The sequence below is a fragment of the Equus przewalskii genome, chromosome 11 (genome assembly GCF_037783145.1).
Source record: "Equus przewalskii isolate Varuska chromosome 11, EquPr2, whole genome shotgun sequence".
In the NCBI taxonomy this organism is placed as follows: domain Eukaryota; kingdom Metazoa; phylum Chordata; class Mammalia; order Perissodactyla; family Equidae; genus Equus; species Equus przewalskii.
This window is the reverse complement of record NC_091841.1, coordinates 27,820,957-28,084,432: the sequence shown is the minus strand read 5'-3', so window position 1 is coordinate 28,084,432 and position 263,476 is coordinate 27,820,957. Positions and strand designations below refer to the sequence as shown.

At 48.2% G+C, this 263,476-nt stretch overlaps 5 protein-coding genes and 2 long non-coding RNA genes across 40 annotated transcripts; 3 read left to right on the top strand and 4 right to left on the bottom strand.

Annotated features, from left to right (window-relative positions):
* Nucleotides 1-23,125: 23,125 nt before the first annotated feature.
* Nucleotides 23,126-24,910, bottom strand: C11H11orf86 (chromosome 11 C11orf86 homolog). 2 transcript variants are annotated; one of them, XM_070566069.1, is made up of 2 exons: nucleotides 24,574-24,910; nucleotides 23,126-24,027 (listed from the first exon to the last, which is right to left on the bottom strand). In XM_070566069.1, the coding sequence occupies exons 1-2, from the start codon at nucleotides 24,841-24,843 to the stop codon at nucleotides 23,953-23,955; spliced, it is 345 nt and encodes a 114-aa protein (XP_070422170.1). In that variant the 5' UTR covers nucleotides 24,844-24,910; the 3' UTR covers nucleotides 23,126-23,952. The 2 variants fall into 2 exon arrangements, with proteins under 2 accessions (XP_070422170.1, XP_070422173.1); XM_070566072.1 differs by having other exon boundaries at nucleotides 23,126-24,024.
* Nucleotides 24,911-34,422: 9,512 nt separating this feature from the next.
* Nucleotides 34,423-124,875, top strand: PC (pyruvate carboxylase). 26 transcript variants are annotated; one of them, XM_070564309.1, is made up of 24 exons: nucleotides 34,705-34,774; nucleotides 39,544-39,580; nucleotides 91,215-91,310; nucleotides 94,792-94,900; nucleotides 101,790-101,925; nucleotides 102,054-102,238; nucleotides 102,479-102,644; nucleotides 102,777-102,922; nucleotides 103,066-103,183; nucleotides 103,499-103,650; nucleotides 105,041-105,159; nucleotides 107,442-107,604; nucleotides 109,979-110,161; nucleotides 119,900-120,044; nucleotides 120,420-120,509; nucleotides 120,597-120,818; nucleotides 121,330-121,486; nucleotides 122,099-122,339; nucleotides 122,454-122,703; nucleotides 122,914-123,158; nucleotides 123,243-123,422; nucleotides 123,499-123,747; nucleotides 124,023-124,163; nucleotides 124,242-124,875. In XM_070564309.1, exons 5-24 carry the CDS (start codon nucleotides 101,790-101,792, stop codon nucleotides 124,488-124,490), a joined length of 3,537 nt encoding a protein of 1,178 aa, XP_070420410.1. In that variant the 5' UTR covers nucleotides 34,705-34,774; nucleotides 39,544-39,580; nucleotides 91,215-91,310; nucleotides 94,792-94,900; the 3' UTR covers nucleotides 124,491-124,875. The 26 variants fall into 26 exon arrangements, with proteins under 26 accessions (XP_070420385.1, XP_070420398.1, XP_070420396.1 ...); XM_070564295.1 differs by lacking the exon at nucleotides 94,792-94,900 and having other exon boundaries at nucleotides 34,683-34,774; XM_070564296.1 differs by lacking the exons at nucleotides 91,215-91,310; nucleotides 94,792-94,900 and adding an exon at nucleotides 75,793-75,926 and having other exon boundaries at nucleotides 34,685-34,774.
* LRFN4 (leucine rich repeat and fibronectin type III domain containing 4) lies at nucleotides 113,173-116,441 on the bottom strand. The gene is made up of 3 exons (XM_008533584.2): nucleotides 116,302-116,441; nucleotides 114,528-115,886; nucleotides 113,173-114,016 (listed from the first exon to the last, which is right to left on the bottom strand). Exons 2-3 carry the CDS (start codon nucleotides 115,874-115,876, stop codon nucleotides 113,455-113,457), a joined length of 1,911 nt encoding a protein of 636 aa, XP_008531806.1. The 5' UTR covers nucleotides 115,877-115,886; nucleotides 116,302-116,441; the 3' UTR covers nucleotides 113,173-113,454.
* Nucleotides 124,876-126,669: 1,794 nt separating the features above from the next.
* Nucleotides 126,670-210,636, bottom strand: RCE1 (Ras converting CAAX endopeptidase 1). Of its 3 annotated transcripts, XM_070564313.1 has the most exons (22): nucleotides 210,485-210,636; nucleotides 208,694-208,835; nucleotides 205,037-205,090; nucleotides 169,625-169,734; nucleotides 163,419-163,502; nucleotides 162,207-162,262; nucleotides 161,765-161,836; nucleotides 160,107-160,299; nucleotides 155,100-155,250; nucleotides 153,067-153,213; nucleotides 147,662-147,783; nucleotides 146,507-146,617; nucleotides 144,608-144,706; nucleotides 134,085-134,160; nucleotides 129,649-130,123; nucleotides 129,409-129,511; nucleotides 129,231-129,314; nucleotides 128,882-128,960; nucleotides 128,177-128,344; nucleotides 127,971-128,042; nucleotides 127,635-127,697; nucleotides 126,670-127,336 (listed from the first exon to the last, which is right to left on the bottom strand). In XM_070564313.1, exons 1-22 carry the CDS (start codon nucleotides 210,512-210,514, stop codon nucleotides 127,101-127,103), a joined length of 2,727 nt encoding a protein of 908 aa, XP_070420414.1. In that variant the 5' UTR covers nucleotides 210,515-210,636; the 3' UTR covers nucleotides 126,670-127,100. The 3 variants fall into 3 exon arrangements, with proteins under 3 accessions (XP_070420414.1, XP_070420415.1, XP_070420417.1); XM_070564314.1 differs by lacking the exons at nucleotides 127,635-127,697; nucleotides 169,625-169,734 and having other exon boundaries at nucleotides 210,485-210,572; XM_070564316.1 differs by lacking the exons at nucleotides 134,085-134,160; nucleotides 144,608-144,706; nucleotides 146,507-146,617; ... (9 more) ...; nucleotides 208,694-208,835; nucleotides 210,485-210,636 and having other exon boundaries at nucleotides 129,231-129,310; nucleotides 129,649-129,788.
* On the top strand, nucleotides 130,011-161,192 carry LOC139074381 (uncharacterized). Of its 3 annotated transcripts, XR_011523942.1 has the most exons (5): nucleotides 130,013-130,147; nucleotides 143,925-144,165; nucleotides 150,279-150,561; nucleotides 160,102-160,316; nucleotides 160,860-161,036. It is a non-coding gene; the product is annotated as an uncharacterized lncRNA (long non-coding RNA). The 3 variants fall into 3 exon arrangements; XR_011523941.1 differs by lacking the exon at nucleotides 143,925-144,165 and having other exon boundaries at nucleotides 130,011-130,147; nucleotides 160,074-160,316; nucleotides 160,860-161,192; XR_011523940.1 differs by lacking the exon at nucleotides 143,925-144,165 and having other exon boundaries at nucleotides 130,011-130,147.
* Nucleotides 210,637-222,573: 11,937 nt separating the features above from the next.
* SPTBN2 (spectrin beta, non-erythrocytic 2) lies at nucleotides 222,574-260,304 on the top strand. 4 transcript variants are annotated; one of them, XM_008533535.2, is made up of 37 exons: nucleotides 222,574-223,072; nucleotides 229,716-229,894; nucleotides 234,561-234,712; nucleotides 235,161-235,334; nucleotides 236,111-236,202; nucleotides 236,354-236,434; nucleotides 236,773-236,888; nucleotides 238,885-238,997; nucleotides 239,126-239,313; nucleotides 240,569-240,686; nucleotides 241,224-241,382; nucleotides 241,711-242,013; nucleotides 243,084-243,237; nucleotides 243,470-244,340; nucleotides 245,631-245,768; nucleotides 246,134-246,890; nucleotides 247,359-247,561; nucleotides 247,946-248,036; nucleotides 248,281-248,427; nucleotides 250,568-250,831; nucleotides 252,036-252,260; nucleotides 252,581-252,670; nucleotides 253,030-253,290; nucleotides 253,369-253,499; nucleotides 253,734-253,938; nucleotides 254,505-254,879; nucleotides 255,561-255,805; nucleotides 255,901-256,039; nucleotides 256,292-256,376; nucleotides 256,655-256,851; nucleotides 257,201-257,343; nucleotides 257,434-257,509; nucleotides 257,589-257,639; nucleotides 257,855-258,075; nucleotides 258,352-258,525; nucleotides 259,078-259,120; nucleotides 259,453-260,304. In XM_008533535.2, the coding sequence occupies exons 2-37, from the start codon at nucleotides 229,738-229,740 to the stop codon at nucleotides 259,684-259,686; spliced, it is 7,173 nt and encodes a 2,390-aa protein (XP_008531757.2). In that variant the 5' UTR covers nucleotides 222,574-223,072; nucleotides 229,716-229,737; the 3' UTR covers nucleotides 259,687-260,304. The 4 variants fall into 4 exon arrangements, with proteins under 4 accessions (XP_008531757.2, XP_070421680.1, XP_008531738.2 ...); XM_070565579.1 differs by lacking the exon at nucleotides 222,574-223,072 and adding an exon at nucleotides 223,586-223,770; XM_008533516.2 differs by lacking the exon at nucleotides 222,574-223,072 and adding an exon at nucleotides 229,102-229,232.
* On the bottom strand, nucleotides 229,017-230,674 carry LOC139074521 (uncharacterized). Its single transcript, XR_011524196.1, has 2 exons — nucleotides 230,388-230,674; nucleotides 229,017-229,282 (listed from the first exon to the last, which is right to left on the bottom strand). It is a non-coding gene; the product is annotated as an uncharacterized lncRNA (long non-coding RNA).
* Nucleotides 260,305-263,476: the final 3,172 nt, after the last annotated feature.

Below are 263,476 nucleotides of genomic sequence, written 5' to 3'. Positions count from 1 at the left end.
CAGACAGAAAAGAGCGCAGGCTGTGTGATTCCGTTTATAGAAAGTTCAAAAAACAGGCGAAACTACTCTCTGCCGTTAGCAGTCGGGATGGTGGTTCCTGTGGGGGTGGTGACTGGAAGAGGCCTCTGGGGGCTTCGGGGGGCTACTCATGTTCGGGTTTTGATCTCTGTGCTGGTTCCCCGGGGTATGTTCACTTTGTGAAAATTTGTGGCATTGCACACTTATGATTTGTGTAATTTCTGCATGTTTGATACACTGCAACACAACTTACAAAAACAAAAACACGTGCCCAGCGCTCTGGAAGAAAAGCCAAACTCCGTGCTGTGGTGCACAAGGCCCTGCTGGCCTCGCTGGCCTCGCTGGCCTGGCCTGCCGTCCTCCTCCTCGCTCACTGATCTCCCGCCTCCGGGCCTTCTGGTGTTCCTGACACCAGCCAAGCCATTTTCCGCCTCAGGGATTCTCACTTGCTGGTTCCTCTGCCTGGAAAGCACTTTCCCTGGTCTGGTCGAGACGGCTTCCTCCATCCTCTATACTTCGCCCTTAAGAAGTCACCTCGACAGAGAGGTCTTCCTGACTACCCCACAGCATGCTGTTTATTTCCTTCAAAACACCAACCATAACCTGCAATTATTTTATTTGTTTGTTGCATTTTCTGCATCCCCTGCTAGGCTAATAACTGCAAACACATGGCACACTTACTACGTGCCAAGCACTCTACTAACATTGTGTTAAGGCGTTGAGGCCTCACCCCAACCCCATGGGGAGATACTAATCTTAGCGCTGTTTTACAGTCGAGGTAATTGGGGCTCAGAGAGGTCATGTAACTTGCTCATGGTCACAAAGCTGAAAAGCAGCATAACCAGGATTTGAAGCCAGGTAGCCTGGCTCCGGAGTCTCTGCTAACTCTGCACTTTGACAGATCTTGCCTGTCTTTTTCCTTGTGGTACATCTGGGACAGTGCCTGGCACACCATAGGTACTCAATAAATGTTTGTTGTGTGAATAAATGAATGAATGACTGAATGAAGTGCTAGTGGGAGGTGGGGGTGGTGCTTGGGTCCTAGGGCGCGTGTTGAGGACAGGCGATGTGTAATGGTATCCGGAGTCCCAATAACGAGGAAACCAGGGAACCGAGAGCAGATGGAGGGTCTGAGATAGGTGGAATTCACTACAGGCTGTGGTCAGGGCCAAGGCCTTACCTGGGCCTTGATCCGGCCCACTTTCAGCCTCCTCTACAGACCCTGCAAGGCAGAGAAACCATTCCCAGAGGGAGCTCTGCTTTGAGGGTCCACACTCTATCTGGGATCCCTAGCAGGATGTGAGCACCCTGGCAGGTGATGCACCCATCAGGTGATGCTGTGGTGGCCCCAGAGAGGATGATATGAATCACCTGCCTCTGGCTAGAGGCTCTCTGGACCCTTGAACCTTCCCCAAGATAAGAGATCCCGTGCAACTTGGAGTCCAGGTTGTGGCTGCAGGTCGGTGAAGGCCCTGCATCATTACCTCTCTTGAGCCTGTCGTGAACTCCCCAAGCTCCAGTAGCTGGAGTCAGCTGCGTCACCAGTTCCTACCATCTTCTTCACCAGCCTGTCCTGGTGGGGACATCCTTGGCTGTGGGCCTTGGCTGCTGGCACCATCTCCCATCGGGGCACCTGCTCATTCTTCATCAGCCTCGGGACAATTGCAACCAGTTCCTGAAGAGCCAGGGCACCTCAGGTGAGGCACTGGCCTGAGGTCTGGCCCAAAGAATGCTCCGTCCCCACCCCATGGGGATACTGTGTGCGGAGTCAGTTCCATTTACAGATCAAGAAACTAAGGCCCAGAGGAAGGAAAGGCCAGCCAAGGCTGCACAGCTGGGGGCTTTGGAGACAGGACTGGAACGTGAGCCCCAAGGCCAGTGCTCTGGTGAGCAGCTCTGCATCGTCCAGGCCCTGGGCTGCTGCTTGTCTGCCCTGCGTCTTGAAGCCTGTGCCCGCCGCGGGCCCAACTCTTTCATTTTTGGAGAGACCCAGACTGATGCTCCTTGGGCATGACCCCTGAGGTCAGGCAGATGTGAACCTGAATTCCCATTCCGGAAAAGTGACTTCACTTCCCCAAGCTCAATGCCCTCATCTGTAGGATGGGGATGAAGCCATTCTCATCTCACAAGTTGGAGAAGTGTTATCGTGCCTGGCGTACAGCAAGCCCTCGGCACACACGAGCTGCTGCTGTTACCCCCCCTTGCAGATTTTCTTTTAAGTAATAAAACAGAAACAGAATTTATACTTGACATTGTGCAAAGTGCCTTCTTGCCCGTTACTGCATGTAACCTCACAACAGTTGGTGATATTGGGGCACACGGTCCCTGTTTATGGAAGGGAATGGATAACCGAGGCTGAGCACAGAGAACTTTCCAGAACTCGCAGGCAGAACTGGAAGATTCCTCTGGGGCAGTCCTGGCTTCTGGGGGGTCGGAGGAGCTGTGGGACTCTTGTGAATGGCTGAATGGGAGTGAATGTGGCTTCCAAGACGTCCACAGTGGGGACCCATGATTCCAGAACTACCTCCTATAGCACAGAGTGTGTATGGGGTAGGAAGGGGGGCGTCACCTGGCCCCCAAGCTGACGTGGGAGGCGAGCAAGAAGAATGAGTTGAAGAAGGGAGCTGGCCTTTCTCCGGGCTCCCTCCCAGAAGCATGAAGCCTGGCAAAGGGGGTGGGGCAGGGGCTGAGCTCCCTGCCAGACCCCAAACTGTCTGGCTGGGTGCATGCCCCCCATTACCTCATTTACTCTCTGCCATACTCCAAGGCAGATGGGGAAATGGAGGCTGAGAGAGCAGGAGCAGGAGTCAGGCCATGAGTTAGCAGGTGGGGGTGTGGCACCCTCTCACCCCACCTCACCCCCACACCCAGCCCCCGTAGGCTGCCCAGCACCTCCCCGACCTTTTCCCAGGCTATCTGCCCCTGGCACCCTCTTGGCCACTCTCTGCTCCTTCGTTGGCATCTCCAACCTTGACCTCATCTTCATCATGATGAACTACAGTGTAGGTTTGAGGCACAAGGACGATCAGGGGAGACCAGCGGGGACCCCAAGCACCTGGAGCCGGGCAGGGAGCAGGGAGAGCTGCTCAGCTCCGCGCCTGGGACTGGGATCTCTTAACCACTCAGGCCCCGTGGCCCCTGGGGCTGGGCGGGTGCTGCAAGGGATGGTAGCAGGCTGTTGGGGAATGTGGAGATGTATAAGAAGGAGCTGAGGAGGGGTCAGAGCGGGCAGAGACGCTCACGTGTAACGAGCATGTTGATTTCACAGGAGGTTTGAGAGCAAGAGGCTCCGGAGGGTGAGGGGTGGCAGCCTCTGCAAGAGGCTCTTCAAAGACAGCCCAGTGCCTCTGACCCAGTTGGGCAAAGGCCTACCACATCCGACACCTGGGGAAAATTATTGCCTTCAAAATACGAAAAGAAAAGAAAATCCAAGTTAATATTTGATCGTGCACGACTCATAAGCTGCACCTCAACGTAGCATGATAAAGAATTCTATTTACTGTGAAATGTGGACCCAGTTTGTGTGACACATTGTGGGTTGGGGCTTTCAGGAGAGAGAGGAGCTGCGTCCTAGGAAAGTCTTCAGTGGCCCTGGCCCCACAATTCTTTCCCCACTTCCCCAGGCCTGGAATTCTCTTGGCTCAGTCTGTTCCAGGGGGTGAGACCAAAAAAAGTGTAGGCACTGTTGCCAACAGGGCCCTATTAAAATAGGACAAAAGAACTACAGGAATGCATCTCCTGACCCCTCCCCAGGCCCTGAGCCTCGGGGGCGGGGGGCTGCCCTCCCCCAGGATGCCCGGGGAGAGTGTCAGGATGCGAGGCAGCCACAGAGCATTTGGCGGTGGTGGCAGGTGTCATCAGCAGGATGCTGGGCAGCCAGCTCACACAGAGCCGGAACAGTCCTGGCGAGACGGAGGGGCATGAGCTCAGGGTTGGGCACAGAGCCCAGGAAGGGGTCGGGGGACCCGTGGGCTGGTAGGGCTTGGCACTGCCCACCTCCAGCTACATCACAATGCCTCCTATCTGGACACTGACCCCCTCTTGGCTGTAGGCCGTCCTGGCCACCCCCCAGGGCCTAGCATGTCAGAAATCACGCCATACCCTCCCCCTCGAGGGAGCCCGCGATAGGGTTGGCATGGATGCTTCCATGGGGGAGGAACGACTAAGTAAAGATCCTTCTTCAGAGTAATTCTTAAGACTCCGTTCTTTCTTTTTCTAGCCTGGGAGGTGGCAAAATATTTTCTCTAAGTGTCTGGGCAAGCCAGAAATCACAGGTCAGATATTTTCGTTGTGTTTTCTCACCATCACATCAGCCTCTCATCTAGCCCTCATCATCCCTCAGGCCATACACTTTAAGCTTCAGCCACGATGCCCTGCTGACTATCCCCCCAACACACTAAGCCCTTCCTTGCCTCCAAGCTTTTGCTCAATGTAATTCCTTTGTCTGGAAGGCCTTCTATCTGCTTCTCTCCGTGTAAACTCCTCTTCATCCTTCAAAACCCTTTCCTGTGAGCTCTTCATAACTACCAGTCTCCTCTCCCACAGTACCTGGACCCTTCTGCTAGCACATCACGTACAGTGTCTGTCCTGGAGGTATTTGTTTCTGTGCCTGTCCCTCCTGGATGCTGGCCGGTTGAGGAGTAGATGCCATTTCTTAGTCATCTCTCGATGCTTCAGGCCAGCATACAGCAGGTGCTTTGTCAATATTTAAAAATCAAGTCTGCTGGGGCTGGCCTGCTGGTGTAGTGGTTAAAGTTTGGTGCCCTATGCTTCGGCCGCCCAAGGTTCACGGGTTCAGATCCCAGGTGTGGACCTACACTACTCATCAAGCCATGCTGTGGCAGCAACCCACATACAAAATAGAGGAAGACTGGCATAGATGTTAGCTCAGGGCCAATCTTCCACACCAAAAAAAGAAAAGGAAAGAAAGAAAAGAAAAGAAAAAGAAAAAAAATCAAGAACCCACATTTATGAAGGCCTTGAGTGCCAGGCATAGTTCTCAATGTGTTACATATATTGACTCGTTTAACCCTCCCGACACCCCTGCAGTGAAGGTTCCTTTATCAGCCCCTACTTTACACATTCAGAAACTGAGGCATAGAGAGGTTAAGAATTGTGGCCAACAAGATATGGAAGCAATCTAAGTGTCCGTCAACAGATGAATGGATAAAGAAGATGTGGTAGATATCTGATATCAACAAATAAGAGGCATAAATCACAAGAGAAGCAAAAAGTTGACTTGGGGGGTCTCAAGAATTGCAATTTAGGAGACACAGATTCTGGTAGAAACTCAAACGTGCTCCAATTACAGGAGAGAGACTCCGGGTTTTTATGGGGAAAAGGAAGGAAGAGGAGGTGAGTTGTATTAAGGAAGAGTTCATCGGTGCCAGGCGAGGTAAGGCTAGGTTCGAACTCCCTAGGTTGGCTTAAGATTCGGTCATCAGCAATGTCCAGTTTTATGCGTCCTTACAAATGTGCTATTCTTGTCCTTACTGACTCTTGGAATGTGGGTGGTTTGGTCCAATTTGGAAGATAAAGAAAGCAACACAGTGGAACACCATTCAGCCATTGGAAAGAAGGAAATCCTGCCATTTGTGATAGCATGGGTGAAACATGAGGACTCAGTGGTACGTGAAATCAGTCAGGTAGAGGAAGACAAATACTGCGTGATGTTACTTATATGTGGAATTAAGATAGGCAAACTCAGAGAAAGAGGGAGTGAGGGGTAGTTGTCACTCAGTGGCTGGGGGTGTTGGGGAGACGGGGAGCTATTGGTCAAAGGGTACGAAATTCTAGTTATAAAATGAATAAGTTCTGGGGATCTAATGTACAACATGGTGATTATAGTCAATAGTACTGTATTATATACTTGAAAGCTGCTACCAGAATCAATCTTAAATATTCTCACCGTAAAAAAGAACTATAATTCTGTGACATGATGAAGGTGTCAGCTGATGTTATGTAATCATTTTGCAACATACAGTGTATTGAAACAACACATTGTACACTTTAAAGTTACACAATGTTAGACGTCAGTTATATCTCAAAAAAGCTAGGATAAAAAAAGAATTATTTTGGGGGCCGGCCCGGTGGCGCAGCAGTTAAGTTCGCTCGTTCCGCTTCTCGGCAGCCTGGGGTTCGCCGATTTGGATCCCAGGTGCGGACATGGCACCACTTGGCACACCATGCTGTGGTAGGCATCCCACATATAAAGTAGAGGAAGATGGGCACGGATGTTAGCTCAGGGCCAGGCTTCCTCAGCAAAAAGAGGAGGACTGGCAGTAGTTAGCTCAGGGCTAATCTTCCTCAAAAAAAAAAAAAAAGAGTTATTATTTTTTTTTCAATTTTTTTTTATTGAGTTATTGATAGGTTACAATCTTGTGAAATTTCAATTGTACATTAATGTTTGTCAGTCATGTTGTAGGTGCACCACTTCACCCTTTGTGCCCACCCCCCACCCCACGTTTCCCCTGGTATCCACTAAACTGTTCTTGGTCCATAATTTTAAATTCCACATATGAGTGGAGTCATACACAGATTATCTTTCTCTCTCTGGCTTATTTCACTTAACATAATTCTCTCAAGGTCCATCCATGTTATTGCAAATGGAATGATTTTGTTCTGTTTTGCAGCTGAGTAGTATTGCATTGTATATATGTACCACATCTTCTTTATCCATTCGTCTGTTGCTGGACACTTAGGTTGCTTCCACGTCTTGGCTATTGTAAACAGTGCTGCAATAAACATTGGGGTGCACAGGACTTTTGGGATTGCTGACTTCAAGCTCTTTGGATAAATACCCAGTAGTGGGATGGCTGGATCGTATGGTAGTTCTATTTTTAGTTTTTTGAGGAATCTCCATTCTGTTTTCCATAGTGGCTGCACCAGTTTGCATTCCCCCCAGCAGTGTATGAGGGTTCCTTTTTCTCTGCAACCTCTCCAACATTTGTTGCTATTAGTTTTAGATATTTTTGTCATTCTAACGGGTGTAAGGTGATATCAAAAAAAAGAGTTATTTTTAAAGAAAGAGTGGTTTCTGACAAATTATAAATGAGACCGCATAAGGGAGTTCATCTACTTGATGCTCACAATTTGACTGTGTTTAAGTGTGGTGTCTACTTTTATCTGGTGAGAGAATAAATCAAATGATTTTCCACTCAAAAAAAAAAAGAAATGGGGCCAAGAACAAACACTAGCAGGTGGCAGAAGTGGGACTCAAACAAATGAGTAACAAGTAATAATAATAGGTAATGAGTTGATGAATGAACAGATGGGTAAAAGGACTAAAAGGAGGAGAAAAGCAGATGAAGGGGACTTCCTCAGGATTAGGGAGGAAGTGCTCCTCCTCAGAAATGAAGAAAAATCCTCCAGCTCAAATCCAGCCTTTTAAGAAAGCAGTATCTGCTTTCTTCCCCCACTCCTTCTTGTTACTGCCTCCTACTCGGGAGCCCAGAACTCTCCGTGTAAAATTAGCAGACCTGAAGGAGTGTGAAGGAAGTGCTCAGCATAGCACCCCACACAGCTGTGACCCCTGAGGGTGGGTGGCTGCTGGGGTCCTGCAGAACCCAGGGACGGGCCATGGAGCAGTCCCTGGAAAGGCCCTCTGCTCACAGGCTCAACACAGGGATGGACTTCCCCAGTCTCCCCTTGGGGATGAGGTGCACTGTCTCCCACGCCTCCTGTCCCGACTCCTCCGGGCTGTCCCCTCCACGCTGCCAGCCGCCAGAGCAGCAGTTCTAAAACCCTGCTGTGGTCCCTCCCGTCTCCTACTCGGCCTCGCCTGCTTCTCTGTCACCCCAGGTCCTGGCCCCACTCTGCCTCCCCAGGTGTTCATGCTTCCTCTACCCCGCCAGGAACTCCACTCTCCCCCCACGTCATCCACTCCCTTTTTCTTGCTCATCCTTCAGGGCCCACCCAGTTCATTTCCCCGCCTCCTCTGTGAAGCCTTTTCCAACTGCCAACAAGTAATGGAAACCCACTCAAGCCAGCTGAAATAAAAGAGTGGGATTTACCAAACAGATTTAGCATTTCAAGACACCCTGGGGACAGCAATATAGCCAGATGTCTATAAAGGACAAGGCTCAATGATGGAGAGGCAGCCAGGAGCCCAAATGGCTCCCCTCTGGGGCTCAGATTCCTTCTTCCTTCTCTGCAGCCCCTGACTGGGGAGATCGGCCACCCACTGCTCTCCAGTTAACATCATCTTCTCTAATTCCAACCTCCGCCACATTATCAGGAGAGCTCTGATTGGGTGGCTTGGACCAGGTGATCAGCCCTGCTCCCGTCGCATGTCTCCAGGAGGCCGTCATGTGGTACAAATATGGCTGCCAGGCCTGCCCTCCAGGATGAGGGGAGGAGTAAGGGATGCTGATGGCGCCCAAATGGTGCTCATTCCTCATGCTCACTCCTCCTGTGGAATTCTCTCTCTTTGCTTGTGTTTACTGCACTTCCTTTGAAACTCCATTTAAACTCAGTTGCGTTCTTCTGCTTGCTGCTTGAATTGGTTGTGTGTGTGCCTATCTCTGTGCACAAGCCCTCTTGAGGAACCCAGCATGCGGGACAGACAGACCCCTGACCCCTGTCTTAGATCAAGGCCTCCATCCTGAACCTCTCTTCAAGGCCGGCTTCATGGGTGTACAGCCCATGTGTGGTTTAGTGCTCTGCTATTGCCGTCTTGAAATTCTCAGTAATTTTTGAAGAAAGAGTCCAGCACTGTCATTTTGCACAGGGCCCTGCAAATCAGGCAGCCAGTGCTGCCTCTCTCCTTGCCCCACCTTGAGCTCTTCTTCCCAACCTGACTGTCTTCGTCTCCTTGGGCTGCCGTAACTACATCCCACAGACTGAGTGGCTTAAACAGCAATCATCGATTTTCTCATAATTATGGAGGTGAGAAGTCCAAGATCTAGGTGCTGGCAGGGTCGGTTTCTGGCTTGTAGAGGGCTGCCTTCTGGCCGTGCCCTCACATGACCTTTTTCCTCTGTGTGTCCTGGAGGGAGAGAGCTCTCTGGTGTCTCTTCCTCTTCCTATAAGAACACAGTCCTGTCGGATTAGGGTTCCACCGTTATGACCTCATTTAACCTTAATCAACTCCCCAAAGGCCCTATCTCCAAATACTGTCACATTGGGGGTTAAGGCTTCAACATATGAATTTTGGGGGAGACGTAATCCAGTCTGTGGCATGGACCTCAGATCCTGGCCCCTTTGCTTGATCCTATGCACAGACTCACACCTTGGATCTGCCAGGTGGCACTGTCCCTTGGGGTTGACCTCTGGTTTTCCTCATTGATGACTCTCCTTGTCTTGGGTGCCCGCCCTGGGCCGCACCTGGCTCAACCCAGTCTTCCCTTGACCTTGTCGGACACAGCCCTCCAGGGCCCCGGTCCCCCAGGCCTGGAGGAGGTGAGGCCAGCCAGTCTTCACTGGGTAGGGAGCAGTCATGCCCTTCAGGGACTTTGTTGGCCTCCTGGAGGGTGCTTTTCCCTCCTGCCTAACTCATATGCAACCTTCAGGGCTCGTGGAACTCCCTGCTCATCCTGCCTGCCATTTCTGCCCTTCTCCCACTGCTCCCATGGAGGGGTCATAGTTCCCTCCTATGTCATAGCTCACCCCGTTAGAACTCCCCCATCCAGTCCCACAATGGCCAATTTCGTGCCTGTTGGGCCCACTGGTCCCTTTATGATGACAGGGACTCTTGTCACCATCTTCACCCTGGTGCCTCACATATGGTGGCCACAGAGTGGACACAATAAATGATATGATGCTCTTTGAAGGTGTGGCTTAGGCTTGTTACCTCTGAGCCCCTTCTCCCGGGTCCCTTTCTGATCGTACCCAGAAGGTGTGCAGTGAGGACCATCTGCTGGGACAGAGAGGGGGTTGTTTCCTTCTAGACCAAACGAGGGAACCATTTTTTTGGTTCTTAATCATATGGCTTTTAAGAAACAATGACCCCGGATACCCTCAGCTGGTCCCTTTTGCTTGTTATTTGCAGTCACGATCGTCTTTAAGAAATATATTCATTAAATTTTTTTAAGTTCTAGAAGCTATGCAGTTATATCCTCAATGTACCATAAATCAAACAAATGGCTGTAGTTTAAGATTTAAAACATAAAAATTGGTATGAAAAACTGTAACTCTAACTCTGTAAGAACTGGACTCAGCTCGCTAGCCCGCAATTCTGCTCAACGGCAGCAAAATCCGTAACACATATCGCCAACTTGGCACTGGGCACCCTTTACAGCCTTTACACTTAGACTTTGTAGCCTTTGAGAAAGTTTGCCCCATATTTTTGACTTTGGCTAACAGTAGGAAATTCACTGCACTTTGAAACCCAGTGCAATATTTAATCAATAATCATGTAGCCAAAGTCTCATAAAATAATACTTGATGTGATACACTGATATTTTCTATTCTATTTCTAGTTTCTGTTCTAATCTATGCTGTTTTATTTGACTCTATTCCGTTGTGTCGACCCACTGAATTTCGCGAACCGCTGGTGGGTCAGCCAGCTTCTCTCCCCGCCCCTCCTCTCCCCCAGGGCAGATCCAAGCGTTTAGGTATGGCTCCAGCACCAGGAAAGGGGCCCCGGGTCCCCACAACCTTCTCCGCCCTCCCCCTGAGGAGGATCACCCTCAGCTCCTGGATGGTGGCCTCTGCACAACATTGGCTGTTGCTGACCAGGCCTCTGTCAACATGGCGACAGGTCACATGCGTGTGGTGTCCTCCCTTCGCAGGTCCAGGCCCTCGGGGCCTGAGCTAGGGTTCCTAGGGGGCTCAGGAAACATTCAGAAGCTCTTCTATCTCCCTGGGGTGCAGGAGTGGCAGCTGAGGGCTCAGGCCGGTCTCTCACCTGTCTGGTTTGACCTCAGGCGTGGCTAAGTAGCTATCCCTGAGGCCTGGAGGCCTCCCAGCTGTCCCCGGAGGCCAGGGCCTGGGGCGGTGGGGAGATGCCGGGCTGGGGCACATCTGAGGCCCCTAGAGCTCCTCTTCCGACCTGCCGGACGGTGGGGACGGCGCCTACCCCCTTCCACTCCCGGGCAGTTGTGAAAAAGTTTTTGCTATGAGACCTCCAAGGCCTGCAGCCCTTCGTTGCTCAACAAACCTCTCCTCCCTGAGAAAACCCACGATAGCAAGCTCCGGCCAGGAGAAGCCTGTTCTTGAGGCTGTTGTTTCTGTTGTGGGCTTTGAAAACTCCAATTTGAAACCCGAAGCTGAGCAAGACTTCTTTGTTCCCCTGAATCCACCCTCCTGGGGCCAGGGCTGGGGAAGCCCGGCCAGCGGCCAGTGCTGTGGGGGTGGGAGGGGGATGGGGGGGGGGCCTGGAGGGAATATGAAAGGGAAAACAAAACAACCCCAGAATTAAAGCAATACTCTTCTACAGATACCAAGTGAAAGCCTCATTCCCCCTTCCTCTCACTCTGTCCTCTAAAAGTAAGTATATTTATCAGCTGTTTGTTTATGCATTTCTGTATACATATATGCACCCAGATTTGTGTGTGTACACATATATTTAGCTGTTATTTTTTAATTTTTTGTGAGGAAGACTGGCCCTCAGCTAACATCTGTTACCAATCTTCCTCTTTTTGCTTGAGGAAGATTGTCACTGAGGTAACATCTGTGCCAATCTTCCTCTATTTTTTTTTTTTTTGAGGAAGATTAGCCCTGAGCTAACATCCTCGGCCAATCTTCCTCTTTTTGCTGAGGAAGACTGGCCCTGAGCTAACATCCGTGCCCATCTTCCTCTACTTTATATGTGGGACGCCTGCCACAGCATGGCTTGCCAAGCGATGCCATGTCCGCACCCGGGATCCGAACCTGCGAACCCCGGGCCGCCAAAGGGGAATGTGCGCACTTAACCGCTGCGCCACCGGACCGGCCCTCTTCCTCTATTTTTACGCGAGATGCCGCCTCAGTGTGGCTTGACGAGCAACGCTAGGTCTGCACCCGGGAACCTGGCCTGTGAACCCCAGGTTACCGAAGTGGAGTGCGTGAACTTAACCACTATGCCAGCAGGCCAGCCCCTATTTTGCTGTTACTTTTGCTATTTAGAGCCAGCTTGCCTGCGTTCACATGCCTGCTCTGCTATTTACTAAGTGTGCGACCTTGGGAAGATGAGTTATCCTCTCTGTGACTCAACTTTCTCCTCTGGAAAATGGGAGTAACAATTAACTCCCATTAATTAATTAACTCACAGAGCTGCAAAAATTACATTTAGGGAGAGGCCGGCACATGAGGAGTGCTGTGCGGAGTTGGCTGTGATCATGGCACTATTGGTACCGTGAGGCTCCTTCATACTTTTTCTTTATTGTGGCATAGTTTCTCTCCAGGCTGTCTCATCTTTATTTCTTTTTTTAATACATTCTTTAATTTAGAATAGTTTTAGATTTACAGAAAAATTGCTAAGGTAAAACAGAGAGTTCCCGTGTACACCACACCCAAGTTTCTCTATTATTAACACCTTCCATTAGTACGGTACAGCTGTCACAATTAATTAACCAGTGTTGACACATTATTGTTAATTAAAGTCCAAACTTTTTCAGATTTCCTTAGTTTTTACCAAAAGTCCTTCTTCTGTGCTGGGAGCCTCTCCAGGATGCCCCATTTTATCTCGTCATCACGTCTTCCCAGGTTTCTTCCGTTGTGACAGCTTTTCAGACTTTTCTTGTCTTTTTCTGCCCTTGGCAGCTTTGAGGGGGACTGGTCAGGAGTTTGTAGAATGTCCCTCAATTGGGATTTGTCTGTTTTTCTCTTGATTAGACATGGATCATGGGTTTTGAGGGGAAGACCGCACAGATAAAGTGCCGTTTTCATCCTGTTATTTGTCACTGTTCATGTTCACTGTGATCACCTGGGGGAGGTAGTATTTGGCAGGCTGAGGCTCTCCATTGTCAGGTGACTCGTTTATTCCCCCATCTCTTGTCTGTTAACTGTGTTCATGGTGCCTTTTCATACGGAAGTTTGACATATTCAGTCTCTTTAAATCTGGAAAGACCTTCAGCTAAAGGACAACAGCGGTGGCACTGGCAGCTTCAATGTAACGAGCGCTCCCGATGCACCAAGCCCCTTGCTAAGAGCTTCTGAACTCACCTCACTGACTCCTCAGGACGACCCATAACGTGGGTCCTCTTTTTGTCTCTATTTCATAGACGAGAAAGCAGAATCTTGCCGCGATTAGCCACGCCAGAGCTGGCAAGTGGCAAAGTCAAGATTCCCACCTGGGTCTTTCCGACCCTGGATGTAACTGCTTAGATGTAGAAACCAACGTCCAGAAAGGGATGCTGGTTGGTCTGAGTCCACCCAACAAGTCGGTGGCTCTGCCCAGGCCCATCCCCTCCCATGGCCAGGCCACCTCGGACCCCACTGAGTCTGCAGCTGTTCCTCACCCGCTGTGTCCTGCCCTGGCCTCAGCCCCACCCCCAGCTGCCCTCTCCTGAGCCTCCTCCAGTTGGTGTCCTTTGGCCATTGTGGTTTCTAGCACCCCCAGGGGAAGGGACCCAGACTTCCCAGTAAATAAACACCGCCCACAGATTTCCAAATATACAAAGATAAGTGTCGCCTCCAACCTCAGCCAGGGCTGGCTGGAACTCCAAACATCCCTCCTGGCTTCTGCTCCTCCTGGTGTCAGGTTCCGGGTCCTCAGTCTTCATTGGAACAGCATGCGTCCTCCGCTGTGTGGTGGAGGGGAAGCCTGCACCACGGGGTCGCATCGCCATCCATCAACAGTAGTAGCAGCAGCAAGAGTAGCTAATAGCCACATCCCAGACGTGGGTACATTCTCCACTATTCACGTTTGATGAAACAATTGTGAACAAAGTCTTCCCAAACATCTTGGGCAACAGTGTCTTTGTCATCAGACAGAACCCCTTTGTGAGCCATCTAAGAGGGCCGTCCCCAGCATCCCGCATCCCAGCCTCACATCCAGGGAGATGAATCAGGGTACAGAGCTTTTTGGGTATGTTACCCGTCTCCCCACAGTCACCACTTGCGGAAGAAAAGACTCTTGATTGTGGAGAATTTCGAACACACACAAAATTAGGCAGAATATCTCCCTCACCGACTCTCCCTCACCCAGCTTCAGCGGTTTTCAATCCGCTCGGGGCTGGTCTTGCTCGGCCATATTCCCATCCATTTCTGTCACCATCAGCGCAAATCCCAGATATTGTATCATTTCATTCACAAAAGGTAAAAATAATCTAAAAGACAAGGAGTCCTTTATTAATGTAACTATAATATCTTTTTCACTCCTAAAAAAGGAATCATTCCATAATACCATCAAATATCTGGTCAATGTTCCAGATACTCCATAAATATTTTATTTTTATTTTTCATTCTTCTCTCCAAAGCCCCCTGGTACATAGTTGTATATTGTATGTCCTTCTAGTTGTGGCATGTGGGACTCTGCCTCAGCGTGGCCTGATGAGCGGTGCCATGTCTGAACCGGCGAGGCCCTGGACTGCCAAAGTGGAGGGCGCGAACTTAACCACTCGGCCATGGGCCGGCCCCCTTCTTTTTGTCATATAGTTTGAATTAGCATCCAAATAAGAGTAATACAGTGCAATTGGTTAAGATGTCAGGTTTCTTTGACTCCAGAATTTCCCCCTTCATCTCTGCCTTTTTCTTTGCAATTTATTTGTTGAAAAAAAGCTGGGCTGTTTGTCCTGTAGGGATTGCCACCGTCTGAAGTTTGCTGATTTTGCAGTCCCACAGGGTAGTCAAACACATTTCTCTGTGCCCCAGGGCTCGTGTACATTGCCACTTGGATCTGGAAGCTTGATAAGATGCAGGCTCCACTTTTTTGGGCAAGAATATTTCGTGGAGGCTGGCCCCGTGGCCGAGTGGTTAAGTTCGCGCGCTCTGCTGCAGGCGGCCCAGTGTTTTGTTGGTTCGAATCCTGGGCGCGGACATGGCACTGCTCATCAAACCACGCTGAGGCAGCGTCCCACATGCCACAACTAGAAGGACCCACAACGAAGAATATACAACTATGTGCCTGGGGGCTTCGGGGAGAAAAAGGAAAAAAAAATAAAAGCTTTAAAAAAAAAAAGAATATTTCATGGGTGGTACTGCTTCATATACTGTCTGGTTTCCTCTCCTTTTGTGATATTATCATGTTGTTTTATTTTTTTAATTCTTATTTTGAAAAAACTTCAAACCTATGGAAATTTGCAAGGATAGTACAATGAACTCCCATATACCCTTCACTTCAATTACCAACTTTTGCCACGTTTACTTGATCATTCACACTCTTTTACATGTATTTATTTATTTATTTAAATCATTTGAGAATAGGTTGCAAACATTCAACTCCTTCACCTTTAAACACTTCAGCACGAATCTCCTAAGAACTCTCTTCTATAACCATCTAAAGGAGAGACAGTTTCTATTTTCACACCACTTCTGACACCAAATGTGTGGGGTTTTCCCTTACATTAAACCATTCTTCAACTCTGCAGACACCAGCTAGGTGTGTGACAATTCAATTCTGACATCAACTACCCAGAGTTAGTGCAGACCACCCAGGTTAAGGTCTCAGTCCCACAAGACCGCCCCCTCTTCAGATGCCAACCATTAGTTGCAGGTTGTCTCCAGCTTGTGACCGACCAGCTATAAATCGGGGGCTCTCAGACGCTCTCCTCAAGTTCAATAATTTGCCAGAAAGGCTGACAGAACTCAGGGAAACATTTACGTTTATCGATTTATTGTAAAGGATGTAATAAAGGATACAGATGAACACCCAAATGGAAGAGATGCAGAGGGCAAAGTAGGCGTCAGGGGCGTGGTGCTCCCATGCCCGCTCCATGAGCGCCACCCTCCCAGCACCTTGATGTGTTCACCAACCTGGAAGCTCTCTGAAACCCATTGTTTAGGGTTTTTACGGTGATTTCATTATATAGGCATGATTGATTAAAGTGTTGGCCATTGGTGATTGAACTCAATCTCCAGCCTTTCTCCGCCCCCGCCACCGCCCAGAGGTTGGGAGATGGGGCAGAAAGTTCCAGCCCTCTAATCTCACGGTTGGTTCCTCTGGTCACCAGCCCCCCCATCCTCCAAGTATCAGCTCATTAGCAAAACCCAGGACAGGTTGAAAGGGGCTTACTAGGAATAAGAAAAGACGCTCCACCATCCCCATCACCCAGGAAATTTCCAGGGTTTTAGGAGCTCTGTGCCAGGAACCAGGGACAGAGACCAAATCTACATTTCTTATTGTGTCACACCATCAAATTCAGGAAATGAGACAGTGATACCATGCCACTGTCTAACACCTAGATCACACCCCAGCTTTGCCAACGATCCTGTGTAGCTTTTTGAGCTGACCTTTCAAAGACTAATTCCCAAAACATCTAATCCTTACAGCCATGAGGTCATCGACTCATAAATAATTCATAAATCTGTATTAAATTTATTTTTCATTTCATTTTATCGTCAACCCACAGAAACCAGTTTAAGAGGCCAAGCGTTTATTTGGGATCAAAGAGTTGCAAATTAGGGGGCACGGATTCAGGTAGAAACCCAAACAGTGTCCCGTTTACAGGAGAGGGGCTCAGAGTTTTTAATGGGTAAAAGGGAGGAAGATGAGGCGAGTTGTATTAAGGGAGAGCTCAGTGGTGCCGGAGAAGGTGAGGCTAGGTTTATGGTTCATAGATTGGCTTGAGAGTTGATTATCAGGCAAAAGGCCAGACTTGTACTTCACAGATTGGTTAGCAATTCGGTCATCAGCCAAGTCCAATTTCGTCAGTCCTTACAGACAGGATATTCTTGTCCTTACTAACTTTTTGGAATGTTGGTTTGGTCCAATTTGGAAGATAAAGAAAACAAGACCTGCAAGTCATTTCCTCTGAAATGGCTCTATTTTAATATGGCTCCACTCGCGTCGTCTTTCACAAAAGCAATATATGTACCTAGCTTTAAAAATCAAATCGTCTAAACTTAGAAACTAGTGGTCCTTTGCCTTTTCCCACCCCACCCCCACAGCAACCCCCAGCGGCTGCCAGCTTCAGCTCTGTTCAGTGTTTTCTCTGAGATTTACCTCCGTATTTCTGGATAATATGCTTTAGGGCAACTTCCTGGTTTTTCATATGTAAACATCATCTATTGACTTCCTGCAATGGAAGATGAGGATTTAGCTTTCCTTTATCATCCCTGGCCCTCCCATCTCCTTTCCTCGCCCTCCTAATGGAGTTACATCGTGATTTTTGGTTAGATAAATATTCATTTGTTACAGTATTTTGACTATGTAAATACTGTTCACGGCTGGCCACCTAGTGTTCTATGCGTTCATTTCCTTTCTTGTACATTTTTGTTTTCTTTTCTTTTCGTGAGCACAGGATTGGGGCTTGATTGCTCAGGGCTCCCAGGGCCCCACCCAGAGTAGAAGTCAGTGTAGGTTTGCTGAGTGAATGAATGATGCTCATTTAAGAAATCAGGGTCAGGGCAGGTACATTTCAATAAATTCAAAAGATTAGGGAGGGAACCCCAAATTCTCAAGTTCCCCTACCTGACCCAAGTTAGTCTCCCTCCATGAAGTTCCCCAAACCTTTCGGAGCCTGACACTTAATTCAATGGATCTTTCATTCATTCATTCATTCATTCATTCAACACATATGAATTGAGCACCTGCTATGTGCCAGGACTTGCGGATACAGTAGGACACAAAACTTACCAAGTTTCCACTTCATGGAGTTGACATGCTAGTAGAGGAGAGAATAAGAAAATACGGGGGCTGGGGGGCCGGTCCTGTAGCTGAGTGGTTGAGTTCTTGCGCCTTGCTTCGGCGGCCCAGGGTTTTGCCAGTTTGGATCCTGGGCATGGACATGGCACCGCTCATCAGGCCATGCTGAGGCGACATCCCACATGCCACAACCAGAGGTGCTCACAACTAGAATATACAACTATGTACTCATCATCTCCATGCCTTTGCATGTGCTGTTCCCTCCGCCTGGCACCCCCTCCCCAGCTTTTCCATTGGGGTGAACCATGGGCAGCTCTGCTGTCTTCTCCCCGGGAGGCCTTCCTGCTGCCCACTCTCCAAGAGCTCAGGTGGCCCTTCTTCGGGCACCTCTGCTCCCTGAGCCGGACCCCGGAGCGCTGGTCCATTTCCATGGCAGACTTTGGAGGGGCTGTGCATGTGGTCCCTGAAGTCCTCGCCTAAGCAGGTCTCTGAGCCAGCCTTGCTGGGTGTTGGTTGATTGACTGCTCGTGCCTGGAGCTCAGAGAAGGGAAATGTGGCCTGGCGGGAGGGAGGGGACAGGAAGGGTTCAGGAACAGCCACGGTGGGGGGCGGGGGGGCGGCAGTGAGGAGAGAGGCCTTCCTCCCACGCCCTTCTGTACTGGCACTAACGGAGAGACCACTCCTGGGAGGCCCCAGGGCGGCCATCTGTCTGCGGCTGGGCCCACTTTTCTGGATGCTGATGCCCACGCCCGGCAAAGGCCCAGACGGGCCAGGTGAGCTGAGGACACACTGGCTCCAAGGGCCAGGCTTCCCGGGGCTCTCACCGAGTGGGCGCTTCCGTGGGCTGGCCCTGGGCTCAGCTCGTGTGCGCCTTGGCTCAGCTCGTCCCCGAGACGCCTCGCACCAGGTGCTATTATTAGTCTCCCATTTCCCTGAGGAGGCTGCCAAGGCCCAGAGAGGAGGCCTGCCCAGGGTCACACAGGGAGAACATCCTGGAACTGGCTACTAAGAACCGAGGGCTAGCTGCCCTAAGTTCTTTATGTGTGTGAACTCGGGTAATGCAACACCCTGTGAGGAGGGACCATTATTCTTTTATTGAACAGAGGAGGAAACGAAGGCGCAGAGAGGTTAAGTGACTTGCCCAAGGTCAGCCAGCTAGGAAGGGGCAGAACCAGGGTTCTAACTCAGGCATGTGGCCGCAGAGCTTTTACGCACTTTCCTCTCAGCATGATGATGAGGGTGACCAGGAGGGGGCGATGATGGTGTTCCCTCGCAGGACACAGCACATCACAGTTTGCAAAGCTTGTGCACACGTGCCACCTCATCTGCACTTCAGCCCAGGGGGGAGACAGAGATCACAATTCCCATTTTGCAGAGGAGAAAATTAAGACCAGAGGAGGGTAATGACTTACCCAAGGTCACTCAGAAAGTTAGTTGCAGGGCAGAAGCCTGGGCCTCAGGTTTGCCACCCAGGCTCGGGCCCACCCTGGCCCACCTGTCTGGCTAACGCAATGAGTTTGGTGCCCCCTGAGGGAAGAAGTTTGGGGCACCCAGGTGGGTGGAGAGCTCTGGGCTGGGAGGCAGGAGCTGTGGGGCAGAGCCCCAGCTTTGCCTCTGGCTTGCCATGGGAGCCTCAGTGTCCTGATCTGTGACAGAAACGGCCTGGATCTGTCAGACCTGAGAGCACTTCCAGCCTGAATTCTCAGCCCCTGTGCTGAGAGGTGCTTGGGGACGCAGTATGTCCTGCTTGCCTCTTTACTTGCCCCATTAGTGCAGCTGAATGACCCCATTTCCCCTGCAGGACATTTTTTCCCACCTGCTCACAGCCTCCTCCCGTCTGGTGCGGCCGCAGGAAGCTGGGAAGACGTTGGGCCAAGCCCAGAGCATCACACTGCTTCAGCAATCGGGGCCTCCATTTAATCTGCCTCGCATGCGGCCTCAGTGAGCACTTACTCCATTCTGTTTCACAGCAGAGCAGCCAGCCATCTGTCTGTCTGTCTGTCTGTCTGTCTCCCTCTCTGGCAGGACTGTGAGCTCCTTGAGGGCAGAGGTCGCATCAAAAGATAAGAGCTTGATAAGTAGTGAGCTCCCCATTCTGGAGACATGCACAGAGAGGTTGGGTGTGGCAGGGATGTTGAGCAGGAGAGAGAAGGGAGCTGTAGGGGGTGGTTGGAGGGTCTCGGGCTCCTCCAGCTCCTGGCTCTGAGACCCCATGCGTGGCAGAGGACCGGGGGCTCTGTCCTTCGTGGGAAGCTGAAATAGAGCAGAGAAGCATGAAACTGAGTCAGCAAGGATGTCTCTAGGTGACCTTTGGGTGGATGCTGGCCTGAGGGTGGATAAACTCAGAGCCCGGGGCTTTTGCCCTGGCCAGGTCCTCTCTCTATATGAGCCACACTGACCACCCACATCGGGGAGGCCTCTGTAGGGACCACATGGCCCCATGTGTGTCCCCGATGTTGGCAATGTCCTCAGAGGTCTGCTTGCTCGTTGGCTCAGGAGCTGACTCCCCTGGAAGCAGCCTGACCCCTGCTCCTTCTCACCTTGTTGGAACCCGGCTTGGGCGGTGGCTCTGGCGCAGCTCCGTGCAGTTGGTACCCATGCCTCCGCCTATTACCTCACCCACCCCAAAAGCTGGCAAGGCAAGGTTACCCTCTCTCTGTGACAGTTGAGGAAACTGAGGTCTCAAGTGTGCGAGTGTGTGGACAGCAGCCACAAAGCCTGGCCTGAGGCCCAGTGTCTCTCCCACCCCATGAGAATGCAATCTTCATGTGCTAACGAAGCCAGGATGGGTGAGGCCTGAAGAGGGCACATCCTGGGAGAGGCAGGGAGGTGTGGAGGGGGATCATTTATAGCAAGTATGCCCAGAGCCTGCACCAGGGGCATCTGCGTGTCCTGGACCATTCAAATGGTCTGGACTTCCCAGATGCTTCACGTTCTGTGGCCTCCGGGCCTTTGCCTAGGCCATTCCCTCCACCTGAAACACTTGTCCCCTCCCTCACCCTGGTCACCTTCAGCCCATCCTCCAGGTCTTGGCTTCAGTGCGTTCAGTGACTCAGTAACTATTTCCTGAGCGGTCACAATGGGGCAGGCACTGTCCAAGGCGAGCTGTTCCCAGGGAGCACGAAGAGAATTGTCCTGCCTTCTGGGAGTTTCCAGTCTCCTGAGGGAACCACATGTTGCTGACATCAAATGAGAGGGGACAGGCTCGTGGCTGCTATGGGCAACCCCCAATTCAGCTCAACACAGTGATCTATTTTGCACTCATGTCGCAGTCCAAATGGGTGGCAGGGGGCTCTGCTTCACTGTCGCTGCCATCCCCTCATCTCAGATGGGGTCCCATTAAACTGTCTGCATCAGACCATCAGACCGGTCAGTGAGGGAAGAGGGGAGCATGGAGGGTTGGGCAGGAAAGTTTTATGGCTGGGTCTGGAGGGGTGTACATGCCACTTCTGCCTGCACTGTACTGGTGACAGCTCGGCCACCCAGCCACACTTGACCGCAAGAAAGGCTGGGAAATGTCCTCTAGCTGGGATGTCCAGGTTTGGTGAACACCTGGCCACACTCTGCCTGCAGTTAGAATCATGTAGACATGCTGTGCCAGTGTCCTGGGGCTGCTGTAACAATTTCCCAAACTTGGTGGCTTGGTGACCAGAAATTTGTTCTCTTTTGGTTCTGGAGGCCAGAAGTCTGAAATCGAGGTAGGGCCGCACTCCCTCTGGAGGCTCCAGCGCGGGATCCTTCCTGCCTCTCCCAGCTTTGGGGGGCTGGTGGCCCCATTTTCCCATGACCTTCTCCTGTTTCCTCTCCTTTGTGTGTCTCCTTTATAAGGATACCTGTCATTGGATTTAGGGCACCCCTGATACTCCAAGATGATCGCCTCAGCCCAAGATCCTTAACGATGACACCAACAGAGCTTTTTGCCAAATAAGGTAGAATTCAAGGGTCTGGGGATTGGAACTTGAACAGATCTGCTTGGGGACCACCTTTCAACCCACTAACGGGATCGCTTGCACTTCTTCACATGGCAGCTGGCTTCCAGGAGGGCTGAAACAGAAGCTGCAGAGCCTGTCAAAGCCCAGGCCCAGACGTTCCAGAACACTACTTCCACCGCATTCTGTTGGTCAAGGCAGGTCACAGGGCCCACCCAGATTCAGGGGGAGGGAAGACAGAATCCCCCTCTTGATGGAGGTGCCATAGGGCGTGCACCATGGGCCGGTGGTTGTGGCCATCGTTGGAAACAACCAATCAGAGTGTGTTTTGGTGAAGGCCTCTGCAGAGGGCCCTGGTAACTGGCTCCCTGAGGATGGGGTTGCTGATGAGGCTGAGGCAGAAATGCTCTGCCTGAGTGGGAGCCCCCAGCCCAGCTCAGCCATCAGCTCACTAAGTGACCTTGAGCCAATCCCTCATTTACTCAACAACATCCTATTGAGTACCAACTGTGTGCCAGGCCTCAAGCCAGGCACTGGGGTCCCAGTGGTGAGCAAGCCAGGTCCCTGTGGAACTTTCCATCTTGTGTGTCTTCTGGGTGACACAAGCTCATAAGTGGATAATCTGATCACAGAGTGCAACAAGGAGAAGAACAGCAAGGAGTTGGGCTGGAGAATCCCTGGGGACAAACAGGCCAGGATGAGCCACAAGGGCAGAGACCTGCGGGATGACAAGAAGTCCTGCCCCATTCTGGGCCTCAGTTTCCTCCTCTGGATGTCGAGACGGTTTGTCAGCAGTGGACCCAAACCACGTATCCTGGAGTCCTTGCGTTCCCCAGAGGCACCCTAGGGACTGCTGCAGCAGGGGGCTGAGCAGGGGGCATCTAAAGGTTGTGACTAATTGGGCTAGAAGCTTCCGGTCAGCTCCCACAGTCCAGGTTCCAAGCCAGCCGTCCCAGGCTCTGATCCCAGTGGCCGTCTGGGACAAAGTTTTCTGAGGATCTCTCTTGTTCCTCCGTGGCCCTGCCAGGGTTCTGGGCTCTGGGGAAACAGAGCTGTTGGACCTGTCTGTCCATTGGACCCCCAGGTCACCCCACAAGCCCAGAATAGACCCTGCACCAGGATGCTTGTTGCTGCGCCCTCACCTTTGACCTTGGGTCTGCATGAGCCAGGAGAGCCCAGGGACCCCACATGAAGTGCAGTATCTCTCAAAGAGCTCAGGCTCTTTGGGGTCAGACCCTCCCCTCTGTGTGGCCCTGGGCGAACCCTTTGCGCTCTCTGAGCCTCAGAGTGAGCCCTGCCTCATGGATGGAGCACAAGGGCTAGAGAGCTGGGGGGAGCCAGGTCCTCAGTAGCCGGCTGCAGGTCAGCACAGGAGGAGGGGGTAATTCTGCTTGGGAGTAAGGTCAAGAGAAGTGGCAGGAAGGGCCCAGCCTCCTGGTGCTCCTGCCCCACCATTCTGGGAAGCTCTGGGCCCTTCCTGCCCCCACGGGGGTTGGGAGAGGCGTCTAGGCCAGTTAGTCAGGAGGCAAATCATTTTCTTCAGCTCAGCAACCTTTATTCCTGTGTTCAGCCCCAGTGTTGGGCACTGGGTGGGGGTGGGGCCAGAGACGCTGAAGACAATAATCCCTTCCCTACTCTGGGCCTCAGTTTCCCTCTCTGTCACACAGGGAGGGAAGGCTTCCTCTGCTCCCATCACCGGGATACTGTGAGGATGGAAGCGACAATACGCAGGCCCAGGCCTTTCAGCCACAGAGCGCCGGCAGTGAGGTCCCCCCAGACCCAGACGTGGTCCTTGCCTAGGGGGGCTCTCCATCCGGGAGGGAGGCCCATGCCACGCCCACCACTAGCTGCTAGCAGAAGGGCAGAGGGGCATGGCCTGGCCACTGGGTGATGTGTGAGAGCCTCTCAGCCACAGGTCTGGCTTCACTGAGCTCCAGCCTGGAAGCTTATGACTGGTCTTGTGTGGGGCCTGGGGCGTCGACACTCCCACTTCTGGGCAGGTTTCTAAGACCTTCATACATGTCAGGAGGGACCCCCACGCCCGGAGGGCAGAGACCACCAGCAGGCAGAGCTGAGCCCCCTCCTTCGCAGCCCTGTTGGGGCCCTTGCTGTGAGCGAGCCTTGGAGCAGAGGGCCAGAGTCGAGGTGCAACCACAGGGGCCTCAAGTGAGCTGGTGGCAGGCCACGTAGGCAGGCCGGAGCAGTCCACGTAGGAGGCCGCACCATCCACAGTCCAGAAGGGCCGCAAAGAGATCAGTCAGAAGACATGCCCATCTCCCCTGGGTGCAGGAGGGGCCCCCACCACTTCCAGCATCCTTAGTTGATGGTGCCCAGCGGGGGCTATGGGGAGGCCGGCCAGCTCAGGGTCACGCTGGGGAAGCTGGCGACAAAGCGCTGCCACCTTCTCCTTACCTGCTGGAAGACAGAGGAGGGGCAGATCAGGGCCCAGGTCCCTCAGCGGAGTACTGGGCATCGGTGTTGTTCCACCTGCAGCCACAAGGTGGTGGTAGACCCCAGAGACAGAAGCGCCACTCACTAGAGGAAGGAGAAGGGCCAGGGCCAGCAGCTCCCACCAAGGGGGTCCCGACCCCCGCTTTTCTAGGGGAGAGGGGAGCACAACCCTGGGGACGTTGTACGGGCTCATCTTCTTGCTTCCAGCAAAATCCGACCATGCAACACACTGACAGATTAATCATCTTAGAACAGCTCTGACCGTGTCACCTGCCTGCTCTAAAACCATCTGTGACTCCCCAGTACCTACGGCATAAATCCCAGACGCCTTCAGAGCCCTCTGAAATATGCTGCCTGGAATCTCTCTCTCCAGCTGTGTCTCCAGACAGCTCTGTTGTCTTCTTGGTCTATGGCCCCGGATGTTTCTACCACTGAGCCGTTGCCGCCCTGGTCCCGGTCCTTGGAGAGCCCCTCCTCCCTGTCTCCTTCATCATCAACCCCTGGCCAAACCTGTTGATACTGCCTCAGCCATCGCTGGTTTTCTCTTTGCTGAACTTGGATCAGCTGTTCCGTGTCCCCCAGGCTCCCCGGCAGCCACTCCTGACCGGGGACATCCAGCCCTTCTGGGCCTCTCTCTGAGGACCTGGTCTTCTCACACCCCCGTCTGAGGCTCAGCGCCCGGTGACGTCGGCCCTCCAGGGGCCTCCCCCAGGACTCCTGGAGCTTGCCATAGGAGGGCCAGGGTCCTCGCCAGGACTGGCTGCGTAGCCCTACCCCCATGGTTCTGAAGGCTGCAGGCGCAGGACTGCTCCAACTCCCCAGCCAGCCACTGGCCCTCTGAGATGGCCTGGAGCCTCCACCCATCTGACAGGAGCTCACTTGGGGGCAAAGGTTGGAGTTGCTGAGGTGGCTGTCATAAACCAAAGGGCAGGCCACCGGGAGCATCCCAGAGTCACCCTCACCGCCACCTTGGCGCCTTCTAGGGAAAGGGGTGCAGCCCTCTTGCTCCTCCTCCTCCTCCAGGCAGCCTTCCTTGACCACCCCAGCCCTGAGGAGCTTGGCCTCCCCTGAACTCCTGCAGCCCTGGCTTCCAAATTCATTCCGCTGACAATGAGCACAGATGGCTCAACAGCAAAACAGAGAAGGGCTTTTAAGAAACAGGACAGCTCCAACCTCATTTTAGTCAAATTCACAGAGACAGAAAGCAGCACAGCAGTCGCCAGGGGCTGGGGGAATGGTGAGTTGTTTAATGGCTACAAAGCTTGCGTTTCGCATGATAAAAAAAAATCTGCAGACTGGTTGCACGACAATGGGAACGTAAGTAACACTACCGAATTGGACACAAAAATGGCTAAGATGGTAAATTGTATGTTTCTGTATGTTTACTACAGTTGGAAATTTAAAAAAACAAACAGAACATCTCCAGGATGGGAGTCAGGAGGCTAGGATGTTTTTCCAGGCCTGGCTCTGCCTCTCATTTTCCAGCGCAGAATAGAGTTAAGAGCTCAGGTTCTAAGGAGCAGCTGCCTCTGGGGAAATCGAGGCTCCATCCCTCCCAGCTGTGCGGCCCCGGCTGGCTCTCCCCCTGGTTTCCTCATCTGTAATGGGGACAAATAGCTCAGGTAATTGTGAGGATTGAATTCGACGATGCTGGGCCAAGCATTAAAAGTGAGTTGGTGGTGTCCGATATCTTGGGCAATTCCCCTTCCCTCGCAGTCAGTCTTGTCATCCGTAAAATGAGCTGTTGTGAAAACCAAATGAAATCAGGACTGTGGATGCATCTCAAAAGCCAGACAACCAGCAGCGGCTCTTTCTCCCAAGACAGGCGAAAGAGAAAGGTCTGGGGGGGCAGCAGATCCGCAGTATCGTGGATCTTGAGGGCTGAGACGGACCTACCCGTTGGGTCCACAGTCCTTTTTGTTTTAACCGCTGTTTTCTGAGCATTTTCACTGGTTCTGGAGCTAAACCCTCCGTGTATTTCCTTTAAATCTCATGATAGTCCTTTGAGGTGGGCATTGTTATCCTCATTTTATAGATCAGGAAACTGAGGCTCAGAGAGATTAAGCACCTGGTCAGAGAGCATGCCCAGTAAGTGGCAGAGCTGGGACTCCCGCCCCGGTGAGCCTGGGTTTAGCGGCCCTGCTTCACCCACTCTCCTCTCCTGCCCTGGGGCTGGTGGCAGAGGCAGGACAGGAAGCCAGCCATTCTGCCTCCTCTGTGTCTGGGCGGCTGCACAGGGCGCCCGTCTGGCTCACCCGACTTCTCCCGCCCACCCCCCTGCAGCCTGGCCTCGCTCTCTTTCCTCTCTGGGAGTTGCTAGGCCTTCCTTGGGTGAAGGGTCTCTTCATACCCACCAGGCTCAGCTCCCAGCCAGAGGAGCTAAGGCAGAGCCAGTGTGAAGAGGAGAACGGGGACAAGGGGCCCTGAGCCTCAGGCTGGCTGGTCCCAAAGGTCGACTGTGACCTGCACCCGGGCCTCTTCATTCCAGCCCTGCCCACACCCTAATGCCTCACCCACAGGCCCACCCTGACCCTGGTTAAAACGCAACAAGACCGTGACACGCTCTTCAGCGCCCTCACCCCAGCACGGTCGGCTCCAATCTGCACTGTCGCCAGCGTCGGAGCCGGGGGAAGCGCTGGCTGACTCACAGGCTTCTGAGACAGTTGGGTGAATGACTCGCTCTTGCGTCAAGCACGCAGCTGCTGAATACCCTCCCGCCAGGCGTGAGATCTTACAACAATTTCCCAGGTCCGTGGAGGACAAAGAGGAAATGTGTTCTCTTCCTCCCCTCCCCACTGTCTCTCTGCCTTGTCACCCGGCAAGCTCTTACTCCCTTTCCAGACCCTGCTTGGTGACACCTCCCCTGGAAGCCTGCCTGGACCCTTCAGTCCAGTTAGGGGGTGCTCCCCTCTCCAGCACACCCAATACACGGTGGCAGCAATCACACACGTGTGCTTTTCCCCACCACACTGGGGGGTCCCTTGGAAGCTAAGATAACGTCTTTTTCATGTCCACATCCATCTGCAGGACATGGCACAGTAAACTCTTGGTCTTAAACATTGGTGACTATTAATTGCCTATTGCCGTGTAAGGAATTATCCCCAAGGTTAGGGGTTTAAAGTAACACTTGGGTATGACCTCACAGTTTCTGCGGGTCAGGAACCCAGGCAGCACTGAGCTGGGGACTCTGGCCCAGGGTCCCTCACAGGCTCCAGTTGGCGGCTACAGTCCTCTTGAGGTTTGACCGGGGTGGATCTGCTTTCAAGGTCGTTCTAACCGTTGTTGGCAGGACTCGCTTCCTTGTGGGTTGTTGGACTGAGGGTCTTGGTTTCTTGTTGGTTGTTGGCTCTTGCCACGTGGGCCTCTCTCAAGGGCAGCTCCCCACATGGCAGCTGGCTTCTGCCGGAGCCAGCAAGTGAGACAGCAAGAGATGGTGGGTGGGCAGAAGCCAGAGTCTTTGGGGAACTTAATCTTGGAAACCACCTCCCATCAGGTTTGTCATATTCCGTTCCTTCAAGGCGATCACCAGGCCCAGCCTGCACTCAAGGGAGGGATCCCACAGGGCATGAAAGCCAGGAGGCAGGAGGGTTGGGGGTCATCACGGAGGCTGCTCAGCCGTGAGACCTGGAGTCTGAACCCATTGCGTTGCCTGAGTTTTCAGCCACGCCCTGTCACGTGACAGCTGTGTGCTTTGAGTGAGTGACCTAAGCTCACGTGCCTGGCTTCCCAGCTATAAAACGGGGATAATACCCTATTTCATCACATCTAAGATGAAACCGATGGGAAGAGAGCACTACTTTATACACCACTAAAAAGAATACCCACTGCCCATTCATTGGAAGATGTGCCCCATTTCAGAGAGGTTAAAATAGGGGGAAAAAATGTGCCTTGGAATGAAACACGCCGTATCTGTTTCCTAAGGTGGTTCTGAGACTTAAATGGCTGGTGCCATTCAAGGTTGTTGTGAGGTTCACATTCACGGACGGCTGCTCAGATGTTCCTTCCTATTAGCGAGCCAATGAAATTAGTCCACATTTACATGCAGCGGGCAAGACCTTGTTTTGTTGACGCCTAGGAGTGAGGCCGAGGGGAGCATGGTAGAATGTCTGCCCCTGGAAAAGGAGGGAGTCTCATGTACATAAAGGAAAGTACCTTAAAACAGACGCCAAGTGCTGAGGGTGCACGGAACAGAACAGGAGACCACATCTGGCCTAGGGATGGGGAAAAGCCGGGCAGACTCCCTGGAGGAGGTGATGTTGGAATTCAGTCTTGAGGGCAAAGAGGACTGGTGCAGTAGAGACGGGAACGGGATCCTGTGGGTGACCAGAGCCTGGGAATACACAGAGTTGCCCTAGGATGGGAGAAGAATCTGGAAAGACAGACGAGAGCCCACTCTCCAGGGCCAGGAAGAGGAATCTGACTGATTTTGGGAGGCAATAGGGACAGACTGTACCCTCTGCCCCAGGAGCCTTACCTCTGTGATCGCATTTCACCCTCACACCACTCTGGGGCTTAGCCCCATTATTCAGATCAAGTAGCAGAAGCTCAGAGAGGTGAAGCAACTTGCCCAAAGACACACAGTCAGTAGTGGGCTTTGAATCCATCCCTGCAGAGTCAGGCCAGCAGAGTCCTCAGCAAACGTGTGTTCCAGCCACTGTGGGTCAGGCCTGGGTCTTCCCGCATCCGAGAGGATGAACAGACAGAACTCTAAGCTTAATAGTTAATGCCGCTAGAATTTTCCTTGAAAATGGGATGCCCACCAGAAGTGAAATGAAGGGCTGTGCAGATATACATATTTGATTTTAAATTGTCTGTGCATGTTTCAGCTGATAATGTATCTCTTTGCTGGAGCAGCCCTTATAATACAATTTTGGGGTACTAGTTCTTTTACTACAGAACAATGGCACCAGATGTGACCACTGTGTGGGTTCTCATTTCCCTGCAGGAAGCTGGAATGCCAGGCCGTCAGGTTAGATGCCAGACTGTGGCCACCTTATCGCTTGGGGACATCAAAGAGAACGATAAATAATAATGACGCTATTGATTATGAAAGATCACAGGTTCTGCGCACCCGCTCCGTGCCAGGCGTTGTGCTCAGGCCTTCCCGTATGGAGGACTCAGGCGAGAGTTATTCTCAGTTTACAGACAGAGCAGTTGAGATCAATAGGTAGCGGGTCCCGGATCTGGTAACACAGGTGTGCTTGTGTTTTTTTTTCAAATATGCAGGACCTGATTATTGACGACGGGCCTGTCCCTTCTCCTGTCTGAGCCTATTTCCTCATCTGTAAAATGGGGCTGAGCAGACAGGTCTGGGCAGGGGCCTGAGAGGCTGTCTGTAGGATCCTGTCCCAGGTAGTCTGTGTCTCGTGGGAAATCTTGGAAACATAATTGCTCCAGGCCCTTCCGCCTCTAAGGTCTATGATCTTAGGACTCAAATTTCAAATCAAAGCCCTTCTTTTGAAACCTGAATTCTGCAAATTCTCGCCTTCTCTTTTTCCCCAAGGCAGCCAGTGGAGCAGAAAGAGCACAGCCTTGGAGGGGGTGGAAGGGGTAGGGGGAAGAGACTGGAGGCCCAGCTCCAGCTGTGTGATCCAGAGAGAAGTCATTTCTTTTCTTCCAGCCTCAGTGTTCACATCTGCAAAATAGGTATAGCATCCCTGCCCAGGGATGCTGGGAGAACCAGAGGAGTTACGGCTCAGAGTGGGGAGGAGAATCTTATCCCTCCTCTGCCTCAAACTGTGGGCAAAGGCCTCGGTACGGATCTGGGGAAGGGCTGGGGCTGCGATCTGCTGGACCAAGGCCCGCCTGAGCAGGTGGAAGCTCTGATTGACTTGTAGAGATCCCAGGATGGGATGAGCTCCACGGGCCCGGTGGAACTCTCCAGACTGAATGACCAGAGTAGGAGGAGGCCAAAAAGACAGGATGGGCCCCTGGGGCTGGGAGGCTACGGAGTTAACGGAGCCTGGAGACCACAGTGGGGGAAGCAGTGGGATTTAGTTTTCCTCCAACTCAAAAATGGGCCTTGGGTGGCCATGGCAAGGGCGCAGGGAGGCCCCACACTGGTGTACAGTTTCCACACTGCACAAACAATCTTAGCTGAAGGAGCAAGCTGAGACTGCAATCCAGCCCTGGCTTTGTCGGCTCAGTTGTGAAGAGTGACTCTGCCCCAAGAAGGGCCTTAGCATCAGGATGCCACTCAGAAGAGCACCTTTTCCTCATTGTCACAAGGCATGGCATGAGTGACCGGCAGTTGGGTATGGGAGTTACCCCTAGAGCATGGGTGGAGTGAACCGCACCCCTCGAGGACCTAGGGGGAGGACACGGCTCAAAAAGAGCAGAGGAGCTAGTCCTGACACCCCCTCCTGAGGGTTCTGGGCCGCTCAGAATAGAAGACACCCTGCAACCCCAGGAAAAGAACGGTTTTGTTAGTTCTTCAGGCAGCGAGTGGGCGTAGGTGCCCTGGCGTCTGCCCATGATTAAGGGTTTAACCCTGGAGTCTCACCAGCGGTCAGGCTATTTGAGGCTCCAGCTGCCAGAATTTGGTTAATTACAAAAAAAAAAAAAAAAAAAAAGGTGACTTTCTTTTGTCATCCCAGGACGGGGATCTGGGGCATCTGGGTTGTCCTCGTGAGATCCTCAGGGCAAAGCTGGCCTTCTGAACCATGCACACAGAGGGATGAGTTGCTTCAGGGCTCATAGGGACGGCTACAGTTTGAGGGTGTTGCTGAACCAGGTTAGCTTTTGGCTGCCGCCCAGAAAGCCAAACACCGAGATGACGAGACTGCAGCAGAGAGGGTGTTTACTCACAAGGCAGCCACGGGAGGAAGCGAGAGCATTGCCTCAAATTCACTTCCCCGAAAACAGGGACTCAGGATATTTATAGGATGGGGGCAAGGTGGTCTGGAATGTGAAGAGAGGTGATTGGAGGTGAGGAGAGGTGAGGTCATTGATGATCTGCGCAAGCGCAGTCAGACTCCACCCCTCTTCACAGGACCCACGTTCACAAAATGGCGGCATTAGCATGATCCGACGATGGAGTTTTCAGCCTCTTGACATCAGAAAGTCGCCTATCTGACATCTGCCTGGGCCCAGTTGATGAGTTGGTGGTCTCAGCCGGCATGAAGTGGACAAGGAGTTCTAATTCATGAAGAACAGCTCACACAGCCATTTCCATGGTGACCCAGGCTCCAGGGAGATGGTGTCTATAGGAGCCTAGTGGAGTCAGACAGCACCTTGCCTGAACAGCACATTTAACAATGGGCCAGTTAAACAGCTAAAAGCTACAATCAGTAATTTCAAAAAAGGAAAAACGTTTAGTTCCTAGGTACTTAATCATCAACGGCTAACTCTCTGCTGGGTTTCAAGGGGTCCCCAAACCCCTCAAACTTTGGGAGTCGCCATCCACCTGGCTGCTTCCGCTGACCCAAGCCTCCTCGTCCGAACTGCTCCTGGCCTTCCCCACAGCCCCTCTCAGGCTGTGCTTCCTGAACTGCTGGCAAGAGTCCTCACTCACTCTTCTGTGCCTTGACGCCAGCATGCTCCTTGCCTTTGCTTGGGCCAGGAGTGGAATCCCCTTTACCAATAAGTTCACCTGATAAGCTAGCTGGCTATCACCTCTCTATCTATCTATGTATCTATTGGCCCCACCAGGAAGCTCTCCAAGGCCCCTCTCATTGGGTAAGGGACTCCTCCTTGGGCTCCCATAGCGCTCTGGCCATTATCTCTAGACAGCACCATACTGTTTTGAAATCGAGTACTTTGAGGTTTACGTCCCCGACTGGTTTGGGAGCAGCCTGGGGACGGGAAAGCAGCTCCTTTTCACTGCATCTCTCTTGACGGCTGCTGAAATGGCCGTGGAGTGAACATGTCTCCTTGTCTCCCACCATCCATCCTCCTTCCCGGTCAGGGCACTGTTGATACCTCCCTCCTCAGAATTTTCTCCTCCTACCAGTCAGTGCCCCCCTCTCTTTAACTTTCCCTTTTCCCTTAAGTGTGGGGGCCTCTGGACTCCTCTCTCTGTTCGTGGACTCCACTTGGCCTCTGGGGCAGTCCTATTCACTCCGTCGTCTTAATCCCTAAGTGTGGGCTGATGATTCCCATTCTTTGGTTTGTCAGCTATTTATTAAGCATCAATTGTGTGCCACATTCCACTCTTGCAGAGATAATATTCAAATATAAGGATGGGGGGGTATAGAAAATAAACAAAACCCAAGAACTTTCCAGAAAGTGATCCATATTAAGAAGCAAGAAGGCAGATACAGGGGCCCATGAGCTGCTCTGCAGCCACCCTAAGCCACTCCCTGCCAACAAAGCTTTGCTGCCTGCGCCCTACGCACCAGAGCTAGACTCCCGGGCAGCCCTCCACAGGTTGGTCTCAGCCTATCTATCCGGCAGTATCTTCCGCTAGATCTTCCTAGGAACTCAGCCAAATTTCCCCAAGCTCCCGGGCCATAATAATCAGTAGAGGCTTGTTGAAAAGAATAAGTAAACAAAAAGATTCCTGGGCCACACCTCGGATTTACTGATCCTGACTGAATCAGCATCTATAGGGGTCAGGAGTTCAGGAATCTGTTTGGTTTTTAAAAAGCCCCAGCGGTTCTTACCAGGGAAGTCTGGGTAATAATTTCTCTAGGCCTCTCAGTGGGTCTCAGCACTGACCCACATTAGAAACATTTGGAGACATTCTGAAACTAGCAAGGCAATGCAAGGGATCCCTTTCCCCAGAAATGGACTTAAGTGGTATTCTGCTGGTGATTCCAAGACCTCTGAGTTGGTGGTTAATATGCATAAGAACCGTGGGGTGGGACTCAGGAATCTGTGCTTCCCATTAGCACCCTGTCCCAAAGAGATTCCGTCCCTAGCGGTACAGAAGCCCATGCTGAGAAATGTTTTTTCTAGCGACATTGGACTCCCCACCTAGGCTTCTGCCTGAGCAGTTTTCTCTGTCTGGGGTGGCATACCCCTCCCGACTTTGTCCTCCTGGGGACCTCATCCTGGAGGTAGGACAGAGCCTGGATGGAGAGGTGTCTTGTTTCCTAATCTAACATGAACTAGATAATTTACCTGTTTGAGCTAACTATTCAAAATCCATACTTCTTTTGTTCACAGCAAGTGACCATTTCTTAGTTCTCAATTATTTTTTTTTGTTTCAGACCTCCACCTGGGGATGTTGATGTAAGAGTCACCTGAACCTGGGTGGAGCCATTTGCCCTTGGCTCCAGACCCAGGAGTTCACAGGGACCAGCCAGGACTGAGCCAACATGTCACAGCCCCTGTAGCATGGCCAGCCCTAGGGTAGGGCCTTGCCTTTTCTGAGGGACACAGGGACTCATGTCTTACACGTATGCAGCAGGAGAGACAAGATACAGGCAGGACGTGTAGAAGTCACAAACTAGGCATGCACTAGAAGAGTAATAGGGACAACAAGCGAACGACAGACTCAGTTCCACCAAGTCCAACCCTTTTTATGAGGAAATTCGGTCCAGAGAGGGAGGAGACCTGCCCAAGGTCACTCAACTTTAACTCTTTCCTGCATAAAGAAAGTAGTGAGGTAGAAAGAGTCCTTGGACATCTAATAGAATGTGAGCTCTGGGAGGTGACGGTCGGGTGGAGTTCAGCCAGATAGATGCAAGGAAGGTCAAAGAAGCTGGAGAGGCAAACACAACAGACACAACAGGGTCAGAGAAGAGAAAGGAGATGCAATCTCTCTCCATGCTCAATAAGCAATTTCTAGTCAGCAAGATGTTCTTATAGTCCTTGATCCTCCCAACTGTGTGGAAGCAGGTTATTTTTTCTCCATGCCCTGATTATCATCTGATGTACTGTACGTTTTACCGGTTTATCTTCTGTCTTCTCTCAGTGTAAGGCAGAGCTTTTGATTTGTTTTGGTCACTCCCGTATCCCCCAGTTGGCATAGAGCCCCGCTTCTGAAGCTTTCCGCTCAACCAAACCTTCTAGATGCTGAGTGGCCTCGCTCTGCAGATCAGGAAACTGAGGCTCAGAGAGGTGAGGATGCTTGTCCAAGGTCACACAGAAACGGACTCCTGCTCATCATCACAACCCCCACAGCGGCGAAGGGACACAATCACGTAAATCGCGTGGCACAAGCGCCATCTCCTTCCTCCTGCCCTTAGCCAAACGCTCTTCCTCCGACCTCTTCTCCATCCGCTCGCGTGTAGCTCCGTCTAGCCCGCATCTCTGAGGCCCGGTGCGATCTGTTATGCTTGCGGCTTTGGGAGACACGTGCTGCTCAGTGAATGAATCGCAGGGCCCCACCCCCGCCGATAGCCAATCACAGCGTGCCGGAGCCCGACCACTTCCGCCTATTGCGGGCCGCGGTTGCAGCCGTGCGGCCCACGTGGGGCTCTTAAGACAAACGAGTAGGCGTTGGTGCGCCAGGGGCGGGGTCTGCCAGCCTCTTCTCCAATCCGGGGGCCCGCCGGGGACGCGAGGGGCGGGGCTGACGTGGGGCGCCAAGGCTTAAACGTGACGGGCAGGCGGGCGTAGGGAGGAGACCTGAGCGGGGGAGTGATGAGTGACGGAGGATACTGCCCAATAACAGGAGGGGTTTGGCTGCCTGAGCCAATAAGAAGTCCGTAGGGCGGGGCCGAGACTGCAGCAAGTTCGGTTGCGCGGAGACCGCAGCTGTTCCCTGTCAGTGGAGGCAGCGGCGGTAGAGGCGGTGGCGACGACTTGCGGCGGCGGCGAGGAGGTGAGTGCCGGCGGCGCCGTGCACCTTCCTCTTGCCGCGGCGGGTCGGAGCGGGTGGGCGTGCGCCGGCACCGCCGCAGGGGACGCTTATGTAAGGGTCGCGCGCGCCTAGGCGGCGCGGACTCCACGAGTGACGGCTGGAGGAGACGGCGGCGGGCGGTGTGCGGCGCGACGTGACGTGCGCCTCCCCTCCCCTCCCCTCCCCCTCCCGCGGGGCGGCCGGCGCGGGCCCGCCCCCTCGCCCGGGGCCCCCGCCCCGCAGCCCCGGAGCATCCTTCGCGTGCGGGCGCGGCCGGGCCTCGTCCGTCCCGCGGCCCTGGGGGTCGCCGCCGGCCTGATTCCTGCTCTCGGGCCCATTTTGCAGACAGAGAAACTGATGCACGGAGCCCTAAGACGCGTCGCGCCAGGTCCCTGAGGGTTCGAACCCTAGTGTGTCAAGAATCGGGAGCCCGAGTTTTCCCCAACGTAGTGGAAGTTGCTCAGCTCTGAAGAAAGCCGCGGCGTGTAAGGCGAGGGTTTTCCGTATTCCAGGTGCCTGCGCTCCGCCTCCCGGAGCATCCTCCTAGTCACATTGCGGGGCATCTCGGTTCCACTTACTTTCAGGGGAGGCTCCCAGAAGCAGCGATTCGTCCAAGGCTGCTCCGCTCGGAGGAGGCGGGCTGGGCTCAGCCCGTTATTTCTGCAGCTTTCAGCAGTTTGCAGAGTGCGCTCAGCCCAGAGGTGGTGAGGAGCAGCGGGCGGTGCGGGCAGGGCCCTCCGGGCACAGAGTCGGAGCCCCGGCTTCCAGGACCTGCTGTGCAGGTTCCGCCCACCGTGACTTGCTTTGTACTTTGAGTGAGTTGTTTCCCTTCTGCGGAGCTCTTTCTTCATCTCGCGATGGTGAGGGAGAGGTCAGGTCGCTAGGTCCCTGGCAGCTTTGAAATTCTTAAACGTCTGCTTGTTCCTTTTGTGAGAGAGCAGGCCAGGCTCATCGTCCCCATTCTGCAGCTGAGAAAACTGAGGCTCAGAGAGCTGCCCGTGTTTGCCAGGTCACAACTAGAGGCTCCCCAGTCTTTCCCATGTGCCTTCCCTGTTGCTCCCTTACCCGCTGCTACTAGCAGCTCTGGCTTCCCGTTGTTCCCAGTCCCCTGCCTGTGATGCAGGTACTTCTGCTGGGGATAGATGTGTGCAGCATTTCTGTTTACTCGCAGCTACAGCTTTTCTGTTTGCCCACTCTTCCTCTTAATTCTTGAACTCTTAATTGCATTCTTTGCACACCTAGCATGTTCAGAGCCCTAGACTGGGCCCTGAGAGAAGACCTGGGCGCTGAGATTAGTCCTTGTCCTAGAACAGCCAGCAGACTGATTGGGGAGAGAAAAAGGAACAGAACTTAAGGAGCAGGTCAGCATGCCCAGATGTCTGTAGAGAGCCCGCATGGGCGAAGCGTGGCCCCGAGGAGGACGTGGAAGAGGAGATTAAGGAGAGGCCCGCAAATCAGGGAAAACCGCACACACACGAAGACCAGAGAGGGAGAAATGGATGGCTGGGGGCTGGACAGGGATGGAATGGGGAAGGCTTTGTGGACCAGGTGACTCTGAGTCTCTTGATTCCTCTGGAGCCCCCAGTGAAGCAGCAGTGATTGGATTTGAGCAGCCAAGGTTTTGTTGTGGAGGAGAGGTGAGTTTTAAGCAACTAGAACCTGCAGGAGAAAGGCTGAGGAAGGTCGGAGGAGAATGCGAGGGCAATAGCACTTCCCAGCCGAGTGTGAGAAGTTCGGTGGGTCACTTGCCAGGAGGCCTCTTCAGGAGCTGGGACAAGGCGAGGGCGCTTGCGGAGTGCAGGTAAAGCGGAGTGAGATGGGGTCCCGAGGTGCCCGGGTGCTTGGGTGGGCTCTGAGGGCCTAGGAGCAGGTCTGAGCTACGGGTTGTATCTGTTTGTGTTCTTTTAAGCAACTTGAGAGCGGCATCCTGTGTTTCCTCTGCCCTGCCGGAAGGGGCTTGGTTCCTGATAGTTGCTCAATATCTATTTGTTGAGCTGAATTAGGCTGCCATCGACAGTTTCCACAGTTTACCCCGAAGTCTGCTCTCGGCCTTATCTGCTTCTCTCTCTCTACCAGAGCTTGCTCCAACTTGATTGACGCCTCTCTGTGCCAGTTCTCACCTCCAGGGATCACCGCTCAGGGAGGTTTGCCCTGGTGGCTGTGGCCCCGTTCGATCCGTCCTGCCTTTGACATGCCAATACGTGCGACTTGCCCTTTTTCTTGCCTGCTCCTTGCTTTCTCCTTGTCTTGCTTCCACCACCCCAGGTGCTGGGCTAAGTGCCTGTCGTCCTAGTACTGCTCTCGGAGACTCTGGGACCGTGCCAGGGCTGCACTGTAGACCCAAGTCTCATTCCAAGTCCAGGTTCTCTGTGTCCTCACGGTCCCTAACCCAGTGCTAGGACAAGTAGGCGCTTGACACTTTTTGGATGAATTAGTAGAAAATGGCTCAAAGTGGAAGTCAGTGAGGAAGGAATGGTGTGGGGAACCAGGAAAGGAGTCGAGTTTGGGAGCTGTGGGGCTGATTGTCGTATGTCAGCAAGTCTAGGGGACGCCTGGGCAGGCCCCAGACTGCCCAGCTCCCTCTCTAGCACCCTTCCGGATGTGCTGGGTGCCTCTCTCAGGTAAACATTTTCCTTGAGGATTACTGTGGGCCTTCTCTTTGGCTGCCTCCCAATAACGTCTTACCCTCTTTTCAGCGGGTCCCTGCTTCCCATTTCCAGAAAGTGTGCCTGTTTGGGGGCTAGTTTCTCATCTGGAGACTTCCTTCGCAGAAGTGGGGCATCTGCCTGCTCCCTCTGCAACCTCACCTGGGCCTGACTGGCCCGTTCCTTCACCTCTTTGTCATGGCTGCCTCTGGTCTCAGCTGTGGATCCTTTGGCACACTGCCGAAGGAGGAGGGCCTGGTGGTGGAGGATGGGAAAATGAGGAAAAGAAGAAAGCATTTCCTTTATTTTTTTTTTGAGGAAGATTAGCCCTGAGCTAACTACTGCCAGTCCTCTTCTTTTTTCGCTGAGGAAGCCTGGCCCTGAGCTAACGTCCATGCCCATCTTCCTCTACTTTATACCTGGGACGCCTACCACAGCATGGCGTGCCAAGCGGTGCCATGTCCACACCCGGGATCCGAACTGGCGAACCCCAGGCTACTGAGAAGCGGAACGTGGGAACTTAACCGCTGTGCCACCGGGCCGGCCCGAAAGCATTTCCTTTTACCTACTAAACGAAAAGATATGATCCCACCTCTGGGGCTTCTTCATCCGTTTGACCCTGCAGGTGCCCTCTGGTACCTCAGCCCTCGTACGAGACTGTTCACCGTTGCCCCCCAACTTGCTTCTTAGTGTCTCTCTGCCACTCTTGGTCCCGGTGACCTTGTTCTCTGCAGGCCTTCTCCTCATCTTGTCCTGTCAAAATTAAATTATTCTTTAAGACTCAGGCTTTCGGGCGTTGTCTTGCCAAATCTATTCAGTTGGACCTGGGTTCTCTTTTTTAATATTAATAATGATAAATAGTGATTAATTGTTATTAATAAAAGCTGACCTTTACTGAGCTCTTAGTATGTAGTGGCAGGGACTTCGCTAAATCCCTTACCTGTATTATCTCATTGATTATCACAGCAACCCGACCACAAAGGTACAGTTCCATCCTCACTTACAGGTCTGCGCCACGCTGTCCAGCTCAGTGTCCCCGTGTGGGTCCCTCTCATGTAGCATCTGTTTTTACCCTCTGTTAGCTGGCCCTCAACAGTTTGCTTTTTGTCACTCTGAGAGCAGAGCCTCTGCCTTCTGGCGTGGTGCCCTATGCAAGGTATGTGCTCAGTGAATATTGCATTGACTTGAAGGCCCCAAACGTTCCTTTTTAGCCTTGACATAATCTACCAAGGCAGCTGGTTTTCTCAGAATGTGGATTCGGTTCATTTGATGGCTCCCTGGCCTGTGTCTCCATTTTGCTGTTTATTGACCAGTGGCTAGAGCTGACTGACAGGCATGGCTTTTCACAAACAAGTCATCTGTAAACTCTGAAAAGTGCTTATGCGCCAGCAACTGTGGGCTCCTGTGGGTCTCATCACGGGGTGTGCTCTTACGTGTGTGCGTGTGTGTGTGTGTGTGTGTGTGTGGAGGGTTCCTGCAGGAAAAGATCTGAGGGAAATAGCTCTCAGCTCACAGAAGGCAGTGCTTAATTACCGTCAATTTGCATAGTGAGATAGGAACCAGGCTCAGAGACTCCGGAGGGGAGGTGGCTCTGCAGAGAAGATGGGCCTGGGGCTGGCTGGAAGTGGGCTGGAAGAGAAAGCACTTCAGGCAAAACAGTGAAAGTTTCTAAAACTTCTTGTTCTTGTGTAGAAGGTGCCAGGAAAGGGTTTTACTTAAATGCTTCTTACTAAGCACGTCATCTAACGTCTGAGTGTGTCCTCTGTACCAGGCGCAGTGCCAGTGCTTTGTGTGTGTCACCTCATCGGGAACCTTACGACATGGGTGGTGTCATTACTCCCATTTTACAGATGAGGAAACAGGCTTTGAGTGGTTCTGGGAGCCGGTGGCAGAGCAGCAAGGGTGGGGCCAAGGCAGCGGACAGCAGAGCCAGGGCGCTCTCAGCCCTGTGCTGTCCTGAGCCGCTCACCGCCCCTCCAAGATTCCCTGGAGATGAAAGCAAAGGAACACTTCTCTGGGTTCTAGGTCTATGTTCTTGCCGCCCACAGGTTCTCTGGGGAGTGCCTGGAGAAAGGAGGATAACACTTCTTTTTTCTTTTACTTTAGACAGTAGCTGACTTCCGAGAGCCGACGGACGCTGAGGGTAAGTCCTGTGCCTGAGTCCAGGTCGGGGGATGCGTGTGGGTGTTCTTCAGGAGCAGCTGTAGGTGTTAGCAATGCTCATAGGTCAGTTCTCAAGCTCAATGACTAAAACAGGCCGAGCTCTGATTTTTGGAAAATAGAAGCAGTCTTTGTCGGTTCCCAGTCTCTCTTGGTTTTCTTGGTTTTCACAGGAAAGTGACATCTGGCCCCCTGCTGGCCCCAGTTGGCAGCTGGGCAGCCCCAGCAGGAGGCCTTACTTCTGGAAGGGTGTGATGTGGGACGCTGGTCAGGGGGAGGGTGGTGAGGCTCCTCAGGACCACGGGGACCGGGCGGCCTCTGAGAACACGCTTTGAGTCCACGCGGAGAGCAGGCGCTGGGCAGTGAGGGACTTGGGAAGCGTGCCGCTGGGCGCGGGAGGTGGCTCTGTCAGCTGGCTGTAAAAACCCTTGACGCGTGTTTCCAGAGAATGACACTCAGCCTTTGGGAGTCACAGGGACAAAGGCATGAAGGTGGAATTGTCCCTTCTTCCTCCCACACGTGCTCCGGCAGTCCTGCCCTGTATAACCTACTGCTTTTAAGGTTTCCCCTCACACAGTTTCCTCTGATTGCATTGATGTGGGTGCATCTCCTGAGCCTCAATTCTAAAGCCCTCTGCGCCGGGATCCACCTGCTGGTCCAGTCCTGTCTCCGGCTGCTGGCCCGCGTGAGCGTGACAGCCAGGCATGATCCTCTCTCTCCAGCTAGCGTTCCACCTGCATTTCAGAGGCTGTTAATGCTCTTCCTTTCATCCAAAGGCAGGCCAGCTGCTAGCGCCGTTTCACAGCCAGGTGCCCTGGGGCCTCTGTGGCTCAGGGACGGCTTAACCCCAGAGCTCATGTTCAGTGCTCAGAGTGGGATCCCTCTGTTCAGGGATTTGTCTTGGATTTCCATCCAACGTGTAGGAATTTTTCTCAGGTGACCCTTGATGACCCAGGAGTTATTGTCTTTTCTGAGATTTTTCTCCTCTCGTCTCTTGGCCCGGGTCTTGGGCTGGCAGTGGCCATTTACCACGCTGCGATTAAGTTTGCTTGGAAAAGCTGGCAGAGTGAAGGCAGATGGGTCTGGGGTGGAAATGGCTCGGACCTTTCCTGTGCTCCTCCCTCCACAAAGTTTCCACCGCGCTGCTCTCTGCTTACCCTCATCCTCCTATTCACGGTTGATAGAGTTGAATGTTATTGCTCTTACTTGCCTCCCTTCAAGGAGAAGTGGGGGAGTTGGGTGAAGGCCCCCAAACCAGCTATCTTTGGAGCTGAGAAATTGGGGCCCAGAGAAGGCCGATTAGCAGAATCTAAGATTCTCATCCCCCTCCTCTTTTTTTTTTGTGTCCTCTTTTATCGCATGTCTTCCCCGAAATCCATGGGTAGGAAGGGAAAATCCATGAGTAGGAAGGGAAGATTAGTTGCCGGGAAGGGCTGCTTTCTCCCAGGTCATCTAATTTGTTGAAGCTCGTTTGGCTCTTCGGTCCCTACGTCCCTGCTGAGTCCCCATTAGTTACCGTAACTAAGACTCTGCCATGGAGGGTTGCCACCCTGCCCTGCTCCTCTGCTGTCGCCTTGGTGATCCTGGAGGGAGATGCATGTGGGCTTTTTTGTTGTTGTTTGTAAGTCCTCCTTGCTGCTGTCCTTCACCTCCTCATCCTGATTTGCCTGCAGGCCAGAGAAGGGGTGGGGCTGCCATACCCAAGGCCGCTCTAAGTACATTTCCACCAGCTGTGTGTGGAATGGGGCCAAACTCCACATGTGGCGGCTCCTCTCCTGAGCAACATCCTTCCCTGGCCGACTCCTGGGGAAAATTCCATGATCTGGCTCTGCCGAGTCATGCTTAGTCTCTGAGGGTACGTGTCACCTTTCGCCTGTCTGTCACCGGTCAGCCCAGGGTCTGGGAGAGGCTGTGGTTCCTGTGGGGTGAAACTGCTCATCTCTTACACCTGTGCCTCACTGTGTGCTTCTCCGAGTGCTTTTACTAACCAAGGTGCTGCCTAGCAGTGTGAAATGTCGTAATATACCTCATTAATAATAAATGTATTCCTTCTGGAAAACATTCCTCTCCTATGGATGAGGAAACTGAGTTCAGGAAGACTAAGTGACTTGGCGAGTTTCAGGTGAGTGGCAGCTCTGGGTGGTTTTTGGTGCCACACACCACCCCGACCCCTGGGTTTTTATGTAATGCAAAGATTATTCACAAGTTACTTTGGTTGGAAAAAAATTGATTTTCAGTTTGTTAAAGTTACAAAGTCAGGGGCTGGCCTGGATAAGTGTTCAGTTTGTGCACTCGCCTTTGGCGGCCTGGGGTTCACCGGTACAGATCCTGGGCGCGGACCTAGCACCGCTATGAAGCCGTGCTGAGGCAGCGTCCCACACTGAAGAACTAGAAAGACGTACAGCGGGGATATACAGCTACGTACTGGGGCTTTGAGGAGGAAAAAAAAAAGGAGGAAGATTGGCAACAGCTGTTAGCTCAGGGCCAATCTTCCTTAAAGAAACAATGAAGAAGCTTTCATTAAAAAAAAAAGTTACAAACTCAAAAATCTAGTTCTTGCTTTAAGGGCTAGTCTTTTAAGTTTAGCTTTTAAGTGCAGCCTACAGATCTTTCTGTTCTATTTATGATTCTAGGAAATTTTAACAATCACTTTGAAAGGGGCCTTTTGATTAATACTTGATCCTATTTGCAAACTTATTTGGAAATTTTAAATGTATAAATTACATTCAACTTCCTTTAATTTTTTTAATACTTCCAATTGTCTGATTACCAAATGTCTCTAATACTTAAATAGTTCCCGTAAATCTAATAAACTAAGCTGACTCTTAAATTTTCGGAAACATTCCTATACTGCTTTATGTTTAATTTTTTAAAACAGCGTTATTGAAGTATTTTTGGCATAATAAATTGCATATATTTAAAGTGTACAATGTATAAATTTTGACATATGTATACCCTTGTGAAACCGTAATCACAATTAAGATAATGAACGTAACTGTCACCTCCAGAAGTGTCCTCGTGGCCCTTTGTAGTCCCTCCCTCCCCGCCTTCTCTGCCTCCCCCATCCTCAGGTACCCACTGAACTGCTTTCTGTTACTGTAGATTAGTTTGCGTTTTCTGGAATTTTACGTAAGGGGAATCATATAGTATGTATCCTTTTTTGTTTGGCTTCTTCACTCAGCATAATTATTTTTAGATTTGTTCATGTTGTTGCATGTGTCAGTAGTTCTTTCCTTTTTATTGCTAAGTAATATTCCATTATGTAGATATCCCACAATTTGTTTATCCATTCACCCGTTGTCAGTCATTTCTGTTTTTTCCAATTTTTGGCAATTCTAAATCAAGCTGCTATGAATGTTTGTGTACAAGTCTTTGTATGGACATATGTTTCCTTTTCTCTTGGGCAAATGTGTAGGCGTGGAGTGGCCGGATCATATGGTGAGTGTATGTTTAACTTAAACTGCCCAGCTGTCTTCCAAAGTGGTTGTCCCATTTTACATTCCCACCAGCAGTGTATGAGAGTTCCCTCCACATCCTCACCGACATTTAATATGGTTAGTCTTTTTAGTTTTAGCCATTCTAAAAGGTGTGTAGTGGTATCTTGTGGTTTCAGTTTGAATTTCCCTGGTGACTAATGATGTTGAGCATCTTTCCATGTGCTTATTTGTCATCTGCCAGTACTGATTTTAAACTTAGTAAAATTCCTACTTAAAATCACAAGTCTAAACCAGTTACTCAGTTACATATTTTCATTGGAATCTTGAGACTGACTTGTTACTCTGAACAGACCAAATTCTCTTGAACATAAAAGTACATAAAGTAACAGATACAGATTTCTTAACACAAAGTTATAAACACTGTGGTTTTTTATTTTCTTAGGCATATTTATTCTTTTTTTTTTTTTTAAAGATTTTTATTTTTTCCTTTTTCTCCCCAAAGCCCCCCGGTACATAGTTGTATCTTCTTTGTTGTGGGTCCTTCTAGTTGTGGCATGTGGGACGCTGCCTCAGCGTGGTTTGATGAGCAGTGCCATGTCCGTGCCCAGGATTCAAACTAATGAAACACTGGGCTGCCTGCAGTGGAGCACGTGAACTTAACCACTCGGCCACGGGGCCAGCCCTGGCATATTTATTCTTAATGCTATATCTCCTGGAATTTAAGAAGCTTTCCTAATAAGGAAATGATGATATGATCTCAAACTATAGTAAACTACTTTCTTAAGCAACTTTTGGAGTTTCTTTCTCAACTGGATGACATTTCTTTTTTTTTTTTTTTTAAAGATTTTATTTTTTTCCTTTTTCTCCCCAAAGCCCCCCAGTACATAGTTGTGTATTCTTCGTTGTGGGTCCTTCTAGTTGTGGCATGTGGGACGCTGCCTCAGCGTGGCTTGATGAGCAGTGCCATGTCCGCGCCCAGGATTCGAACCAACGAAACACTGGGCCGCCTGCAGCGGAGTGCGCGAACTTAACCACTCGGCCACGGGGCCAGCCCCTGGATGACATTTCTTTTTAATTCAAGAGATTCCTGGCCAGGATGAACTAGGTCTTGGCCTTTGAATCCAGTTGTTAATAGAGCCCTGATTTGGTGCCATTTTGCCCCCAAATGGGGATGGTCTCACAGCCCCTGTGCTCTAGATTGAAGCGTCACATTGCCTACTCCTCTTTTCATGGAACTCTGCACTTCACCCAGGCTTCTGCACCAGATCCAATCAATCTATTTAAGGCTCCATTTCTTATGCATTATGGCTACAAAATAGGTGGAATTTAGATTCTGCATCTCTCCCAAGGCTTTGTGTGACCAAGCACTGGTTCTAAAACCATGTCAGTGACCCAGCGTTGCCCGAATTTGAGTCCCAGTCTTCTGAGCCCAGGTCTGGCATTTCCCCCTCTATCTGACATCTTTTTCAAATGGAGAGAAAGGGCGTCTGGTACACAAGTTCTCGGTTTCTGGTCAGGCTTGGTTACCAAGAAATTCTGGCATCTGGAACCCACACCTGCCTTTTCCCGTTCTTTAGTTCCCCCATCTGGAAATGGTGAGAGCTCTGGCCTCTCCCTAACCTCCCAGTAGAGAGCTACCAATCTCTTTGGAGGGGTGTTGCCTTCAAATTCTTGTTAGTGATTTGGATTTTAGACGATAAACAGATGTGAACTGGCATTCCTGTCCTGGTCACTGGGTATGGCCTCAGGAAGTGAGTGGTGAGTGGGACCTGGTTGAAAATTATTAATGCAATCTGACCTCTCCCTTGATGTTTGATGCTTATGTGGCCCCATGTGGGTAAGAGTAAAGATCTGTAGAGTTCCAAGAAAAGGAAATTTGAGTGGGTGACTGTCTTAGATTCCTGCTCTGCAGGAGTTTTAAATACAGTCTCTCCTTACTTTTGGCTCTGAGTTCCCCCTTCCGGTGGTGCAGGATCACTGTGTGATTAATATACTCTTAAAGCGTGTGTTAAATGATGGCGGTGACATCACTGAGTGACAGAATATCCGTTCAAAGAGCGAGGAAAATGTGCTCCACGGCAGGATATTAAATGGCAGGGGATACAGAGAAGATTAAACATGAAACTTAAAAAAAAAAAAAACCCCACAAATTGACACAGCAATTTCAATTCTAGAAATGTAACCTAAGTATAATGGGACAAACACAAACATACTAGGCTGTTCAGGTCATCATTTTTATAGCAGAAAATGGGAAACCACCAAAATGTGCATTTGAAAAGGATCGCTACATGTGTAGTCTGTTCAGTGTCATATGAGGAAGCTTTAAAAATAGCCCATGTACCCTAATCAAACTGTCGCTCTAAATTTATTACCACAGAATAAGAGCCATGATGCTTTTACACAAGAAAGGTACATGGTAAAACAAAATGCGTAACATCTCAGTTTTTGTTATTTTAGAATGCTGTACCAAAAGTTTTTTTCTGGATATTGGAATTATAAAATTGTGTGTTTAAAAAAATTGTTTTTTTGCTGTGTCTTAATTTTAAATAATCAGCTTTTTTAAAAAAATAGAGAAGGATGCAATTTATACCACCACTTGGGGCTTGAGATCAGGTACAGGGTGTCAGAGTTCTTCTGTTTTACCCCTCTTCTCCAAAAAATTGTTTGAGGGGATGAAAATGTTTTTCTAAATACCATACGAGATATACATCCCTGGGGAATGGTGGAATAAGGACTTCTTAAAAGATGCTCCTGGGGCCGGCCCTGGGGCCGAGTGATTAAGTTTGTGCCCTTCGCTTCGGTGGGCTGGGGTTTCGCTGGTTCCGATCCCTGGGTGCAGACATGGCACTGCTCGTCAGGCCCTGCTGAGGCGGCGTCCCACATAGCACAACCAGAGGCCCTCACAACTAGAATATACAACTATGTACTGGGGAACTTTGGGGAGGAAAAAAAAAAAAGATTGGCAGCAGTTGTTAGCTCAGGTGCCAATCTTTAAAATTAAGATGCTCCTCCATAAAAGAAATGAGAAAACTGGCATAAACTGTCATAATCAACTTTTTCAGAACTCTGGAAATTAACCAAAGGTTTGCAGCGATCCAAGGAACATTTATTCAAGAAAAAATGGCTGAATTTGTTTTCAAGAAGAAATTGTGAGGCATGCAAAGAAACAAAGAATGACACATCACAGGGAAAGAAAAAATCAATAGAAACTGTCCCCAGGGAAGCTCAGACATTGGGCTTCATAGACAAAGACTTTAAATCAGCTATTTTTAAATGTATCTAAAGAACTAAAGGAAAGTAAGAGAACAGTGCCTCACCAAATAGAGATGATCAATAAGTGATTGAAATTACAAAAAAATTCTGGAGTTGAAAATTACAATAACTGAAATGAAAAAGTCACTAGAGGGGCTCAACAGCAGAATTGAGCAGGCAGAAGAAGGAATCAGCAGACTTGAAGATAGGTCAATTGAGATTATCCAGTCTGAGGAACAGAAAGAAAAAAGAATGAAGGAAAATGAGCAGAGCCTCAGATACCCATAGAACGCCATGAAGCCTACCAACATACACATAATGGGAGTCGTAGAAGGAGAGGATAGAGAGAAGGGAACAGAATGAATATTTGAAGAAATAATGGCCGCAAACTTCCCAAATTTGATGAAAAACAATAATTTACACACTCAAGAAGCTCAGTGAATTCCAAGTTGGTAAACTCAAAGAGATCCACACCTAGACATATCATAATCAAAGAAAGAATCTTGAAAGCAGCAAGAGATAAGCAACTCATCGTGTACAAGGGACCTTTGATAACATGAAGAGCTCATTTCTCCTTGGAAACCGAGGAGGCCAGAAGGCAATGGGATGAACATAGATGTCATATGAGGCGAAACCTTCAACTGTATTTGACCTTTGAGTCTTAGATGGCTCTGATCTCTTCCATCATTAGGGATAACATGTCATTTCGTCCCTAAATAGCAGTCACTCAAGCTGCTTTCATACTTGACCTGCAAGAACTCTGTCTTTTACCAAGCTCCGCTCCCCAGCTATTTCTAGAAACACATAAGGAATGCTTATTATGTGTTCCACCAAGCCTGGGGCATAGTTGGGGCTCAAAAAAACATTTGTTAAATGAATGAGCTCAACCTGAGTTGCTTATTTTCTTGGCCAGCTGTCTATCCACTCTTCTCTTCCGCATGTCACCGAGTTCTCCCAGCCTCGGGGCTGTTGCTTCTCTCCTCAGACCATTTTACCTTAAACATGCATCAGACCTGTCTCATAACTTCTCAAAATACATCTTTTAAAAATATTACCAGACATTTTACAAAATTTTACTGAATGCTTGGGGATAGCAGAATGGAATTACAATACAGAAAAAAAAGGTTTTGTCCCCAAAGGTGAATTCAGTGTTTACCTCAAGAAAAGTTGAACTGCCATAACCTAATAATGGTTGCAGCCATCAAAGTCTCAACAAATTTTGGGGTCTCATCTCAACTACTGTACCCCAGGATACCATGGAGCCAACTGCTGGTGTTTTGTTGCTTTCATTCTTGATAATATTTCTTATATGTAAATAGCACTGTATAGTTTTATTATTTATTGGACAGCTCTCACTGGGACAGGTTAAGGTCACGGTTTCGTTGTTTATGGATGAAGGACCAGAGGTTCAGAGGGGTTCAGTGGCTCACCCAGCTCCACTGGTAAGAGACAGAGCTGAACTCTGAAAGCAGCAATTCCCATTCCTGGGCTTGGGTTCTTCCTGCTGTCCCACAGGGTATTAGAAAGTGATATCTCTGTGCACAGGGCTGAAAAGGCCAACCTGAAACTCTCCATCTTTCCTACTTAAGTTAATCTCTTGATAGGTATTTGCAGCTTCTGTCACCAGGATTGTCACTTGTCACTATTTGTTGTTCCTTGGGCTTGTGGCCAGTTGGGAGTCTTCACTCAGGGCCGAGCTCTCCCTGCCATGTTGCCTGAGGCCCATTCGGTAAGACCTTAAGATTTTCCTCAGCCCCTTGGCTTTTGACTGTCCCATTCCAGCCGGTTGCAAAACACACCTTTGTGTTTCTGCTGACCTGGGCCATCTTTCCATCCCCTTTTTACTTCTGAAATTCTTAAAGGGCAATTTTAATATTTGGCTCCATGATCTAATCCTGAGTTTTCGCAATTGACTGACTGGCTTAAGAAGGGCAAAAGTTATTGCTGTGCAAGATTCCAAGAAGTTGTTCTTTCCTCAAGCAGTTACTGTGCATCTGTGGCAGGCACAGCTCTTTCTTGGGTACTGTAAGGCTTCAAGAGGATCTGATGATGTGGCCCTTGCCCTCGGGTGTGTACCCTGTGGCTGGGGAGAGGAGGAGTGCGTGCTCAAGTAGTGGCTAGTTAATAAGGAAGTCACAGTCACCATTCACTGAGTGCTGTCTCTGTGCCGGGTAAGAGGCCACATGCAAAAGTGAATGCAGAAAATTTCCAGGGAGGTGGCTAAGAACAAGAGCCCTGGAGTCAGCAGGTTACGAGTTGGAGTTCAGGCTTAGCCCTCCACCAGCCCTGTCACTTCTGGCAAGTTCCTAAGCTGCTTTGAGCCTTGAGTTGCTCATCTATAAAATAGGGGCAATAAGACCTTCCCCACAGGGCTGTTGGGGGAGTAATGAAATAACTTAGTGAAGTGGCACCCAGCGGACACATCATAACGATGGGTCTGTCCCTGGTACAGTGGAGAGCAGTTACAGTAGAACTCTCTGTGGAGAGAACACATGTGTCCAAGGGCTTCTGAGCTCAGGGGACTGTCGGGTGGGTGGCTCCTCCTCAGGAAGGACTTCTTGGGAGAGCTTGCCCTTGAACGAGGTGTCATATTTGGGTTGGTGGAGAGGAGGGGATGGCACCCAGGCAGTGGTACACGGAGCAAATCATGGTAATGAGAAAAGCCGGGCATTGGGTAAATGGCGGGAGGAAGGCGATAGAAGCTCCATGAGTGTGGAGATTTGCACCTGCTTTGTTTGCTGCTGAACCCACAGGAGTCTGGTGCTCAGGAAACCTTGTTGGCAGAATGGATGCTGTTGGGGAGTGGTGAGCGTGAGTGGCGGGAGAGTCATTCTGTCCAGCTGCGAGCTGGGATTTAAGACAATGAGAAGTCTCTGAGATGCTTGAGCCTGTGACCACCCACAGGTGAATGGGGTTTGGAAAACTCTTCTGGAAGTAGTGGGCCGGCTGACCTGGGATGGGGAGAGTCAGGAGGTCAGAGTGGGGGACCAGCTCTGAGAGGCAGGTGTTGCGGTTTGGGCATGCCGTCATTGATGCACACGTGGAGTCGGGGCGGGGGCGGGGGGTGGCGATGGGAAGGAAGAGCAAATGCCAAGTGGCTACATAAGAAAAGGTGTCATGGGGTGAAGTGGAGAGAGGATGTGGAGAGCTCTGATTTGCAACTCTGCCTCCATCCTGAAAGGCAGAGCTGGAAAAGCAGCCTCATTCATGTAGCTGGAGGACCTGAGGTCCGGGGACAAGCGGAGAAGCATAGAAATAGGGAGCTGGTATGGGGTGCTGTCTTAAAGATGGGCTATTAAGCCCAACTCAAAATTTCCTGAGAAAATTGAATTAGCTTGAGACCACAGCAGTTAGTCCTGAGAACTTACCTGGAGAAAACGTTGTCCCGAGAGGAAGGAGGTCAAGCGGAGTCCTAAGATTCCCAGGCTGATCTTCCCCGGCTCTTCCTCTTAGGCCCTTCCTTTTCTCCAGGCTTAGGGCTCAGAGCCTCCTGCTGCTGCTCGGTTCGGCTGGTTAGGCCGGTTAGGCTGAGCTGAAAGGGCTAACAGGAGAGAAGCGCCTTCCAGGTACTGGGCACTTTCCCTTTCCTTCCAGGGCAGGGCGGCGTGGGGGGCATTGAAGCTGCCTGCACATGGATTTGCTCTGAACCAAACAGTGCCTTGTAGACATATTTGTATGTGTAGATGTTAGATCTGAGCGGGTTGGGGTTTTTGTTGTGTTTTTTAGGCACATGGCGAGGGAGGCATTTTGGAGAGAGGGCTGCTCCTAGCATACTCAGAATATGAACTTATAACTGGTTTCTGATTCTCTCCCCACTGTTTTCACGGTTCTGTGCTGGGACTTTGGAAGGGCATGTGGTCAGCTGAATAGACAGGTGAGGTACCTCCTGACGGGAGCGGGAGCACACTGAGATTGAAGTCACAAGTGAAGGGATGCAGTGCTTATCTTCTAAGGAAACAGCCAAGTCTGGTCGTGTGACTGGCCTCTCTGGTTGTTATTTTTACAACTCTGAGTCGGTTTTCTTTCCCCTCATGGTTCACCTCTCCATCTGGAGGGAACGCACAGCTCGAAGAGACTCTTCCCCCTAGGGTGTGGGTGGAGGGCAAATTCAGCTATTCCTAGCAGATTTATGGCCCCCAAAGGCCCTTCCAGCCGCTGCCTCTGAGATTCTTGTCCCAGATCAGCCAGCCCAACAGAGTAAGCCCAAGGGTCCAGTCCTTGGTGGGGTCCCAGCCAGAGTTCTCTGATGGTGTTTTTTTACCCACCACAGTTCTGATGTTAAACACGTGGTATTTTCCCAACACCAACAAATTCTCCTACTCTCTGCCACCAACTGGGTGTCCTACAGTTTAATTCAGTTCTGACACTAACCACCAGAGTTATGCAGACTCCAGTCCCAAGTCCCGGGTTGCCACCTGTACCTCTGACCGACCGGCTGTGTCCTCACGGGATACCTATGACTCCACGACCCCCTCCTTAGGTTTGATAATTTGCTATAATGGCTCACAGAACCCAGCGAAACACTTGACTTCTGTTGACTGATGTATTATAAAGGATATTACAAAGGATACAAATAAACAGCCAGATAAAGGGGTACTTTGGGCGAGGTTGGGAAGGATCCTGAACACAGGATCTTCTGTCCCTGTGGAGTTGGGGCATGTCACCCTCCTGGCCCCTGGATGTGTTCACCAACTAGGAAATTCTCTGAACCCTGCTGTTTAGGGTATTTATGGAGGTTCCGTTACGTAGGCACGGTTGGCCATTGGTGACTAACTCACCCTCCAGCCCCGCTGCCCTCTCTGGAGGTACAGGGCTGGGTCTGAAAATGCCAGCCTTCTGATCACCTCATTCGGTCCTCTGGCAACCAGCCCCCGTCCTGAAGTTATCTAGGGGCCACCAAAAGTCATCTCATTAGCATAAACTCGGGTGTGGCTGAAAGGGGCTTATTATAAATAACAAAAGATCTGAAAGGGGCTTATTATAAATAGCAAAGATTCTCCTCTCACCACCATCACTAAGAAAATTCCGAGAATTTTAGCTCCTGTGCCAGGAACCTGGAACAAAGACCAAATATATGTTTCTTATTATATCACAGGATCAAAGGGTCTTTGTGGGATTCTGGGCTTGGATGGGCTGGAGTTCTACCCTTGCTGTGAAATCATTGAAGATGATGGAGTGACTTCCATCCTGCAAACAGGTGCAGTGGACAGCTACTGATGAGGCAAAGGAAGCCGAGGTGTGACCCGGGTAACTGCCTTAGAGGCACTCCCCATGGACCCACAGGTTATGAAGCAGTAACCCAAGGGTTTAGGGCTAACGTGAACAACAAAAAAAGTTGTGTATGTTAGCTAAGTAAACTTTCACCTGGTACAAATATTTACATATATAAAAGTCTCCCGTTGTTTTCTTCCTCTCTCCCCTCTACTTTCTCCCCTCCCCCCTCCCCTCTCTCCATCCAGTTCTTCCTAGAGACCACCTCTGGTTAAAGGTGGTCTTGTCTATCCTCTTAGAGACGATGTGTCCATTTAAAATATAAATATAGGGGCCGACCCCGTGGCCGAGTGGTTAAGTTCACGGGCTCTGCTTCGGCGGCCCAGGGTTTCACCAGTTTGGATCCTGGGCGCCAACGTGGCACTGGTTATCAGGCCATGCTGAGGCGGCGTCCCACATAGCACAACCAGAAAGACCTACAACTAGAATATACAACTATGTACTGGGGGGCTTTGGGGAGAAGAAGAAGAAAAAGAAGAAGATTGACGATAGATGTTAGCTCAGGTGCCAATCTTAAAAAGCATATATATATATAAATATATTTCTATTCTTTTTTCCTCCTACACCCTTTCTCTGCTCCATGCCGTTTTCATTTATCAGTTTATCTTAGAGGTCTTCCCATATCAGTACAGAGATGTCTCCCTCACTCTGACAGCTGTGTGACATTCCATAATTTCCTTCTGTCATATGTTTGTTACAAAATATATCACTTCCAAAAGACATATTTAAAACATACATACGTACGCACACACACTCATTGAAACAGAACAATAAAGCAACCATCTGTGTTCCCATCCCTCAGGTTCAGGAATAAAAGATTAGGACTATATAAACCCCCTTTGTGCCCTCCCCAGTTGAAGCCCCTTACCCCCACAGCTGTTCTGACTTTTGTGATAATCGTTCTCTTGATGTTGTCAATAGTTTTACCACCGATGAACAATCTCTAAATAACTTATGGTTTAGTTTTGCCTGTGTTTGAACATCATCCACATGGAGTCATCCTGTGGACCTCTGTGTTGTGCTCAGTGTTGCCTCTGCGATTCATCCATGTGGATGCCCAGAGCTCCGTTCCTTTTCAGTGCTGCGTAGCTTTCCACTGCACGAATGTGCTGCAGTGTATTTATCCTTTCTACAGCCAAGAAGCCTTTGGGCCGCTTCCGTGTTTTTGCACTTAGGAACAACCCTGCTGAGAACATTCTTCTACATGGCTCCTGGTGTACCCGAGCAACACTTTCTCCAGGGTGTAGCTAGGAGTGGACTTGCCGGCATGTGAAACTCTTTCCAGTGTGGTTGTACCAATTTACCCTTCTTCCCTCCAGCAGGATAGAGCACTGAGTGTTTTCTGATTGCCCACATGGTGGGAATTCGCACTGCAAACCTGTGAGGGCTATTGTATAATAACTTCTTTGGGTGGGTTTTTTTGTTTCTTGAACTGCTCAGTGACAAGGATTGAGAGGCTTGATTCTTTTTGCAGTGGCTCCTCAGAGTGCAGAGAGGTCGATCAGGTTTATTTCTGCTTTACCCTTACTCTGAGAGGGTGGCCTTTGGAAGTCCCAGCTTCACTGGGGGTGAGAGCACCTGAGACTTCCCATGTTGGGTGGGCCAGTGCCCTCTGAGGCTTTGAAAGCTGAAGCTCGAGTTTGCTTGGTTCTGCAAATCTCTCTGGGCTTCTGTCTCTGCTTAGATTTTGGCCTGAGTGTTCCTTATTTTCTTACTAACTTGTCTATGCTTTTAAGTAAGATTTTTTAAAGAATATATAAATATATGCATACATGCATGTATTTTATCCAGCATTTTTAGTTGCTTTCAGCAGGAGGAATGGATGGTTATCTGCCTGGCTAGAAAAGCTCTTGTTTAACTTTAAAGTAGTCTTTGAGACTAGGTTCTTGCGTCCCTGGGGATATGCCTTCCATTCTCCTGGGTCTTTGGCTTTCACTCTCGGGAATAAGACTGCCAGCCGCACGGTGCTATTATGAAGGCAGTCTGGGCCACTCCCTCGGAATTGTAGTACTTTGATGCTTAGGTTGGGCCTGGAAATCTGACTCACTCATTTCTTTTTTCTGGTTTTTTTTTTTAAAGATTTTATTTTTTTCCTTTTTCTTCCCAAAGCCCCTGGTACATAGTTGTATATTCTTCGTTGTGGGTCCTTCTAGCTGTGGCATGTGGGACGCTGCCTCAGCATGGCTTGATGAGCAGTGCCATGTCCGCGCCCAGGATTCGAACCAACGAAACACTGGGCAGCCTGCAGCAGAGCGTGCCAACTTAACCACTCGGCCACGGGGCCAGCCCCTGACTCACTCATTTCAAACTCACATGACACGGATACGTCCCAGAAGGCCACTTTGTGAATTTGTAGTGGAAGATGGAATCTCTGGGGTCTGCCCTTCTGGTTTGTTTGTTGCTTTTTTTTTTTTTAAAGGAACAAGGATAATGTTTAGTCATTCAGTCAGCATTTATTGGGTGTCTACAAGCCTGACATTTATTCTATATTGTGTATGGATTTTTTTTTGCGGGGGAAGAGGGGAAGCATTTTCCCTGAGCTAACATCTGTTGCCAGCCGCCACCCTACCGCTCCCCAAGCCCCGGTACATAGTTGTATATAATTATACGTTCTTGGTTCTTCTCTGTGAGCTGCCACCACAGCATGGCTACTGACAGATGAGTGGTGTGGTTCCACGCCTAGGAACCGAACTCCGGCCGCTGAAGCAGAGCACAGCAAACTTTAACCACTAGGCCATCAGGGCTGGGTCTGTCCCTTCTGGTTTTAAAGACTGGCGGTTGGCCCATCTGTACCAAGGAAGTCTTTCTGGGGGCTAGGTCACTTGGCATTCGCTATATAGGTAGGGTTGCTTTGAGAACCAGAATAGCACAGGCAATTATTAATACATGTCTTAGGGATTTGAGAATGATATCCTGTTTCAGACCCTGATCCCCCTTGTCTTTGGTTGCAGATTCCGATTTTCACACAGTTCTTTTTCCAAATATTTTGCCCTTTTGATTTCTGAAATTCTCCATAATTCTTACATATTTTGCATTCCTGGGGAGACTGTTGTGAATAACCCATTGTCATTCTGCTACTGCCAAGTTGATCTTGGTAGGTGTTAATTTCAGGCTGGCCTGATTCTTGTTTGTGTTTTTTTAAAAAAACTTTTTATACTGTTCTGTTGTCTGAATACCAAAAAGGCTACTTATTTTTTTTTCCTTTTTTCTTATTGTGGTAAAATACACATAGCGTAAGAAACTGAAACTCTGGCCCTATTTAAACAATAACTTCCATTCTCCCCTTCCCCCAGGCCCTGGAACCACCATTATGCTTTTTGTCTTTTCATGTGCCTGTTGGCCATTCATCTATCTCCTTTGAAGACATGTGTTTTCAAGGTCTTTGCCCGTTTTTGAATTTAGTGTTTGGTTTTTTTGTTGTTGAGTTTTAGTTCTCTATATATTCTGGATATTAATCCCTTATCAGATATATGACTTGCAAATATTTTCTCCCAATCTGTGGGTTGCCTTTTTACTCTATGAATAATGTCTTTTGATGCACAAAATTTCAAAATTTTCGTGAAGTCCAGTTGTCTGTTTTTTCTTTTGTTATCTGTGCCTTTGGTGTCACAACCAAGAAATCATTGCCAAATTCAGTGTCATGAAGCTTTTGTCCTATGTTGTCTTGTAAGAGCATTATTATCTTAGGTCTTACTTTTAGGTCCTTGATCCATTTTGATTTAATTTTTATACATGGTGTTAAGTAAGGGTCCAACTTCATTCTTTTGCGCATGGCTGTCCGGTTTTGCCAGCACTGTTTGTTGAAAAGATTGTCTTTTCCCTATTGAATGGTCTTGGCATCCTTGTCAAAAATCATTTGATCGTATATACGAGAGTTTATTTCCAGGCTCTCTATTCTGTTATGTTGTGTATGTATTTCTTTATGCCAATACTACAGTGTTTTGATTACTGTAGCTTCGTAGTAGATTTTGAAATCAGGAAGCGTGAGTGTTCCAGTTTTGTTCTTATTCAAGATTGTGTTGGCTATTCGGGGTTCCTTGAGATTCCATGTAAATTCTAGGATGTGTTTTTCTATTTCTGCAAAAAAAATAAAATCATTAGGATTTTGTTAGGGACTGCTTTGGGTCTGTAGATTGCTTTTGGTAGGATTGACATTTTAACAATTTTCAGTCCTCCAATCCATGAACATGGACTGTTTCCATTTATTCATGTCTTCTTTAATTTCTTTCGGCAGTGTTTTGTAGTTTTCATTATACGTCTTTCACCTCCTTGTTAAGTTAATTCCTAAGTAGTTTATTCTTTTCAATGCTGTTGTAAATGGAATTGTTTTTGGAATTTCTTCAGATGGTTCATTGTTTGTGTATAGAAATGCAGCTGATTTTTGTGTTGACTTTGTGTCCTGCTACTTTGCTGAATTCATTTATTCTAACAGCTTTTTTTGGTGGAATCTTGCGAGTTTTCTGCATATAAGATGACATCATCTGCAAAGAGATAAATTTGCTTCTTTCTTTCCAATTTGGATGCCTTTGATTTCTTTTTCTTCTCTAATTACTCTGGCTAGAACTTCCAGTACTATGTTGAATAGAAGCTGTGAAAGCAGGAATCCTTGCCTTATTCCTGATCTTAGAGGAAAAGCTTTCAGCCTGTCACCATTGAGTATTATGTTTTTTTGTTTGTTTTTTTGAGAAAGATTAGCCCTGAGCTAACTGCTGCCAATCCTCCTCTTTTTGCTGAGGAAGACTGGCCCTGAGCTAACGTCCATGCCCATCTTCCTCCACCGCTTGCTATGCGGTGCCATGTCTGCACCCAGAATCCGAACTGGTGAACTCCAGGCTGCCAAAGGGGAATGTGTGAACTTAACCGCTGCGCCACTGGGCTGGCCCCAGTTTGCTAGAATTTTTTGAGGAGTTTTGCCATCAGTGTTCATAAGGGATATTGATCTGTAGTTTTCTTGTAGTGTCTTTGGATTTGGTGTCAGGGTTCTGCTGGCCTCGTAGAATGAGTCAGGAAGTGTTCCCTCCTCTTCAATTTTTTTGAAAAGTTTGAGAAGGATTGGTATTAATTCTTCTTTACATGTTTGGTAGAATTCACCAGTGAAGCCGTCAGGTCCAAGGCTTTTTCTTCGTTGGGAGATTTTTGATTACTGATTCAATCTCTTTACTAGTTATAGGTGTTTTCAGATTTTTTATTTCTTTGTGATTTAGTCTTGGTAGCTTTTGTTTCTAGGAATTTGCCCGTTTCATCTAGGTTATCAAATTTGTTCGCGTACAGTTGTTCATAGTTATCTTTTATAATCCTTTTTATTTCTGTAGAATCAGTAGTAATGTTCCCACTTTCATTTTGATTTTAGTAATTTGAGTCCTCTCTTTTTCTCTTGGTCTAACTAAAGGTTTGTCAATTTTGTTAATTTTTTCTAAGAACCAACTTTGGATTTTATCGATTTTTCTCTACTGTTTTTCTATTCTCTATTTCATTGATCTCTGCTCTTAGTTATTTCTTTCCTTCTGCTAGCTTTGGATTTAGTTTGTTCTTTTTCTAGTTCCTTAAGTTAGGTTGTGGTTTTGAGCTCTTTCTTGTTTTTTAATATAAGTGTTGATAGCTGCAAATTTCCCCCTTAGCACTGCTTTCACTGAGTCCCATGTTTTGCGGTGTTGTGTTTTTGTTTTCATTTGTCTCTATTTTCTTTTTTCCCTTGTGATTTCTTCTTTGATCCATTGGCTTTTTAAAAATGTGTTGTTCAATTTCCACAGATTTGTGAGTTTTCCTTTTGTTATTGATTTCTTTCTTTCTTTCTTTTTTTTTTTGAGGAAGATTAGCCCTGAGCTAACATCTGCTGCCAATCCTCCTCTTTTTGCTGAGGAAGCCTGGCCCTGAGCTCACATCCATGCCTGTCTTCCTCCACTTTATATGTGGGATGCCTACCACAGCATGGCTTGCCAAGCGGTGCCATGTCCGCACCCGGGATCCAAACTGGTGAGCCCCGGGCCCCCGAAGCAGAACGTGCGCACTTCACCCCTGTGCCACTGGGCCGGCCCCTGTGATTGATTTCTAATATCATCTCATTGTGGTCAGAGAAGACACTTTGTATGATATCTGTCTTTTTAAATCTGTTGAGACTTAATTTGTGGCCTAACATGTGGTCTATCCTGGAAAATGTCATCTGTGCACTTGAGACGACTGCGTATTCTGTTATTGTTGGGTCGTGTTCTGTATATGTCTGTTACTTGGCTTATTGGGTAAGTCCTCTGTTTCTTTACTTAACTTCTGTCTGGTTGGTCTGTCCATTGTGAGCAGGGTATTAAAGTCTCCAATTATTGTAGAACTCTCTGTTTCTTCCTTTAATTCTGTTTTTGCTTCATATGTTTTGATGATCTGTCATTAGGTGTGTAAATGTTTATAATTTTTCTTTTCTTGCTATATTAAGCTTTTAATTAATATGTAATGTTCTTTGTCTCTTGTAACCTTTTTTGATTAAAGTCTGTTCTCTCTGATGTTGGTATAGCCACTTCTGTTCTCTTTTGATCACCGTTTGCATGGAATATCTTTTTCCATCCTGTCGCTTTCAGTCTGTTTGTGTCTTTGGATCTCAAGTGACTCTCTTTTAGATAGTATATAGTTGGATCGTGGGTTTTTAATCCATTCTGCCAATCTCTGTCTTTTGATTGGACAGTTTAATCTGTTTACTTTTAATGAAATTACTGATAAGGAGAGTCTTAACTTTTGTCATTGCGTTATGTGTTTTCTACATGCCTTGTAGCTTTTTTGACTCTCATGTCCTGTATTAGTTTTCTTTTGTGTTTAGTTGATTGTTTTGTAGTGAAATGTTTAAATTCCTTTCTCATTTCCTTCTGTCTGTGTTCTGTAGCTGTTCTCTTTGTGGTTACCATGGAGATTATATTTAACATCTAAAGCTATAACACTCTAATTTGAATTTATACCAGCTTAACTTCAGTAAGATACAAAAATTGCTCCTTTGCAGCTCCTTCCCCACCCCTTTCAGTTGTTAATGTCACGAGATTACATTTTTATATGTTGTGTGCCCTGAAACACAAACTAATACTTTTTTTTTAAATGCATTAGTTTCCTAAATTATGTAGAAAACAAGATTTGGAATTATAAACCAAAGTTACAGTATACTAGCTTTTACGCTAATAATTATTTTTTTCCCTTAAATGTATTAGTCTCTTAAATCATGTAGAAAACAAAAAGTACTGTTAGAAACCATTGTTACAATAATACTAGCTTTTAGAATTGCCTGTGTGTTTACCTTTACTGAAATCTTTATTTTTCCATATGACTTCAAATATCCTTTCATTTCACCTTGCAGGATTGCCTTGAGCATTTTTTGCAGGGCAGGTCTAACGGTCACAAAAGTCCCTCAGCTTTTTGTTTATCTGGGATATCTTAATTTCCCCCCCACTTTTGAAGGAGAATTTTGCTGGATATAGGATTGTGGTTGATATATATATATTTTTTAGCACTTTGAATATATTGGCCTGCCGCCTTTTACCCTCTGCTGTTTCTGATGAGAAATCTGCTAGTGATCTTACTGAGGATCCCTCTTATGTGACAATTTGCTTCTCTCTTGCTCCTTTCAAGATTCTCTTTGTCTTTGTCTTTTGAGAGTTTGGTTATAATGTGTCTTGGTGTGGGTCTCTTTGACTGCATCTTAGTTGGAGTTCATTGAGCTTCTTGGATGTTATATTCATGTTTTTCATGAAATTTGGTATGTTTTCAGCCATTATTTCTTCCAATATTCTCTCTATCCCTTTTTTTCTCTCTCTCCTTCTGGGACTCCTACAATGAGTGTGATGGTCCGTTTGATGGTGTCCCACAGGTCCCTTAGGCTCTCTTCACTTTTCTTCAGTCTTTTTTCTTTCTCTTCATTAGGCTTGATAACTTCTATGGTCCTATCTTCAAGTTCACTGATTCTTTCTTCTTCCTGCTCAAATCTGCCTTTGAATCCCTCTAGTGGATTTTTCGTTTCAGTTATCATACTTTTTGGTGCCAGAATTTATTTGTTTTTTGGTTTCTTTTTAAGTTTTCTCTGTCTTTATTGAAATTTCCATTTCATTCACACATCATTTTCTTGACTGTCTCCACATCCTCTTTTAGTTCTTTGAGCATCTTTAAGACAATTGTTTTAAAATCTTTGTCTACTATATTTGCCATTAGGTCTTTTTCAGGGACACTTTCTGTTTTTCCTTTGAATGGGCCATACTTTCCTGTTTCTTTGTATGCCTTGTGATTTTTTTTTGTTGAACACTGGACATTTGATTCTAATAACGTGATAACTTTGGAAATCAGAGTCTCCTCCTTTCGCAGGGTTTGCTGTTTTTCATTCAGTTTTTGTTCTTTTGATTGTTTTAGGCTGATCTCTGAGGATCAGCCTGAGGTGTAAACTTAAGGTCTTTTTAGATGTTTTCCAAGCTTTTTACTGGGCATATGCAGTCATTTTTGAATATTCCCTGTATGTGCAGTTGCTTTTGAATGTCCTAGCCTTTAATGTCTGGCTCCCAAAAGGGGGGAAAGTGAAAAAGAAAGGGAGGGGAAGAGGGTGCAGGCCCTTTAAATCCCCTGGCAGTGGCTTCAGCTGGAGGGGAGCAGCTTGCAACAATGGGGGAGGTGTGACAGCAATGGCTGCCTTCCTCTTTGTCTGCATCTCTGAGATCAGAAGCAGCAATCAGTGATCAGAGCACACATCCCGAATATTTGGAGGCCAGGGTCCTTTTTGCCCACCCTGGCTCCCACAAGCTGTGTGCAAGCTGCTCCAGGACCACGTGCACAGCAGCCTGCCTCCTGGTTGGGGGTGAGGGACAGAAGATGCTACTGTGCTAAGAGCTGAAGTTGACTGTGGTTGACCAAAATGAACTGCAATTTGCCCTCCCAGTCTTGCCATTGAAGTTGCAAGCCTTCAACAGACTCCAGAGTTCCAAAATAGTTACATCAGAAGATTCTGCCAGTACAGTTGTTATCTAGGTGAGAAGTTAGATTCCTGGTGCTTCCTACTCTGCCATCTTCCCAGAATCCTCCTCCTTATTTTATTTTGTATACATACAGATTATCATCTTTTTGTAGTCCTTTACTGTTTCCAATGTACTTTCACGTGTGATCTCATTCAATGCCTGCCTTGCCTACACATTTTAGAGGACCAGCCCTATGTCACAGACCTGTATCGGCAGCTGCGTCCCAGAGAGGTTCAGTAACTTGCCCCTTGGATGTGCCAGTGGTAGACAACCTCTGCTTCTAAAAGTAGATGGGTTTCCATTTTCCACATTTCTCTTGAGGAGGAAGAGAAAGTAACCAACTCTTAATTGATGTCTTCATAAATATGTGGGTATTATTTCCCAAGTTAACATTCATTTTTTTGTAGAATTCTATGTTATATAATGGTATAAGAAAATTAAAAGACAACTTTCCTCCAAAATACCTTTTGTTTTCATATTATCCTTTTCCAGTTCTCCTTTTTTCTCTTCCCACTTTCTTTACATGAATTTTGCATTTTTATTGCTTCAGTTTTATAAATCGCCTTCTGAGTTCAGCGATTGTAGCCATTACATTTCGAGCATGTTCTGTGCTGTGGAGCTTTGCCTATCGCAGTGTTAATCAATTGCTCTCTTTCCCTTGTTCTATCTGCATAGAGTCTCATTTCCTTTGTTAGGTCTCTGCTGTCCAGCTTCCCCTTCTTTGCCAGGGAAATGCCCTGGAACCTCTGTGCACCCTAAGGCCTTCCTGCCCCTTCAGTGCTTCTGGTCCTTGCTCCCAGGTGGTCTTTGTTCCCTCTGGTCCCTTTGATAGCTGCCTGTCATGCTGTGCTCATCACATATCGTCTGTCCGTTCTCTGGGTCATTTTATTTTATTTTTTATTTATTTTTTTAATTGGGATAACATTGGTTTATAATATTATATATATTTCAGGTGTACATCATTATATTTCGATTCTGTGTAGATTACATCATGTTCACCACCCAAAGACTAATTGGCATCCATCACTGTACACATGTGCTTAATCAGTCCTTTCATCTGGGACATTTTAGACACATATTCTTATGTGTGTTTTTATTGTCTTAGACTTTCTTCCCTTTCTGTTTGTTCTTGTAAGTTTCTCCTGTTCTTTGCATGTTTCTCTTCTTTCCCATAGTCCTGATTCCGCAGACATTTCTTGTTTCCCATTCTCTGGTTTCCTGCCGTCCTTACCACTCTCTCACGTTAAGCAGGTTTGACACCATCCAGCTCTTTCAAGTGGGGATTGCAGAACCCAAAGTTAGCACCGCAAATTCTCTCCTTCTCTTTATTGCGTGAACAGATGAACCTTTACTGAAAGGCTATTGTGTGCCGGGGGCTCAGTAGGTGCTTGCCCGCCTGTCATCCCCCTCGTCTCTTTAGCCTCACGGCAGCATGGATGCACGTAGCAGCATTCCTGTTTTACTAGAGGATCCGAAAGGTCAACCTGTAGTTTCCCACTGATTATGTGTCATCTCCCTTCTGTTGGGTTGTCAGGACAGGAAGGAGTAAACCATCAGGTAGTTTTCTGTCCCTGCAGCTAATGCTTCATGTGTATAGATTGTTAACAATGACTTTTAAATTTCTGCCGCTTCCCCATGCCGTCTAGTGCATTTCTGGGCTGCTGTGTGCCTTCCATATCAGAGAATGAAAATGAAGAGGAGTCCAGCAGTGTGACTGAGAGTCGAGCTCTGGAGTCAGACTGTTCGGTTCAAATCTTTGACTAATTAAATCATAATTAGGGAGGCCAGCCTAGATGATTAAATATTATATATTTAAAAAGTCACATATGCCTGAATGTTCATAGCAGTGTTATTCGTAATAGCCAAAAAGTGGAAACAACCCCAATGTTTATCAGCCAGTGAATGGATAAACAAAAGGTAGTGTATCCGTACAACGGCATGTTATTCAGCCGTAAAAAGGAACGAAGCACTGATCCATGCTACAACATAGATGAACCTCTAAAATATTATGCTGAGTGAAAGAAGCCAGACACAAAAGGCTTTATTTAGTTATTGTATAAAATTTCTATGAAATGTCTAAAATAGGCAGATTCATGGACAGAAAGTAGATTGATGGATGCCAGGGGCTGGGGAAGGGAGGAATGGAGAGTGACTGCTAATGGTACTTTTTGGGGTTTTAAGGTTTCTTTTTGGGGTGATGAAAATGTTCTGGAATTGTGATAGTTGCACACCATTTTGAATGTAGTAAAAACCACTGAATGGTGTGCTTTAAAATGGTTAGATGGTGAAAAAAACTAAAAAAAAAATTGTAAAGTAGCAAACTGAAGGCTTAATTACATCAAGTTAGACTTTTTTCCCCTCGTTGTCAATGCACCTATACATTTTGTACATACTTGCAACCGCTGCATGTACGTTATTAGGCCCATGTGCCAAACAATTCTAATGGGTCATGTACCTAGTCCCTGGTCGTATCACTTTACTATGATTTGATACAGTCTTTAAAATATTCTACTTCCTACGCTCTTCCAGGCACTTAAGAAGTGCTCTATAAATATTTATTGAATTTCCTAGGCTAGCTATTCCTGTTTCATTAGTCTGGACAATTGCAGGTTAGCTATAATTACCCTTTGTTCCAGATTGTTTCAAAAAAGATAATACCCCTTAAATTATGTGCCTTTCAATAAGAGCTCTCCATTTTACATCTGTAAGCTGCATATATATTTTTTCCAGATAGAAAATAAGCTTGCTTGCCTTTTCTGATCACAAAGGTAATATATGCTAATAGTCAGAGATTCAGATAATGGTCTTGCCTGGACTGCGGCCTTTAGCTTTTAGAGGCCTCCAAACGATCCCACATCTGCATAGGGCTGCCTTGTTTTTTGTTTTTTTTTTTAAATCTATCTTGCCTATGTTCTTTTCATTGTCTTCTCTGCGTCTTGAGTTTGCCTGGCTTTCATTATTTCCTTCCAAGTGGCTTCGTAGATGCCCTCTCTGAGACAAAGGCCGAGGATGCCCTTATCTTGTTATCCAAAGATCACAGTGATCTTGTTTGTAAATAAGGAGAATAGATAGAGCTTTTGCTATTTGTTCTACCAAGTCAACGCCCTCAATTCCTAACTTTTGTCCGTCTCTCTCTCTTTGCCTCGTGATTTTCTGACATCCCGAAGCTGTGTGCTTTTCTGTGACCCATTTAAAACCCTCCTCTAGGAGATAGCTCTTTTGCAGCGAGGAGCTAGTGGCTTCTAAGACTTCTCCCTTGCCCTTCGTGTGCGGCAGAGATGTTCACTCGCCTCCCTTCTTGCTGTCCGGTGGCGTCTGGCCCCCTTTCCCTGCTGCACTCATTGCTCAGCAACCTTGAGGTGGGACATGGTGGCAGGGACGGGCCGATCTCTATTTATGAAGAGATGAGACGCGGTAACAGTGACAGCTGTTCTCTATTAAGGAAGCTGATGTTGCTGACCTGTGACTTGCTTTTCTCTTGGGATTTCTTTTCCAGGAATGAAGAATCTCTCCTACTCTCTGCATCTTTGTCCGAAACCCCTTTTTTAGCTAACAGCAAACTTGGACAAGACAGTACATCCGAGTGAGGTTCGAGCCCAGGACCTAGAGTGAAACTAACAGTGATGGAGAGGCCAGTGGCTCTCGGCTTCCTGTGGGTGGTAAACGACTCATGTCCATCTTACCTGCAGCCATGTAGGGATGTGGGCTGGAGACAGGAAATGAAAGGGGAGAGCAGAGGAAGACCGGGCACTTCTTCCTGGAGTTGTAGATTCAGGTCCAGCTGAGTTGGTGGCCATTGCTTTTCCTGACTGATGCTGATGACTGACAGAATGTTTGAATCTTAGGATGGGGCAGCTATTTGTTGACTGAAAGTACGTCTATTGACAGCTACCTCTTCATCCTTCTTGGCATTATTGTTTACTTAGATTTCAAGCCCCAACGCCTATTTCCCACCCTCTCCCCGCTGATTTAAATTAAGAATTTCTCCAGAAAATCTATTCTGGGATTGTAGGTACTGGGTGGGCGTTATGCAGACAGAGGGACCCTCACCCTCGTTCACCAGCACAGGAGAACTGTAATTAGGAAGGTGCTAGGTCTCCTTTTTCCTATTTAACCGAGTGGGCTTAGGGGAGGAGCTCCTTTGTGAATGATGTAGGGGGCAGGCAGCTTCCTCCCTGTGGAGGCTGTCAGTCTAAAATTCTCAGGGAGAGTTCCAAAGTGTGGGGAAATGAGATCAGAATTCATAGGTGGTTTTGTATCTGCTGGTTGATTTTTCCTCATTTAGAACTAAATTTATACGAAAGATTACAACAGTAAAATAATAATGGCAGCTAAATTTAATAATGGCAGCTACGTTCGTTCTGCTCCGCTCTCGTCTCTTCTGGAGGTAGAAGGTGTTCCCTTGAGGAAACGGGGGCTCCAGAGGGTGAACACTTGCCCAAAGTCGTCCAGCCACAAAGTGACAGAGTTCAGGTTCAGACTCAGCTCTCTGCCCCGACACCCATGCCCAAGCTGTCATGCCAGTGGCAACAGAACAGAACATACCCCAAGCCAGAATGCTGTTTGTTTATTTCTCTGAATGGCTGCATGTTTTCTCTGTCATTTCTGTGCTCTTCTCAAAGCCTCTAGCTTCCTTTTAGTTTTCCTTCCCGCTAGTATCTGACACGGTGCCTGGGGTCTGGGAGCAGCGTACTTTGTTCAGCACATTTTGGTTCTCATCTGTTTTACAAAGTTATCCTTGGCCTCTGTTCTCTTTTCGCTTTTATTTCCTCTCTAGAATGCTTCTTCTTTAAGGCTACGGTGAAGATAAAGATAATCCTGCCTAGGGGTTTGAAGAAATGTCAAGGAGAAGTTTTTTTGGCAAGCAGTTGAGTTTTTTTCACAAGGTTGTTGCCACACCCCTCGATGCCCTAGTCAAAGTGGGTTGTCTTTCTCATGACGCAGGGGAGGCAAGCGATAAACGGATGCAGTTGGGGGCAGTCGAGCCCCAGACCCTGTAAAGCAGCTTGTCCTCTGCCACATTTCTTCTGTCACATGCGTGTATTTCTCTGCACTGAACAAATTAAATTTGAGTCCAGGCCCAGCGCCATTCCCCGAGGAGGTCAGGGTTCTGATTCTCGGTAGAAGGAAGACGTGACGGGCTAGGGCTGCTTGGAGGAGGGGAGAGTGAAGACAGAGGGGTGGCTCTCAGAGTCTTGGCGTTGATGGGAAACCGTTGCTTAGAGTTGGCCCTTTGCTCTTTCTGAAGCTGCAGACAGGTTCCTAGGAGACAGGCCTTCCTGCGACTGCCACTTTATGCACCTGGTTTTAGGTTCATGCCATTTCTCCTGCCCCACCCCCCCTTGTCCCAGCCCCATATTCTGAGATCTCGGGTTGATGGCCTGCTGATGAAAAACCTGGCACCTTTCTGCAGAGTGTCTTCTGAGCCAGCTGAAATTCATCTTGTTGGCATGTGGACTCTGAGAACACATCTCCCTTGCTTTTCCCCTCCTCCCTTCCCCTTCCCTCTACGCCCCAGCTAGAGGCGTGGTATATTCATGTTAACATAAGCTCAGTTGTCCCTTATTACTTACACATGAACCTTTTCTCTGTCTCTGCTAATCTGATTATTCCAGATGGAACCAGCCTCATTCTGAATCCATTCATCCATATATTTGTTCAACAAATGTTTTGTGCCAGGCCCTGTGGCAGCCTATATTCTCAAGGCTGCATCTGATATCAAAGCTGTATCACTTGAAGAAGTTTGGGTCATTGACGTGCCTTTGACCTGAATGCCCATTTTATAAACTTAGATATTCCTCTTGAGTAATACAATATCTCTTCGCCAAAGAGGTAAGGCCTAGATTTTGATTCTGACCTCATTCAAAGGGGGAGCTTGGACAGGGCCCTCACTGCAGGCCTCATTGTTTTCTCAGCACAAGAGTTAAATCCCTCCCACCCCCCACCCCGACCCCTACCCCTTTGTTATCTGTTTGCTATTCCTAGCACAGATCCACAGGACTAGCCCATTCACTGCCTCTGGCCTGGAGCCCGTTCAACTGTTGTCACTACCCTTCCCTCTGACCCTTCCGCCCAGCCAATGGCTTCTCTTTCCTTCCCCGAGTCTCAGGAGGGTCTCTGACATCGACATGCAGGAAGCCACACCCAGGTTCTGCAGAGATGCTCTTTAAGGGTGCGAGTGAAGGGAGAATTTGAAAATAAAAAACTTTCCTCATTCATTTTCCCCTTTGAGACTAACCCAGTGGCTTGAGACAGTCCACTTGGGTCCATGGTACCAGAATTGTCTGAGTCTTTTCCCGGGACTCTCCTGAAACCCTCTGGTTTGTGTGGGTGCTGGAGGCTTGTGGGGCTTGGTCTGGCTCTCTCTGAGCTGCCTGAGTCGAGGCACTTCTGGATAGACGAGATCTTCAGGGAGAAGGCCTGAGTGTTGCTGTCCTCTCTCCTGGGCCTTCTCTACTTGGTGGGGCTCTGCTTGGAGGCCCGGGTGAGCACAACACCTGGAGGCTTAGGGGGTGGGGAAGCCTTTTGTTCATTCTCTTATTTATTTATTCTTTTTGCTCTCATCTTCCCACCCACACTCCCAAAAAGAGAATGTTAGAAGGAGAAATGTTAACAGCAGTGTAGACTCTAGAAGACCTGAGGCCTGGTGGTTTGTTTAACTCCCTTCTGCAGGAGCTGCGGCTGGAAACAAGAATTCTGATGGCCTTCACGTGAAGTTTTCTTTAATGAAGAATTCTTTAGAAGGAGGAAAAAGGATTTCATTTGCTGTTTTCCTTAGCACTTAGAGAGCTCACAGGTTGCTGCTAGGGAGTGTAGCGATTTGGGGGAGATTTTGCAGTGGATGGCAGGCGCTCCCTAAGGGGTAAGAACACGTGCTGACTGAGGGGAGAGCTGTGGGCTTGGTTCCCCCCTTCCTCTAGCAGGAGTCCTCCTGGACCGCCCCTGCTCTCGGCAGCCCTTTGAAGGACCTTCCCCCGCAGCTGCCCTGGGCTGAGTGCTGCTCTCCCAGAAGGCTCAGGCCGTGCTGACGTGCCTCTTGCCCCAGGTCATCCAAGTTCAGCCAAAAAATAATCTCTCCCTTGTTAGCCATCCGAGCAGTTGACAAGCATTTATTTAGGTGTTAGGTTACTCTGAAGCTTAGGTCTCGCTAAGGCAAAACTCACGCATACCAGGCAAAGCCTGAGAACAATGTACAAAGCAACAAACACATCAGCCACTATAAAATGCGGTCAGTCCTCCCGGCCCCATTCCAGTTTTCTGTGGAGCTTAGTTCTGGAATTTCAGACTTGGCCTCTTTTCTTAGCTTATCAATTCTCCATACCCTTGAACTCCTCATCCCAGGTAGGCAAAGGTGAGGGGCCATCTCTGGAAGCCGATACCAGTGTGCATAGATCCTTAAGTAGAAAGTACCTTCACATACATTCCTGAGGGGGGTTACGGGTCTCATGTGGCAGGTGATTTGCCCGAGGTCACAAAGAGCCAGGCCTGGGATCCCGGTGTTCTGCCACCGAATCTCCTGTATGTTCTGTGATGCCGTGTTCATCTCCCTTCAGGGTGTACTGGTTCCGTGAACATTTACCGAGTGCCTACTTGGTTCCCTGCTCTGCTCAGTTTGGGTGAATAAGCTGTGGTCTCAGGCCAGGCAATGGGCTGAGCTCCTTGCCGCCTCTAGCCAGCCATGTCCCTTGGCAGGTAAGTCTCTTCTTAACCTTGTTAGGAGCACAGACTGTACATGTAAAACTGCTTGGCAACAAGCAGAACAGGCCTTCTGTCCACAGCTGCGAACCTGGCCTGCCCATTGCTAAGGGAGGACAGTGGCCTGGGCCGAATGGTGGGAGCGCTCAGTGAGGATTTGGGGAATGAGAACCTGGTGCCTTCCCTGGAAGCTGGGCCCATGCACAGAAAGCCTGGGGGTTGACAGGTAAATGAGGGAAAAGTCATTCGTTCTTGCCAGTCCCACCAGCAGTAGAGTGAGTTCTAGCAGAATCTGTGGGTGGCTAAAGGAAAGGCAGGTTGTTGTGTTTGTTTTAGGGGATGAGGAGGAGGGTGAGGTAGAGGGGGTGGGTGGTATGAAGAGCATTGAGGGAGAGACCGGTTGAGCCACTCTGGAGAGAAAGGGTAGCTAGCAGTTCGCTTGAAATGCTACAAGATGTGAGCAGAGCTGGTACCTAGGCAAGGACCTAGAAAGGAGAAGGGGGACTGACTGAATCTGGGGCCTCACAGGATTAGAACCAGCCCCTCCTCCTGCCTGTGTCTGCTCCTCAGGGCCAGGACTGTTACCTCATCACTCTCTCTGTTCCTTTAGCGTGAGACCTCAAGATATCTGTTGTGGCAGCGTGCCTCCCCAGGAAGTGCTTCCCGTGAGGCTCGCTGAGGCCAACTGCCCCCCTTCCAGGAGCCTCCACTGAAGAGACGCCCCCGGCACAGCCCTCTGCGGGATGGAGCGGAGTCACCCCTGGAGCCCTCGGTCTTCATGGTCTCTGGGCACGGCGTGCTTTGCAGCTAGCCCTCAGCTTCCGGGGGCCACTGTGTGGCTGAGAGAGACTTGCATTTGCTCTCCCCAACTATTTACTGAGCACTCACTGTGTTCTAGGCCCCATGCTACATGCTGGAGACCCAGCAGGGAACCAGACAGACCAAGGCAGTCTCCTGTCCTCAGGGGAGACAGGCAGAAGGCCAGTCACTGGTTAATGACAGCTGTGACAAGTGCTGCAGAGGGAAGCACGGTGGGGAAGGAGAGAGCCTTAGCCCAGGGGGCTGTGGGTGTGGGCTGGCCGGAGAGGAGTTATCTGCCTCCACAGCAGGCAGCCGCTGGGCGTAGATCTTGGCAGAACACAGAGAACCGCAGGCAGGTTTCAGCGACGCAGACTCAGTGAACTGGAGTGGACGGTGGGAGGAGCTATGGTAGCCCCGCCTTCCCCGCCCTGTCTGGACTCGGTTTAGAGCTGTCTGTCTGTCTGTTGACCTGGTGAGCCCCTTCCCACAGGTGCACCCTAGGACCCCGTGTGGCACTGCCTGCTCTTAACCAGCCCCTGTGGTGCCACCGAGGTGATGGCACAAGTGCCCCGAGAGGACAGCCTGAATTAAATGCCTTCTTGCCTGGCTGTGGATTATCAGTCTGTGGATTCTCTTGTTCTTACCTCACATTTGTAGAGCATGCTCAGTCCTTCCTTCAGAGAACTCCCAGTAGTCTTCGTGGTGTCTTTCTTTCTGGCCTCTCACCTGTTGACCTTACTGAGAGAGACTGGGCAGGATGAGGTGTGAAATTCAAGACAAACCACCTTCGGATCCCGTCGGAGTACAGGTGGGGGGGCGGGGTGCATCCCCGTTGTCCAGGTGTTTGGTGACCAGGAAACAAGAAGTACCCGGGCTGTGAGTCCCTAGATTAGGCAGCCCTCTTTAACCCTTCAAGCCCCCGACTGCAGCTGTGCCCGCAAGGCCAGTGCCCCCTTAAGGCCAGGCGTGAGTGGCCCTGCTCAGAACTCGGCACCTCAGGGGGCCCCACACTTTGGAGTACCTCCCTCTCAATCTCCTAAGTCCCCCTCCAGTGCCGTTCTGGTGGGCCATTCCAAACCTGGCCTGAGATCCATCAGCCCCTTTTGGGTGCTCTCAACCCTCTATGCTGTGCAAGGACAACCAGAATTCCTAGGGGGTTGTCCCAGAGCCCCATGTCCAGGGCCCAGTTCCAGGAGAGCAGCACCGGCTGGTGGCCACAGTATTTCTTTTGTAGGATCATGGTAGATTGGGCCGTCAAAATGCTGCTGCAAGTGCACTAATTTGGAGTGACCCCAGTTTTTTATATAGATGAAGGCGTCCCCCCGAGATATTTGCCTGGGGCCCCACACATCCTAGGGGCAGCCCTGCCCAGAGGCTACCCATTGGGCCCGGCTGGCTCTGCTCAGCAGCTCTTGGCCTGGAGCGGAGCAGAGGATAAGGGCCTATTGTTGGTCCCTGGGGCCTGAATGGCGCTTTGTTTGCATTCGGCTCCGGTCGGGCAGGCTTCTGCTGCTGCGCTCGCAACAGTCTCGTCTCCATGAGAAAGCTCTTCCCACCCTGACCTCACATTGTTTTACTGCAGATCCTGGGAGGGTAGGGGCTTTGAGCCAACGTGGGGTCTTGTGTTGGTTGCTGCCGCTGCCGCTGCCGGGTGGGAGCTGATAACTGAGGTGCTGAGAAAAGGGGTCTTCCTGGGAGACCTTTGCTCTGGGAGAAGGAAAAGGGGGGAAAACGCCTTTGTTAACACTGAACTAAGGGGCTAGTGGGCAGGAATCTAGGCCAGCTCTGAACTGGCAGGAGGGGAATGTGGTGGGAATGCGGCAAATTGGTGGGAAAGCCCCCTCCCCGCCCCCGGTGAGCCAAAGCAGGGCCACTGGGCCAAGGCCAGATGGTGGTACTGGCTAGCTTCTTCCATTCTTTCTCGTCTTGTTGCTCTCCTTTCCCAGCCACACGTGTTCACCACGTCACCCCCTCTCGTGTGGAGCAGGAGGACAATCCCAAGAACTGAACGTGCCTCGTTTGTGTTGAGGTCAAAGAGTGGAAAGGTGGTGTGGGGGCAGAGCGAAAACAGGCAGAGAGCTCGTTTGTTAGGTTTTGAAATCACAGGAAGCAGTCTGTTCAGCTGAAACTCCAAGGCCCTTTAAGGCTGTCAAAATAGGGCACTGAGGTCGGCCCGGCGCCCTGATGGTATGGGAATCACCTCCTGGCCTTCACTCGCCTCTGGTGCCTCTTCTTATGTCACAAAGTGAAGAGGGCTGTTTGTTTTGTTTTAAAGTTGGTTTTCCCTTCTGTCAGTCCACAGGGAGTGGCCTCCTAGACCAGCGGTTCTGCAAGTGGGGTCCCCGGGCCCTTGCAGGTCTTCCAGACCATTTCAAGGGGGTCCCAGAGTCAGAACGATTTCCATAGTAATACCAAAAGGTTACGTGCCTTTTCCGCTGTGTAGACGTTTGCACCCATGCAATTGTGCATTTTGTGCAAAGCAGTGGTGGGCAAAACTGTGGGCACCTTTGCAGGAGTCAGGGCTGTGGCAGCAGACCGCCTGGTGGGCACGGAGCCCTTCACCCCACGCACTGGTGGTTCAGAAGGGCCAGCTTCACCGAGGACTGGCCTCGAGGAAGCAGTAAAAATGATTCTTTTCTGCATTCTCTGTGCATGTGGACACGTCTTTAATATTCCATGTGACGAGATGGGGAGCAAACATTGCACCCAGACTGCGTTGGTTGGCCCGAGGAGAGGCGCTTCTGGGGTTGTGTGAGTTGTGAGGTGGACTAGCCATTTTTTCAGGGGATGCTGTTTTTACTTGAAGGAACAGCTGACAGCTGTGCTTATTCAGACTTGGATATCTGACAGACTTTTTCTCAAAAATGAATGTAGTGAGCCTGTTGCTTCAAAGAAAAGAACTAATAGTATTTGTTGCCAATGGTAAAATTAGAGCTTTCAAGCAAAAATTAGAATTTTGGAAAACTTATATTCGTCATCATGGGCTCAACAGCTTTTCAATTCTTAAAGCCTGTTCTGGTGAGATTGGTGGTGGTATTACACACGTGACATCTTGGGGTTTTTATTATCAAATGTGTCAACATCTTGAAGATCAGCATAACTCAGTGAAGCAATATTTTCCAAATGACCAGTGCATGAGGTTACAAAATCATGTTGGGTGAAAGGCCCCTTTGAGATTCAAGAAAGGCCAGTGGATTTTAAAAACAGAGCACGTTAAAGTTCATAGGGTTTCGTAATTCGTATTGTAATTAACCACCGTTTGTTAAGTTTTGGTGTAGTATCAAACAGGAGTACCCACCATTGTCTGAAAAGGCTATTTAAAATATTCTTCCTTTTTGCAACTACATGTCTGGGGGAGTCCAGATTTTCTTCAAAAACATTGCCTATTACAACAGATTGAACAGAGAGGTGCAGAAATGAGGGTCCAGTGTCTTCTATTAAGCTGGACGTTAAAGAGATTTGCAGAAATGTAAAACAAGACTGCTCTTCTCACTAAGTTTTTGTTAAGTATGGTTGTTTTACTAAACGTATTTATGTTAAGTTGTAATATGTTTATTATTGTGACTTTTAAATGAATTAATAAATATAAATGAGGGTACCACATCTTGGAAGAACACAGCACTGAATTTGCTTTGCCTACAGGAAGCTTTCCTCCTCCTGCTAGAAGAGTCTCTGAGGTCAAGGAGCATATAGACTTGTGATTGATGCTTACAAAGCAAACACAAAACCCTTATTTGTACACAGATTTTCACTTTTCAAGAAGCTTTAACATGCATTCCTTTTTTTTTTAAGATTGGCATCTGAGCTAATAACTGTTGCCAATCTTTTTTTTTTGTTTTTCCTGCTTTTTCTCCCCAAATCCCCCCAGTACATAGTTGTATTTTTTTTTTTTCCTTTTTTTTTAGTTGTGAGTCCTTCTAGTTGTGCTATGTGGGACGCTGCCTCAGCGTGGCCTGACGAGCGGTGCCATGTCTGAGCCCAGGATCCGAACCGGCGAAACCCTGGGCCGCCGAAGCAGAGCAGGCGAACTTAACCACTCGGCCACGGGGCCAGCCCCTGTGCATTACTTAAATTCATTTTTATGACAGCTTTATTGAGATATAATTCACATATAGTCATGCCCCGCATAACGACATTTCTATCAATGATGGACCATGTCTGTGATGGTGATCCCATAAGATTAGTACCATGTAGCCTAGATGTGTAGTAGACTATATCGTCTGGGTTTGTGTAAGCACACTCTATGATGTTCGCCCAACAGCGAAATTGCCTAATGACGCACTTCTCAGAACGTATCCCCATTGTTAAGTGACGCGTGACTGTACTGTAAAATTTACCCTTTTAAAGTGTATAATTCAGTGGCTTTTGTATATTCACAGTGTTGTGCAACTGTCACCACTATGGAATTCCAGAGCATTCACCTCACCCCGGAAGGAAACCCTGCACCCACTAGCAGTCACTCTCTATTACCCCTCCCCACCACCTCCTGGCAACCCAGTCTACTTTCTGTCTCGGTGGGTTTGCCTATTCCAGACATTTCATATAAATGGAATCATATAATATGTGGCCTTTTGTGTCCAGCTTTTTTCAATTAGATGCTTTCAAGGTTCCTCCGCTTTGTAGAAAATAATAGTACTTCATTTTTTATTGCTGAATAATAAACCATTGTATGGCTATACCACATTTTGTTTATCCATTCATCAATTGGATATTTGGGTTGTTTCCACTTTTTGGTTATTAGGAACAATGCTGCTGTGATCAATTATAAACATGTTTTTGTGTGGACATATGTTTTCATTTCTCTTGTGTGTAGATCTAGGAGCTGGATGATATGGTAACTGTGTTTAATCATTTGAGGAACTCCAAGTAGTTTTCCAAAGTGGCTGCCCCCTTGTATATTCCCGCCAGCAGTGTATGAGGGTTTCAGTTTCTCCATGTCTCCGTCAATACTTGTTTGTCTTTTGGATTATAGCCATTCTAGTGGGTAGGAAGTAGTATCTTGTGGTTTTGATTTGCATTTCCCTAATGACTAATGATGTTGAGCATCTTTTAATGTGCCATTGGCCATTTGTATGTCTTCTTGGAGAAATGGCTATTCAAATCTTTCGCCCATTTTTAATTTGGTTGTTTGTGTTTTTATGGTTGAATTGTAAGAGTTCTTTACATTCTACATATTAGACCTTTCGTCAGATTGTATGATTTGTAAAAATTTTCTCCCGTTCTCTGGGTCGTCCCTTCACTTTCTTCCTGGTGTTCTTGGAAGCGCAGAAGTTTTTTATTCTGATGCAGCCAGCCTATCGATATTTTCTTTAGTTGCTTGTGCTTTTGCTGTCCTAGCTAAGAAACCATTGCCTAATCCAATGCCACGAAGATTTATATTTCCTAAGAGTTTTATAGCTTTAGCCCTTACATTTAAGCCTTTGATCCATTTTGTGTGAATGTCTGTAAATGATGGGAGGTAGGGTCCAGCTTCATCCTTTTGCATGTGGATATACAGGTGTTCTAGCACCATTTGTTGAATTGTCTTGGCATCCTGTTGAAGATCAATTGACTGTAAATGTGAGGGTTTTCTGAGCTTTCAATTCTATTCCATTGATCTGTATGTCTATCCATATCCTAACACCACACCATCTTGATTACTGTAGCTTTGTAGTATGTTTTGAAATTGGCAAGTGTGAGTCTTCCAACTATGTTTTTTTTCAAGATTCTTTTGGCTGTTCTGGTTCCTTGGCAGTCCCAGGTGAATTTTAGGATCATCTGGTCAATTTCTGCAAATAAAGTAAGCTGCGATTTTTGATAGGGACTGCATTGAGTCTCTAGATAAATTTGGAGACTATTGCCATCTTAACAATACTAAGTCTCTGATCCATAAATATGGTGTTTTTGTTTAGGTCTTTAAATTCTTTCAATGCCATTCTGCCGTTTTCAGTGTACTAGTCTTGCACTGCTTTTGTTCAGTTTGTTCCTCAGTGCGTTATTCTTTCTGATGTTTGTCTCACTGCACATTGATTTACCTTTATGTGGATTAACCGCTCTTCTCCACTCTCTGCTTCTGCACTAGACTGAGTCTCCACAGGGCCTGGCACTTTGGTAGTATGGTTTATTTTTTGTCCACACTGCACTTTTGAAGAAGGCATGGTCATTGCTATCCGTGGCCTGATGATCCCAGAATGGGAGGTGACTTGCCTCTTGGCACAGCCCTGGTTAATGGTAGCAGAGGTAGGACCAAGATTTTTCTGATTGACAGCCTGCTGCTCCTTCCAGTCATCCTGCAGGGGACCTTATCCTTGGTCCCCTGGATTTGTGTCTGTGTCTCTGCCTCTCTTATATTGAGCCCCAGGGCATGATGGGAAGAAATAAGGATTAAGGCTGATATCACAAGGGCTGACCACTGGGGTCGTTTTTCTGGGCATCTCTAATGTGCCAGACTCTTGCAGGTATTTCAAAAATACCTGACCTCGGGGCTGGCCCCGTGGCCGAGTGGTTAAGTTCGTGTGCTCCGCTGCAGGCGACCCAGTGTTTCGTTGGTTCGAATCCTGGGCGCGGACATGGCACTGCTCATCAAACCACGCTGAGGCAGCATCATGCCTCAACTAGAAGGACCCACAATGAAGAATATACAACTATGTACTGGGGGGCTTAGGGGAGAAAAAGGAGACAAATAAAAAAAATCTTAAAAAAAAAAAAACTTAAACTAAAAAGAAAAATACATGACCTCATTAAGTTCTCAGAGCAACCCTGCAGGATGACTCAGATCATTTTGTATTTTACAGATCACGAAACCAAGGTTCAGAGGGTCATGTAAACACCCAAGTCAAAGAGCGAATTACGTGATGGGGCTGCAGTTCAACACAGTTCCCAGAGCTCAAGCTGTGATGAGGAAAGAGGGAAGTTGTGGTGCTGGAAGGTGTGTGAGTTGTGGGGAGGAGGAAGGGAGTGGGGGCTTTCTCAGAAAATGTGAGTCTCATCAACACTAGAGTTGGGTTGGATCAACCCAGAAGCATTTGCTCGTTGGCCTGGAGCTGGTATCTCAAAGTGGTTGGCTTGTTGCATCTTTCTGGGGGTGGCGAAGAGACAGTAGAGGCCTGGAAACAGCCCTTGTGATCCCATACCCTGAGGCTCTATCCTGTGGCCCTTACCTCTGGTGGTGGAAGCTAATTTTTTGCATGTGGGTCTAGCCTCCACCGTCAACAGAGTGAACTCTTAAACTGGAGGGGCCATCACCTTCTATCTTTCCTTCTCTATAGCACCTAGCATCGCTTCTGTTACCCAGCGGACATTCCTTACAAGCTTTTTGAGTAAATGAAAGACATTTGACCTGCCTGGTTGGCTCTGTAAAAGTCATAAGCCCTCACTGCCTCTGTGGCTGGATTTGGGGTAATGGAGAATGAGAGACCAAGGCCATTAGAGGGGTCCAGCTGCCCTGGTGGTGCAAGACAGGAGGCATGCGACGAATGCAAGATCTGCCTCTTGTTGGCCCTGTCCCCACCCCCAGAGCTGAGCACAGACCAATGTAGTTCCCGCTTGGAGTTGCTGATGGGAAGTCTGGCCTGTGTGTCACACCCAGGGTCAACAGTGTTCTTTCCACATCCGAGCGACCTGTGAACCAGAACAGCCGTGAATAACTTTGCCATCAGTTTAACTGAGTGAGACTTACTCCCTCCCCCACTTCTGTTTTCCTAAGATAAAGAAAACTATAGAGCAGTAGTAATTGGTGGCCTTGGCGGTATTTTACAGCTGTGGCAAAGGTTAGTTGCGGCCTTTTTGGATGCTGGATGTTTTGTTTAGATTGAGAACAGTGGCACAGATGATTGTGTTTCCCTGTGATGCACTGAGGGGTGGGGAGCTTGCCTTTCTCCCCAGCCTTGTTCTGGCATCTCCTCCCAGCCACACCAAGCTATGCAGCTTGTGAACACTCAAAGCCAGGGGACGTCCCTGTCACCACGCTCCCTCTTCCTAGAATGCTTCCCCTTCCTCCTTGCCTGCCAGTCCACCTGTCTCTTCCTCATCTTTCAGTCTCTGTGATGCTCCTCCTGGTACCCAATTCCCCCTTCTCCCACCACCAGCTTAGGGCTGACGATTGCTTCTTAGGCCCTCATGCTAGCTGCTTATTTCTATGTAATAATGCCCACCACACTTCATTTCACTTCTTTTTTTCTTTTTTGTTTTTATTGAGATATAATCGTCATATAACATTGTATTAGTTTCGGGTGTACAACATAATGATTTGATATTTGTGTATTTTGTGAAATGATCACCACAATTAGTCTAGTTAACATCCATCATCACACATAGTTAGAAATTTTTTTTCTTGTGATGAAAACTTTTAAGATCCACTCTCTTAGCAACTTTCAGTATACAATACAGTATTATTATTTTGGCTGCGGGGGAATGTTTCTGTTTTATTTTTTTATTTATTATTATTTTTTATTGAGGTAACATTGGTTTATAACATTATATAAATTTCAGGTGTACATCATTATATTTAGGTTTCTGTGTAGATTACATCGTGTTCACCACCCAAAGACTAATTGCCGTCTATCACCGTACATATGCCCACTCAATCACTTTCGCCCTCCTTCCTCCCCCCTTCCCCTCTGGTAACCACTAATCTAATCTCTGTATCTGTGTTTGTTTGTTGTTGTTGTTTTTATCTTCTATTTATGAGTGAGATCATATGGTATTTAACTTTTTCCCTCTGACTTATTTTGCTTAACGTAATTCCTTCAAGGTCCATCCATGTTGTTGCAAATGGCAAGATTTCATCTTTTTTCTGGCTGAGTAGTATTCCATTGTGTATATATACCACATCTTCTTTATACATTCGTCCCTTGATGGACACTTAGGTTGCTTCTAAATCTTGGCTATTGTGAATAATGCTGCAGTGAACATAGGGGTGCATGTATCTTTACACATTCATGTTTTCATGTTCTTTGGATATATACCCTCCGTGAGCCCTGAGCATCACCCACCTCTGTGGCCTGACTGTCGATAGCTTCTCCAAAGCATCTGGTGAAGAGGTTCTGGTCCTTGCTGATTGTGGCCACTTCCTGCCCAGGGGTGCCCACCTGGAGCTTGTACCTTTTGCCAAGTAGGGTTGGACTGTCCAGTCCTTCTGAGACCTGCACTGGGGTAATCTGTTCTCTGTGCTCATGTCGTGAGGGTTTCACCTCCCCTCCATCGGTGGGGATAAATGTCTCTGCCCTGTCTTCTTCCCAGTGGTGTAGGGAGATTGAGATAAGGTGTGTGAAAGCGCTTGAAAAAACGGACTAAGATCTCATCCTGTAGAAGTGTCCCTCAGACCATTATTTTTTTTTAGCTTTATTGAGGTATAATTGACATACAATAAACCGCACATATTGTAGCCTACAGTTCGATGAGTTTCGACATCCATATACACCCATAAAACCATCACCACCATCAAGATAAGAACATAGCCATCATCCCCAAGAGTTGCCTGGTGCATCTTCGTAATCCATCCTTCCCTCAACCCCAACCCCAGGCCCAGGCCGCCACCATTCTGCTTTCTGTCACTATAGAGGGGCTTGCATTTTTAGGGATTTTTCTATATAGTAATGGACTCTTTTTGGTCCCTCAGACCATTCTTGCTCCTGGCCTCACTCCTGGATGAGGCCGAGGCTTGTGTGCCGGCCTGATGCTGCCTCTTCCCTCCAGCTCACCCTCCCAGCAGCTCACCAGTCAGATGGCCCATCTCAAAGCAGATGTGGGAGTCAGCGGCTCCTCTCTGCCTCCGGTCGGAGAAAGCACCGAGTGCCGGTCCCGATGCTGGGGGAAGATGAGGCTTGCTACGGTGTGGAACGTGTAGCCCCACAGCAGAGAGTTTCTGCTGGTTTTTCACCTCAGCCTTCCACTGACTGTGCGCTCTTACTATTCCTGGGCGGAGCCTCTAGTTGGGCTGTCATGCTGGCCTCACCTTCCCGGATCTCCGGCTGCCTGCCTTTGTCAGGGTGTATTAGTGGTTAGCACCCTTCCTTGGTGCGCTGCTTGTTGTCAGCTCTGGAGAAAGATGGAGAAGAGGTGGAAACAGAAGTATGTCCCTGTGCCGGTCCGGGTCCTGGATCCTAGAGGAATCAGCAAGTTCCCTCGCACACTGGATTTTCATTTAACTTGCGGGTGTCGCGGAGACCCTGTGCATTCAGACCTCCATCTGACTTAGGACTTGGCCCACATCAGGCGTGCCCGCGTTTCATTAGCAGGCTCAGCTCACTGACTTCTCTGGATGCTGCCTGCCCTGTCAGGCGGGGAGTGCTCTGGGCCAGGGCAGGCCCTCTCTGACTAATTAACCCTGGCGTTTAGCAAGCTAAGCAAAGAGAGAGCACTGAGTTCTTCACTGCACCTTCTCCAAGAACTCTCCTCAGAGCTCAGCCTGGCTTGTTTTCTGTTTTGGCGATAGTGGGGTGGTGCCCAGTGGGTGGGCACTCTGTTCCTCTTCTTGGCTGGCGTGGTCTTTGGGATAACAGTACATTAAATGACTTGACCTGGCTGGGTTTGATAGTATGCTCAAGCATTTAAAAACCTTGCTAATGAAGTCATACTGGGCCAACGGCTCACAAGAGCCCCTAGGTAATGTGCCCTAGTGAGGAATCTAGTCTCCTCGCTCCATGGGAAGAAAGGGCCGTGATGACACCAGTTTCCAGGGGGACATCTGAGGCATGGCGAGGTCTCAGCAGGAGGAGGAAGACATCAGACTCCTCATTTTTTTCTTCTCTCGTCAGATCTTCTGCTCCTTTTCTGAGGCCAGAATCTCTCTCTCCTGGCTGCCTCTCCCATCCCTGGCCCTGGCCCTCCTTCCTTTGTAAAACCCAACTACCACAGCCCTTTAATCCTTCCGCCAGAACCTGGAGGCAGTGGCTTTTGACCGCCCCTTCCCAGCTCACCCCTGACCTGGTTTTGTTTTTTTTTTCCTTCTCTCGAACAGTCTGTTCAAGGTCTACCCCTGGGCTGGAGATTGGCCCACAAGCAGCCTCTCTCTCCTCTGAGCTGTAGGACAGGGGGCACTTCTGGGAAGTCACTGACAGAAGCTTAATCTAGAACATCCATTATAAACAGGCAGCGGGCAGAGGGCTCAGATTTGGGTCTTGCAGCACCAGGAACAGCGTGGCCTCCCTGGGGCTCAGCAGACCAGCTGCCACGGTAAGAGGACCACCTTTCAGAGGCCTCAAGGCACACTGTCCTGGGTGGGGCCACTGTGGCCACTGTTTGTTTTCTCTGTAGAATTTGGCAGCCTTCTAGTACTTGGGAAAGGAGAGGACAGAAGGATTCTTGGGAAGGTCCTTAGAGAGCAGGAATCCAGGGGAGGGCTAGGCAGGATCATTGCTCCTCGTCCTTGGGGACGGTTCTGGTCAGGGATGGGCAAAACTGAGGAGCCTGAGGTAGATAAACCCTACTTGAAAATGAAAATGGGTTCTGCCCGAGACCTTGGGGACGGGAAGATTGGCCAGGGGTCCCAGAGCTCTGGGTCAGAATGCCTTTGTGTACAGGTGACAGTTGCGGGAAAGGTCACATGGTTTCCTTACTAGGGTCCCTTGAGGAAATGGTGAAGCTGCCAGTGGTCGGGGGAAGGGGCCCAGGGGCCCACGTGGGCTGTGCTTCGGCTCCTTGGCCAACTCGGGCCTTGATGAAACGCTCTGGAGCTGCAGAACAGGAAGGCCTGACTTTTCCTTAGGAATCTGGGGAACTGAAGGGCCCAGATCAGCTCTCCTCAAGATGTGAGTTTGTGATTATATCCTAGGCAGCAGTGAAAGCAAAGTGTGTAACTACCTGCCTTTTGGGAGACAGATTTCTGGCATTGGAGCAGGACTCACTGCTCAGATCTAAAGGGAGAGAACTCCCATTTGTTTAGAAGAAAACCTTTCCCTCATTTCAGGGGGAGGAGACATTGATAAGGGCCCCAAATGGCTTCTGGTTCTTATCTTCAACTGCAAACAGGCTAGACTCTCTTCCAAGTCATGGGATAAGAATTCAAGGATAAGGGAGAAACTGGCTCTGTGCATGTGTGTGTGTGTGTGTGTGTGTGTGTGTTTCGAGGAACAGGTGAGTGCGAGGTTCTGGGCCGATGTGGACAGAGGGACATACGTTTCCCTCTGCTTTGTCCCAAACTTCCTGAGATCAGGAATTGATAAGGGACATGCCTTTTCTCTCTGGTGTTCTGGACCAGGGATGGAGGGATGTGGTCCTATGACTTGATTCTCTGTCAGGTGACTCTAAGGGAGACCCGTCACCAGGAGAAAGTCTGAGGCAAGGAGACAGTACTTATTCACCGGAAGGATCTGGAATGACCTTGTTTGTGCACTTGGTCTGCTTCTGACTAGAATGAGATGTTAGTTTCGTGAGGGAGGGACCTCTTCTCTCTTGTTTGGCTGTATCTCTAGTGCCTGAAGGTACCTGGCGTGTTGCAGAGGCTTAATCAGTGCTGATAAATGCGTGAACAAATGCTTTTTCTTTCCTTATCATTTCTCTGAACCTCTCCAACTTCATCTTCTCTTGGTTGCATACCAGACTTCTCACCTGATCAACATCTCCTTGGTGCTGCCCGACCCTGACCCTAAGCCAGTTAGGTGAGAGCACACTTGCAGGGAGAGGGTGGCCGGCCCCTCTGTTCCTTCTCACCGCCTGTCCACTTGCTGAGCAGGTGCTGACACTCGTGTGCCAGGCGTGGCAAGCCGCCAGGGCCTGTCGAGCGGATCCTTGCTCTGAGCCCAGGTCAATCCCTCCTCCGTGACACTGAGCTCTCCTCAGCTGCCTCACGCTTCCCCATCTTCCTCTTCTCTCAAAGCAGTTCCTTTGCACAGCGTATGGGTTTAATATTTCTTATATTTCCAGTGTGCTAGTCTTGACTTCTCACCAGCTATGTTCTTGAAGGCAGAGGCCATGTTTTATGTTATCCTCCGTCCCTCGAGGGTGTGTTATGGGCAGCAGGTGCTCAGTAAACACTTAATGGCTCTGGCTGTATGAAGGCTCATCATGGTCCTTTGAGTATTTATTGCCTTTTACAGTTTATGAAACTGAGGGACAGTCTGAAGCGTCACTTTCAACAGGTCGCTTCATCATCAGCCCTCTGTGCTGGGGGGATAAGCATATTTTACAGATGGACTAAGACGTTCTGAAGTGTTTTTTACTCATAACACTTCTGACACCAAATATGTAGGGTTTTTTCTCACACCAACCAATTCTCTAGTTCTCTGCAGATACCAACTGGGTGTCCTCCAGTTCACTTCAGGTCTGACCCCAACTACCCAGAGTTAGCTCCGCCCCCACAGGCGAAGGGCTCAGTCCACAAGACTGCCCCTCCTCCACATGTCAACTGCATGTCCACCTGCCCAACCAGCTGTAAATCGGAGATTCCCACAATCCCCTCCTCAGGTTCGGTAAGTTGCTAGAATTGCTCAGAGAACTCAGAAGAGTGCTTTACCCACTATTACAGTTTGTTACAAAGGATACAGATAAACAGGCAGGTGAAGAGGTACATAGGGTGAGGTCTAGAAGGGTCCTGAGTGTAGGAGCTTCTGTCCCCATGGCGTTGGGGTGCACCACCCTCCCGGCACATGGATGCGCTCACCAACCTGGAAGCTCTCTGAACCCCGTTGTTGAGAGTTTTTATGGAGGTCCCACTGTGTAGGCATGATTAGTTGAAGCACTGGCCATTGGTGATGACTCAATCTCCAGCTCTGCCTGCCCCAGAGGGGGACCTGAGAGTTCCAACCCTTTGTCACATGGTCCTCTGGCAGCCAGCCTCCATTCTCACTATTTACGGCCCGCCAGGAGTCGCCGCGTCAGTACAAACTCAGCTGTGGTTGAAAGGGGCGCATTATGAATAAGAAAAGTTGCTTCTGTCTCTCCTACTAGTCAGGAAATTACAAGGGTTTTAGGAGCTCTGTGCCAGGAACCAGGGACAAAAATCCTGTTATACATTTCCTATATGTCACAGTATCCTACAGGTCCAGAGGGATAGAATAATCCGCAAAGTCATATGACTGGATGCTGGCAAAGCCAGAATTTGAAACTGAGTTTTTGGACTCTAGGGCCTTGCCCTTTCCGTGGAATGACAGTTGCGTGGGGTCTGCAGTGGCTCATGGGGGCATAAGGCTCCCCTCTCTGCTTCGTCAAGCCCTTTCCTATCCTTCATGGAGGGAGGCTTCTGCCTGACCTCACTTGACCGTCACCCCACCATCCCCGCCCCCCTAGGACCTTGGCTGTTTTTCCCTTTACCCTTCCAAAGCTCCAGCTCCTGGGACGTTGACCCTGTGAGCTGACCCCTCACGGTTCCAGGAAAACGGGCTGCGTGGAAGAACACTGAGGTGTCGGGGAGTGGCACGGAGTTCAGGAAGTGGCGCTGGGGTGAGGGGGCAGCAGGTGGGGCTGGAAAGCCCCATTTTCCTTATCTGTAAAATGAAGACAGTCTTGCCTTTCCTCCTAGTCAAGGTTGCTGTTGTAGCAAATGAGAGTGTCTGTTAAAGTACCTTATAAACTGCAGAGAGCCATAGAATATTGTTGTTAAAGACAATTATAGTCCGCAAGTTATAGCTCAATAAAACTGTCAAATGGAATAACGCCTGCTTCACAAGTGTGGGGGGAATGACCTGGGTGGTGCCTTGTCTAGGGCCTGGTGCTTAACAGACACTGACAGCTATTCTTAATTATTTTTTTGTAGTTATTGTATGACATGCTGTTCCCTCGGATGGGGCAAGTGGCACTGAGAAGGTGTCCTGGAGCGGGTACCCTCTGGGTCTGGACTGGGGAGGCGGGAGAGGCAGTCTGTCGCCTGGCGCTCTCGTAATTCACTCCCTACCTCAGCGGTAAACTCTGCTTCCTGAAGGCTCTCAGGTTCTCGCAGGGCAGTCCTTCCTCCTCCGGGACTCTTCAGCAATCTAACTTCTCACCGTTAAGAAGAAACTATTCTGTTCGAATGAACAGCCCCGCTGCTAATGCTGCTAATCGTGAGCCGGAAAGGGAATCTTGGCAAGTCAGAAGCTGCCCAGCAGGTGCAGGGGCCTGTGAGCTCCTGGCAGGCCACCCTGCTCCCGTCCCCTGCCAGGCGTGCACTGCAGGGTAAAGGCCAACATGAATCTGAGACTCTGGTCGCTCGTGCAGAACTCCAGAACAACCCAGGGGAGGTTTCTGCTGCACCCGCTGGGTGCTCTGTGGGGCTCCCACCGGGATTGCAGCGTGCCTGTGAGGAGGGAGTCCTGGAGAAAGTTGGGGGGCGGGGGGGGGGGCGTTGACCACGAGCTGTAGGTGTCACTCTGATCCAGCGGGAGGTGGGGAGTTCCTTCCCTCAGTGGTGGGATGCCAAGGAGTGGCATGGGGCAAACATGATGGTTGAGGAAGCTTGGCAAGCAGGGAGGAGAGAGGGTGTTAACCTGGAACCCAGATAGCATGATAGATCTGAAATCTGCCCACGGCGGCTCCTGGAAAGCGGCAGTGTCTGAGAGCCAGCTCGGGACCACGGGCAGACCAGGTCTGAGTGCTGTTCAGCTTTGAGACTGTGGCCAAGCTCTTTCTCCTGAGTTTCTGTTTCCTTACTTACACAGCTGGGGCCATAATAACTGCCTTATGAGATTTCTGATGATTAATGAGATAATGTGAAGCCCTTAATGCAATGGCTGTCCCTCAAAAGCAAGTCCATGCAGACGGCACCGGTAGTGGTCCGGACACTGCCATGGGGCTGTGGTCATTTGAATAAAACTAGCAGTAGCGGATGCCTAGGACTCTGTCTCTGGGAGGCCTCTGGCCCAGATTTTGTGCTCAGATTCCAAAGCAGAGAGTGAAAGGTCAGGACACGGGGCTACAAAGGTACCTTTTCCTGGGTGAAGAATAGGGAGAAAAAGCAGCTGCAGTCATGGTCACATCCTGTCTGGGTTGCTGTTTACTTTCTTCCTTCTAGGAACTGAAGCTCTTTGCCATTGAATTCCCTTACCATCTCTTTGGCTCATGGACTTGGCACTTTGAGATCAGTTTACCCGGGGAGCCAAGCGATCACGCTGCGCGAGGTTCCACCATGCCTTCCTTCACAGCGCTGTCTGCGGGGTGGGTGTCGAGCAGCATAACGGTAAAGGCTGGCCAGGATTGTCGAGAGCAGTCGGGAACCTGGGAGGAGACTGAAGTAGTTGGTCTTGCTGCTCATTTTCTCTGGCCAGGTTGTGCTGAGGGCTACAGATCTCTGATCCATGGTATAGTTTAAAGTAAAACATACTTAGTATCTGAACTCCAAACCTGTCTAATTTTTGCTTTTTTCCTCTAAAGAAAGAATATTAAAACAGCATTTTGTCGGAACATGCCAAAATACAGGTTGAAAACTGCTTTGCTTCCCGTTCTCCAAGGATAGATAATCACAACAGAAATTTAAGAAATCTCTTACCATCAGTCTAACAATTTGCTATTCTGGAAGAATCATTTGACCTAAACCAACTCATTTGGAAAACCGTCTAGATTTTTAAAACATTCCCCCAGAGGGAAATGCCACTGCTTTTTCTAATCTATATCTTCTGCTGATCTGACCAGCCAGATATTTTTCTTCACGTTTAATCTCAGTCGTCTCTGATGCAGCTTGAACTGATTATTCCTGCTTCCTGGAGCAGCTGTGGCTCACAGGGAGTTTAGATGTGAACAGGAAGCCCAGGCGTCGGCACGTTTGTCTCCTTGGGCTGCTGCTCTTCCGGCTGTGCCTCCTGGAGGGTGATGTCTAGGCGTCTCGGCATAGAGAGCCAGAGAGCAAAAGCCACTGGTCATTTCAGCCCTGGGCCGAGTCAGTGTGCGATGACGCCTGGGTCGCATCCTTATAGCTGCCTGTGGCCAGACGCTGGGGTATTGTACACAGGCACTGTCCCGGAAAATTTAAGCGCTTTGGTCTCAGAGGAGGGAGGCGTTCTTCATGCAGTTCAAGGCCAGTCCTTTGTCCGAGCCCTCTTCCCGGGCTCACTCCGTCTCTTTGATTCCTGGCTGCTTCCCTTCTGTTTCCTACGGCACTGGCTCTCTTGGTTGACCTCCTCCTTGGGGAGATGGAGCTTGCTTTACCTGCAGCCCCCAGACGTGTACCCACTTTCCCGGCTTCCTTCCTCCCAGCATGGTTATGTAACCGTTTTAAAGTACGTTTTCAGTTTTTACATTATGAAAATCAAGTAAACATTCACACTTGACAACGCACCAGTGTATACGTGGTAACATTTTCTTGTATAACTTCTCAGTTTCCTGGAGTTACTGTTTGCCTCATTCTTTCATCCCCAGACAGATTGTAAATTGCCATCTCCTCTCCATTCTTTCAGAGACATCAGGTAATCCAGCCTTTTTGTTCATTTAACCGCCCCTAAACCCCACACTTGAGAACCTCCCACCCCTGGGAGCTCTCTGGCCTCTGCTGTTGTCTGGAGTGGTGGCCCTCTAGGCCATTGGACAGCAGGAGCGTTGGCATCTCCTTCGCCATGACCCTGAGAGTTCCCCTTGCTTCCTTCTGGGCTGGCTCCCCAGCGCTGGATCCCAAGCCTTTGTCAGTCTTGGTTTATTTACTCACTGTTTTGTTCGTGCCCGTCCCCCAGGAGCTTCCTGGGCAAATGGCACGTGGGCAGAAACTTTCCTTGGCCAGGCATGTCTGAAAGGTCTTTATTTTGCCCCCACATTCAATTTTTTAAAAAATTTCATTTATTTATTTATTTTGAGGAAGATTAGCCCTGAGCTGACATCTGCTGCCAATCCTCCTCTTTTTGCTGAAGAAGACTGGCCCTGAGCTAACATCCGTGCCCATCTTCCTCCACTTTATATGTGGGACGCCTGCCACAGCATGGCTGGCCAAGCAACATGTAGGTCCACACCTGGCATTCAAACTGGCGAACCGTGGGCCGCCAAAGCAGAACCTGCAAACTTAAACCGCTGCGCCACCGGGCCGGCCCCGTCCCACACTCGATTGATGGTCTAATTGAGCAGAGAATTCTAGGGTGGGGAACATTTTCCCTCAGAAGTAGCTTCCGGCTCCCTGTCACTGTTGAAGGCTGTTATGTGACCTTGTTCACCTCTTTGGGAGTACAGCAGCCTGAGCGATGGCCCCCAAGATATCCAAGTCCTCATTCCTGGCACCAGAAGGTGTCGCCTTGTAGGGAAAAAGGGTCTTTGCAGATGCGATGAAGGTAAGGATCTTGACGTGGGGGGATGGTCTCAGATTATCCAGGGGGCTCTAAATGCCATCACAAGAGTCCTCAGAAGAGAGAGGCAGGAGATGAGACACACTGCAGAGAAGACCAAGTGATGACAGATGCAGAGCCTGGAGTGATGTGGCCACAAGCAGAGGCGTTCCGGCAGCGGCCGGAAGCTGGGGGAGGCAAGGAGGGACGCTCCTCGAGAGCCTCTGGAGGGAGTGTGGCCCTGCCAGCACCTCGATTTGGGCCCCGTGAAACTGCTGCTGAATTTCTGGCCTCCAAAACTAAAAGAGAATACGTTTTGGTCGTTAAGACACCAAGTCCGTGGATAATTTGTCACAGTAGCTCTGGGATGCTAATACAGGAAGCTGGTGGGATCCCTCCTGAGCCCTTTTCCAGGTGGGACTTTGGGCCTTGTGCTGGGATCTCAGAGAACCCTCAGAACCTGGGGTGCACGGCCTTCAGCTCGAGGAAACCTTCGTGGATAACACCCCCACTTTCACTGCGGCTCCCCTGGGCTGGTGCCGGGCTGCCTGGACTCAGTCTCGCATCTTCTTGCCTTTTCCCCTGTTTGCCATAGGGCAGTCTTTTTGTTATGCTTTCTCAGTGATGTCCTCGACTGTCTTCTAATCCTTCTATTTATTATGTTTAAAAATGTCTGCACCTCTATTTTTAATTTCCTAGAGCTCTTTCTCGTTGCCTTTTTAAAATAGCTGCCGCCTCTCCATGCAATAGCTCCTCTTCTCTGAGGAGATTAATTATAGTTTTTTCTAAGTATCAGCTCTCTATATGACTTTCCTCTTCAAAGTGTCCCTTTTTTTAATTCCCAATTTGTTTTGGTGAATTTTTTGGCAACTTCCTCAAATAGCTGGTGATTTGGGGGTGTCTGTTCATATCAAACACGATGACACCACAGCCGATTGGAGAGCCCGGGGCTTGTGGACCATTGTCGTCACCCTCGGGAGGGGGGGTCTGCAGCCTCTTTCCTTCCGCATCCCCTCGGTGTCAGTAGCCATGGGACTTCCGTCTTGGGCCGGGGTTTCCCAGAGAGGAGTCCTCAGTGTGGCCTGGTACTCAGCCTGGGGACCACTTAGTGGAAGCTGAGGGGTTGTAGTCTCCCCATCTGTCTGTAGCCCTTCCATGATTCCCTGTGCTCTGTCTGGTGCCTCTCCCTGGGCTGGGCCTCGTGGCCTCATGGAGCCTCTCCAGGGACCCAGCCTCTCGTCTTCTGACAGGCGCTGGCGCCTGGTGGTCAGGAGCAGGCCTTGGATGCCCATGACCAGTGCACTGGCTCTGACACTTCCTGGCAGTGTGCCTTGGGCCCGTGGCTCCATCTGTCCTGCCCGAGACTCACCTTCCATGGCTCTAGACCTGGGAGGGCAGGTGAACCTGTTGCAGGGGTGGTTGGGAAGATTCAGCGAGTGACTACAGAGGCCTTGCCTTTGCTGTCGTTCTGCTGGGGTTGGGAGGGTCCCTGGCCACATGTGCTGGGGAGACGGGGCTGGGCTCTCACTCCCTGAGCCTGTGACCAGCCTCTCTTTACAGCCCCACCTTCCGAGGCACCTGGCCCACTAAGTTCTGACCCTGCCAGGAGCCTGCAGCTTGGATTCACTTGCCCGTCGTTTCCCCTGTGCGTTCTCCACCCCTCAGTCGTTGCCCCTTGTCCACATCTGTCCTTTGCCCAGTTCTATTGACCTATCTCATCTGCTGCCGTTGGCTTTGCCATTTTCTCCTTATGGGTTTGTGCTCTTTAAAAAAAGGTCCTTTTACTGGGGTCTTAGTGGGATTTCAGAAGGGGGTAGAAATGAACCCCTGCATTCGATCCTCTACATTTCACCAGACTGGTTCTTACCATAAAACGTGAAGCAAATCTATCGGTGTAGTGACGTCAGTTTATTTTCGGTTCATGGGTCTCATATTGCTAGCTGTATTCTCTGTATTTTGCAAATGCTTTATTAAAAAAAAAAAAGAGTTCTTCGATCCTAGTACCCTCTGGCTCATCCTGAGTTTCTCCTCTTCCTTCCTAAACGTTCTGAAAGTCCTTGTCCAAACTTTGGGGAGTTTGCAGAAGGGACTTCCTCACCTCTCCCTCGCTCCTGCGGGCACTTTTACCTTCCCCCGCTCTGAGCGGCCGCTGAGCCCCTGCCGCTCAATCTCTGGCTGTTGTTTATGCCTTATCAGAGCTCTGCTGCCTTAGACACTGTTCGTTCCTCGGAACCCTCATCACGACGACGCTTCCGCAGCCCTGGCCGGTCCCTGGGTGTCCCTCTGCTCATCCTGGTCTCTGGGTGTTTATGGCCATCTCACCCTGGAGATGACTCCCAGATCTCCTCCTGCTCAGAGCTCTCCCTCAATGTCAGACTTGCAGTCCAGCTGCCTGTTAGCTTTCCCTCCCCAGCTGGATAGCTTGCCGTTAAACTCAAGCTCATCAGGGTCAAAGCTGAGCCCACTCGTCTCTGCCAACATTCGCTTCTGTGTTCCTTAACTTGGCGTCACCACTGTTCACCGTTCCCCTTAGAACAGGCGCCAAGAGTCCTCCTCACCTGTTGCCACAGTGGTCCCTCTGAATTGCAAATCTCTTCTCCCCTGCTCGATTTCTTTGGTCACACTCACTGACGCTGAGGGTATAATCCATACCCTTGGCCATGCACGCGAGCTCCCACCTTGGGATCTAGGTGTCTGTCCTTGGTCTTCTCCTGAGCACCTTCACTCCTTGCCTCCCGGCCTCAGTTTGTCCTTTAAGATTTGTTCCTGGTGTCTCTTCCGGAGGTCTTCCTGCTGACCGCCGGCTCTCCATGCAGACGCATGCTGGCGTCGGTACCATTCATGTGCTCGTGTTTGCTGCCTCCCACTTGGCCTTCCCTGGCCGGGAGGGATGCTGACCCCAGTCCTAAATAGCTCCATGCTCTGAAGGCCCCCGCTGTGGCCTGCATCAGGATGAGCAGGTGGGAAAAGGGGACATTCTTACCACCCTGTGCTCCCCGGTCCCTGGTTTTTGGGTCTCTCTAGGTTCTGGTCATTTGTGGGGAACCTGGGTCTGTTAGTTTCCTAGGGCCGCCGTGACAAAGTACCGAAAACAGGGTGGCTTACAACACCAGACATATATTGTCTCAGTTCTGGAGGCTGGAAGTCCCAAATCCAGATGTTGGCAGGGCCGTGCTCCCTCTGACAGCTCCAGGGGAGGATCCTTCTTCGTCTCTTCCAGCTCCTGGTGCTTTCCCGCAATCCTCGGCATTCCTTGACTTGTAGATACGTCTCTCCAGGCACACGGCCGACTTCTCCCTGTGTCTTCACATCGTCTTCTCTCTGTGACGTCTGTCTCTGTGTCCAGATTTTCCCTTTTTATAAGGACACCAAGCGTATTGGATTAGGGCCCAGCCTAGTGACTTCATTTTCATTGATTACCTCAGCAAAGACCCTGTTTCCAACTAAGGTCACATTCTGAGGTCCTGGGGGTTGGGACTTCCACATATCTCTTTGAGGAGCACAGTTCAGCCCATACACTGGGTGGACCTGCTTGTCCTGAGCTTTCCAGGTCCAGAAATCCCCGAGGCATCTGGGAGTCCCTCCCTAAGCCAGCCAGCATCCGCTTAGAACTGAGGTGAGCTGAGTAAGCGAGTGGGAAGGAGGTCCTGTGTGACTCCAGCTGGGGTGGGCAGGCTGTGAAGGGGTCAGGGAGCTTCCTGGACCACCTGCAAATGCCTGCTGTGTTCTGGTGTCCATCTCCCTGCAAGGCACTGACCGGCCACGTTTAGAATTGAGGCTCTAGTGCCTGTCACCTCACTTAACCCTGAAATGCTTTCCTGGTTCCCAGTCTCAGTCTGGGAGGTACTTTTTGCTGACCTTGCCCTTTTGACCTTCCTTATCAGCACTTTGGGTTCTAATCTGTGTGTAAGGGACACTTGTATGTCCCACTGGCTTGTGTGTACTGCTCCTAGGAGGGGCCATGCTTTATTAATCTTTGTCTAAGCACTCCATAGTATTTCTGGAATCACACTTCTGTGCAAACTCATTGTGTGACCTGGAGTATTCATTCATTCATTCCCCAGACATTTGATTTCAGCACCAGGCACTGTGCAGTGTGCCAGGGAGACGGCGGGGGACCAAACCCGAGGGTCCCATCCCCAAGCTCCTCACAGCGTCAGGTGAGATGGGTCAGTGTATCATTATAACATTAAGGCTCCTTCCTGAGGACCCAGCCACAACCTCACAGAAAGCCCCCCTAAGCAGGACAGTGGGGTGTGGCAAGGACAATGACAGAGCTGTGCTGAAGGCAAATGGCTGCCCCAGGGAGGGTATCCGAGCTGGGTGGAGAGGTGGAGTGTCCAGGAAGGCCTTCCTAAGTGAGCCCTAAAGGATGTGTAGAAGTTAGAGTGGGTGGCATTCCCCCGTGAGCCTTGCCCGGGCCCTCAGGTACCAGGGCCGGCAGGCACAGGTCGGCAGTAGCGCCCCTTTTGCACCAGGGGGCAGTGTTCACCCTGAAAGTCTCCCCGCCCTCCAGAGAGGCTGTGACCAGGCAGCCACGGAGGCGCCACCCCGGCCCTCCTCATCCCTGCATTGCCCTGCCGCTCCCCTGCAGGCCCTGAGCACCCCTCGCTCGCCTCCTTTCTCTGAGCCTCCTCCGTCCCCCAGTCCACAAATCTCCATGGCCCACGCAGTGCCAGTTGTCTCAGTTGTCGCTGTTCCACGCTCTCCCCTCCACCTGCTGCCTTAAATCGAGGGTTGCCAGGGGCGATGTGGAGCCACGCGGCGCGGTCTCGCTCCGGTAGGAGCTGCTCGGCTGGGCTGTGCTGCTGCAGGCCCGTGTGCTGAGTCTCTCTGTCTTTGGTATTCTCTCGCTTTCCTTTCTTCTTCATCTGTCACCTTCACTGTGTCTCCTGTCCTCCCTTCAGCTCCCCCTACCCAGAAATCTCAGCCTTAGCCTGTCCTCTCTTGGGGGCTTTGATAATGGCTATTGCAGGCCTGGAAGTCAGGCGGAGTCTTTTCCTTTCATCTTACCCTGTTGGCTGCCAGCCCTGGGGCCCCCATCGGACACGTTCAGGACAGCGCAGAGCTGCCTGGAGGGGAAGCTCCCCCAGAGCGGCCCCAGCCATCCCAGGCTCGCTTCTGCCACAGCGTGGAGGCCTCTGCCAAGAACTCTTTCTTTCTGATTCTGACCTGCTTTTGCTGGCAGCTGCTGAGGCCAGCTGGGGGCCAGGGACAGCCTGGTGGAGAGGCTGGTCATGGGCGGGGGAGGGTAGTAGGAAGTGGATATATAGGAGCCTTGTGAGTTATTTGGAGGTTCCTGGGGGCCTGTTTCTGACCCACTCTCCCTTCTTCTCATCCCCTCTGGCTGGATGTGCCCCAACACATCTCTGAGATGGATGTGCCGAGGGCCGTGGGGACTCAGGGTAGACAGTCCAGACTGTGGGCTTTCAAAACGGACACGCGAGCCAGCCACCCCCGAAGTGGGCCTTGGCTTCCCTTCCTCTGTGCCTCCTGCCCCCAGCTACCCTCGGAGGCTGCAGGAGACGCTATATGAGGAACAGGAATATTTAGGGTAAAAGCCACATAAATCCTTGAAGGATTGCCAAGGCCTGATGCGTGGCTGCAGCGGCCGTTGAGGTGGCTGCCCTTCCCTGGCCCCATGAAGGCTGCTCTGGCTGAGCGCATGTCCACCCTGAGCAAGTGGCCATATTGTCTGGACCCAAACTTGGACGGTGATGGCCTAACAGCCGAATTTTGTGCTGTTTCCTGTTTCAAGAGGCAGCCTGCGAGGGGTCGTTTTAGGTCTGAAATAGTGGGATTTCTAGCGACATTTTGATGATTTATTGGACAAATTGCAACTGCCCTCACTTACCGCGGACACATGATTGCTGGCACTGTTAGCCTGCTCTCTGGTGGGAAGTGCGGGCACTGCTGGTGGCCCTTCTGGAGTTCAGGCCAGTGTCACACTTTTTATCAGGGTGGGGTTTTGGGTTTTTGGTTTCCAAGTACCTGTCCCACTGTGGTTCTGGTGAAAACCACAACTTCTTCCTTTAGTTGGGTGATGACTCTGCATGTCTTAGTGGGTCCGAGCCCCTGCTCTGGAGAGAGGCATACACATTGGGCTCAGACGTGGCCCTGCTGAGTGACCGTGGGAGTTCCTTATCCCACTATGGCTTCTTCCTTACCTGTCCAAGAGAGGGATGGGAGATGTGGGGTTACCTCAGTCAGTACTGGTGGAGCCCCCCACGTGGAGCCCAGTGCCTGGTCAAGAGCAGAGGCTCTGCCAGGTGTGCCGGTCACCGCTGTGCCCCCACCTGCCGGCACCTGCCTGGCCCTCAGGTGGAGCTGGGGGAGTGAGTGTTGGATGTTGTGGAAGCAACGTGGGCGCCCAGGACCGGGCAGATGCTGTCAAGACTTCCCCTGCCTCAGTCCCCTGACTCCATCCCTCTCACTCCCGGTGAAAGGAGAGTGCAGAGCGTATCGATCCAGTGTGGGAGGAGGAAACTGAAGCTCGAAGAGAAGCAGAAACTGTCTGTGGAGTCACGCTGAGAGGCAGCGGGGGAGAAAGCAGGTGTTGCAGACACTGCCTGCTTCCCTGGGCCTCAGTCTTGCAGGCAAGGCGTTGTTTACACGTCCCAAGTGAGAGTCAAAGCCGTCTTATTTCCTGTCTCTAATGCACAACCCGGGGCCAAGGAAAGGGATCTGTCAGCTGGCATTTGCAGAAAATAGCAAACGGGCCTCTCGGGGACTGGCAGCTCTCTGGAGAGGAAACGAGGGTAGGGAATCTTCGAGTGGCAGGGCTTGCTTTTCTCTTACTCGCCATTTCCCCCATCTCTGAGGTCAGAAAAGGCGATTTTTGCTCATGGCCGCCACCAGCACCGAGCAAGGCAATGAGGCGTCCCCGAGGCAGATGACCAGAGGCTTGCTGCGCTCTGGCAACATCCGAGGGACCTCTCCTGCCAGGGAGATCCAGCCAGCGAGTGTGCCCTGTCTGGGAGAGCAGCCTCCCTTGCTGAATTCAGAGCTGCAGCTCTGGCTGGACAGGCAGCCGATGCCACAGAACACAAGGGCTTTCCAGGATGCTGGGTTTGCTTAACAAGGCCCTCGGAGTTCTTAAGATTCTCAGCCAAACTGTCAGTGACCTTGAGGACTTCTTGGTTACCACCCACCAAACCAAAACCCCATGGTGGGAGCCTGGCGCCAGCCCCACACTGCTCACCTGTGACCAGCGCCATCGCCCGTCCTCTGCGCTGGTGTGAGGGGGACAAGGATCCAGCTGGAATGGTGCCCGACGGGAGGCGGCACTCCTGAGGCTTTTGGGGAAAGTGCCACTGTGAGGAGAGGCTGGCACTCGGGTGCTCCAGGATGCCGGGGCTTGATCTCGGGACAGGGGTCCTGTTCTAATGCCAGAGACAGCCCCTCCAGGAGGGTTTCAGGAAGGGAGTTTGGTGTCCTGAGGCCTTCCCAGCAGCCCCCGCTCACGCCTTGGTGCTCTGCTTCTACCTGTGGTCGCGGCAGGTGCCCCCCACTGCATGGCCTCTGGCCTGCGCCTCCCCCAAGCCCTGCTCAGGGGCCCCTCCTCCAGCTGGGGGGTTGGGGGTGAGGTTCAGGGAGTGGTGGGGATCTGCTCACTCAGCTCTTCCCTTTGGCCCATTCCAGACCAGCACACCCAGAGTGAACTCATTACACACGTGACCCACGAAGGCCTTGCTTCGGGGGGCTCCACGAGGTGGCCCACAGATGTCCTGCAGGTTTTCTCCCAGCAGAGGTGATTCTGGAAGGGTTTTGGGAAGCACCAGGCAGCCAAACCTCCTGAGTTTCAGGTCTCGGAGGGGAGTGGGAGTTCACCAGGAAAAAGGCTGCGCTGGGTTAACAAGTTCTGAGAAGGGTAGAGATGTTCTGAGAATGAGGCAGTATTTTTACTCTTCTTTGCGTCCTCAGGTCCCAAGCCTGGCTTGGGGGTTGGGAGGGTTCACATGTGACTAAGCCGTGAACTGAGCTGCAGGGCTGTGTCTAGGTTCTGAGGGGCAGTGTGACCTGTGCCCTCTCTCATACACGAGATCCCCTCCTGACTAGCCTCCGGCTGCATTGTGCTTGCTGGCTGACGTTTCTGTGCCTTTAACTCAAGTGGCAGCGGAAAGTCTGCTGTCCCTCTCCTGGCTGGTGTCCTGCGTCAGACCACCTCCCTCCCAGTCTTTCCCGGTCCCTGGGGTTGGGGAGCAGGCTTTGGGCTGTGAATCACCTGCTGCCTGCATGACTCAACCTCCCGGCCTCCCCTTCGCTCCAGGCCCCCTCTGGGCCCAGAGCTGGAGGAGGCGGGAAGCCGTTGCCAGTGCCCCGTCCCCTGAGTCCAGCTTTGGCTGCTGCCCCGGCTTCCAACAGTCTGGAGCCTGAGAACTTTGTATCCTGGGGCCAGTGAGCTCAGGCGGGGCAGCCTGCAGCCCGTGGCCTCCCTGGGCAGAAGCAGCTCTGGGCGCCTGGCTGGTGCGGGGTGAGTGCTCCGGGGAGGGCGCAGCCCACTGTACCCGGGACTCCCCATCTGCCTTTGGTGGGTGTCGGTCTTCCTGTGAGTGCGATCTGCTCTCCTCGTCCAGCGAGGGCCACTGGGCAAGTGGCGCACATTCTGGGCTCTCCTGTCCTGGTGCTGTGGCCCTGCCCTGAGTGAGTGGGTACAGAGTGTGGGTTGTGCATGGCTGTGTGGACGCTGGCGGTTCCTTCTTGCTCCCTGCACTCATCTGGGAGGAAAGGCCAGTGGGAAGGTAGTGATGGCAGCCGGTGTTTATCGCCTGAGGCATCACACTCAGGGTGCACTGGCCCGGGGGGGCTCGGTGAGTCCCTTCAGGGCCCCCAAGGATGGAGGTCGTGTTACTCAATTTTACAGATGGGGAAATGAAGCCTCAGGTGCCCAGACCTCACAGCTGGGGAAGGTAGGGCTGGGGGCAGACCCAGGCCTGCTGACTCCAGGCTCGCGCTGGGCTGCCAGTTGGACAAGGCTGCTCTCTGCCCCACTTGCCCCACTGCTCTGACTTCAGCCAAGCGCTCTGAGCTTTCCCCTCTATAAACATCTACCTGGCTGGCTCCTGCGCCCCAGGGCCTGGACTGCTCAGGTCTCAAGGCCAGGCCTGCTTTCGCTGGGACGCAGTGCTGCTGGGCATTCAGATGCACTCCCGACTGCCCAGGCCTGGGTCTTGGTTTGTAAGGTGAGACTGCCAAGGAAGCCTGTGTGAGGATAAAGTGCGAGAACGTGTGCAAAAGGGTCTCTCAGGCCTGGTGGTGAGACTCCCTCACCCACCCTGTGGGCGTAGCTTCCAGGGATCCCTTTCTTTATCTGGAAAAGGAAGTGGGGAGGGTGTGTGGTGGGAGTGGGGACAGAAGTGATCTATGTACCTGCAAGACAATGGGTAAGTGCCCAGGTGGTCACAGCAGTCAACCCACCCACGTGGGAGCAAAGATTGGGCTTCCCTGAAAATGTTTGAGAATCCTGGTGCCAGTGGCTCCAGCTGTGAGGACGCTCACCTGTAGACCGGTGAGGAAGACCTCCAGCAGGCTCACCTGGGGCAACAGGGGAGGAGGGTGAGGTGGCCCTGCTGTGTGTGGGGAGGGGAGCACCAGCCCCACTCGCAGCAGAGTTCTCACAGGATCTAAGCCGAGCCTCTCATCTCACTTAGGGAGATGATTCAGGAGCTCCTCTTAGCTTCTTTCTGCAAAGGTCTTCCTCTCCCCTCTCTTTCTTCACTTTGCTTTCTAGCTATAAATACTGCATCCCCAATGGAGAAAATATAGAATGTAGAGAGAAGCACAAAGAAGCAGGAAAGAACACCACCATACCAATTCTAGAACATAGACATGAGTGACAGTGACATGCTGACAGAGTTCCTCCCAGTTATTTTCTTTACCTTAGAAAAACTTCGTAAGCTAGCCCCAATGGCCTAGCGGTTCAAGTTCACTTTGTGGCCTGGGTTTGTTTCTTGATCGCAGAACCACACCACCTATGTGTCAGTAGCCATGCTGTGGCAGCAGCTCACATAGAAGAACTAGAAGGACCTACAACCAGGATATACAACCACGCACTGGGGCTGTGGGGAGGGGATGAAAAAAAAAAGAGGAAGATTGGCAGCAGATGTTAGCTCAGGGCGAATCTTACCCTGCAAAAAAAAAAAAAACAACCAAACAAAAAACACATCATGAGATAATATTATTTATCTTTTAATTTTTTAGCATCACATTCTATCATAAGCATTTCTGTGTCATCAAGACTATGCAAACAGTCATTTTTTATGGTTGCATAATATCTGTATAGATGCCTGAATGTTGGATCTTTAAGTAGGTTCTAACTCTACTATTGTAAACAGTGCTGTTTTGAACATCTTTCTGCATCCATCTGGGTTCTCATTTTAGAATGTTCCCTTGGTTTGCATTCCTAGATGCAGTGTAGGGACTGGGCCAAAGTAGATAGATATAACAAAGGCTCTTGGTGGCTTTTGCAAGTGGCTTCCAGGGAGCTGCCCTGACATTCGACCACTCCTGGCGGGTCTGTCTCCCACAGGCCTTAGCAGCATTAATCTGTTTACAGCGCTGTTGCTAATTTAATAGGCAGTGGTGGCGCCTCACTGCTCTCTTTTGAATGTGGTGATTCCTGGCCAGATGAGGCTGTTGACGCTTTAGTAGCCACTGATCTTGATTGTTCTGTTGCTGTGCTGCCCTGGAGGAGTGCCTGGACTCTTCTTGACTTGACCCTCTGCCGTAGTTCAGGCTCTTTCTGCTCGACCCTCTCCCGCCTGCAGATCCCACCTGCGCCCTGAGCAGAGTGTGCGGTGCCCAGGACGAGGTCGGGATTCGCACCCACGCCTGCTGTCTGGTGTGTGTGCTGTCGATGCCAGGGCCTGCCCGCTCCCAGCTGCTCCTCCAGGAAAGGATTTCCCTCCAGTGGGCGGGGTATCCGGAGCGAGCAGAGGATTAGGCAGCTAGTATTCTGTGAGGGGGAGATAACAGGAGAACATTTGAAGTGCACTCGCTTTCCTTTCCGGAAGGTGCGAAAGTCAAATGCTCCCAGCCCTGAGCGCCCAGCTGATACTCGGCGCCTCTTGTGAGCACGTGCCGCTCCCCACGGTTCTCTCTTCCGTCAGGGTTGGCCAGAGGGATGGCACTTTTCATTTCTTATTTTGAAATAACTTCAGACTTACAGAAGAGTTGCAAAGGCAGTACAAAGAATTCTCTCACACCCCTTACCCAAATTCCCCAAATACTAATATTTACAATATTTTCTTCATTATTCTTATGTTTTTCACTGAACCATTTGAGCGGAAGTTGCAGATTCGATTCCCCTAAATCCCTAAGCAGTAAGTGATTTTTCCCAAGAATGAGGATATCCTCTGCCAGCCCCACGGGACAATGATCAGGACTGGAAATTAACGTTGACACAATGCTCTAGTTCTAATCTGCAGACCTTATTTAAATTTTGTCAGTTGTCTCCCTAATGTCCTTTCTCACAACAGAAATCCAGGATGCGTCCAGGATCACACATTTTGTTGCGTTTCTTTTCGAAATGCAAATTCATTTCATTATGTCTCTTCAGCCTCCTGTAATCTGAACGTTCTTTCATCTTTGTCTTCCACGACCTTTGACATGTTTGAAGAATACAGGCCAGGTATTCTGTGGAGTGTCCCTTCATTTGGGTTGGCCTCATGTTGTCTCTGGGTTGGATTCAGGCTGTGCCTCTGTGGCAGGAACACCCCTCAGGTCCTTCTTGGCCTCGGATCAGGAGGCACGTGATGTCCGTGTCGTGCCAGCGATGTTGGCCTACATCTCTGGGTCACCGCGGTGTCTGCCAGGTTCATCCTCTTTGTAATTAGCGAGTAAGAACATTGTCCTCCATTTTGCAAGATGAGCCAGAGCCCAGCAAGGCTGACTCCCCGCCGTGTCCGTGCAGCCGGGTTCCTCGCGGGGCGCCCGCCTCCCGGTCCAGGGCTCGGCCTGCCTCGCGCAGCAGCCCAGCTCCGGCCTCGTCTGACTCTGCCTCTAGGCGTTCACACCTCCTGACAGCGCATGCTTCTGCCCAACTGACAGACACGGTGCTTCCTGCTTCCCTCCTTCCTCCTGGGGCCCCTCATCTCCTTCACTGGCTCTTCCTCCTCATCCAGACTCTCTGCTCGTTCGTGGGTCCCAAAGGGGTCCACCTCTCCTCTCCAGCCTGTTCTCCAGTCCATGGCTTCAAACACCACCCGTTTGCCCACAGCCCCAGGCTTTCTGCCTTGCTCTGACCTCTCCTGCGGGCTCCAGCCCCTCCCAGCAGGGCTGGTCCTCAGTCTCTGCTGGGCAGGGCAGGTCACTTCCACTCCCCACTCCCACCCCCATCCCCATCCTGGAGTTTTTCCTTTGCTTTCTCTTCACAGTGGATCTCTCTGCAAATCTTGCCTATCATACCCCCAAATTCTCCCCAGTTCCCTGGCCTGCATTGCTCCCACCCTAGTCGGAGGCACTGTGTATCCCGTCTTGGCCCCAGCACGGCCCCCAGCGTGCACCCTCTGTCAGTCCTCGCTGCTCTCCAGGCCAGAGATCTTCTCCAGACACACAGCGCTCAGGCCTCTGCCCTCGTCCCGCTGTGCTTAGAGGGGAGTTGAGGGGCCTGGGCAGTCGGGCCCTGCCCAAGCCTTCAGCCTCACCTCACGCCACACCCACCTCCCCCCAGCTCTCTGATGGCTCTTTCTGGAACATGTCCAGCTTGTTCTTCCCTCGGGGCCTTGCCCATCGCTGCTCCTTGTACGCGTGGTGTGTTCCCTGCAGCTCTGTGCATGGCCGCTGCTTCTCCCGCCGTGGGTCCCGCTCACGTGCCCTCAGAGAGGGCTGCTCTAGCCCAGCCTGGTTGGCTTCTCCCGGGGAACTGGCAAAACGGTCTGTTTTCTCTCCTTTGGGGCATTCGCTAACCATGATCTGGGAGGTCCTTTCTTCTGTCCAGTTTTTCCTTTTGTCTTCTCCTTTCTCTGTGACGTCCTGTGAGAGTGGAGGCTTCCGTTGCCTTGTCCTTGCCGCTTGGGCCCGGGCCTGGCTCAGGGTCGATGCTCGGTGGCTGTCCTCTCTCCCCTCATCTGAGGGCTTCCCTCTTTTTCTCTTCCTTCTGTTTATTTCCTTATTTCTTTTCTCTTTTTCTTCTATTTGGTCTTTATTTCCCCATTCACCATCTTGTTGGCCATAATATAACATTGAGGTTTTTGCAAATGTGTCTTGTTTATTGAATATATTTTTATGTTCCTTAAAATGGTTGAGTCAAGCATTTTAAACTTTCCTAAGAAATAAGTCACGTGCTTAGATAGATACAAACACTGGGCAGGCTGAGGGACTGAATGCCGGCTGGGTCCTCTGTGAATAGCTGTGTGACTTGGAACACATCTTCGTAAGCTTGTCTGAGCCTTGGTTTTCTTCATTCGTAAAATGAGGGGGTGGTTGACCTCTGAAGATTTTCTACATTCTGGGATATAAGTTACCCTCCATTGATTTTTTTAAAATTCTTTGTGGTGTGGTGAAATATATATAACAGAATTTGCCATCCTAACCTTTTTTTTTGTGTGAGGAAGATTAGCCCTGAGCTAACATCCACTGCCAATCCTCTTATTTTTTGCTGAGGAAGATTGGCCCTGAGCCAACATCTGTGCTCATCTTCCTCTACTTCATATGTGGGATGCCTTCCACAGCATGGCTTGAGCAGCAGTGCGTAGGTCCATGCCTGGGATCCCAACCAGTGAACCCCAGGCCACCAAAGTGGAGTGTGCAAACTTAACCACTGTGCCCCTGGGCCAGCCCCGACTTAACCATTTTTAAGCGCACAGTTCAGTGGCACTAAGTACATTCACACTGCTGTGCAACCATCCCCACTGTCCATTTCCAGAACTCTTTACATCTGGCAAAATGGAAGCACTGTCCCCATTCAACACTGTCCCCGTTCCCATCCCCCAGGCCTGCACCCACCATCCTGCTGTCTGTCTCTCTGAAGTCAACAATTCTAGGACCTCATGTAAATGGAATCATGCAGTATTGACCATATTGTGCCCGGCCTGTTTCACTTGCCCTCTGTTGGTTTTCATTACTAATGTATTTAATAGTGCTCAGTAGAAAGGAAGGTTTCGGCCGCTGTTTGTTGGACTCTGTGTTTCACCCGAGCGGAGGCTTGCTTCCTGAGAGGTCACATTGATGTGGCTTTGCCCTTAAGATCATTGTTACCTTGTTGCCCAGCCGGATGGAGCCCGAGGGAGGGACGCGTGTCATCCCTCAGTGGGGTCAGGGTGGCGTGGGAGCTTCTGAAGCCTGAGGCTGTCGGGACCGCGGTGCCTGGCAGAGGGCGTCAAAGGACACTGACAGTACACACGCTGGGGTCACACAGGGCCTCTGGCTGGCCTCTGAAATTGCTTTAAGAACTTCAAGTGTTGTAAAAATTACAGTGCGTACAGAGTACTAGGGTAAGCTGGGGGTCCCATTTGGGTATGAATTTGCTCCTTTCCCTGCGTTGGTCAGCCCTCCAGGGAATCTTGGGCTTGACCAGGAATTGAGCGTGGTGGTACTGGCTTCCTTGGGGGACTGCTGTGGGGCTCAGGTGGGACCCTCACTCTTCCCGGGGACCCTCTGTGCTGAGGCTGCTCTAACCCGGCTCTGACTTCCCTCCCCAGATGCTGAAGTTCCGAACCGTGCATGGGGGCCTGAGGCTCCTGGGCATCCGCCGAACCTCCACCGCCCCCGCCGCCTCCCCAAATGTCCGGCGTCTGGAGTACAAGCCCATCAAGAAGGTCATGGTGGCCAACAGAGGTGAGCACATGGTGAGAGGGGCCACGCGGCCAGCCCCACCTTAGCTCTCTTTTTCCATCCCTGCCCCGCTATCCACTTCTCTCAGGACCCAGGAATCTAACTTCTCCCCCTGTTGCCCCCACCCACAGGTGAGATCGCTATCCGTGTGTTCCGGGCCTGCACAGAGCTGGGCATCCGCACTGTGGCTGTCTACTCAGAGCAGGACACGGGCCAGATGCACCGGCAGAAAGCGGATGAAGCCTACCTCATCGGCCGCGGCCTCGCCCCTGTGCAGGCCTATCTGCACATCCCAGACATCATCAAGGTGGCCAAGGTGAGCCGGCTGGGCCAGGCGGCCTCTTGAGGGCCAGGACTGGGTCCTGAGCCTTCCCTGTGCTGTGCATGTGCCCTCCATGCCAGCCAGCAGTAAGTCTCTGTGAACAGATGAATGAAGGAATGAATGAGCGAACGGAGCAAGTGAGCTGGGGGAGGTGCAAGAGCCACAGGGTTTGGTCAGGGCCTGTGGGACAGGATTTGAGGGGCGTTCCTCTCTTCTCACCGGCCCTGCCCCCAGGAAAACAACGTGGACGCCGTGCACCCTGGCTACGGGTTCCTGTCAGAGCGAGCAGACTTTGCCCAAGCCTGCCAGGATGCAGGGGTCCGGTTCATCGGGCCGAGCCCAGAGGTGGTCCGCAAGATGGGAGATAAGGTGGAGGCCCGGGCCATCGCCATCTCTGCAGGTGAATTTGGTGGGCAGGCCATGGCGGGGCCACGCAGCTCTTCAAGAGGGGCTGTCTGAGAAGGGGGCTAGTGGGTTTTAGCAGGGACTCCAGCCTGTTACAGAGACCCCACACGTGCCTGTCTCCCTACAGGTGTCCCCGTGGTCCCCGGCACAGACGCCCCCATCACTTCCCTGCATGAGGCCCATGAGTTCTCCAACACCTACGGCTTCCCCATTATCTTCAAGGCCGCCTATGGGGGCGGGGGGCGTGGCATGAGGGTCGTGCACAGCTACGAGGTGAGCAGAAGCCGGAGAGCAGAGCAGGGAGGGCTGGGAGGCCCCCAGAGCAGACCCTGGGGCTCTGGGAGTGGGCGGGGGTCCTGCAGCCGGAGAGGCAGAGCTGCGGGCTCAAGGTCTGCTCGGCTCGCCTGCCCTCCCAGGAGCTGGAGGACAACTACACCCGGGCCTACTCGGAGGCTCTGGCCGCCTTCGGGAACGGGGCGCTGTTTGTGGAGAAGTTCATTGAGAAGCCGCGCCACATCGAGGTGCAGATCCTGGGTGAGTGGGGAGCATTGCTGGGGCTACAGTGCGAGGCGGGAGCAGAGCAGGCCTCCATCCTCCTGGGCTCCCGGTGGCTGGCCCTCGGGACAGCTCCAGGAGCCTGCCTCAGGAAGATCCTCCGCCAGGAAGGCAGGCTGTGGGGGCCGGGCTGCTCAGGGCCTCGAGGCCTCGGCTGTGACAGTTTCTGTCCTGGCTGGCCATCACTGCTGGGAGCAGGCCCTGACTGGCCACAGTGGTTGTGTGGGGTTGTTGGGCGTTTCGGAGGTGTTCAAATGCCAGCAGAAGCTGAGTCCGCTTTACCTTCCACCCCAGGGGACCAGTACGGGAACATTCTGCACCTGTATGAGCGAGACTGTTCCATCCAGCGGCGGCACCAGAAAGTCGTTGAGATTGCCCCTGCGGCCCACCTGGACCCCCAGCTTCGGGCCCGGCTCACAGGCGACTCTGTCAAACTTGCTAAGCAGGTGAAGGGCAGGGGCGCTCGGGGACAGTCTCCCATGTGGAGACAGGGAGCCTGTTCCTGCAGGCTCGCTCTGAGCTCCTGCAGGCGTAGGCCCCGTGGCCAGGGGTCACTCGGGTGCCTGCTGGGGAGCAGGGAGGCCCAGGGAGACCGGCTCTGGGAGGATGGGGGAGGGACTCTCTTGGAGGACAGAGGGCTGATGCGGGGTCCTTGGGATCCTTGCTGTTTGACAGCAGAGGTGCCAGGCCCAGAGGCCCAAGCCTGGAGAACAGAAAGGCTGAGAAGAGGGAGGGAAAGAGGTCGCCAGCCACTCCCTCAGCCCCCTCTGCACAGACTGAGCTTCCGCATGGCACCAACAAACCCCAGAAGAAAAGGGATGAGATTCTGTGGATCCCATCAAGATAAAGCAACATTATTAAGGCGTTTCTTTCTCACTCAGTGTTAATTGTCCCCTTTGTCACATTTATTGCAACCCATTTGCTCCTAAGGTCCTCCTTTGGCCAGTCTCTGCTGGGGTGTGGAGGCGGGAGACAGCAGCTGGCTCCCCGAGCAGTGATCTGCCCCCAGACCTGTAGCAGGGGTCCTTCTCTCAGTTCTTCTGGCCACCAGGTGGGCCTCTGGTCCTGCTCTCCATCCAGAGCTGTGCTCCCTCAGACCTCTTAGGCAGCCTGGGCCCAGAAGAGGCGACAGCGGATGACTAACCTGCCCCACACTGAAAGCCGGGGTCGGTGCTCTGCGGCGGGGCCTCAGCGGTTAATAGGAGGTGTTGGGTAGGGTCTAATTTAGAGTTCAGATTTTGGTGACTTCATACGAGGCACATTCACACCTTGAGATTGGTCTGACTCATTGGCTTATGCCATGTTTCATCCAGAACAGGTCGAAGGGAGCCATTTGAAGTCTAGTTTGTGGTTTTGGTGGGACCAGAAGTGAAACTAGAATTAGGCTTGAATTTTGCGTTAGAGCCATCATCTCTTGGTTCCTCTCAGATGGCGTCTCTTTGAGTAGTAGACAGAGGTGATGACGGAGTAGAGGGGAACTTTCTGAAGACCCTCTAAGAACGAGAAGGGTCCAGGAGAGGCCGGGTGTATGGGGGTGGGGCCTGTGCTGGGGAGAGGGCGCCGAGTCTGGGGCGGTCGGGAGCTTCTGCTCACGTCCCTTCCCAGACAAGCTGGGTGCCGCCATCTGAGGCTCCTGGTGGAGTCCTGGGGGAGACGGCCAGGCAGGGGCCTAGCCATGGGCTCAGGATGCTCGCCCCCCGGGGCAGGGCTGGCGGGCTGCTGCCATCCATTGGGCAGGGTTCGCTGCAGTCTCTTATATGGAACCCACCCGGTGGGTGGGACTGAGTCTCTGTCGGGCTTGCTTCACCACGCTCTGCTTACACGGCTGCCCCACAGGTGGGCTACGAGAACGCGGGCACAGTGGAGTTCCTGGTGGACAAGCACGGCAAGCACTACTTCATCGAGGTCAACTCCCGCCTGCAGGTGGAGCACACTGTCACTGAGGAGATCACCGAGTGAGCATGGGACTCGGGCTAGGGCCGGGGGCTCGGTGGGCAGCCCAGGAGCTGCCGACAGCAGGGGGCGGTGCCAGGAAGGGCATCTTCCCTCTTTTGTGTGACATCCACCTCAGGTGGCTCCTAGGGAGCGGGCGGCCGGGAGCTCAGCTCACTCTCCGCTGGGGTAGAGAGCGGTGAGGGATCCAGATACCTACTTTTTATGGAGAGTATTATAAAAGCATTACACGCTTACTGTAGGAGTTAGTTCAAAGGAGCAAATAGAAACAATTCAGAATTGGACGCTGAGGAGGCTCCTGGCTGTGCCATGCTGCATGCTGCACCTCACAGGTGCACTGGGGCATGGTGCCGATCGTCCCCATTTCTCAGATGAGGAAACCGAGGCTCAGAGAGGTTAAGAGAGTTGCCCAAGGTCACACAGCTGGTCTCTGTCCAGCCCTGTGCTGTATTGCCTGTGCCTACTCTAAATGTTTTGGTTTCTTTCCGTCTTTATTTACTTTACTATATAAATAGTTTGAGACAATTGAGATGTTTTGTATAGAATTTTTATTCTATATTTTAAGTTTAATATTTGTTGAAGACATTCCCCCAGGCTGTTATTCTTTCTAGATACTTTTAGTGGCTGCATACTATTCTGTCATCTGTGTGTTTCATAACTTATTTACGAATAAGTGCTCTGGTATTAGACAATTAGGTTGTTTCCAGCTTTGTGGTTGTTGAGGGCGTGTCGGTTAGCATCTTTGTCCCTGAGTCTGTTTCTGCCTCTGAAGAGTCCCGCGGACAGACCCCTTTAGCGGGATCACCGGATCAAAGGATGAGCGGCATCTCACCTAATCAGCTTTCTAGATTGTTTGTACCAGTTTGTTCTCCCACAAGCATCGAGTATAGAGATTTTTAAAAACCTGCCCATTTTATAAACAATTAAATGGGCTTTCATTGTTTCAAGGAAGATACTTTGAGCCATTTAAGTGTCAAGCCCTGGCTTTGGGCCAGTCTGTCTCACCATGGAACTTTCCTGACAGTTCCTTCCCTGACCCCTGACCCCACGTGAGATCGAGGATGCTGCTGGGGCGCCTGCCTTTGGCCGGCAGGTGCACGGAGGTCCCCGGACTCCTCGTTCTCTCGAGGTCAAGACTGAGTCAAGGTGGACGCTCCATACTCTGGCTCCATGAGATTGTTCCCATCACGCTGCTGTAAAGTTGTCATCCATCCTGAGCCTGCCCGCTGTGAGCCTGCTCTGTTAACCCTAGAAGTCTTTGCTTGCTTGGGAGCAGGGGTTTTATGTCACCCAGAACACAGACTGAGGCGCAGGTTCCTCCCAGATCCCTAGCTGCGTGGAGCTTGGGTGAGCTGCAGCCTCTTGACCCTCAGGCTCCTCCTCTGGTGGGAGTGACAGTGACTCTCTGAGCATTATTATAGAGATAAAGCCTGGAAAGAGCACAGCCAGCGTCCATGGCATGTGGACATGGCGATACGCAGTAGTCAGCATTACTACTACGAAGCGGTTTAGCAGGAAATACGGAACACTGAGGAAGATCTGGCAGCGTAGTTTCCAGGCTGTCCTTACCACAAGCCTCAGTGACAATAAATTTTAAACCTTAAGTGTTTTTTCTTAACAGCTGTTCCACTTGGATTTGTTGCTGTCCTTAGGAGCGTGGCAGTCAGTGAGGCTGAGCTTATAAAACCAAGCCCATTTGGAGAGCTCTGTGCTGTCAGATTTTCGGGGTGGGGGGGTGGGGTGGTCTTGGGCACAAGCCCAGCTGCAGCACAGGTCCTGGGAGGATGGTGTCCCGACCACAGCACCCACCTGTGTGGACCCTCCAACTGCTGTAGTCCCCATTTCCGCGAGCCTGGCCCTCACAACCCCGTTCTCTTGCAAACCGCAGTGTAGCACATGCCGCTCTAAGAAAGGCCATCTGAGGCTTCAAATCCAGGCTTTATAAGGGGAGGGTTTGGGGGAGGCAGGACAGAGAGACCCCAGGAAGGAAGAAGGGCAGAGTGTGGGGAGGGGCGGTTTGGGGGAGGTGCAAGAGCAGGTCCACGCAGATGTCTCAGCTGGCCCTCGAGCTGCCCCGTTCCTCCTCTTCAGACTGTGCAGAGTTCCCAGCTCCGGGCGCTGCAGGGCAGGGGCTGCTGGTCTGGTCGGGAGGAGCCGACTGGTTGCCGCAGCTGGTTAAGGGCGGGCAGGGGCAGGGCAGGCTGGGCCCGGCCGTGTCTGCGTGTGGACTGCCCTCCTCACCCATCCCTTGCCTCACGCTCCGCTCCTTCTCCCCAACCTGCAGTGTGGACCTGGTCCACGCCCAGATCCACGTGGCTGAGGGCCGGAGCCTGCCCGACCTGGGCCTGCGGCAGGAGAACATCCGCATCAATGGCTGTGCCATCCAGTGCCGGGTCACCACCGAGGACCCCGCACGCAGCTTCCAGCCGGACACGGGCCGCATCGAGGTAGGCCCACGTCCCACGGGGCGCCTGCTGGTCTCGGGCTGTGTGCAGACTCTCCTGGGCCAGCTTCTCCCAGGGGCACGAGGGAGCCCATGGGCCCGGCAGTGAGGGAGAACCCTCACGTGGGCAGGGCTGAAGCTGGCTTAGAGTACATGGGAGCTGTGCACTGTCCAAGAGTGCCGGGAGAGCATTTCACAGGGTGGGGTGGGAGAGCGGGGAGACTGCCACGTGCACAGGCTAGCAAGCCAGGGAGTGAATTGTGCAGAACAGGGAGCAGACCAGGAGGTGGAGCCAAATGCAGGATCCCCAGATGAGGCCCAGCCCTTGACTCCTCTCTTCTCACAGGGGCACACGGAGCAGTACTGCTGGCCTCTGTCCTGCCTGCAGTCTGAGGGGGGGTGGCTGGCACGGCAGGACCCAGGGAGTGCAGCAAAGTACTGGGGCCCCGATGTGCTGGTGGAGGGGGCGTGCTGAGCCAGGGGCCCCATGGAAGATGAAAGGGGGAGGTGGTGGAGGGCAGGGAGGAGCCTGAGAGGCAGGCTTGGGCTGCCGGGGCCTGAGGGCATGGCGAGGGTAAGGTGGGCTGGGCAGGCTCCCCTGCCACTGGACCTGTGCCCCCCCAGCGCTTCCTGCACCTCCCCTCCCCTCCCAGTGCAGAGGTGCCCCAAAGCTATCTCTCTCCCCTCTGCTCAGCGGGCGGGGCCCTCTGGCCTGCTCGGGGTGCCTGGCCCCTGGCCCCTGTCTCGCGCTGGCTAAGATTACCTCTGGATCCTGCGTGTCAGCAGCACCGCTGCCAGGTCTGCTGCTTTTACTGCCTCCCCATCTGGCCTGAGCCTCCGAGGAAGCGGGACGTGTGCGGGGCTCAGGTTCTGCTCCCGTCCAGGGAGGAGGGCTGGGGTAATTTTGAGACAGATTCCAGGCTTCTGAGACATCGGGAGGGAAGGGGAGCTGTCTGGATCCTGAAAGTCGCCTAGAACTGGTTGGCTTGAGGCAGAGAGCTGCTGCCAGGATTCTGTTTCTGGAAGGATCCAGGTTGTAGGTGGGAGCCAGCCCCAAGGCTGGAGTGCTGTGCAGCGGGCTGGCCCCTGACTCCTTGCCCTCAGCCGAAGGGGCAGCCCTGCGACCCGCCGCCGCCACTGCTTCCACCTCCACCTCCACTTGCACGCCCGGCTCCGCCGAGCCTGGGTGACCACAGGGTATTTTTAGCCGACAGTTCCTGCTCACAGCTGAGTGCTCGCCCTTAAATATTTTATTAAGTTCCTTTTTATTGAACACAGGCCTGTGTCCCTCAGAAGCGGAAACATGGTGCAATGGGTGTCCCAAGCCCCTGGGCTGTCCCTCCTGCTCCCCATCCCCTCACCTGTGCCTCACAGGGGTCCCCCGCCCCGGGGGCAGGCTCCCCTGCTGGGGCTCACCCCCCTCCTGTGCCCATCACGATGTACATGTGTGTGCTAGTTGCCCCCAGAGACCCTGAACCTCTGTCCCCCGCAGCCTCTCCTAGTCCGTCCCCAAGAGGGTCTCTCTGACGGTCATGCTCCCCGCTGCTGCCCTCTGTGGGCAGGCAGGCGTGTGGGCACGGGCACCCCGGCTTCCTGCGTCTCTCCTCACAGCCGGCCCCCTCCCTTGTCCGAGTATTTCCTAGCTGCTCGCCCGTCCCTTCTTGGCCTTGTCTCCCTCTTCCCCCCATTTTCCCTTTTTGAAGAAGGCGGCAATGGGGGGACACTGAGGCCGCCCCATCACTGTACACACTAAAAACAAAACCCCCTTGACCTGCCTCGTCTCCTCGCCTTGCTCCCGTGCTCGCGTCCCTGTCACCGGTCTGCATTTCCTCATTTGTCCCCTTGCCCGGCAGGCCGGGAGCCCCCTGCCAGCAGGGACTCTGTTTTAGCTGCTCTGTCCTCAGTGCCTGCACATGGTGGGCACACGCTGCAGAATGAACGAGTGAACAAATGAATGAATCTGAAAGGCAGGCGGGCCGGGCAGGCAGGCAGTGGAAGGTCGCTGGGATCTGGCCCTGGGGACAGAGGTGCAGGGCTGGCTCCTGCCCGCCCAGGGCCCCTCTCTGTGCTCTGCTGGGCTCTTCAGCACTGAGGGTGGGGCTGGCAGGGCATATCCTCCCCGTCCCGTGTCCTGCCCCTGCCAGCTCTGCTCGGGGAGGAGGAAGCAGTGACTCTGTGGCTCTTAGAGAAGGCGGTGTGCCCCTGGGTTTGCTAGCAGAAGTTAAGCAGAACTTCACAAGCCAGAGTTGGGTGAGCCTGTGGGCGCCCTTGTGCTCAGCCCTCAGCACCTGCCAGGCCCGCCTGTGTCCAGCCTGCTGGGGGCCGGCGCTTGACTTGGCTTCCGAGCGGTTCCTGACTCGGTGCCCCTCTGCCCGCAGGTGTTCCGGAGCGGAGAGGGCATGGGCATCCGCCTGGATAACGCCTCCGCCTTCCAGGGCGCCGTCATCTCCCCGCACTATGACTCCCTGCTGGTCAAAGTCATCGCCCACGGCAAGGACCACCCCACGGCTGCCACCAAGATGAGCAGAGCCCTGGCCGAGTTCCGCGTGCGAGGGGTGAAGGTGAGGCCGCAGGCCGTGCCTGCCTGCCGGTCCTGCCCGTCCCGCTGCGCTCCTGCCCCTTTGCTGCGTGCCGATGCGCCTGCTGCTCTCGGCCGCTGCTGCTGCCAGGCCCGCAGCCTCCTGGAGTCGGCCCTTGGCCAGAGTCGAGGGTCTTGCTCGGGGGAGCCCTGTACTGCGTCCTGCCCCTCGGGTGAGGTCCCCTGGAGCGTGTGTTCAATCCACGTTCCACCAGGCCTTCCTTCTGGAAATTCTGGCCCCGGAGGTTTGGGTGGGGGTCCTGGAGCCCGTGTTCTGAACAAGCTCTCCGGGTAGTTCTTCATTCCAGGAAAATGGGGACAGCTGGGTGAGAGGGCAGGCCCACATGGAGGTGACATTGCATAAAGGCAGACCCCACCGGCCCTCACGGCCCCACCAGGCCTGGTAGGTGCTGAAGGTTGGCAGCTTCAGGGCCAGCCAAGAAGGAGGCTGCACCGGGATGCTGAGCCGACGGCCGGGGAGGCCAGGGGTCCACCTTCGGGGGCTCGCAGCCTGGCTGCCAGGCGAGGACCAAAGTGCCCGTTGGCCTCTTGGTTGGGCCACGTCCCCCGGGTCTGTAGCTGGAGATGAGCTCACAGCCACATACTGCCTTGTCTTTGAGGCCAGCGCTGCTGTGTCTGTGGGCCTCCCCGAGGCAGACGCCGCCGTCAGACACTGCAGGGCGAGGAGAGCGGGAGGGCAGGGCTCTGCCTTGAGGGGTGGCCCCAGGCAGACCCCCCATCCTCTTCTGGGAGTTCCCAAAGGATAGTCGCCCATCTCAGAGGCCACCTTCCCCTGCCCGCTGCATACGGGGGCTGCGAGGGGCTGGCTGATGGCCCTCTGGTCGCTTTATCCTCCTTTCAGCTGCTGCCAGGCCTGCCTGTGGTCCAGGCTCAGCTGGTGGGGTTGGGGTGGGTGGCAGTGCTGTTCTCTCAGCACCTGGCTGACAGGGCCCTGCCCTGTGTCCTGGTAGGTGCCCCAGTGGGCACAGAAGCCTCTCGACAGAGCTTGTGGCAGGGAGGGAGGGAGTAAGCCCGCGGGACCTGTGCTGGGTGGCCATGTTCCTCAGGCCCTCAGCCCCGCTCAGAGGGAACACCTGTTTGCCAGGGTCTGGGGGTCTGCGTTCTTCCTGGAGGAGCCTTGGGGCTCCTGGCCAGGGGCCGTTTCCTGCATGTGTGCAGGGACCGTCATGACATCGTGTGCTCAGGCTGCTTCTTGCCGCAGGGGCTTGGTTTTCTGGCATTGTGTCCTGGGGCTGCTTCCAGGCCTGGGTGGCCAGTGCGACCGTGACCCCAGTAGGGGGCCTAGCTACCCCACCCCTCGCCTGCCCTCCCCTGTTGCTCTGTGTTGTCCTTGTTGGTGACCCTGGCTGGCTGCTGTGGGTGCCCCTGGGCCCTGGGACGTCCACCTGTCCTACAGCCTGGCGGGCTCACGAGTACCCACTGCCCTAGAGCCCTGAAGGTGGAGGAGGGAGACAGGGCCATGGGGGCCGCAAGGAGGATGGTGGGAAGCCAGCAGCAGGACACATGTTTTTGGTTCCTGGGGGTACCAATGACCTCCCCAAATGTGCGCGCACACTAGGCCATTGGCTCCTGCCTCGCCTGGGGCCTCCCACCAACCCTGCCCTTGCCCCCCTGCAGCTCCTCGCCCCCCGCCCCGCCCTCCCCCCGCCCCTCAGCCCTGTGCCTGCTCTGCCCTCTCTCCGAGGCCCCTGGCGGGCTCAGGCTCTCCTGCTCTTCTCCATTGAGGACCTTGTTTCATTTATTTAAACCAGGATCTTTCTTGGGCCACATCCAGGTATGTGTTCTGGGGCTGGGAGGGCAGGCACATGTGTGTCAATGCTGTGCAAACCCACAAGTGTGTGAGCTTGGCCTGCACACGTGTGCATACACACCTTACTATGCCAGCTCTCACCGGGCTGCCCCACTGAACCACGGCGGGCCTTCCACGGGAACACCCACCTGCCCCTCGGCACATGCGCTGTGGCCCAGGCACCATTACAGGCCCTGGGGGGTCGGCACCCGGCCTGCACAGTGGGGTCCAGGCACTGGCATGTTCTTGAAGCACCTGGTGCACCTCGCACAGAGCAGGAGCCATACAGGCCTGTGAGGGTTTGTGTTCAGGGCACTGAAGACAATCCAGCTGATGCCCAGGAGCAGTGAGTGTTCTGAAGGCTGGCAGAACCGGGGCCTGGGGCCGGAGGCTGGCAGGGACTTGAGTCCAGAGGAAGCAGAGCAGGGCATGCCACCCGTGGCCTGTGGCTCCTCGGGGTGGAGACTAGAGCAGGGCAGTGGCCGTGCAGGCACCCCTCCAGTGCCCAGTGAGGGAGGTTCGACTCAGTCTTTCCCAAGAAGCCCAGAGCCAAGCCCCGGGGGTGCCAGTGGAGCAGCTGGGGAGCTGGGAGCTCACCAGGGCCTGCAGCACTGACTGGAACCTTCCAGGAGGTCCTGGGCTGATAGCAGGGCAGTGGGATTCCAAGCCGTTTTCTAGTCCTGTGGGGAGATTTTACAAATCCCAGGGAGATGAAGAGGGTTGTCAGCATGGGGAGCCACAGGGACTTTCCTCCTGAGCTGTGCTAAGAAGGATGTCGCCAGCCCAGGCCCCTTTCCCTGATGGGCAATGCCGTCTCCCCCTGCTCTTGTCGCCCTGTGTGCTCTAATGTCCAGGCCACCATGAGGACATCACGCCAGGCCCCGTCCTGCCAGGAAGGGCATTCTCTGCTCTCAGAGACACTGGCACAGAGCATAGAGGCCTTGGCGCCCAGTGGACACAGTCCTCCTGGGGCTGGGCCTGGGCTCGCCCAGGTCAAAAGGCCCCAGACCCAAGCGCTCGGCTGTCGGACAGAGGAGGGGGCCGAGGGCACCCAGGCTGCACGGGCCGCCTCCACGGGGCTGACGGTACCAGCCCTGGCCCCGTCCTGTGTGTGCCTCCACCAGCCCACATGTCCCCCTCTCCCTTCTCAGGGAGCCTAGCAGGACGAGACCAGAGACTAGCACTGAGGTGTCCCCAACAATTTTATTATAAAGAAAAACAAGACTCCCACTTGGTGGCTGCAGCCCCTACCTTGGTGGCTGTGAGCACCTGTCAGAGGGACCTGACCCCTTATGCCCGTCTGGAGGCCAGAACCAGGGAAAGGGCCCCCTGTCCTGCCAAGCATAAAGGGGGCCTGAGGTACCAAGGGTAAAACCAGCCCGGAGGGACTCCCAGGCAGTGCTGACCCACCCAGGCCAGGCGGCTGCCTGCTCTGCGCCCTCTGCCCTGGGCCGGCTCCCTTCTCATCATACCACACTCTCTTCCAGCCTCTCCGCACTGCCCCCCACCCCCCGGCATCCTGCCCCGAGCAGCCCCCCATGCACAGAGTGGCTCCGTCGGGCCCAGGCCCCTCCAAGGCGCCTGGCATAACCGTAGCACCCGCCTGTGTCTCCCAGGTCCAGGGAGCAGCTGCGCTGGGGGCGAGGCGGGGGGCTCCTCGGCGGGTGGGTCTTGGGCGTGGGGCTGGGGCCTCCATTGGTCTGGGATTGGACGTGGCTGAGTTTGAGAGGGAGGCGGCCGTTCCCGGCCCCCCGGCCCCGAACCAGCAAGGCCACAGTGAAGACCAGTAAGGCAGCCACCAGCACACCCCCCACAGCCACAGTCAGGGTCCCGCCCAGCACATGGGCCTGCAGGGCATGGCACAGGGGCGTGGCTGGCAGTGTGGAGAAGTGGGCACAGCCCAGCAGCCTGGTGGCTGTGAGGTCGGAAGGCCCAGTGGCGGGTGACAGGGCCAGCAGGCAGAGGTCATAGTCGGCACCAGGGACCAGGTGCTTCAGCAGGAAGTGGTGGCTGGAGGCTGGGACGATCCTGCGGGCAAGGGCAGGCGGTGAGAACCTGGGCACTGGGTCCAGGCCCCGGCCCCCACCCTCACACAGCCTCGAAGCCCCCTTCACAGGCCACCCCCACTGCCCTCAGCATGCTCCCAGATCCCAGCTCTGAACACTCCCTCCCCTAGGACCGCATGGGCCTTGTTCACTCAAGCAGGCAGAAAAACCAAGACAGGCATGCGTGTGTGGCACTGGAGACAGTGCAAGGGGCCAGACAGGTGTGTGTGTGGACACAGGCCCAGGACAAGCCGAAGAGGCAGTGAGGATCACATCGCCAGGGGCAGAATCTGCGGACACGTGTGGACCCAGCCCCTGTGCTTGCTCAGCCACACCCCGGCCCTGGTGGGGCCCGCCCGCCTCCTCCCAGCACCTCCCACCTCCTCTCCCCCTGCAGCCCCAGCGCCCCCAGGCGGCTCCGAGGCTGAGGAGGGGCGTGCGGAAGCGCCTGGAGTGCTGGAGCGGGGGCCGCGGGGCTGCCCTTGCGCCCTCACCGGTAGATGAGGGTCTCGTCCTCGCTGCTGTTGTACTGGATTTGGAACATCCACACGGGGTCTTCTGGCCGCCCCGGCCCCCAGCTCACCAGCCCTGAGGTGGCGGTCACCTCTGTCACCTGTACGGCTGGCTCAGACTCTAGTGTCCCCTCTCCCTCGGCAGCAGTGCGGGCTGAGGCAGCAATGTCCGAGGGCCCCGGGCGGCCCCCATCAGCGCTGCCATTCCCGCCGTGGGGCAAGGCCAGCACCCGTAGCTCCACGTGGGCTGTGGCCTCGCCAGCAGGGTTGGTGGCAATGCAGGTGTAGCCCCCTGCATCTCCAGAGCCTGTCACCCCAATCTCCAAGGTCCCGTTGGGGAAAGCCCTGGCTCGGGAGGAGTTGCCCACCAGCCGGTCATCAGGGCCCACCCAGTGCATGGTGGGTGCAGGGTCACCGAGGGCCCGGCACCGCAGTGTGGCCCGCTGGCCCTCCAGCACCCAGAGACGCTGCGTGTGGCGGGCGATGAGGGGCGGCTCACAGGAGAACTCGCCCTCGGGCACTGCCCAGAAGTAGCGGCCAGCCAGGCCTGGCGGGGAGGCGCACGTCTCCAGGTCGTCGGGCCGGGCCAGCCGCCGCAGCCAGAGCAGCTCGCAGTTGCAGTGCAGGGGGTTCCCGCTGAAGCTCAGCACCAGGGGGGCGGGCGAGGCCTCGGCGTCGCGCCCCCGGGAGAAGAGCGGGTCAGGCGCCAGTGTGGCCAGGCGGTTGGAGGTGAGGTCAAGGCGGGAGAGCTGGCCGAGTTGGGCAAAGGCGCCCGGGGGCAGTGCGTCGATGAGGTTGTGGTCCAGGTTGAGGGTGTGCAGGGCAGGCATGGCACCGATGCCAGCCCAGGGCACCTGCCGCAGGTTGTTGTAGGACAGGTCCAGGTCCTCCAGGCTGTCCAGGAAGTCGTCGAAGGCGCCTGGCGCGATCCGGCCCAGCTGGTTGCCGCTGAGGATGAGGTGCTGCAGGTTGACGGGCCCCCGCAGACTGCTGGTGCCCAGCTCCACCAGCCGATTGCCATCCAGGTGCAGGGAGCGCAGGCTCTCCAGGTCCCCAAAGGCGCGGGCCCCGATGCGGGTGATGGCATTTCGGGACAGTGTCAGGTCCACCAGCCCTGTCATGTTGCGGAAGTCTGGCGGCCCCAAAGCCTGGATGAAGTTGTCGGCCAGCCGCAGCTCCACCGTGCGCCGGTCCACGTTCGGCGGCACAAACAGCAGGCCTCGGTGGGCACAGAGGGTGCTGAGCGACTCGGACAGGTTCTGGCAGACGCAGGGCAGTGGGCAGGCGGCCGCTCCGCTGGCCAGCAGCAGCAGCAGGAGCGGTGGGGCCATGGCGAGCGCCCTGTGGGGAAGGGCCACAGCCCAGGCACAGGTGGGGCTGGTGCAGGCTCACTGTGCCCAGGGCCCAGCTTCCAGAGCCTGGCCTGGAGGGGGTCAGGGTCAGAGGCCGCAGGGGTCCCCCAGGGTTGAGGGAAGGCTGGGGCTTGCAGGGACAGGCCCCCCTGAGTAAAGATCACATTTCCTAAGCAGTTAGGGGGAGTCCAGGCTCTGGGGACAAGGTAAGGCATGAGGCAGGAAGCAGAGGTGGCCACAAGAGCAGGGAGGGTCCTGGAACTTCCTTTCCCTGGCGTCTCCAGGAATCGCCAGCACCTCCCTTCGCGCCATCCCCTCCCCCGCCAGGAAGGGCACCCCCCCAACTCTGTGGCCCTTCGCCCCTCCCTGGCCAGCCTCCGCGCAGTACCCCGCGGCCCCCTCACCTGGTGTCTGTAGCTCAGGGGGCGCGGGCCGGCCTCCCCGTGGGCCCGGCCGGCCCTCGCCGACTCCAGGCGGCTCTCCCGCGGGGGCGAGGCCCGGGGCAGACCGGCCGCCCGCCGCGTACCCTCCGGCCCATGGCGCTCGGGCCCGCGGCCCCGACTCACTCGTTCCCGGCACCTTTTCCCGGCGCAGCTCGCGGTGGCGGCGACGGCGGCGACAAGCAGGCGGGTGCGCGCCAGCGAGCACGCGCTCCGCGGACACGCACGTGGAGGGCGGACGGGGAGGGGCGCGCGGGGATCCACCCCGGCCCGGGCCGGCTCCCGAGGTCACGGGGACACGCGGCCACTGCAGCGCCCACGGGTGGCTCCTGGTCACGCCCAAGGCCCTGGCTGGCGCGGGCCCGCCGTGCGGCCCCCCAGTGCTGCCGCAGCGCACTCACCCTGGCACAGGCGCGCGCGCCCCCGGCCGCCCTGGCGCCCCGGCATCCTGCACCGCACGGGCGCCGCCGCCGCCGCCGCCGCTGCGCGAACCGTCACTCTGCAGACAGCCAGACAAAGCGCCAGCTCGCGGGCCCCTTCACCATCTCCCGGAGACGGGAGTCTTTGTCACATGTCGCTGGGCACCCTCCCCAACACACCCACACATGCCCACACACCCACACGTCCCCGCACCCACAGGCGGGGCTGGGCGCAAACCCGCACTGTTGCTGGGACCCTCACGTTCACAGACACACGCTGAAGGTCACAACCGTTCTGCATCACCGAGTCACGTGGATGGTCCCCAACAGGCACGGGGCCCTGGAGGGGACTGGGGCGGACTGGGGCGACGCCCCCGGCAGGCTGCCGTGGGTGGGGCCGAGAGGGCTCGGCCTCCGGGCTGGCGCCGTGCCCCGCCCCGCTGCCTGCCCCTCCCTCCCACTTCCAGGCTCCCCGCCCGCCCGCCGGTCTCTGCCTCGGGCCCGATTGGTCTGCGCGCGTTTCCCAGCAGGCCGGCGGTGGCACGCTGTTTGAAGCTGTGCGTCAGTGGTCCTCGCCGGGCGGCGGCTACTCCCACTCCTCTCTGCCTCTGCCGGGCCATTTCCCTGGAAGGAGTCGGGGACACGGACACGAGCTCGGCTCGGCTGAGAAAGGGGCCCCGGTGTGAGTTCCCAGCTTCTTGCCTCCGAGAGCCGGAGCTGGGTGGCAGCGCTGTGGGCTCGGAACCAGGTCGCGCACCTGTTCCTTCGCAGTGGGCCACGGGGTTGGCAGACAGGAAAAGTCACCACCTGCCCCTGGTGTCTCCTAGTCCTTAGGCTGCCTGGGTCCTCCCCTGCCCCCTTCCCTTCCCTCCAGACCTGATTCCTAGGGGCTGGGTGCAGTAGGAGCTCAGGGGAAGAGCCGGAATTCTAATCCTGCCTGATACGGTAGGCAGCCCGGGGCAAGTTATTTAACCACTGAAACAATTTCCTCATCTGGGCCAAGGGCTACTGTGTGTACTTAGGGACTTGATAGGGGCGAGAGAAGAAGTGATGCAGCCATGAGGGGCTTGGCCACTGGGAGCCCACAGCCATTCTTAGCATTGCTGCTCCGGGGCCCCAGCTCTCGCCTCTGTGAAATGAAGGCGCTGGATCCTAGCTCTGGTTGAGTGTGTTGCTCAGTGGCATGAGATCCTTCTGTGTTGCTCTTCTCGTCATCAAAAATGTCTTCGTTCACTCTACACACACGTTTACTAGCATCTGTTACACGCAGCCCTGTGCTGGGAGTTGGGGTTACAGTACAGAGGAGATGACAGACCCTCCAGAATTACGGAGGGAGAGGGGTCTACAAAAGAGAAACGCAGGATGGGACAGAGGAGACCTCAGAGGATCCTCTCACCCCTATGCGGCTCTAGGTTCTTTACGTGGTTTCGCTGTGCTTCTCTTTTCAGGTGCCATGCCTTGGCCCAGGTGAAATGTCCCCATCTCTTTAGGAGGGACAGGGATCAGACTCAGGACAGACAGGCAGACCTGTCACACCAGACAGGCAAGAGGCCACATTGACTGGGTCTCACTCTGCAGTGGCCGCCTATGGGACGCTGGTGGGGGAGACACTCTTCCCATCTTGGCCTCCAGGCAGGAGGAGCCCTAGGGGGACAGGTAGCATCTCTCAGAGCAGCTCATGCTGCACCTGGAGTCCCTATTGAAGGTGCCAGCAGGGATCATGAATGGGTGACAAACGGAGATACCTTTTCTGAAGGGACAGGCGCGCACAGTCTGAAATTCTGTCCTCGTGGCCTTGCAGTCATGGGGCATCTCTCAGCGCTGGCTCCGAGGCCCCATGCGGCCTCTGGGCTGGACTGCCCTGCCCCAGCTCCATGCTGTCATCCAGCGTTTAATCAGCAGAACTGAGGGTCCTTGTGCACAAAGCAGGCGGACCCAGGGACCTCAGACAGCACCCCTGCTGCCCTCAAGATGCTCCCAGCTGCGTGAGGAATGCAGACAAGCAAAAGATGATGAGACCAAGGGAGGAGCTGAGCAACCGCTGATCCCACGGAGGCCCCCTAGAAAGGGAGCGCGTGGCTCTGCTGTGAGGGCGGGTGGGGAGGACAAAGGGGGTCTTTGAGTTCCGACTTCCAGGAAGAGCTTCCAGGCAGGTGCAGAGGTGTGGAGGTGTGTGGCGTGGCTAGAAGTGGCTGTGATGAGGAAGCCTGGCAGGAGGCGTGGCCTGGAGACAAGAGGTCAGATCTAGAGATGGCCACTGTAGAATGGATCATCTGGCTGGACCAGTGACACGGGGGGGTAGCTGGTGACGGTGATGGAGTGTAGGGTTGGTAACTGGGTAGACAGGGAAGCCCACCAGAAGGCAGAGGCAGCCTGGGGGAGGGAAGCCAGTTTTGGACGTGATGAGCTTGTGTGAAGGACGCGCAGGAGAGGTGCGCAGGAGGCATTTCCACTGTCGGGTCTTGGCTCAAGCTGGAGGCCTGGGACGAGGGGCCCCAGGGAGAGTGTGCTGTGTGAGGTGAGGCCCAGTGACAGCCCTGAGGATGCCATCCTGCAGCCGGGAGAGGAGGCCCCAGTGGGAACTAGGGAGGAGGAGGAGAGCATGATGTCTTGGAAGCCCAGCCCAGGGAGAGAACGTCCCAGTAGGAGCTGTTTGCGAGAGGGTGGGACAGCGCCCGCTGAATTTAGTGACAGGAGAACATCGTGTGAGAATATTTGGTGAGACGATCAGTGTGGCCGCCTGTTGAGTGTGTAGGGGTTGGGGGGAGTTGAAGGCAGGGGCCTCTCAAGAATCGTGGCTGGAAGGGCGGAAGCGTGGCTGGTTTGCGCCACGGTGCTGTGGGAGAGGCCTAATCCACTTGCTCGGCTGTGTGGAGGGGAGGACGTGCTCCCAGGTCCCTGAGGAAAGAGGAGGTGGGATTCAGCACATGCCTTAGGTGAGCAAGGAGGGAGGAAGCAGGCTCAGCCCCCTGACAGCTTAGGGGACTCTGCCAGGGGGTTGTGAGGAGATGGGGAAATGCCACTCCACGCGAGGCCTTGAACCTCAGCACGGAATCCTGGGGAACCTGGGAAGCTATGCTGGCCCAGGGTGACACCTTCAGCCGCTTTCCTGATCCACGCTCCCACCCGCCTCTGTCCTGCAGACCAACATCCCCTTCCTGCAGAATGTGCTCAACAACCAGCAGTTCCTGGCAGGCACCGTGGACACCCAGTTCATCGACGAGAACCCGGAGCTATTCCAGCTGCGGCCCGCACAGAACCGGGCCCAGAAGCTGCTGCACTACCTCGGTCCGGCCCCGAGAATGCCCTTCTCTCCCCTCCCAGATGCCTCGCTTTGGCCCCCTGCCCACACCGCTTCCTAGTGCCCCCTGCCCTCAGTCTGGTCCTGCACCCTCCTCCCTTGCTTCACTCTCCCCCACCCCCACCTTCCTTGCTCCGGATCTTAGAGAACACCCCCCCCCCCACCTTTTCCATCCATGTGGCCCTCAATAGGTCCCCACTGCCTGGACCCAGGAGGCCCTGGCTTTGGAGAGGACAGGGGCCAGCTGGAGGACCGGGATTCTTGGAGGAATCCCTCCACCCCCGAGCCCACCTACTCTCACTCCTGCCCTCAACTCAGACTCTGCCCAGCCTGCCCTGACCTGACGCCCACTGTCTCCCCAGGACATGTCATGGTGAATGGCCCGACCACCCCGATCCCCGTCAAGGCCAGCCCCAGCCCTACGGACCCCATTGTCCCTGCGGTGCCCATAGGTAAGTGAGATTCATTCTGCCAACTTGGGGGGAGACAGAGGAGGCTGCCACCTGCAGGATGGGTGCTAATGCCCTGGTCTGCCCTAGGCCCACCCCCGGCTGGTTTCAGAGACATCCTGCTTCGGGAGGGGCCCGAGGGCTTTGCTCGAGCAGTGCGGAACCACCAGGGGCTGCTGCTGATGGACACGACCTTCAGGGATGCCCACCAGTCACTGCTGGCCACTCGTGTGCGAACCCATGATCTCAAAAAGATCGCCCCCTATGTTGCCCACAATTTCAGCAACCTCTTCAGCATAGAGAACTGGGGAGGTAGGCTGGAGGAGGGCTGGAATGTGGGGCAGCACCTGGAAGGAATCTGGTACCCATGGTGTAGCCAGGCCCCTGGGGACTCTCTAGGAGAGGCTGGAGATGTTAACATTGATGGAACCAGTGATAACCGAACAAGGCACAGTGTTCATTTGTTCAGCAGTGACTGGTGCCCACTCTGGCCAGGCCTGGTGCTGGGCATGAGATCACAGAGACCCAGGCAGCTCAGGGCCGGAGACGAGACACCAGCCTGTTGGTTAATTTTAGCACAGAGCATTTGCGGGGGGGGGGCAGGGGGGAGGCTGCGAGAGGGGGTGCAGAGCACACAGTGAGCCTGAGCTGTCCTGAGAGATCAGCGAAGGAAAAAGTCTGCAGGGGTTGGGGTGGGAACTCGAGACCCTGAAGATGATCAGGGCCAGGTGTTTGGGCCCGAGGCTCAGGCTGCAGAGCTGCAGGGCGTGGTGGGGTTTCTGGGACATGTGGGGCTGACCTAGGCCTCTCGGTCCCTGTGCAGGAGCCACGTTTGACGTTGCGATGCGTTTCCTGTATGAGTGCCCTTGGAGGCGGCTGCAGGAGCTCCGCGAGCTCATCCCCAACATCCCGTTCCAGATGCTTCTGCGGGGGGCCAATGCCGTGGGCTACACCAACTATCCCGACAATGTGGTTTTCAAGTGAGCCTGGGGGTGGTGAGCAGACAGTGCACGGCGTGCCCAGGTGGGCACTGGGCCACACTGCAGTGGCCTCTGCCCTCCACCTGGCTCAAAACCAAGTCTCTCAGTGGCTGCACCCTAGGGGGGCTGCTAAGTGCAGAATTATAGTTCAGGAACTAGAAAGGGTTCTAGGTCATGGGGCAGTGGAGGCCCCGAGAGGGCAGGTGACTTGTCCCAGGCCATGTGGTGGAGAGCTCGGGCTAGAACCCAGGCCTCAGGACTCCTTGTCCAGTGCTCTTTGTCCCTCGGCCTGCCACTCCTTTGGAAAGCAAAGGGTCCCCAGCTGACCTCTCTGACCTGGGCAGACCAAGCTGCACCGCACGTGACTAGTGTTGGACAGCTCTGCTCTGTGCTGGATGCTCTGGGGCAATGCTGCCCAGCCCAGGCTGCCCTGGAGAAGGCCTCGTCCGCACGGTGGTTTCCCCGACACTGGCTCTGTGGGTGCTGTGCCCCTGCCAGGCTAGACTCTCCCACCTCATTCCCCAGGGCCCGCAGGTAGGCCAGAAGCCAGAGAAGGATGTGTTGGGGGGGGCGTAGGATGGGGCTAACTCTCAGGCTCTCCTGCCCTCTCAGGTTCTGTGAGGTGGCCAAGGAGAACGGCATGGACGTCTTCCGGGTCTTTGACTCCCTCAACTACCTGCCCAACCTGCTGCTGGGCATGGAGGCGGCAGGCAGCGCTGGTGGCGTGGTGGAGGCCGCCATCTCCTACACGGGTGACGTGGCCGACCCCAGTCGTACCAAATACTCGCTGCAGTATTACATGGATTTGGCTGAAGAGCTGGTGCGAGCTGGCACCCACATCCTGTGCATCAAGGTGCCTGGGCCCGCCCACCCCCGGGAGTCTCCCCCTTGCCCACTTCTCCCTCTTTGCCTCCCCACCATGTCCCCTCCTTACCGTCTTTCTCATTATCCTCCCCTCTTCCTTCAGGACATGGCAGGGTTGCTGAAGCCACTGGCCTGCACCATGCTGGTCAGCTCCCTCCGGGACCGCTTCCCTGACCTCCCACTGCACATCCACACCCACGACACGTCAGGGGCAGGCGTGGCAGCCATGCTGGCCTCTGCCCAGGCTGGAGCCGATGTGGTGGATGTGGCATCTGACGCCATGTCTGGGATGACTTCACAGCCTAGCATGGGGGCCCTGGTGGCCTGTACCCGAGGGACTCCCCTGGACACAGGTAGGAACAGCAGCAGCCCACGGCCATTCCCCTCTCAAAGCTGCAGCCCCCCCGTGGAGTCTGGTATATCTTAGCATCCAGATGCTCTTGCCTCGCCTTGCCTTCCATCACCCACATCTGAGCTGGGATCCAAGCTGGCCCGGGGTCCTGGGAGGAGCACCCGGGAGCTCAGCACATCTCCAAGCCTTCCCACCCCCGGCCTCCCTGCAGGGGTGCCCCTGGAGCGCGTGTTTGACTACAGTGAGTACTGGGAGGGGGCCCGGGGACTGTATGCGGCCTTTGACTGCACGGCCACCATGAAGTCTGGCAACTCGGACGTATATGAGAACGAGATCCCAGGGGGCCAGTACACCAACCTGCACTTTCAGGCACACAGCATGGGGCTTGGCTCCAAGTTCAAGGAGGTCAAGAAGGCCTACGTGGAGGCCAACCAGATGCTGGGTGACCTCATCAAGGTGAGCCAGGCCCAGTGCTCTTCCCCTTGCCTCTGGGCCTCCATAAGGTGCCTGGCACCCTAATCCGAGGGCCCTTCTCCTCAGGTGACACCCTCCTCCAAGATCGTGGGGGACCTGGCCCAGTTCATGGTGCAGAACGGGCTGAGCCGGGCGGAGGCCGAAGCCCAGGCAGAGGAGCTGTCCTTCCCCCGCTCCGTGGTGGAGTTCCTGCAGGGCTACATTGGCATCCCGCACGGGGGGTTCCCGGAGCCCCTTCGCTCTAAGGTAGGGAAGGCCCAGCACGATGTGAGGGTGAGGGCTGGTGCAGGAATCGGGCCTGACCCACAGCTTTGTTCCCCAGGTTCTAAAGGACCTGCCAAGGGTGGAGGGACGGCCCGGAGCCTCCCTCCCTCCCCTGGATCTGCAGGCGCTGGAGAAGGAGCTGACAGAGCGGCACGGGGAGGAGGTGACCCCAGAGGACGTGCTCTCGGCAGCCATATACCCTGATGTCTTTGCCCACTTCAAGGATTTCACTGCCACCTTTGGCCCCCTGGATAGCCTCAATACCCGCCTCTTCCTGCAGGGACCCAAAATTGCAGAGGAGTTTGAGGTCAGTGGCTCTGACACCTGTCTACACTCCACCCCCGCACCCCTGCCCCGGCCATCCCCGAGGACCCTGGCACAGCTAAAGCTCCAGCTTTAGCTCGGCTGTCACCTGGACTCATGAGGTGTGGGTGCGCAAAGTACCCTTGACAGACCAGGGAGCTAGGCCTTTATGAGTGAGAAGCTGAGACCCAGGGTGGGGGCTTGCCTGTGACTGGGTCAGGGGGCTGATCCCTCCCCACTCGCCCCGCCCCACCCTGAGCCTCCACGCCCTCCCTGCAGGTGGAGCTGGAGCGGGGTAAGACGCTGCACATCAAAGCCTTGGCCATAAGTGACTTGAACAGGGCCGGCCAGAGGCAGGTCTTCTTTGAGCTCAATGGACAGCTGCGGTGCATTCTGGTCAAGGACACTCAGGCCATGAAGGTACAGCTCCCCTGGGCCAGGCAGGCGGTGGGGATGGACAGAGCCTGGTGTCTCATGTGCCCTCTGCCCTGTCTGCAGGAGATGCACTTCCACCCCAAGGCCCTGAAGGATGTGAAGGGTCAGATTGGAGCACCCATGCCTGGGAAGGTGATAGACATCAAGGTGGCGGCAGGGGCCAAGGTGGCCAAGGGCCAGCCCCTGTGTGTGCTCAGCGCCATGAAGATGGAGACTGTGGTGACCTCGCCCATGGAGGGCACTGTCCGCAAGGTCCATGTGACCACAGACATGACACTGGAAGGTGACGACCTCATCCTGGAGATTGAGTGATCTTGCCCCAGACTGGCAGCCCCACCCCAAGCCTTCAACAGACGTTGCGCTGCCAGGGCAGGCCCAGGTCAGCCAGTGCGGGGGGCAGGAAGGCCTGGCCCCGGAGCTCCTGTCCTCAGCGGCTTGTGGCAGGAGACACTGCCTGCAGTGGCCCATTCCCTTCCTCCAGCCAGCTGTCCTTTCCCTGCTGGTGGACAGTTGCTCACGCATTCATCTCTTGCCAAACAAGGGTCCTCCCCTTGCTGGAGACTGCATAGGTGGTGGCACATCACAGGTGGGCTGAGCACGCGGGGGAGCAGGTTTAGGGGTCCTACCTCCTGTGGGGGAGACGTAAGCCCCAGGTCCTGAGAACGATGCTCAATAAAACTGGCTTTCTCCTGCCCTCCACGCTGGGTCCTGTGCAGCCCCCGCCCCAGTGCCGCTGGGCAGACAGGCAGGGCTGACTCTTGGACTCCCACAGGGGCACATCAGCTTATCTTCCTCCTTGGAAGGTGTGAGGATGACAATAGTGGCCTTGGTTTAAGCCACTACAGAGTGCCTATTGTATACACACCCTAAACAGGATTAGCTAGTTGTTACAGGGAGCTTGCTTGGTGGGGAGGGGTGCTGTGCTAAGCACTCACACACTAACTCAGGGAGTCGACCTTCACCCGTTTCGTGGACACAGAAATGAAGTCACAGCAAGGTTAGCTAACCCATCCAGGAGAGGCAGAGACGGCTCAAACCCAGGCGGTTAGGGGACTTGCTTCCCCACCGCACGGCTTTACTTTCTAAATCTAGGGCCAGCCTCCCACAGTTCAGGACTGGATGCAAAGAGGCGCCACCTTCTGGGAGGTGAGAGAGACTCTCAGGTGTGAGAACCTCTGGGTGTGAGGAATTTGCTGGAAGGTTAGGAGCACGGGACTGAGAGTCCTAGGATCTAATCCTGCCCATCCCCCACAACCAGCCCTCCAGAGAATCGTAATCCTCAGGTGCAGTTCCCTCACCTGCAAGGTGGGACAGCAACCTTGTCTGCATCACTGCACTGCTGCTCCCCACCCCATGGGGAAGGTGAGGATGGTGACTGAGGTGAAAGGCAATTCCTGAGCAGGAACACAAAGAAGGGGAGGGGCAGAGTCCAGATCCCTGGACCCTGGGAGACCAGGCAGGAAGTACAGCCCCAGCACCCTGCCAGCCCAGTGCTCTCGGGGTACCACAACCTAATCTTTGGGGTGGGCCTTGGCCGCCTCCTCTTTGGCCTCTAGGATCCCAAATGTACCCTCTAAAACAGGCCGGGGCCCAGGCTTCCCCCCCTCGCCAGCTGCTACACAGGCTGGGGGAGAGGAAAGTTCTCCAGCAAGGTAGGTGTGTGTGATGATGCCTTTTAGATCCAGGTGAATGTAGTTTAGTCACAGCCAACCTGGGGTGCCATGGGAAGTGACTGGCACATCAGTTTCCTTTCCTTCAACCACCAGCCTCAGGGAAGGGGACTCAGAACAACTTCCCTGAGTTTGGAATGTGACCCGAAGGAATAATATTCTTTTAAGATTAAAAAAAAGTGGTCTCATGGGAATGAGAACATGAAACACGTTCTAAAACCAAAAAGAAGAGCACGTAGAACACCAGCAGGTTCCAAGAACGAGCCTGGAGCTGTGCTGCCGCTCAGCAGGGCTGCGGCCTTGGTTCTGGTTCTTCCGGGGACCAGACAAGCAGCACAGAGGCAGATGTCTGAAGTGGAGAGACCCAGAGAAACGTCTCCTCCCAGGTGACTTTGAGCTGGTTCCTTTTCTAGTTGGACCTTTTTCTTCATGTGTAATGTGAGGCTGGTAGACACTGGTGAGGTCCTGATGGGGCCCCCACAGCGGACCCTCCACCCTCTCAGAGGACACAGGCTGGAGGCTCCATCACTGTAGTCGGGGCCCTGGGTCCCACTCCCCGACCCTGGTAGCCAAGGCAGAGGCCTGGGGATGAGCTGGGCCCACACCTGGTACCTGCAGTGCCAGGCCCACCTGTGCTAGGACTTGGGGCCTGGCTCAGGAAGGAAGATGCTACTGACAAGGCAGCCAGACACCCCCATCCTTTCCCCATTCCAGGGGATTGTGCCTACCAGGCTGACCTGCCCAGAGTCAAGCTAGCTGGGACAGGTGGTGGGCAGTCCCAAGACCCCAAATAGACTGATTCCCAAAGGTCCAAGGCCATGTTACCCAAGTTAAATCTCTTTAATATCCCAATACAAAGTCCTGATGCAAAAAGACAATGAGAAAACCCTGGGAAGTTACGGGGAGGGGTTTTGTAAATTCCACCCCCGAGCAGCTTTGCAGAGGCAGAGGGTCCAGAGGAACTCAGAGAAGCAGCGATCCAAAGTGAGGAAGGGAGTGCACGGCTCCTGGGACCTGCCCCTTGTCCCCTCACTCCCCGCTGCTGCTCAACCCCCTTTTGAGAGGGACCATACACTTTGGATATCTGTTCCTTTCTCTTGGTCCCTGGGATTCAACTAGCTCTGGCTTCAATCCCCTACAAAAATTCCTGAGATCTCGGGGACCCAAGCCAGCTCCTCCCCTGCAGCACCCCTTGCTGGGGAGGGGCTGGGGAGCCCGTGAGAGTTCATAGGAGTGTGTACAGGAGCGTGGGTCAGGAGCACAGGGGAGCCTCTGAGTCCCCTGCCCGCTCCAAAAGCACACAAAGGGGAAGGCTGCCGTAGAGCTTGGGGTCCGTGAGGGGCTGGAGCAGAAGCAGGAAGAGTCCCACACCCAGGGCATAGCCTGCCAGCAGGGGCCGCCTCTGCGGATGTTCCAGGGCCGCACAAACGGCAGGGAAGCCCATGTAATTGCAGAAGGAGTGGCAGAGAACCGGCCCAATCAGGTGTCCTGGGGAGGGGAGACAGAGTAGCTCATGGGGCAGTCCCACCACCTCCCCAGCCCTTCCAGGGCTAATGACCCTCAGCTCCTGGAACCGGAGATCAGTGCTCCACCCACCCACACACCACAGCCTCTGCTTCCGTCCGCCTCTCAGACCTCACCGGGTTGAGGGCCCTGGCTCAGACCTGTCTCAAGGGCGTGGTAGAAGACACTTGTTGCTCCTAGAACAAACACAGTATTCCCATTCTCCCTCCCACTCCTGTGGGCCCCTGAGCCCCCGGGAACCCATGAGAGACTGAGGACCAACCTGTGCGGATGAAGAGGAAAGCAGTGTAGGCACCGAAGACAGCTGTGTAGGAGAACTGGAACGCTGGAGACGGGGAGGCCGCGAGTGACCACACCTGTACGCTCTTCCTGCCCCAGCACTGCACACCCATCAGCCAGAGACATCCCCTTCCCCCTGGGGGCAGTGGCTGCCTGCTCCAGCACCTACGGCTGTCCTCTGCACCCCAACTCCCATGGTCAGCAGTCCCTCAAATACTATAGCCCTCTGTTCCCAATTCTTCCTCCTCTTCCTAGCTATCAGGGATACCCTCGCACACCCTAACCCAGGATTGCCCCAGGCAAGCTCTCTAGGACTCACCTGCAGACAAGAAGATGCTCCCCACACTGCTCTGGCGAAAACGAAGCTGCTCAAAAATGTGGTGAAAATGGGCTGGGAGGAAGGCAAGAACCGTGTCACATTCCTCCTGGTCCTGGTCTGCTCTATAGGTCCGACCCTTGCCCCAAGCCCCATTCTCCGCTCTCATGCTGGGAACATCTCAACAGGATCAGGTCGGACAGACTCACCAACTCCAAAGAAGAGTGGGCAGGTGAAAACAGCAGGGCCCAGGCCCGTGCATGGTGCTAACATGGGCAGCATGCAGGCCCGGAACACCAGCTCCTCTGTCAGGGGGGCGATGACTTGGTTTCGCAGCCAACGCATGTCTGTGAGGCAGCGGGCCCAGGAGCGAGGGGCTAGGGAGGGGATTCAGGACAAGCAGTGAGTGACCAGTTAGTGAACAAAGAGATCCTAGAGGTCTCAGGGGTCCCTCTCCCATAACCTTCTCCTGGCCAAACTCAGGTTAGGCACCAACACTCCTGAGAACAGTTAAGGGTCGACTTTGATTATCAGATCCAGCATAAAACAATGTCTCAAAAGACATTAGAAAGGGTAGGCATTAGTAGCTGAGGCAGGATATCCTGGTAGTAAACTCTGGAAATATCAAAATTTGCCCAAGACCAGTTCTGGTTTGGGGGAAGCCAAAGTTAGGGGAGGCAGGGGATAGTACTCTCTAGTCCACACCAAATACTGCTTGGTGGTCCCCAGAGGGCTCCTTGGACATCAGGAACTAACTCTTAAAGGCCACCTGCTATATGTTCTCATTTTGCTGATAGGGAAACACAGAACGGCTCACGCCTCATGGCCAGGTTCCACCATGAGCCCACTGACTCCCTTTCCCCATTGTCCTGGACCGCCCATGCCTACTCTTTCCCTTAGCCCTGAGGACTCACCTAAAACAACCTTCAACCCGTCTGTCAGGTCACAGGGGCAATCCATAGAAAGCTGCATCAGTGGGCCCAGGAAAAGGATCTGAGGACAGAAAAACAGGAGCGATCAAAGTAAAGGCTTAAACCATAATCCACTGCCCTTGCTCAGACAAGGTATCATGAGACTTCAAGCTTCCTGTTCTCAGCCAGGTTTTCCCACCCATGCATACCCGACGGACGATAGCCATATCACAATTCCTGTCTCCCATCAGTCAAAAGCTAGACACAATCAGAATAACACAAAAAGGCCACGGAAAAGAGCGTCATGCTAATAACAAAGAAAGAGGAAGAAACACAAAGCAGGAGTACTCACCATGGTCAGCAGCAGGGGCAACAGTGCTGCTGGGAAAATGCCCTCTAGCCTGAAGCCCATCAGGGTGAGCAGGGATGTGCCTGGCTGAGCCACAGGAAAGGGGGCATCAGTCTTGCTCCCTCCCCTAAAGAGTCCCAAGATCTCTCCCCAGCTGCCCTCTGCCCCGCCTCCTCCGCACCTGGATGCCCGTGAGTTCCCTCCAGAGTAGCACGCAGAGGGGCGAGAGACTGGACACCACCAGGACACTGGTGAAGCGTCGCTTAATGACGGCAGGGTGGTCCCTGCGGAAGGAGCAGTAAGTTCGGGGGGCCCACAGCCGCCTCCTGACAGCGCGGCCCCGCCCCCGGCTTGCGCAGGCTCCGCCCGCAGCCCCGCCTCCCGGAGGCGCGGGTCCCGGCCGCGCGCGCAGTCTCCGCACCTGGGCAGCTCGCTCTTCCAGACGTAGAGGCTGCCCACGTAGGAACAGGCGAGGCTGAGACATGAGAACACGGACACCCAGCAGCAGAGCCCGGGGCCTGGGCCGCCCAGAGCTGCTGACTCCGGCTGCCGCTCCGGCCGGGACACCGACAGCAGGCGCAGCCCATCCCCGCCCAGCGCCGCCATCGCGCCCGGACCCGCGGCGCGCACCAGTGACGTTATCTCGCCGCCGGTGGGCCCGCGCCTGCCGGAAGTGCGGGTGACGTCATCCGGCGGCGCGGGCTCCCGGACCTGCCCCGCCCCGCCCCTGACACTGACACAGACACGGGGCGCGCGAAGCAGCTTTATTGAACTGGAGACGGCGCGCGGCGCCGGCGGGTCGGCGTGGACGCGCAGGGAGAGGGCCCGGCTTAGGGCCCAGGGTCGGGACTCAGCCACTCGGACAGATTGGAGACCTCCTGCAGCCACAGCGCGTCCTGCGAGAGGAAAGGGGGCCCGGGGTGAGGACCCCTCGGCCGCGTCCCCGCCCTCCCGCCGCCCCTCTCTTGTCCGGTTACCTCCAGGCCGCTCCCCGGGCTCGCCCTGCTAGGGGTCAGGGAGGTCGCGGTGGGCTCCGCCGGGCGCGGGGCGGCCTCTGACGGGCTCGGGGCCCTGGCAGAGTGGAAAGCCCGCGTGTCCTCCACGCCATGGCGGAGCCTGCCCTTCTTGAGCCTCTTGTTTGTTACTTGCCTACTGGTCCCTAGGAGAAAACGAGCCCACTCATCTTACTCTCCTGGTGCTAGAAGGACCCTTGGGGCAGGGGTAAACCTGGGAGAAAGGGACGAGCTGGGGCCCTGCTCTTTTAGTTCTCCCACCTCAGATTCCTTTCATCAGGTCCTGTCCAGATCAAAACCCGGCAGCTCCGAGCCTTCCAGATCAGGCTGAGGCTGCAGAATGGTTTCAGGGTCTCCCTATCCCCTCTGGGCTGGTTCCTGGAAGGGGCGTCTGGGATTGTACCAAGCCCTTAGTTGGGGCTCACCCCCAGTCAGTCACTGTCTGCACACCGATTTTTCCTGGAGTCTGCACTATCCAGCTCCCTCCCTGCCACGCTCTGATTCTCCTGCCCTAAAGCCAGCCTTCACCTGTCTCTCCCACTGTTGCTGACGCTGCATTGGGCAGTGCCCATAGGCAGGCTTCCTACTATTAACTGATTCACTTGTGCAAATTTAAAGCGAGTTTGGATCAATAGATTCTTCCTGAGCAGGTCTTGGGAATGTAGATCAGTGAGCTGTCCCCTGGATGAAGTCACAGAGGCCAGAAGCGATGCAGAAGTGTGTATAAAGCCCAGGGGTGGAACAGAGAAGCTGTCAACCTTCTCTGGAGGTGAAGAAAGGTTTCCCTGAGGAGATGTCTGAGCTGGGTTTTGAAGGATGAAGATAAATATGCCAGACTGACAAGGGAGAGGAAAGGAATTCAGGCTGAAGGAGTCAGACAAACACCCAAAGGGGTTAAACAGTATCCTACATAAGTGCAGGGTCAGGGGCTGGCCCCGTGGCCTAGTGGTTAAGTTTGGTATGCTCTGCTTTGGCAGCCTGGTTCAGTTCCAGGTGCGACCTACACCACTTGTCGTCAGCCATGCTGTGGCAGACGACCCACAAAATAGATATTGACAGGGATGTTAGCTTAGGGTGAATCTTCGTCAGTAAAAAAACGCAAGGTGGGGAGTCCTGGGAGATGACTCTGAAGGGATTAGTAGGAATCAGAGAAGGCTAAAAAATGAATTTTTATCTGTAGGAAATAGGAAAGCAGTGAAGAGTTTTAAGCACTGGAGATATTTTGTATTTTAGAAAGATCATTCTGTCCAAGGTGTGGCTTAGAGTCAAATTAGAGGCAGGAAGACCTCCAGAAGTGAGGGCAGTGGAGACAGAGGAGTTAGAAGTATTCATGAGGCCAAATGGACAGGCCTTGGTGATAGACGAGATGTGGAAGGTTAGAATGAGGAGCATCTTGAATGAATCTCAGGTTTCAGATGTGAAAACTGTACAGGTAGTGGTGCTACTAATCATGACAGAGACTAAAGAAGAAGAGCTGATCTTGGAGGTATGTGCAGAGGGCAGGGTATTAGGAGAGAGGAACTTGAGGTACCACTGGGACCTCCACGTGGAGCTGCCTAGGGAGCAGATACATCTCCCATCTGGCGCTCAGGAGAGGCCTAGGCTGGTCACACCAACTGGGGAGTCTTGAGCCCAGAAGGAGGAGTCAGCGCCGGGGATGGAAGAGAGCAGTTAGGGAGGGAGTGCTGTATGAGCACTGTTTCGGGATGGCCAGAGAAAGCCAGGTGAAGAGAAAAGGCCAGAGAGGGGAGAAGCAGGGGAGTCACAGTCTTACAGTGCCAAATTCTGCAAAGAGTTAGGTACAGTAAAAATAAATGTACAATCAATTTGGTAATTAAGAAGCCTTCCCAAACAAGAGACTTGCAGTTCAGAGGCCACAGGGAAAGCAAGTGCCTGGGGTTAGGGAGAGAATGAGGGGAAGAAAGTTTTTGAGAACTTGGCTGAGATGTGATGGAGAGATGTGGAAGAAGTTCAAGATCATGGGAGATTTCCTTTTGAAGAATGAGAGATGGACCTGCTGATGGTAAAGAACTCAGAAGAGAAGGTGAAGGTGCAGAAGTGATAAGTGATGCGAGCAGGCCCCGAGAAAGCTCAGGTAATGCCACCCCTGAACCTGGAAGAGATGGGTCCCATGCTGATAAGGTTCAGGCAGTCGGGGGAGTACAAGTTGGGTGAGTTTACTGAGAACAGAGATCAGTAAATGTGAAGCAGGAAGCTAAGTCAGGAGGCAGAGGCTAGGTAGGTTGTTAAAAGAATGGAGTAGCCACTGAGGAGAAGGCCAGGAAGACAACAGAAAGGACTGACAAACTGAAGGCTTCCCAGTGAAGAGACCACAGACGTATGGTGGCATCACGCAGCATTCAGTGATTTTCTTCAGCAGAGCTGCCCACATGGGGCATAGGACTGATGGCAACTAGAGTTACAGCTTTGTAAGGCAGAGCAACCCAAGCCATCTTCCAGGGGGTTCCACTAGATTACACACGCCTAGGTTTTAAGGCTTTCAGAGAAAGCATGGGCTTTAGAGGCAGGAGGCTGAATTCACATCCTCCTACTGCTAAGCGCTCTACCCGACCTCAGCCTGGGTTGTCTCTTTTGTGAGAGAGGACCAATGCTGCCCACCCCAAAGGGGCTGTGAAACCCACCGTGAAACAGCAGTCACTGTGGAAGAGCCTAGCATCGCCCCAGTTCCACAGAAGGTGCTGAATTAAATGTTAATTTCTTCCTTCTAAGGAAAGTACTTATTCTTTTGTCCCTTCACTGCATAAATACTGAACTGTATGTGGTAAATACTGAATTGTGGTATGCTTCCATTCTTTCACAGCTCCAATCTAAATTTATAAAAATAGATTCTCTGCTTTATACAAGCCTTCACTGCAGGGTTCTTTTCAGCAGCAACAGCCCCCTCAACATTTAAAACATGGTTCACTTGACAGAATGATTCAAGAACACATCCTAGGCCAAAGCATAGACAACGTACAGCATGTTGTAGTTGTGACCCTGGAAAGAGGAATTTTACCAACAAAGCACAGGTGCTGAAGTCAGTCCCCAAACGCCCTCGAGCCCAGGCGCTGTTTTGTCTGACAGTGCATTCCCACTCATCTGGCTCTTACTGACAGACCAGAGCCACGCTGCCTGGGTTTGAATTCTGGCTCTGCCATTTACTAGTTACGTGACTTTGGTAAGTTTATTGACATCTCTGGGCCTCAGTTTCCTCATCTGTACAATGAGAATAATAAAACCTATGCCTCATAGGATTGTTTTGAGAATTAAGAGCACTAATACATCTTGAAAGCTCAGAACAGTGCCTGGCGTCTGCATCACACAGGTTCAGGTACCAGCGGGTATGGTTATTTCAAGCCACACACACCCCCCTGCCCCTGCTGGCCCTGCTTAAATGTTGGAGGGAGCAGGAAAGACTTCAGTATAATCACCATCACATCACACACGCTGACGCCTCTCCATAACATACATGAAGTTGGAGGTAGTGTCTGCGCCCAGGAGCAGCCTCCCAAGCCCCAAACAGTAGTAACCCAAACTAAGGAGAGCTGCACTATCAACACTAATGATGGAGAAAAGACGTGAAGGAAACAACTGGATTCAGGGGCCCGCCCCAGCATGTGCAGCTCTCTGTAACTGCGCAAACTATATGCAAAATTTCTAGTCCTCTCACCAGCTTTTGGGAGGGAACGCCTCCTGCTGTCCTAGAACACCTGTAATGGCAGTGGGAGCCAACCCCATCCCAGAAGGACATTGCTGTGGTCAAAGGTGCAGTTTGAAAGCTTCAAGTCACATTTTTTACTTCCCAGCTTTGCTCCAGCACTCACCTGAAAAGCTGAAACCTTACCTGCAAGGAACTCCAGGCTGCTGTTCTCATGTGCATCCTCTGTGCTCTGCTCTGCATCATTTTTCTCTGGGAGGAGCTGCTTAAAAAATTAGAAGTCCTAAGTGAGTTTTGCAGAAGCCTAAATGCGTCCCAGAGAGACGAATGTGCCTGGTGGCTTTATTGACCTCACAGGGCTGTCCTCCCACACCTGGAACTCCCTCTTACTTCCTCCTGGCTAATGTGAACCGCCCCCCCCGCCCCCCCACCGCCACAGCCCCCAGCCTTCAAGGCTTCCGTTTTCTGTTGGGAGTCTTTATAGCTAGCTCCAGCCACTCTGGGCATTCCCTTCCTCCTCTGAACTCCAGTCACTCGCCTACTGTCTGCCCCATTCCTCGGGCTCTGAAGGATGCACTGCCTGGCCCTGTTCATTTTTATGTGAGTGTGTCCATTTTCTACATCTTGAAGTTCTTGAAAAGCAGGGTTCCTCATGCCTGTATCTCTTTATAGCTAGTACAGTGCCTTGCACAGGGTAAGTGCTCAGCAAATGACTGACTGAGGTCAAACCTGGGAAGCCACAGAGCACATCTGTGCTCTTTGAAAGCCCTGCCATACTCAGTTCAGTGGGGACAGAGAAACTAAGGTACTTACTAAGATCAGAACCCAATCTTCCTAGTTCCTTGTTTTTCAAGAATACAAGTGTATAAAAACAGATATCCTCTTCATCAAAATTAAAAACTTTTGTGCTTTAAAAGACACTATAAAGAAAAGTCAACCCTCAAGAATGAGAGAAAATATTTGCAAATCATACCTGATAAGGGACTTGTATCCAGAATAAAGAACTCATATAACTCAACAAAATAACAACCCAATTAAAAAATGGTTTGACAAAGGATTTGAATAGACATTTCTCTAAAGAAGAGATACAAGTGGCCAATAACACACGAAAAGATGCTCAACATCATTAGTCATTAGGGAACTGCAAATCAAAACCACTATGAGAAACCACTTTACACCCACTAGTATGGCAATAATAATAATAATAATAGACAATAACAACCGTTGTTGAGGATGTGGAAAAATTGGAACCATTATACAGTGCTGATGGGAAAGCAAAATGGTGCAGCCAGTTTGGAAAACTGGGAGTTCCTCAAAAAGTTAAACAGTTATTATATGACCCAGAAATTCTATTCCTAGATGTATACCCAAGAGAATTACAAACATATGTCCACACAAAAGAAAGAATTATTCATAATAGCCAAAAAGTGGAAATAACACAAATGTCCATCAACTGATGAATGGATTAAAAAAGTGGTATATCCATACAATGGAATACTATTCAACCATAAAAAGGAAGGAAGTAGTATTGTTACATGTTACAACATGGATAAACCTTGAAAACATGCTAAGTGAAAGAAGCCAGACACAAAAGGCCACTTACTGTATGATTCCATTTATGTGAAATACCCGGTAGAGGCAAATCCACAGAGACGGAAAGTAGATTAGCGGTTGCCAGGGGCTGGATGATGGGGGAATTGGGACTGACTGCAAATTAGGTACAGGGTTTCTTTTCTGTGTGATGGAAATGTTCTGGAATTTAGTGGTGATGGTTGCATAACACAATGAATATACTTAAAACCACTGCATTGTACAATTTAAAATGGTAAACTTTCTGGTATGTGAATTATAACAATCAAAAGTAGATATTCTATCATATATTGTTTACTAAAGCAAGTTTCAATTTCTAAGTAATTATATTCCAAGGAACATAGAAGGGGTAAAGATGGCCCTGGGGGTATTAAAAAAGTATTAGGAAATTTTCCAAACATTTTTTTCTTCTTTGAGAAAAAGCGTATTCTTTTACTTTATTCCAGCCTGGAAAATCTCACGTAATAGACAAACCTTTCTCCTATCTTGAAACTGGTCTCACCAAGGAAATACCCACATTCAGATATAAAGCTCTGAGCCCAGGGGAGCCTCGCACACTCTTCATTCATCATCAGGTCCCCTAGGTGAGTCAGCCCTATCCTTGGATTTAGCATTCTATGAGACATTTAATTCTGGTCTGCCCTCCTGGGAAACAACACCTTTTCTCAGAAAGCTGCCTCCCTGTTACTGCTCCTGCTTATTCTGAGTTTAAGTTTTCAGTCCGTACACACATATGTGACACTAAACCCTGGAAAACTGTCTTGTCTACCCTTTCATGGCTGACTGCCCTCTGTTCCAACACCCAGGCTTAAAATCTCCACTCCTGGCATGACTTTTCCCTGAATATATTCTATAAAACTCTCAATACATATTTTCTCATTTCTTCCATTTTTCCACAAACTATATAATAGCCATAGATGGTTTTATTCTATATTACTCAAGAGGTCAACTATTAGACTTTCACCTCTTTAGAGATGGAAACTGAGGGACTGGTCCAGAGGTAGAATTTGACCTATCATCATTGGTCGTGTAGTTTTTAGCTGACGCCACTGGGTGCCACTCTTGTGCCACTAACAAGTTATCACTAAATGGCCATTATCAGAGGGAAACAGTAATAAACCTGAATGGAGCAGCTCGGGTTCTATTCAGTGCCTCTGATCACTAATATTCCCTGGGTTTGTAATCCACTCCTCTAAGGTAACAATGTTACTAGGTTTTGGAGCCAGGAGACCTCAGTACAAATCCTAGCCTTGCCATTTACTGACTGTGTGATTTGGGACAAATAAGGAAAGTTCTGTAACTAGCTTCTTCATCTATAAAATGGGGAAACTACAACCTCTCTCGTAGGATCTTTGTGGAGATGAAAATGGAAATCTTGGCAAAGATTAGGGATTCAATAACTGATCCTTCCAAGACCTATGACTACGAACGAGAGTTCAAGAGCCATCTGCCAAGTTAATTGGGCTATGAATGGCCCCGAGGCTATGGGCTATCACTATAGCAACAGAATGGGACAAAAGAGATCAGATCATTTTCTTTTGAGATCTCACTGGGATATCAGAGAGACCCAAGCAAAAGCACTCCACAGGCTGAAACACTGCTAGATCCTACCCATGTATCCAGGTCCAATGATAACGGCACATGCCTTCCCTGAACCTATCCCTAGACATTTGAAGATGTGGATAGCCGTAGTGAACTGAATAGTCGCCCCCCCCCCCCCGCCCCCGCAAAAGATATGTCCTAGTCTTAACCCCCAGAACCTGTGAATGTGACTTTATTTGGAAAAAGGGTCTTGACAGATGTAATTAAGGATCTCAAGATCAGATCATCGTGGATTTAGAGTGGGTCCTAAATCCAATGAGAGATGCCCTTATAAGAGAATGGCAGAGGGAGATCTGACAAAGAGGAAAGGCCATGTGAAGATGGAGGCAGAGATTGGAGTGTTGTGGCCACAAGCCAAGGAACATCTGGGGCCACCAGAAGCTGGAAGGGGTAAGGAAGGATTCTCCCCTCGAGCCTTTGGAGAGAGCGTGGCCCTGCCAACACCTTGATTTCAGACTTCTGGACTCCAGAACTGTGAGATAATAAATTCCTGTTGTTTTTAAGCCACCAAGTTTCTGGTAATTTGTCACAGCATTCATAGGAAACTGATACAATGGGTATTAGCTTTTATTTGCTCAAGTTGCGGGCAGCAGCTTTCAAAGTTGGAGGGAAACCAGCACAAGTATTTGCACTGAAGCAGCTGAAGGGCACAGCAAATGCATTCCTAGGAAGTGCTTCCTAGAAGGTACATACAACCATGAAAAAAGGTGTGTGAAGAGAGCAATTTACAGGGGTCTCACTGCTATTCTCTGCCTTTCTAGCTACCAAGCAGAGGAGGATGGGCAAATCCATGACATGCTGTGATCTCTGGGTGCCTGGGCACTTAAACTTCCCCAGCTAATCAGGCAAACACAAGTAGGAGAGAGAGAGAAGCAGCAGAAAGGGTGCTAAAGGTCCTATTATTCTCTCAGAAACTACCTATAATTTTTGGAACTTTATTGAGATACAACTTGAAAACATACAGAAATTGTATACATATATAATGTACAATTTGGTAAGTTTTGACATATGTACATAATTGTGAAACCATCACTACCATCAAGATAATGAACATATCCATCACCCTCCAAAGTTTCCCTTGCCCTTCATAATCACTCTCCCACTCCATACCTCCCATCTTCAAGCAACCACTGATCTGTAACTATAGATTAGTTGGCATTTTATATAAATGCAATCAAACAATATGTCCTCTTGTATTTCCAGGGTTTTTTATTCAGTATGGCTATTTAGAAATTCATCCATGCTGCTGTGTGTATCACTAGTTCATTCTTTTTATTGCTGAGTAGTATTCCATTGAATGGATATCTATTACGATTTGTTTATCCATTTACCTGTTGACACTGGGTTGTTTCCAGTTTTTGGCCATTACAAATACAGCAGAGGTGACGTGAATGTTAGTATGTAAGTTTTTGTGTGGACATATGCTTTCGTTTCTCTTGGGTAAATACCGAGAAGTAGAATGGCTGAGTTGTCTAAGTGTATATTTAACTTTTTAAGAAACTGCCAAACTGTTCTCCAAAGCAGTTGTACCGTTTCTCATTGCTACAGATAGGGTATAAGAATTCCAGTTCTCTGCATCCTTACCATCAGCTGGTATGGTCGGTCTTCTTATTCCAAGTGGGTATAAAATGGTATCTCATTGCAGTTCTGATTTGCATTTCCCTAATGATTAATGAAGTTGAGCATCTTTCTTGTATGTTTATTTGCCGTTTGTGTATCTTCCTTTGTGAAATGTGTGTTCAAATATTTTTCCCACTTTAAAAATTGGGCAAAATTGGTTTGTTTTCTTATTATTGAGTTTTGAGAGTTTTAAAACATTCTGAATACTGTGGTAAGGTTTTTAACTAAAAATTCATTTTCTTTAATAGACATAGAGCTACCAGGTATAGAGAACTATTTCTTCTTGAGTGAACTTTGTAATTCATGTCTTTCCAGGAATTTGTCCATTTAATTTAAGTTGTCAAATTTACTGCAGTAAAGTTGTTCATAACATACCCTGATAAGCCTTTTAATATCTGATGCCACCTCTCCCATTTCTGATAGTGGCAATTTGTGTCTTCTCTCTTTTTATCCTGATTAGTCTGGCTAAATGTTTATCAGTTTTATTAATTTCTCAATGAACCTCCTTTAAGTTTCATTGATTTTTCTCTGTTTTTCTGTTTTCTGTTTTACTGACTTCTACTCTAATCTTTATTATTTCATTTCTTCTGTTTAATTTGTGTTTAGTTTACTCTTCTTGTTCTAGTTTAAGTTGGAAGCTGATGTCATTGAGACTTTTTTCTTTTCTAACACAGGCATTTTTCCAAGTACTGCATTGGCAACATCTTACACATTTTGACAATTTGCATTTCCATTTTAATTAAATTAAAATATTTTCTAATTTCCCTTTTGATTTTCTGTTTGACCCATGGGTTATTTATAAGTGTGTCACTTAGTTTCCAAATACTTGGAATTTTCTAGATATCTTTCTGTTACTGATTTTAATTCTATCGGGGTCAAAAACATACTTTGTATGGCTTGGATCCTTTTAAATTTATTGAGCTATATTTAATGGCTTAGAATATGGTCTTGTGTACTTAAAAAGTATGTATATTCTGCAGTGGTTGGGCAGAGTGTTTTATAAATATCAGGTCAAGTTAATTTATAGTGTTATTCAAGGCTTCTATAGACTTACTGATTTTCTGTCTAATTGTTCTACCAGGTATTGAGAGGAGCATGTTGAAATCTCCAAATATAATTGTGGATTTGTCTATTTGTCCTTATAGTTTATTAGCTTTGCTTATGTATTTTTAAAGCTCTTTAAAAAGTTTCATGAATGTTTAGGGCTATTGTCTCCTTTGTAATATACTCATTGTATTATCTTCATCATCACGAAATGACCCTCTTTATCCCTAGAATAGCAATATTCTTTGCTCTGAAATCTACTTTATCTGATAGTATTGTAGTCTCTCCAGCTCTCTTTCTATTAGTATAAGCATCTTTTTCTATCCCTTTACTTTAATCTATTTGTGTCTTTATATTTAAAGTGTGGTTCTTGTAGCATGCATATAGTTGGCTCTTGCGTGTTTATTCAATCTAACAATCTCCGCCTTTTAATTGGTTGTTTAGACCATTTACACTTAATATGATCATTGATATGGCTAGGTTTAAATATATCATCTTTCTAATTGTTTTCTATTTGTCTCATCTGTTCTTTGTTTCCTTTCTTCTTTTTCCTCTTTTTCTGCCATATTTTATTTATTATTTATATATTTATTTATTTTTGAGGAAGATTAGCCCTGAGCTAACATCTGCCACCAATCCTCCTCTTTTTGCTGAGGAAGACTGGCTCTGAACTAACATCCGTGCCCATCTTCCTCTCCTTTATATATGGGATGCCTGCCACAGGATGGCTTGCCAAGCGGTGCCATGTCCGCACCTGGGATCCAAACCAGCAAACCCTGGGCCACCAAAGCGGAATGTGCAAACTTAACCGCTACGCCACCAGGCTGGCCCCATGCCTTCTTTTAGATTGAATATTTTTAAATAAACTTTATTTTTTAGGGCAGTTTCAAGTTCATAGCAAAATTGAGCAGAAGGTACAGAGATTTACCATATACTCCCTGTCCCCACCCATGCACAGCTTCTCCCATTATCAAAAACCCCACCAGAGTGGTACACTTGTTACAAATGGATGAACCTACATGGACACATCATCATCTGAAGTCCATAGTTTACATTAGGTTTCAGTCTTGGTGTTGTACATTCTATGGGTTTGGACAGACATGTATCCATCATTATAGTATCAGACAGAGTACTTTCACTGCCCTAAAAGTCCTCTGTGTTCCACCTATTCATTCTTCCTTCCCTCTGAACCCCTGTCAACCCCTCATCTTTTCACTGTCTCCATAGTTTCATTTCCAGAATGTCATATACTTGCTATAAATATCCACATGCAGGTTTTTGTGTGGATGTAAGTTTTAACTCCTTTGGTTAAATACCAAAGAGCATGGTTATTGGATCACATGGTAAGAGTATGTTTAGTTTTGTAAGAAACTGCCAAACTCTCTTCCAAGTGGCTGTACAATTTTGCATTCCCACCAGCAATGAACGAAAGTTTCTGCTGTTCCACATCCTTGTCAGCATTTGGTGTTGTTAGTGTTCTGGATTTTAGCCATTCTAATAGGCGTGTAGTGGTATCTCGTTGTTTTAATTTGCATTTCCCTGATGACATATGATGTGGAGCACCTTTTCATGTGCTTATTGCCATCTGTATGTCTTCTTTGGTGAGTGTCTGTTAAGGTCTTTGGCCCATTTTTTAATCACTTTTCTTTTTATTGTTAAGTTTTAAGAGTTCTCTATATATTTTGGGTAACAGTCCTTTAATCAGAGGTGTCTTTTGTAAATATTTTCTCCCAGTCTGTAGCTTGTCGTTTCATTCTCTTAAGGGTTGAATATTTTTTATAATTCCATTTTATCTCCTTTTTTGGCTTCTGAGCTATAACTCCTTGGTGTGTTATTTTGATGGTTCCTTTCATCTTTAACTTATCAGTCTACCTTCAAGTAATATTATACCACTCTACATATAGTACAAGTCCTTACAATAGTATATTTCCATTTCTCTCCTTCTAGTCTTTGTGCTATTGTTGTCATACATTTACTTCTATATAGATGATAAAATACATTATTAGTATTTTTCCTTTAAAAAGTTAATTATGTTTTAAAGAGATTTAAATAATAAGAAAAAAGTCTTTATATTTAACCATGTAGTTATGATTTTCACTACTCTTCATCCTTTTGTGTAGATCCAGGTTTCCATCTGGTATCACTTTTCCTCTGCTTAAAGGACTTTCTTTACATTTCTTGTCTGCTAATAATGAATTCTCTCATCTCTTGTATGTCAGAAAATGTCCCTATTTCATCTTGTTTTTAAAGATATTTTTGTTGGGTAAAGGATTCTAGGTTGAGAGGGTTTTTTTTTTCCAGTACTATAAAGATGTTGCTCCATTTTCTTCTAGCTTATACTGTTTCTGATGAGAAGTTTGCTGTAATCCTTATCTTTGCTTCCTTGTACATAATTTCTTTTCCTCTGTTACCTTTTATGATTTTCTCTTTACCACTAGTTTTAACCCAATTAATTTTGATGTGCCTTGGTGTAGTTTTCTTTATGTTCCTTGGGCTTGGGGTTTCTTAAGATTCTTAGATCTGTGTGGTTTATAGATTTCATCAAATCTGGAAACTTTTCACCCATTATTTCTTCAAATACTGTATATTTTCTGCCCCTGCTTCTTCATATTCTCCAATTACACATATACTAGGCTACTTGAAGTTGTCCCATAACTCACAGATGCTCAATGCTCTATTATTTTTTTATGTTTTTAATCTCTGTGTTTCATTTCAGATAGTTTCTATTGCTATGTGGTTTTCCTTAGTGTCTAATGTGCCGTTAATACTATTCAGTGTAATTTTCACCTCAGAGACATCATAGTTTTTATCTTTAAAGTTTGTTTTGTGTATTTTTTATACTTTCCATATCTCTACTTAACATGTTCAGTCTTTCCTCTAGCTTCCTGAACATATGGAATACAGTTATAATAGTAACTGTTTTAGGGGCCAGCCCTGTGCCCGAGTGGTTAGGTTTGTGCACTCTGCTTTGGCAGCCCAGGGTTTTGCCAGTTCAGATCCTGGGCACAGACATGGTACCACTTATCAGGCCATGCTGAGGTGGCGTCCCACACAGCACAACCAGAATAACCTGCAACTAGAACATACAACTATGTACTGGGGGGCTTTGGGAAGAAGAAGAAGAAGAAGAAGAAGAAAAGAAAGAAAAAGAAGATTGGCAACAGATGTTAGCTCAGGTGCCAATCTTTAAAAAAAAAAAAACTAACTGTTTTAATGTCTTTGTCTACTAATTCTATCTTCTGTGTCAGTTCTGGATCAGTTTTGATTGAGTGATTGATTGATCAGTCGACTGAGTTTCCTCTTCCTGGTGGGCCTTTTTTTCCTGCTTCTTAGCATGCTTGTTAATTTTTTATTGGTTGTGAGGCACTGTCAATATTAACTTCGTGGGTGCTGGATATTTTTGTATTCCTATAAATATTCTTGAACTTTGTTCTGTGATGCTGTTGAATTACTTGGAAACAACATGATCGTTGAAGGTCTTGCTTCTGCTTTTAAGCTTTGTTAGGCAGGACTGGAGGAGTGTTTAATGTAGGTTTAATTTTACTCTATGCCTGAAGCAAGACTCTCTGTAGTATTCTACCTGATGCTCCATGAATTAGAAGGCTCTCCTCTCTGGTTGATGGGAGTAAGCACTACTCCTAGCCCTGTGTAAGCTCTGTATATTGTTCCCTCTGATCCTTCTGTGTGGTTCTTTACCTAGATTTTCTTCACACAAATGAACTGATCAGCTCAACTGAATACCAGAGGGGGAAGCTCTGCAGATAACCAGAATTCTCTCTCTGTGTAGCTCTCTCTTCTCTGGTACTCTGCCCTGAAAACGTTAGCTGCCTTGGCATCCTTGGATTCCTGGCTTCATCTGTTCAACTCAGGGAGACCACTAGGCTTTGCCTGGATCCCCTCTCCCTATTCCATGGCCTCTGTACTTTCTCTAGGCAGTATGCTAGGGCAAGCATAAGGCCCACTTCATTTGTTTTCCATCTCTCAGGAGTGACTATCCCATTCATTGTCTGATGCCCAATGACTTGAGAACCATTGTTTCATATGTTGTGTCCAGATTTTTTGTTATTTCAGGCAGGAGGGTAAATCCAGTCCCTGTTACTCCATCTTTTCCAGAAGCCACTGTATAATAATTTCACCTTTTATCTCTTCTATTTACTCATCTTATACCAGAAAAGTCAATCCTACTGACTGGAGCCAAGAAAGCCATAAAAGTTTCAGTTGGAATACTACTAGGCTTCAGTTGGAATACTACCAGCAGCTACACCTGGAATCTAGAGATACATAGAATTTCCCAGCTATGATTTCTCTTCACTCATCAGAGGAGCCATCACAAAACCAGATGAAGCTATTTGACCTTCTTGAGGGTAGAGACCCCAACTAATGCAACTCTATATTTCCAGCAACCAAAAAGGTGAATAGATAAAAGTATGTTTTTAATTAGGCAAAACTAAACATAAGAATTCCATCATATCATCACCATTATAAGAGTAGCTATGTGCTTAGCACTTTACATATATTATCTTATTCAAACCTCACAACAATCCTTTCAGGTATGCATCATTCCTATTTTACTGATAAAGAAACTGAGCCTTAGAAAGGTTAAATAGCTTCCACAGTAATACCACACAACTAGTTAGTGGCAGAAATGGAATTCAAGTGACATCTAACCATGCTCTTAACTTCTATGTAATACTACATTCTATAAAGTTTTTCTGAACCACAGACTTCTTTGCTGAAAGGCTAACCTCAGATTGTGCAATCTAAAGCACCTGCACCTTCCCTCCCTGTATTCAGTTTCCATACATCAATATGGAAGATTTCTGCCAAAGTGCTGATTATTACTTTATACTTACCTGCTTCACCTCACATGAGCCATGGTGAAGAAATCGGTACTGCGTAATCTCATGAAATGATTTGTGCAGCTTGGTCCCAAACTCCTGTGTATCAGCTGCCTGAAATGGGCCAGAGATAGAATGTGCTGAGTTCCAGTACTGGCAACCAAAGGGGAAGTACTTAAAGGAAGTTTATATGGGAAGAGGTGGAGACAAATAGGAAAGCAAAGCAATGATATTCCTCACGTTCTGGTAGGAGTTTCCTTAGTTCCTATGGACACAGGAGTAGTAGAAAGAAGGCCTGGAATACTTGGCGTGAGACCGGTGGTTGTGGCTCCTATATGTCTTCCAGTTTCTGTTACCAAAGCAAGAGCTTTCAAACAATGTCTTTGTTCTCCTACCCCTCTAGGAGCTAACTATCCCAGACATCCATCTGTTCATGAAGGGGTTATGTAAACTGCTCTCCTCTAAAACAAGTTCCAAGAGAGTAGAGGTTCCATTGAATAACTAAGGCTGATATAAGAACTTTTCCTCAGATAAGTCTTTTGAGGAGGAAAGGAACAAAATAATGCAGTTTCATCCCTAAGGAATGGATAACAGCCTCTACTTTTTAGTATGGAATTGTAGGATATTAGAGTTAAAGGGGATCAGAATAATTATCTAATACAATACACTAATTTTATACTAGAGAAAACTGAAATTCCAAAGGAGAAGTGACCCACCCAAGCTCTCACAGCTAGTTAGTATGAAAGTTAGGTCTGACCTTAAGATTGCCAATCTAAGTGTTCTTCTCACTACCCTGTGCTATCCATATGACACAGAAAGTTGAAGCTATGATGCACTAGATTATAAAAGTGTTATACTCTTTGACCCAGTAACTCCACTTATAGAAATTTACTCTAGGAAATAATTCAAAAGAAGCAAGATATCACATAAATGTACTAACTGAAGCACTATTTACATCGACAAAAAATACATAAACAACTTAAGTGTCTATCATTAGGGGAATGGTTTATTAAGTTAGATTAAATCAATATAGCGGACTACGGGGTAACCAATTCAAATTTGAAGACTTAAAACGGGGGGAAATGTCAAATTACATATGAATATAGAATACTTTGGTTATACTATGTAATATGATATATATGAGGTAATATACAAAAATTTAAAATTACAGTGATAAAGTTTATTAGTTATTTAAAATTTTGTGTGCATTATACTATCTTTTCAAGAAAAAAAGTACCAAAAAAGTGAAGCAACAGACATGGAATGAATGTGTTATCCCACTGATAATATTAATTAGTCAGCACATATTTGTCAAAGGAAGGAGAGAAACTAACACTTATTGACAACCTACTGTGTGCTAGGCACATTCACATTTAGCCCTCACTCTCATAATAATCGTATGAGGTACTATTATTTTTTTCCAATTTATGCATGAAGCTCTTACAGAGAAGTTAAGTACAGCCCTAAGTCCAATAACAAGTAGCAAATGAGTCAAGATTTGAAATCAGGCCTCTAATTCCGAAACTTGTTACACTATTCTGTACTGCCAAATACATGTAAAATTTATGGTTGCCCCATTATTTCCAATGTATTCTGTCACTATGACTTTATAGAACATTCTTCAACAAGGAATTGAGAATCACTGATCTAATCCTAGTTCTGCTTGTAACTAGCTACATGACCCAAAGGAAGTAGAAATTTTAAATAACATTTCTCATTTATAAAATAGTGTACACACCACTATCCATTCAATAAATATTTCTTAAAACACCTGCCAAAGGCCTGGTACTATGTAGGATCACAGTAGGATCAAATGAAATAATGTTTCTAAAAGCACTGTACATATGACTAAGATCAGTAGTAGAATGTCGTTAAAACCCTGGGACATTTAAGCATCCCCAATTTCCTACTAACTTGAAGGGCCTGGAAGCAGCTCTTTCGGAAGCTGCTGCTGGTACTTCCAGTCACGATACTCATGATGGAATTCACAGCTACTGAGAGCGAGGCCTGCAGTTTCTGATGAGCCTGGGGAATATAACAAGTAAGGGGGAGACCACAGTTTATAATAATCCCAAACTGCTGGCTCAGAGAATCCCAAAGAGACCAAAGATTTCAGGCAGAGCAGGATTTCAACAATTCTTCCTCCTAATCAACAATACTTACTGAGATCATGACATATAAAGGACACTTACGGATTGAAATGAATAAAAAGTGTTCTCTCCTTTCATAGAGATGACTTATTGACACAGACATATTCAGAAAAGACAAGCAATAAGACACTGGGCAATATAACAGATACACTTAGTATTTAAAAACAAAAGCTTTAAGCTTTGCTCTCTGTGCTTGTTTTTTCCCCTGAAAAGGGAGCCGTAAGAAGTAAGAAATGTGTTACTAAAAGTACACAGGAAAGGAATTAAAAAGTCAGGTAAGAAAAAAAAAGTGATGTTATAAAGGATAGGAAATAGGGGAAGAGGGGCTGGCCCAGTGGTGCAGCGGTTAAGCGCGCACGTTCCGCTTCGGTGGCCCAGGGTTCACCAGTTCGGATCCCAGGTGCGGACATGGCACCACTTGGCAAGCCATGCTGTGGCAGGCGTCCCACATATAAAGTAGAGGAAGATGGGCACGGGTGTTAGCTCAGGGCCAGGCTTCCTCAGCAAAAAGAGGAGGATTGGCAGCAGTTAGCTCAGGGCTAATCTTCCTCAAAAAAAAAAAAGAAACGGGAAGAAAATAAGATTTGGTGAAGCAGTAGCTCCAGGAGTATGTGTGGGAAGGAGAGACACATAGATAACAAAGAGGCGCATTATTAGTCATTTTTCCGTATTATTTTATCCTTATTTACTCAAACTCACCTACTAGGAAGTAAGACTAAGCAAGCTGGTCTCAGTGACCCATCTAAGTTAAAGCTTGAGTTCCTAGGCCAGACGCAGTGTACAAGATCAGCCCAGGTGACAAAAGAGGAGAGGAAGAGACGTTAAGGGAGGAAAGGCTCTCAGGCCCTGTCTGCCATATTCTCTTGCTATCTTTTTCTTAGAGAGAGTAGAAGAAAGGGAGTTGTGAATTTTTTATTACCTTGACAGCCTGGTGATGCTGCTCTAAGGCCTGGTCCACGGCAACCTCGATGGAATCTTGCACCACACTGTGGCTCTCCATGAGGATGGCACTGAGATGAGTTGTGAGCAAAGTGTGAACTCCTATGAGGAGGGAGAATGTTGGTAACCTTGAGTGAGAATGACCACTTCAAAACTGCTGTTCATGCGCTGTCAGTCAGGACTGGGAATGGCAAAGAGGTCTCTTGAAAGAAGAGGCCACTTCTGACTATCCACAAATAATTACTTTTTTAGACAAAAAACCCCCCCAGCAACTTACAAACTCACTGAATTCTCACTTACAAATAAAAGAAAGCTCACAAAAATTAAAGTGAAGAATGACATTATTTTTGCAGAAACAAATGAGGGATCCTATTTAATTCATATCAGAAACAGAGATATACCACGTCCTATAAACAAAAACACTGGTGACTCCCAAAGGAGAGGAGGAGGAGGAAGAGGGGAAAGCCTCCTGGAGAGTGTGTCTGACCCTACTCTGTTCCTACTGGAGCATCACTTTTGTGGTGAGCCACTGTTACTATCCGTGTGTCAGTCCTTTCAGATATGCTGTGGTATGGGAAAAGTTAAAACTCACAAAGGTGACTGAGAAGTGCTGGTATAAGATCTTTTTAAATGAGGGACTATCTCTGATAAAGTAACCATAGGCACCACTGCTCAGCATCATTCAGAAAAGCTAACATGTGAAAGCAACAGGCAAAATATCAAACAATAGGCTAGCATTGATGATTCTGAGGTAACAGACACAGGAAGAAAAATTTACTTTATAGGGTACCTGGAGAAAATGCTTATTAATTAATCTTTCTTTTTTCAGTGTTTTTCTACTCTCCCCTGGATAGTCTGTTCAAAGGTATTATGGTGAAGCAGCCTAAGGCTGGCTGGCTTTCCTCAGCGATGCATGAAAAATGCAAGCCAGAAGGAATATTTTCTCTTTTTAAATTAAATTAAATTAAATTTCTTATTGAGGTAACATTGGTTTTAACATTGTATAAATTTCAGGTGTACATCATTATATTTTGCCTTCTATATAGACTACATCATACTCCCCACCAAAAGTCTAGTTGTCATTTGTCATCATACAAATATGCCCCTTTACCGCTTTTGTACTCTCCCCACCTCCCCTTCCCCTGTGGTAACTGCCAATCTGTTCTCCTTATCTACGTATTTATCTTCCACATCTGAGTGAAATCATATGGTAATTGTCTTTGTCTGACTTATTTTGCTTAGCCTAATACCCTCAAGGTCCATCCATGTTGTTGCAAATGGTAAGATTTCATCTTTTTTATGGCTGAGTAGTATTCCATTATATATATATATATATATATATTTTTTCCACATCTTCTTGTGGTATATATATATATACACCACATCTTCTTTATCCATTCATCCATCAATGAGCACTTAAGATTGCTTCCAAGTCTCAGCTTTTGTGACTATTGCTGCAATGAACATAGGGTGCATGTATCTTTTTGAATTAGTGTTTTCATGTTCTTTGGATAAATATCCAGAAGCAGAATAGCTGGATCATATGGTAGTTCTATTTTTAATTTTTTGAGGACTTTCCATACTGTTTTCCATGGTGGCTGCACCAATTTACATTCCCACCAGCACTGTACAAGGGTTCCCTTCTCTCCACATCTTCTCCAACACTTGTTATTTCTTGTCTTTTTAATAATAGACATTCTGACGGGCATGAGGTGATATCTCATTGTGGCTTTGATTTGCATTTCACTAATAATTAGTGATGTTGAACATCTTTTCATGTGCCTGTTGGCCATCTGTATATCTTCTTTGGAAAAATGTCTGTTCAGATCCTCTGCCCATTTTTTAATTGGGTTGTTTATTTTTCTGGTGTTGAGTTAAATGAGTTCTTTATATATTTTGGATATTAACCCCTTATCAGACATATGATTTGCAAATATCTTCTCCCAATTGGTAGGTTATCTTTTTGTTTGGAGAAGACACAAAGAAATGAAAAGATATCCCATGCCTTATGGATTGGAAGAATTAACATAGTTAAAATGTCTATATTACCTAAAGCACTCTACAGATTCAATGCAATCCATATCAAAACCCCAATGTCATTTTTCATGGAAATAGAACAAAGAATTATAAAATTTATATGGAACAACAAAAGACCCTGAATAGCCAAAGCAATCCTGACAAAAAAGAACAAAGCTGGGGGTATCACATTGCCTGATTTCAAAATATACTACAAAGCTATAGTAATCAAAACAGCATGGCACTGGTATAAAAACAGACACAAAGATCAATGGAACAGAATTAAGACCCCAAAAACAAACCCACACATTTATGGACAGGTAATTTTCGACAAAGGAGCCAAGAACATACAATGGAGAAGAGAAAGTTTCTTCATTAAATGGTGTTGGGAAAACGGTACAGCCACATGCAAAAGAATGAAAGGAGACCACGTCTTATACCACACACAAAAATAACTCAAAATAGATTAAAGACTTGAATGACTTGAATGTAAGACCTGAAACCATAAAACCCCTAAAAGAAAAGATAGGCAGTATGCTCTTTGACATCAGTCTTAGCAGTATCTTTCTATGTTTCCTCAGGCAAGGGAAACAAAAGAAAAAATAAACAAATGGGACTACATCAAATTAAGACGCTTCTGCACGAGAAAGGAAACCATCACAGAAGGAACATTTTCTACCATGAAGCACTACGATGCTTTCCTGGAGGGGAAGGTAATATGTGGTCTGCTCAAAAGGGGTCTGGAACTGGAGCCAGGAGAACACAGATTCTAGGGTCAACTCTACCACCAACTATTGACGGCCAAGTCACTTCACTTTTCTCACTTCGGTACAGAAAGTGGTTTTATACCACCTGCTCTCACAGGTATGTTGTGCAGATAAACTGGGATAATATATACGAAGCGTTTTGAAATGTTCATCGCAATATTCAAAGGGCAAATATCACTTGCTGTGATGATATCATCTGGATTACTGTTTTCTGTAGTTTGGTCTAAGAATAGTCTCAAGAAATCAGTTAGACCCCTTTTGAAAGCAGACATTTAATTAAAAAGCTTCAAGTTCATTTCTAAAACTGCTGATACCACTAGAAGCCTTTAACACTGGCAAAATAATGAGTTAATAATAGAAAAGTTACCATGACGAGGCGGGCAGAAGGCCAGTTAAGTGATTTTTTAAAGACACATGGAAACAGATTGTAGTTCTGCACAATCTGTTTCCTAAAAGGAGCTCTAGAGAAAGCTTTCAAGGATATGAGAAAGAGGCGAAAAAGAAGATAAAATTACTATAGCTATATCCGTAGATCTATATCTACCTACCCTCACAATGCATCTTCTTCTGGTAGTCCTAAACTACCAGATGTATAAGGAAATTTAAAAAGATACTTACTATGTTTGACTAATGCAGTGATGGTCTTCTACTTAATCCAATCCTGAATGCAACTACCTGAGATGCCAAAAGTCTTCAAAGTCAAACTAAACAGAGGTGTATAAACTATCGCAGTACTATAAGAATGATAGGTAACACTGGTTTCTGAGGAATCTGACTTCTTAAGGTATGTTCAATAGGATTCCAAACATGGTATCAGACATTAGGTCATCCTAGAGAAGAGTGAATATGGTGCTCCCTCTAGCAGACCTCAAAAAAAAAAACCTGCCAGAAGATAACAGATCTTAAGTCTTAAGAGAGTCTTTAGACTTAGAAGGGCCTTTGATATAACCCAGTCTAACAATCTCATGTTAAATATATGAAAAGCGAGGATCAGATTATTTATGTGACTTGCTTTCCAAAAATCATTGATTTTGAAATTTGGTAGCAGAAATAAAATTAAACTCAGGTCTCTTGATTCTACCCTGAAGTCTTTTCCACAATACTAAGCTGCTTCTCTTTTCAGCCTCTGTCCATGTGAGCACAGGCCAGGTGATGACCCTAGGCATCCTCACCTTTGACCTCCTTGCTGGAAGCCTCATTAGTCTGGGTCTCTTCTATGTTCCCATTCTAGCGCCTTAATGAATGGAACAGTGGGACACCAGAGAATACAGCTTCTCAAATAAAGAGTTACAAACCAGAACCCGTGAAAACAGTGATTCTCTCCTAAAGAATATATACATGTTGGGAAAAGGTAGGAGAGGCATGGAAGGCAGGCAGCAGGAAGAATCCCACAGCTGAAGGTGGTTTGTTCAACAAATAGTTGGCACCAGTCGATGTGAACTCTTCTAATCTGGGGTTATAAGCTGTCTCATTTCTCTTATGACTCAAGGCCACAGGAGCAGGGCCACACCAAACAGCACTGGAATGCCTGGAGAGTAGAGCCCCAAGAAAAAACATTGGCCCACAGAGAAAGAAGAACACAGACACAAATCAGGTGCACCAAAAGGCAGGCTTCTGAACCTTTCCCCAGGCATTTATAAGCTCCGCTTCATGCCACTTCCTTCAAAGTTTAGGAGGGCATTGAGAAATTCTTAAATTTATGTCACAGGGTTTATTGGATTAAAAGGCATAAGCCAACTCCTGCTCATACTCAGTGGTTTTCAAACTTTACTATATTTAAGAATCACCTGAGAATCCTGTTAAAAATGCAAATCCTTCAGCTGTACCAGATTTTTAAATTAGAGCAAAACAATGGGTTATTCCTTGGCCCAGGAAGCTGCACATTTTCAAACACTCCAGATGATTCTGATGCATGTGTTTCATGGACCACAAAACAGTGAAATCACTGCTTTACCTCTAACACAGAGAACCTTTCATCTGTTAGGTAAATGCCAAAGGCTCCCCCTCGTATGCCTAAACAAGGACAATCTCGCCCTTTCCAGAGGTCTATGTGGCAATCACATAAAGCCATTCATACCAATCTCCTCGTGTTGTATTTGAGATGTTGCATCGAGGCCAAGCTAGGCCAATAACATTCCTTGATTCCACCTGGAAAAGCAGTGGGGCAGTGAATAGTTCTCAAACCTGAAAAACTTTAAAAATACACTGATACCTGACCCCACCTCAGTCCAAGGAAATCAGAAATCTCTGGGGGTGAGGTTTGGGCACTTTTTAGAACCTCCCCAGGTAATATATTGTGCAGCCTAGGTTGAGAACCACCCCTCTAAGGTTATACACTCTGTAGGGAGCATTATACCAAGTGTCTGCTGATTTCCAGCCATCCAAATCTGAGAAGGTCATCATTTAACTGATGCTTCAAGATACAGATCTTTTCCATAGAGCATATATTTTGTTTAACTTATTTAACAAGGTTTTTCATTGAAATTCATTATTCTACAGAAATATATCTAATTCAGGTTACGCACCATATAAAGTCTCCCTTTCTTTATTCTCTTAACATTTAAGCACACCCAAGCTGGAAGCCCCATTCTCCTATACCTACCCCACAGCTCCATTTGCTTTACTTGAAATCCACTGTGGAAATCCACAAAGAAAAAAAGCAGCAGAGTTTGTCCCTGGGGGTCCATATTCTGAGACTGATCCTCCTTACTGCATTCCACCCGATAACTCACATCTGGAAGCACCAAATCTAGAGAAAAAGATATTACACAGTCTTCTAAGATAAGTAAAGCCTTCAAAATGCAAAGTAAATAAAAAGCCTATACCTCAAACAAAGAAGGATCTGAGATAGATCTAAATTTGAACACTCCCTTCTCCTCCTGAATCTGTTTCTCTCTCCCCATAATGGAAGTAAATTAATAATGACTCACAGGAAGAACATCAAAATAACAACCGGGTGTGCAAAATGCAAACCAAACAGCACTCCTTAGAATTTACTGAGAAGCATCATATAATAAATTCATTCCTTCCTCATACAACTTGCTAAGGCAAGTATTGCTAGTAAGACGCAGAGGTCACAGTCAAACCTGAGTAATGATAACAGCTAACTTGTATCGAATGCTTACTACACGCCGCATACCATGTTAAATACTTCACATGTACTATCTCAACATTTAGACTTTACAACACTATTGCATAAGACCTATTCTTATGCCCTTTTGCAGGAAAGAGAAGAGGCACAGACAGGTTAAATACATTGCCCAACATGAGACAGTAAGTGGTGGAACTGTTTTAGACTGAATCCAAAATCTGCTCTTAGCCACAATACTATACAATATTTGTATTTCCAAGTAATCCTATGGTCACTTTATAGCACCTTGATCCTTTGGAATAAAATCACAATAATTCCATGCAGATCCATAAAGAGAGGTATCTCCATGTAGATCTTGGTTTTGTCCTTTAGAGTAATGAAGGAGGGAGATGATGGGACACTTTCTACATGATTCATTTCCAAAGTTAACTTAGCAAGTTCAGGCATCACGAATTGGCAAAAAACGAAGAAAACCAACAAAACATGAAAATAAAGATGAAGCAAAAAGAAGATATGGAGAGCCCTAGAGATTAAAAAATCCTGATGGCATAACATCCCATCTGTTAAGACCAACCATTCTTTCTTCACAACACCACTTACCTCCAGAGATCCTGTCCAAGGACACCATCCCTTCATTCCACCCTCTGGAATAAATACCAACTCTAGAAAAAAGAGCCTTCCCCCGAGGCTTACTTCCTCGATGAAGATTCTATCATTCCCCCTGAGACACTTCCCCAGTCGAGGAAGCTCCAGTCTTCTCAGGGCAATACAACTCTAGAATACCTCTTCTCTACTGGTCATCAGGATCCTCAGGATCCAAGTGGCCAGGCTGCCTTCTAAACTTCAAGGAATTCTAGCTAATGACAGTCAAGCTCAAGACTGTAAAGCTCCTAGACATCAGCTCATGGTTGCATATTCCTGTTTCGCAGTTTTATTTGCTGGTCCAGTTATTAAGCATCCAACTTTCAGCATGATTCACCCAAAGCTAATGTGGTTAGGTTCTACCTGAATATTACAGCCAGATTGCTAGGTTTATTACTATATGGTTTATACTCCTGCCTTGCATTTATATGGTGTTCTAATTTTTCTAAGTAATTTTGTGTGGATTTTCTCATTTCATTAGGAAACATTTCTCTTCCATAATAGTTCAAAGATGTCATTGCTCCTTTACTAACCTTTCTAAAACCCCAGAGATAACAGATTAAGGTACAACAGAAACCTCTGAACAAGTCCCTAGAAGATGACGAACCACTGACTACTTCAAGAGGACCAGGAATAGAGGAGGCAGTGGAGGAAGTGAGAGGAGAACCAACATCAACATGTAATGCCAGAACAGTTAGGCTCTGATGGGGCTTTGTCTGTTGACACCTGTTTGCCTCACTTCCTGTGGACTTCAAACTTAGCCAGAGTTCCACCTGCACCCCCAAGCCTAAGCCATAGATCACTGGGTCCTATTTTTATATATACCTGCTATTTATATTTCCTTGCATTTCTCTAATATTCTCCAGGTTTCTTTATTCCTGTGCAAAGAGAAGGAGATATACCTCTATCCAAATTAAGATCCAAATTGGGTACCACACACAAGTGGTATTTCTTCCAGTCAATGAAACAAAAGGTATCCTTGAGGACAGTAGTAGGTGGCTGTTCCCGACTTGGTGATATGAGAGGCAGACCTGAAGGTCCATATAGAAATATGTATAGTTGCTAAAGAAAACTGCCAAATTTTAGTTTTTTATGACTATGTATTCATTTGCATAAAACAAACATAACACTGACCTGGTTCACACTCCCAGAAATAAACTAGTGTGCTAGGTGATTCCATATTAAACTTTTCCCACAGTGAAGATATGTGTGAGGCACCAGAGATAAATCCATGAGAATTCCCAGAAATTTATTCTGGGTTTAATGAGTGTCTGCTGCAGCTATAGTATTGGGAAAATTCGTTTATTTATTCATCCTACTCATTCAATCGTAGGTTTGAGTGGTATTATAGGCTAAACACTGTACTAAGTTCTGGGGATACAAAGATAAATATCCAGATTTAATGCTGACCTTCAAGTGATCATATTTATGGTATGGGAGATACACATAAAAACCAGTACACTGTAATACAATGTGGCACATGCTAGAATAGAAGTATATTCTAAGGAACACTTTCCAGGAAGTTATTTGAGTATATTCGCATCAAGAAGGAAGCTCCTCACCTTCTCCAGCTCTATTCTCTAACCAAGACAAAGGAAGGCAGGCCGATGAGATGGGTTTCTTTCTCTTGACTTTCCATTCCCACTGTCACTCTCCCTTTAACCCAGGGTTGCTCACCCTTGAAACTACTGACACTTCGGGCCAGATAATTCTTTGTCGTGGGGCTGTCTTGTGCATTATAGGATGTTTAACAGCATGCCTAGCCTCTACCCACCGGTAGCTACTGGCTGCTGGTAGCACGTTTCCCTCCAGTTGTGACGATCAAAAATGTCTCCAGACACGCCAAATGTCCTCTGAGGGTAAAATTATCCGGTTAAGAAACACCGCCTAACCTTTTTTGTCCCCTGAACCAAGGCTAGAGAGACCAGAATATATATTTTCCTTTATCTTTCTTTGCTTTCCATTCTCTTTTTAAAAGGTTTCCATTGACTGATTTTTCCCCCTTCCTTATGGGTCCTATTTTCCTGCTTGTTTGCATGGCAAGTAGTTTTTTATTGGATGCCCAGCTTTGTGAGGTTTACCTTGTTGGGTGCAGGATATTTTGTATTCCCATAAATATTCTTGAGCTTTTTTTTCTGGGACACTATAAACTTACTTGGAAACAGTTGAGCCTTTTGGCTCTTACTTTTAAGCTTTGCTAGGTGGGACCAGAGAACCTGTAGGCCAGGGCTAACTTCTCCCCACTATTCAGGCAAATCATTCTGGGGACTCCACCTGATGCCTTAGGAAGTATGGCGTTTTCCATCCTGCCTGGTAGGAACAGAAATTATTCCCAGCTCTGTATGCGCTCCAGAGATTCTCCTCTGTCTGGAGCTCTCTCTGGCTCTGTGTATTGATCTCCTTTTCAGTACTCTTTTCTATAAAAATTCCAGCTGCCTGGACCTCCCTGAACTCTGAACTTTGTCTCCTCAATTCAGAGAGATCTGCTGGACTCGAGCTGGATATCGCCTCCCTGTTTTGTAGCCTGGAAATCCTCTCTAGGCAGTATGGTGGGGCAATCATAGGGTTCATTTGTTTGTTTCTCCTCTTTCCAGAACCAGTGACCTGCACTGTCTGTTGTGTAACACATAAAAACTGTTGTTAAATATAATTTGTCCGTTTTTTAATTGTTCAAGGTAGGAGGTTAATCCAGTCGGTGTTATTTGATCATGGCTGGAAGTGGAAGTTCCTAAATCTTTTGACATAACCTCATTGGCCTTTGATAGCTTCCTTGCTTTCTAGGTTTATCTTGTATATTTCTACTTTAGGTAAGAGTATTGAGGAAGATTATTCCTGAGGTAACATCTGTGCCAGTCTTCCGCTATTTTGTATGTGGGATGCTGCCACAGCATAGCTTATAATCATCTTAATCCAATTTCAAAGTTTAAGATTTTCTGGCCTGCCTATATGACCCAAAAAACATATGCAGTTCACGTGAAGGATGGCTTATTTCAAATTTACCTTACTCCTTAAAGTGTAGCCTTTTAGCTATCCCTGTCCAAAACAAGAGGTGTTTTTATTTTTATTATTATTATTATTTTTGCTGAGGAAGGTTTGCCCTGAATTAACCATCTGTGCCAGTCTTCTTCTATTTTGTAAGTTGAGTTAGCACCACAGTATGGCTGATGAGTAGAGAAGGTCCTCGCCCAGGATCCAAACCTGCAAACCCAGGCCGCTGAAGCAGAGCACTCCAAACTTAACCACTAGGCCACTGGGCTGGCCCCCACAAGAGGTGTTTTGTTTTGTTTTTTGGCTTTTTTTTTTTTTTGAGGAAGATTAGCCCTGAGCTAACTGCTGCCACCAATCCTCCTCTTTTTGCTGAGGAAGACTGACCCTGAGCTAACGTCCGTGCCCATCTTCCTCTACTTTATATGTGGGATGCCTGCCACAGCATGGCTTGCCAAGCAGTGCCATGTCTGCACCCGGGATCCGACCTGGCAAACCCGGGGCTGCTGAAGCAGAACGTGCGAACTTAACCGCTGTGCCAGCGGGCCGGCCCCAAGAGGTGTTTTTAATAGCACCCTCAAGCTCAGCAGGCCATGAACTCTTTGGCCTGTGGTCCTGCATTGATTCAGAAGTGCATCTTAGCTTCTCAGCTGCTTGCTCTAATTGGCAAATGACCCCAGGGCAAAAGCAGCCCCCAATGCTGGGCTCATCTTTCTATAATTCCTTTCTCTGCTAAATCATGGCCCAGAAATTCCTCCCTAGTCACCAAGTCCTAGATACTTTACAATGTTTTACTATTTCATCTAGCCTTTCTATTCAGTGGGAAGGTTGGTCTAAATTACCTAGTTCACCATTTTCAGAAACCAAAATCCCACCAGTTTTCATAACTAGCTCTCTCTTCACTAAAACATCACCCCTCCAGAGTCTTTACTGATCATAATATTTAAAATAACATCCTCATTATTCTCTATCTCTTTACCTGCTTTATTTTAATCTTCACTGTACTTATCACTGCCTGACATCTATTGATTTGTTAAATATTCCCATTAAAATGTAAACTCTAAGAGGATAGACAATTTGTCTTTTTCCCTCTGGAGAATGGGATGAGGATGAAGAAAGTTGTATATTTTACCTTATACTCTTCTGTATAATCTAGATGTTAAGAAAAAGCATGTTTTAAAATACAAAATGTTCATATGTATAGTCTTCTTTTTTTTTTAAGATTTTATTTTTCCTTTTTCTCCCCAAAGCCCCCCAGTATATAGTTGTATATTTTTAGTTGTGGGTCCTTCTAGTTGTGGCATGTGGGACGCCGCCTCAACGTGGCCTGATGAGTGGTGCCATATCCGAGCCCAGGATCCAAACCAGCGAAACCCTGGGCTGCCGAGGCAGAGCACGCGAACTCAACCACTCGGCCATGGGGCCAGCCCCTCCATGTATAGTCTTTGTCACTATCCTGTTCCTTCCTCCTCCCTAAAAAGTATTCTCAGCTGACATTTATCATACCATGACCTTGGCCCTCTTCTGTTCTTGTTCTTTATACCCTAACTTCATTTACTCCTATAGCTTCAATCATATAATAATAGTACCTAATATTTACCCAACACTTATTAGGTGTCAGGTCATATGCTAAGAGCTTCACATGGTTTATTATATAATTAATCCTAAGCAAACAAACCCCAAGGGAATTTATTTTGCAAGGGAAAATAAATAAATCCATGAGGTAAGTATTATTACCCCCATTTTAAAGCTGAGGAAATAAATGCTTATGCTGGTTGAGTAAACTGCCTAAAGTCACGCAGCTAATTAGTGGGGAATCCAGCATTTACACTCTTGTGCCTGCTCTAACCACAGCAATATACTATACTTACCTAAGGATAAAACTCTAAGGCGAAAAACTCCAAATATTTAGAGAAAAACTCTAAATATGATCACTTGTATGTCTCTAAATATGACCACTTCCAAATTCCAGACCAAAGTTTCTGCATAGCTGCTTGACATTTTCAAAGGGTGTCCTGCAGGCACCATAAACTCAACACTTTTAAAGCCAAACTAATTTTCTTTACCCCCCAAATCTGCTACTTCTGATTTGCATCTTGTTGACAGTATCATCATTCTGTCAGGCATCCATGGAAATCTTTTTTAACAGCTTTGAGATTTAATTCACATATCATATAATTCATCCATTTAAAGTGTACAATGAGATGGGTTTTAGTATATTCAAAGAGGTGTACAACCATCGCCACCACTAATTTTAGGATATTTTTATTACCGCAAAAAGAATCTCTCTCCATCTGCTTTCTGTATCTATAGATTTACCTATTCTGGATGTAGAAACCTTGATATTAACTTTAGCCATTCCCTGCCTCTAATCTCTCTTTACCCCAACAATAAATTGGTTACCTCATTATGTTCATTCCTTCCGGTAATACGTCTCTCCTTTCCTTGCTCATCACACTTTTAATTCAAGCGCTCATTATCTCTTGCCCAGTTCACTCACTTATTTATTTAGTGATTACTGACTTCTGTTTTCCATCCATCCTGTACGATGCTGCCAGAGACTCCTAAAACATTCAACGATTTCCCATTATACAGAGAATAAAGTTCACACTCCTTAGTGTGGACTCCAGATCCAGCATACTCAACTCCAAACTACTTTTCCAGCCTCATCTCTCCCCCTTCACCCTTCATTCCACGCTTCAGTCATACTGGATAATATGAAGAGTTTGGCACATGTGTCACGTTTTATAGTTTTCAGTTTCTTAGAAAAATTCTCAAGCTTGGCTTTCATACTGCATTTTTGTTTTTATACAAATCATACCAGCTTCTATATGCAGAGTTTATATGCTAAAGGTTTTTCTAGAATTAGGATATAAAATTCATTTTCAAAGACAATTGGATGAACTCTGTCATCAAAAGGATATGGAAACTGAAGAAATCCTATTCAGCTGGTTGGAAAAGACCTTCGGGCAGGGACACAGAGCAGCAGCTGGAGTCAGGATCAGCTCTCCCAACAAGTCCACGCCAGCCACATCATCAGGGATGAAAAGCACGACTGGAGGTCCTAGCACAGGATGGATTCTGCTGCAGAAGAATTCAGTTGTACCAGATTTTGCTCTACTGCCAAAAAACAGGTAAGACAAATTTAGCTTTTTTCCCTCTTAAGAAATTTTTAAAAGGGCATTCAAAATTCCTTTTATAACCTCTAACATATGCATAATCATAACCAGCCATATCAGTTTTGCTGGAATACGTAACTTGTGTCCCACTCAGGGAACCACAAGCAATAGAAAGAGTAGATGGGTTGGCATTTCAGGAATGGTATCATGGCTCCTGCTTTTGCTGCCACTATTGGCAGTTTTATATTCTCAAAAGTGTGTCTCCTCCACTAAAATTACTCTATGGTTCTGAACAGAAGTTTCCAAGATCAGCATGGCGGGGGTAGGGGTGAGGGGACCCCTGAACTGGCCTCCTGATACTCAGATGTCTGCAATCACACTACTCCACCTTCCCCTAAAGAGGTCTGAGGCTACTGTTTGATAGGAGTAATGAGAAAAAATTAGGACATCTTTCTCTCCTAAAAAGAATCTAGTGGAATTTGATATTTTCTTACTTTCCAACAGCTATCTTCTAAACAGAAAAGAAATATTAATGAACCTTTTCCTCTCTCTCTTCAGGTCACCCAGGAAAATATGTCCACAAACATTGGCTCAAAAGCTTAAACTCTTGCAGTAAATCTATGATAACGAGCTGTTTACCTGTTAGGACTGAAGACTGACGAATACTAAAGAAAGATAAGGGGTGGTGGTTTTGTTTCCTGTACATATGAAAGAATAAAAACTATTCTAATCTGAGCTATAATTTTGGGAAGAGGTAAGAAAACAGACTGAAAAACCATGGACAGTCTCTTCACGTCTTAAGATCCTGTAACTACCAGTGTTGATTCAGGGCATACAAATGGAGGCAGAAACTAGTGAATAAAGAACAAATTAGTTGGACTTAAACATAAATTAGGTTTTCTCTTGCTATAATTCATGTTCACTTTGGATTCTCTGGTGGTTGGATAGCAGAGGAATGCAAGGCAGAGGGTCCTATTCCATTTATTTACCACCTCCTCCATGGATTTTTTGCAATCTGAGGAGAGTGGAGGTGAAGAAAGAGATGATTTCCAAATACATGCAAGATGCTGATGCACAAGCAATAATATACAAAGAATTCCTTTGTATTCATAGTATCTCTCGAGCCAACAGTTCAGGTAACCTTTTAAATTCACTCCTCTCTTCACATGTCTAAATGGGATTGGAATTAGCAGGGTTTGATTTGTTTCATTTACAGAAGAAAATAAGGTATGGAGAGGAGAAGGAACACGGCCTTAGGTAATCAGAATATATTCAAGGAGGCAGGAATAATATTAGTTTTCAATACAAATAGCTTAAAAGTTTTACTTTCACTTTTCTTACAGAGAAACAGACATCTGGCACTAAGAAATGACAAATGAGACCATTTTCAACTTCTACCCACACTCATACTCATAATAGCAGAGTAAAACATGGAGAGAAATAACAATGCTTTTCCCCTTCACCTCACATAATGCTGATAGTTTACGACAAGAGCCATTCCATTCGACAGGTTCAAAGTGGGTTCATTCTTAGCCCTGCAAAGCAAAGAAAAGCTAAGCCATATCTCAAAGATTCTAAAACCAATCTCTACGTGATACAAATTTTGGTCCATGACTACTACCACCCCCAGACATTACTGGAATTCAGTAACCAATTAACCAAGGGGAAAATGGCAATTTTTAAGTTCACCCACTCTAGTGAAAAGATACGAAAGGTTTATATGACTATATTTACTCATTAAAAGCTAATATAGAGTAAGAAAATGTAGGGGGTCTCAGAAGATTAGTTTTAAGGTGACTTTGGGTCGAAAAATCAAACTGTGAACCCACTGGAAAGAGGACAATAATGATTGAGCAAAACTGTAGGGCCACGGCATAAATTTAAGCCATGGACTTAAGGACTCACCCAAAGAGCTCTGTGGAGAGGATTCCATTCACCCTTACATTGAAATTAAATCTAATCTGAAAAATAAATGGGATGTGAGATTTAACATGAACCAGGATGGAGATTAAAAATTTACATACTCAATTCCTAAAGGGGATTTTTTATATCACCTTTTTTTCACTTGTACTTTCCCTAAACATAATTAACACTTGTCTGTGTTCAAATTCTGCATCTTACATATATTGAGTCCTACACTACAATTCCAAGTAGTGACAAAGTATCAGGAAAGCCTACCCTTTTGTCCTCTGCTGTTCTCCCAATGTATCTTTTCTCCCCTTTCTTAAAGGAACTATCAGTTTTTCTCTCTATTCTTTCCATTGTTTTCATACATGGAACATTCCATGCATTTTTCTTTGCTTCTCCTTCCCTGCCCCCAACTGACTTTTATGTCCTCCCTCCAGTTTACTTCACTATTGTACCTTTAACCTACATTTTTCTTTCTATATAATGCAGTGGGTGATAGGGGACGCTGGAGCCAGACTGCCTGAGTTCAAATCCTGGCTCTTCAAATTATTTACCCTCTGCAGCATTGTTTCCTCAGCTATAAAATGGGGATGACGATGATAAAACCTACATCATCGTTAGGAGGGTTGAGTGAGTGAGTGCATGGACAGCGCTTAGAATAGTGACAGGCAAACAAGCAGCACTGAACCCTGCTGAAGACAGAGACAGCAGGAAGCTAGCAAGAGAAAAAAGGGGAGTTATACAGCATACTTAAGCGTGTGCACCTTTATAAACATATCTAACTACAGATCAGAATAAAAATTTTAGCTCTCCAAAGTTCAAAGTCCTTTATCAAAATTTCCTTACTTGCTCTTACAGTCACTTCAGAAAAGAAGATATTCAGCAAGATTTATTATCCAGGTTTAACAGAAAATTGAAGCACAGAGGAGGGAAAAGAGGTATCCAAAGTGATACAATAAAATATTAAATAAGTGAAAATAAGAACCCAAAGGAAAGCTCCCGCTATATCCAGGGCTCTCAACTACGTCACATGACCAACATTAAGACTGCCTTCGAGGTGAACCAAATCAATTCAATATTAGAAGTTATAATCATTGTCATTAAAAGAGAGAGAACCAACCAGATTCTTCCATGTCCTACAGAGTACAGATCTCTTGAAAATATATGACTTAAACAAGAGAATTATTATTGTGCAAAAGAACAGCTTACCTTAGGGTGCACCATGACAATTTTGTGTAAAAAATCCTTTATCATCAAACTATTTGTCATCAAAATCCTGGGCTTTTCATGAACCTGTAACAACACAACAAAAACATCCACCACACATACACAAACCCAAGAGCACAAATGAATTAAATTATGTTATTTCTTCCTGTAAAAGTAACTACACCTCAGAAAGCTTTTCTGACATCCAAGGGGAAACATCTTTGGGTCTGAGAATTGGACAGAAAAAGGAATCTAACAGCCATCACTTTTTGGGTTAAAGTACCTATTTCATGGAACTTCAGGAGACACATGAACAGTGATCAGAGTAAAATCCACAATCTCAAAACCACCTTTTGGAACAAATTTAAAAGTAATTCAGACTGGAGCTGAGAAGAGTAGCTCTATGTTAACTTGACATCCTAACGTGGACCAATCTGTATTAAGAATCTGAGTAGAACCAAAGGAGCAGACACCAAAAGGAACATATTTTTGAAAATCAATCCATTCATCCAAACATTTGTTTTTAAGGAAAACCTGTAAAGCAAAAAGCCCAAAAGTCAGAAGACTTATGTTCTAGGACTGGCTCTGTAAAAATTACTTAAGGGGTTGGCCCCATGGCCTAGTGGTTAAGTTTGGCACACTCCACTTTGGCAGTCCGGGTTTGGTTCCCAGGCGCAGACCTATACCACTTGTCGGCTGCCATGCTGAGGTGGCGACCCACATAGAAAATAGAGGAAGACTGGCAGAAATGTTAGCTCAGGGCAAATCTTCCTCAGAAAAAAAAATCACTTAAGTAACCATGAAAAAAAGAATCACTTAACTGCTCTGGACCTTATTCCCTAATCTGCAAAACAGGGATAAAACTCACTCTTTCTACCTCACAGAACTGTTGTAAAGATCAAATAATAATCTGAAAGTATGTTTTATACATGGTAACAATAATAGATACCACTTGTTGAATGCCTACTATGTGGCAAGCATTGTGCAGGTGCTATATCTCCATTACCTCACAACAATCCTGGAGGCAAGCATTACTATCCCCTCCTTGTAGATTAAAAACAAATGAAGCTGAGAGAAGTTAAGCGACTTGCCTAAGGTCATTCAGCTGTTCAGTGATAAAGCCAGAATTCGTCCCTAAGTCTATCTAACAACGATTGTCCGTGCTCTTTCCAAGATGCCCTGATACCTCCCTGCAAATATAATAAGATTTACTATTTCAGGAGGGCTTTCTCTATTCTAGGAATGGTGCTCAAGTGTCTTACTTATATCACCTTATTTACACCTCACAAAAACCCTACTAGGTACATATAACCCACATTTTATGGATGAAAAAAAAAATGAGTCTCAAAGAGGTTAAACAACTTTCCCAAGCTTACCTGATCCGGCTCCAAACTTTGGTATTAACCACCTTCCTATATTGACTCACTATATTTAAAATGGTGTCCCTAAAACCGAAGCTTTAAGGAGTCTGCTAGAAAGTGGAGAAGTCCAGGAGAGTGAGAAGAAAAAGAGTCAGAAATCAGTAAGTTCTTCTTGGTGGCTCAGAGAATACAGAGCTGTGTACTAGGTATATATTAAAGAAAAAAATGGTCCCAGACCTCAAAATCTCATAACACAATAAAGAAGAAATGTGCAAATATCTAATAAAGAATAAATTATCATACTACTTTTAATAAGTACACTAAAAGAGATCAAGAATTGTGCAATGGGTGGAGATAACTAGAAAAATTATTATAAAAATATTAGAAAACATTATTAGAAAAATAGATGGGGATTATTTGAAAATTCTGGAAACAAATCTAAATGTAAATAGCAATAATTAAATAGTAAGTGCAGTATACCTGTCATAGTCACCTCCTTCATTTTAAAAATGTTATAAAATGTTCAAGTAGTAGAAAAGCAATGGTCTCTTAAAAGCATTTTCTTTACTTAACACTTGCAAAACAACTTCTTGGAACAGTTTCAGACTTCTGTAACCTTGGTGATTATAGGGTGTATCACAGAAAGGGCTAATTATATCTAGCAGGAAGGCAACCAAGTCAGTGAAAGTTCCTTGAGTAGCTCCCAGAGAGGGGCTACAATTAATAACAATGAGAGCCACCATTTACCGAACACCCGCCACATGCCAAGCAGTTTACATGCAAGTGGAAAATACCCCACTTTACTGATGAGGATAATGAGATTAAATAAGCTAATTAATTCGTCCAAGGTCACACAGAGCTAGTTAAGTGGCAGAACTGAGATTCAAACCTAGACTCCAAAGCCGACATTCCACCATGTGATGCTGCCTCTCCAAGAATGTTCATTTTCTGTGCACATAGCTATCTGAATTCGACATTATATAATCTATCACTATTTTTTATGGAGCCTGACAGGTAATGCTTATGCATGACTACTGAATATATGTATTTATTCACTCACAAAACACTTAACGTGGCTAATTATATACCTGGGCCTACAGAGATAAATAAAACAATACCTGAATTTGAAGAGTTCATAGTTAAGTAGGAGAGAAGGACAAATAAATAATTTATATAATAATGTGAAAAGTTTTATGATTTAGATATATGAGATGATAAAGAAATACCTAAGAAGGATTGGCACCTACTGTAGACTGAGAAGATAAAGTGACCTAATGTCAGGTCAGCAGAGGACAGTTAACAGAAAGCAAATAGCTCCTTTTCAAATCTACTCATAAATTACTGGGAGAGAGAGAGACAGAGAGAGACAGGGAGAGAGAGGGAGAGAGACTGACTACAAAGTCTTTCATAGCCTCTTAGAGTTGGGTGTTAGAAACCCAGTACCCCAGCCTGACATACCTACAGAAGCAGTGAATTTACTTAAGTGTTGTTAGGAAAAAATAGATGCTGCCAGCCCTGGGCAGCAGAAACCACTATTACATCATACGTTTCAGGCTTCACCTTTAAATCAAGCTTAATTATACGACAGAATGTGGGAGCTATTTTATATTTCCAAACCTGAACTTATGCAGTCATGGGCCCTATATGACTTTCTAGAAGTAAGTCGGTCAGTGTATCTCTCTCTCTCTTTAGTTAAATAGATAAATAGATGATAGATAAATGGGTAGATGATAGAGAAATAGAGATAGGTATAAATACACAGATATATTTGTATGTATCTAAATCTCTCTCTACCCGTTTTATCATTTAGCATTATGGCAAAAATAAATAGAAAACTGGATAAAGCTGTCAAGAAGATCTTATAAAATCAAATTGTTTTTGGAGGGACATGTTATCCAGCCTAATGGACCCCAAAATGCAGGACTGACTCTGAGCACAGACACAAAACCCTGCCTCTCTCCCAAATGAAGCTTTCCTCAGTCTTCCCTCGGATTAACTCTCCTCACATGTCCAAAGCAGTGGATCATTTATTATAGCTTTTTCATGGTTGTCTCCATTCACTAGCCTTTGCTATGAACCTTGCTATTGACCTTTCTCCCCAGTTGAGGTATGTATGATGAAATCTTTCACAATCTCCCTTTTTCGCATCTCTCTCTTCATTCAAATATCTTTTTTTCCTAAATGTTGCTTCTTTCTTTTTTGTTTTTGTTGGGGTTTTTTTGCAGGGGAAGATTTGCCTTAAGCTAATATCTATTGCCAATCTTCCTCCTTTTTTCTTCTTTTTCCCCACCAAAGCCCCAGTACATAGTTGTGTGTAGTTGTAAATTCTTCTGGTTCTCCTATGTCAGCTGCTACCACAGCATGGCTACTGACAGACAAGTGGTGTAGTTCTGTGCCTGGGAACTGAACCTGGGCCACCGAAGTGGAGCGAGCCAACTTTAACCGCTAGGCTATCAGGGCTGGCTCTCAAATATCTTTTATTTTTTTTTCCTTTTTCTCCCCAAAGCCCCCCGGTACATAGTTGTGTATTCTTCGTTGTGGGTTCCTCTAGTTGTGGCACGTGGGACGCTGCCTCAGTGTGGTCTGACGAGCAGTGCCATGTCCGCGCCCAGGATTTGAACCGACGAAACACTGGGCCGCCTGCAGCGGAGCACGCGAACTTAACCACTCGGCCACGGGGCCAGCCCCTCTCAAATATCTTTTAAATAGCGACACAGTACCAGAGACAATGAGATGTCATGGAACAAATCCTTTCAGGAAACCCTTGTTCCCCTGAGGTTATACTATTTTACCTCTCCTCATGTAACACCAGCTGATTACTGGCACTAAGCTCACAGTTTTCCTCTGTGCTCCAAGTCCTGCCATCATCTTGGCTGACCTCCACATCCAAGCAGATGACCAGTCTAAGTAACAACTTAGTCTCACAATTCTCTGACTTCTTCAATTCCAATGACCTTGACTTCCACTCATTTCTAGCTACCCATTTCCATGGCCATTGCTTGGAATGGTACCAGTTTGGAAACCTTAAATTGAAATGTCCCACTCATGTGAAAAGATGTACACCAAGATGTTAATGGCCACCTTGATTAGGTCAAATTATCTGTGTTTTAAATGCTCACTTCGATTTTCCTGGAGGAAACATTGCTTTTGCAATAAGGTAAAAAAAAAAATAGGAGAAACTTTATCACTGTGATGACAACTTACCATTCTTTCAAGTCTCTGAACCCCTTATACTCAGACAATGTTTTTTCAGTCTCATCAAGACCTCTAGACCTTGACCCCTTCCCTTTGGGTTAGGTTCCCTTCCTCTATGCTACCCAGCATTGAGTGCTTACCTCTATCATGATATAGATTACACTGTATTGTAATTATTTGTTTACTTCTCTATATTTTCTTTTAGATTCCAAGTTTCTTGGGATCAACTAACATGTCTTGGGACTCTGTACCTTCAATATCTAGAACAGTAGGCTGACTTGAACAAACACAGGTTTTTGAATGAATGAATAAATATTGAAACAGCATTGATCAATATGAGTAAGACTTTGGTTCAAATTCTAATTCTGTCACTTATCTTTTGTATGACCAGGGGAAAGTCAGTCAAATTCTCTGAACCTCAGTTTTCTTATCTGAAAAATGGGGTGAGAATTCTTGTCCTATCCACTTGATAGAGTTGTCAGGAGGCTTAAATAATATATATAAAAGTGAGGTATAAGAATTATCACTGTTTGTTCAGACTGGCAAAAACACATGATCTCCTTTTCTAGAACTGCTTTCCTTGGTTCACTGGAATCAGCTTTTTTATCGTTACTTAACATTAATAGTTTCAGAGCTGAGTAACCATTAATTGCTCCAGCTTGCTTACCCTTCATTCCCCTAAAGAAGATAAGGCACAGGCCAGGGATATCTGTTGTCCCATTTCCTTTTAGAAGGAGCATATAATTGTTCAAACATAGAGAAAGGCCTCCCTTCTTGGAAGAATGTTTAAAGTACTCTAAATCATTATGTCTCCACCAACTCAAAGGAAGGAAAGACAGGGTATCAGAGAATTGTTAAGGGAATAGAGACCAAAAATTGTCACTCTCAAAAATCTGGGCTACAAATAAATCATTAAAGATCTTTAAACCAATCTAATAAACACGTATCCAAATAGGATCTGCACTGGGAATTCATTTTTATTTTCTTTTTTCAGGAGCTTCAAATTCAAATAATGGCTTGTTTCAGTGGTTCTCAAATTTACCTGCACATTAGGAATCATCTGGGATTTTTTAAATATTCTAAAGCTCAGGCTACACCTCTTATGGGCTGAATTGTGTCCCCCACAATCCACATGCTGAAGCCCTAGCCCCCCATGTGACTCTACTTGGAGACAGGGCCTTAAGGACATAATCAGGGTTAAATGAGGTCATAAGGGTGGGGCCCTAACCTGACAGGACTGGTGTTTTTACAAGAGGAGGAAGAGACACCAGACAGCTCTTTCTCCACATAATGCACAGAGGAAAGGCCATCTGAGGAAACAGTGACAAGGCACCTTGATCCTGGACTTGTAGTCTCCAGAAGTAGGAGAAAATAAACTTCTGTTGTTTAAGCCACCTAACCTGTGGTATTTTTTATGGAAGTCCTAGCAGTTAATCCAACACCCTAGACCAACTAAATCACGACCTCTTGGAGTGGGACACAAACATCAGTACTTTGAAAGTCCCAGGTGATTTAAAATAAGGTACTAAAACAATACGTTATTTCATTTCAACTCGGAACTGTGATGGACCTAGGCTTTTCTTCCCTGTTATTATATTTGTAGAAAAATAAGAATTAAAATAACAGTAATTTATAAACCACAACAAAACCTGCCTCAAAAGTCATCTGGAAGGGTGTTACCCCTGATATGTCCTGAGAAGAGCTGGCTTCCTTTGAAGTCCAGGGCAGCTTTGCAGAGAATCCAGGCAGTGTAGATTGTATTTCTGTGTGAGAAGAAATGGCAACAAAATAGAACAAGCAGTTTGGATAAGCACCAGAGTTTCTGGAATTGCTTATAAAACTGACGAGCCAAGAAGGCTTTTCCCTGATGAAAAGATTATCTGCAAAATTTAAAATATGACTGGAAATGGCTATGCATCAGCAAATTGCTTGAACATTTAGAATTACTTTATGGAGTTAAGACATTTAATCTCATGTTTTCAATTTTTCACATTTGCTAAATCAATTTGTATTTTCAGTTAATTTCCACAAGGTCATATTCAATGCCAGAAATCTTCAGAGCTGGTAGCTCTAGCTGCTATTCTTATATGTTTTAATAAATTAATTCATTATTAATAAACACAAATCCAGTAAGTGAGCTAATTTAGAAATGAAAGCAGAAAAATTCAAGAATGACCCTCTCCGGCATTTACCTAATATAGTCTGCTCTTTAATGAGGTAATCTTTAAAAAAGAAAAGTAAACTCTTGCTAATTTAATTTTTAAATTAACCACTTGATGTATTTACATGTGTTGACTCAGAACTATCTTTCCACAAAGCATCAGTGAATCCTAGATCATCACCAACAAAGAGAACCTCAAAGTATGCACCATCCTTCTTCCTTTATGTACCGTGGCACTCATATTATAAAGGAAAAAAATCCAAATCTCCCATTTTATAAACTGCCATCCCGTATTTCCACTCTACAGTAGATTATAATGAAGAACTAAATATGAATAAAGATAGATATCTCAGTCTCTGCAAGTTCTACCTTGTAAAAGAGGTTGACAGTGTTGATATATAAGAATTTAACTTTAAAAATCTAATAACAATAAAATATATCCTAAAATAATAGCACAGCTTTCTCCTAAAGTACTCATACTACATGTGTAATAAAGCTTTAACTATCTCAAAAAGTACAGACATTACCAAAATTAAGTTCTAGCTATCAATCTTAATGGGTAATATTTTTCTTGCCATTAGTTTTCTTGACCAAATATAATTCAGCCACAAAGCCAGGACATTATAGCAGCAAGGAATTGCTACACTGAAGTTTGATGGACTTGGCACTGAACCAGGATGTCTTACATCAATCTTCAGTTTTAGCGCTGGTTGACTTTCTGACCTAAGGTGGACCCCCTTTGTTCTGTGATTCAATTACCTTTCTGTGAAATAAGAAAAAGTTGTTCTTGAATCCTACTTCTCTTTGAAGTAGTAACACAGTCAGATGGGGAAAACACGTAAATACATGAGAAAAAGGCTTACCAATAACTTTGAATTCTCCAGAAATCTTAATAACAATTTAAAATAAAATGGGGGAAAATCAATTTCAATTGCCTCACTCCATACACCAGAAAAAAATAATTCCAGATGGACTGACTACAGTGAACGTGAAAAGGTGAAATAATAGAACCAAATAAAAGCCTTCCATCTCAAGATGAGTTGAGCATATGCTGAAATCTCATCTTCTCATTCAAACACATAAAATGATAAAACAAACATTTTTAAATCTTAATAAATACATAGTCATGGTGAGAAAAAAAGAAAGGAGAAATCTTTGTAGACTAGAAATAGAGAAGTATTCTTCCTTCATCTTCAGAAAGGAAAAAGAGACAGAGAATCCACAGCGTTAAAAGGACCAAAGATGCACCATATTGGGGGTCTGACATGGGGAAAAAAAACATGGGGCTAATATTGCAACAACCCATAGGCTTATGAGCAAGAGTTACACAGGCCACACACAGGGGGTCTAAACAAGGGACCAAAACAAGAACAAAGGCCAGAGATGTGCCGCCTGCCTACCTGAGGGTTGGTTAAAGCCAAATGATACTAGTAGCAGCATCAATGATTCAGAATGAGGGCTTTAGAGCTCCCCCAACATTAAGTGGGGATAAGACTCAGAACTACATAATCTATTAAGATGCAAGAGCTTTGTATCTTTCCACTTGAGCAAAGTTTAATCCAAGATATACATCCTGCAAGATTAGGGCTCAGCAACCCAGAGAACCTCCTACTGGAAGGCTGTCATGCAGGATGTGTTTAGGATCAATAGAACATGGACAATTAGCTCTTAACTAAAAATTACCAACCAACAAAGATCAATACCATGAAAAATACGACACACATCCACCAACAAAACTTACACCTGAGGAAACAGAGTTAACAAAACAATTTGAAAGAGACTTTAAAATTAAGCACACTATATTTTATACTCTCAAAGATAAAAAGAAGCCATGAAACAAGAATACACCACCATCAATTAAACAGAAAGTAACGGGTAGAAATCTTGGGAATTAAAGATATAGTGTTTGAAATGAAAAGCCTACAGATAGTAGATTAGACACTGTAAAAGAGTACACTTAAAAGAAAAGGTAGGGGCTGGCCCCATGGCCAACTAGTTAAGTTCGCATACTACGCTTCAGCAGCCCAGGGTTTCGCCTGTTTGGATCCTGGATGCAGACCTAGCACCACTCATCAAACCACACTGAGGCAGTGTCCTACACTGCAGAACTAGAAGGACCCACAACCAGAATATACAACTATGTACTGGGGGGATTCGGGGAGAAGAAGAAGAAGAAAAAAGATTGAGAACAGATGTTAGCTCAGGGCCAATCTTTAAAGAAAAGAAAAGAAAGAAACAGAGGCCTTAACACTGTAGTTATGTATCTGAAATAGCTACCTCTCCACTCTAAAAAAAAGAAAAAGAAAAGGTAGTACTTACATGTTTATAGCAGCATTATTCATAATAGGCAAAATTGAAAACAACCCAAATGTCCATCAAATGATGAATAGATTAACAAAATATGAAATATTATTCACACAAAGAGAAATAAAGTACTCTTATATGCTACAACATGGATGAATCTTGAAAACATTACACTTCGTGAAAGAAGCCAGACACAAAAGGCCACATAGTGTGTTATTTCATTTATATGAAATGTCAAAGATAGGTAAATCCATAAAGACAGAAAGCAGATTAGTTTGACAAGGGATAGGGAGCAGAGGAAGGGGAGTGACTGCTAATGGGTACCTGGTGTTTCTTTTTGGGGTGATGAAAATGTCCTGCAACGAGATGGTGATGATAGTTGGTACAACCCCGTGAAGATACTTAAAACCACTTTAAAATGGTGTATTTTATGGCATGTGAATCCTATCATTAAAAGAAGAAAGTAAAAAATAAAAGATATTAATAATAGATAAAAAACACTAAAAAAAATTAAAAAATAAAAAAGAATAGATCTAGAATAAACAATGACTGAGAATTATCATAAAACAAAGACAGACATAGGTGCAAAGTTTTGAACAAAAACTTACCGAGCAGGATAAATTTCTAAAAAAAAGAGAAAGAAAAAATAAAGCAAGAAAGCCACACAGCAAAAAAAAACCAAAAAAACAAAAACACAATGAAACCAAGAATAACAAGGATAAAGAGAAAACCTTAAAAGCTACAAAAGAGAATGAAATTAGCCAAAAGAAACACAAGTTAGACTCATCAGCAATGCTAGATGCCAGAAGACAACTGAGTACCATCTTCAAAGATCTGAAGAAAATTAACTTTAAATCTGTACTTTTAAGAGAACTAAACTACTATTAAAGAATGAGAAATTTAAAATGTTTACATTCCACAAGCCCTTGCTGAAAGAACTACTAAATAAACCAGCTTGACCAGTTATCTTTTTTCTTTTTTTATTGGTGCCTATTTTTTTACATTTATTTTTTTATTGAGGTCACACTGGTCTATAACATTATATAAATTTCAGTTGTACATCACTATATTTCAACTTCTGTATAGACTGCATTGTGTTCACCACCCAAAGTCTAGTTGCCATCCACGACCATTTGAAAATGAGTTTACATTTGCATCTTTTCGCTGAGATAGTGTGGGGATAAAGGGGAAAGAATATCATCATCAATATCAAACTACCTCTTCACACAGCTCTTCAATTGATAAAGATAAAATAGATGAAAAATTTCAATCATGTGGCAACATGAACATACATCAAAACCATATATTAGGACTTCTCCTTCCAGCAATGATGAAATAACTGGTACCAAATGAGCCCTGCCACTGAAAACTACTATACAACTAGACAAAATATATGAGGCAATGCTTTTCAGGCATTGGACAATAGATAGCACAAGACTGTGATCCTTGAGAGAAGGGAAACTCATGAGATAAACCCTATGATTGCCCTGAATGTCTGCCTGGGGAAATTTTCCTGTCCGTGGAGCAGGAACCTGGAGCCCAAGCAGAGCATAGTGGTTCCATTAAGCTGAGGAGACAGGCTAATAGAGTTCAGGGCTGTGAAAGTAGCTGGAATCTGCAAGGCAGGACGCTGGAGAGGAAGGAGCTGTGCAGAAGTAGGTACCAAAAGTCTGCGTGGGAGCTCCCAGTGAGTCCTTGGCCAAGGGCTGGGCTATGCATGCACAGTGAGACTACATAAGAAAGCAGAGAGAGCAGTTGCAATGGAGTTAAGAATGGAATAAGATACTAGTGGTCAAACAGTGCTGGGAAATGTTGGCCTTCAGGCCAAGCCAGAATGGAGAGACCTTGATAAAACTGACGGGGTGTCCAGCTGAGATGCCAAAAAGGTAATGCTTTGGTAGTAAAAACCACCTCCTAGATGAAGGTCTGCTCTTGATCCGCCTAAAAAGTCTAAAACCAAGCTTCAACAAGATCCACACAGAAGGTAGAATGTGGAGGTTGAGTGGCAGCAACTTCAAAGGGTCATTGGAAAATGACTTGGCTTTTACAGATCTACACTTTAAAATGTATAAAAACAAGTCTGCACAAGGTCAAGGTGATCAGCCTGCTGGAACAAAAATCAACATTCTTCAGAGGTAGAACAGAACATAGAATATGATCATATTACCCAGGATGAAATAAATATTTATCAGACACGCAAAGAAAAAGGAAAATGTGTACCTCACAAGAAAAAAAAAGCAATCAATAAAAGTCAAGCCTGTTATAGATGTTACATTTAGGAAAGACTTTAAAGCATCTATTCCAAATATGTTCAAAGACTTAAAAGGCGGCTTAAATAAGTAATCTGATAGGAAATAGCAGCAGAGAAATGTACATGGTAAAAAAAGAAACAAACGGAAATTCTCTAACTGAAAAGTTCTACAATTGAAATGAAGAATTCACTGGATAGGTTTAATAGCAGATTAAGCAATGAAAAGAGTCAGTGAAATGATTGAAGAGAAAGAACAAAAATTATCCAATCTGGAAAGTAGAGAAAAAATGTTAAGAAAAATAAGCAGATCCTTAGAGACCTATAGGACAATATCAACAAAACAGTCAAAACTATGTGTAATGGGAGGCCCAGAAGGAGCAGAAAGTGAGAATGAGACTGGAAAACTATCAAAAAATCATGAACAAAATTTCTAAAATTTGACAAAAAAAATTAAGATGTGCAAAGCTCAGCAAACCCCAAATAGGATAAATGTAAAGAAAATCACAGCTAGGTACGTAATAGTCAAAGTGATTTTTTTAAAAAAGATAGAGAGAATCTTGAAAGAAGCCAGAGGAAAAGCACATATTACATGCACAGGAACTATGACATGAATTACAGCTGACTTCTTCTAAGACAGAAATGGAGGCCAGAAAACAATGGAATGACATGTGTAAAGTGCTAATAGGAAAAAACTGTCAGGCTAGAATTTCAAATCCAGTGAAATAGCCTTTTAAAATGAGGGTAAGGTAGAGACATTTAGATAAACAAAAGATGAAATAATTTGTTGCTAGAAGACTTGCACTAGAAGAAACGCTAAAAGATGTTCCTTAGGCTGAAGATGGAAACCCAGACACACAGGAAGAAATGAAGAGAACCAGAAATTACAAATACGTGGATAGCTAGAAAAGACTATTTTTTTCTTTTCACAACAATTAACAGTTTAAAGCAAAAATAATAATATTGTAAGGCAGGAATTAGAACGTTTGAAAACACTCAAAATAGAGCAAAGAATAGTACTGAAATATAACCCCCAAAATAAAATAAATGTCCACAAGTTTATCTTGATATAAATAATTGAATTAATAAATAAAAGGTGAATAAAGGATAGCTCTTCCTTACAGATAAATTCCAATAAGTAAATGTAGAATAAATGAGGACACATTAAATCACAATAACACTACAGTAATAAATTCTGCAGGTAAGATCCATCAATGAATGCTTAATTAGTGGACGAAAGTTTAAGGAGAAACAGGATATCTGCATAGTCTAATAGGATTTCCTCCAAATATTTAAAAATTACAAAGAGTAACTCTACTTGGAAAAATCTGGTAGATAACACCTTAACCAAGTGATCAAGAGTAATATTACATAATAGGACATATCAACATCATCAATCCCCTGATACGTTGCACTGAAAAGGACACATCATCTCTGTGGTATTCTTCCCAATAATGTATAATCTCAATCTAATATAAGAAAACATCAGGGGCTGGCCCGGTGGCGCAGTGGTTAAGTTAGCACGTTCTGCTTCAGCACCCCAGGGTTCCCCAGTTCAGATCCCAGGTGCGGACATGGCACCTCCTGGCAAGCTATGCTGTGGCAGGCGTTCCATATATAAAGTAGAGGAAGATGGGCACGGATGTGAACTCAGGGTCAGTCTTCCTCAGCAAAAAGAGGCGGACTGGCGGCAGATGTTAGCTCAGGGCTAATCTTCCTCAAAAAAAAAAAAAAGAAGACATCAAACAAGCTCAAATTGAAGGCCATTCTACAAAATATCCAACAAGCACGTCTCAAAAGTGTCAAGGTCATGAAAGAAAAAGGAAGACTGAGGAACCGTAACAGATTGAAAGAAATTAATAAGACATGACAACTAAATGCAAAACAAGATCCTGGAATGGATCCAGGAACTAAGTAAGAACATTAGTGGAAAAACTGGCAAAATCAAGAAAGTCTGTAGTTTAGTTAATAGTATTTTACCAATGTTAATTTCTTAGTTTTGATAATTGTGCTGTAGTTATTTACAATATTAATTGTAGGAGAAGCTGGGTGACATGTATACAGGAACTCTTTGTACTGTTTTTGCAACTCTCTGTATGTCTAAATTATTTTAAAATTAAAAATGTAAATACTCTGTAAAAGAATGAAACAGGATCACTATCTCACACTCAAAAATTAATTCAAAATGGATTAAAGACTTGAATGTAAGACCTGAAATTATAAAACTCCTAGAAGGAAACATAGGTGCTAAGCTCCTTGACTTTGGTCTTGACAATGATTTTAAAGCAAAGGCAATAAAAGTGAAAATAAACAAGTGGGACTACATCAAACTAAAAAGCTTCTGCACAGCAAAGGAAACTATTAACAAAATGTAAAGACAACCTACTGAACAGGAGAAAAAAAATTGCAAATCATATACAGTCATGCACCGTGTATATTCTTTTGGTCAACAACGGACCACATACACAATGATGGGCCCATAAGATTAATACCATATAGCCTAGGTGCATAGCAGGCTATTGCATCTAGGTTTGTGTAAGTACACTCTATGATGTTTGCATAACAATGAAATCGCCTAACAAGGCATTTCTCTGAATGTATCCCTGTCATTGACATATGACGGCATCTGATAAGGAGTTAATAACCAAAATATATAAATAACTCATTGAACTCAATAGTGAAAAAAATCCCATTAAAAAATGGGCAGAGGATCTGAGGGCCAGCCCTATGGCGTAGCGGTTAAGTTCAGTGCACTCCACTTTGGTGGCCGGGGTTCATGGGTTTGGATCCTGGGCATGGACTTACACCATTTGTCAGCCATGCTGTGAAGGCAACCCACATACGAAATAGAAGAAGACTGGCACAGATGTTAGCTCAGGGCAAATCTTCCTCAAGTAAAAAGAGGAAGATTGGTAATAGATATTAGCTCATGGCAAATCTTCCTCTGAAAAAAAAAAACAAAAACGACAGAGGATCTGAACAGACATTTTTCCAAAGAAGACATACAGATGGCCAATAGGTACATGAAAAGGTGCTCAACATCACTAATCATCAGGGAAATGCAAATCAAAACCACAATGAGATATCACCTCACCCTTGATAGAATGGCTATTACTAAAAAGACAAGAAATAAAAAGTATTGGCAAGGATATGGAGAAAAGGGAACTCTTGTGCACTATTAGTGGGAATGTATATCAGTGTAACCACTATGGAAAACAGTATCAAAGCTCCTCAAAAAATTAAAAATAGCACTACCATATGACCTAGCAATTCCACTTCTAGGTATTTATCCAAAGAAAACAGAAACCCTAATTTGAAAAGATATATGCACCCCCATGTTCATTGCAGTCTTATTTACGATGGTCAAGACATGGATACAACCTAAGTGTCCACCACTGGATAAACGAATAAAGAAAATGTGGTATGTGTATATACATACATACAACAAAATATTATTCAGCCACAAAAAAGAACAAAATCTTGCCATTTGAGACAAAATGGATAGACCTTGAGGGCATTATGCTAAGTGAACTAAGTCAGACAGAGAAAGGTAAATACCATATGATCTCATTTATATGTGGAATCTAAAAAACAAAACAAAACAAGCTTATAGATACAGACAAAAGATTGGTGGGTGCCAGAGGAAGGGGGTTGGGGCTGGGTGAAAGTGGTGAAGGGGGTCAAAAGGCACAAATTTCCAGTTATAAAAGGAACAATTCATAGTAATGTAATGTACTGCATGGTGACTACAGTTAATAATGTTGTACTGCATATTTGAAAATTGCTAAAAGAGTGGGTCTTAAAAGTTCTCATCACAAGAAGAAAAATTTGTAATTGAATGGTGACAGATGTTAACTAGACATATTGTGGGGATAATTTTGCAGTATATACAAATATAAAACCACTACATCATATACCTGAAGCTAACATAATGTTATATGTCAATTATACTTCAATTAAAAAACATTTCAGATTTAAACCTATGCAGAATCTGCATTTAGATGAAGATTGCCAGTTATCAAGTATGTTAATAGGGGACTCTTTGGACCAGAGTTGATCATAAGTAGTTTAATCTATTTCCAATAAATATAGATAAGCTAAAATAAGGAAAAAATTAAAAATGTAAATATTCAAAATTAATATACTGCACAAACAAAAAAATTAAGAAAATAATTGCCAACAATGGCGTAGAGGCTTACTATGCCTTTGTATCAATTAGAAAAGCACTAAGATCCTAAAGGGGAAAATGAGCAAAGACTATGAACTCAATTCACCAAAGGAAAAACCAATCAATAAACATAAAACAGTAATTCCACTTGTGTTAAAAAATGCAAATTAGAATGAGACACAATAATTTTATTTTTTTCTAAGTAGAAATAGAAATACGCAACACCCCCCCCCAAGAGAGTTTGAAAGGAAATACGCCAAGTTATCCAAAGTATGGTTATCTCTGAGTGAACAAGACTGTAAATATTTATTTTTCTTTAACTTTTCTATAATATATGGGAATTGATTTTGAAATTTAAAAAAGATGTTGCAGTACATAAAAAAATGAAATATGATATTCTGCCTATCAAATTAACAGAGTCGTCTTCAAATAGTAATGAACAATACTGGTGAGAGTGGATCAGACAAGTGTTTGTGAGCACTCATGATGAAAATGTAAACTGCAATACCTTTATGGAAAACAATTTAATACTTTCATCAAAGCATTATTTATAATACTACAAAATTGGAAATCACCAAATATCCTGAAAGAGCGAAAAGGTTAAATAAATTATTATATAACCTTTCGATGGAATAGTACAAATTTTTGTAACTTGTTTTACTTTCATATAATTTCAAATTTACAGAAAAGTTGCAAGAATAGTACTAGGAATTCTCACAAAACCTTTACCCAGATTTAGAAATTGTATACTTTGACACATTTGCCTTATCTTCTTTCTCTTTCTCTGTGTGTGTCTATGTATGCATATTTTCCCTGAGCCAATTGAAAATAAGGACATTATTCCCCTTTACCCCTAAATAATTGAGTGCCTATTTTCTAAGATCTCTTACATAACCTCAGTATAATGATCAAAATAAGAAATTTAGTATGAATACAATATTGTCTAATCCATAGTCCATATTCAAATTTCAGCAATTATCCTAATAATCTCCTTTATAGCTACTTTTGTCCTGGCCCAGTATTCAATCCAGTATTGAACATTACATGTAGTTTTGTTTCCTTATTCTCCCTTCTTTGTCTTTCCTGGCCTTGACATTTTGAAGAGTTGAGATTAATTATTTTATAGAACGTCTCTCACTTTGGGTCATCTGCTCTTTCCTTATAATCAGATTCAGGTTAGGCACTTTTTGCAGAAAAATCAAAAAAGTGATGTTGTGTCTTCAGTGATATCACGAGGCATATGGTATCAGTTTATTCCAATATTGGTGATGTTAACTTTGATCATTTGGTTAACGTGCCCCATAGATTCCTTTGGTGCCACGTTATTATTTTTCCCTTATAATTAATAGTTTCAAAGTAGCTCTCCACAAATTACGTATATATCCTGTTCCTCATCAAAGGTGCACTGTTTTAGCATCCACTGATGATTTTCCAAGTCCTTTATCCCTTCTACATTTATTAGTTGGCATTCTACTGTAAAGAATAGCTTTCCTTTCTCCCCTATTTACTTACATCAGTATGGAGTCATGCATTCTTATTTTATTCAATGAGTTATAATCTTTTATCATTATTTATCTTATATTATTGTCCTATATTTGGTCAGCAGAAGTCCCTTCAAATTGGCTCCTGTGTCTTCTAACCTACCCCTATCATCTCTGAGAATTTCCTTTATTTCTAGGATGTTTTAGGCTCATCTTGTATTTTCCCTACGCCAACCCTGGAACCAGTGTTTTCTCCAAGAAGTTCTAGTTCTTTTTAGTGGGGAAGGGTGTTTAGAAAGCAAGATTTTAGAACTAAGTAAGTACACTGATTGCTATTGGGGTATCATTGTTTATAGGCTCTCTCGACAGACAAAGCCAGGATACACACACATATCTCTAATTTCTATGTTTATCACAAATAATACATACATATTCTATAATTGGAACCATGAGTTCCAATTCCACAAGGTGCATTTTAGTCTGCCCCTTTCCATACATGCAGCTTCCTTTCCAACAGTCATAAACCAGGCTCCCATTATCCTCAATATATTTACTCATTTTATCAAGCTAGAATACACAGAAAGTGTTTCAGAGCTGCTAAACCATATCTCTGCAAAAAGCAAACCTACTAACCAGATTTCAATATTTGTCTACAGTTCTTTTATTTAGACAAACTTTACATACAATGCACAAATATTAAGTGTAGGATTTGCAGAGTTTTGACAAATGTATATATCCATGTAATTCATGCTCCATCAAGATACAGAACATTTTCAACATCCCAGAAAATTCCTAACCGCTCCTTCCCTGTCAACACTTCTCAAAGGTAACCATTTTTTAATTTTTTCACTACTTTAGTTTTACTGTTCTTGAATTTTATATAAATGAAATCATATACAATCTATTCTTTTGTGTCCAGTTTTTTTACTCAGCATAACGTCTGTGAGATTAATTCATGTTGTTGCATGTATCAGTAATTCATTCCTTTTTATTTCTGAATAGCATTCCATTGTATGAATATACCCAATTTATTTATCCATTCTCCTGTCAGATGTTTGGATTTTTTCCAATTTTTGTCTATTTTGAATAAAGCTGCTATAAACATTCTTTTATAAATCCTGTTTTGGACAGATGTTTTCATTTCTCTTGGGTAAATATCTAGAAATAGAATTGATGGGTCATGGCATAGGTGTATGTTTTACTCATAAGAAAATGTCAGTTTTCCAAAGTGCTTTCACAATTTTACACTCTGACCAGCATTACGTCAGAGTGCTGATTGTTCCACATCCTTGCTAACATTTAGTGTTTTCTTTTTAATTTTAGCCATCCCAGAGGATTGTGGGTTTAATTTGTATGCCCTGATGCCTGATGACGTTAAGCACTTTTCCCCTTCTACATTTACTAGTTGGCATTCTGTTGTAAAGAAGAGCTTTCCTTTAAGTGCTTAATGGTCCTATGGATGTCTTCCTTTGTCTACTACCTATTCTACAGATCTACATATATTACATATATATATATATATATTCAAATCTTTGGCCCATTAAAAAAAATAGCTTTATTCAGATACAATTCACATATCATACAATTCACCCATTTAAAGCATACAATTCAATGGTTTGGGGAATATTATATTATTAATTTTTTAAGTTGTGGTAAAAATATACACAGCAAAATTTTCCATTTTAACTATTTTTAAGTATACAATTCAGTGGCATTAGTTATATTTACAATGTTGTGCAACCATCACCACTATTTCTAAGATTTTCTCATCATCCCAAACAGAAACTCTGTAACTGTTAAGCAATAACTCCCCATTCTCTCTCCTTCCCGCCCCTGGTAACCTCTCATCTACTTCCTGTTTCTGTGAATTTACCTAGTCCAGATATTTCATATAAGTGGAATCACACAATATTTGTCCTTTTGTGTCTGGCATATTTCACTTAGCATAATGTTTTTAAGGTTAATCAATGTTGTAACACGTATCAGAATTTCATTCTTTTTCATGGCTGAATAATATTCTCTTCTATATATATATATACACCACGATTTGTTTATTTATTCATAAGTTGATGGACATTGGGTTGCTCCCACCTTTTGGTTATTGTCAATAATGCTGCAATGAACACTGGTGTGCAAATACCTGTATGAGTCCCTGCTTTCAACTCCTGTGGGCGTATACAGAGGAGTGGAATTTTGGGGTCATATGGCAATTCTATGTTTAGCTTGTTGAGGAATTGCCAAACTGTTTTCCATGGTGGCTGCACCATTTTACATTCCCACCAACAATGTACAAGGGTTCCAATTTTGCCATATACTCATCAACATTTATTTCTATTATTATTGTTATTATTGCCATCCTAGTAGGTGTAAAGTGTTTGGCCCATTTTTTTAATCAGGATGTCTTTTTATTATTAAGGTTAAGAAACTGTTTTTATATTGTGGATAAAAGCCCATTGTCAGACACATGTTTTGCAAGTATTTTCTCACAACTGTGGCTTACCTATCCATTTTCTTAACAGTCTTTCATGAGTGGGAGTTTCTTACTTTGATGAAGTTTATTCATTTTTTTTCTTTTATAGTTACCTATTTCTATGCCCTAAGATCTTTGCCTACCCTCAGGTTACAAGGATATTATTCTCCCTTGTTTTCTTCAAATATCCTCATAGCCTTTATTTTTAGGTCTATCTTTCAACTCTAACGTGTGTGTGTGATCTGCAGGAGATGTCAAGGTTCATTTTTTTCCTTACAGATATCTGGTTGTTGCAGCAACATTTGTGGAAAGGCCTTCATCTCGTCATTGGATTACTTTGGAAACTTTATTAAAAAAATTAGGGGGCTGGCCCAGTAGCATAGAGGTTAAGTTCATGTGCTCTGCTTCAGCGGCCCAGGATTCACAGGTTCAGATCCCAGGAGCAGACCTACACACCGCTCATCAAGCCATGCTGTGGCGGCATCCCATATACAAAGTAGAGGAAGACTGGCATGGATACTAGCTCAGGGACAATCTTCCTCACCAAAAAGAAAATTCAAGTGACAATACAAGTATGGGCCTATTTTTGGACAATATTCTTTCCTATTGTTCCATTTGTCTATCCCTATGCCAATATGACACTTTATTGATTACTGTAGCTTTATAGAAAGTACTTTGTTGTGTAGGTTAAGTCCTCCAACAATTTTTTTTTGAGGAAGATTAGCCCTGAGCTAACTTCTGCTGCCAATTCTCCTCTTTTTGCTGAGGAAGGCTGACCCTGAGCTAACATCCATGCCCATATTCCTCTACTTTATATGTGGGACGCCTACCACAGCATGGCCTGCCAAGCAGTGCCCTGTCCGCACCTGGGATCCGAACCAGCGAACCCCGGGCCGCCAAAGCAGAACGTGCACACCCAACCACTGTGCCACCAGGCCAGCCCCAATGTTCTTCTTTTTCAAGATTGTTTTGACTATTTCAGCACTTTTTCATGTTTTCCATTTAATATTTTCCTGTTTTTAAAAAATAATCTTTATTTTTTCAGAGCAGTTTTGAGGGAAAAGTTGAGGGAAGGTACAGAGCATTCTCCTCTACACACACACAACCTCCCCCACTATGAACATTCTGCACCACCGTGGTACATTTGCTACCATCGATGAGACTAATGAGTTAACTGACACATCATTATCACCTGAAGTCCATAGTTTACCTTAGGGTTCACTCTTGGTTTTATACATTATGTGGGTTTTGACAAATGTATACTGACGTATAGCCACCACTGTAGTTTTATAGAGAATAGTTCCACTGCCTTGAAAATCCTGTGCTCCACCTGTGCATTCTTTCCCCCACCCTGTAACCTCTGGCAACCCCTATCTTTTTAACTGTCTCCATAGTTTTGCCTTTTCCAGAATGTCATATATTTGGAATTATGCAGTACATAGCCTTTTTGGATTGGCCTCTTTTACTCAGCAATGCACATTTAAGTTTCACCCATGTATTTTTATGGTTTGATAGCTCATTTCTTTTTAATGCTGCATTATATTCTATTGTCTAGAATTCTACTGTCTAGATATACCACAGTTTACTTATCTACTCACTAGTGAAGGATATCTTGGTTGCCTCCAAGTTTTGGCAATTATGAAGAAAGCTTCTACATACATCCATGTGCAGGTTTTTGTGTGGACATAATTTTCAATTCATTTGGGTAAATACGATGGAGCATGATTACTAGATCATACGGTAAGAGTATGTTTAACTTTTTAAGAAACTGCCAAAGTGTCTTCCAAAGTGGCTGTACAATTTTGCATTCCCGCTAGCAATGAATGAGAGTTCCTGTTGCTCCACATCCTTGTCAGCATTTGAAGTTGTCAGTTCTAGATTTTGGCCATTCTAATAGGTGTGGAGCAGTATCTCATTGTTGTTTCCATTTGCAATTCCCTAATGACATATGATGTGGAGCATCTTTTCATGTGCTTATTTGCTACTTGTATATCTTCTTTGGTGAGGTGCCTGTTAGGTCTTCTGCCCACTTTTCAACTGGTTTGTTTTCTTATTGTTGAGATTTAAGAGTTCTTTGTATATTTTGGATAACAGTCCTTTATCAGATGTGTCTTTTGCAAACATTGTCTCCTAGTCTGTGGCTTGCCTTCTCATTCTTCTTTTAAAGATTTTTTATTTTTCCTTTTTCTCCCCAAAGCCCCCCGGTACAGTTGTATATTTTCAGTTGTGGGTCCTTCTAAGTGTGGCATGTGGGATGCCACCTCAGCATGGCCTGATGAGCAGTGCCCTGTCCAAGCCCAGGATCCAAACTGGCAAAACCCTGGGCCACCGAAGTGGAGCACACGAACTTAATTAACCACTCTGCCATAGGGCCGGCCCCCTCATTCTCTTGACATTATCTTCCACAGTGCAGAATTTTTAATTTTAATGAGGCTTAGTTTATCAATTCTTTCTTTCATGGATCATGCTTTTGGTGTTGTATCTAAAAAGTCATCTCTAGATCCAAGGTCATCTATGTTTTCTCCTATATTATCTTCTAGGTGTTTTACAGTTTTGTGTTTTACATTTAGGTCTACGAGCCATTTTGAGTTAATTTGTGTGAAAAGATCTGTCTAGATCTTTTTTTTGCATGTAAATGTCCAGTTGTTCCAGTACCATTTGTGGAAAAGACTATCTTTGCTCCGCTGAAATGCCTTTACTCCTTTGTCAAAGATCAGGTGACTATATTTATGTGGGCTCTCTATTTTGTTTGGAGCTCTATTTTTGGACTCTCTATTCTTTTCCATTGATCTATCTGTCTATTTTTTCTCCAATACCACACTGTCCTCATCACTGTAGCTTTATAGTAAGTCTTGAAGTTGGGTAGTGTCAGTTCTTTCACTTTGTTCTTCTCCTTCAGTATTGAGTTAGCGATTCTGGATCTTCTGCCTCTCCATATAAACTTTAAAACCGGTTATTGATACTCACAAAATAACTTGCTGGGATTTTGATTGGGATTGCACTGGATCTATTGATCAAGTTGGGAAGAACTGACATCTTGACAATATTGCATCTTCCTATTCATGACATGGAACACCTCTCCATTTATTTAGTTCTCTTTTGATATCTTTCATCAGAGCTTTATAGTTTTCTTCATATAGGTCTTGTACTTTTTTTTTTTTTGCTTTACATCTAAGTATATCATTTTGGGGCGTGCTAATGTAAATGGTAATATGTTTTTAATTTAAAATTCCACTCTTTCATTGCTGGTATATAACAAACCAATTGACTTTTGTATATTGATTCCTGCAACCTTGCTATAATCACTTATTAGTCCATACAAATTTTTCAACCAGCTTGTCGATTTCTACAAAAAGTCTGCTGAATTATGATTGTGTTGAATCAACAGACCAATCTGCAGAGAATGGACATCTTAGCAATATTGAATCTTCCAGTCTATGAACATGGTATATCTCTCCATTTATTGTTTAATTTCTCCCAGCAATGTTTTATTGTTTTAGCATAAAGACATTCTACTTTCTTTTTTTTTTTACATTAAATCTAACACTAAATGTTTCATGTTTTTTGGTGTTGTTATAAATGGATTTTTAAAAAATTTTATTTTCCAATTGTTTGCTGCTAGAAAATAAAAATAGATGTTTTCGTATATCGACTTTGTATCCTGTGACCTTCTAAATTCACATATTCCTTCACATAATTCATATAATGTTGCAGATTCCCTAGTATTTTGTATATAAACAATCATGTCATTTACAAATAAAGACAGTTTTACTTCTGCCTTTCCAACTTCTATGCCTTTTCTTTCTTTTTCTTGCCTTAATAGATTGGCTAGGACCTCCACTACAATTTTTAAATGATATTTTCAGACTTCTTGTGAGATAAGCAAATGCTTACTCTAAATGAAAAATGTAAGATATACTATGCAAAATAGTATTTATAAGATATATGTACAGAAAAAAGACTTTAAGAAAAAATATTTAAATGTTAATAATTATCTCTAGAATTATGGGTGATATTTGTTTCTTTCATTATTCTTAGTTTTATATCATGCATATGAAATACTTCATAAATAAGAAAAAAATGAAATTAATTTTTAAAAACCCAGAGTAATTAAATACTCAAATAAAACTTGGATTTGATGTAGCAAATAAATACAGACAAGTCTAGAATACCTGAAAAATTAAAATTCCTGACAACTATTAGGATATGCAGTATACACATTTTATATCTGGCAATTAATAGGCAAAGAAATTATTCTCTTTTGAATGAGAATAAAAAGTATATGGAAGAAATGAAAGTCTTTTTTTGTCCTATTATGATTTTTTTCAATAACTAAAGAGAACTTATACCATCTAGTTTTCTGTTAGCTTCCCCAAAACAAGTAATTCATATTCAATAAGTCCTTTCAGAAAGTTTGGAGCAAAACAAAGAGAAACTTTATTTAGAACCCACCTGATTATTCAGAGTAAAACTAAATGTTATTATAAATAACAGGTAACATTTATTAAGCATTTCCTATGTGTCGGGCACTATACTAACACTTCATAATATTACCTACCCAAATTCGCATAACTCTATGAGGTAGGAGTCCTATTATTATTCCCATTTCTACAACTGAGAAAACTGATGTTCAGATGTTACATAGCACATAAAAGTTGGGGTTCAAGCATAGTGCTGACTCTAAAGCCTGTGTTTTTAGTCACTACATATACCTTCTTAGCGTGAAATAAATTCTAACCTAAGTAACACAGCACATTCAGTTTTCATTATTTTACTTGGAAAAGAACATCATCATACAAATAGTTGTTGCTGAAAGAATATTTTTAGATAACATTCTAATTCTTCAAGAAACTCCACAGTGATACTCTTGCATCGGTAGAGTATTAGAAGAAAATGTGATTTAGGAAATCATTACATTAGACTTATCATTCCATAGCCAACTGTGTATTTTGAAAGAAAACGGCATTACAACAGTGAAATTGAATCTCAATAATTTGTACATCACGGTTTCAAGTCTAAAAATACACTTTGCACAGTATCTTAGTCCGTTTGGGCTGCTATAATAAAATACCACAGATTGGGTGGCTTATAAACAATAGAAATTTATTTCTCACAGTTCTGGAGTCTGGAAGTCCAAGATCGAGGTAGCAGAATGGTTAGGTTCTGGGTCCTCTTTCGGGTTGCAGACTTTTCATTGTATCCTCACATGCCAGAAGGACCTAAAGAGCTCTGTGTGGTCTCTTTTATAAGTGCATTAATCCCATTCATGAGGGCTCCACTCTCATGACCTAAGCATCTCCCAAAGTTCCCATCTCCTAATACCATTACATTGGGCATTTGGATTTCAACATATGAATTTGGGGAGGGACACAAACATTTAGACTATAGTACACAGCTAATGACCTAATTTATCCTAAACTTCATCTTAGATGTTTGTCCCCAAAGACATGGAGACAATTCAGGAAAAAGAAAGTACAGATAGTAAACACGTATAAAAAGTTTTAAGTAAATACAAATTAGAATTACATACCATTTCATTAACTAGTAAATTGGTTAAAGTATTTTAAGTAACTGAAATTTCCAATGCTAGCAAAGTACAGGAAGTTGATATCTTTACATACTATCCTCACACACAAATGCTACTATTACATGACACAACTTTTTTTGAAGCAATTTCAAGAGCCATAAAAATATACATAGACTTTAATCAAGTTAATTCTACTTTAGGAAATAAAAAGTTAAATGCATACGATATTCATCCCAGCTAATCAATCATTAATTAGCACTTACTGAGAACTATGTACTCAGAACAACCACTGTGCTACCTGCATTATGTCTATTACCTCATTTAATCCTCAAAACAGCTTTATGAGGTAGGTAGTTTTAAAAGATCAAAAACTTGCTCAAGGACATACAGGAGGAGTTCCTAACTACTACAGTATACCGCTAAGCATAATAATGGGAAAACAAAAACAAACCTAAATGCTTAAAATATAAAAGTGGTTAATTAATTTGATACATCTTCTTATAAACAATTTATTAATTAAAAATGACTAGAAGACTATGTCACAACATGAAAAATGCTTGCATGTTAAGTGAAATAAAGTAGTAGGAGAAATTGTGTATCTATCATGATTACAATTCCATTAAAAATACATGGGATGAAAGTCTAAAAAGAATATAATAAAATGCCAACATTTATTGTCCAAGAAGTTTTTTCCTTTTCTCTATTTTTCCAATTTTCTAAAATAGGCTATATGGCTTTTATAACAAAAAGTTCCACTTAAAAGTAATTTCTCTGATTGTGGCAAGAGTTGAGATCTGTTTGTTGTGTTTGTTTTTTCCCTGAGAGACCAAGCAAACCAGTAACTATTTGGTCTTGCTTGGTCTGACTCTCATCCTTTAAAATAGTCTTATAATAATGCTTGCAAGTAATGTACCTGTAAATAAAGTAGTAATACCAAGCATTTTAAAGAATGAGGCTAATTAAGCCAAAAGAAGAAAAGTTCTTTGGTCGGCTCTGTGGCTTGATGTAATTAGTTAAATTGGCTAATTATTTCCACATTATAAAACAACACCAGACATGCTTTAGAGAAAGAAATAGAAGGCAGGACATTTTAAAGGAGGATCAGCAACCTTTCAGAAATGTAGTGTCAAATCCTCATTCACTTCCTCAAAAAGCAGAAAGATTAGTGGCCATTGCTGCACATTCAGTGGGCTCAACCAGCCAAGCAAGCCAGTAAGCAAAGGTGTGGTCACTCAGGTCACTAACAAAGAAATACACATCTGAGCCTCATACTACCACCAGCTGCCAAACAAAAGGGACACAGATTGAGAACAGAGGGAGAAAAACTTAATCATTTTTCCAAGCCTACACCTCCCTCTTCACAAAACCTCAACAACTTGACCACCAAATGTGATACAGGCTATAGATTTCTTCAACTTGTAGGGTAAAAGCAAAGTGAGAAGTTGTGAAAGGAAGAGAGAAATTAATATCTGTTCAGTTCATTCATTGAGCATAAATGAAGAGCTGGTTATCTGAAAAGCTAACATAGTAGACAAACCTCTGGCAAAACAGTATACTGTAGAATAGACCAAAATACTATGGAATAGTGGTTAAGACAGCCTCTGGAGCCTGTCTGTCTGGGTTCATCTATCCCACTCAACCACTTACTAGATTTGAGACTTTGAACAGGTTACTTAACTTTTTTTGTACTTGAAATGTCTGCTATTAGTGTTATCATCACCATCATGAAGAAAAAGAGAAGACACAAAAACATAAGAAGCCTCAAAGAGATAAGAGCACAAATATTTTTAAACCATAAAATAATACTATAAATAACTGATTCAATCGATTTGAAAACTAAGATGAAATGCCTAATACATAACAAGCGCTCAGTAAATACATACTGGATGAATGAATGAAAGGGACTAAGGGATAATTTGTGTGTGTATGTTTTAAGAAATATACACATCTCCAAAACTGGCTCTGGGAGCAATAGAAAACTTAAACAAACCAAACATCATTACAGAAAACAAGTTGGTTATCAAAAATATTTCCTCCTTCACCTCCCCCGCACCCCAAAATACCAGGTTCAAATGACTTTTTTATAGGTCAGCTTTAAGAAATCTTCAAAGAACAGATAGAAAAAGCTCCAGAACAGAAATGAATAAGCCTACTCAATCATTTTATAAAGCTGGTATAATCTTGATACCAAAACAAGACAAGGACAATATAAACCAATCTCACTAGGAACATAAATGTGAAAATTAAATCCAGGAAACACAAAAATTATATATTAAATTGTGATACAACTGCAAGGATGTTTCATCAGAAAGCCTATCACCATAACTCATCATATTAATAGATTAAAGATTTTTTAAAATGTATAATAATCCCAAAAGATGTAGAAAAAGCACTTTAGAAAATACAACACATAATAAACACTACTGGCAAATTAAGAATAAAACAAAAACTCCCCAACCTGACAAGGAGCAAGCACCAAAAAACTATAGTAAATATCATACTTAGTGGTAGAATTTTAAGTAATCCCATTAAAGGAAGACAAGACACTGCCTACTATCACCCCTGCTCTTCTACTCAATACTAATACTATTCTATCCAATGCAGTATGGCAAGGAAAAGAAGTCAGTCACATAAGGAATGAAAAGGAAAAGACAAAACTGTCATAATTTAGAGATGCTTTGATTGCCCATATAGAGGACCGAAGAGAGTCGACAAACTATCAAAATTAATGAGTTCAATTCAGAATGTTGAAAAAAATTAATACCACTCACAGTAGTAACAAAAACTGTAAGACACTAGGAATAAATGTAACAAAAGATGCCTAAGACTGTTATGAAAAGAATTACAAACTGTTAACATAAAAGATGATCTAAATAGGAGAGATATCAGCAAGATGGAGGAAGAGGAAGTCCCAGGCCCTCACCCTCCCTTGGAGATACCAACTTAACAACAATACCTAATCGCTGTTATGAGAACTCTAGAAACCAATTAAGAGGTTGCAGCACTCCAGGCCAGTCAAAAAAGAGCCACTTCCAAGCAGGATCCAGGCTAAAGGAGAACCTTCCATCTTACATCCTAGCCTCATAGCGGAAGAAAAGGAGCTATGACCAAAATACCTCCTGGGAGGTGGCACACATCACTTCCACTCACATTTCGTTGGCCCAAGCAACTTACAGGGCCCAGCTTTATCTCAATGGGTCAAGAAGTATAATTCTCCCACAGAGAGAGAAGAAAATATTTTGTACAAATAATAAAATCTAGCAAAACAGTCTCTGGAGTCAAGCAGACTTTGGCTTGACTAATCATGTCCTCTTTGGAAAGCTCCTTATTCTCCCACAGAATTTATATATTAGAGACTATAGTGCCTATCTCCTAGTTATGACAATTAAAACTAAATAACATTTTAAAAAAAGAAGATCCAAATAAAAGACAAGCTATATCAACTCACAGGTAGAAACACCTAATACTATAAAAATGCTAATTGCTGCCAAATTAATCTATATATTCCATATAATAACAATCAAGATCACAACAAGAATTTTTATGAAACTTAACTAATTATAAAATTCATAGGCAAGAGCAGCAGTTTTAAAAACCAAAGACAATTCTGAAAAAGAACAACCTGGTGGGGGGATTTGTCCTATCAAACAGCAAGATTTACTCTAAAGCTTTAGGAAACAAGACTCTAGGATAGGGCCCAGGGACAGACATAATGACTATGGCACCCAGAAACAGATTCAAGCATATACAGAACCTTACTGTATGACAGAATAGTAATACAAATTATTGAAGAAGGGAAAAAATTTAAATCAGATTCCTAACTTGTGCCATAAATAAAAATAAACTCCAGAGTAACTGTAATAATTAAGTTAATAATTATTAAATATAATTTTAAGACTTTACAACTATTAAAATAACTATATAAAAGAATATTATTACTTCAGTATATAAAAGAATGGTCTCAAATCAATGATTGCAGCTTCCACTTTAAGTAACTAGAAATAGAAGAGCAAATGAGACACAAAGCAAATAGAAGAAAGGAAAGACTAAAAGATCAGAATGGAAATCAATGAAATAAAATATAACAGAAAGAACCTGGTTCTAGCTAGACTGATTAAGGAAAGAGAGAGAGAATGAACACAAATTACTAATACCAGGAGTGAGAGAGGTGCTATGGCTAGAGATTCCACAAATATTGCAAGGATAATAAGGGTATATTATGAAAAATTTTATGCCAATAAATTCAATAACTTAGGTGAAATGGACAAATTCCTTGAAAGACACAAACTACCCACACATACTCAAGAAAAAATAAATAACCTGAATAGCCTATAATTATTAAAGAAATTGAATTTCTAGTTAAAATATTTCCAACAAAGGAAAAATCAGGCCCAGATGACTTCACTGATGAATTGTACGAAATATTTAAGGAAGAAATAACACCTTCCACACAAACTCTTCTACACAATTGAAAAACAGAGAATACTTCCCAATTCATTCTATGAGGTCAGTATTACTCTGATATCAAAGACAAAATCATTACAAGAAAAGAAAACTACAAATATCTCTTATGAACATAGATGGAAAAATTCTTAATAAAATTTTGGCAAATCAAATCCAACAATATATAAAAAGGATAATACATCACGGCCAAGTGGAATTTATCCCAGAAATGCAAAGTTGGCTTAACACTTGAAAAATCAATGTAATTCACCATATTAACAGACTAAAAAAGAAAAACCATATGATCCTCTCAACAGATGCATAAAAAAGCATTTGATAAAATCTAACATCCATTCCTAATAAAAACTCTTAGCAAGCCAGGACTAAAAAGAGAACTTCCTGAAACTCATAAAGGGCATCTACAGAAAACCTACAGCTAACATCATACTTAACAGTGAAAGACTGAAAGATTTCCCTATAAGATCAAGAACAAGGTGAGAAGTCACCACTTGTATCCAACGTTGTACTAGAGGATCTAGACAGTTCAATAAGGCAAGAAAAGAAATAAAAGGTACCAAGACTGGAAAGGAAGAAATGAAACTATTTGCAGATGCTATGACCCTCAATGTAGAAAATCCCATGGAATCTACAAAAAAGCTACTAGAACTTAGAGTTTAGCAAAGTTGAAAAAATTTAAATCTATTGTATTTCAAATACTAGTAATGAGCAATTGGGAATAGAAAATTTTAAAAACGCCATTTATCATGGCATCAAAAATATTAAACACTTAGTGTTACACCTGATGAAAAAGGAGCAATACTTGTACACTGAAAACCACAAAACGCCATTCATAGAAATTAAAGACGTAGGAGCCGGCCCGGTGGCACAGCGGTTAAGTTCACACATGCGCTTCTCAGCAGCCCAGGGTTCGTGGTTCGGATCCCGGGTGCGGACATGGCACCACTTGGCACCCCATGCTGTAGTAGGTGTCCCCCATATAAAGCAGAGGAAGATGGGCACGGATGTTCACTCAGGGCCAGGCTTCCTTAGCAAAAAGAGGACTGGCAGTAGTTAGCTCAGAGCTAATCTTCCTCAAAAAAAAAAAAGAGATTAAAGACCTAAAAACTGTAGAGATATACTGTGTTCATGGATCAGAAGACTGAGTACTGCAAAGACAGATGTTAATTCTCCCCTAAATTGACCTATCAACACAATGCAATCTCAATCAAAATCCCAGCAGGCTCTTTTGTAAACATTGACAAGTAGCTTCTAAAATACATATAGAAATGCCAAGAACCTACAATAGCCAAAACAACTTGAAGAAAGAATGAAGTTGAAAGACTTATACTGTCTGTCTTGAAGATTTTATATATATACATATATTTTTTTTTTAGGAAGATTATCAGTGAGCTAACATCTGTTGCCAATCTTCCTCTATTTTACGTGGGATGCCGCCGCAGTGTGGCTTGATGAACGGTACTACTTCTGCTCTCGGGATCTGAAGCTGTGAACTCCAGCCTGCGGAAGTGGAGCATGGGAACTTAACCACTACACCACCGGGAGGCCCCCTTGAAGACCTATTTTAAACCTACAGAAATCAAGACAGTATTAGCATCAAAACAAACAGACTGAAGTAACAGAATACAAAGTCCAGAAAAAAACCAACATACATATGGTCAATTAGTTTTCAGCAAAGTACAAAAGCAACTTAGTGGAGAAAGGATAGGCTTTTCAATAAATGATGCTGGAACAACTGGGATATCCATAGGCAAAAAAATAAACTTCAATTCAAATTTTGCAATATAAAAAAATTAACTCAAAATGGGTCACAGACATAAATGTAAAACCCAAAACTATAAAACTTTTAGAAGAACACATAGAAGGAAAAGTTTGTAACCTTAGGCCAGGCAAAGGTTTTTTAGCTATGACACCAAAAGTGTGATCTGTAAAAGAATAAAATGATAAATCTGACTTAATAAAAATTAAGAATTTCTCCTCTAAAGACACTTAAAAGAATGAAAGGAAAGCCAAAGACTGGCAGAAAATATATTCAAATCACGTATCTGATAAACGACTTGTATCCAGAATCTATTTTTTTAAACTCTCAAAATTCAATAAGAAAACAAACAACTTAATTAAAATATGGTCAAAAGATATGAATATACACTTCACCAAGGAAAATACATATATGACAAATAAGCACATACTTCAGAACTTATCAGATTTTATTCTTAAAACTTGTAGGGAATGGGAGAGTTTTCAACTTTACCTCTAATGTATTATCATTTAAAAAAAAAGCTTGAAGCAAATATACCGATCGAATATCTAATTTTGTGTAATGAGTACACTTATTTTTTATATAATCCTTTGATATTTTATCTATTTAAGCAAATATTTCATATGTCAAATTTTTTTAGGTGTTTTTAAACATTTATGGAGTACCCACTGCGTGGCCAACAGTGGGCTAAACACTGGGGATACAGGGATAACTAAGACAAAAACCTTACCCTCAAGAAACTCAAGGTCCATGAGGGAGACAGATGCATTAATAGATCATTTTAGTAAGAGTGAGAATCAGTTATGGAGCAGCGTGGACTTAGGAGTCGCAACTTTGAAGAAAACGGATTTGAGGGGCCAAGACTAGAGATAAAAACACCAATTAGGAAATTATTACAGGCAAGAATAATGAGATTCTGAATTACAACCATTATAGGGATAGAGAAAAGGGAGCAGATTCAAGAAATACTTAGAAGGTAAAATCGGCAAAATTTTGAGATTGACTGGATATGAGTGCAAGGAAGAGAAAAGTAAAGAAAAACTGAGACCACTAAGCTGGATAACTACTTAGATAGTGAAATAGGAAATGAACTCGGAGGAGGATCAGGCTTAGGGGAGAACATGGGATATTAAATTTTAGACATGCTCAATTTGAGACACGTGTGGAAATTCAGATGACTAATCTTAAAAAGTTTAGGTGAGAAGGGAAAGGAAAAAAGAGAACAGATGCCACTTTAGGGGGACAACAGTTATGTGTATGGGAGGAATGTAAGGAATATAATTATTTAAAGAATGGGTGAAAAGTTAGCCTGCCATCTTATTTTTTGCCTTTTTTTTTTTGGAGGAAGATTAGCTCTGAGCTAACATGTGCCACCAATCCTCCTCTTTTTGTTGAAGAAGACTGGCCCTGAGCTAACATTCATGCCCACCTTCCTCTACTTTATATGTGGGACGCCTGCCATAGGATGGCTTGACAAGCAGTGCATACATAGGTCCGCACCCAGGATCTGAGCCAGCAAACCCTGGGCCACCAAAGCAGAACGTGTGAACTTAAACCACTGTGCCACTGGGTTGGCCCCAGCCTGCCATCTTAATCTTCATTGGGTCACAGACTCTGTTAAAATCTGATTAAGTTATGCTCCCTCTCACCAGATACAGGTACACAAACACAAAACTCTGCACAAAATTTTAGATGAATGACCGTAAGTTAAGAACCTCTCGTCTGTCATAGACTAATTTGAAGGAGGCACAGGGAGAAAGAGGTTAACACCATACAAAAGGAGACGACTAATACATTCATTAATTCAACCAATATTTATTCAACAACTGCTATATGCCAGACATTGTATTGGGTTCTGGAAACACAGGGATGATTAAGGCAGACAATATCCCTCTCACCATGGAGCTTAAATTCTAATTGAGAAAGACAAATAGCAGTAACAAAAAACCCCACTAGGTCCCTAAAGAATATAATAGGTGCTATGAAAGAAATAAGTAGAGTAGTGAGATAAACTACTTCAGATATGGTAGTGAGGGAAGGCTTCTCTGAGGAGGTGACACTTGAGCTGAGATACAGAAATGGAAGTGAACCAATCAGCCACACGATAAACCAGGGAAAGAACATTACAGGTAAAGGGAATAAGTACAAAGCTCAGAGATGAGAAAGGGTTTGGTGTGTGTCAAGGAACAGAAATGAGGCCAGTGTGGCTGGAGAACAAGTGAGCTGAGGAAAGAAGAGTTGGAAATAAGGCTTGGAGAGGCAGAAATGAGCCAGATCATTCAGTCTTGCAGCCATATTAGATACATCTGATATATTGTTTGGGCTTGTGTGTAGTTATCACTATACAGATTGGAAGGAAAAAACATCAAAATGTTAAAAATTATCATCTCTGAATGATGGACTTATGGAGTGACTTCTGTTTTTTCTTTATATTTTATGCATTTTCCAAATGTTCTACAACAAAAATGTATTCATTTTACAATTATAAAACAATGATTAAAAAGCAAACATATAATAGAGGTTAATGTTAACCATTCAGGGATGATTTCAATAGAATTGTGAGAGTGAAAAGTGAATTTATAAGGGACTAAGGAATTGAGTGAATGAAAATAGGTAAGAACAGTAAGTGAAGACTGCGCCCTTAAGAAATTTATATAGGAAAGGAGAAAAATAAACAGTAGGATTGAGGGTTGCTTGTTTTTGTTCCTTGTTTTGTAAAACTGGGGAAGACTTGATAATATCTGCACGTAGGGCAAAGAAGCCAGTATGAGAGGCAAAGACTTAAACAGCACAAGATGAGGTGACACAGGCTCAACAGGAAGGGACTCGGGTACACAGAAATAGCCTATTTATCTTTTTTAAAGGATGAGAAATACTTCTGGAAATACAAAATATCATTCCTGTTCATTTACATAGTGCTTTATACTTTTTCAAATTGCTTTCACATTATAAAATTAAAACTACTGTGAAAGAGACCTACATTTTTCATTTACATACCCAAAAACTAAGGTTCAAAGATGTTAAGACAGAATTTAAAAATCAGATTTCCAAAGCCTTTTATACAGTACCCACCTACATTTTCTATTCCAAGAATAATGCTGTTATAAATACTTGTGTATAAGTTTTTGGGTGAATACTACTAGGTGATATGATAATTCAACGTTTAGCTATTTGAGGAGCTTCCAAACTGTTTTCCAAAGTGGCTGCACCATTTTACATTCCTACCAGCAAAGTATGAGCATTTCAATTTCTCTATATCCTTGCCAATGCTTATTTTCTTGTTTAGAATTACAGCCATATTAGTGGGTAGAAAGTGGTATCTCATTATGGTATCGCATTCCCCTAATGACTAATGACATTGAGCATCTTTCCATGGGCTTATTGGCCACTTTGGATAAATGCTGTTTTAGTCTGCCCAGGCTACCATAACAAATACCATAAACTGAGTGCATTAAAACAACAGAAATTTATTTCTCATAGTCCCAGAGGCTGGAAGTCTAAGATCAAGGTGCCAGTGATTCAGTTCCTGGGGAGAGCTCTCTTCCTGGCTTGCAGACGGCTGCCTTCTCACTGTGTCCTCACATGGCCTTTCCTCAGGGGGTACACCTCTTTTTTTAAAGCCACTAACCCCATCATGAGGGCCCCAGCTTCATGACCTAATATAACCCTAATTACTTCCCAAAGGCCTCATCTCCAAACACCACTGCAATGGAGACTAGGGTTTCAATATATGAATTTTGCAGGACACAGACAGTCGATTCATAACAAATGTCTATTCAGATCCTTTGCCCATTTTTAAATTAGGTTGTCTTTTTATTGTTGACTTGCAAGAGTTCTTTATGTACTCTGGATTATTAGACTCTTATCAGATATATAATTTGCAAATATTATGTGGGCTGTCTTTTCACTCTATTTTTTTAGTTTTTTTCCCAGCTTTATTGATATATAATTGACATACAACAGTGTGTAAGTTTAAGGTATACAACCTTTTAGTTTAATACACTTATATACTGTAAGATGATTACCACTGTGGCATTAGCTAACACCTCCATCACATTACATAATAACCATTTCTTTTGTGTCTTTTCACTTTCTTGATAGTGTTTTTTGAAGCACACAAGTTTTTTTGTTTTTATTTTTGTTTTGAGGAAGATTAGCCCTGAGCTAACATCTGCTGCCAATCCTCCTCCTTTTTTTTGCTGAAGAAGACTGGCCCTGAGCTACCCATCTTCCTCTACTTTGTATGTGGAACGCCTACCACAGCATAGCTTGACAAGCCATGCGTAGGTGCGCACCCGGGATTGAACCGGTGGACCAGAGGCCACCGAAGCAGAACGTGTGAACTTAACTGCTGAGGCACTGAGCCAGACCCCACAGAAGTTTTTAATATTGATGAAGTCCAATTTATCCATTTTTCCCTTGGTTGCTTGTGCTTTAAATGTCCTATCTAAGAAAACATTGCCTAATTCAAGGTCATGAAGATTTACACCTATGTTTTCTTCTAAGATTTTATAGTTTTAGCTCTTAGCTTTAGGTCTTTGATCCATTTTGAGTTAACTTTTGTATATAGTGTCATATGACCACTGTTAAAAATGTGCTAAATGGCTAACCATAAAGTATATTCAGGCAAGAATACTCAAAATGTACTCTCTGCCCATACTAGCCAAATTCACTACCAGAGGCAGCTAACATTTTCTGCTATGGAGATGAAAGGGATATGGTAACCCAAGAGGCCAGAGTTGGAGCAAGAAGTGTCCAGCTGATTACTAAATGAGGCATAACAACAGTTCAAGTATTTTAAGCCAAAGCAGGTACAAGGTAGGCTAGTTCCCACAGAGTGCTGAATAAAAGTTACTCAGCTGGAGTATGCGCCAACTCTCAAGATCTCCAACAATAAAAGCTGTCCTTCTCTTCCTCCTTTACCTACCCAAGTTTAAAAGGAAAAAAAACATGTCAAGGTTCATGTCCTTTCCATCCTCTTCCCTTTCACATCAAATCTTGAAAATATTCTCGTGAAGTACGATTAGAGAAATTTAACAGGGAAAAGACTAAAGAAATATTAAGGAAGCAAACGAGGATAAATTCATTTATTTTAACTTCTCTTTACCTTCAACCAATCTTCTCTTTATAAAATCTTGCCGTGTGTTATGCAAAATTGGCAGCAAGAGCCTGCTTAGAAGGTATCAAAAGCTTGAGGACTAAGTGTGGACTTACAGGGTAACCAAGGACCTACAAATCCACAAATTCTTCCTTTACTTCTAAACTTAATATGTGAGGCTGAAGTAAGTCTCAGTTTCCTCATCTTTGAAACAGAAATGGTGACAACACTTATGTCTGACCTACCTCTCAAGAACAAATGAGATCATGTCTACAAAATGAGCTCCTGGGGAAAAAAGCATTACATAAGAACTGAGCCTTAGAAATGTTGATCTTGTAAGATATAAAATTATAATAGATCTTTCATCTTTGACTATGAGAATCTCAGATTTAAAAAAAACTAAGTCAGACATCCAAGAGTTCAGCATTTTGAGTGTCTCCCTCAACGCTGAGCAAGCCTAGACTGGTCAATCTCTCTAATGTACAAAAAGCACCACTTCTCAATTCCTTTCCTAACAAATTAACAAAGAGGACAAAATTAAACATTTTTTGAAAGTCTCCCTGATGCCAAAAGGGTGGAAAACAGGAAAGAGGCAAGAAGTGAACTATCATAACCACATAACCGCACATCAACAGCAAAGCTGTCACTCCTACCTTCAAGGGCTGGTGTATTTATCAGTTTTTTGAAGGAAAAAAGGCTGTAAATTTTCTGACTTGGGAAAAACACTTGAACATTTTTTTAAATGATTGGACAAATTATGTCTTACTATAGAGTTAAATTATGTCAATAAACATGGGAATGAGGAGGAGATATTTTAAAAGATAAAATATAAAAATAATATGAATAGAAGAGACAAGAAACAAACAGTAAAATAAATAGAGACCTATAAATAAGGCTTTTTTCATATTGCACCATCTCATTACTCTCTTCTACCCTTTCTTTTTCTTTTCTTCACTAGAGTAAGAACATGATAGGAAGTAGCTTCTAGACCTGGGCAAGACAGACAAAACTAAATCCATCATGTTCCACCAAACATGTTTATGACAGAAGTAGTTCTATATAAGTGGATAAGAATATACATAAATGGATTTCTACATAATGGATAAGTATACGATGCAGAATAGTAGACATATATTAATATGAAGTAATGAGAATTTTTAAATATGTAAGAATTTATCTATCTTAATGGGCATCATTCTTCAAAGTATAGAAGATTATTCTAATTGACAGAGGACCTCAAATCTGGTCTGAGGTGTTTTATTCTAATAAGCAATCAGGAGTCATTAAGTGAGGAATATAAAACTATGTTTAATATATAATTTAATAAATAATAATTCTATACTATAAAAGCAAATTTAACCAAAAAATTCAATTAGATTAGATAATGGAGAAAAGAAAAAGGAGAAGCCAAAAAGAAAAAAAGCCAACTTTTTTTTTAAAGATTGGCCCTGAGCTAACATCTGTTGCCAATCTTTTTTTTCTTCTTCTTCTCTCCAAAGCCCCCCAGCACACAGTTGTATATTCTGGTTGTAGATCCTTCTAGTTCTACTGTGTGGGATGCCACCTCAGCATGGCTTGATGAGCGGTGCTAGGTCCATGCCTAGGATCCAAACTGGTGAAACCCTGGGCCACTGAAGCGGAGCACGTGAACTTAACCATTCGGCCATGGGACTGGCCCCAAAGCCAAAATTTTTAAGCCTGGAGAATTATGAGAATGTTAGTATCATTAAAAGGAATGGAAAGACTACACAGCAAGTTAGTTTGAAGAAAATGAACCCCATTTTAGACCTGTTGCACATGATATTTCAGAGGCACCCTCAAATGGAATAGTCTGACAAAGCTGGAACCACGTTAGTGATAGAGAAGGAAAAAAACGTCTCGTCAGCATAGAAATGATAGCTAAAGCATTAAAAGTAGGAAAGCGACCTGACGTGAATGTAGAATAATAATGCAGAATAATGAAGGGAAGAAAGGCATATCAGTGACTGAACTTGAGGGAGTATTCTCTGGGTTACCAAAGAAGCACCTTGAACACACGTACCTCCATTAGACTACTTACCACACTGTATTTTATATTCAGAGTTACCCCTACCTATGACTTCCTTGTGGAAAGATAGATGTTCAATAAAGGCTTACTGGATAAAAGTAGGAGTAGTTAGAAACCAGAGAAGAAAGAAAACAAAAAAGAGAACATAAACCATTAAAGAGGTAGGAAAATAGGGAGATTATCTTGGTCATTGTTTATTAATCCAGCACGGATAAACACACAGAAATATGAGCCTGTTTGTATAAGAATTGCTCTGAAGTAGTCCAGATTCAGAGAAAAAGTACCTTGACACAACCTTGATAGAATAGACTGAAGAGTAAAGAAAACTGAAGCTGGATGGCTCTACAACAGTACAGTTGCCCTAAACAGAGCTCAGACCTTATTCTTTAGGCACTGAGAGAAATCAACCGAGCGATGAAGAGGACAACATAATTGACAAACTGAATTCAGAGCCATACTATTAATTTTGTATAGATACATAATTCTTTAGCATCTGGAAATCCGATGTTTAATGAATCTGCAATGAGAGACCTCCTGATGAACCTAATTAAACAGTGTAAAGATTTGTGAATGGACTAATTTGAAGCAGTTTGCTAATGTTACAGGAATGCTAAATAAATAACAATAGTAATAAAGGCATAATTAATGGTGCATAAGCCAGGGAGCTAAGGGATTCAAATCTTAGTCTTGGACAATTTCCTTTATGAGCTTCACTGAGTCATTTTTGTTACTAATTAATAAGAATAAATAGCATTATTGAGTGGAGGTTAGTATTATGAGCTCTAACAGCCGGAGAAATAACAGGCTGAAACAAAGTTGGCTACTAAATGTGATTAACTACGAACAAATTACTCAATTTTTACTGTGTACTTGATGTGCAGTACTACTACTTTGTACAAAAAGTTAGCCAGCTCCACCTTATCAGAAGGATATAAAAATAGACTACATAAATATGCATAAAATTGCTTTGAGCTTTTAAAATAGCAAAATTAAGTCACTGGGACACAAACTGTCTAAAGTTTGTATTAGTATAATACAGGTGGTTATTCCATACACTATACTCGACTCAATACTTTCTCTCTAGTATTAACAATGATAATAAAACCATTCCCTTTGTACTTATATGGCTTTTCACTTTTTTCAAAGTGTTTTCACAAATATTAGTCAAAGAAGTAGCATTATGTATGATCCGACCACTCAATGTACAGACATGTTAAGTATAGGTTTATGTTGCAGGAAATGCTCCTATCTCCTCCCTAGTGCTAATAACAAACTCCCTTTTATTTACATGGATTTTCACTTCTTTCAAAGCACTTTCACACATACTAACTGGAGCAGTGGCATTAGGAATGATCTTTCCGTCCTTTGCATCATCCCAAGGGCATAATCCAAAAAAGAAGAGAACTAAAGATTGATAAATAGACTAGATGATTTTGAGGCAGTCAATTCACGATTCTTAAAGTTACATTCAGATTTACCAAAGGTCTTAGAATCGGAGCAAACTCTCCAGGACAATAAGCTGATTCTTCCTCTCTTCCAGGCATAGGTTTTGAGAGGTAGTAAAATTAAGTGACTAAGGTATCCTAAGTATGGGCATAAGGGGAGAAACCAGACTATCTTGTTCCCCACTGGAACCCATCTGTGTCAAGCACAAAGCTCAGTGCGTAGTAAATGCTCAATAAACCATCACTGTGATTGTTCGTACAGAGAGAATATTCTACCCAAGCTCCCACAGAGTATCTGTTATGGAGCTAAGAACAAAAATCTCAATTTATTTTTTGTTTTATTATTTTTCTTCCACAATTACCATTTTCAAATGTGTGCACACCAAGCAGAATCTAAACAAAATTAAATCACAGAGCAAAAAGCTGAGGTCTATTAAGAATCCAGGATACAGACAGCTGAAAGGTGGATTCAGAGGGCAAAGACAATTTAGAACGCAAAGAGGAATACAGCTGATGACCCTTAATTTAGCAAGCAAACACTTTTAAATCCCCATGCTTAAACTAAAAATTACTTCAAAAAAGAAGTTTCAAAAGGTAAAACTGTTTTCAATACATTTATGTCTTTAGAATCATTAATTTTGTAAGTTGCAAAAATAGTTTCTTCTTTTTCTTTGATATGACCAAGATAAACAAAGGTATTTTTGGTTTATGCAGTAACTGAGTTGCTGTAAATTTGGTTATAAATTAAATTTTTTAATTGATTGCATTTTAAAAAACACTAGAAACCTTGCCATTTAAAAAAGTCCAATGATAATATATTTAATAAAAATTTATGTTATACAGCTTTCTAATGTAGTTTTTTGGTCGTTTCCATATTTAATATATACCATATTTTCCTAAAGCAATGACAAATATAAATTTGTTTAAAAACACCACAGGGGCCGGCCAGTGGTGTAGCGGTTAAGTTCACGCACTCCACTTTCGGCCCAGGGTTTGCTGGTTCAGAGCCCGAGTGCAGACCCATACACCGCTCATCAAGCCATGCTGTGGTAGACGTCCCACATATGAAATAGAGGAAGATGGGCACAGATGTTGGCTCAGGGCCAATCTTCCTTAGCAAAAAGAGGAGTATTGGCAGTGGATGTTGGCTCAGGGCTAATCTTCCTCAAAAAACAAAAAACCCCACAATCTACTTATATTCCAATTTAGCTGGGGAAAATGTCTTTTAAAAAATTATTTTGTAAAATTTGTAAATTAACCACTCGTTACGAAACTTAGGCCCACTGGGTAATATGTACAAACCACACAACCATAGAAGATAAAAATGAAAGCACAACAGTTCTCAGATCATTTTGGTCTCTTTAACATAAACAGGTGTCCTTCAGCTTTAGATTATTCTCAAGCCAAGGAAAGAAGAACTTTAAAACCAAAGTTACCAAAAGTCCCCAAACTACACCGATTTTGGTATGTGGAAAACAGTATTAATAACAGCCAAAATAATTTACAGTAAAAGCATTCTCCACACATTATTTCTTTGAGGTAGACAGGAACAAATACTTTACTAAAAATTTTATTTTACATCTGGGAAAATTTTGCCTGAGGCTGTGTAGAGAGTATTTAGGTAAGCTACAGTGACCTAGATATCTTGTCCATTCCTGTATCTATACAATTTTATAGATCATTTTTCAGGAGGATTGCCAGATAAAATACTGCATGGAACAGACTTATACCAAAAAATTATTCATTGTTTTTCTGAAATTCAAATTTAAGTGTGTGTCTTGTATTTTTATTTGCTAAATCTGGAAACCCTATCTTTCAGAATAAGTCTGTTTCAGAAAAGATCAAATTCATTGCCAGAAAGAGATTTAGTCTTGTGGAAGTTGAGTAATTCTTTACCTTTTAAGAACTTCTCGAGGACCAAACCACCATAAATGCTTCCAGCAGAAGCAACTGTAAGAAACAGAATACAAAAAAGATCACAAATAAAACAATTAAATGGATTTTATCTAAAGAATCTAGTGGGAGCCTGAAAACACTGCTCACAAATTCAGAACATAAAAAAGGTGACCACTACTAATGAGTTCAGTAAAAGTGGAGGCACCAAAAAAGTATTATGAGGCTACAACAACTGGGGACAGAATAACTTCTTGGAGATGAGAACCAAATAGCAAGTCTTTTCACCTATGTTCAACACCAGAATTGTCTCTTTGGATATTACTATTCCTGATAGAAAAAGATTATGGGAAGATGGCAAACTGTAGCTAGTAACTAGAGTATATCATGCCATAACCCATGTTCCAGTATAAGACACAATTAAAACTTTTGGCCCTTCTTTTGACCAGTTTACTCCTCAGCAGGAAAAAACTTTACTAGACTGTGAGGTAAGAATTCTCTGTACCTAGAGTTCTAAATCTGAACATTAGAACATTTAGAGCAATAATTCTACAGAGACAGAGGATGAGGGAGAAAGCAAGCAAATAAAATATTGCATAAAACATACTTATACCCAAAAATTATTCATTGTTTTTCTGAAATTCAAATTTAAATGTGTCTTGTATTTTTATTTGCTAAATCTGGAAATCCTATCTTTCAGTATAAGTCTAATGGGAAAAAAGATCAGAACCACCTGGAGGCTTTTTTCCAAATTCAACATGCCCTCCCCCAGAGGGATGTGACCCTACAGTTAAGAGCCACTGCCATAGGAACCAATGGAAACGTGTCTATTCCTCAAGAAATGTGTACTCTTTAGGAGGGGAAAAAAGATTGAGAATCACTAGAGTGAGAGGCAACACCATTCTCTAAATGTGTGCTGTCCAACCCAGTAGCCACTAGCTATATGTGGTTATTTAAATTTAAATTAGCTAAACTAAATGAAAAATTCAGTTCCTCAGTCACATTAGCTACATTTCAAGTGCTCAATAGACAAGTGTGGCTAATGGCTACTATATCAAACAGCACTGATACAGAACATTTCCATCATCACAACAAGTTCTATTGGACAGCAATGCTCTAGATCTCCAGATTTTGAATGATTCTGGACAAATGATACACACTTCAAAAGGCCTGAGCCCAAGGAAAATAGAACGTTTAATAAAAGACAATCATCTTTTTTTCTCAGTGTTCCTCACAAGGATATACTGGTTCTAACTTAAAGGACAGTAGGTCACTGGGACAGGGATGGCAGGTGAAGGCGGGCCTACACTAAGGATTAGTGAAGACCTAGAATATGAAGAAAAAAAGCACAGCCTTTATGTCTTGCGGTGTGTCCATGATATTTCTCAATTGCATATGTCACACTATTTCCTCTAATATCTTTTCTTAGTTTTAACAAATACCATGTCAACAGTTGTTGAAAATGGGTCACTTTTAGTGAATGTGCTCAGGAAGCGCAATCATCCTGCCGACTCCACACTCTATCCAGCCCCCAATTTTCAGCTATACTTCTAAGTAATAAAGTGCTATCCTTTAAATGCTAAGATCGCAATAGAAACTTATTTGTAGAACACATTTTTAAAGCAACAACATTCCCTAAAATTCCCTCTACAGAACAGAAGGTGATCTTACAAAAAGAAGCAGCTATGAGGTCAAATATATTTGGGAAATGCTATATACTATAGCCCATTTTTTTTAAGATTTTTTTTTTCTTTTTCCCCCCAAAGCCCCCTGGTACATAGTTGTGTATTTTTAGTTGTGGGTCCTTGTAGTTGTGGCATGTGGGACGCCGCCTCAGCATGGCTTGATGAGCGGTGCCATGTCCGCACCCAGGATTCAAACTGGCAAAACCCTGGGCCACCGAAGCAGAACGTGCGAATTTAACCACTTGGCCACAGGGCCGGCCCCATTATAGCCCATTTTTAAAGATTCACAGTCCACACTGGCATACTAAAGCTTCTGAGAAGATCTAAAGTAACAAAACTCATTTGATTTTAATCAGCATTCCTCGAATTTAGATGACTACATAACTTCTCTCTCACAGCTCACATAAACATCCTATAGCACACATTTTGGGAAAAGCTACAATAAATAACGTTTATTAAAGCTTTCAACAATTACTACTCAACAGACAAGTGTGACTGGCCCTCCCTAACCTTGGTGGGGGTTGGAGGAGAGATTATTCTTTAAAAAGATAGAAGCATGGGTCTCCAGGCTGAGAATCAAAACTGTACTAAAAACAAACGGATTGAAGGACCATAAACACTGACTGCTGAGAGACCCAACACCCCTTACCCCTCAATCCCAGAATGCTGGTGATCTGGCATTTTATCCACCCTGTGAGAGGCTATGAACATACGCAAAGAAAAACCTAGAAGAATATATATTGAATGTTAATAAATGATTATCTCAAGGGGTGAAATTACTGGAAAGTCTCACTTTCCATAATATATGTTTCTGTAATGGAATGTTTATGACAAGCATGTATCACCTTTCCTCCTGCCAAAAACATTATGAAAATAATTACAAAAAGATCAGAGACAATAAAGAGAAGAGAAATGCCCCCTCTACTAGATGGGGTGAAGAAGTCCATTAGGCTCAAAACACGTATGGAATTGAGTTTCTTGCCAAAAGCTATTGTGGCTCAAGTTCTTCGCTTTCAGTGAAGTCAACTCTGCTTCCCTGGCCACAGTTTACTGGATTAGAATCAATGCACAAGCTAATACAACCAGATACAAACCAACATCCCCCTAGCCACGTAGCTAACCACCTCTCATGAATGGTGGGAACTCTGTCCGGTCAGAGTGGAGTTCATGCAGAGTAACAGCAAACCAACCTATCCTACCTCTCTTGAGGATGCTTACTGCTAGGTACACAAAGAGAAGACAGGTCATTCCCAACAAGAAAATGTCTTGTAGAGTCTGAAGTACTAGCCAGTCTCAACTAGGACTCAGGTGACTCCTCTGAGGCTGATAGGACAACTTCATTCCAAAGTACCCTTCAATAAACCTATACAGACACACACAAACACACCAAAACAACCCCAAAAAGGCTATCACTTCACAAATTCGAGACAATTAGTTGTTTCAGGGCTATTCAATACATCAGCTTTCCTTTAAGAGAACAGGCAAAAACGATGTAAGAATAATAGCCAACTGGAAGAGAGATGTATTTTCAAACTAACTGCAAGTGAGGATCATCAAAGTGTGCACCATTTATCATTTTATTTCTTTTCCTTTTCCTTTATTTTCTGGCTCTTTTCCAACTACCAAAGGCTGGACACAACAGAGAAAGAAAACAAAATTCAATGTAGCGTAATTTTTGTGTGAAAGAGGAGGTTAAAACCAAGTGTAAGAGTGAGACTGTTTCTAAGCATCCTTAACTTGAGCCAGTAAAATAAATCCTGTGATAAGTCTTTCTACTCACCTTTCCTGTACGGCACATTTGTAAATCTAGCATCAGATATCCATTACAGTATCATTTAAGTTTTTTAATTAGAGAACAACCTTAGAGTGATAACATGATATAAGATTATGACTAATTAAAATTTTTAAATAAACTATAACACAAATCACGACAAAACAAACACAGAAAATGAGTATTTTTTCTTCCTCCACTTACTAGTTGTTACACAATGAAGAGTATTTGTCTGGTGCTTAGAATTTAATGCTTCTATGGAAATCACTAGCTGTCCTTCTAGCAACGTTCCCTTTGATACTCCTGCTGTTTCACACTTCCAGTGAATTATTAAATATTTCAAAATCTGAAAAGGGCACAATTCAAAGAAAACACAATCTTCTTCAGAAATCATGGCAATAATAAATTTGTATGATACAGTTAATTCTAATTTCCAAAAAATAGTATTCTTGCTTGCAAAATGTCAACTTTACACTTGTTCCAAACAAAGCACTGTGTCTAAAAAGAAGAAATAGCTAGGGAAGCGACGTAAGAAAGGGGACTGAAATTCAACACAATGCCCGACAACAGGAAACGGAGACAATAAATTGCTTTATTCAAAGGCTAGGTTCATCTGGAAATAACAATTTGGAAAAATTAAGTGCGAGTTTTTCCTGTTTTTCTTTTTCTCCCTAAACAAAAGCCAACATGAAGACTATGAATGAGAATGGCAGCTAGCTATGAATCATCTTTATCCTTCATGAACTCAACATTTCTGAGGGTCAGAATACTAGTTTAGAACTCTCCCTCTGGACAAAGATTCCCGTGGCTTTGAATCCCTGATGTGCCTATGCCAGCAGGTGACCTTGGGCAAGTTACTGAACATCTCTGCACCTCAGCTTCCTCATTTATCGAAATGAGGACAAACCCCCCCACATATGGCTGCTGCTGAATGTCAACAAAATAATACGTGCAAAATGCTTAACGCAGTGCCTGGCATAAAGTAAAGGCTTAATCAATATTCGCTATTATTTCTAATCAGTTCATCTGCAGTGAGGACTGCACACAATATTTTAAGTTGAACAGGTCTCCAAGATGTCTGGATAAAACATGCAGTCTTGAGACAAATTTAAAACAGAATATATTTATTGAATTCCCATTATTACTTATGACACTAGACCCTCACTTCCACACTAAGGTACCACGGGGAAAATTATTACCCCCTTTTTCAAAGGCAGAGAGAGCTCAGTAAGAGAACTCGGGAACTCAGATTCTAATTTGTACTCCAGTTTTAAGGATGGTTTCCAGGCATTTCTACCGTCTACCACTTTCCTTCGCACATCCTTCCACTGCGCTCCCTCTGTTAAGATCTTCCCGAAGTTTCTTTTTCCAGAACGAGAGAGCAGCTGGGCAAAGAACATAGGCCTGCAAGCCAGAAGCTCTGGGTTCCAGCCTAGGTTCTGTCACGCGTGAATGTGATCCTCCAACTTCCTCTGATGACAACGAAGAAGGCGGGAAGGCTGTGGACCTCCAGGGGCCGCCAGGTCCCGCCCGTGAAACAGGCCGCCGGGGCCATCTCACCCGCCCGGCGTCCCTCACGCCCCGGGGCTCCGAACTCCGGCAGGCCCCTGCCGCGAACGGGCTGTCACAGACGGACAAACGCGGCAAGCGCGCCAGGCGTTCGGTCCCACCTTCCAGAGCACAGAAGCCCTCCGGTCCGCGGTGTGGTCAGGGCTGGGGGCCTCTGAAGCCCGCCCTGTCCCCATCCAGCGACTCCAGGCCCTCGCCCCACACCCTGCTCCACCCGAGGGCCCAGAACGACGTTTCCGCACCCCCTTCTGTTTCCCACAGCACCGTGCGGGGCAGGCCGACTGTCACCGAATCCTATCTTTCCCGAACCTTCCTTCTCCACCTCAGGCAACGCCAGCCCCCTCTGCCCCGACTTCGCGGTCTGCCCACAGAGCCCGCCTCCTCATAGAGCGTCCTTCTCGGCTTTCTCTCCCTTCCCGGCATCACCTCGCACACGGCCACGGCCGTGCCCTCCATTCCGCGCCGGGAGCAGCGGCGACGCCCAGCCGCCCGCCGGGTTGCCAGCCGAGGCTTCGACGTCCGTCCGCGCACACGCCCGGCCGCGCGACGCCGTCCCTTCCCGCCCGCGCGCGCTTGCCCCGCCCACCGGCCCGGCGCGCCTGCGCACTCTGCGCCGCCCCGCCCGCGGGCCGCGGGGACCTGCCCGGAGCGGTGGAGGCTGCCAGCTGCGCGGCGGCCCGTGGGCGGACGGGTGGGCCAGCCGCGGGGTTGGGAAGAGCCGCGGGCAGGGGCCGAGGCTGGAGGCGAGCAGGAATGAGGCCAGGCCGCGACTCCTCCTTCCTCCCGAAGGAGACTTTCCCACGGTCCCGCCGGGGTGCAGCCCGCAGCCGTGCTCAGAAGGCCGTAGCCGCGCTCGCCGCTTTCCTTCGGCCTGGAGAAGCCGCGGGTGCCGGGGGCGGGGCCCCACGCCGGCCCTTGACCCCGGGCAGCCTCGCCTCCTGCGGAGGCTCCCCCAAGTGCCCCAGGCCGACCTCGGGGTTTCAGATACAGCAAATGAAAAGGCAGGAGGGACGGTTAAATTTGAGTTTCAGATCAAAAAGCGGAATTTTTTAAGCGTACGTCGATCCCATGCAATATTTGGGATATACTTATCCTTTAAAAAGTATTTGTTCATCTGAAATTCAAAACTGGGCGTCCTGCCTTTTCTCTGACGACCTGTCCCAAGCATGTCCCCAGCCTAATTCCAAGGTGGCCAGCCAGCACCAGGCAGAACCTGGAAGGGGACCCTCTGTGGAAAAGGCTGCTCCGCACGTGGATTCTGCACTAAATATGCCGAGGGCGGGAGCTGGCTTTCCCGGGCTCCTGCTGACAGAAGCTCTGGGGCTTTTCCAAGAGTATTCCCAGCTGACAGAAAGGGGGTCCTCCAGGCTCTGGCTGCTGGACTCTGGGTTGGTTCAGGAAGGGGCGTGGTGAGGGGACCTTGAGCCCAAACTGGTGATCTGGCAGCTGGTTCCTCAGGCACCAAAAGAAAACTGTTGAGAGAGATTCCTACGTGGTAAAGAGTTACCCAAGGAGGATGGTGGGACAGGGTGTTGGCTGCTTTCCTTTAGGGAAGATTCTTCCACCCCAGCTCTCAGAAGCCAGGATTGGACAGAACAGGCAGGGCAACTGGCGGAGTGCCTGTCCAATATGCAACCTTGGTGCTGCTCCAAAAAACATGTCTACTGAGACCTGAATCATAGCCTTCTGGAGTCTGTGCTCAGCGCTGTTGACCACCCTCCCCATCTCAGTTGCTCACAGATAAACCTATTGGAGAAAGGTGTCTTTTATTTCTAGAAAATTCGTTATTATACCATCTCACCCTTGATAAGATAGCAGGCATTTGGGAAATCACTGGAGATTCCTCTTCCTTTCACTCCTCTCTCAGGTGTCCCCTTTAGGAAGAGGCGTTGCCAAAGGGAAGAGAGCTAACATTCATTGAATGACTGCCTGTTGTGGGACACCATTGGCTCTTTATGTAAATTTTTTCACTCACAAGTATCTTGTGAGATAACTGTTATCTTTTGATGGGTGAGGATGGGTCTTTAAAAATATTTCTGCTGGAGAGTGTTGGCCCAGTAGGAAAAGCCCCACCTTGAGAATGGCATTGGGAATGAAGGGTGGAGGGACAGTTGCCGATGTAGAAGTGCTGCAGATGAGCTGGTCATCCTGGCTGTCAGGCCTTCTCCTTGGAATGAGGCTCGGGGGTGAACATGCAGCAGAACATCCACCACCATCCTAGAGGCAGGGGAGGCCTAACAGAAGTAGCCAGGGACACAGCTGCCCCCCCTACTGGATGCAGGCAGAAGCTAGGAAGGGAGCCTCTGATGTGAGGGCCTGCCACATCAGGACTTCGACAGCATAAACCCTGGTAGTCAGGCAAGGTGTGACACAGGCTTGACATTTGATGGGCATCTACTCGGTGCTCAGTGGGCTTCTCTTTTTCTTATTTATCTTAACTAATCCTCCCAACCTTGTGTGGGAGGTGTTGTTATCATTTTATAATTGAAGATGAGGTTCCAAGAAGAGGTGGTATGACACTGAGTTTGTAAATGGCAGAGCCAGAACCTGAAGGAAAAATCTCTTGACCCCTCTTTCCACTCCCCCACAATTACCCAGGACATCTCCCACCTGCATGTGACCTACCTAACTGATGTCTCAGAGTTCTGTAGTATGGGAACATTAACATGACCGTGAGAAAGCCATGCAAATCCCTCCATGCAAAAGCTAAGAGCCAATGAACTCAGATACCCTCGTCTCCCACAAACTGAGGCTTGAATGAGCCACAGCTCCCAGCCCTTCTCTCCCCATCAATGTTTGACCCTAACTTGTTTGGGGTCTAGTAACTAATATACTATTGGACTGATGCCACGTTATTGAAAGTGTTCTTACTCAGACCTCATCTTCAGAGCAATAGAATGTTAGATCCAGAGGGACTATAGAGGTTATCGATTATATTCAATAGATGAAGAAATTTGAGGCCCAGCAGCCGGCCCCGTGTCCGAGTGGTTAAGTTCGCGTGCTCCGCTTTGGCGGCCCAGGGTTTCACAGGTTCGGATCCTGGGCATGGATGTGGCACTGCTCATTAAGCCATGCTGAGGTGGCATCCCACATGCCACAACTAGAAGGACCCACAACTAGAAATATACAACTATGTACCAGGGGGCTTTAGGAGAAAAAGGAAAAATAAAATCTTAAAAAAAAAAAAAGAAATTTGAGGCCCCAAATTAAATGCCCAAGGTTCAGGCCGCCATAGTCAACCAGGTCAACCAAGGAGCCTTTGGGTGCTGCTCTGGATATTTTCCGCCCTGGTGTTCAGGGTCTCAGCAGTCCCCCCGTCCTTAGACTTAGTGGTATATGGATTCCGCTCGCGTTCCTCCACTCACCTCAGGATTTGGATTAGGGTTTCATGTCCACTTTGGATGTCCTGTTTATTCTGAGAAGAAATCCCCTGTCTGGTCAGAAGAGACCCCACCTGAAGAGCCCCAGACTGATTCTATCCCAAACCCAAGTTTTTAAGAGGAACCAGAACATCCCAGGGAAGTCTGCCAGGTGAACAGTGACATTTTAGGAACTGTTAAGGTGTCTTTCCCTTTTGAATGCGCCCTCTCTGTGGATATCATTTCTAGACAGTCTTAGATCCTACCTGTTCTCAGCCTCCGCTAGAACATTCAAAGGTCCTGAAGAGATTGACCCTAGGAACTTAGGTGGAAAATATCCCTGAGGATCCCCTTATGAGCCTGATGTAAAACTAAGTCCATTTGAGGAGTTTCTTTTCCCCTGGGAAACTACTAAAAGAGGCTGTTTCCCATACAGACAATAGGAAAGGGTTAACTGCTTCTCTCGGGTCCTGAGCCAAGTCTGTCCCCCACTGGTTCCCATAACCGGGTTTCCTGAAATGGAGCAGGTCCCAGGTGCCTCTCCACTAATCACATCCTTGGAAATGGGGCCAGGAAGCTCAGATTAGCTCATCTCTTCACCTTGTTGAGGCCTTCTCCACCTGGAGCACTGAATCTGGGGCAGCTTCGTTACTCACCTCCCTCTGCCTTCCTATCAGGGGTCAGACAGGGATGTTCTTGCAGAGGAATGTCAGGTTATGGGGGCACTAAAGGTCATAGCGGTGTTGACTTTTGTGCCAATTCTAGGACTACAGCATTTGCTCTTCCTCATTCTAAGACTTATGGGCAAAGGAAAGATTGTCCCCTCTAAGACAATACCAACGTTTGTATAACTAGAGTATTTTCTACTTCACCCTCATTCCCTGTGTTTTCTTCCTCTCCTTCTTCGAATGACTGACTATGATACCGGGTAGCTTCCCGTTTTTCCCGCCTGACAATCACCTTTAGCACAGAGTCTCTGATTTTTCATCTAACAGTAGCAGGTTCTGGGCCCAGCCCAGGAGGTTTCATTCCTTTCCTGTTAGTGTCCAATTTCTCCTCTTCCTAAATAACCAATAAAATCTATATCACAAAGTGGTTCTGCTCTCTGTAATTGGCTTTTTACCTCCTCTCTAGGCAGAGTTGGATTTGTCCTCCCAGCTGATGTCCATCAAAAGGGAAGTACTCTTTGTGTCATAAAAGCCTCTGGAATGGAAACAGCAGTATAATCTGGTCACATATGGCCAAGTAAACCTATTGATCCAAAGGCCAGATGATCAACTCTGTTTGAAAGACAAGTAGACTAACTGAGACAGAGATTCGTCTTTGAGGAGCCCCATTTAAGAGGACGCTGGCTCCACGTGTTCATTCTTGGTTCAGTCTTTGTACGATCACAGTACTCTGAAGTACTTTACCAGGAATGCTGGTGTAAAAAGTCTTGAAAACTGGCAATATGGAACCTTAGTTGAGCTGATTTTTCGCTGATCTCTGAAGTTGACTTGATTTTCATCTGTTCTAGCTTTCAGGCCACTACTGTCTTCTATTTGCTCAATTTTCATTCTCACCAGTCGAGAAGAGGCTGTAGGATCAAAAGTCTAAAAGGGTCAGGATGTCTGAATTCTTTTCCCATTTTACCACTTACTTTAGGTGTTATGTTCTAGTTTTCCACAACTAAAATAGGAAAATTCTCCCAGGAATATAGTTAAAATAACATCTGTGAAACAATTCGAGAGTTTTACAATCTCTAAATTAGAAGAAATCTTAGAATTCATTTAATCTAGTATTTCCTAACCAGAGGAACAATATTTTTTCCAATCCACTTCCTTTCTCCCCACCCCCTCCTCCTGAATAGCCTCTCTCTCCCTCCTTCCTCAGCCTCTTCCTGGTATGCAAGATCAAGAACTGATCTAGTTTGCATAGTATATTTCGTGTGTGTAGGGTTGGGAAACACTGCCCTAATTCACCTCCCTGTTTCTTGCAATAGTCATTCTAACAGTCCCGACAAGTTGATATCTAGCTTTTATTTGAATATCTCGTGTTGGGAAATTTTCCACTTCAGAGGCAACCCATTCCAGTTTTGGACGGCAGTGATTTGGTAGTTTTTCATTATATCGAACTGAAATCAGCCCCACTCTATCTTCCACCCATTGGTTCCAGCTCTGCCCTTTGAAACCACACAGAGTTTGTCTAATCCCTTTGTAAAGGGGAGTGGGATATACCCAGGATTGTTATTGTTAACTTGTCACAGTGGTTCAGACCTGGCCTGAATGATTGTATTATAGATGTCTTGTGCATTGTACACTAGCTGTATTCCTAAAACATTGTATACACCCAGTTTTATGTGAATCAAATCATTTTAGACATGTTGGGAAGTTGACTGTCTAAAAGAAATCCTATCAGTTCTTTCATAAACTGAAGAATCCTTTTGTAATGCAAATAACATCCCCCATTAACCTTTTATGCAAATCTAGATTTTCATACATTATGTTTTACTTAAGGCAAGATTTCCCTATATAAAAAACAAGTAAAATAATGATAATAGCAATACCTAACATTGATTGAGCCTTCTTCTGGCACCAGGTGTCATGCACCTGACACGCATTGTTTAATTTCTCACCACAACTTCCCTTAAAATCATCCCCTATTTACAGATGAGAAAACCAAGGCTAAGAGAAGTTAAATAACTTGTCCAAGGTCACACAATTAGAAAGTGTTGGACCAGAATTCCAACAAGGTCTCAAGACTCCAGGATCTTGTGTCTTAACCACCTGGAAGTTTCAGGTGCCAATGATAGTTGAAATGACTGGCTCCTAGCTGTGTGCCACAGCACAAGGAAATTAGGCTACAATACAGAAAACTGACCTAAGATTTCTACAGCTTCAAAGATGTCCACAGACCCCACTCTTTTTGGGTTACGGCGCGGTGGGTTTCCCAGCAGAGCTCACATTTCCCAGTGCAATTTGATCAGGGAACCCCAAAGGCTTCCCTTCAGCTGTTAGTATTAAGCAGATGCTGCTAAAATTTATTTCAGGTATATGGGGATGATCAATCACTTTTTCAAGGGGTCCGTGTATCCCCAGGGGTTCGCGGCATAAGCTGCTTAGAAGAAAGAAGCAGTTCATGATTGACAGGTAGAATCATGAGTGTTGAGAGTCGTGATTGATCCCAGCCTGCTCCTAGATCGGTTAGAATCATTCAAATGGGTTTTTAAGCCCAGTTTTTAATGGTGTTTAGGTTTGCAAGTTAAAAATAGTTTGGGGAAAAAAAATAGTTGGGTCCATAAATAAGTGCTGTTTTGAATCCAAACTGGACAAAGATAAATGGATGTAACACTTCCGTGTCCTCAAACCAGGTCCAGTTTCTCCAGTTTAGTCAACAACAGCGCACACTCACATTGCTCAGCTCAGAACACATCCCTAGAGGCTCCTAGAAGCCTAGACTTTTCTACCCTGTGTGAGGGAGCTCCAGGTAGGACTCTTGTGCTCTCCGTGCCCTCCTCCACCCACCCCACCATCACAATGCCCCTTTAACTTGAGACTTTATCTTGGTTCATCTGCAGACTTTTGCTTTCAAATACACGATCTTTCTTTGCAAATCGTGTCTCGAGCTGGTGTGACACCGGCCTCCTGGTACACTAGCCTCAGGAAATCAGGTCAGTCCTTGTAAGGCACTGGAACTCCCTTGCAAGCCCACCTTTCTGACTTTTAGTTGTACAGCAGGCATGGTTAGAACCTCAAGTCATAGACTCAGATGAGGAAATATGTAATTCTCTTTATTTCTCAACCTAGCTCCTCAGCCCCCATTTCTGTGAATAGCAGAAAAATAATAAAGCTCATCAGTTCAAGACAACTCACTCATTTCGAGTTTTAAACTCAGTCTCTTAGGATTCTCCTCCCGGTCCCCTTCTCCTGACGATGTTCTAGTGTGGGGTTTACGTATCATTCTGACATCAAGGAAGGGGCTTCAAGACCAAGTGCCATCTTCTGTCTCTCTTGCTTAACTGATCAAGTGTAGCTTCCTTCATTTGGTGTTGGCATTTGGCTCCACCACCACTGCATCTGCTGCGGAGTTCCCTAACAGGTGGACCCTGTGGCCTTGGTATAGACGAAGCACAGTGATTGCTTCATGGGGAGCTCAGTGGCTCCCCCCTCAGCTCTTCCTGGCATTACTGCACCTGCATCTGGTCCCTGGTCTTGCACCCCTCAGCGTCTACTATGGCGTTCTCACCCCCTACTTCACAGCAGGCCCCACGGGGACCCAGTTCTCAGCTCACCCTCACACTCCTCTCAGGGGCTGGGTACCAAGGAACTTTTCAGATTTCCTCCAAATACAAAGGAGCCGAAGAGACTTGGGCTTAAGGGGTGAGAAGGCTGGGCGTGATGAGGAGCTGGAATTTATCTCAGACCTGCTTTGTCTACACAAGTGACAATGCCACTTCTACTCTGTGGCTGTTGCCCCTTATTAGCACAGGGTACTTTGAAAGGCTGTGTCTTCTCCGAGTTCCAGGAGTGAAATGGAGCATATCCCCTTCTGTCTACTATTGTTTGGCAGTGGGGACAGAAAACGAAGCCCCACAGTTGCATCTAACCTCTCTTTCTCTCCTTTCCCAATCCTTTTCAATTCTGCTCCAAGCTCAAAAAGGATTATATTTTCTGTGTGGAGGGGAAACTCACATGTTCTTCCCAATTCAACAGTTGACAGCAGAAACTTTGAGCATTAGATTTATCAAGTTCTGTCTCTTGATATTTACGGGGAAGCTCTGAAGGAAAAAAAAATCTCCCTCAAGAACCTGGCTCTTACAGTTTAAAAACTGAAGCTTTCAAGAACATCTCCTCTGCAATAGATTTTAAAAGGTCTAGTTAAGAGTTCAAAAGCCAAGAATTTGAGTGTGAACTTTCTGTATCCTCCTCACGCAGAAGGCAGTGTATCTAGAAAGCACTTGCTGCTGGTTATGATGGGGGGGTAGATTAGGGGTAAAAGAAATGGAAAACACATTGTTTGATATGAAAACAACTAGTTTCGTCTATTCACAACAAGGAATCACCTTCTCCTCCAAGGTCTTTTCTGTCATTCATTAATTTATTGCACAGATACCTATGAGTCCACTCTGCTGGGGATACAACTGTGAAATGGATTCTCTTCCCTCACGAAGCTCACTCTCTAAGAGGGAACACAACCAATGGACAGTGGTGAGCAAGTATGGAGTACGGCTGTCAGAAGGCCCCTGGCCCAGACTTGGAGCCCAGGGAAGGCTTTCGGAAGAAACGACACCTCAACTGAGACCAAGGTGAATGGAAAAGGAAGAGTTTCCAGCCAGAGGGAAAAGCATGTTCAAAATCCCACAAACATCAGAAAACTCTAATAGGTTCCTTATGTCTAGGACACAGAGTGTCAAGTGAGGAGTGGTGAGAAATGAGGCCGGCTATGAGATAAGCAGGGCATGTAAACTCTGTTAAGAACTTTGGACTTTATCCCAAAGGCATTAGGGAGCCACTGAAGGCTTTTCAGCAGAGGAGTGATCTGTCAGATTGTTGTCTTAAAAAGACTCCTCTAGCTGCAGAGTGATAGATAAGGTGGCCGAGGGAGAAGGCATAGAATGAGAAAAGGGCCGAGAACAAAACACCACCAACAATGACAACAACAAAATTAAGTGACAGGCAGAAAAGGAGCTCACAAAAGAAACAAAGGAGGGACCACAAGGGTTGAAGGAAAACCAGGAGAGAGTGTGGCAACTCTAAACCAAAGGAAGAAAATTTCAAGAAGCAGGGCATAATTAGAATCAATTGCTGCCAAGAGAAACAGGAAGATAGCAACTGGAAATTGATGCTGTATTTGGCAGTAGGATTTTTGACGACCTTGCTGAAAGCAGCTTTAGAGGAGTAGAAATTGTACTGGATTAAATCAATTGCATTGATGCTCATCTACCCCCTTCCCACACCGTCTATCTCTACACTTCTGTCTTCCAAACGTATATCTTAAGTCCAGACTTCCTCTTTGAGCTCCATACCCAGGTACAATTGACCACTCAATGTCTCCACTTGATTCCTTCAAAGGTATCTCAAACTCAGCAGCTTCCAAAACTAACACTCTCCCCCCGCCCCCAAACCTGGTCTTCCTCCGGTATGCCTCATCTCAGCAAACGGTACCCCATTCTTCCAGTTGCACAGTCCATCCAAGAAAAACCCTTTTTCCTCACCACCACGTCTATATCTACCCCATCACCACATCTTGTTAATTCTTTCTACCTAGGTGTTCCTCTGTCTCCACTGTCATCATCCAAGTTCAAGCGACCATCTCCTCTCACCTGAACCACAGCAGTGGCCTCCTAACTGGTTTCTCACATCAACTTGCGCCCCCCTCCAACCTATTCCCCACACAGTGGCTGGAGTAATCCTTTTAAAATACAAAGTTGATCACTTCGCTTCCTTGGTTCAAATCCTTCAAAAGCCTCCCAGGGCTCTAAAGGTGAAAAACAAAATTCTTTAAATGACCTTGCACGCCCTGCATGACTAGCCCTTGCCTATCTTCCCACCTAGAATTCACCCCACATTCCCTCTTGCCCTCTGCTTTCTCTCCCACTGCCTTTCTCTCTGTTTCTCACATGCACCCTGCACCCTGCGGCATCAGGCCTGCTATCCATACGCTCTGTGTCCCTGTAACTAAGAATGTGGCTCACGTGTCAGGCTGTCTGGGTTAAAATCCCAGCTCCGCCCCCGCCTGGTTCAATGACCCTGGGGATGGTACTTAATCTCTCAGTCCCTCCGTTTCTTCTTCTGTAAAATGGGGCTAATACTTACCTCTCAGAGCTGTTACAAGAATTAAATGAAATGATATGTGTAAAGTGCTAGAAATATAGTCCCCAATTAATGTTAGTAACTGCTATTATTATACCCCATTCTCTGCCTGGTTAATGCTTCTCATATCTCAGATCTCAGCTCAAATTACCGGAGGGAGGTCTCCCGTGACCCCCCACTCCCTAAGCAGGTTACGACTCTCTGTTAAATCCTCACATAGCATCCTGAACTTTTCATTCATTATACTTTGTTATTATCTATCTGTGGGGTTATTTTATTAATATCTGTCAACGCTACCAGACCGTAAGCTCCAAGAAGATAGAGGCAGTATCCATGTGACTCATCGTTAGATCCCCAGATCCCAGCATGGTGCCTGGCACATAGGCCAGATGGTTTTTGAATGAATGTGTGATTGAATGGCAGGCAAGCAAGTGGAGCCAATGAGTTCAAGCGACTCAGGAAGACTGTGATCATAAAGATTAAGAGCAAGACATGGAGAAGGATCATGGTTTCTCACTTATTTTTTAAGCTAGCAGACACTTGAGCATGTTAAAATGCTGACGGGAAGGAGCCAGAGAAGAGGGAGCTCACCAGGAGTGTGAGCCACGAGGCTGCGGGAGGGGATGGGACTTGGGACAGGAGCCAGAAGAATCAGTCACAGATAGGAGGAGGGACACCTCTTCATGGTATAGGAATGAGAGCTGAGAATTCAGCTGTATCTGTAGGTTTCGTGGCAGGAAGTCCTACCAAGACCTTTCTGTGAATCTTGGTAACGTGGGCAGCAAATCTGGATTCTCTGAGAAGCTCAGCATACTTGGGAACATCTTTCCATTCCCATTTGTAACTTATGTAAAAAGGAAGCAGACGTTTTCTTCATCATTGTCTGTACTGACGCACCACGGAGCAAAATAACAAGTTTCCAAAGCAACTCGGTAACAGAGCTGAGGCGAGGGATCTCAGTGTTCTCTTTACTGAGCATGCTTCCTCCCCCAGTTGGGAAACAGTACGGTAAAACGATAATATGGAGAAGTAATGATGGCTGACACTGGTGGAGTGTTACTACGTGCCAGGCACCTTTCTAGTACTTTCCCTGCAATAACTCATTTGGGCCCACATGATGAGGAAACTGAATTCTGGGGAGGTTAAGGAACTTGCCCAGGTCAACGGCTAGTAGGTGGCAAAACTAGGTTTTGAACCCAGGGGTCTGACTCCAAAATTGATGCTGTTAACCCCTCTGCTGTCTTCCATCTCTAGCAGAGGGGAGAGAGCACATAGGAATCAGAAGACCCGGGGTCTCTACCTGAACTAACTGTGGACTTGGGCACTCAGGCGTCGCCGGAACACCAGTTTGCTCATCAATGAAATGAGACTGAGAATGTTTACCTTACGAGGCTTTTCAAAGGATCATGAAATGCTGAAAATGGGAAATCACTATACAAAAGATATTATTATTATGCTAATCATAAGACCTAATATCCTTGTCTGCTAATTGGATCACAAATCCGATAGGCTGTTGGTGAGTGAGACCCTCGGTTCCCATAACCAGCACAGCAGCAGCAAATTGGCTGTTTCTCATCCCACCAGCTTTAACATCCCCAACCAAGTCTCCTTGGGGTCCACACCTCGGTGCTCCCTTCCCCCTGCACACACTCACTGCCCCCTCTGGGAACAGTTACAGCTTACGCCCTCACTTCTTTGGTTCCGTTGCCTGAAGGAATGAATGTTAAGGAGTAAGTAATAAATAGTCTGGATTACAGCTAATGGTGGAGTGTACCCTAGAAGGCCAAGTTCCAGCTTGGTGATACAATCATTGTTCCAGTTTAGTGATGGAATCAGACTATTAGAGCTAGAAGAAAGCTTCAAGGTCACTGTTTAGTGCAACCCCCCATTCCCTCTTCCAACCCATTTCATAGACCAGGAAAACTGAGGCCACGTAGGTGAGATGACACAACTAGTTAGGACTAGTAGCAGGACTTTTTATTTACCTTGAAAATCTTTCCAAATAGGTTTAACACAAACGCTTTCACCTTGCCAAAATCATATCTGGAAAGTACTTCAATTACTTATATATTAGTTTCGGTATGCATACCTTTTCAGAAAGGAGCGAAATCCTAAAATTTGATTACCCATAAATAAATAAAACGTTAAACCCAATAATTCACACAAAGCTCATTCTTCACATTGCCCTCACTTGGTCATTTCAGGCATTTCTCAGGTAAAAATAGGCCCACATCTTCAGGAGAAGTATAGCCTAATGGTTAGATTCAGACTACTGTATACAAAGCCCACTCTATGGTTCATCTCTAAGCTTAGTCTGGCAGTCTGGAAGGAACAGTACCTACCTCTTAGAGCTGGAGTGAGGGCTGGGGGTCACAGGAAATCATGCACTTTTAGCACGTACCTGGCACTCTATAACTTTGCTATCATTTAGGCATAATTCTTTCCTCTCTTAACAGATAGCAATTCACCTTGGTTAATGACCTTAGACCTTAGACCACTCAGATGCTACTAAAGCAGGGAGAAACCCAGCTGTGCCAGGCCTAGAAATGTCCATCCCCGCCCCCACTCCCTCTTAAGACAGTGAGTAGGCCGGAATTCTCCCGGTTGATAAATGAGAGGAGCTGAGAAGGAGCCGAGAGCCGCAGCGATGACTGTTCCGAGAATCTGATCCGCCAGAAGGCGAATCTCCACCACATGTACCATGGAGATGCTTTGGGAAAGAGAGCCGGCCTACCTGCCTGAAGGAGGACGCGAGAGAGAAGGGATGCGTGAAGGAAATGCTTAAAGGGAGATGGACTGGAGGTGCCCAAAGAGGAAAATTTGAAAAGGAAAACAGAGGCTGGATACTGGAAACCTTCTGGGCGGTGAGTGCCATTAAAGGAAGGATTGCGCTTTCTGGGGACACAGATTTTGGAGGAGAAGCGGAGTAGGGACAAAGGTGGGGTACTCAAACTGCGGAGATCCAGCCCGGCAAGCTGTGGGGGCAAGCTGTGGGAGGTACCCAGACGGCCCAGGGGTGACCCAGGGCCGGCGAGGACCGGAAGGCGGGTTTGGGGGACACCCACAGGGAAGGTGGGGGACGGTCGGGAGCCGGCAGCGAAGCCGCCTCCGCGTTCGCCCCGGGGAAGGTCAGCGACCCCGGGCCCGGGAGCCGCGCGGAGAACCGAGAGGGGCCGCGGTTGCCATGGCGCCGGGCAGGGAGGGGGTGACTCGGGCCCCGCCCCGAGCCCCGCGGGGCCGCGGGCTCCAGATGGTCCCGGGCCTCCCGCGGGAGCCGCCGGCCTGCGGCAGGGGGAGGCTATTGTCCTCCATCCGCGGCGCCGCAGTCCCGCCGCTCGCGCCCGCGCGCCGCCACGCGCCCCGCCGCCGCCGGCCCCGCGCGCCCCCCGCGCAGCTCGCGCCCCGTGACAGCGCCCGCCCGCCGCCCGCTGTGCGCCCCGCCGCCTCCGGGCCACCCGCCGCCGCCCGCAACCGCCCCTCGCGGAGGGCTGCGGGCGCAGCGACCACCGGTGCGCCCCCGCTCGCCGCGCTCCCGCCTGCGGGGCCGGCGCTCCGCACCGAGGTAGGTGCCGGCGCCGGGAACGCTTTGTCCGGGCCGGCGGGGCGGCGTGCTTTGTGCAGCGCGTGCGGGCGGCTGGGTCGGGGTCGGGGTCGGGGTCGGGGTCGGGGCCAGCCAGGGGAGCCGGGGAGGGAGGATGCGGCGCCTGGCCCTCGCTCCCGCCCGGTCCTGGGGACAGGATGGAGAGAGTCATGTGCCAGCCACCCAGGTACCAGTGTGCGGGCGGTGGGGGGTCGAGTCTTGGGAAACGTGGGCCTTTCCAGAGCCGAGAGAAGAGTCTGGAAGAGTTGAGGCTGACAAACGCGAGAAGGGATCGGGTCGGCTGGGCTCGGAGCGTGTCTGACAGCGCCGGCTGTCCGCGTAGCTGAGGCTCCTCGGCGGACCGGCCGGCGCCGGTCCAGCTGCTGCGGACACGCTCGGCGGTCTCTGGCCGGGTCTGCGAGCGCCCGGCTCCCTCTCGGGAGCTGGCTGGGGGCTTCTTCTGGAGCCGGGTGGGCTTCTCCTCGCCTCTTCGGTAGCTAGCTCCACGCTCTCCTTTATGCAAATTCACAGTGTGGTGTGAGAGGGGGATACGATTGGTTGTGGTGACCAGAACACTGGCAGAGGGAGAATAAAGCCCCTTCGGGTGGTGAGGAAGCCTCGCTGTAAGGCGTTTCTGTGGCTGGGACATGCAGAGGGCTTGGAGACCTCCTGGCACAGGAACTATCTGGCAAGGCCTCCTCCTGCATTATTCCAACTCCAGCACCACAGTTGGCATTTACCGTCCACTCTGGCTTGGAAAGACTTTACTCTGTTAACCCCATGGCATTGCATGCTTCTACGAGATGCACTCTTGCCCCTGTCCTAACCTGCTACATGTCGTCTCCGTGGGCTGTTTCTCAGCTGCCCTCCTCCCCTCCTGCAGCAGCCACAGTTCCAGCGCTCCAGAGCTGGTCAGTTCAGGCATGGGCAGGGTATCCACAAACCAGTTTTCCTTGAAGGTGAAGGGGGCAGAGTGAGTTCCAAATATGTGTCTTCGCTTGAGATGCCGGGCAACCTCTTGGCGTATTCAGAGGAGCAAAGGATTAGGGAGGACAAAGCTAATATGGATCTTAGATTTGTCCCTTAGAGAAAGTGATGTAACTCGTCAGTTAGACACCTGGGGGAGGTGGGTAGCAAGGGAGTGAAAATTAGTCTGAATTATTCTGCCCTGAGTGGAGGATTCTAAAGGAGAAGATCAATCAAAAGTTGAATCCCACTCTTCAGCCCAGTCCCTCAGTTCTTTGGAGGAGAGTTCCTGTGCTTTATCGGGGACAGCCTTGAGGAGAATGGGTCTGGGTTTCGTTTCTCCTCTTGGATGTCTTATTCCCCTGAGTGCATCTTTCTTTTCTCTTCCTAGGAGCCCTGAGTTTATTGGTGATCTCTTTTTCCTTTATCTCTCCGCTGGTCCACTCATACTTTGAGTCAAATAAGATTTTTACTTTGCCAAAGTCCTCATTTTTTTTCTAATCTATTATTCAACCTGCTGTCATTTGTTCAGCTCTGCCTCCCCATAGTGTCTCTAGCCATAACGTCCTCCTTCCACACATCTGTGATTCGCCTGTGCCGGCGCATCAGCTCTGTTTGTCTCGTTAGATCGAGAGCCCGCTCCATCTTCAGTTTCCTCTCTCATCCCCTGAGGCTTCTGGCTCTTTGTGGGTCTTGGGGTTTCTGAGGGGAAGTTGTATTTGAGTTCCGTCTGGGATAGAGCCCGAGCAGACCCAGCAGCTAACTTCGGGGCACACTCACCCTGGAAACTTTGTGTCTTCTCACTCCTTGTCGCTCCTCTAATCAATTCTAACTGTTCCTCATCTTTGTACAATGGTGGCCTTCAAAGTGTGGTCCCCGGACCCGTAGCTTTAGTATGATCTGGGAACAGCTTAGAAATGCAAATTCCCTGGCCCCACCCCAGAGCTACTGAACAGAGACTCTGGGGGACAGGGCCCAGTGAGCTGTGTTTTAACAGCCTTCCAGGTAACTGCGGTTCAGGCAAGTTTGAGACTCTCTGGTCCTGACCTGTACAGCTCAACCCAGACAGTCCTCCCGCTGAGGAGCAGAGGGTCTTCTCCGATCCCATTTTCATTCTTTCCTTGAGTTTTTCTCTAGTCCTAAGAAAGACGTTAATTTGATGGCCAAAAAATGAATTCTGGTCCATTCATTCAATATGTCTTTATTGAATATCTATTGTACTGGGCTTGAAAAACCCAAACAGGAGTAAGACACAGCCCTTGTCCTTAATGGGTTAAAAGTGGAACAGGCGGAGAGACACATAAACAAGTAACTATAATACAATGTGATAAGTGCGCTAATAGCTGCCTGCTGAAGTGCTGTGGGAGCACAGAGGAGGGGATGATCAACTCTCTCCGAGGGAGGTAGAGAATTAATCAGGAACAGGATGTGGCGAGAGGAGGAATTAGGGTACATGACAGGCTCTAGCCCAGGGGATAGGATTTCTAGCTTTACACGCTGGCTAAATCGGTGGGAAGGGGAAGCGAGGCAGCTGCCCCTGAGGGTCGGCACGCGGCTGAACAGAGTCTGCATCCCGCGGCGCTTGGGCGTAAAATCTAGCAGGACCCCAGGCTTGCAGCTGGCAGGATTGGCTTTATTCTAGCAGGACCAATGTAAGCTCCTTGGGCCTGGCCTCGAGGTCAGTGGCTAAGAATAAGGTGCTGGTGAAACGGTAATCTGGATTAGCTGCTGGCCCGCCCTATTGCCAGAGTTCAGGAATCCACAGAGAATAAGATTGATGATTCTCCAGCACAGAGAGAGACAGGGGGTCCTGGGGCTGGGGGGTGGGGGGGCAGGCCAATTAAGGAAATGTGAGCATGGAGACCCGGGTCATAGTGAGGAGAAACCAGAGCAGATCTATGTAAAGAAACTCAAGTGGGAAACTCCAGGAATCTGGAGACGGCGCAGGGAATGTGGAGAACACAGCATATTGTCCAGAAGCTCATGGGGCTGCAGAACCCAAATGTTTGAAAACCAAAGCTCAGAGGCCCTCAGAACCCCAGAGAGCACAGTTCATGTGCGAGTCCGTGGGAATAAACTCCTTGGAGTCCCAACCTGGTGGTCCTGTGGGGCTCTGTGATCTCAAGACACCAGTGCTATTTTCGTTCCTTGTCTGTATGATGTCAGGCATCCCTGGAAACTCAGGGCACAAAGTATGTATAATTTGGTCAGTGGAGCATTTAAGTGGCTGAATTTTCATTTGGGAGAAGGGGAGGTTCCAGCTTCATACGTTCTCCCCCAAATTATAGGATCCAAGGAGAGGCACTAGCAGCCAGACCTCGCTGGGAGGTCTAGATCCTGTGCCTGGGCCCCACTAGGTCCCGTGGGACAACCAAGTTGGATCACCAAAAAGATGCCAAAGCGGCACACGTTCAGGTTTTATGCAGCTTATGGGGGCCCCAGGGACACACAGTAGTTTGGAGACACAGTCAGAAAATCTGTTTCTTTAAGTTTCTGCTCTTTGTGGAGTACAAAGTTATAAAGCAGGGTTCGAAAACCTCAGATGCCTTCGGGGCCAGGCAGGTAACAGAAATATGTGACGTGGCTGGGGAGGAGACAAAAGGGAATGGTGGGGCTTGTAGAGAAATGGAAGGCACAGGCCCACCTAAAGGAATCCAAAAGCAGTTATTTTTAAACAGCTTATTGGCCACGCTCCTGGGGGCCAGGCTCCATAGGTTTGTGACTCCTGATAAAAGGAAAGTGGTCATGGAAACAAGGTCAGGGGGCGTTGTATCTAGAAGTTCTAGTGGGGAGGTCTGTGCAGGGAGAGTGTGAGTGCTGGAAATGTCCATCCCAGAGCTTGGTGTGAGCATGGCTGCTGGTAAGGGAGCCTTAATCTGAAGGGTGGACAGAAATGGAGTAGAACTGGTCCTGGGGCTTGGGCTGCTTCCCTGTCCAGCGGTGACTCTGGTTCAGGTCACGCCTTGCCCAAAGTGCCCTTTGCTCAGGGTGATTCAACTCTGCCCTAGAATTTATTTTTATGTAAATATTTACAGAGCAAATTCAAAGAATCTTTTGGGGACTAGGGGAAATGATGGATTGTAAATGAGACAGGAGTCCTAGGCCCAGTGGAAATTAAGTCCTCTTTCCTATTCTAGGGGATGGAGAGCCTAAATCTAGGAACCTCAGATCTTAGCTCCCTCGCACCTCATCAGTGCAGGGAAATCCTTGTGTCTGTTTTCTCTTTGGGAGAAAGAGGAGGGCAGACAATCCTGGCCTTCTCGTGGGTCAGGTTCAGCTTCATGGAACAAGTTAATGACAGAAGCCAAGTTCTGCCTTTGTGTGCCCATGAGAACACACCTCCCTACCCACCTACATCTCACTACCCATCCCTTTTTCCTTCCCCCAAAACCACACGGGAGGCTCTCTGTACCTCCTTTCCAGAGCCAGAGACTGCAAAGGTCATAGCCCCATCCTAGGAAGTAGTGCTAAGAAGTAAATCTCTTTTATTTGAGGGGTACTAGGAAAATGAGAAATGGAGAATTCGGGGTTCCGATAAAGTTAAAGACCCAGCCCCCTCCATTCCCTTGAATGGCTGCTGAATGCTGAGTTACACGAGACCTTTGGACAGTAGAGGTATTTTAAAAATCCCCAGCGGCTAATCTGAAGCTCATTTGTTAGTTTTGAGAAGGACAGAGTTTGTTTGCATAACATAGAGTTGTAAGTAATGCTGTGAGCATGCGTGGTCCTAACCCCTAGCCTGGGCCCTAGAAGGGAGCCATGAGTGCGGATCTTTCCTGGGGAGTGTGAAGAGCTCCAGAAAGTTTGAGGAACGTGTAAATGTTCTGATTAAGAGCTCGAGAGAAAGAACCTGGCTTCAAAACCCAGCTTTGCTCCTTCCAACTGTGTGATCTTAAACGGTGACTTAACTTTCACAGTACAGCTTCCTCATCTATGAGATGGGGATGATGATGGACCCTGCCCCACAGCGGGTTGGGATGAGGTGATGCATTTAAATGGCGAGGACCCATATCACAGCCAACTTTGTGTGTGTGTATGAGGAAGATTGGCCCTGAGCTAATATCTGTTGCCAATCTTCCTCTTTTTGCTTGAGGAAGATTGTCGCTGAGCTAACATTTGTGCCTGTCTTCCTCTATTTTGTATGTGGGACACCGCCACAGCATGCCTTGGTGAGCGGTGTGTTGGTCCGCACCTGGGATCCGAACCCATGAACCCTGGGCCGCCGAAGTGGAGCGCGAACTTAACCACTACGCCACCGGGCGGGCCCTCACAGCCGACATTTATCGAGCACCTATTAAGTATTCCCTGTAGCAAACAAAAGGAAACAAAGGGAAGAGAAGCGTTGTGTGTCCTCCTTTGAACTCCAGGCACTTCACTCACATTCACTCAGCAGAGCATCGCAGTCTTCCTGATGTATCATAGATGTATCTTTGCTCCAGAGCAGGATCTGGGTCTTCTCATCTCAAATTGCCTACAGGGTAAGGGAGGCCGTCTTGTATGGAGGAGGGGCTCAGAACAGTTTGTGGAACTGGGGAATAAAAGAATTCCAGTTTATACTCAGTCTTGCCCAGGGGGTCCCACGCCTGCCTCCTGCGTCACCCTGGTTTACCCACTGCTATCCTGAACCATGCTGATGGGCATCGCCACTTCCAGCCCCCCTGCTCTGCCTGCTGTCCCTCTCTGGCCTGAGGCCCTGGAGCCCTTTCTGTCTACTGCATCGCTCTGAGACACTGCTGCCTTCCTGCCTCACTCCATGTGCATCTGTTGTATTTCTGTCCCCCTCCTTCCCCACCATGGCTTTCCCTCTCCCACGGGGAGCTGATTTCCATTGACCAAAAAACCCAACCGTAACCTTTGGCCATCAGGAGAGCCGAGATCTAGGCAGGAGGATAGAAGGACATGGTGAGTGGTGGGCTCAGTGGCCCTGAGATGCCCCTCACCAGCCACATTCCCCCTTGCAGGAGCGGGAGGCCATTCTCCACCATGAGCAGCACCCTGTCACCCACAGACTTCGACAGCTTGGAGATCCAGGGCCAGTACAGCGATATCAACAACCGCTGGGACCTGCCCGACTCGGACTGGGACAATGACAGCAGCTCGGCCCGCCTCTTTGAGAGGTCTCGCATTAAGGCCCTGGCAGGTGAGGTCAGGGGAGAGCCGAGGGTATGCTGAGGGGGCTGAGGGGAGAAGCTTGTCGTGAAGAGTCCTTTAACTTCATGGGAAGACCACATTTCTTTCTAAGCTGCTGCTCTAGAGTGGGAAATCCAGATTCCCCTATCAAGCCCCGGCTCCCCAGCTCCAGCCTTAAGAGCAAACTTTGTGCAATCCAGAACATTTCCCCAGCTTCCCTTCCGCTAAGCAGAGAGAAGCCTTGCTGACCCCGGACTCAGCTGGGTTCCCTCTGCACTTACTGACTTCCAGGTTTCTGTTCCTGAGTCGCATTCTGTAGCACTTTGGCACTTGTCCTCTTGCTATTCTGTTTCCGCCTGCCTGTCCCTAACCTTTCATCCCCTTGTTCTTCCTGGATTCCCACTGTCATCTCTCACACCTGTTCTCCCTCCAGGGCCATTATCCTCTCCTCTCCCTCCCCACCTGTTCCTTCCACCTGCCACCTGTCCCATTATTTCATCTACCTGTTCCCTGAAGCAGGTTCCCTCCGCAGCCGCCCATTCTCCTGGGTTTGCTCTCTGCCTGCCTCGGCCCCTGCCCTCCCCTACGGCCTGGGCTCTCCCCTTCTGCTCCTCTGAGCACAAACAAACCCGTCTGACCGGGCCTCCCTGCGTTCCGGGAGGAGTTGTCATGGCAACAAGAGTGGGGCTGCCACCTGACACCACCAGCGGATGGCGTGGGGCTGAGTCACCCACACACCCCAAGGCCACCCACCCCGTCTGGCTTCCCTCCTCCATCCCACCCTTGTCTTTCTCACTGACCTGCCGGCCTCCCAGACCAGCGCAGTGGGAGAGGTCACAATTACGCCCTCCTGAGAGGCGGTGCTCCCAGGGTGGGTGGGGTGGCCTCCTGGAAGAAGGGAGACTCTGAGGAGGGTGGTTCCCAAACCTAGCCACACTTTTTACAGGATCACTCAGGGACATTTTTACAAATACAGGCTCCCAACCCCTTCCTGGACACACTGAATTAGAATCTTTGGACATATGGTCCAGAAATCAGCATTTTTAAGCTTTCCTGGTAATTCTTTTCAGCCAGCCCAGCACCAGTCCGAGGACCACCTCATGGTGCCCATAGCTCTGGGGGTCCCTTATCATTTTCCCCTGGGCTTCTCTGTCCTTCTGGCTGGGCCTTCAGGCTGGCTTGTGAAATACTCGCATCAGCATTTCTATAGATGAGAGAAAATGGAAGACATGGGTTATAGAGAATGGCACCTCTTTGGGGAAAAGAGCCCCTGGTACCCTGGTTTTGGTGCGTGTAGCCTCCAGAACTGTTGTGATGGCCGTGTGTACATACACGTGATCCCCAGGACCGTTGTGATGTCTGTATACACGACACGTGCCACCTCGTGCTGTCATTAGATGTTTATCTCTACCACTACACTGGGCTCTCCTGAAGGGGCCTCGCTGTACGGGTTTTGCCTTGCACAGCGCCTCACATCAGTAGGTGCCAAATAAATGCTGAATGAATAAAGATGGTGGATGGCAAGAGTAGGCTGTAAGTGACGAGAGCTGAAGCCCAGAGAGAGGTAGGAGGGAATCTGGCAGATGTGCCCAGCAGTGGGTATACTGGGGGCCTGGGGTGGCCTGGCTGAGGAGGGCCTGGTGGGCCCAGTGGCAGGGAAGGGGCCAGACTGGAGGTGATGATGACAAGCAGGTGGGGAGGATGGCACCACCTATTTCACAGGTGAGGGACCGTAAGCAAACACCTAGCACGACGCTTGGCATGTGCTGAGCTGGCTTTTCCTCTCCAAGGATTTTTCTTTCTCTGCTCTCCAAGCTGGAGATTAAAACCCATGTCCTGAAGCGGGACCTCCCAGAGTCACCCAGAGAGGGGCCATCCTTGTCATACTTGCAAACCTTCGGGAAGTAGAACTGCCTTTGGGGAGACCTCTCTCTGGTCTTCTGAACTCTTAGGCAGTTTGGGGCCTGATGGGCAGGTCTCTAAGGCACTTGCAGTTCCCTCCTCTGCCCCACAGGGCCTGGCCCTGCCCCAGCAGGCTGAGCTCCGCCCCCCACCCCTCCCCCGCCACTGTCCGACCTGTTTGTCTGGAGCTGCCTCTGTCTCCTCTCACCACAGCCAGGTGTGCCCTGCTGACTTGTCCCGGAGCTTGGGAGCTCAGACATCCTGTAACTCCTTTCTCCCACTCCTTGAAACTTCCACCAGCCTTGAACCACCCCCCGCCCAGGACCCCAGCCTCTTGGGATCCCAGGCTCCAGGGGGAGGAGAACCTTGCTGCCCGGCCCCAGCGCGGGCAGAGCATGGACTCTGGGACCTGGGCCGTTGAGAGGCAGCAGACACCATGAGTGTGAACGGAGTGAGCAGGGTGCACGGGCACGGCCTGAACGGGGCTGGTGAGTTTTACTATGAGGCTGTGGAAGGGTCTCAGAACCCCGGGGGCCTCCTGCTCTCACCAGCTGCCTTCATCGACCCCGCTCAGTATGCCAGCGTGCTGGAAGGACGCTTCAAACAGCTTCAAGGTGAGCTCAGCGGGCAGAAGGAAGCGCTGTGCCCAGGGAGGGGGCCTGGGGGCGTGGGAGAGGAGCCAGAGCCAAGGACACACGGAGTGGAGCATTTTCTATGACTCAGACGTTTGTGTTGGGAGACAATGGGCAAGGGGAATAATTACAAGTGGCCAGAAAATATATGGATGCTGACAGAATTGGGAAAAGCTTGGACCCACTGGAAGGGACCGTGAGAGAGCGTGAGTGGGTGTGACCACAGGCCCGCTGGGAGCGGCAGAACGTGTGTGTTGCAGCGAATGCTATGAGCATGGAGGCAGCGGGCGAGGCTGTGCAAAGCAGCATGTGTGTCAGCTAATGAGGCCTTTTGCGCAGTCTCACTGAGGCAGCTCGCTGTCGGTGCGTTCAGAGATGGAGCTCCTGCTTGCATAGTTGGAGCAGGAGAGAGGGGAGCGAGCCAGGAGGCTGAGGCACCCGGGGCTTGTTTGTGTTGCCCTGGGTTTCTGAGTGGGTGTCTAACTGTGTGTGAGGAGACAGTGTGTGTGGAAACGGAGTGTGTCAAGGGGAGTTGGTGCAACAGGCTCAGGTGTATCTCTGAGCAGGCGTGTGTTCATCCGGCACCAATATTGCAGTGTATTTCTGAGAGTCACTGTGTTTTGTGTGTGTGTGTGTCTGTGGAAGTTGTGGATGCTGTGTGAAGCTACACTTTGTCTCTGGTGCTTGGCTTTGTGCAGTTCCCCCCAGCTGCCCCTATGTCCACCCCTCCCCTTTTATTGTACCTGTGTGCCAAAATGGCCTCACCCTAGTGTGCCTGGCATTGGGGCAGGCCTCCTGGATCCAGTAATCGCTATGATCTGGGCAATCCCAGCTCGGGCTGTAGACCCTGAAGGGAGGCCCAAAGGCACCCTTGGTTCGCGGGATGTCCTGTGCAGTTGTTAGGACCCTGAGCTTGGCCCAGGTATAGGGGTTGGAGGCAGCAGAGACAGGAATAGACATGGGTGTGTCGCCAGGTTTTATGGGTGAGGTGCCCAGGAATGTGAGATTAAGGGATGAGTCTTTTCGGTTTCGGAGATGCTGGTGCTGAGAAGGAAACAAAAAGTGACTCTTCAGGCCCCGGCCACTTGGGTGGGGTCCTCGCCCTGGGCTCCTCTGCGGGGGAACAGCTTCCAATGGCCTGAGCCTCCTCCCTCCCTTTCTCATTTATAACATTTTTAATTTTAATTTTTTGTGGGACCTGCCAGCATCCCCTCAGCGGTAGCTCCCCCTGTGAACCAGGCAGCAGGGCATTTCCCCACTTTTTTTGAGATTGGTGCCTAATTCTGCCTGGCCTTCCCCGCCCCCCGTGTTTCTTGGGCTTATTGTTTTCCCTGTTCCCAACTTTCAAGGTCTCGTTTCTTTTCTTAGCGTTGGAATGTTGGTGTCCTGGGAATGGATCCCCTTGCAGCCCATTGAATGAACCCACCCCACAAGTAGAGGAACCCATCTTTTCTTTAAAAAATGATCCCAGGAGAGCCAGCTGCCCGAGGAGGCCTGCGGCCTCTGTCACGTCACATCCTCCTAATGACCCCTTGGAAGAGCCATTGCTGTAATTTCAGTCCACACCCTCCCCTTTGTCCACCACTCAAAGAGAACAGCCATGCCTCCTGCTTGACCTGAGCACCTCTGGCTCTTTGCTTTGGGTTAGTTCACGCCTGGACAATCATAACTCATCAAGGAGCCACTTCCTGCCAGGCGTCTTACACACGTTGTCTCATTTAATCACCACAGTGACCTGCTGAAGTAGAAAGTAATGTGCCCGTTTGACAGATGAGGAAAGTGAGGCCCTGACGGGTGAAGTAATAGCGTTTCACCCCTGTTACGTGACAGGGCCCTGATCCCAGATCGCAGCCCTTCCCTGCATGTCCCGCGCTTCTAATTTCTTTCATCCTTCTTCTCAAACCTGTTTTCTAGCTCTCATTTTTGTTTTTTACCTTGCTTATGAGCTCATTCCAATTTCTTTATTTCCCAGCTTTTTAAGTTATGGGGTTTCCTCTTGGCCGTTTTCCTTCCCCTCCTCCTCCCCGGACCTGACTTCCGGCCTCTCAGGCACCCCCTCATCCCCCCAACCCCACCAAGTGGTGGTTAGAAGCAGGGGCACTGCTCATGAAGGACAGAAATGACCCCATGTTGCTGCCACAGATGAGCGAGAAGCTGTGCAGAAGAAGACTTTCACCAAGTGGGTGAACTCGCACCTGGCCCGGGTGACGTGCCGGGTGGGGGACCTGTACAGCGACCTCCGGGATGGACGGAACCTCCTGAGGCTCCTCGAGGTGCTCTCAGGAGAGACACTGGTGAGCTGTGGTCCTGAGGGAGGAGGGAGCCTGAGAAACAGCGGTGAAGGGGACAAGCCATAGGAGTCGCCCTTAGAGAGAAGAGCGACACCACAGAGCGGAAAGCAGTGGCTGCCCTCTGCTCAGAGGATGGTTTCATTTTGAGAAGTTTTGCCATGTGGATTAAATAGGAGCACTGCCTCATGGAGACAGGAACAGTGGCCCCATTGAAAACATTTCTTTTCCCACCCACTCTGAGTGCCATTAATTCCCTTGGGAATCTTAATCTGCTCCAAGCCTCATCTATAACCGCAGCTTTGGCTCCATGAACTCTGGCACAGCCCTGGGGCTGTCCCTGTGCTCCCGAGGGAGCTCATGGGGAAGGTGTGCGAAGCAGGGCCCCGGGAAGGCTAGGAGGGAAGGAGGAGGCCCACGGTCCCATGCCTTTGTGTCCCCTGTCCCCCCACAGCCAAAGCCCACCAAAGGCCGCATGCGGATCCACTGCCTGGAGAACGTGGACAAGGCCCTGCAGTTCCTGAAGGAGCAGAAAGTGCACTTGGAAAATATGGGCTCCCATGACATCGTGGACGGAAACCACCGGCTGACCCTTGGGCTGGTCTGGACCATCATCCTTCGGTTCCAGGTACCCCGGCAAAGCGTTACTCGGAGTGTGCGCTGCACACCGGTGCTGCGCCTCAAACAGCCACTGCTGGTCCAAGGCAAGATCGATACCAGAATGGAGGGTCTAGAACCTTGTGTAGCAATTTGTGGTTGCTGCGGATCAATTAAGCGGGGTGGAGACCAGTGTGGATGTTGTCAAACTTCTCTGGCAAACTCCCTGTGGCCTGATCTGTGTGCTGGTCCTGCGCTGTGGGACCACATGTTGGTCCACGGGGAATGGAAATTTCACAAACTGGTCCTTCACCACTGGGAGTTTGAGAACTGCATTCACAGTCTGGTCGGCCCACTCTTCTTCAAATTCTCCTACCTTCCTCAAGAGAACAGCCACCCTACTTCTTATGCACAGAGCATAGCCAGTCCACTGTCCTCATTCCATCACAGCTCTCCTGATTGCCCCGCTTCCTCCCCACGTGTAACCTCCTCTGCTCCTTCCAGCCCTGAGCAGAGCTCCATCAGCTTCATGTCTGAAACCTAGCTCTCGGGGAATGTTCCCTCATCCTCCTGCACTTCCCCACCTGGAGGAATCAGCATCCTTTGCTTCAAAGCGCTCCCACTCTTCTGGCTTCCTACCCCATTCTACTGCCTCAGATCCCTTTGACCTGATTTTTGGGGTCACTGGCCCTGTATGAAAGGTCCCCAGGCTCTGCCCCTGCACCCCGATTACAGGAGTCTAAAGAGCGGTTTCCTGCCGTGTATCTCAGAACTGTCCAGGGAGTGAGGGCCTTCCTTCCTTCTTAGATCCAAGACATCAGTGTGGAAACCGAAGACAACAAGGAGAAGAAGTCAGCCAAGGATGCCCTGCTGCTGTGGTGCCAGATGAAGACTGCAGGGTGAGGCTGCCCAGGGAGCGTGGCCTTGGAGGGTGGATGCACCGAGGCCATGCGGTAAAGGAAGGACGGGCTCCACAAGCTGGGGATCCGTCCTTGAGTCGCGGACTGGGACTTGACCCAACTCTCTGTTTTTCCTGGTCCCTGTCTATAGGTATCCCAACGTCAACGTGCACAACTTCACCACCAGCTGGAGAGATGGGCTGGCCTTCAACGCCATTGTACATAAACACCGGTGAGAAGACGAGAAGATGGGGTTAGCTAGCCTGGCGGGACTGCTGGAGGGGTTAAGGAGCCAGGGGCAAGCACACGTGTAAACAAAGCAGTGAGACAAGCTACACAGCACTTATGAAGGATGAACGTTCGGAGAAGAGCCAGGATGTGGGGGCGCCGTCCTGCACACAGGGCTTGCAATAGGAAGCGAGGGGACAGGAGCAGTGGGTGTGGGCTTGAGCGGCCTAGTTCTCGACAAAATAGAGTTGGTGACTTAGGGATAAAGATAGGGGTGGCTTTACTTTTCCTCTTTGGGATCTCACATGCTTTTGATACCTTCTAACTTCCCTCCCCACCCAGGCCAGACCTTCTGGATTTTGAGTCACTGAGGAAGTGTAATGCTCACTACAATCTGCAGAACGCTTTCAATCTGGCTGAGAAGGAGCTGGGACTTACGAAGCTGCTGGATCCTGAAGGTGGGGCAGAGCTATGTGAAAAAGAGGCAGTGGGATAGAGACAGAAGGTAGATGAGTGGGTGCCAGGGGCGAGGGCGGGGAGAAGGGGGAGTAACTGCCAACGGGTGCAGGTTTCATTTGGGGGTGATGAAAATGTTCTGGAATGAGATAGTGGTGATGGCCGCACAACCTTGTGACTATGCTAAAAACCACGGAATAGTATACTTCAAAAGGTGAATTTTATGGGATGAAAATAATATCGCAATTAAAAAAAAAGCTGTAGGAAGAAAGGCAGCCCTGTGGCAGAAAGAGTCCTGGGATGTCGTTCTATCCCAGCCCTACCACAGGGCAGCTCTGTGACTTAGAGCCAGTTGCTTGGCCTCCCTGTGGCTCAGTTTCCTTATCTCAAAAATGAGAAGGTGAGTCTATGTGGTCTTTAAGGGTCTTTCTGATTCTAAAATTCTAAGGTTCTAAGTTAAACTACGTGACCTTGAGGTCTCCCTGTGCACTGGCCTTTTGGTCAGCTGACCCTGCCCGTGGGCTCCTGTAGTTCTGATCTTAATGCTGATGAGACTGGTACTGGCCTCTGGGTTCTTATTTTGTGCCTGGCACTACACTTGGCAGGCTTTGATTTCTTTAATCCTCACAATTAAAGGGGGTTGGGGGCGAGTAAAGGTTAAGTGACTTTCCCAAGGTCGTACAGCTGGTGGAGCCGAGATTCAAATTCAGGCAGCCTGGCTCCAGAGCCTATTTCCTCAGCCACCTCCCTGGGAGAAGAGCCAGAAGAGGGGAGGAGAGAGGGCCAAGTGACTGCTCTGTGAGAAACACTCTTTACTAAGCTCACTGGGCAGATCTGGGTCTTGGTTATTTTCTTCCTGTTTTCCATCCCACCCGTAGCCCCGTCTCCTCTGCCCTCTTAGTCCAGAATGGCCAACAGCCAGCTATTGATGGAAGTAGGCCAAGTACAAGGGTCCTTGAAGAGTATTTGAGAAGCACAGCTTTGATAAGGAACATTTAAGTACAGCTAAGTGTCCTTTAACTTTCTGAGATGATTTCAGTGGTTCCTGGCTGCCTGTGGGTTTTCAGAGGTGGTCAAGAGGGCTTCTTTAGCTACGATACCATTTGGCCTAATTAAGAGAACCCCCGGGGGGCCAGCCCGGTGGTGCAGCAGTTAAGTTCGCACTTTCCACTTCTCAGTAGCCTGGGGTTCGCCAGTTCAGATCCCGGGTGCGGACATGGCACCGCTTGGCAAGCCATGCTGTGGTAGCCGTCTCACATATAAAGTAGAGGAAGACGGGCACGGATCTTAGCTCAGGGCCAGTCTTCCTCAGCAAAAAGAGGAGGATTGGCAGCAGATGTTAGCTCAGGACTAATCTTCCTCAAAAAAAAAGAGAACCCCAGGGATTTCAAGTCATAGTCAGCCTCAGTCCTTGTGGTGGAAGCTGATTTCACTTGAAGGACCCTCATATCCTTGGGCCCACAGCTGAGGTCTGGGACTGAGGTCAGAAATAGTCATGACCGTGCCCCGAGATAGCCCTGAGAACTGACCTCTGTTCCCGCTGCCAGGGCTCACAGGGTCCATTTCTCGAACATCCCCAGTTCAGGAGGCTCCCTTTGTACCTTCCGTCTTGCTGTCCCTCCCTCGGCTGACTTCTTAGACGTATTTCCGGCCCATAAGTCCACAATCTGTCCCCAAATGGGAGTGCTGTTTCTTTTCTTGCCTTTCTTCCCCCAAACAGCTAATTTTATTCTCCGCTGGGGACACTGGGTAAAAGCCTTCTCGTGTTCCTGGATTTTGTACTCTGCTTGTTTCTAGGAGTTAAAGATATAAATGTTAGTTTTTTCGTGCCCTTTTTGTCCAAATAGTTTGTCATTTTGCTCTGAAGGGAGCTGGAAAGATGTCAGCCTTGGGGCGCTGCCATGGCCCTAGGATTGGGGTTAGCGATTCAAGTTGCCGGTGAACTTCTGGGAGGCAGGTTTCCAGTCTCTGCCTGACCTGAGTGGTCCTTTTTCTCAGATGTGAATGTGGATCAGCCAGATGAGAAATCCATCATTACCTATGTGGCTACTTACTACCACTACTTCTCCAAGATGAAGGCCCTGGCTGTGGAAGGCAAAAGAATTGGCAAGGTACTCCCCACCATGGGCTGGGAGGCATAAGGCCAGAGGGGTCTTACTCCCCTAAAACAGAGGCAGAATGGAGCTTCAGGACTGGGCCAGGGACCACGTGGCCAGGACGCCCATGTCGCTGTCTGCAGGTGCTGGACCACGCCATGGAGGCTGAGCGCCTTGTGGAGAAATACGAGTCCCTGGCCTCAGAGCTGCTGCAGTGGATCGAGCAAACGATTGTGACCCTCAATGACCGGCAGCTGGCCAACTCCCTGAGCGGGGTCCAGAACCAGCTGCAGTCATTCAACTCCTACCGCACCGTGGAGAAGCCGCCCAAGTAGGTGCCCCAGGCCATAGCATGCCTGTGCTCACCCAAGAGGAAGCCTAAATTAGGGCGGCCTTTTGGGAGGGAAATTTGGCAGTGCCTAAATGCGGTGGAGGCTCGTTTCCCCCAGCTCAAAGTGCCAGAAGCAGTTCCAAAATACATTTTAAAAATGAGTATCCATTTTAAGAAAAAATCATGCTGTGGAAATGATTGCTGTGGTGTGTGGAATCAGTGCAGCCTACTCAGACAAGATTCCTGGTTGGGGTGTCGCAGCAACCCCATCCCAGCTTAGGGACAGGAGGGAGTGGGCCCGACAGGCGGGTTATAACTGTCCACACAGGAGTGTGGCTGGTGATGTGCACGTTGCAAAGGTTCTTAGCATTTGTCTATTACAGCAATTAACTGTTTTCAAGTGTGGAGTTGCTGTTAAGCAATTCTATATGCTAAAACTTCTGTGTTTTTCTGTTTTTGAGCTCTTTGGGAGTTAATATGTTCCAGCTCCAAAACTAATATTAATCCAGAAAACCTCTGTCCCTGTACATTCCAGGAATGATGTGAGGTGTGCCCTTTGACCCAGAAAGTCCTCTTCTGGGCTTTGAATGGAGAGGTGGCTTCAAAGATGTTCACAAGCCAGACCTTTGCAAAAGAAAAATAAGTCATGGGACAGCCACTGCAAATAATGTCGAAGAAATACATTTATTGACCTGAAAAGATATTCTTGAAAAATCAGTGAAGAAGCAGTTTGCAAAACAGTGATTGTGGGCAGCAGAGAGCAAAGGGCTCAGTGACGAGGCTCAGGGTGGCTGAGTTCAAATCCTGGCTCCGCCACCTCACAGCTGTGAGCCTTGGGCAACTTATTTGGCCTCTGTGCGCCTCAGTGTTCTCATCTGGAAAGTGGGGGTAATAAGAAACCATAGATAGCGAGTTCATACATGTAAAGCCCTGAGGACAGGCCTGGCTCACAGTGAGTGAGTGCTCTAAAACGGAAGCTGTGGTTATGAGGCAATCTCATTTGGGTAAAACGAAAATGAAGGACATATGCACCTGCCAAAGGGTGACAGTGGTCATTTCTATGTGGTTTTAGTTGTTTTAAAATTCTGTTATTTTGGTTTGCCAGTATTTTCCGGCTTTCACCCAAAGAGCATGTATTGCTTTTATGAGAAGGAGAGCAACACAGAACCCTTCATTTTGAAACCTAAAGAGTCCCTGAGCCCCTAGTGGCCTCTGCCTCTGACTTCCCCCCTCCGCCCGCGGCCTCCTGTCTCAGGTTCACAGAGAAAGGGAACTTGGAAGTGCTGCTCTTCACCATCCAGAGCAAGCTACGGGCCAACAACCAGAAGGTCTACACGCCCCGTGAGGGCCGGCTCATCTCCGACATCAACAAGGTCCGCGGCCTCCCCTCCCGTCCCACAGACGTCCCACCCTCAGCACCGGCCCCCACTGCCCCAACTTGAACACTCGTCCGGCTGCCCGCACCCCTCCCTGGTGCAGACGTGACTCATGCATCCTCTCATGCTGCCTGCACATCCCCCTTCCTCCTCCATCTGTCTCTCCATGCGAGCCACATAATAAAATTGTACCCTAAGTCCCATATCTTATTCATGTCCCCAACTCTCTCTCCCTACTTTTATTGTCTTCACAGACAACATTATAAGATTAAGAAAAGTAATGGGGTTCACCCGCAGTCCCACCACCACAGACAAATCCAGTGGTTTCCATTGCTCCCTTTTCCCCTCGTCCTTTTCCATAAGCAGACGTAGGGGTCATATGGCTCCATAGCTCTCACACCGCCCATTTCTCGAACAGACCCACTAGGCCGAGCTTCCTGTGACTCGCCATGTGCCCCCAGCTCCGAGGACCCCTCCCTACCCTCCCTTCCTGAGCCCTGGCCCTTTAGCGCCCATCCTGTCCCCACCTCGCAGGCCTGGGAGCGGCTCGAGAAGGCCGAGCATGAGCGGGAGCTGGCCCTGCGCACCGAGCTGATCCGCCAAGAGAAGCTGGAGCAGCTAGCCGCCCGCTTTGACCGCAAGGCTGCCATGCGGGAGACCTGGCTTAGCGAGAACCAGCGCCTCGTGTCCCAGGTAGGACACGGGGTCCCTTGGCCTGTCCAGGCTGGTCAGGAGAAATGGGAGAGAGAGAGCGGTGGATAGGAGCCGTGCGATGTGGGCGCTAATGAAACAAGAAATCCATCACCCAGATAAGAAGACCAAGGAACTCAGGAAGAACCAGAGGCCAGAGGCTTGAGCAAAGAAAGAGTTAGTGAGACAGGATGGGATGGGGTAGAGAGGAGACTCAGAGCCACCTCGTAGAGTTGGCATCTTGCAGCAGAAGCGGCCTGGAGGGCAGAAGGGGAGAGCAGAGGTGGTGTCCCCGAGCTCCCAAATCTCCCCTCCCTGCCCCCCGCCCCAGGACAACTTCGGGCTGGAGCTGGCTGCGGTGGAGGCGGCGGTGCGGAAGCACGAAGCCATCGAGACAGACATCGTGGCCTACAGTGGCCGGGTGCAGGCAGTGGACGCCGTGGCCGCCGAGCTGGCTGCCGAGCGCTACCACGACATCAAGCGCATTGCCGCACGGCAGCACAACGTGGCGCGGCTCTGGGACTTCTTGCGGCAGATGGTGGCCGCCCGGCGGGAGCGGCTCCTCCTCAACCTGGAGCTGCAGAAGGTGTTTCAGGACCTGCTCTACCTCATGGACTGGATGGAAGAGATGAAGGTACCAGTGGGACATGTATGGTGGGCTTGAGATGATCAGGAATTGCGGGGGTTTGACGAGGGGCGCCTTCGCTCGTTTGCTCAGCCGATCTTTGTGGTGTATTTGCGGTGCAGAGCCCTGTCCTCAGATGAACACACAGGGCCCTGTCCTCATGGAGCTCACGTTCTAGCGGGAGGAGATGGCTAATAAAACCCGTGGACCGATCAATAAGCAAGATAGCAAGTGGGCATAAAACCTAGGAGGAAGCTGGAAGAGGGTGTGTGCTGGAGGGTTCCCGGAAGGCCTCTCTGAGAAAATGCCATTTAAGCTGAAAGCAGAATAGCACTAGGAGCCACCACAGGGAAATCTGAGGAGAGAAGGTCCAGGCAGAAGGAGCAGCTAGGCAAAGGCCTCAGGCCTGTTCAAGCGTGGCGTGGTCGGCCTGAGAAGGGAGGCCAGCGGGACCGTAAGAACAAGGAGTGGGCCATGGAATGAGATCAGGGAGGGGGCAGCCAGCTCACTCAGGGCCTTACAGGCCTGGCCAAGGAGTTTGGATTTTATTCCAAGTAACACGCCGCATTGAAAGCGACGAGAAGGTTTTGCAAAGGGGAGAGACGTGATTCTGCCTTCTGTTCCTTAAAAGATCCCTTTGATACTGTGGGAGAAAGGACTGTGGGCAGCCAGAGTGGGAGCCGGGAGACCAGCTAGAGGCTGTTGTGGGGATCTAGGCAAGAGGTGGGGATAAGGATGGGTCTGGAGTGATGCTGAAGATTGTTGGAGTGCTGGGAACTGAGCCATGACGATAGGAGGGTGGCGATAATTCTGGAGCTGAGAAAATGAGTCAGAGCGGAGATTCCAGGAGCAAGATTTAGCAAGAAAGTCATTCTTCAGGAGGGGAGTTGAACACTATGAGGCTGGGGTGCAGGACAGAACTGGGGGTTGCTATGCGGGTGAGTGACAGACAGAAGCAGGTGAGCTCAGCACCAAAGAGGTCGGGCGGTGCCGTCGATGCAGGAAAATGGAGCGCAGTTAGCATGTGAGTGTGGTGGCGGCTCTCAGACGGGCATCAGTATGCCGCGTGTGCCTGGCAGGGCCGGCTGCAGTCGCAGGACCTGGGCAAGCATCTGGCTGGCGTGGAGGACCTGCTGCAGCTGCACGAGCTGGTGGAAGCAGACATTGCTGTGCAGGCTGAGAGAGTGCGGGCTGTCAGTGCCTCCGCGCTGCGCTTCTGCGACCCAGGAAAAGGTGAAAAGTCGGGGGAGGAACTGGAAAAGGAGGGGCTAGGAAGGAGAACGTTAACAGCTGCAGCAGCAAGAGCGGGGAAACCTGGGGACAGGAAGGATGATGGGCGGATGGTGGGTGACAGAGCTAGGGAGGGAGGCCTAAGAGAGTGGGTGGGGGGATTCGGAACCGGGGTGCATGTGGTGCAGCAGGAAGGCTGAGGTACAGCTCTTAACCCTCTGGTGTGACTTTTCAGAGTACAAACCATGCGACCCCCAGCTGGTGTCGGAGCGGGTGGCTGCCCTGGAGCGGAGCTACGAGGCGCTGTGCGAGTTGGCGGCAGCGCGGCGGGCCCGTCTGGAGGAGTCCCGGCGCCTCTGGCGGTTCCTCTGGGAGGCGGGCGAGGCCGAGGCCTGGGTGCGGGAGCAGCAGCACCTGCTGACCTCGGCCGAAACTGGCCGCGACCTGACCGGTGTCCTCCGCCTGCTCAACAAGCACACAGCCCTGCGAGGTGAGATGAGCGGCCGGCTGGGGCCCTTGAAGCTCACCCTGGAGCAGGGCCAGCAGTTAGTCGCCGAGGGCCACCCCGGGGCAGGCCAGGCCGCCGCCCGCACCGCCGAGCTCCAAGCCCAGTGGGAGCGGCTAGAGGCCCTGGCGGAGGAGCGCGCCCAGCGGCTGGCCCAGGCCGCCAGCCTCTACCAGTTCCAGGCGGACGCAAACGACATGGAGGCCTGGCTGGTGGACGCGCTGCGCCTGGTGTCCAGCCCTGAGCTGGGGCACGACGAGTTCTCCACGCAGGCCCTGGCCCGGCAGCATCGGGCCCTGGAGGAGGAGATCCGAGGCCACCGGCCAACCCTGGATGCCCTGAGGGACCAGGCCACGGCGCTGCCTCCCGCCCTGAGCCGCGCGCCCGAGGTGCAGGGCAGGGTGCCCACCCTGGAGCGGCACTACGAGGAGCTGCAGGCCCGGGCGGGCGAGCGAGCGCGGGCCCTGGAGGCGGCCCTGGCGCTCTACACCATGCTCAGCGAGGCCGGGGCCTGCGGGCTGTGGGTGGAGGAGAAGGAGCAGTGGCTCAACGGGCTGGCCCTGCCTGAGCGCCTAGAGGACCTGGAGGTCGTGCAGCAAAGGTAGGCCCCATGCAGGCTCCCCCCGGGAGTGGCCTTGTGAGTAGGGGCCAGTGTGCAGTGGCGGGGGTGGGGGGTCCCACCATAAACTGCCTGCTCTTGCTAATCCCTTTGAGTCTTAGCAGTTTTTGTTTTAAGGAAAAATGTTAAACTAAGAAGTAGAAAGCATTATCCAACAAACTCCTACGTACTTGTCACTCAGATTCACTAATTGTCAAGACTTTGCTCTATTTGATTAATTTTTCTTTTTAAAAGCAAATCCCCAATATCATCATTTCATTGCTACATTCTCCAGGATGCGTCCTTTAAGAAATATGAGGAAGTATTCTTAAAGAGTAAATTATTTTTTAATTGTGCATGCAGACCTAAAATAGTTAAGGCTTTGAAGTTATAAACCTTTTAGTCAGAGACACTGATTAGCCTCTCGCGAAGTAGATTTATTTACAGAATAATAAATATTAAAATCATTTAGAAAGGGTATTTTTCTTATAGAACCACAATACCATTATCACAGAACCAAAAATTAGCAATTCCTTCATATCGTCTGCTACTCAATCTATACTCAAATTTCCTGGTGGTTTTCAAAATGTAATTAAAGATTTTTGTAGTTTTCAAGGCATCCCATGACAGGGGTCGGCAAACTACAACCTTAGGCCAATGCAGCCGGCTGCCTGTTTTTGTAAACAAGGCTTTATTGGAACGGAGCCCACGCTCATTCATTTCCACATCGTCCCGCCTGCTTTTGCACCACGACAGCGGAGCAGAGTACTTGAGACAGAGACCGTATGGCCAGCAAGGTCTAAGTCTTTACTGATGGCCCTGACACAAAACGTGTGCAGACTCTGCTCCATGAGAATGTCAATGTCCCTGGGAGAAGTTGTGCTTCTCATCTTTATCACTTAAATATTTCTGGTTATCCATTCACTTTTCGACACATATTGGTAGGAAGGGACCCAGCTGGGCCGCTGAGGGGTGAGTCCCAGGGGGAAGACGGAGGTTCTGATGAAGGTGGGGCCCTGAGCCAGAGATTAGTTTGATTTTTACAGCTGTTCCTGACCTTTAACTTTCACCATCTTTTTGAGTAACTCCAGAGATCCTCGTTTTTGTTCTTGTTTTGGGGGAATTAGGAGCTCCCTCTGACCCACAGATACTATGAACCTTGTGGGTCGGAGGTGCAGAGGCTCCTAAAAATGAGCCTCGTGCTGAGTGGAGAGGAGTCTGTGGGAGGCTAAGGGAGGTGGGCCGGTGCATCGCTGCCGCCTGCCCTTCATGCCCAGCTTCTTGCACCCTCAGGTTCGAGACCCTGGAGCCCGAAATGAACGCCCTCGCAGCGCGAATTACTGCCGTGAATGACATTGCGGAGCAGTTGCTGAAGGCCAACCCCCCAGGCAAGGACAGCATCGTCAACACCCAGAAGCAGCTCAACCACAGGTAGGGTTGGGGAAGGCAGAACTAGGGACTGAGAGAGCAGGCAGCAGGCACGATGGAAACTGGAAGAGAGCTCTGTAGGGCATGGGATAGAGGCTAATGAGGAGGGAGAGTAGTCTGGAAGATGTTGGTGGAGCGGATGATGAAAGAGTTGGAGGTGGGGTAAAGGCAGTTTGAAGAGGCTGGTGCCCTGAGCAATTAAGCAGGAGTCAGCGGAGGATGAGTGGGAGCAGCCTCTTTCAAACAGCAGAAGCAGGTGGGTAGAATGTACCAAAGGAGAGAGAAGCAGGGACAAAGCTTCCAGATATCCCTGGACGGGGTGGGGAGGCTGAGCAACTCCAAACGCCAGACCCTCGCTCCACTCCCAGGTGGCAGCAGTTTCGGTCTCTGGCGGATGGCAAGAAGGCAGCTCTGACATCAGCCCTGAGCATCCAGAACTACCACTTAGAGTGCACGGAGACCCAGGCCTGGATGAGAGAAAAGACCAAGGTCATCGAGTCCACCCAAGGCCTGGGCAATGACCTGGCCGGAGTGCTGGCGCTGCAGCGGAAGCTGGCCGGCACCGAGCGGGACCTGGAGGCCATCGCCGCCCGGGTGGGTGAACTGACACGAGAGGCAAATGCCCTGGCTGCTGGCCACCCGGCCCAAGCCTCTGCCATCAACGCCCGGCTTGCGGAGGTGCAAGCTGGCTGGGACGACCTAAGGGCCACCATGCGGCGTCGAGAGGAGTCGCTGGGTGAGGCGCGGCGGCTGCAGGACTTCCTGCGCAGCTTGGATGACTTCCAGGCGTGGCTGGGTCGCACACAGACCTCTGTGGCCTCTGAAGAGGGGCCGGCCACCCTGCCTGAGGCAGAGGCCCTCCTGGCCCAACATGCAGCCCTGCGCGGAGAGGTGGAGCGAGCCCAGAGCGAGTACAGCCGGCTGCGGGCCTTGGGTGAGGAGGTGACCCGGGACCAGGCCGATCCCCAGTGCCTCTTCCTACGGCAGCGACTGGAAGCCCTGGGAACCGGCTGGGAGGAGCTGGGCCGCATGTGGGAGAGCCGGCAAGGCCGTCTGGCCCAGGCCCATGGCTTCCAGGGGTTCCTGCGGGATGCTCGCCAGGCCGAGGGCGTGCTCAGCAGCCAGGTGAGAGCCCGGGGGACAGGGCCCAACCAGGAAGAAGCAGGAACTAGGGAGCAGGGAATGCGAAGGACAGTGGTGGGTGGGGAGGAAAATGGCAGTGGTGGATTAGTGGAGGAAACAGGATGGGCAAGGAGGACATAGAAAAATATGGGAGTGGAAAAAAGATGTAAGTATAACTTAGCTAAACTGAGTTAGGAAGAAATAGAAAACCTGGCTTGTCACATAACTATTAAAGAAATCAAATCTTAGCTAGAAACAAGATAGAGCAGAATTTGGACTGTCAAAGGCCCCCCAGCCCAGCGTCCGTATAGTTTTCTGAGCCTCTCACATTATCAGGCACCATTCCCACTGTCTTCAGAGCCACAGGGTCTGCCCTGCCCCTTCCTGGTTGGCCTCAGTGTCTCAGGTCCCCTCGGAGAGGTTGAGAAGTGCTTTGAGAAGTGAACTCGATCTCTCGCCCCACCCCGACAGGAATATGTCTTGTCTCACACGGAGATGCCGGGGACACTCCAGGCTGCTGATGCCGCCATAAAGAAACTGGAAGACTTCGTGAGCACCATGGACGCCAACGGGGAGCGGATCCGCGGCCTCCTGGAGGCCGGGCGCCAGCTCGTGTCTGAGGGTAACATCCACGCCGAGAAGATCCAAGAGAAGGCAGACTCCATTGAGAGGAGGTATGATGAGAACAGTGGGCAAACGAGGGGCCAGAGAGGGAAATGAGTGAGCACCAGATGACCCGTTTCACTGACCAGGAAGATGGAGATCGTGGCACGGGCGGACGAACCGATAGGGGTGGGAAGCTGACAAAAAGTAGGAGAGGAAGAGCCAAGTGGTTGAAGAGGGACGGAGCCACAGTCTGGGAAGTTCCGCCTCCCCCACACTGGGGCGAAATGAAGTTTGCTAGGATAGCTGGATGTGACATCAGGATTCCTGAGTTGTCTTGTGCTCCCAGAAAGCATTGTCCCCAGAGGAGGAGCACTGAAGGCTTCTAGGTTAGTTAGAGGATCCTAAGCCTTTCACAGCAGGTTCAGGGGCTTCACAAGGGGCTGTCGTTACAGACACAGGAAGAATCAAGAAGCCGTGCAGCAGCTCCTGGGCCGTGTTCGGGACAACCGAGAGCAGCAGCGTTTCTTACAGGATTGTCATGAGGTGAGGCTCTCAGTTCTCCCGTGTCCCCTCCGACATTCCCGACATCCCTTTCCCACACACCCTCGCTCTTTGAGCATAGGGTAAGTCCATTGTGATGTCTCCTGAGCATGTGGACCCCTCCATGGCTTCTCCCCACAGCCAGCACTTTTCCTCCTGGCTCGCTCTTGCCCACTTTGTGCTTCAGTCTCCCCTCCCTCTGAAATGTACTCTGCCCGCCTCCATCCCTGCTCTGTGCTTGGTCCAGCTGAAACTCTGGATTGACGAGAAGATGCTGACAGCCCAGGATGTGTCCTATGATGAGGCCCGCAACCTGCACACCAAATGGCAGAAGCACCAGGCGTTCATGGCGGAGCTGGCTGCCAACAAGGACTGGTTGGACAAGGTGGACAAGGTGAGCGGTGTGATGGGAGCAGAAAGAAGAGAGCCTTTGGGGCCTCCTCCAGGCAGGGGCCCGGCCACAGTGCAGGGGAGGGTCCTGGCTTCAGATTATGGCTCTTTCAGAGCTAGAGATCAGGGGGCCTCTCGTGCCAAACCTCCAAGGCAGAAAGTTATGATCTGGGGAACAAACGTCTGAGGTCTGTGGGACAGTGACTCTAGAGCTTTGAGAATGTACAAATGAGTAGGAAACCAAAGTACAGCTTTGGGTCAACACGATAACTATTCCTGGGTCTAGAGCTGGGTGATGCTCTTTATCAGGGGTCAGCAAACTTCTGTAAAGGGACAGATGGTAAATAGTTTAGGCTTTGTGGGCCATACAGTTTCTGCTGTGAGTACTCAACTCCACTGTTACAGTGCAAAAGCAGCCGTAGAGAAAACATAAACAAATGAGTATAGCTGTGTCAATAAAACTTTATTTATAAACACAAGCGGTGGGCCAGATTGGGCCTACAGGCCACAGTTTGCCAACCCTTGCTTTTGAGTCTTGCTGTTCGTGGTACTTGGTCTCCCACCCAGCTCTTCCTCAAGAGCTGAGCTCAGGTAAAACCTTATTTCAACTCAGCAAGTGTTCCCGGACAACGCTGTGTGTGCTCCAGACTCTGCTAGGTGCTGCAAGGTATATAAGAAGACTCTTTCCTTCCTGCAAGGGCATGATGGTTGGGAAAAGGAGGAGAGCAGTGTATATTCAGTTTTTCTATTCATTCAGCATATATTTAATTGGTGCTATTGTATGCAAAGCACTGTACTAGGCACTGAGGGGAGAATGAAGGTGATTCCATTGCGGGCTCCACTCCTGAGGAATGACACTGTAGCCAGAATGAGATGTACGCAAATAGCTAAATTAAATCCACCGCAGGATATAGTGCAATAGAGAGCCCGATAAAGCGTGGGCGCTAAGGAGAGAGATGTGGGAATCTGGAAGCAGGAGCCTCCAGGGCAGTCCATGAAGGACGAGTAGGATTTGGACAAGCAGAGCTATTGGGGGAAAGATGTTTCTAGGTGGAGAGAAGAGTGTGAACAGGAAAGCAGAGATGTGGAAGTGGGGTTCCTGTATGGGGGTCAGGGGGCAAGTCAGTGTGGCAGGAGCGCAGACTGTGTGAAGGGCCCCATGGAAGAAAAGGGCAGGAGAGCCTGCAGGGCCAGGTCATGGGAAGCCCTGCTCACCCCGTACAGACTGTGTGTTGAAGTGTGGCTTGTGCTGGAGAGTCATAAAGTTCCCCCAGCAGTGCTAGACTCCGCCACTCTTCATCCTTGCAGCCACGTGTGAAATGGCCTGAAGGTGGTACCTTGGTTTGTGTTCCCCTGGAAGCAGACCCTGAAACAAGGCTTCCAGTGAAGGCCACTTATCTGGGAGGTGATCGCAGGAAACACTAGTAGGAGAGTAGGGAGATCAGACAGAGGAGGGAAGGTGGTTCCTAAAGGGTCCATTGCCATTCCAGTTGCCCTGGTGCGGAACTGACGCTCAGTCCAAATGGGGCACCCTGGGAGACGGCGCAGAACGTGCATCAGAGTTATCCCAGCCAAAGCACAAGGGCACCAAGTATTTGCCTTCCCGCTCCCCGTCTGTCACTGGTAGAGGGCTGCTCCTGGGGGCGATAACTCTCTGGCACAACCAGCCTGCCTTGCATGCATGTCAAGAGGCCACACTTCCCTCACGTGCCTGGAAGCAAAAGTCCTCAAGCAGAAAGGCTGGGAGTGGGGAGACCAGGTGGGACTCACTTGCCAGAGTCCAGGTGAGAGGTCATGAGCTGAGAAACATGAATGAGAGCAGATAATACGAGACCACGTACAATGTGCCACTAGAAACCACAGCACCAGGAGCTCAAAACGAGGCAAGATTGCAGTGGCTGCTTAGTTGAAATGAGGTTGGAGCTGGACCTGGAAGGTGGAGGAGGGTTTAATCAGCAGGGAGGGTAGGGAAGTTTAGAAGGGGTTTAAAACCTTTGGGAAGAGCCTGTTAAGGAGAACACTCAGGAACCTGGAATTATTGCCCACACTTTAGGTCCCTACTGCCCTGTAGGGCCCTGGTCTGCTCTCAGCCTGTAAAGTTCAATGGTGTCTAATTCTGACACTTAGACCTTCTTTGCACCCAGGAAGGGCGGGAGCTGACCCTTGAGAAGCCAGAGCTGAAAGCCCTGGTGTCAGAGAAGCTGGAGGACCTGCACAAGCGCTGGGATGAGCTGGAGACCACCACCCAGGCCAAGGCCCGCAGCCTCTTTGATGCCAACCGAGCCGAGCTGTTTGCGCAAAGCTGCTCTGCCCTGGAGAGCTGGCTGGAGAGCCTGCAGGCCCAGCTGCACTCTGACGACTACGGCAAGGACCTCACCAGCGTCAACATTCTGCTCAAGAAGCAGCAGGTGCGTTCTGGGCCTTTGATGGACTGAACAGCAGAAGAAAAGAAGAGGGAGTCTGTAGCTTTTGAGATCTGGGAGCTCGTTCTTAGACCTCGCAGACGACATATTTACTGATATTTCTCCAGGTGATTTCCCTGGGCCACCATATCAGAATCTCTGGGAGTGTGTATCAGTCAGTGTAAAGTCAGGAGACAGAACCCACACTCTAACTCGAACAAGGAACCTTTAGTAAAAAGTAGCATTAATTAGTAAAAGGTGGTTAACTACCAAAGGGGTAAAGAGAACCCCAAAGCAGGGATCAGAAAACACTTTTCTGGAAAGGGCCAGATAGTAAATATTTTGGGCTTTGTGGGTCATATGACCTCTGTCACAACTATTCAACTCTGTCCTGGTTGGGTAAAAGCAGCCATAGACGAAACGCGAAAGAATGGGTGCGGCTGTGTGCCAATAAAACTTTATTTACAAAAACAGGCAGGGACCAGGGTTTGCTGCTCCCTGCTCTAAAGAATCCAGGAATAGCAAATGCAGAGAGCAACTACTACCTCTAGGGCGGAGGAGGGGAACCCGAGGAAGGAACAAGATGCCCTCTCCCCACCCCAAGGCTGAGTTTCAGACCTCATTGGAGGGGGCAGAGGCCCCCTGGATGGCATAGAACTTTGCTGGGGTGTCATGGACCCGAGCAGATCTGAAGCTGGCAGGTCAAGGCTGGCCAGCAGGAAGTTCCCGCTGGGATGCAGTAAGCCTTGCTGGAGAGTGAGAGCCACTAGGTCTCCTGCACGCCATGGGCAGTGTTGCTATAGAAACAAGCAGCACGCTGGAACCATAGATAAAAACCCCTTCCGCTCCTGTACATTGTCGTGTCCCTCCAGCGCCCTCTACTGACAAGGCTTAGCATTGCACCAGCGGGCAAAGGAGAAATGTTTACAGGCTCCAATTGCAACTCTCAAAACAGGGAAAGACGGATTTGGAACTGAGGTGGATTTGGGGCTGAGAGGCAATAAATTGATAACTGGCACAGTTGTTATGCCCCCCTGGATTCTTTATGTACGTTGAAGTTAGAGATCCACTTACTAGGCCAGGAGGATACTCTCCCTGGGGTGAGCCCTGGGGATAAGAAGTCATGACCGGCTTAATACAGACCAGCGTCTCCTCTGAGTCTGAAAGCAGAAGCGCAGTGATAACACCTGCTTCGTCTTCGGGTGGACAGATGCTGGAACGGGAGATGGCTGTGCGGGAGAAGGAGGTGGAGGCAATCCAGGCCCAGGCGAAAGCACTGGCCCAGGAAGACCAGGGAGCCGGGGAGGTGGAGAGGACCTCGAGGGCTGTGGAGGAGAAGTTCAGGGCCCTGTGCCAGCCCATGAAGGAGCGCTGCCAGCGCCTGCAGGCCTCCCGCGAGCGGCACCAGTTCCACCGGGACGTGGAGGATGAGATCGTGAGTCACTAGGATCTGGGATGGGGTAGAGTCGTCATCGTGGCAAGTTGCCCCCTGCCTTGTGGCTTTCTAGTCTCATTCCCGGATGCTGGGGAGATGCCAGAAGTGCCCTGTTTTCTCTTCCCTTTGGCATTGAAAATCAACCCTCTAGGGACACTTGGGGATGTCCTCTATATCCCTTTACCCCAGAACCAGAGATGACCATTCCTAGCACACACATACCAGGAGCCCTAGAAAACCTGTCCCGGGGATCCCCACGGTCCACCCCCTAGCCCTCGCTTTGCCCTCTGCACCTCCACTGACCCCTTTTTCTCCTCCAGTTGTGGGTGACGGAGCGGCTACCCATGGCTAGCTCCATGGAACACGGCAAGGACCTGCCCAGTGTCCAGCTCCTCATGAAGAAAAACCAGGTGAGGCAGAGGCTAAAGGCAAAAGGAAAGGTTCCATGAGCCTCCCCAGCCTTGGAAGTTGTTTCCTTCTTAAGACCTGGGGTTTCCCTGGCTCCCTCTCAATGCTGTGTGTAATCCTAGACGTTAGTGGTTCGCCTTTCCTCACCATGGAGGGTGGGTTCCCTTGGTAGGAGATCCTGTGGCCTGAAGTGGCGCTACCAACACATGCTTGGGCCAGAAAAGAGGGGACATGATGAGGACTCAGGAAGGAGGAGAAGCAACAGTGTGGGGCCCTTGACGTTGAGTAGGTGTAAGAAGGGATGTGGCTGAGGGGTCCCTGAGCAAGCCTTTCAGTGTTTCCTCTTCTGTGCTGTGGACAGACCCTGCAGAAGGAGATCCAGGGCCACGAGCCGCGGATTGCGGACCTGACAGAGCGGCAGCGTGCTCTGGGGGCGGCGGCAGCAGGCCCGGAGCTGGCCGAGCTGCAGCAAATGTGGAAATGCCTGGGCCACGAGCTGGAGCTTCGAGGAAAGCGACTCGAGGAGGCCCTGAGGGCCCAGCAGTTCTACCGGGATGCCGCCGAAGCAGAGGCCTGGATGGGCGAGCAGGAGTTACACATGATGGGCCAGGAGAAAGCCAAGGTGAGCGCTCAGGCTGTGTGGCTGCTTGTTTCCTCCCCCTGACCCCTGTTCCCTGATGCCCACTGTCCCCTCCCCCAGGATGAGCTGAGCGCCCAGGCAGAGGTGAAGAAGCATCAGGTATTGGAGCAAGCCCTGGCTGACTACGCCCGGACCATCCACCAGCTGGCAGCCAGCAGCCAGGACATGATTGACCATGACCACCCAGAGAGGTGAGCACAGCGGGCAGCAAGGGGCCCAGCCCGTGGGGGAGGGGGAGCCAGTTCCAAGAAGGTACGGGGATTGCAGAGCCTTCTGTACTGCGTGTGTTTAGAACCATCTAGAAAGCTGGAGAAGCAGGGACTTGGCAGGTAGTTGGGGGGCTAAGAGGGACAGGACTCTATGGAATAGGCCAGGGACCAGAACAATGCGTCCTAAGTCCTGTGGTGCCTCCCCATCCCCTGTAGCACGCGGATACTGATCCGCCAAGCCCAGGTGGACAAGCTGTACGCCAGCCTGAAGGAGCTGGCCGGCGAGCGCAGGGAGCGCCTGCAGGAGCACTTGCGGCTGTGCCAGCTCCGCCGTGAGCTGGATGACCTGGAGCAGTGGATCCAGGAGCGCGAGGTGGTGGCAGCCTCCCATGAGCTGGGCCAGGACTACGAGCACGTGACCGTGAGTACAGGGAGGATGCCGGCCGCAGATCAGCTCTGGGAAGAGTAGAGGACCCTTTGGGAGACTAGGGCCTCATCCTGGGCAGAGCCAAGGGGCAGGGGGTGCAAGATCAGACTGAGCAGCGCTGTCCCCAATGGTTTTGAGGTATTTAATCTGAAGATTTGTGCAGAAAGGAGGACATGGGACTGAGCGTAGATGTGGGCATGAAGGAAATTACCCATCACTCTTTTTCAACAGAACTCAACAGTCAGGGGGATTTGAGACTCCTCTCCACAGTTTGGGGATTTGGACCGTCACTGGTGCAAAACTAATGGGCCGTAGTTAGGGGATCCTCATGTGAAGGCTAAAGGTTCCAAGCACCCCCAACACCTTTGATGGGGGCTGCGAGCACCGGTCAAATCAGGGTCAATGGGAACCAGTTGCTTCTGCTCAGTGAGTCAGCCCTACTGAAGAAGTCTATTTTGGTCCAAGTGGCCCAGGGGAGAGAAGTGGGTTCCCAGTTTGGGGTGAGAGGACTCGCTCCACCTGTGTGACAGCGCTGTCCGTGCAACTGCTTCCTCCACCAGATGCTCCGGGACAAATTCCGAGAGTTCTCTCGGGACACGAGCACCATCGGGCAGGAGCGCGTGGATAGTGCCAACGCACTGGCCAACGGGCTCATCGCTGGGGGCCATGCCGCCCGGGCCACCGTGGCTGAGTGGAAGGACAGTCTCAACGAGGCCTGGGCTGACCTGCTGGAGCTGCTGGACACGCGGGGTCAGGTGCTGGCAGCCGCGCACGAGCTGCAGCGCTTCCTGCACGGGGCCCGCCAGGCCCTGGCGCGGGTGCAGCACAAGCAGCAGCAGCTTCCCGATGGCACCGGCCGGGACCTCAACGCCGCCGAGGCCCTGCAGCGCCGACACTGTGCCTTTGAGCATGACATCCAGGCCCTCAGCGCCCAGGTCTGACCCCAGCATGAGGAGGTTGGGGGTGGCTTGGAGGAGACTTCGTGGGGAAGGGGGGAAGGGGTCCCTCAGAAACGCTGGGGGGAGGGCATCCTCTTGAGGGCCACTTAGGGATGAGGTCAGAATAGTTCCAGGAAAACATCTCTGGCCAGGGGACATCTAGCTACCGCATTCACACTTTTAATGACAAGGCTCCTTGAGGACCCATATTTTCAGATGGTCCCAATGGCTAGAAGATTCTTCACATTGTACTAAAATCTACCTGTTGGTCCCATTCAGGCTCTCGACCTGCACAAAATAAGCATAGGTCCTTTCTCCAACCCTGTAGACCCCACAGACCCCCCAGCCAAGTCCCTTCTTCAGGCTGAAAATCTCATTCTGTCAATCTTTGACGTCCCTCATGTCATGGCCAGGCCTCTGAGAGCTCAACAGGCTAGTGGCCCTTTTAAAGGGTTGCCCCCAGCCTCCAGCTAAGCCCAGGCCCCCAGATGAGACCCAACAGGGGCCCTGTTTTTTGACAAGGCTTGCTCTGGGTAGCAGCTTTCATCTTTGCCAGCCCCCCGCCCCCACTCCTCCTCCTGAATCTCTGGCTGGTAAAATGGACAGGACGTAGAGAGCAGAGACTGCAGCTCCTCGCGGTCTCTGAGCTCTTCCTGACTCTGACCTGGGGCCATGCAGGTCCAGCAGGTACAGGACGATGGCCACCGGCTCCAGAAGGCTTACGCCGGAGACAAGGCCGAGGAGATTGGTCGCCACATGCAGGCTGTGGCCGAGGCCTGGGCCCAGCTTCAGGGAAGCTCTGCTGCACGGCACCAGCTGCTTGTGGACACCACGGACAAGTTCCGCTTCTTCAAGGCTGTCCGGGAGCTGATGCTGTGGATGGATGGGGTGAACCTGCAGATGGATGCCCAGGAGCGGCCCCGGTGAGGCCCGTGGTGCCCAGTGGCCTCCTGGGGTTGTGGGCTGGTGGCTGGGATAGGGTTGTGGCCAGCAGGTAATACAGTCTCTGTACCCCCAGAGATGTGTCCTCTGCAGACCTGGTCATCAAGAACCACCAGGGCATCAAGGCAGAGATAGAGGCCAGGGCGGACCGCTTCTCCTCCTGCATTGACATGGGGCAGGGGCTGCTCGCCAGGAGCCACTATGCGGCTGAGGAGGTGGGTGAGGCCCGGGTGCAGCTGGAGCATCCTCACTGATTTCTCCTCTGAGTCTTTCTGCTTCCTCTCATTCTTTCTTTGCAGAAACCTTTCGCTGTTCTCCCCTCAGCGCTGTTCAGGGATTTCCCACATTTCCTCTTTCCCCCAGAACTGTCTGCCTCTTGACATCAGAAGTCACTAGTTCCCCTGTGTGTGTCCCCAGAGACCCTGGAAAAGCCCCACTGGGTGCTAACTCACATCTCTGCCCCCTAGATCTCAGAGAAGCTGTCTCAGCTGCAGGCGCGGCGCCAGGAGACAGCCAACAAGTGGCAGGAGAAGATGGACTGGCTCCAGCTTGGTGAGCCACTGTGGGGGTCAGGAAACAGGCTGAGGACACCAGGCCCTGGGAGGAGGGGCAGGGGTTCTTGTACCCTGTAGTTTCCAGAGCAGGTAAGACCAGGAATCCTGGGCGTGGGATGCAAGGCACCCACCCTTGGCACTGCCTGGCTCTGCCCTGTGCTCCTGCTCTGGGGCAGTGGCTTTTTCTGTGTCCCTGCTCTTGAAGTGCTGTGGCTACAGTGCCCTGCCTGTGCCCACTCTGACCTGCCATCTCCCTGTGACCCCCAATCCCTGCAGTTTTGGAGGTGCTCGTGTTTGGGAGAGATGCGGGTATGGCGGAGGCCTGGCTGTGCAGCCAAGAGCCGTTGGTGCGGAGTGCTGAGCTGGGTTGCACAGTCGATGAAGTCGAGACCCTCATCAAGCGGCACGAGGCCTTCCAGAAGTCAGCAGTGGCCTGGGAGGAGCGTTTCAGCGCACTGGAGAAGCTCACCGCGGTGAGGGCTGCACGACCCCCAGAACGCCCGCCCCATCCCACTGCCCCTCCCCACCCACCCTTGTGTTCTCTCTTGCTTAGGGAACACATTTCTTCTCTTCCCATTGCACCGGCATCTCCAAGATGTGAGCCGAGAGTGCCGTGTTGTCACCACAGCTTTAGGAGTCATCAGTTCCCTTGGGCGACACTAAGAGACACCATCCTCCCCCATTACTTCTAATCCCCACCTTCTTTGGGAATTATAGTCTCCATCCTTCCTGTTTCATTAGACTCGAGCTGAGCCATTTCAGCTTTTCCCAACACCTTTTAAATGAGAACTTCTACGCTCTGATCTCAGAATTTTTTGACAGCTGGAGGAGCAGGAGAAGGAACGGAAGAGAAAGAGGGAGGAGGAAGAACGGAGGAAGCAGCCCCCGCCTCCCGAGCCCACAGCCAGCCTGCCTGCCGGGGCCCCAGCGGACAGCCACACAGCTCCTGCTGCTCCCTGGGACGGGTGAGAGTCGGGGCTCTTGGGGGAGGAGGATGACGCTGAGCCTGAGCGACCTGAGGACTTAGCATTCTGTGTCACCTTCTGCTGCTCCAGAACCCACCCCCGACTACCAGCAGCCACACAGGCGGCCAGCATTAACGGAGTCTGCACAGATGCAGAGTCCCCACAGGTGACACCCCTGTCCCGTGTGCCCCCTTCAGAACCTTAGCCCCTCTTGCACATCATCTTACAGCTTCTTGTCCTTGTAGCCCCTGTTGGAACAACAGAGACTTGAGCAGGGCAGCTTCCCAGAAAGGCCTGTGAGTTTCTCCTGGAGGTGTGGGTGTTGACAACTGGGAGATGAAGGGACGAAGAGGGGTGTGAGCGGGTGGGGGGGATCGTGGGGATGGGAGAGGGCAGAGGCTCAAAGGAAATTTGGGGGTGGGAAGACCAGCTCTTAGACCTCAAGCTTCATGACGTTCAGGTTAAGTATCTGCTGTCTTATCCTTTGACGCTGACACTGATTTCCCCTCAGGAGTCTGGCGCAGGGGATGAGGCCAACGGGCCACGGGGAGAGAGGCAGACCCAGACTCGGGGCCCGGCCCCTCCTACAATGCCCCAGAGCAGGTCATCTGAGTCAGCCCGGGTTGCCACCTTGCCCCCTCGAGGCCCAGAGCTCTCCGCCCAGGAGCAGATGGAGGGGATGCTGTGCCGAAAACAGGAGATGGAGGCCTTCGGCAAGAAGGCTGCCAACAGGTGCTGGGTCTGGCCGTGCAGCACTGTGGCCTTTCCAGTTCCCGCCTTCTGAAGAGGCTTGCCTGGAACCTCTTCCTAGATAGAGGGGAAGGGGTGCCCTGTAGAAGGAGCGTCCTGTGGGAAAGGGGTGGGACTCAGGAGCAGAGTGGGGCTCAGCAAGGGCTAGGAGGGTGTAAAGATGACGGGCCTAATGACAGGAGTTTCCCTGGAAGTCCTAGGACGCCCAAGCTATTCCCAGGGTTACAGGCTTCGTCACCTGCACCATGTCCCTCCCAGGTCATGGCAGAACGTGTACTGCGTCCTGCGGCGTGGGAGCCTCGGCTTTTATAAGGATGCGAAGGCAGCCAGCACAGGCGTGCCATACCACGGAGAAGTGCCTGTCAGCCTGGCCAGGGCCCAGGGCAGCGTCGCCTTTGATTATCGAAAACGCAAACATGTCTTCAAGCTGGGGTAGGAGCGGAACCGGGCTCTCCAGATGGGAGGGGAAGCTGAAATGATAAAGGTGACAGGGAGCCATGAGCTAGGTCCCGAGGGAATAGAGTTACAGGGCCAGGCGTTTAGGGACAGAGATGGGCATGAGGGAGAGGCGGGGGATTCTGGTTGTATTCCACACAAAGGGGAGCAGGAGCACCGAGACGCAGGCCTGACGGCTGATTATATCAAGCTGAAAGCTTATCCTGGGTCGGAAATGTGCAGGCAGAGTGCTGGCACTCCCCTGCCTCCAGGGACCTTCAGGGGCCTGCCCCTGCCTGCCAGGAGGCAGCCAGAGCAGGAGGCGCGGCCTGGGATGAAAGTGAGCTCACCCTGGTCCTCGGCAGCCAATCAGGAAGGATTTGCTTTTGCACAGTCCTGGGAATCTGAAGAATGTGCAGAGCGTGTCAGATCTGGCTCTGAGGGCTGCAGCTGGCATGTTCTCCAGCCTGGTCCCTGAGCTCGCGCCAGCCCTGATCGGGCCAATCCAGATTCTCAGCTCTGCTCTGAGGTTTCTCTCTCTCTCAACAGCTTACAGGATGGAAAAGAATATTTATTCCAGGCCAAGGACGAGGTGAGCTCTTCCCTTCTCCGCCCGTGTCCCTGTCTCTCCGTGCCGTTCTTAGAATCCTCTGTTTGCAGATTCGCCTTTCTCCACTCTCCTCTCTCTTTTTTCTTAAGTGTCTCATTCTTTGTAATCAGACAACCCACAATGTGCCCACTGGATGTTTGTGAAGGCCACACAAAAACATGTTCCCTATCTTAAAGGGGTTTTTTCCTCCAATGAGATGAAATAGTCAGATGCTTCTCTGCCTCCTCCTCTTCAGCCTCCCTGCTCTCCGCAGGCTGGCGACCCCGGCACAGCGTCCTTGAAGCTGACCAGTTGTCTGTTCATGCCCCCTGCAGGCAGAGATGAGCTCGTGGCTGCGGGTGGTGAATGCGGCCATTGCCACTGCATCCTCCGCCTCTGGAGAGCCTGAAGAGCCAGCAGTGCCCATTGCCACCCGGGGCATGACCCGGGCCATGACCATGCCCCCCGTGTCACCAGTTGGGGCTGAGGGGCCTGTCGTTCTTCGCAGCAAAGATGGCAGAGAACGAGAGCGAGAAAAACGCTTCAGCTTCTTCAAGAAGAGCAAGTAGTTGGGGGCAAGACTCCCAGGCCAGCTCCCTCCCTCTGTTCAGGAAACTGCCAGGGACTGTCAACAGGGACCACCCTCTTGTCAGGACAACTGCCTGCTGCTAGGGTCTGTTGCCAAGGTCAGCCCACCACCAGGAACTGTCTCTGGGGACAAGTCAGTGTTCCCAAGGGCAACCCTTCTCTTCTGCTATTTAATTCCAGACTGGTGGTGGCACCCAAGCAACCCCCGATTCCACTCCCCCCACTTCGCTCTTCCCCAGCCTTACGCCTCTACCCCCCACCACAGTGCGGACGGCGCCACACCCTCACCATAGGCCATGTGGGGAATGGCTGCCCCTGCCTCAGGGCCGTTCTCCCACCACAGCTAGGGCACGCCATCTGGTTCCTTGCCCCTGGGGACCAGCCAGGAACCTCTCAGAGCTGAAGCAGGACCTGGGGGCAAGATGGCCAGATGACAGAGTCAGAGACACTGCAACCCCCCCTTCCCATCCCCCCTCATCCTCTGACTCAAGTGGCCACTCCATCTCCAGTGACTCTCAACGGCTTCCAGGTGTGAGTTGTTCAGGGGCAACCGCAGCCTTGAGTCTGGCCAAGGAGGTGATTAAACGGCTCAGCTTCTCTTACTGCCTCTGGGTGTCTTTGCTTTCCTGACCACAAGCTTCTCTGCTTATGCCGTGTTCTTCCCCTTGGCTCCGGTCTCCTGGGTGTCAGGTTTCCACCCTGCCCCCAGCCTGCAAGCCCTCAAAGAATCACATTATTTTGAGAGCCTGCCTACCTTGGTCTCGCTCCCCATGATAATAACTTCCGGTTTTTGGGTTGACCAATGTCAAGCCTCTTTTTAGACGAAAGTTCACCATGGGTCAAGATGACGTTAACAAGCAGTATTAATGTTAAAAGGCAGGGAACAACTACTTCCCTGTGCACAGCTTTCTTCACTTGTGATTCTCTCACATGTTTTCAAAAATGAAAGACTCAGGGCTGACCTGGTGGCGCAGTGGTTAAGTTCGTGCTCTCCGCTTCGGCGGCCTGGGGTTCACAGGTTCAGATCCCAGACACGGACCTACACACCACTCATCAGGCCATGCTGTGGGGGCGTCCCACATACAAAATAGAGGAAGATTGGCACAGATGTTAGATCAGTGACAATCTTCCTCAAGCAAAAAGAGGAAGATTGGCAACAGATGTTAGCTCAGGGCCAATCTTCCTCACCACAAAAAAAAGGAGAGACTGAAGAGCATTGACACAACCTAGTCTCAGCCACTGCTCAGCCTGACAGTGGAGAGTGGAGCAACACAGAGGGTGATTACTGACCCCACTTTCTGTCTCATCCCCAATAGAGAGGATCAAGGGAGTTCAGACAGGGATCCGATAAGTGACAGGTTCCCAATCCACTGACCAATAGAATGACATCACCCTGGGAAGCCACAAGGTACATCCTAATTGTGTAAGTACACACACACACACGCAGGAGAATGTATTCTAGATCTAGTGAAGTATAAAAAAAAGGAGCAGGTGGCTTCCTCCCTTGTCTCTGGCTTGGCAATTAGAAGTTTCAGGGCAATAGTATTTGCCTTGGTGGCCTCCTCCAGGAAAAGCTTTGTTCTTTCATGGTTTCCCGTACACACACAAACAACCGTTTCTTTTTGGGGCTCAAAGAAGATCTTTCTGGGAAAGCAGCCCCATCTTCAGCGTATTCGGCCGAGGGCCCTGGCTTAGCAGACCCCAACTGTCATCAGCCATGACAAAGAGAGGGTCAGGCGTGTGCAGGCCCAGGACTGGCACAACACAACCCCAGAATGGTCTCCCAACATGAGATGTGGTAGACCAGACAGCCCACAGAATAATTACCCTTTTCTCTTAAGAAAAGCAGATTCAGAAGTCTTCCACTGTGAACGTAGAAAAACGTAACTGGAACAATCTGTCATGGCACTAAACGGAATAACACGTCAGCACTACAAGCTTCTCTTGTTCTTCAGGTACAACTGTAAAATCTCCACTGTGTGAAGGAAGAGGAAGTCACATATTGTGGACTGTTCAGGGAAGCTGGGTGTTTATACTCCAAGGTGGCAAGCCCGGGGGCTGAGGGGGAAAGCAATAATTGGAAATTTTAGAAGGAAATGTATACGAGGGTGAGAAATGAATGGAGAAATTATCATGTAAACATGTAAAGTGTAAGTGTAAATAGGGCAGCCACATGAACTGGTCCTGCAGAACGTGGTGAGTCCCTGTGAATGGACGAGCAATGAAGATATGGTTGGAGCATCATCTCCATACCTGTGGCAGCCGATGCTACCAGAGTGCATGAATCCTTAAGGACAGGACATGGACGAGGATAAGCACAAGGTCAAGAAGTAAGTCTTGGGAGACATCTTCGGATATGAGTGGAAGGAAAGATATGTTCCAGGAAAGATGACAGAATGGAATGGAGCAGTGAGGGATATGAGACAGAGCCCCAAAATGCAATAATGCAGGCACCAAAAGTCAGTGGGGAAATATGGACAGATAAAATGCATTAATTATTTAGAGGAAAAATGTGTTTGCATTCTTACCTAACACCACCTCCAAGGGTGAACTCTAGGTCTGTGCTGTCCAATACAGAAGCCACAAACCACATGGGGCTACCGAGCACTTGAAGTGTGGCCAGTCCAACCTGTGATGCACTGTAAGTGGCAAATGCTCACCAGATTTTGAAGACTGAAGAGGAAAAAAAATAACTTAAAATATCTCATTAATCATTTTTATACTCATTATAAATTGAAATGATATTTTAGCTATATTGGGTTTCAAAAGTATTAAAGTTAATTTCAACTGTTTCATTTTACTTTTTAAATGTGTTTACTAGAAAATTTTCAGTTCCATATGTGGCTCACGTTATATTTCTATTTGGACAGCATTGCTCTGAATGGACTGCAGATGTAAATGTGAAAGGTAAAAACATTAATGTGAACAGACAAAAATGTAGGAGAATATATTTGTGACTCAGGGGGGTAGAAAATGACATCTTATACAAATCTTCAAGGGCCAGCCCTGATGGCCTAGTGGGTAAAGTTTGGCACGCTCCACTTCAGCAGCCTGGGTTCGGTTCCCGGGCACAAAACCATACCACTCTTCTGTCAGTAGCCATGCTGTGGCAGCAGCTCACACAGAAGAACTAGAAGGAACTACAAATAGAATATACTATGTATATTCTAAGCATAAGTACCAACTATGGCGGACGAGGATGGCCCAGGTTTGGGGAGGGAAAAAAAAAACTTCAAAAGCACAAACTTTAAGACAAAAATTGATTAATTTGATTACATAAAAATGAAGGGTTCCTGCTCACTGACAGACACCATGGACAAAGTTAATAATATGGTGAAATAAGAGAAGATATTTGAAACCAATGATAGATTAATATCTAGAATGTACAAGAAAATCCTGCAAATCAACAACAGAAAGGAAACTGCAACCTAACAAGAAAGATGGGCAAAAGATAGGAATAGGAAATTTACAGACGCGTAATCCCAAAAACCTTCACAAGAACAAGAAGCGATACTTAAAATCATTAGTAATCAGAGAAATGCAAATTAAAGCAACAGTGATGTATCACTTTATACCTAGTAAACTGGCAAAAATTAGAAAACTGGATAATGTCAAACATTGGCGCAGATGTTGAGACACAGGGCCCCTCGTGTGCTGCAGGTGGGAGGGTAGACTGGTGCAGTTTTGCCAGAGAACAAGCTGGCACTACTTAGACAAATTAGTTCCATGCACACCCTGTGGCCCAGCAACCTAGCAATGCCACCCCTGGGC

Coding starts and splice junctions, on each gene's coding strand:
- C11H11orf86 (XM_070566069.1), bottom strand. CDS start 24,843: ATGGGGGTAGGGCTACGCAGCCAGTCCTGGCGAGGACCCTGGCCCTCC. Junction 24,028..24,573: donor GGCTGAGGCAGTATCAACAG/GTTTGGCCAGGG, acceptor TCTGTCTTCCAG/CAGGTAAGGAGAAGGTGGCA.
- PC (XM_070564284.1), top strand. CDS start 101,790: ATGCTGAAGTTCCGAACCGTGCATGGGGGCCTGAGGCTCCTGGGCATC. Junction 120,045..120,419: donor GAAGCTGCTGCACTACCTCG/GTCCGGCCCCGA, acceptor CTGTCTCCCCAG/GACATGTCATGGTGAATGGC. Junction 123,159..123,242: donor TGCTGGGTGACCTCATCAAG/GTGAGCCAGGCC, acceptor CCTTCTCCTCAG/GTGACACCCTCCTCCAAGAT.
- LRFN4 (XM_008533584.2), bottom strand. CDS start 115,876: ATGGCCCCACCGCTCCTGCTGCTGCTGCTGGCCAGCGGAGCGGCCGCC. Junction 114,017..114,527: donor GACGAGACCCTCATCTACCG/GTGAGGGCGCAA, acceptor CCTTGCCCGCAG/GATCGTCCCAGCCTCCAGCC.
- RCE1 (XM_070564313.1), bottom strand. CDS start 210,514: ATGGAGGGCACGGCCGTGGCCGTGTGCGAG. Junction 160,300..161,764: donor AACTATCAGCATTATGTGAG/GTGAAGGGGAAA, acceptor TTTTGGCAGTAG/AGCAAAATCTGGTACAACTG. Junction 130,124..134,084: donor CAGCCTGGAGTTCCTTGCAG/GTAAGGTTTCAG, acceptor TTCCTCTCGCAG/GACGCGCTGTGGCTGCAGGA.
- SPTBN2 (XM_008533516.2), top strand. CDS start 229,177: ATGTATCTTTGCTCCAGAGCAGGATCTGGGTCTTCTCATCTCAAATTG. Junction 236,435..236,772: donor GCCATTGTACATAAACACCG/GTGAGAAGACGA, acceptor CTCCCCACCCAG/GCCAGACCTTCTGGATTTTG. Junction 257,640..257,854: donor GCAGCTTCCCAGAAAGGCCT/GTGAGTTTCTCC, acceptor ATTTCCCCTCAG/GAGTCTGGCGCAGGGGATGA.